Source organism: Pipra filicauda, unplaced genomic scaffold (assembly GCF_003945595.2).
Source record: "Pipra filicauda isolate LSUMZ 115617 unplaced genomic scaffold, ASM394559v2 scaffold463_size517996_pilon, whole genome shotgun sequence".
Lineage (NCBI taxonomy): Eukaryota > Metazoa > Chordata > Aves > Passeriformes > Pipridae > Pipra > Pipra filicauda.
This window is the reverse complement of record NW_024104602.1, coordinates 220,168-496,999: the sequence shown is the minus strand read 5'-3', so window position 1 is coordinate 496,999 and position 276,832 is coordinate 220,168. Positions and strand designations below refer to the sequence as shown.

At 51.5% G+C, this 276,832-nt stretch overlaps 14 protein-coding genes, 1 long non-coding RNA gene and 1 other non-coding gene across 33 annotated transcripts in view; 4 read left to right on the top strand and 12 right to left on the bottom strand.

Moving 5' to 3' along the window:
- KNL1 (kinetochore scaffold 1) overlaps positions 1-7,747 on the bottom strand; it is a 20,369-nt gene extending 12,622 nt beyond the window's left edge. The window contains exons 1-11 of one of the 4 annotated variants that reach the window (XM_027749302.2): positions 7,637-7,678; positions 5,966-6,145; positions 5,543-5,597; positions 5,084-5,123; positions 4,801-4,860; positions 4,551-4,612; positions 3,989-4,044; positions 3,620-3,656; positions 3,046-3,083; positions 2,662-2,714; positions 1-1,751 (exon numbers count right to left, since the gene is read on the bottom strand). The exon at positions 1-1,751 is cut by the window's left edge and continues 3,307 nt beyond it. In XM_027749302.2, the coding sequence (XP_027605103.2) occupies positions 1-1,751; positions 2,662-2,714; positions 3,046-3,083; positions 3,620-3,656; positions 3,989-4,044; positions 4,551-4,612; positions 4,801-4,860; positions 5,084-5,123; positions 5,543-5,577 (2,132 nt within the window). In that variant the 5' untranslated portion in view covers positions 5,578-5,597; positions 5,966-6,145; positions 7,637-7,678. Of the gene's footprint in view, positions 1,752-2,661; positions 2,715-3,045; positions 3,084-3,619; positions 3,657-3,988; positions 4,045-4,550; positions 4,613-4,800; positions 4,861-5,083; positions 5,124-5,542; positions 5,598-5,965; positions 6,146-7,210; positions 7,291-7,636 lie in introns of those variants that run through there. The other 3 variants (XM_039386107.1, XM_027749304.2, XM_039386108.1) reach the window with 3 other exon arrangements.
- A 439-nt stretch (positions 7,748-8,186) lies between these two features.
- On the top strand, positions 8,187-8,268 carry TRNAS-GCU. Its single transcript has one exon. It is a non-coding gene; the product is annotated as a tRNA-Ser (tRNA).
- A 1,333-nt stretch (positions 8,269-9,601) lies between these two features.
- Positions 9,602-13,953, bottom strand: RPUSD2 (RNA pseudouridine synthase domain containing 2). Of its 2 annotated transcripts, none has more exons than XM_027749305.2 (3): positions 13,489-13,953; positions 12,841-13,137; positions 9,602-11,223 (listed from the first exon to the last, which is right to left on the bottom strand). In XM_027749305.2, exons 1-3 carry the CDS (start codon positions 13,951-13,953, stop codon positions 10,348-10,350), a joined length of 1,638 nt encoding a protein of 545 aa, XP_027605106.2. In that variant the 3' UTR covers positions 9,602-10,347. The 2 variants fall into 2 exon arrangements, with proteins under 2 accessions (XP_027605106.2, XP_027605108.1); XM_027749307.2 differs by having other exon boundaries at positions 12,856-13,137; positions 13,489-13,898.
- Positions 13,954-14,790: 837 nt separating this feature from the next.
- On the bottom strand, positions 14,791-20,766 carry LOC114002905 (protein-L-isoaspartate(D-aspartate) O-methyltransferase-like). 3 transcript variants are annotated; one of them, XM_039386100.1, is made up of 9 exons: positions 20,751-20,766; positions 19,157-19,291; positions 18,256-18,360; positions 17,952-17,983; positions 17,437-17,541; positions 16,709-16,829; positions 16,489-16,574; positions 15,480-15,649; positions 14,791-15,178 (listed from the first exon to the last, which is right to left on the bottom strand). In XM_039386100.1, the coding sequence occupies exons 2-9, from the start codon at positions 19,269-19,271 to the stop codon at positions 15,166-15,168; spliced, it is 747 nt and encodes a 248-aa protein (XP_039242034.1). In that variant the 5' UTR covers positions 19,272-19,291; positions 20,751-20,766; the 3' UTR covers positions 14,791-15,165. The 3 variants fall into 3 exon arrangements, with proteins under 3 accessions (XP_039242034.1, XP_027605109.2, XP_039242033.1); XM_027749308.2 differs by lacking the exon at positions 20,751-20,766 and adding an exon at positions 19,386-20,069; XM_039386099.1 differs by lacking the exon at positions 20,751-20,766 and adding an exon at positions 19,866-20,037.
- A 6,003-nt stretch (positions 20,767-26,769) lies between these two features.
- LOC114002906 (prolactin-releasing peptide receptor-like) lies at positions 26,770-29,533 on the top strand. The gene is made up of 2 exons (XM_027749309.2): positions 26,770-27,101; positions 28,160-29,533. Exons 1-2 carry the CDS (start codon positions 26,799-26,801, stop codon positions 29,309-29,311), a joined length of 1,455 nt encoding a protein of 484 aa, XP_027605110.2. The 5' UTR covers positions 26,770-26,798; the 3' UTR covers positions 29,312-29,533.
- Positions 29,534-29,541: 8 nt separating this feature from the next.
- On the bottom strand, positions 29,542-43,201 carry LOC120324225. Its single transcript, XM_039386101.1, has 7 exons — positions 42,924-43,201; positions 38,936-39,156; positions 38,097-38,194; positions 33,538-33,615; positions 33,086-33,241; positions 30,869-31,078; positions 29,542-29,851 (listed from the first exon to the last, which is right to left on the bottom strand). Exons 2-7 carry the CDS (start codon positions 39,017-39,019, stop codon positions 29,626-29,628), a joined length of 852 nt encoding a protein of 283 aa, XP_039242035.1. The 5' UTR covers positions 39,020-39,156; positions 42,924-43,201; the 3' UTR covers positions 29,542-29,625.
- On the bottom strand, positions 39,459-41,586 carry CHST14 (carbohydrate sulfotransferase 14). Its single transcript, XM_027749296.2, has one exon. The coding sequence runs from the start codon at positions 41,584-41,586 to the stop codon at positions 40,522-40,524; it is 1,065 nt and encodes a 354-aa protein (XP_027605097.2). The 3' UTR covers positions 39,459-40,521.
- Positions 43,202-52,551: 9,350 nt separating the features above from the next.
- Positions 52,552-84,091, bottom strand: BAHD1 (bromo adjacent homology domain containing 1). 2 transcript variants are annotated; one of them, XM_027749368.2, is made up of 7 exons: positions 83,920-84,091; positions 65,542-67,176; positions 62,159-62,520; positions 60,197-60,356; positions 59,172-59,248; positions 57,092-57,183; positions 55,536-55,725 (listed from the first exon to the last, which is right to left on the bottom strand). In XM_027749368.2, the coding sequence occupies exons 2-7, from the start codon at positions 67,157-67,159 to the stop codon at positions 55,536-55,538; spliced, it is 2,499 nt and encodes an 832-aa protein (XP_027605169.1). In that variant the 5' UTR covers positions 67,160-67,176; positions 83,920-84,091. The 2 variants fall into 2 exon arrangements, with proteins under 2 accessions (XP_027605168.1, XP_027605169.1); XM_027749367.2 differs by lacking the exon at positions 83,920-84,091 and having other exon boundaries at positions 52,552-55,725; positions 65,542-67,159.
- An 8,542-nt stretch (positions 84,092-92,633) lies between these two features.
- On the bottom strand, positions 92,634-95,210 carry LOC120324226. The gene is made up of 2 exons (XR_005565357.1): positions 95,034-95,210; positions 92,634-93,520 (listed from the first exon to the last, which is right to left on the bottom strand). It is a non-coding gene; the product is annotated as an uncharacterized LOC120324226 (long non-coding RNA).
- Positions 95,211-98,404: 3,194 nt separating this feature from the next.
- On the bottom strand, positions 98,405-112,961 carry IVD (isovaleryl-CoA dehydrogenase). Of its 2 annotated transcripts, none has more exons than XM_027749319.2 (12): positions 112,592-112,961; positions 110,725-110,814; positions 109,365-109,416; positions 106,597-106,766; positions 105,090-105,183; positions 104,692-104,828; positions 104,095-104,191; positions 102,907-103,000; positions 101,885-101,966; positions 101,349-101,453; positions 100,710-100,782; positions 98,405-100,624 (listed from the first exon to the last, which is right to left on the bottom strand). In XM_027749319.2, exons 1-12 carry the CDS (start codon positions 112,952-112,954, stop codon positions 100,491-100,493), a joined length of 1,491 nt encoding a protein of 496 aa, XP_027605120.2. In that variant the 5' UTR covers positions 112,955-112,961; the 3' UTR covers positions 98,405-100,490. The 2 variants fall into 2 exon arrangements, with proteins under 2 accessions (XP_027605120.2, XP_039242039.1); XM_039386105.1 differs by lacking the exon at positions 112,592-112,961 and adding an exon at positions 112,068-112,548.
- KNSTRN (kinetochore localized astrin (SPAG5) binding protein) lies at positions 112,800-117,353 on the bottom strand. The gene is made up of 8 exons (XM_027749320.2): positions 117,248-117,353; positions 116,172-116,307; positions 115,973-116,029; positions 115,646-115,745; positions 114,211-114,325; positions 113,855-113,916; positions 113,657-113,731; positions 112,800-113,089 (listed from the first exon to the last, which is right to left on the bottom strand). The coding sequence occupies exons 1-8, from the start codon at positions 117,309-117,311 to the stop codon at positions 112,958-112,960; spliced, it is 741 nt and encodes a 246-aa protein (XP_027605121.1). The 5' UTR covers positions 117,312-117,353; the 3' UTR covers positions 112,800-112,957.
- A 1,273-nt stretch (positions 117,354-118,626) lies between these two features.
- DISP2 (dispatched RND transporter family member 2) lies at positions 118,627-137,161 on the bottom strand. The gene is made up of 8 exons (XM_027749313.2): positions 136,876-137,161; positions 129,904-130,350; positions 127,607-127,636; positions 125,635-125,758; positions 124,755-124,870; positions 124,366-124,484; positions 123,625-123,722; positions 118,627-122,998 (listed from the first exon to the last, which is right to left on the bottom strand). Exons 1-8 carry the CDS (start codon positions 136,953-136,955, stop codon positions 119,579-119,581), a joined length of 4,434 nt encoding a protein of 1,477 aa, XP_027605114.2. The 5' UTR covers positions 136,956-137,161; the 3' UTR covers positions 118,627-119,578.
- A 12,643-nt stretch (positions 137,162-149,804) lies between these two features.
- Positions 149,805-183,994, top strand: CCDC9B (coiled-coil domain containing 9B). 4 transcript variants are annotated; one of them, XM_039386088.1, is made up of 14 exons: positions 149,805-150,009; positions 152,172-152,285; positions 152,671-152,775; positions 153,485-153,547; positions 153,937-154,098; positions 157,219-157,368; positions 164,420-164,494; positions 166,985-167,169; positions 168,261-168,322; positions 168,847-168,900; positions 169,360-169,465; positions 170,766-170,823; positions 171,173-171,981; positions 179,268-183,994. In XM_039386088.1, exons 1-13 carry the CDS (start codon positions 149,989-149,991, stop codon positions 171,947-171,949), a joined length of 1,932 nt encoding a protein of 643 aa, XP_039242022.1. In that variant the 5' UTR covers positions 149,805-149,988; the 3' UTR covers positions 171,950-171,981; positions 179,268-183,994. The 4 variants fall into 4 exon arrangements, with proteins under 4 accessions (XP_039242022.1, XP_027605116.1, XP_039242021.1 ...); XM_027749315.2 differs by lacking the exon at positions 179,268-183,994 and adding an exon at positions 177,003-179,189; XM_039386087.1 differs by lacking the exon at positions 179,268-183,994 and adding an exon at positions 172,579-176,971.
- INAFM2 (InaF motif containing 2) lies at positions 183,983-185,000 on the bottom strand. The gene has a single exon (XM_027749318.2). It carries the CDS (start codon positions 184,853-184,855, stop codon positions 184,472-184,474), a length of 384 nt encoding a protein of 127 aa, XP_027605119.1. The 5' UTR covers positions 184,856-185,000; the 3' UTR covers positions 183,983-184,471.
- Positions 185,001-185,207: 207 nt separating this feature from the next.
- PLCB2 (phospholipase C beta 2) lies at positions 185,208-236,082 on the top strand. Of its 2 annotated transcripts, XM_027749322.2 has the most exons (33): positions 185,208-185,326; positions 185,630-185,734; positions 197,851-197,928; positions 199,478-199,546; positions 206,713-206,853; positions 207,523-207,602; positions 207,867-207,920; positions 210,015-210,090; positions 210,404-210,504; positions 211,160-211,326; positions 211,522-211,668; positions 211,882-212,039; positions 213,893-213,975; positions 214,357-214,441; positions 215,100-215,271; positions 215,994-216,091; positions 216,795-216,891; positions 217,013-217,097; positions 217,505-217,629; positions 218,648-218,802; positions 219,116-219,280; positions 219,599-219,698; positions 219,924-220,028; positions 220,901-220,986; positions 221,078-221,174; positions 221,342-221,395; positions 222,159-222,369; positions 222,557-222,725; positions 223,548-223,624; positions 224,064-224,159; positions 224,441-224,498; positions 234,737-234,823; positions 235,196-236,082. In XM_027749322.2, exons 4-33 carry the CDS (start codon positions 199,481-199,483, stop codon positions 235,463-235,465), a joined length of 3,465 nt encoding a protein of 1,154 aa, XP_027605123.2. In that variant the 5' UTR covers positions 185,208-185,326; positions 185,630-185,734; positions 197,851-197,928; positions 199,478-199,480; the 3' UTR covers positions 235,466-236,082. The 2 variants fall into 2 exon arrangements, with proteins under 2 accessions (XP_027605123.2, XP_027605122.2); XM_027749321.2 differs by lacking the exons at positions 185,208-185,326; positions 185,630-185,734 and adding an exon at positions 194,156-194,564.
- A 2,411-nt stretch (positions 236,083-238,493) lies between these two features.
- LOC114002918 (serine/threonine-protein kinase PAK 6) lies at positions 238,494-276,531 on the bottom strand. 6 transcript variants are annotated; one of them, XM_039386097.1, is made up of 14 exons: positions 274,646-276,019; positions 274,013-274,222; positions 263,111-263,921; positions 262,440-262,499; positions 258,115-258,321; positions 257,494-257,686; positions 254,136-254,344; positions 249,737-250,321; positions 246,079-246,570; positions 245,724-245,857; positions 243,579-243,705; positions 243,263-243,388; positions 242,459-242,593; positions 238,494-240,560 (listed from the first exon to the last, which is right to left on the bottom strand). In XM_039386097.1, the coding sequence occupies exons 7-14, from the start codon at positions 254,337-254,339 to the stop codon at positions 240,393-240,395; spliced, it is 1,971 nt and encodes a 656-aa protein (XP_039242031.1). In that variant the 5' UTR covers positions 254,340-254,344; positions 257,494-257,686; positions 258,115-258,321; positions 262,440-262,499; positions 263,111-263,921; positions 274,013-274,222; positions 274,646-276,019; the 3' UTR covers positions 238,494-240,392. The 6 variants fall into 6 exon arrangements, with proteins under 6 accessions (XP_039242031.1, XP_039242032.1, XP_039242029.1 ...); XM_039386098.1 differs by having other exon boundaries at positions 257,497-257,686; XM_039386095.1 differs by lacking the exon at positions 257,494-257,686 and having other exon boundaries at positions 274,646-276,531.
- Positions 276,532-276,832: the final 301 nt, after the last annotated feature.

The window sequence follows — 276,832 nt, the reverse complement described above, 5'->3', positions numbered from 1 at the left end:
CTGGCACAGGAACTCAGATCACTTGCCTGGAAGTTGTTTTTTCCAATCATCTGAAGATTTTTAGTATTCATTTCAATAGCCTGGCTCCTTTTAATATTCCCATTGATACTCATCACCTCAATATTTTCCTTGTCCATATCTGTGGAATATGCACCCTCAATGACATTTTTGTTCTGGTTCTTTCTTGGAATGGTTTTACAGAGCATTTGTCTGGTTTCTGCAGTTGTCCCACTGCTTTGATCACTGATGACAACAGCATGGCATTTCATTATTTCCATTTCTTCCTGCTTAGCTCCACTGGAAGCTGTGGATCTGTTATCCAGAAAATGAGGTTTGCAGGTGACAGAGGTGAACACTGCAGTGGGAGGTTCATTATCAACACTCTTTCTGTCTTCCTTAACACAAGCTCTAGTCAAGTCCATGTCTTCTCCGGGGAATATTACTGTCTTCTCACCTGAAGGAACCAGCTGAGGCTGTGCTGAGGGATGGAACCTGCTCTTTGGAGCACCCAAATCTGTACATGAGCCAAACCCAGCATTCGCTGCAGCAGGACCGTGAGCCTGGGACATGTTTTCCACATGTCCATCTGAGGCTGAAGGCAGTTCAAGTGCTCTGGTTTTATAGGACACAGCAGCTCCATAATCTCCGGCTGCTACACCCTGTGGGATGTCTGCATTCCCACGTGCTGGGTGTCTGCTCCCTGCTAGCACAGGGTTTGTATTCCCTGGCTTTTCGCAAGTTTTATGACATAAAGCGTCCGTTCCTGTGGTGCTGTTGCTGTAGATGATGTCTGTGTAATTCCCAGTCATTTCCATGTCCTCACATTTGGAAAACACAACAGTTTTGTCCCCTCGGAAGACGGTCTCAGAGGACACGGCTCCCCGGATGGCAGACACTGCCCTGGCCTCCTGTCTCACCCCTCTCAGCACTGCAGGGGCTCCTCTGTCTTCAGCATTTGCTGCTTTCCTGTCTGCACAGAGCTGAGGGTCCTGCTGAGTCAGGTTCTGATTAGATGCTCTCTTCAACACAGAATTATCTAACTCTGTGGATGAGGAATCCTTTTGGAAGTGGAGACTTTGATTCCCAACGCTGGAGCAGGGAAATGACACTTCTGCAGTGTGACTGCTCGTCACGTCCATCCCATCATCCACAAAGGCCTGGGTGACATCCCCACACTCCAGCTGCTCCGGTGGGGCCTCACCAACACCAGAGAACGGAACCCTAACACCAGCTGCCTCACATTTTGTCATTTCCATCCCACCTTCTTGTCCTCGAAAGACCTGTGTTACATTGCAGGTGTGCAGCGGCTCGTGGGAATAGACAAATTCCTCAGGCAATAGTGCCACGTTTTCCAAGCCTTGGCAAGGGGCAAAGAAAACATTCTCCTTGTCAGGTCCCTCAGCAGGATTCGGTGCCTTCTTCTTTGACTTCAGGCTCCGCATAAATTCATTGAAATCTACTTTTTTTACAGCAGGAGCCTCTTCCTTCTCTTCCAGGGACGGGCACGGGTGGTTGGCGGGGTCGGGGAGCAAACAGAATTCCTGGCTGGCTTCTGCCCTGCCGTGGCTGGAGCTCAGCCCAGCTAGGAAGGTGATGTCTGTTTTGTCGGTTCCGTCGGCCTGCTGGGCCCCGATGTTCCGGGAGATAAGGGCCGTGTGACTGGCCGTGATCTCCACCGCGTTCTCCTCCGAGAACAGCAGGGTGGTGTCCTGCCTGCTCGCCCTCAGAACAGCCTGGTCCACGTCATGCCACTAAAAAAAATAAAAAAAAAAAAAAGGAAGAACCCAGTGACTGGCACGTAAAACAAACGATCAGTGGTTTATTCTATTTAAAGCAGAAGTCAGCTAAAGCAGTCTTCAGCTTCTAGCTCTATATCTCTCTTTTTCAAAAAACAAAAAACAACCTACTGATTACAGGCCTCCCTGATAAGCAATAACATATTCAAAAAAAAGGACAGTGACTTAATTATTCACCATATTGTGTCTCATTTTACATTTCATATCCAGCCACATCTTAGTAAGCAAGCAACAATTACTGAGCCTTATGGATCAGTATTTTCTATTTCTCTACGATGTGATTTCCGCCTTTTATTTTAGGGAACTACAGGTTTCTCCTTTGCCCAGTTTATTATGCACCTGCCCCAAAGCAGCAGCACCAGGCTGGATGTTTTAAAAACACCTTTCCACCACTGATTAGAGAGATTTTATTCTCTTTAACAGAGAGGGTTTACAGTTTTAAAGCTGAGGGCAAAAACTGGCCAGTAATAAGACAGAACACTACACTTTATCAGGTATAATGAATATATGAAGAACAGCTTCACGTTTACTTCAAATTACATTTGCTGTTTTATAAGTACACAGACCCATCTGAAACATCAGCTCTTTTGTATATTCTTAGATAAGAATTGAAGAGAATAGAGGAACTAGGTCAGTACTGAGAAGTTAGAGAAGCAAGAGTTATTCATGTTGCAGTCTAATGGCTATCAGAGTAGGAAAATACTTCAAAACATAGAATATTCACTTGCAAAAGAATTTTCTGCAAATACACAAAGGTTTATTTTTTTAGACAGTCAACATTTTTCACCATTTACCACACAAATTCTTGTGATATATTTTGGACACTGGTATTTTCAGCACCAAAAAACTAAAAGCTTTCACATACCTCAGTTTGCTGCACCAAAGCCTGGATGGGGGCGTGAAGCAAAGTGTTCATCCCTGTGGAAAGAAAAGGGAATACTCCAGTTCTTGTGCTATTTTTTTATTCTTTTATCCACAGTGCTGAAGTTCAATGCACTGAGTAAATAGATAAAAATTAAACCCAAATATATTCTGAAAAACATTTTCATTGCTCCCTTCAGGATGTGGAAGGGCCACGCAGACTTCTACAACAGGATCCTTGTAAACAGCTTTGTGGGACAGAGCCCATGCAGGAAGAGCCCTCCCAAATCAGGGAGATTACTTTAGACATGTTAAAATTACTAAAAACACAATGAATAGTTTTAAATAAAGACAGTCATTTTGTTATTAATTTTATTTCCCAACTCACCAGTGATCTCACAGGAAACAGCTTCAGTTTCCTCATCCCTACAAAAGTCAGGTTAGATAAAGAGCTTGTTAGAAGGTTTAGAAGATTTCAGTTGGTTAAAAGGTTTCAAAGAGGAGCCTTGAGCAACAAACTGAACAGACAGAGAACTGTGTTGCACAGAACTCCGTGGCAGATGCCACGTGGGATTGGGCAGCAGATACCAGACACTATGTATTTGTCTTCAATATATTCTAATTTGAGTCACAATCTTAATTTCCCCATGAAATTATCTCATCTTAGCATTCCACAAGCCACTGCTCAACACACAGGGGCAGTTTAATTCCTCAGTGACAAGTAAGAAAGATCAATTCTTTATTTTTCATAGAACTTATGATTCTATGAAATTCCCCTTCACACATACAAAGTGACTAAATCTGTTATTTTACCACCAGGTCATTTTAATTTTAAAAATCCCATCACTGTGTTTTATATACAAGAACTTTGAGGCCACACTAACATCTTTTCTACCTCTGAGGGAAAAAGTTTAGCAATAAATATCAAATTACAATAAATATCCATCAGACATGATACTTACTGATGAGTAAAGACATCATCCTTATCTGCTGCATGCTCTAAAAATAACAAGCACATGACAAAATTACAATGTGAGAAGCATGATCATGGTTGGACTTGATTATCTCAAAGGTCTTTTCTAACCTACATGATTCTGATTCTAAAAAACACTGAGACAAGAGTGAACTGCACAGAAGCTGTTCTGAAATTCTCTTCATGTGTCTTCTTGTGACAAAAACGCTGTGACCAAGGGGTTTTCAGCCAGCACAGGACAAAGATCTGACCATGTTGTTCCTTTCCCCAGACTGACAAGCCTGACTTCTGAAATCCAAGTTAAATCTTGTTGTTAATAGTCTGGGAATCCTATCAGAAGAATAAAAAGGAGTTTTACCTCTATTTTCTCTCTCTGATGTGCCGTTCTTAAGATCTCGGTGGAAGACTCTGCAGCTAAGAAAAAAAAAAACCACCAGTTTCTTAAAATACAGAATCATCTCTTTCAAAGCAAATTTTAAAAAAAAAAATCAGCCCTAAATTCAATTTTTTTCATGTGTTCTGAAATGAGATATCAAAAGCCAGAAGTGTACTGAACCCAAGCGTGTTTTACAGGGAGATGATATCATATGATGCCATTTTGATACTTAAGATGGAAACCACTAAACATTGAACATGAAAGAAAAATTCCTAATTATATTAAATTCACTGAACTGTTGCTTTTGTGGGTTTTTTTCCCCAGCTGGGAAGAGAAAATTAATAATGGCTCTTCAGGGTTCGAACCAAATCAACATAAATATATAAATAAACATAAATATATATAATATAAAACCCAACTTCTTGCTGCTTGCAATCATTTGTGATTATTCAGTGAGGGCAATACTTGGGGGGGAAACAGATTATTCCCTGCATTTTATGCTTAAATAAAGGCTGCAGACCTGCATCCTTCAGCTCACACTTACTTGATGGTGTTGGCAAAGCTGACACGGCGCGAGCTCTTCCTTCGCCTCTCTATATTAATATCCTGCCAATAAAGAACACGACACTTTGATATCCATGAGCACAGCTTTCCATGAAACACAAACCCCCCCCAAAAAAATAGTGTGCTATTATTAAAATTGGTGCATTAAAACCACCTGCATTATTCCAGGGACACAGTTTAACCAGTAACACGTCGAGGACCATCGGGAAGAAAGGGCCCGATAGACCTACCTGGGTCAGTTCATTCCCACTTCCCAGATCATCCAGAGGATTTCGCGGAGCCTTTAAAATCTGAAAGAAAATAGAACAGTTGAGAAGAGCAGCTCCAACTCCAAGAGCTCATTTCTGGAATGGACAGAGTTTCTAGGAGCTAGCAGGGCCTCTCAGTCTAACAGGTTCTTTTGGAATGCTTTTCTCCAACTCCAGTGAGGAAAAAAAATTCCTCTCCCAGCTTCCCTTTCCTCCTTCCCTCCCTCCCAGAGTTTTATTTTGAGGAATGCTGTAAGTTACTCACAGAGGACAGTCTCTTCCCTCTGATGTGCTCCGTGTTATCACTGGAAGGGAGAAAGGGAAACGGGTATTAGGATATGAAATCGCTCCAAGGTGCATTTCCTGAACAGCCCTGCCACGGTTTTGAGGTTAATAAACTGATTTCTCTGTTATTTTTATGAGTGTGAAATCAAATAAACGGCTTGCTTGGAACAGATTGATCATTTCAGCACTGCTTCCCAACGAAATAAGCTTTGGAAAACTCAGATTGCCCTCCCACCCCCAGGGTCAGTTCATCTCCAGACCATCCATTGCCACGAAATCCCCTCAGAGCTTCCCAAACACCGTCAGAGAAACTCCCTGTTCTTCTTGGCAGTGCAAACCACATTTCATTTAGGGGATGCTGGAGTGCATTAAGAAAAGGTTTGCCTCTAAAGGACAATATTTACACCACAGTAAAATTCCTTAGAAGGTTTCAACTCACTTTTCCATGTTCGGGTCTGTGTAAATCTTGTCCATGGCTGAAGGATGTGCTTTCCCTACAGAATGCAGAACCAAAATCCACAAACATTAATGAACCTCAGCAGGAAAACAGCATAACCCCACAATTAGTTATTAGCTTTTGATGCTGTATTTTTTTCTCTTCATTTTTCCCTGGTTACAGAAATTACAGGCCTCTCAATTCCACATTTTCCTGTTATTATACATATATTATACATATTTCCACATTATACATATATTGTGCTAACAGTGAACTGTGCTATAGCAGTTTAAGCATTACTGGTTAGGCAGCCTCTTATTTAAAATTAAGATTCTGGTAACTGCTGGAGATAAATGTGATCAAACCTTATCCAAGACAAAGTTTGCTCTGACACACAAGACATTTTTCAATCAATACTTTCCTCACCCTCTAAGGTGAATTTATGGTATTTCAGCTTGTTGCTTCCTGTTCCTTCTCTAGATACAACCAGAAGAGCCTGGGTCCATCTTCTTTAAACTATCAGGAATTCAGGATCATGGATAACTTCCCTCTGATGAGCAACATCCACTGCTCTCCCTGTCCACCAATGCAGTTACCTCAGTGTACCTGAGGGAAACCACAAACCCACCCTGATTTTCCAAGCTAAAACTAAGCCTTGGGTAGGAAAAAAAAGTTCAGAATGCTAAATCACACGAAATGCTATTGGGAATTTATTATTGGGTATTACTTCGAATTATATGGTATTATATTAATTCTATTGCATGATATGGTGTCATATACGATATATTTGGCTTGAGTTACAGTGGAAGGGAAAAGTAACATTCTGTTTTGCTCAAACACAATTTTAAGGCAGGACAATTTTTAGGCAACACTAAGTCAGTAGGTATTTTTCCTCAATAAATTTCTGTTTGCCTAAACAGTAAAAAAAAAAAAAAAAAGCACTATTTTGAGGACACTGTTACATGTGAAGGTATAAAAAAAATGAGAACCAGAAAAGCTTTACAGAGTGACACTGTATTTGTACACAGAAGCTGACTTGCTGGAATGAACTTTATTGATTTCCTGTTTCATTTTCGCAGGGTAATTCATGGAATCCTGGAATGGTTTGGGTTGCAAGGGACCTAAAAGGCCATCTCATTCCACCTCCTGCCATGAGCAGGGACACCTTCCACTAGCCCAGGTTGTTCCAAGCCCTGTCCAACCTGGCCTTGGACACTTTCAGGGATGGGGCAGCCGCAGCTTTTCTGGGCAAGCTGTGCCAGGACCTCCCCACCCTCCCAGAGAAGGATTTCTTCCCAATACCCAACCTAAATCTCCCTTCTTTCGGTTTAAAGCCATTAATTCCTCTCACTGAGACCAGCAGGTTTATGCTGGTCCCAGCCCAAAGCAGCCTGAGGGACCCTTGGCTTCCAGGGCCAGCAGCTCTGGGGCTCCAAATCCAGAGGCACCTTTTGGGCCAGCATCCCAAAGGTTTTGGGTGTAAATCCAGCCGTCCTGGGTCAGGCTGAGCACACAGAGAAGGGACAGGGGACACGACAGGCCGTGCAGGTGCTGGGGGAGAGCAGCGTGTGGCTGTAAAACCCCTGATCGCTCTGCCTTTAATCGCACATTAATTTGCTATTAATGTGGAATTCACAGCCCAGCCACCCTCCTCAGCCGCTCTTCCCTAACCTTTCCTGGAAGTTATCTACAATCCTTGAGAAACGAGAGCATGGTGTCGAGCTGGGAAGATGCTTTGTTGATAAACGACCATCCGTCTTTATTCTCCTACTCGACACTGCAAACACAAGAATCTCTCCACAGTCCTTCCAGTCCATCCCCCGCCGCCCATCCCGGCCCTCCTCGGCCTTTTCCCCATTGGCACAAGCCGACTGAGCCCCTTTTCCCGTCTCTTTTTGCTCCCGGGCCGTTTCCCCTCACGGTCCCCGCGCCACAGCCCAGGCGCTTATTAATCACTCGTATCATTAATTACACCTCATTAAAACGTTCCCCAGCCACGAATTACTTCGCATCGATCCACACCGCGTTTATCGGGGGGTTTATCCCCACACGCCTCAGCCCTCCCTCCCATCCAGCGGCTCCCGGGACAGCACCGACCTTCTCCTCCCGCCTTCTCCCGCGCTCGCAGGATCCGCCCCGGACACGGGCAAACGGCCGCTGTCACTCCCGCGCTGCCCCAGCACGGCTTCCTCCCCTCGCCGGACCCCGCAGCCGCTCTCACCTCGCGCTGGGGGCGCGGCGGGCCCCCCCAGTTCCCGGTTCCCGACCCCGCTTCCCGCTCCCGGTCGCCACCGCCCCGTTCGAATCCAACCGCCCTCCCCGCGCCGTGACGACACGCCTGCGCCGCCGTACAACATGGCGGCCCCCTTTTGCCGTACAACATGGCGGCCCCCGCTTATCGCCCCACCGCTGCCATTTCGCCGCCACCCGCGGCCCGCGCGCCCGCAGCCGCGGTGACGAGGATGGCGCGGTAACCGCACGGGCTGCGCGGGGTGCCCGGTCCCCCGTGGGGTGGCCTCGCTCCGCGCTGTGGCCGCGCAGGTTCGCGCGGCCGGCGGCGCCGCGCGGGGGGAGGCGACGTGCGAGATAAAATGGCGGAGGCGGTGGGCGCGCTTCCTTATAGGCCGGGCAAGGAAGAGCCTGCCGTGACGAGGTGGCCGAGTGGTTAAGGCGATGGACTGCTAATCCATTGTGCTCTGCACGCGTGGGTTCGAATCCCATCCTCGTCGGGAATCATTGCTTTTCCGTAAAATTATTTTTTTTTCCTCCCCCATTTCTGCGGGAAGCACATCCCCTCAGATCCGCGGAATTCCCACCTCTCCCCTCGGGGAGAAGGGGAAGCAGAGATGCCACCCGGGACAGCCAGAATGGAGCATCCTGAGGGCTTTAGGACCACAGCCGGGAGCGTCCTGAGGGATTCAGGTGTCAGAGCCAGGATGGAGTGTCCTGAGGAATTTAGGGGCCACAGCTAGGATGAAGTGTAAAGACAGAATTACAGAATCATTTAGCATGGAAAAGACCTTTAAGATCAAGTCCAACCCTTCACCCAGCACTGCCAAGGTGTATCCAAATAAAGCTGTACGAGGGAAATGAATTCTTCTAAGGACCTACGTTTTGTACAGAAAAGTTTCTGCCCACAAGCAGGACCCAGTATTTACCTCAGAACCCACCCGATATGGGAATTTATGACAGGACATCTCCAAGAGTGACATCTTCCCTGCTAACAAAACAGCAAACTCTGTTTTAACTTTAAATAAAATTAAATGCAAAGCGGTTGGTGGTAGGATCGTTGTGAAATCAAGCCTAGATCTGCCTTGTTTAAAGTATCCTGGAAACAGAAGCCCAGGGGTTTCTTGACCAGGAATTAAAAGATGTGAAAGGCAGTAATTATTCCAGGAAAAAGGGAAAAGGCAGAACTGAGCTCCAGTTCCTCATCAGGCCCTTTGGCCCCAGCCTCCATCTACCAGCCCAAGCCAGGAAAATTCTTTTCAGGGGCTTATTTCTTGTAAAAATTTCTTACCAAACACCTCCCACTGTAACTTGGGACATCTCAAAGTATAATATAACTGTTGTCCCTACATCTTTCCCCTTATCCCTGCATCCAAATCCAGTAACAGCTGCAAGCCACCCTTTTTTATACACTGAAGGTGCCCAAGTTTCATTTAGTTCCATGAAATACATATTTCAATGCATGAAAAATTTAAAGAACACTGATTTTTAGCATCATCTCTCCAAATATCTGTGATTAAGGTAGAATGTGGAAGAACAAAGCTCAAACCTGAGTGAATTTTTATGGAAATATTCAACACATCAGCTGGATGATCCACCAGAGAAAGAAATCACTTGGCTCCTTTGAGCTACTGCAAGTATTCTGGTTTAGTATCCACATCCTGATCCTGGTGACATCATCAAGTGACTTTAAAAGGAAAGCTGTAATTCCTGTGGGATAGCTACCTGAGGTCCCCAAAATTATTATAACAACCCTCCCAGAGGCCAAGGACTGACTGTGTAAACACTGGTGAAAATAAGAGCTATAGTGGTATTTATCATTCTGGGAATATATTAATATAAAATTATTCTTTAATAAGTATTCTGGTTCATAGAGCAGCTTTCGTTTATCTTGAAAGGCGACTGTCACACTGAATTGATATTAAACAAATCTCTTAAAGACAAAATCTGGGGACCAATACCTCCAAAGCCAGGCCCAATATCAAGAGATCAGCACCCAGAACTACTAACCTTAAATTAAATAATTATTTGAACGAATACTGGCAGAGGAATTTTAAAGGCAAGTTGACCTTGCTGACAAACAGCAGGCACAAAACAAGTTGGGATCACAGTGCTCTGGTTTTACCTCACAGCATTCTCAGTGACAATATTTGAGTTTTAAAATCAATCTGACAATAAAACACCGTAAAAGTAGGGGGTTTTATGATATGACATCCAGCAGCTCGTATTTTAAGACACAGAAACCCAGCAGGCAAACCAGTTATTGACTTTTAGTGCATGCACTTCATTATCCATGTGGATAATCGATCCAGAATCCACTGAGGTGAAGGCAAAGCTGCCTGTGACCAGCAGAGTTTGGTCTTTGTTGCCCTCAAGTGCTAGATCACTGGGGGGCAACATAAACCTCAGGCCCTGTTTCCCTGCTCATTTTCCACAGTGTCAGGAGTCAGGACAGAGTGATCCTTCCCACCCCAGCTCCAGGCAGTTTGTTCACCTCAATAACATTGAAAAGTCAGTCTTTGGTCTTCCCAAGCCGTTTTCCCAGCCAGCAGTGTCCACAGGTGTCAAGATATCCTTGGTCATTCCTCCCAGTCATCCATTGCCCACTCGGGCATGTCGGAGCAATACTCAAACCCTGCTCCCTTGTAGCGCAGGGCGTGGAGGAACATCACCAGCTCCTTGGGAGAAGGGTCCCGTCTGCTCATCCTACACTCCACACATAAAGGGTCCTTCTCTTCCCAACCCTTCTGTCCTGTTTGCCCATCCTGATTCCCACATGAACCGAGTTCTTTGTCTTTCTCAAGCGTTTCCTGGTTGATATCAGAGTTTGGTGGACAAGCTGCTATGTCATTCCTCTCAGGATCCTTCACATTCCTCTCAGGATTCTCCTCGTCCCTCTGAGGATCTTTTGCATCCCTCTCAGGATCCTTCGTGTCCCTCTCAGGATCCTTCACATCCTCAGCAGGGCAGGAATTCCCATTTACAGGGTCAGCCTCTGCAGACTTTGTGCAGTCACCCGAATCCCCACAGTCTTTATTTTCACCACCGGAGTTCAAGTCCTCCTCCGAAATACCCAAGATCTCCAGGCTCTGCTTGGAACGATGCTCCTCCACCAGCGCCTTCAGGAGCTCCTCATCCGTTTTCCCGATCTTCCCGCCCTTCCCCCTGTCAGGACCCCAGGCTTCCATGTTATAGATGGGATCGTTGACGATGGGGTGCCCCAGATACTGGAGGTGGACCCGGATCTGGTGCGTGCGGCCCGTGCGGGGCAGACACTTGACCACGCTGGTCTTCCCGTTGTAGCTGAGCCTCTGGAAGATGGTTTTGCAGGGTTTCCCTTTGGGATCCACGCGGCACACTCCCACCTTGTAGGAAACGACCAGGATGGGCTCTTCACAGACCACCTCGTGCTCTGGGAACTCCCCCACCACCCGGCAGACGTACTCCTTCTCCAGCTACCGGGAGACACAAGAGGAAGGCTCAGGAAACACAGCGGAAAATACACCCAAGCCCCATCCTCACTCCTCCTCCCCTTTCCCTTCCATGAAATACATCCATAGGCAGCATTTTATTACAATAGGAGAGGGAAAAAAAATTAAATAGGCTATTTAAAGCCAAATTCCCCTCACGCTTTCCCCAGTTAGTTGGGAAATCAAGGACAAATGGGTCCAGCCTGTTTTCCTCACATTAAATCCAGGAGCCACCTCTCTGCAGCCTTTAGTTTACAGCCCTGAAGCCAATCCCTGAAAGAGTTTTGTTTGGGTCAAGAAACTCTGGAAAAATGGGAATTTGAAAGCCGAAAGACTGGACGATTGACATGTGTCCGCTCACAAATAAACCTGCTCTCTAAACTGTTTTGCACAATCCCAGTCAGTTTGCACAGTTCCTTGGGACAGGCCCTTAGGGGAGGAGATCCCTCCCAGTCCGATATTCCCAAAATCAGTTAAATGGTTAGGGGTTCAATCTAATTTTTGATTAATATTACCAAATATTTCAGTCTAATATTATCAAAATCAATTAAACTTCAAGGAGATCCCTTCCAACCCAATATTACCAGAATCAGTTGAATTTTCAGGAGACCACTCCCAATCCACTATTACCAAATTCAATTAAAGTTTTAGGAGATCCTTTTCAATTTAATATTACCCAAATTCAATTACATTTTTTAGGAGACCCCTTCTAGTCTAATACTACCAAAATCAATTAATTTTTAGGGTTTTCAACCTAGTATTTTCAATCTAAAATTACCAAATTCATTTAAACTTTTAGGAGATCCCTTTCAATCCACTATTACCAAACCCATCTGAATTTTTTCTCTGCCTTTATCTCTTGATGTTTCTCATCCTTAATATGATAAAAACAGCAACACAACCACGAGCTGTTTGGGGAACTTGGGCTCATTTAGACCTCAAGTTCGGCTGACTCAGGAGATCTCTTTCAATCTAATATTACCAAAATCAGTTCAATTTTTAGGAGATCATTCCAATCCAATATTATCAGATTCAATTAAATTCTTAGGAGATTCTTTTCAATCCAGTCTTACCAAAATCAGTTCAATTTTTAAGAGATCCTTTCCAATCCAATATTACCAAAATCAATTAAATTTTAGGAGAACCCTCTCAATCCAATCTTTCAAAAAAAAAAAATCAATTAAATTTTATGAGATTCCTCTCAGCAAAACATTGCCAAAATGAGTTATATTTTTAAGAGATCCCTTCCAACCCAGTATTACCAAAATCAGTTACGTGTTCAGGGTTTTCAACTTAACATTTTCAATCCAATATTACCAGAAACAACTAAATTTTGAGGACATCCCTTCCATGCCAACATCACCAAAAACAGGTAAATTTCAAGGAGATCCCTTCCAATCCAATATTATCAAACTCAATTAAATTTTCACTCTGCCTTTACCCTGTCAAGGACGAGAAGCACCAAGAGGTAAGAACAGCAACTCGACCACAACCTGTTCAGGGAACTCGTGCTCGTTTGGCCCCCAAATCTGTCTGACTTTGGGCCAAACCTGCTGCAGGAGAACACGGTGCCAACGACTCCCGGCCCCGCTGCTCTCTGACCTGCCTCTCCCGGACCTGCTCGTCGATCCTCTTGGACACGGCCGCGGTCTTGGCGAACATGAGGACGCCCGAGGTCATGCGGTCCAGGCGGTGCAGGGTGTGCAGCTCCGTCAGCCCGTGCTCCTTGCCCAGGATGAAGATGACGGTGTTGTGCCGGAACCTGCCGCAGGGGTGCACGGGCAGCGAGGAGGGCTTGTCCACCACCACCACCTCCTCGTCCTCCGCCAGGATCCGGAGGGGCTGGGCAGTGACCGGCGGCTCGTGCCGGTGCACCGTGTTCCTGAGGAAGTCGTTGTTCTGCAGGGAATACGGGCAGTCAGCCGGGATCCAGCCTGTGGACACCCCCGCTCAGTGTGGTCACGCACAGGGAGCTTGATATTTTGTGTGTGTGTGTGTGTGTATGTGTGAAACTAAAGCCCTTTCCTCCTGGACCCCGGATTTAGGATAATAACAGTGCGTGTTCCCGCATGAAGCCCGTGGCATATATTCCCATTCCCAGGGGCCGAGTGCGAAGCTGTGGGGCACATCTGGAGCTGAAGGGTCCACACGCCCCCAACCCCACAGGGGCAGGGATTCCCCGGAAGCGCCGACTGTCCCCTCCAACCCCTCCCCAGGGTTATCTGACCGCGCGGCCCGGGGGTCGCGCACCTTGAGCACGACGTGCAGGTCGCGGACGGGCTCCTCGTTGAGGCGCAGGCGGCCGGCCCGGGCGGCGGCGCGGTAGAAGTCGAGGGGCTGCGCGCGGAACTCGGTCCCGAAGACGTGCAGGAGGCTGCGCCCGACCCAGCGGCCCTTGCAGTAGGTGCGGAAGTCGAAGTAGTAGGGGCGCACTTTGCGCAGCCCGCCCTCGAAGTAGTACGAGGTCTCGGCGAAGTGCTCGGCGCCGAAGCTCACGCCGGTGCTCAGCTTCCGCGGCGGCGGCACGTACCGCTCGCCGCCCGCCAGCCGCCGCTTCTTGGGGGCCGGCGCCGCTCCCTCCTTGCCCGGCTCCTCGTCCCGGGCCCCGCCGGGCCCCGATCCCGGCTCGGCCATGGCCCCGCGGGGCGGGCGCGGCGGCGGCCGGGCCCCGCGCACCCACGTGGCACACACCGCGCGGCGCAGCCCGTGACGCATCACTGCGCGCCGGGCGCCGCGGCCAATCGGCGCAGCGCATCTCGGGAGGCCACGCCCCCAGCACCGCCTCTCCCTTTCCCGCCCTTTTCCCGCCCCCCCCAACGCCTCAGGAGGGCGCGGGACGGGTCGGGGGCGGCAACAGCGTTATTTACCTTTGTTTACCGCCTTCATTTACCTCATAACAGTCCCCTCCTCAGAACTGTCCCAGTAGTGAGCCCCGAGCCTCAACCGCAGTCCGCCGGCCCCTCGGGAGCCTCCCCAGTCACCGCCCGCGCGGGCACGGCAGGGAAAAGCCGAGAAATGAGCGTTTTTCATAACCCCAGACACGGAAAAGCCAAGAAATGAGCGATTTTCTTAACCCCGGAATTTTTCATAACTCCAACAGAAAAAAAAAAAAAAAAAAAAAAAAAAAAAAAAAAAAAAAAAAAAAAAGCCGGGAAATGGGAATTTTTTATAACCCCAAACAGGAAAAAAAAAAAAAAAGGCCAGAAAATTAGCACTTTTCATAATCCCAAACTGAAAACAAAAAAGGCTAAGAAATTAGCATTTTTCATAGCCCCAAAGAGAAAAGCCAAGAAATTAGCATTTTTCTTAGCCCTGAAGAGAAAAAAAACCCCCGAACCCACAAGAAATTAGCATTTTTCATAACCCCAAACAAAAAAAAAAAAAAAAAAAAGCCAAGAAATGAGCATTTTTCATAACCCCAAAGAGAAAAAAGCCAAGAAATGAGAATTTTTTCTTAACCCCAAAATTCGGTGTTGCTGCCCAAGATTAAATTAGTGGATGCACGACTAGAAGAGAACACGCTCCCATAATTAAAAACACAAATCAGTCTCATTGCTCTGAGACAATAATTGTGACTTCTTTTCACCAAGCATTAAGCAGAGTAGTCGATATTAAAACTGTTTTAGTGAAGGTTTAAGTATTCCTGCCTGCTTTTGGAATTCTCTGATGTTATCTGTAGTTTATCGGAGAGGATAGCTGGAGTTATCCGGATCCACTTCCTGGAAGCTGCCGTGGCCTCCAAGAGCCTTCTCTGGTCCTGCCCCTGTTCTCCATCCCTCCGGAATGAGCTCTGCTGAAGCAGAACTTCCCTTCCCTTTATCCATGGATAAAATTTCCGTTAAAAATCAAAACCATACCGACCATCTACAGGCCTAAAGTCCCACTCATGAGCTTTCTGAGGTGCCTTTAGGGATATCCATCCATGTGTCAGAGTTCGCCCCTGAGGCAAAGAAAAACCAACAGTTACTACTCGTGGCCCTCGGCTCCACGACGGCGTCACACGGGGTTTACAAACACACACAGGCTCCATGAAAAGAGGAAATAAAAGTTGGCAAGCCCTATCCAAGGGGAAACACCCCCTTGCTCTCCTGCTCTGCCAAGCTGTTTCCTCCTCTTTTTTTTTTTTTTTTTTTTTTTTTTAACATCTGCCAGGGATCCAGGACTCGGTCAGCAAAGCCGAGGAGAGCAAGCAGAGGGACAGGTGAAGAAGGAATGTTCCTCGGGGAAGAGCAGCTCTTTACCGAGGCCACTGCTTTTCCTTGTCAGTCAGAGGGACGTAGATGACGCCCATGAGCTGGGTCTCCACGATGTGCCCGTCGCTGGTTTTGTCGTACTGCATCAGGACCTGGTTCGCTTCCTCGGGCCCAACGGGCAGGATCAGCCTCCCACCCGGCTTCAGCTCGTTCAGCAGCTGGGAAACACAGGAATCCGAGTCAGCGCGTCGGAAACGACACCACAACCTTCCTAAGAACTTTTCTAATCGTTTTAATGAGTCATAATTGCCACTGCAGCCGGCATTTAGCGAGGCTTCTCTTCAAGGCTGCTGTTGTGGGAGAACATGGTTTGGGAAAATTGCTGGAACTTTAAGCTGTGCTAGAACAACTGTAACCAGCCTTGACGTGCTTCAATGAACAAAGCCTGGGGGAGAGTAATATTGGATATATTGCTGAAACTGGACACAGGGAATGCTGAATTTATAGACCACAAGGACATTTTGAAGAACCCTGAGATAAAGAAGAAACTAACAAAGACAATTCAGCAATTGTACTGAAACCCTCTCTACCCTAAAAGATAATAAAGACTGAAAATGTGCACTAATTAACATGAGAAGCGAGAAACCAATAGAAGATAGAATATGAAGTAATGAAGAGAATTATGTAATTTATAGCCCACGAACAGTAATCTCTTTGTTTGCTAAAATGTGTAACTAGTGAAAAGTTTTGAAAGTCGGTGTGCATTTAGGTGGAATATCCCCATGCACCTGGTGCTTTGAATAAAGCAATGCCTCCTTCCTAATACTGAAAATAGTTTGATTTATCCCGAGATAGTTTGATTTATCCCAATATCAGAGAGTTTGATTTATCCCGATGTTTTTGGCAACGTGCAGAGCTAAAAAAAAAGAAAGAGACACTGGGAATGAGCCATGCTGGAAAGGTCACGACAAATAAGAAGCTTCTAGTGGTTCCCTAATTAGTTTTCTCACAAAAAAAAAAAAAAAGAGGTAGAGACACCCAGCAGGGCCACTCTCACCTCCTTGGGGACGGTCGCTGCGGCCGCTCCAACGTGGATCGCGTCGTACGGAGCCTCCTCGGGGTATCCCTGCCTGCCGTCTCCAACTGCGGGAGGGAAAACACGCGGGGAAGATTTGTTCTCACAGCAGCTCAGAGCATCGACACAGACTGGAACGACTTCGGGGAGCAGAGCCGAGGCGTTCCCGGAGAGGACAACCCCAGGATGGCACGGAACTCACCCACGAGCTTCACGCGGCCGGAGCTGAGCAGCGTCGGATCATCTTCCTGGACGTTCCGGATGGATTCATGCACCAGCTCCTTGATGTGCTCCACTCCCACAGCTTTCCCTGTCGGGCCAGTCTGGAAAGATCAACATCAGTCCAACACCTGGCACCTCCCATATCAAAGAGAGGTGTTTGATGGAGCAGGTTTCAGTGGGAATTGGAGAGCTGGCATAAGCTCCAGAGCACAGTTTCTGAACAAGAGGTGCAAATACTCCTGATTTTAAGGCTGAGGAATCTATCATCTGCTTAAGGGATACACAGACACTGTCCACGGGGATTCCCAGTAGTCCTTAACTGCCAAGTCTCCAAGGATTCCCAGTAATCCTTCATTGCCAAAGAAATCATTATTTGGTAGAATTAGCTGCTTCCATGGCAAGTTCTTGACTAATTATCCTCCTGAGTAACTTGACCAGCTTTCTAGCACTTCACAGCAAATAATTCCAGGAGTTTAGAAAACAAGGAAACAGACTGTGAGTAATGAAGGAACCCACAGTGGACTATCCACAGTGGATAAACACACAAAATATCTCATGGCAGATACAGCCTCCATTAGATCCCAAAGAAGTATTTGTTCTCAGTACAAGCTGGTCTGGGAAGAGACTCCTCTTCCTCCCACCTCCTGCTCTCCCCACCAAAAGCACATTCCCGCTGTCCAAGCTGGGAATGGGGTTCTGTGAGCTCACCATCCTGGCAAAGCACGCAGTGAGGTATCCACTTCCAGATCCCACATCCAGCGCCTTGGCACCTTCCACCAACTGATCCTTGAGCAGCTCCAGGGCGTGGGCATGCTGTGTGGACATGGAGGTGGGAAACAGCCCGGGTTAGTCTCCTCTCCTACCCCTTTTCCTTGTTCTCTGATTTAATCCCAGCACACCTGGCCTTGTGCCTGACACTTCCAGAGCGAAACTCAAGGGTCAGACCTGGAAGGTCTTTTGGCAGAGCCACACTTAGGAAGAGGCTCAGGAATTACATGTGAAACAGTGAGGGAAAAAATGGACAACACAGAATTCCTACCTAAGCCCACTTTTAAAGCAACTGAAAGATTATAAGGGAAACTCCTCTTAAAAACAAAAAATCCCTAAAGAAACAAGCAGGATAATCATGTGTTCCACTTCCGTACTTGAAGAAAAATGAAATATAAAAAGGGAAATAAACAATTCCTTCCATTTCTGTTTGAAGTGAAGAGTTTTCATCTTACCATGTGTGGGGCGCTGATCGTGGCCTTGTAGCCTAAAAGGAAACAGGTGACAAAGTTGTTTGATAAAGAATAAAATTGCCCATGGGAACAGTCCTTAGTTCTCCCACACCTTCCCCTAAAAATAGAATTTCACAGAATCCCAGGATGGGATTGGAAGAGACTTTAAAGCTCACCTCATTCCACCCCCTGCCATGGGCAGACACACCTTCTACTAGCCCAGGATGCCCAAGCTCCACCCAACCTGGCCTTGCACACTTCCAGGGATGGGGATTCCACAGCTAGAGCTTTTCCCAAAATGACTCACCAATGGATTGAGGAGAATCCATGTACGGGTAATACTTGATGTAGTGACCTCTGTCCGTGGCCAACAGCACATCGAAGACTCGCTGGGACTTAACAATCCCTTTTTCTGGGAAGGAAGGAAGAGAGACAGGCAGGACTGAAACCCTCAGCGCACCAGCAAGAAGAGATCTGGAAGGGGAAGCACATTCAGGGAGTTTGTGGATCTGGGGGAATTCAGCCTCAATGTGAGAGGGACAGAAAACAAATGCCAATGGAAGGACATCCTTTCCCATTTCCACTATGGTCCCAGCCAGCAGCCCATCCCCAGAGGGTGGTGGTGACCTGCATCCACATTTCTGGCACTGCCACGTGTAATGGGAGAGAAATGGAGTCACGTTGCACGCCAAAAAGCAGAGACTCCAGCTCAGGTTTCCACAGTGAACTCAAGAGCGACTGCTGCAGAGACATTCCACGTCCCTTCCAGCCTTTCTGGGCGAATTCTGGCAGGGACTAACCAGCTCCAGCGGCAGGGGAAGCTCAGAGCTATCTCTGTGTGTGTCCCAGCCCACTGTCCGGAGCGGAGCTGGAGCGCCAGGCACCAGGAGCTCCGACCCCCGGAGCTGAAGACACAGCCTGGGTGTCCAGGACACTCGGCAGCACCCACAGGCTCCGAGGTGCAACTCTTTAAAGGGCGTCACACACTTCCAGAGGCAGGGAAGGAAAGCGTGCAGAGGCTTTCCTGCCCTTTCTGGCGTAACACCTTGTCTCTGGTTATAAATAGAACGAGTTCAGGCTGGGACAAAGGCCGAAATTCAGGAATATCAACCCCAGCCCTTCAGAGTGAACAGCGTCACACTAAACATCCGTACACTGGCATTAAATATCCGTACACTGGCATTCCAGCGGATCCTGCTGGGACTCACTGTAGAGGTTGTTGACCAGCTCCGCGTGTGTCTTCCCGCTGGATGTCCAGGCCATGGTCCGGGCGAACAGCAGCCCCATGAGTGCCAGCACCGCGCGGCGCGGCAGGCGGCTCATCCCACGGGCACAGCAGCGGCCTGCGGAGAGAAGGGGGTTCAGAGCCACCCCGAAACTCCCCCTTTCCCGCTGTCCCGCCCTCACTAAACCGCTGGGAATGTGACACGGGCTCACCTGCGCCGCCCGGGACAACTTCCGCCCTTCCCCAACATGGCGCCGCGGCGGCGTCAGCGCGCCCCGCCCACCCTGCCGATCCCCCGCGCTGCGGACCAATGGGCGCCTTGTTCCTGCCGGCGGCGCGCGGCGATTGGTCAGCCCCGGGCGCTGGTGACGCGCAGGGTGAAGCTGCGGCGGCTTCCCGTGTGCGCCGTGCGGTGAGTGCGGGACCGGCGCGGCCCCTCCGCGGCCCGGAAAGCAGGGGGGACACGGCGTTCCGCGGGAAGGGGCGGAGGGAGTGAGGTGCCGGCGGGGGACCGCCCGTCTGTCCCCCAAGGGGTCTCCCTGGGTGCGACACCCTGGAGCGTGTCACCGCTTCCCGGAGGGCGGCCAGGCTTCCCGGTGGAATGAGAATTCCCTGAAACGCCCGCCGATGTGACTTGGGCCGAGGGAGACTGACGGGGGAGGCCTGGGCGGGGGTTTCTGCTCGGTGCTCACCGTTTATTCCCCCATCCCAGGACTCCAGGATGAGGATGATGGAGAGCGCGGACTCCGTGGTGCCCCGGTCCAGCGAGGACCTCTGGGCCGAGATCTGCTCCTGTCTGCCCCATCCCGAGCTCAAGGACAGCGGCGATGCCTTCACAGACTCCTTCATGGACTCCTACGCCCAGGGCAGCGGAGCCGGTGGCTCTTCCCGCCCCAGCCTGAAGCCCTGGGCACCCCTGAACGACTCCGAGGTGTACCTGGCATCCCTGGGTGAGTGTCCCCCGCCGCTGAGGGGCCTGGTGACACCTCTGTCTGTGTGGCAGTGCTCTGGTCAGAAGGTCCCCCAGCTGTTTCGTGGAGAATCTGACTCCTTTCCCCTACTGCACTTGTGGCAAATGTGAAGCTCACTCAGAGCTTCTTCAGCTTTGCCACAGAAAGCAACTTTTCATCAAGTAAAAGCTAAAAAATTTGGGCTTTACTCAGTAAGTCAGAGGCTGCACACACAGCAACAAGGCAGGAGGAAGGGGTGGCAGAAGTGGATCTTTAAGCTTTTGTTTCTGCTAAAGCTTCCATCTTGCCTTCACTGCTGTTTTGCAGTGCACTAAGCAGTGCAATGAGTGTTGATTTATATTCCAGTTTGCATGAAAATTACAGGAACTCAGTGCCTGCGAGTTCTGTGCCCTCCTGTGTGATTTCATGGAAACTGAACAGTAACTGTTATTAAAATCCAAAATGGGCAGAGTTAACTGATTTGCATAAACCTTATTTCCTTCAGAAGCATCACCTAAAAATATCATCTTGTGTGTATGCAAGAAATAGAATCGTGCAGGCTTGAAATACAGGGGTGGAAATGACTTTTAAAATAGAAATTAGCCTTGAAAAGTTAACCCACCTTACTTTTTTTTTGATAGAGAAGTCCAGATCCTTCTCTTCTTTCCCTTCAGGAAAAAAAAAAAAGAAATCAACAAAAATTAAATAAAAAGACCCCTCCTCTCTTCACAGAGAGAAGACTGATGAGGATCAAGGGCTTGTCCCAAGAGGTGACCTCCAAGGACATGCTGCGCATGCTGTCCCAGGCCAAGAAGGAGTGCTGGGACAGGTTCCTGCAGGAGAAGTTCGAGGCGGAATGTTACGTGGAGGGCCACGACGCTGACGAGAGGTAACGGGCCAGTCGGGGAGAAGGGGTCAATACTCACCTCTTAAAACCCAGAGTAAGGGTTTGTCAGGCCATTACAGGGAAATACCACCTCCCTGCAGCTCCCAGAGGCTGCCACGGGCTTTCTGAAGGATCTTGGGCTGGCCTAGAGGGAACACACGGAGCAAGTGGGGTAGGGAAGGAATGGAGCAGAGGAAGGAATGTCCCGTGTGTCTCAGGTTGGGATTTCGGGGTCATTACAGGGTTGGTGCTAGTCCTGGGATGAGATTTCCCCTCCATGCCACTCTTACAGTGCTTCTGCTCTCCCACCCATTACCCTCTCATGGACGATGAAGGAATTAAGATGAGAGCACTCTTCCTCAGCAATCTCCCATTCCCAATCACATGGAACGCTCTCCAAATTCCTCCTTTCTCAGCTGACATTTTCCATGATTGCTTCTGGCTGACAATCTCTCCCTTGAAGAAAATCTATTTAAGCCAGTTTGGGAAATTAACTATGAAAAATAATCCGTGTTTATAAGGAGGTTTCAGAGTCTTTCTCTGGCCAGTTGACTTCAGTGGGATTTATATTTAAAACCAAGCCTTTATGTGCTCTTTCTACTGTTTTTAAAGGCTGGGGATGTTATCCATGAAAGAATTTTAGTCCCTAGAATTTGACTATGAAGTTAGAGGTCACTCCTGAATGGTGCTGAAGTTTTGAGTCCCACCCACCAATGTAATTAAACAAGCCTTAACTTTTAAGCACGCAGAGCTACGTTATTAGATTTTTAGGGTTATATATGTTCTTTAGCCTTCTGGTGTTATTAACGCTCACACAGTTTTGGATGTGCTTCCTGCCTTGGTTTTGTGCCCTTCTCTTCCCTCCTGTGTTTCCTGATCTTCATCACAAAGAGGCAGTTGGGGGCTTGGTTGGTTTTAACACAAGGTTGTTTTTTTCTTCCAGCCCAGAAAGCTGGAAATGCATAGAATGGTTTGGGTTGGAAGGGACCTAAAAGGCCATCTCATTTCACCCCCTGCCATGGACAGGGACACCTTCCACTATCCCAGGTTGCTCCAAGCCCTGTCCAACCTGGCCTTGGACACTTCCAGGGATGGGGCAGCCACAGCTTCTCTGGGCAACCTGTGCCAGGGTCTCACCACCCTCACAGGGAAGGATTTCTTCCCAATATCCCGTCTAACCCTCAGTTTGATTGAGTTGGAATCTTTGGCATCAGAGACAGAGAACTTCCAAATGTGTAAAGGTTGAAAAGAATCCTTTTTGAAAAGAATCCTTGAAAAGAAAAATCAGAGCATAAAGCTTTTCTAACCGGAGTGTATAAAGCCCAACTGCAGCAGAATGGCTTTGTAGAATGCCAGATTCTGCTTGCTCCTCTGGGATACGGATCAATTCAATGCTAGACTTCACCTGTGGGAACAGGAATACCCGCAGAGGGGCAGGGATTACCTGTGGAGGCTTTTCCCATCGCTCCTTCCGCGCGTTCCTGCGAGGCTTTGTTGCTGCCTGCTCTCAGTGTGTGTCTCTCTGTCCCCCAGCACTCTGGAGCACCTGAAGCGCTGGCTGCAGCCTGACAAGGTGGCCATCAGCTCCGAGGAGGTGCAGTGCCTCATCCCGCCGGAACCGCAGCCGGAGAAGCAGGAGAACGAGGAAGAGCCTCCGGCTGCGGAGCAGTGAGGGCCCCCAGAGCTGCCTCTTGCCCCAGCCCTCAGGAAGTTGTTCCCAGCCATAGTGATAACAGGGAGGAGGGCACAGAGCAAATTGTCAGTGGTTTAAGAAGCAAAAAGACCCCCCCCAACACACGGAATTCCAGCTCTGGAGCTCCAGAGACGGCGACTGACGTCGGTAAGGACAAGAGGGAGCGCCTGTGACACAGCTGAAGTGAAACCCCACTCTGATCTTCTCCCAGCCTGCAGCCACCTCATCATTCCAGCCTGGATGTGGGTTGTTTGGAATCCACCAGGAGACACATTAAACAAAATAAACAAAGCAGTTGTTGAGAGGGATCAGAAAACACCACGGTCTAGAGCAGAGCAGAGAAAACCACTGAATCGCTTCTTCCTGTCTTCTTCCTGTTTATTACTCACTTGGGCATTTTTTTCCTCTCCTGCCAAGTCTACTGGGGTGTTTTCTCCAGATCTTCCCTGTTTCAGTGTGAGTTGCCCCAGGAAGACAGATCCTTTTCACCCCTGTGAATTTTGGACCCTGCAGGAAGCTCTCACTGCAATCAATAAATTGATGGTGGCATTGATGTTGTACCTATTTCACATTCCCTAATACCCCCTAATATCCTACCTTATTACCCAAACTCTCTATTATAGACTGGAAGGGGAGTATTTTTCCTCTTGTTTGTCATTTTGTACCTGTTCTTTATCCCTTCAGCCTCCCCAAAGAGAGTCAGCTGAGATTCTGTATCAAGAAACCAAGAGTGATAACCAGGGAGGCCACAAACAGCTGCTTTTCATCACAGACTTGCATAGAATTCTCTGAATTGAAGTACATTTAGTATTTAATTGGGTTTTTTTACCCCGTTTAGCTCTGCAGAGGGTTATTTCCCTTTACTAATCGAAGAATCTGTAATTTCTGTGCTGATTTTTGGTTGATCCGTGTGTTCCACCTCGGCACCGACACTGGGGGTCGGTAGAGGGAAGCAGCACACGCCTGTCAGAGCTCCTGAAGAGAAATTGTGGCTCAGGAGTTTATCCACACCAGATTCATCCCGTGTTCATTATGTACCTGTTTGGAAATACATTTTTGAGAGTAAATTCTTTCTAGACCTTCCCAGTTTCCTGTCTCTGTGCATAAATGGTGCTGCTCTCCCGGTCACCTCTGGACAGTTAATGTTATTTTATATATTCCTAAAGGTACCTGAGAAAGAAGTGCATCCTAAAGAACTGTACCTGGAAGAACTCCAGATCCACATCACCGACCATTTCCTTTGGAGAAAGGATCTGAGGGAGCAGCTATTACCATTTCATTTGTAAAAATAATACCCATTCCAGGATTCTCTGACCTGCTCCGTGGAAACATGTAGGACAAAAGAAAATCAATCCAACTGATCACTGCAAAGAGTAAACAATAATTTCCTTAAATTAATTCATTCCTTAGATAGAGCTTTTTTTCCTCCCCCCATATATAATAAATATAATTTAGAATTCTATTACTCTAATTATAGATCATTAAATGATAATATGAAATATAGACTTGGGGTGGGTCTGTACTTATATCACCATTAAAAAACCCTCAAAAACTCCTTTACAAGATCACTGAAACTGTGAAAAGCAGCGTGGTATGTCTGAGCAGTGTTGTTGCAATTGGTGATGCCACACATGGTTTGAGTAGCAAGGACTTTACCTCCAAGTAAAGTGGTTTATTTTAGGAAAAACAAACTCAAACAAATTTTGGGTACAACCAGCAGCCTCACTAGGATTGGTTTTTGCTCCCGCAGCAACGCCAGCCTTCCTATCTGTGGAAATAATTCCCACAGAGGAAGGTCACAGAACCATTTAGGTTGGAAAAGCCCTCTGAGATCATCCAGTCCAACCCCAGCAGTGCCAAGCCCACCACTAAACCGTGTCCCCAAGAGCCACATCCACACAGCTTTTAGATCCCTCCCAGGGCTGGTGAATCCACCACTGCCCTGGGCAGCCTGTTTTTAACAATTTAACCCAAAAGAGCCATCAGTGACAGAAAAGGCCAATTCTCAGCCAGTGCAGGCAGATCTGCAGCACTGGAACCTGAAAGCATCGCATCCAACCCACGAGGCACAAGCACAGACCTGCCAGCAAGACACAGGACATGATTTCCCAGGCGTGAGAAATGAGTAATCACAGAGGAAACATCAGCCCCCCTCCTCTTTGTACCTGTTAAAGACAATGTTTTACCTTTTTTCCCCACAGGAAGCTGCTTTTCTGTGCCCCCTCAGAGCCCAGGGAGATTTGGATCACCCCGGTGTGGTGACACAGCCCCAGCCTGCTGGGGCTTTGCTTTCCAAATGGGGCAGGATGAAATGAAATCTAACCCAATTCACCTGCTGCCTCATCAGAGCAAGGTGAGGGCAGGGCTGCAGGTACTGCCTGGCTGGGGGAGCACTTTGGGCAGCCAGGAAAGGCTCCCACCCACCCAAACAGGGGAAAAAGGGTGTTCACCATGAGCTAGGGCTGAGGGAATCCATCCCGCAGAAGCATGAGCTGGCAGCACCCTGTGGTGATGCTGAGAATCACAGAATCCCAGAATAGTTTGGGTTGGAAGGGACCCAAAAGGCCATCTCATTTCACCTCCTGCCATGGGCAAGGACACCTTCCACTAGCCCAGGTTGCTCCAAGCCCTGTCCAGCTTGGCCTTGGACACTTCCAGGGATGGGGCAGCCACAGCTTCTCTGGGCAACCTGTGCCAGGGCCTCCCCACCCTCACAGGGAAGGATTTCTTCCCAATATCCCATCTAAACCTTCCCTCCTTCAGCTTGTGGCCATTAAATATCCCATCCTGCTTTGGAGTTGACAAGCTCTCAAGGATCTGGATTAGGAAAACCTGCGGTTCTTTCTGAAAACCACCCTGGCGACAAAGGAAAGGATAAAATCACAGCCAACTGATTCCTGTCAATCACCTGTACAGGGTGGGAGGGACACTGGGATGCTTCCAGCATCTCCAGCTCTCCCACTGGGAACCGTCAGGGTGGGTTGCAGCTTTCCAACCCATTCTTGTATCCCTGAGCCAAGCCCCTGGTGCAGGGCCTACGAGCTTTGGGAATAAGAGTGATTTTTCCTGCAGGGTCTGGAAGCAGCAAAGATTAGGTCACAGAAGGTTTTTCCAGGCTAAGCCCATGCAGAGGGAAGAGCTTCCAGTGCTGCAGCCAGGTCACTCTGGCCATGGCACAGCCAGATAGGGATGGAGCCTGTGGCTGCCTTGGGGTGCACGTGCCCTGTCCCAGGCACCCAGTGACTCCTCATCCTGCTGGCAGCTCCAGAGCCCAGCTCTCCTCCCAAACCAGCCTCTGGCTCTCCTTATCTGACTGTTCTGCTCTTTAAAATTAACAGCAGCTCTCGCCAGGCGCTGATACAGAGACAAAGATGATTTTTTTTTCCTGCTGATTATTTGATAGGGACGAGCCCCTGGCTCAGCTCGGGCAGCTTTAATAACCAGCCCACACCAAAACTCTCAGTTTTGCAGAACTTCAGTGACTGCTCTGACAATTTCCACCCCTCTTACCCCCAAAAAATACCAATGGATGATGAGTATTTTTAATTTTCCACTATTTAAGTAAGATATGAGGGAAAAGATGAAGAAATCTTGGGTGTGGAATCAGAGACTTCTAAAGGAAATGGAGCTGATGGGCAGTGACTGGCTCTGGATCCGGATCACGGTAAAAATCCATTAGCCCTGGACTGCACACTTATCCCAGGGAAAATCGGAATTATTGCCTCGGGCTTCAAAGAGATGCCTGTGGAGAAGCAAAGGTTTGGGCTTCCTTCAAAGGAAAAAGAAAAGAAGAAGAGCTAAAAATGACCAACAGTGTCCAGCCCTGGTTCCCGTTCTCATGTGGGGCAATTCCCAATGGCTGGACTACCCTCAGCCCACCCTGGCCTTGCCCCACAACCACTTTTCGGTCGCCTCCGGGATCCCCCGACGGGGCGGCCGCTGCCGACCCCCGAGAGCCCCGCGCGGTCCCTGCGCCCTCCCCGTCCCCCCTGCGCCTTCTCTTCCTTTGCAGCCTGGGGAATGCCCTGGATGAGGCCCCGCAGCCCCTCCCGGGGCTCCCCGCCGGGCCGGGGGGCGGGATGTGGCTCCACGCGCGATGCGGGGCGGAGGGATGTGCGCGTCCCCCCCAGTACCTGCGGCACCGCGGGTGGGAACGTCCTGTCCCTCCGGGGCTGAAAGGCTCAGGAAGCGGGAGGGAAAAAAAAAAACAACCAAAACCATAAAAAGACAAAACAGGACAAAAAAACCCCCCAACAACACAAAAATCCCGCTGAGAGCGGCGGTGCCGGAGCCTCCCGGTGAAAATCACCCCGCGAAGGGAACGCTCCTCCTCATCCTCACGGGAACAGCGGCGGGCAGCGGGCGGCTCCCAGCCCGGAGCACCACGGACCCCAGGCAGGTAAGGGCGCTCCGGGACCGGGGCTGGGACAGCGGGGTCCCTCAGACAGACCGGGACCACCCCAAAACCCAGACAGAGCCGCGGGGTTCAGCTTGTACCGGAGTGAGAGCGGGACCCTGGCGAAGCACAGAAGGGCTGGTTCGGCTCCTGCGGGGGCATGAAGCAGAATTAAAGAGTTCAACCGAGCTTCAGAATTTTCATTCTCTAATAGTTAATGAGCATTTTGGCTCCTCGGCTGCAAGTTTCCGGATGATTTTTGTGTTCCCGCCCCGGGCAGGGCACGGGGACCCGGAGCTGTGATACCACAGCGTGTGCTCTGCCTGTGCAGCCGGGGTGCAGAAAACCACAATATCCCTCGGTTAATTACAGGGGTTACTTAATTAATGCTGGTTTGACTCTCCACTGGGGGAAAAAGACTGTTCAGATCCTAGTGAGGGGAATGAAACATTAATTTTGACACCGTGGGGTCCAAGAGAAGGGTCCTGGAGGGGAATTCTTCATTTCCATACACTTTCTGCTGGCATATATTTGACCACATCCCCTCTGTGCTTCTGTGAGCGGGTTTGTGGAGGTTCCCAGGGAACCAGGCATTCCCTTCCTCCTTCCATCCCTCCCAGCCCAGCTGCTACAGGGAAAGACAGGAGAAGCCGAAGTTCGTGGATGGTGGAGAAATAACTTAAGGGGGTGAAATAACCCAGCGAGATGGAGGAATGGGGCTGGCAGGGAGAGACACGGGAGTGCAGGGGATAGAAAGGACCCTCCTGCCCAGCAGGGTGGGCGGAGGCTGACGGGTCGGGGTGGAATTAACTGGGGTAAATGAAAAGCGAGAAATGCAGAACTGCCTTTTGTTTCTGCCTCCATGAGGCTTCCGGAGCTGCTTTCCGGGTCCTGCTGCCCCAAACTGGCAGCTCCCCGCAGATCTGGGCTGGCTGATTAACCATTTCACAGCCAGCTTCCCAACTTTGCTCCCTGCCAGGGGCTGTGCAGGAGGACCTGGATGCTGGGGACGGCTCCTTCTGCCCAGAAGTTCAACCCACACGCGTTTCTCTCCCCTCCAGGGCTCACAGGATCATCTCTGCTTGACTTCGAGGTGTGGAGAAGCTGCATCAGCCACAGGGGCTCCCATGGCTCAGCTGCCCAACGACTCCTGGCACAACAGCACAGTCCCCCTCTTCACCGGCCTGGACCTGCTCCTGGAGCTGAAGCCGCTCTTCATCCCGCTCTACGCCACGCTGGTGGCCGTGGCCTGCACCGGGAACCTCTTCCTCATCCTGCTCATCGCTCTCACCAAGAAGCTGCACTGCACCACCAACTTCCTGATCGGGAACCTGGCGGTGGCCGACTTCGTCATGTGCCTGGCCTGCGTCCCCCTCACCGTGTCCTACGCCTTCGAGGCGCGGGGGTGGCTCTTCGGCGCATTCATGTGCCACTTTGTCACCCTGCTGCAGGCTGCCACCGTGTTCGTGTCCGTGCTGTCCCTCACGGCCATCGCCATCGACCGCTACGTGGTGGTGGCGTATCCGATCCGCAGGCGGATCGGCCGCAGGGCCTGCCTGTGCCTCGTGGCCTGCATTTGGCTGCTCTCCATCGTGGCCTCCGTCCCCACCTCGCTGCACACCCACTACCTGGACCTCAACGCCATCGGCCACGACATGATCATCTGCGAGGAGTTCTGGAAGCACGAGGAGAGGGAGCGGCTGCTCTACTCATGTCTGATGCTCCTCCTGTCCTACCTGCTCCCGCTGCTGGCGGTGTCCGTCTCCTTCTGTGCCATCACCTACCGCCTGCGCAGGAGGAACGTGCCGGGCGCTGCCTATCGCTGCCAGGACAAGTGGACCAGGACCAAGCAGAAGACCTTCCGGGTGCTCACCGTCTCCGTGGTCTGTTTTGCCATCTGCTGGCTCCCTCTCCAAGTGGTCAACTTCATCCGGGACATCGACGAGGAGTTCACCATCCTGGACAAGAGGTACGTCAACATCATCCAGGTCTCGTGCCACCTGATTGCCATGAGCTCCGCCTGCTACAACCCTTTCATCTACGCCTCCCTCCACGACAAGTTCTGGTTCCACCTCAGCAGCTACTTCTACCGCAAGAAGAAGAGCTCTGGCACCGTGTCCTGCAAGGCTTCCCGGTTCAACACCTGCTCCACCCTGGCAGATGCTCCCACCAGCGCCTCGGATAAGATGGCTTTGCAAATGAGGTTATCTTAGCTGGAGGACCTCAAGGGAGAGGGTTTGCTTTCGGACCTGGCGGGCGCTTCGCTGTACACTGGGTGTGGGAGGTGGCTGCTGGTTGGGCTGTTTTGTTGCTGCTCCCAGAAAAGTCTCTCGTGCCTGGAAAGGCAACAAAACTGACAGGTTTCATGTCCTAGAATTATAGAATGGTTTGGGTCAGAAGGGACCTTAAAGCTCTTCTCATTCCAACCCTCCTGCCACGGGCAGGGACGCCTTCCTCTAGCCCAGGTTGCTCCAAGCCCCATCCAACCTGGCCTTGGACACTTCCAGGGATGGAGAAAGTGTCCTCATCACTTGAGCAGCTCAAGGATATTTTGTTCTTTGGGGACAACAAACCAGTGCAACAACAAACACCTGAGCCAGGCAAAGGTTTTGATGAAGCAGCAGTTTCTTGGCTTGTTGGAACAGTGCAATGGATGAGTGTCGTGGCTGGGGATGGGGCATATCCCTCTATCCCAAATCTTGGCTGTGAGTAGTAGGTGTCCGTCGCCATATCTGGAGCACAAAGACTTCACCCTGTGGCATATTTAGAAGGTGGGTCAGTGCCTGAGCAAGGCAAACACTCCTTGGGCGCATTTGAAAAACTCTTTGGAGAACGCACGTCTTCGTTCTGTAGGATAAAGATTGTTCCTAAGCAACAGGCAGCACTTTGTGCCGTGGGAAGAGGTCGGCTCGCACGGGGAGCCGTGAAATTGCTGCGCATTTATTCTTTTAAATTGTGGTTTATTGGTGGGAGGACAAAGGAGGCTCAGAAACGTGCGTTCTGCAGGTGGAGATGGGGACACGTGGCCGCCGACAGCAGGCGGCTGGTTTGGAACGGGGGGGACTCCATAACCTGCCTGGCTCGCTGGAGGAGCCACCCCTGTAACCAGACCGGGCATCCCAGTTTCTCCAGCCAGATGTGCAGATGCAGCCAGGCTCATCCCCGAAATCATTGCTGCTCTGCACGGCTGAGTAGGACTCAAAAGATCCCAAGTGATGAGTTTTCTGGGGGTGATGCCTCAATCTCTGCTCCCTGGGTAGTTTAAGTGGTGTATGTCCATGTTCAGGCTCCTGTGGTGGAGGTGGGAACCCAGTGCTGGGCTGCTCTATCCCAGAAACTGCTGGATTAAGGGTGGGTTCTCCTGTCAGATGCTCCTTGGCATCTCAAGAGCCTCTGAGGCCCATCATGCAAGCAGCACACACAGAAAGCAGCATCTCCTTGCACCCACTGCCCAGCTCGGTTTTAACCTCTTGATTTCCCAGGAGAAGCCTTTGGGAACAGCCCCCAGACACCAACAGCCCCACAGCCACCACATCTCAGGGTCCCAGCAGCTGCTGGCTACCATGAGCTTCTGTGCTCTGTGGGGCTGAGGACTTTAAAGCCCCCAGGCAGCACATCCTCACCCCTGCATGGAAACTGCCCTGGTATTGCCCATCCCTCCTGCTTCAGCGAGCAGCTCAGGCTCTCCCGGGCAGACACAGCCAGCTGGATCCCAACAGGATCCCTAATCCACTCCTCTTATGCCCATCCACAAGCTGCTGCTCGCTCACCTTCCTGCTGAGACCTCCATGGTGATCCTAGAAGGACCATATGATCTTGCTGTGGGGTGACCAGCGGAGACAGGGACGCATCCAATGTGATTCCAGTGACCTCTATCCCATTCCCACAGAGCAGCTCCCTCCTTGGCTTCCTGTATCTTCCTTGGGGCTGGGCTGGGCTGCTTATCCCAGAGGAGCCAAGCAAAGCCCTGATTGTCCCTCCTGTAATAAAGGCTTTAAAAGTTCAGGCTGTGTGTGTGTTGGTCTGAATCCCACAAAACCAAGAAATCTTTGACTGCAGGTCAGTCACATCACAGGAGGATGCTGACTTGGATGTATTTAGCTCTGTCCCCATATTTGTCTGATATTTCTTCCCAATATCCCACCTAACCCTGTCCTCTGTCAGTTTGAAGCCATTCTCCCTTGTCCTCTCACTACCAGTCTTGATTCCTTCTCTCTTTATTTCCTCCCATCACAACCTCTATTACTTCACTCTTAATTAAAACCCCTAAATTGCCCTAAATGGCTCTTCTTGCCCTTTTTTATCCTCCCAGCTCTGGCTCAGAGACATTATTGTGACAAGGTGGGTGGCTTGGAAAGAGGAAACACCCACACACACACTCATCCCCATCACTGCAACCATTTATCTGCAGGATCATTTAAAAATCCATATATCCATCCTGGAGAACTGATCCACAAAGAGGATGAGGTTTCCTCTTCTGTGTTTCCAGACTAGACTGGAATTTGCAGGTACTGAGCACTGGGAGAGCAAATCCCCACCCTCGGGTCCCCCTGCTGAGATGTTTTGCTCATTCCCCAAATTACCCTGCAGGAAAAGGGAAAACACTGTTTTGGGGGGGTGGATTAAAAGCTGAGTGACTTCTGAGAATAAACCCAGAAATCCCGGAGCTGCCGTCTCCGATTCACAGAAACCGGATACATAAAGGAGAGCAGTGTTTGTTTTCTTAATGGAAGTAAATTAATTAGATAAACTGGGGAGAAAAACATGCTTGAAGGCTGATTCTGCAGAGCTTTCCTCGCTGGGAGGTTTTCTACCAGGAACCTGTGGGTATAAAGGGGATATTTCTGTTAAATCATCCTCAGTTATTAATAGTTTTGCCCAATATTCTGCCTGAGCACTTTTCCTCCTCACAAACTCTCTTGTCGGTTGAAAAATGGTTAATAATGAATGGACTCTGTGATCTTAAAGGTCTTTTCCCAACTAAGCAATTCCATAATTCTATGATCCTCTTTTCTACTGGCATTTGGTGCCTGTAGCTCTCCCACCTGCCAGGACACAGCCCAGGAACATCCAAGATCATCTGTTTGGAGTTGTCATTGACTTGGAAACTGGGAATGCTGCATTTAGGTGGATCTCCATCTGCTTTTTGCTCACACAATCCTCCCTAGATTGATTATAATTAGTGATTTCAATAGCCCAGATATGACTTCAGCCTCCCTGTTTGTTTTTGTCCCCCGTGCCCACCCTCCAACCACCCTCCTACCTCTGGTGACTTGGTGGCTTCTTCCTCACACTCAGGAGCCCAGGATGCTGACACTTCCCTGAGTTGTGTGAGGGCACCTCCAAGGACCACCTTCCTGAATGACAACCCCCAGCATCAGCTCTGGGCAGGGATTTTTAAACTGAATGAGGACAGGGATAGATGGGATACAGGGAAGAAATCCTTCCCTGTGAGGGTGCTGAGGCCCTGGCACAGGTTTGCCCAGAGAAGCTGTGGCTGCCCCATCCCTGGAAGTGTTCAGGGCCATGCTGGATTGGGCTTGGAGCAACCTGGGATAGTGGAAGGTGTCCCTGCCCATGGCAGGGGACTGGAATGAGATGAGCTTTAAGGTGCCTTTCAACCCAAACCTTTCCAAGATTCCATGATTCTGTGTCTTAGCACCTGGCATGGAAGAACAACCATACCTCCTCCCCAAACCTCCTCATTTCTCATCTCATTTCTAATCTCTCTCTGCCTTGGGCTGTTTAGAAAGTTGGAAAACTTCCCTCAGTGTAATGACCCTGCCAATGGGGTTTTCCTCATCAGAAACCTCCAAAAGGGAAAATACTGGAGACCAACAGTGGGATTTAACAGCAGGAAGCACCTGGGCCATTTAGGCTCAGCCTGTTTAGATGTCTACAGCTCTAAGGGGCAGACAATGTAATATATTACAGTGCTGTTCTTTCGAAAGCACTCGAGAGATTATTATTTGAAAGAGCTTACCTACATGCAAGGTATTATTCCCACTACTTGATCCCCATCCAGGTTTCTCCCACGGCTGCAGATGATGAGGCCCTTTGTCCTGGCGCTGTAGAATGAATCCTGATGAGCAAGGACCAACGCTGCTTCCATGTGTATTCTTGGAAATTTCCTTCTTTGTCTCCTAATCAAGCGCAGCAAACAAAATTAGCCTGGTAATTTTCCACTGGTTTTAGCCTCCCCCCCCCCCCCTTGCTGTGTTTGTTCTGTCTGGATGTCATCAGTGATGACAAAACAGCCAGAACAGAGGAGCTCCTCGGCTGAGCCGGGATTGTCGGGCAGATTTTGTTTGTGGAGCTGGAAAATGCTTAGAAAATGTTGGTTCATTTTGTCTCATTACTGTTATTTCCTGGTTTATTAAGAATAATATTCCAACCCAAGCCACCGCTTCTGATTTCCTTGATAGGTCTTGCAAAATACCTTTCACATTTCTCTGAGCAGATTCCATGGGCTGTGCCCAGCTGTGCCCAACTCTTTCTTCCTGGGCCTTGGCTCCAGCTAAAGAGGCAGATTTGCAACATGTACATGAGTAAATTAGGCTTATTTTCACTTATTTTGGCTAAAAACACAGTTGCTACAGCTCAGGCCCCAGTAATGATCCTGGAATGGTTTGAATTGAAAGAGGCTTTAAAGCTCATCCAGTGCCACCCCCTGCCATGGGCAGGGACACCTTCCACTAGCCCAGGTTGCTCCAAGCCCCGTCCAACCCGGCCTTGGACACTCTGGGGCTGGATCCCATGGGATCAGACGGACTGAACCCCTCCCCATGGATGTCACCTCTCTGTGAACCGCTGGATCCTTCAGCAGTGGTGAATTATTGAAAGCGCCGCAGCTGATTTATGGACGCGCCCGCTTCCGACTCATCCCGTATTCCCCCGCTGCCTCCGCTCGCCGTGAGACGCTCCGGAGCACTCACATTTTAATTTCTGTAAGCGTGGCAGGCTCCTGCTGCAGCAAATGAACCAAGATTTCCTAAAGCCCAGTTTACTTCTCATCCATCAGTTTTATCCGTCATCCCGCTCCCGCAGCCGATGCCAAGAAGCTCCTTAATCACACGCCACGGTCACTGTGTCCTCGCTCAGGGAAAAATCTGGCACTTGCCAGACTTAATTCAACATTGTCCCCGAGCTGGCGATGAGGTGCTTTGTGCCAGTCCCAAAAACCTACAGCCACATCCCAGCTCGGCGCAACCGCCCGGGGCTCTCCCGCAGGCCAAGGATGGAGCAGGGCTGGGAGACACCCAAAAATCCCACACCCAAAGCATCACTTTTACTGTGTATTAATATCCAGTTACGGGAGCAATGAGGGAGACCCAGACATTTCCTGCAGCAGGGACGGGGTCATCTCACATCCCCTGGCAGCAAAGACCTCGGGGTGATGCTCCAGAACCCCCTACAGGGTCCCACCACAGCAGGGTCCCAGGCAGGGGTGGTGGGTGGCTGTTTGCACCCCAGGATCACTCCAGCCTGTCTCCTGGCTCTGATTAGGGTAATTAGGCCGAGGCCACGCGCAGCGTGCGGGTGCCGGACGCTAATTCCATAAAGGAGGCGAGCGCTGTGATTGCCGCGGAGGGAAGTGCTGCCGAGCGCTCCTGGTTGCCATAGGAACCCATCAACCCCTGGGAAAAGCCAAATTGCTGGACCGAGTCGGCTCCCTCGGCGGTGGCAGTGGGGGGCTCTGCCTGGTGACACCTCTCCTGCTCCAGGAAGCAGGAATGGAACCAGGGCAACCTCAGGGGGTGAAACGTAGTGGTGGGGATGCCTGGAACTCCAGACAGACCTTAGAGCCCTTTCCTGTCCCTAAAGGGGCTCCAAGAGAGCTGCAGAGGGACTTTGGACAAGGGCTTGGAGTGACAGGACAAGGGGGAATGGCTTCCCACTGCCAGAGGGCAGGGTTAGATGGGATATTGGGAAGAAATCCTTCCCTGTGCGGGTGGGGAAGCCCTGGCACAGGTTGCCCAGAGAAGCTGTGGCTGCCCCATCCCTGGAAGTGTTCCAGGCCAGGTTGGACGGGGCTTGGAGCAAGCTGGGCTAGAGGAAGGTGTCCCTGCCCATGGCAAGGAGTGAATGGGATGGGCTGCCCTGGCAGGGGGATGAAAGGCCCCTGCAGGTTTTACCAGGGCTCCATTGCTGAGCCTCTGTGTGATGCTGATAAAGCTCCAAAGTTCTGGACTAGGATCCTTGCAGCTCCTTATCCCAAAAACACAGCAAAAAAAGGCATTGCAATAATCCCACTGGCTGGCAACAAGAGCATGGAGAAGCAAACATGAATTTTTAAGATTTACCTTCAAACTCAGCCCAGGGCACAGCCTGGTCCTTCTCACCACGGCAGGGACTGTCACCTCCCGGGCCACCCCGAGCCCAGAGCAATGCCTGGAGATATCCAGGCAGGTTTACTGATGCTCATCCCTCCTGTATTAACAGGAAATCTTAATTTCTCTCTTTGCCACGGGGCGTTTCCAGGCTGGCAGCTCCTTCCTTCCACCTTCCTGGGTCTCTATAATTATTTACGTGTGGGCTGTGTTTATTGGCAATTAAATGGTTCAGTGGCTCCGAGACATCAGTCTCCTCTTAACATGTTGTCTGCCAGATTGCTTCCTGCCGGCAGCCCCTGTGGGATGGGGAATTCTGCCGAGCCCTCCGGGGCTGCCTGTGGATGGGAGGGAGCAGCTGGCAGAGATCCCCCCCCGGAAAAATAACGCTCTGGCAGAGCAGGTTTGGAATTTGGAGCCAAGGGGAGGGGATGAGGTTGTGTTAAACACCGTGAAACCAGGCGGATCCGAGCCCTGGGAGAGCAGAGGGGTGGGCAGGGACGGGCTGTGCAGGAGCATCTTAGCCTGGAGCAGGGAATGGAGGGATGTGACAGCCTGGGATGGGGCCATGCAGAGACTTGTGCCTTTGCAGCTCCATCCTGTTAGTGCCGGGAATTTGCTGCCGGAGCCAGTCCTGGCTCCAAGGAGCTCTTTGTGAGCACTCAGCAGGGAAGAGTCCCCAGTCCTGCTTTCCCAACAGGACTCTGCCACAAACCAGATGTTTTTGTGGCCACCCAGAGCATCTCCAGCTCCTCACCCCCAGCGGCTGCTGCTCGGTTCCTTCCAATCCCCCAGCCCCGAAACACCCCCCAGCCCTAGAATGCCTCCCTCAATCCCACAGAACAACTTGATTCTGGATGGGGCTTGGAGCAACCTGGGCTAGTGGAAGGTGCCCCTGCCCATGGCAGGGGGTGGAACTGGATGATTTTTAAGGTCCTTTCCCACCCAGATCACTCTGGGATTCTCCCCAAAGTCGGGCTCGCTGGGCTCTCATCAGCTCCACTTGGACTTGCTAATGATCAGGCAGTGGGACGGGGGTATGGGATGAGTGAACAGCGTGGGGATCCAGATATTTATATGTATTTGTTGTGGTTTTACATTTTAAATCTCAAGCCTTTGCTGTTTCCCCCTGCCCAGCCCTTTCCCGGGTTAGAAACGGGCCTGGATCGCCACAATTCCACCCCTCTGCCAGCAGGAGATCCGAGCCCTTGCCCAGCCACACTCTTTATCCTTTACTCCTCACTCTGGCACCTTAGAAGTCCCTCAGCAGGGGTTTCCTCAGGCACCTGCGTGTTTCTGCTGGTTCCCACACCCCTGTTTTCCTCCTCACCTGATGCTCCCCAATAAACAGGATTTTGCTGGTTGCTGGCAGCTTTTCCCAAGCCCTCGGTGCTTCCAGGAGTGCAGAAGGATGTGTTTAAGCCCTGAAGTGCCCTGTTGTTCCCCATTCCAAGCTCCCACCAGCAAATAGCACTCACCAGAGCCACGGAAAGATGCAGTTCCCATGCTGATCCCGGGCCTCACTGCAGAGCTCAGCGAGGATAAACCCTGACGGGGATTTATTTTAGTCCCTCTTGTAACTCAGCAAGGATTCTGTGACTCCCATTAGCACTTTGGGGAGGTATAAAGCAAATTCCTCAAGTTTCTTGCCTGGAAATCACGTTAAGATTTGCTAAAAGCAACAGAAGATGCAGTCTATAATTCTGGGTCTGCAAAGGAAAAGCTTTTGGTGAGTTTAAATCCAAAAGTGGTTTTTTCCCCCAAAGAAAAGGAAGCCACCATTGCTTTATAGGCAAATGGAAAAGAGACTTGGAAAATGCCCTGACACGGAGAAGTGGTTGGATATAACCAAGGCAGGAGACTCCTGCCTGTTACCTGAGACAGGATTCCAGCTTTGGTTCCCAACCCCACTACAGATGTCCTTTGGGATCCCAAACGTGGGGCAGCCCTGCTGAACTTGGTGGCACCAGCGCTGCAGGGGGAGCAGCTGAGGTTCTGCAGAACCTTCCCGTCCGACTGTGACATTTCTGATTTCTCCTCTTTTAACCCAAAGGACCGACTGCCAAGGATAAGGGTATCCAAGGAAAACCCCGTGGAGGCACGTGGGCCCTGGCAGAAGGTGCGTGACCGACAGGTGTCCCCTCCTCCTTCCCGCTGGCGCTGGGCCTGGGGATATTTTGCTCGAGATGCGACTTCCATTATTTCCATGGCAACCATCCTTTGTCGGGGCTCAAGACGCGGAGGTTTTTTAACTACTCCCCGTTTGCCAATTCAAGCCCCAGAAGGACGCGGGGAAGTTCTCATTCACATGCAAAACAGCCGCGATAGAAGCCGAGGGGTGCGGCGGAGGGGGCACCGCTCGGGCTCTTCACCTCGGCCTTCCTCCTTTCCCTGGTTTACAGGGGGAAGGAGCCCCGTCCAGGGACACTCTGGGATCCACCACACGTGTGTGTGTTGGGGCACAGTCCTGTCAAACCCACCCATGGCAGCAGATGGACCTTGATGAGCTTTAAGGTCCCTTCCAAGCCAAACCATTCCATGATTCTGTGAATGCCAAAATATCTCTACACACAACAGATCCACTGGAGACATTGTCCTTTGGCTCCACGTTTGTACCTGAGCTGCTGTGAATCCCCTCCTCCCTGCTCCCGCAGCCATCCCCTCTTACCCTGTGCTCCAGAGGATGGCTGGATTCCTGCTCCCACCTCCAGCACCTGCTGGCAGCTGTGGAATCTCCTCCTGATTTATTCTACCCTGGAGAAACACCTGACAAAGGAAAGAAATGATACAGCTGCCGAGGGAAGTGACTTTTACTTTTCTTCCTGCTTGTCCAAAGCTTCCTCGGGGAATTGTGCCATTGGCCACGGATAAAGCAAAGCCCCAGTGATGGAAACCTGATGGATTTCTCATTTTTGCTGACTTACAGACAAACTTCTGCCCAAGCTACAAGGTTCCACCTGCATTAAAATCCTCTTTACCAGAGGGTAAAAGGAGGTGGGAGTCCATTTGCTTTATTTAAAGAGAAAAAAGCGACCAGTGATACCCAGAAGACGAGTGAGAGAGTCAGAGAAAAGCAAAATCCTTCTGTGCACAATAAATTAGATTAAAGGGACAAGAGACTGAAATTTAATATAGGGAACAGAAGTTGCAGCAGATAAACAAACAAGCAGCATAAACCTTGAAAACTACTGAGAAATAAACATTTAATTAAAAACCCAATCACCAAACAAGCAGGAAATGTTCCCTCAGCTTCCCAGAAGCGCAGATAGTGAAGTCTCACCGGCTTATTCCTAGTTAGGGAGACCTGGATGTCAGGTTTAATTACAGCTCAGCACACCCCCTCCCCCCCCATCAGCATCTGTTTTATGAAAAAAATCCGATTCCCAGCTGGATCTGGTGCCTGTGGCTGGAGGACAGGACAGATCTCCAGCTCTTCCAGCACCAGGCACCAAAACCCCTGAGGACAGACAGGAATGTTGCACAAGGAGAGCGAAGCCAATTTCTTACCCATTTTTGTCCAGGATTGGTGGCTGCAGATTCAGGACACAGCCAGGAGCTCAAATCCATGAATGCAGCAGTCCTTGCTCTCATGCCCAGCCATGATCCCTCTTATGAAAGGGAAAAATCCCTCAGCCCAAACTGTCCTGGGCTACTCAATCCAACATTGGGTTTGGATACAGCTCCAGGCCCTTCTTCCAGACAGTTTTACAAATCCCGAAGGAAACACCCTAAAAAGGGGGAAGGACAATTAAGAGGTGAATCCCAGGAAGCCACCAGCTCCATAACCCATCCCTGCCACTTTGTACCAACTCCACAGCAGTGAGGAGCCCATTTGGCTGCTTTTCATCCCATTTCCCCGTGTCCCGTCTCAGCGTTCAGCTCCGATGTGTCCCTTCTCCATTTGTTACTGCTGCTCTGGCAACTAAAACACTAATTAATCCCAACAGCAATAGCCAATTCATCACACCTCCACGAGGGGCAGAGGCCTCTCCAAGAACACAAATAATCCCAAGGAAAGGCACTCACAGGGTAATTCATATAAAAACTTTATTAGAAACGAGGACACGGCCTCCCAGGAACAACATCCCGTGTTATCTCCTGAACTTGTACAATTTCAGAGCCATAATTAAATACAAGAGCTACAAAAAGGGTGTGCACAGCTATAAAAGGAAGGAGAACTAATCCCCAAAATGCCATTGTTTCAAACACGGCCGGGGAAAGGATTTTTCCACGGTGGTTTCCACGCAGGGCCCACGAGGCTGTGAGCTGGCATGATGCCCGTGGGATTTGGTTTCCATCCTAAGGACCAGGATGGGGTTTGGTCTTATCCCAAGTCTGTATTGCTTTAATTCAAAGGGAAGAGCAGAGTGTCATGGTTTGAGATTGCATCTGATATGTGATGCTGGTTAAATAGTTGTACTTTCAAACCTTAAAATCACACAGAAAAGGAGTATTATCCTATCCCTAGTTATATTTCGATGGTAAATAATAATAATTATCAATAATAATAATAATAATAATAATAAAACCCAGAGGTACTACTGACACAGAGAAAAAAAAAAAGACCAGCCTCATTTAAGCACCATCTACAATGAGAAAACAAAAGATAAATGGGGCCTGGTTTATAAAATAACCTTTTTTTTTTTTCTACTTATACCCAAACCCCATCTGCTGTCTGAGCCAGGACCAGTTTAACAGCGCTGATTTTTAGTGCATCAACTGCCATGGTATGATTTCGACTCAACCACACACCACTTCATATAAAACATGGGAAAGGAGGAAAAAATACTTAAAATATATGAATTTCTCAGGTTCCTTACGTGTGTTTTCCACGTTGTGCCATAAAAAAAAGGATTTGGAGCAAGATAAAGAGATACAAAAGCTACTGTGCTCGAGTCAGCGGCGAATGTACACAGGAGAGTCAGAGCCGTACAAAAAGTATCCTAAATAGCAAAGGCAATATAGAATATTTCATATAAAACAGGGTTTGCAAAGTATAAAATTGGGAAACAATGCATAGAAGAGCGCGTTTCACACAGCGGCAACGGCTGTGCTAGCAAATCCTTGCAGCCGAGGCGGGATTCCCACCGGAATCACTGCCTGCAGAACTCGCTGGTGATGTTGGGGAGGGGGTAGGCGAAGAGGGAGAAGTCCAGGATGTATTTTGGGAGGAGCTCCTTGATGAGCCGGCGCTGGGTGTTGCACAGGTAGTAGTGGAGCGTCTGGGCCGTGACGGGCTTGTACCAGGCCTGGCGCTCCGGGAAGCGGATGAAGGAGGGCGCCTGGATGCGCTCCAGGACGTGGTCGGCGTCGTCGCGCAGCCGCTCGTAGGAGCCGATGAAGTCGTACCTGACGGCGCAGGGCTGGCACAGGTTGTAGATGGGCATCCAGTGCTCGTTCATCCGCTCCACGTCCTCGTCCAGCAGGTACCGGAGGAACTCGGAGAAGGTCACGTCGTCGCCCGCCGAGTTGCCGCCGTTCTTGCGGTACCTCCGGACGATCTCCACGCCGTACTTCTGCTGGTACTCCTTGATCTCCCCGAACTTGTTCCGGTAGGCCGAGAGCAGCCTCTCCATGGGGTTCCGCACGAAGAGGAACTTGTAGTAGTGCTTCAGGCGGTAGCTGATCTCCTCGGGCTTCATGTCCCCCAGGAACACCAGGTCGCTCTTGTGGTCCATCTTCCCCTGCACGTCCACGCTCTCCAGCGCCCCGTCCAGCACCTTCAGGATGCGCTTCCAGTTGGAGCAGGCCACCTTGGGCACGTAGCAGTAGAGGAAGCGGTACTTGTCGCTGACCAGGAGGTGCCGGAGCAGGGTGCGGCGCTGCCCGGCCGGCAGGTCCCACACGGTGCGGGGCATGGAGCGCTGCCCGCACAGCGCGCGGATCGTGCGGTTCCGGGTGTCCCGCAGCACCTCCAGCTCCAGCCCCGGCCCCGCGGGCGGCTCCCGGCGGGACGGTGGCCCCGCGGGCGGGTGCGGCGGCGGCGGCCCGACCTGTGCGAGGATGCCGCGCTGGATCATGAGGAGCAGCCCGCTGGAGGCCAGGATGACGCCGAACATCAGCATGGAGGGCAGCAGCGCCGCGCCCCGGGAGCGCGCCCGGCTGCGGCCCGGCGGGACCCGGCGGGGCTCGGCGGGGCCGGGGGCGCGGGGCTGCATGGCCGGGGGGGCTCCCGGGCCGGCCCGGCCTCGGGGGGTCCGGCCCGCGGGGTCAGCGGGCGGGGCAGCCGCGCTGACGGAGCGGGGCGGGAGGAGGAGGAGGCGGGACCGCCCCGCGCTGCGACCGCCCCGCCCGGGGCCGGGGCGGGGAGAGGGGAGTCACTGAATCCCGGAATATTTGGGGTGGGAGGGGTCCTAAACACCGTCCAGTCCCAGCCCCTGCTGCGGGCAGGGACACCTTCCACCAGCCCAGCTTGCTCCAAGCAATATCCGATCTGGACTTGGACACTGCCAGGGATGGGGCAGCCACAGCTTCTCTGGGCAACCTGTGCCAGGGCCTCCCCACCCTCACAGGGAAGGATTTCTTCCCTGTATCCATCCCAAATGCCCCCTTCTTTCAGTTTGAAGCCATTCCCCCTTGTCCTGTCACTCCAGCCCCTTGTCCCAAGTCCCTCTCCAGCTCTCCTGGAGCCCCTTTAAGCACTACAAGGGGCTCTAAAGTCTCCCTGGAGCCTTCTCTTCTCTGGGCTGAACACTCCCAGCTGTCCCAGCCTGTCTCCAGAGCAGAGCTGCTCCAGCCCTCTAATCACAAGAATCCCAGAATTATTTAGGTTGGAAAACAGCTCCAAGATCATCAAGTCCAACCTGTGCCCGATCCCCGCTTTGTCACCCAGCCCAGAGCACTGAGTGCCATGTCCAGTCGTTCCTTGAACACCTCCAGGGAGTGGTGACTCCACAACCTCCCTGCGCAGCCCATTCCAATGTGTGATCATCCTCTCTGTGAAGAACTACTTCCAAATGTCCAACCTAAACCTCCCCTGGCACAGCCCAAGGCTGTGTCCTCTTGTCCTCTCCCTTATTCCCTGGGGGCAGAGCCGAACCCCCCCCATCTCCCCCCTCCTGTCAGGGAGTTGCAGAGAGAGAGAAGGTCCCCCCGAGCCTCCTTTTCTCCAGGCTGAGCCCCCCCAGCTCTCTCAGCTGCTCCTCATAGGACTGACTCCCACTAACCATCCCTCTGGAGCAAGCCCAGGGCCACCCATGGGATCCCCACCGGCACCTCGTGAAACGGATGGTTTTTTTTGCAATACCAGGCCAAACCAGCCATAATTAGTCATCGTGCCACACTTTATAATGTTCTCTAATTCTGTAATCCCTGCACAGGTTTAGCACCTGGAGGAGGAGCAGACACCCGTTACCTGCAGAGCCGAGGACGCTGTGCCACCACCTGAGAGCCAAAGGACGGGATTTTCCAACACTTTGTTTGGGCATTTCCCCCAAACCACCTCTTTGAATGACTGCAGCTGTTCCACCACCTCTGCTTAAGGCAAAGCACTAACCTGGCCATCAGGATGCCATTTCCTCATCCAGCAGAAATCATTCCACGCTGCCATTATTCTCCCTGTTTTCCTTCAATGAGTTTTCCGAGCGTACCACGGGGCCTGGGCTCTCAACCAGCCTCGCAGGGACTCTCTGTCAGGAGCTTTTTTAACATCAAGAGAAAACCAGCTTCCACTTACTTTCCTTTGATCAAAAGCCAAGAGCGTTTTGTCAGCCAAGGCAGACAAAGCCCTTGGAGTGCAGTGCCAGAGCCTGCAGCTACATTATTTCACATTTCCCAGTTTTATTTGGATGTAAATACAGCTTTAGCTCTAAGAGGACACGGATATCCTACCCTGCCACCAGCAAAGCTGCACACATGAGGTGATACCAGATTCCTGCTCCGATTGCAGAGGGCAAGTCCTGATCTGATCTCAACACCAGCCCAAACTGAAGCTGTGCCAACATATATAATCACTGAGGCAAAAAAAAAAAAAATCAGGCCTTCTTGGAAATCCCTCCTCTTGGAGAAAAAGCCTCACTGCAGCAAACTCCAAAGCAGCAAAGGGGAATTTTTATTTATTAGTCTGGCACCGCTCATCCCTTTTTGTTCCTATTCTCCCCTACTATCTCCAGGTCAGGAGCAGTTGCATGTGGTAACAGAGTGGTTCTGGAAAGAGAGAGAAATAGGAGGCTGCCCACGAGGTCACTGGGGCTATTTTCCAAAGGGAATTGGATTTAAGGACTGGTCTGAAGAGCACAGGTACAGGGTAGGATGCAGAGTCCCTGTGGGACCAACACAGCCAAGCAAATACACGGCTCAGGGGGTGGTTTGCAGGGTTAAACTCTGTGTCACTGAAGAAAATTAATTGTGGTTACACTCAATGTGCCTAATTAACACCCAGAGTGAGCAGTAATTTGATTTTTGAAGCAGTTAAAAGCCGCCTCACGTTCAGAGTGCACGAAACTCCGGGAACATGTTTCCCAGACAGATCCATTCCTTCAGGAAAGGTATATTTAGCACATAAAATGTCACAGAGGAAACAAATCTTCAGGCTCCTGTGGTTTGTTTATACAACAAACCACAACGATGGAAGGGTTTGGTTCTCTCTTATGAGGGAGAAGGGAAACCCACACAGCCCTTCCCAGCAGATGCTCTGCCAGGCCTCATCCCTACAGTTCCCACTTACAGGTATAAAAGCAGGCTTTTTGTAACTCACAGCCCCTTTCAAGATGCTTCCAAACCCCAGCAATCACCTTAAGAGCACCACGGGTAACTGGAGGAGTAAGTTTCTGGGCCTTTTCCTCACTGTTTACTTGCACGAGCAGAAAACCAACATTAAAATACATTACTGTTATTATTATTATTATAATAATATCACATTTTAATATCATCTGCATTACACTGAGGCAGTCTCCCAGCAGCATTTATGCACACTCAGGTTTAAGACAGGCTGCAGAACTCACCTGGGCTGTCAGAGATCAGGAATATTTATCAGTCTGACAAGGAAAGGGCCAATTCCCAGAGGGGATGGAGGAAAAGGCTGAGGGACGCCCCTGTCCATCCTGCTTGGACCGAGGCTGGACACTGATGTCATCACCAGTGCCCTGCCAAGGCTCTTCTGCCCCTTGGGCTGAGAACAGACATTTATTTTGGGCTGAGGAACTGCAAAAAGGAAGAATGTGTGAGGCTGCTGGAAAAGCTGAGCTGGAAAAAAGGAGGTTTCTTTAAAAAAAAAAACAAACCAGTTTGGGCTGATGCCAACTTTCCAGGCAAGCACCAGGAGGGTGATTCCTAACAAAGGAGACCCCTTGGATGGGTCTGAGCAGCTCCGGATCAAAAGGTAAAACAAGCAAAGGAAGGAGAGATCCGATGCTGCGGCTTCGTGTCCAGAGATTATCCTGTAATTTGGTATAATAAAGCCTCTTATCCGAGGGGATAAGCACAGAAGCCGCTCCACAATCAGCTCATGACCAAGGCAGAGTTTCTTATCTCTAGGGAAAAAAGCCTTTTTAAACAAAGTCAAACACTCCGAATGAACGCGCTGGATAATTCCAAGGAGATGGTCACGACCGGCTCGGTCAGAACAGAAAAATCCCTGTTTTCAAGGAAAACTTTGTGCTGAAGGACCTGGTTATAAATTCATGGATATGCAGTTGGCTGAACTTGCAAAGACGTTACTCCGAGCTCAGTTCCTCGCTATGAGCTCAGTTCCTCCCTCCCTGCTCCACTGGGCATGACTCTGGAATTGCTTTTGAATGGAGCCATCCCGGGAGGATCAGCTCCTCCATGCCAGGAGAACCACCAAGCACCACACGCTCAGCAGGGGCCATGACAGCTCTTCCCCCTTGGATTTGGGATGAGGATGCACAGAGGGGGACGGGAGCACATCCCAGTCCCCAGAGATTGCACGGACAGCGAGACATGGCCGTGGAAGCTGCAGGGCAGGGAGCCAGCACAGCTGGCAGGCACTGCATGGATACACATTCCCCCGGGGCTGCACGCTCCATATGCTCCAGCTGGGCAGGGGGTCGGAGCGAGGTCAGGAATATTCGGGAATACCGCAGGCGCTGGCACAATGGGGACGGCGTTCGGTGGCTGTGCCTCAGTCTGAGCTTTCCTGGTGTTTTCCTGCTCCCCAGAAAACCCAGGATGACATGCAAAGCCCATCCCAAGCTGAGTGTATCCAATTTTAAGTCAGTAACAACCACAATTCCCTTGTTCTACCCTTTATCCTCCCGCTGACCCATCCCTGATCCCACTGATCCCTCTCAGCCCAGGGCTACTGGATTCACACACCATCGGAGTCAGAGCCAGCTGGGGCTTTACCACCAGTTTTCAGTACAAACACACACTAAATCCAGCACAGCTCAAACCTGTGTCGCAGGAGAGTCTCCAAGTCTCTTAACTCATTCCAGGTCTATCTCCTGCTCTTTACACGGAGTTTCCCGAGGCTCCCAGGTGGCTCCTGCGGGGCTGTAATGAACTTGTGAGTGTGTGTGTGTGTGTGAGATTCCTGCTGGAATTTGTCCAATTAATGTTTTTGTGGTTTCACAGGCAGCAGGGCGAGGACTGAACCTGCTCCAACACCTACAAAACCTGCAGCATCTTGTCCCTGACACCACAAATCACTGTTCCGAGGGAAAAAAAAACGGGAAGGGACTAATAAGGACCCATTTTCCTGAGCCCTGTTTAGGTTTTTAACATCCTTCCATGTGTCAGGAACAACAAATAGCCTGTGAAGGACGTGCTTTGCCCCAGGAAAACTATTTGAGGGGGATGTTGGAGACTGGTGGTGGATGGGTGCCGGGAGATCTGGGGGCTAAGCTGAAAGAGATGGGATCTGGCTGGAAATAGGGAGAAATTCATCCTTGAGAGGACAGTCAGGCATTGGAGGAGCTGTGCCATCTCTGTGGAGCCCAGGCTGGCTGACTCACAGAATCTCAGACTCATTTGGGTCGGAAAAGACCTCTAAGATCATCAAGTCTGACCTTCAGTCGTGGTGTCTGTGAAAACTTCCCAATATCCTGATTTTTTTTGTTGTTCTTCTCAATATGGTTTTCTGTGTGTGACCCGGATTTTATAGGAACTGGAAGTTTTGTGCCTTCAGGCCATACAAGGGCAGCATGTTATTTGAATTGCTGTGTAATCCCTAAAAAGCATTTTCCTGAGTATTCCAGAGGCACTTTCCAAGGAAAGTCTGAGGGTTTAGTATCAAGCCCACTGTAAATGCCAGTTGGAAATCCTGAGTCCACGAATTACAGCAGCCTCCTTCCTGCTTTGTTACTGTTGATGTACACACTCCATTCATTTTTCCTTGTAAAATTCCCTGTGTGCACAGCAGGATCCTACTGGTGCTTTTAAGGAACAAACATGTACAACTAATCCGAAATTTTCTCTAAATGCAGCATATTTACAAGGTTGTTTCCAACGTTTTCAAGCCTTAAACGTATCAACATAAAGGTGGTTTGGAAAACGAGCATTGAGAGGGAGAAAAATGAGGGAGGAAACTCAGGATCCTAGGGATGAAAAATGAGGGAGGAAACTCAGGATCCTAGGGATGAAAAATGAGGGAGGAAACTCGGGATTGAGGGAAAGGCAAAGAGCAAAGAGCAAGCGAATCCCATCCCTCATGAAAAATTAACTATTAGAAAAATGAGTTATCATAAAACATGAGCCATTGTTAATTATATCAAAGAGCAGAAGGGACTCCAGCAAGAATTCCGGCCTGACATCTGTCCCAACAGGATTAATTTAAAATAAACATCAGGAAGAACGAAATAAATCAGTTGGTTTGTGCCTCCTCTCGCTCCGGACCGTGGAGGAATGAGGCTTTCTGCAGGAAAGCCACAGAAAGGGCTTTTCCCCCTTCTCTATCCATAAAAAAACCCCATTGCATTGTTTCCAGATTTTGGAAGAAAACTGATTAGGAAAGTTAAATTGCAGGAAAATTTGCTCAAATATTAGGAAAAAAAATGAGTTGGGAGCAAGGGGCCTGTCCTTGTCCCTGGAAAAGGGGGGCTGCTGCCTGCCTGCATCCCTGGTCCCAAACCCGCACGCTTCCCTGCGGCTGCTGTCAGGTGACATCATGTTCCTGAAACAGGGAGATCCCTCTGGGAAATCAACTCCCACGGGGTGTCCCAGCTTTCATCTCACAGGGAGGTGAGAACAAAACCCAACCGTGCTCGTTAACGTGCCATATAATTCCCTTTTTATAGACTAATTATCCGATGTGGTACAAATCCCACCCCACTCACGGATCTTTGGCTGGGATAGGGAGAAACACCCTCCCCCCAGCCTGGGACAGGGAAAAACATCTAATTGCTAAATCAGCTTCATCCTGAGCAATCCAGAGTCCTCTCCTTGAGAAATCCATCTCCTTGGCCCACGGACAGCAGAGGATGCTGTTCCCTGCTGGGAGGGTCATTCGTGTGTAAGAAGAAAAAGAGGGAAAAAGGGATTAAGTGGAGGTGAGGAAACATCTGTAGAGCACAAACCACAGCTCGGGCCGAGCAGGATGGGATGGCCAAACACATCTGGTCTGCTCCTTAAATCCAGGTTCAGGGACCACCCAAAAGATGGAGGAGAAACCGGAGTTGGCTTCATGCAGCTCAATCCCTATGTATTACAAGGGAAATAAGAATGGGATGTTCCAGGGACAAGGGAATTCCAGGGAATTTGCTCTGTGCCCTGAGCCAGGTGCTGAGGGGCAGGGGAATTTACCTGCTGCAGAGGAAGGAGGGGAGTTTTCTCACCAGCTTTTCCCAGAGCACTTGATGCTTCCGAAACCATGACATTCCCAGTGCGGGAAGCAGGAACGCTCTGGGAACAGGCACAAACTGCTTCCTTGTGGGAAATCTGGCTGAGTTCCTGGGATTTTCTCATTTATGGAGTGCTAAATGCTGCCAGGTGCCATCGTCCCCATCCTGGCTTTCCCGTGGGCTTCCTACAGTTGCTGCATCCCTGCTCAGGCAGCGGCCTGGGAAAAGCAGTGAGCACAGCACAGGAAAAAGCTGGATTATTGATGAAGTTATGATCTTAATTACATTATTTATGAGTGCAGAGAAAGCAGAGTAACAAAGAAAACTCCGAACAGCCTGGCTCCATGGGAGAGCCGGACACTCCCAGCCCCGCTTTGCCGAGCTTTTGCTCCATTTCCTTCCAAAAGCCCCTCTCCACCAGAACAGCCTGTTTGTTGTTTTCTAATACGGATATTCCGGTGCTCCTGCTGCTCCGAGAGCGGAAAGATATTCATGGAGATGCAGGGTTTTTCCAGCCTTGTTAAATTGATTTTCTTTTAAGAATCACTGGGCGGTCGAAGCGCTCGGGCTCCGGCCTGTTTTCGCGGAACACTCCGGAGAGGTTTATAGAGATATTAAAATTAAATACGAAGCCACGGAATAAATGGTGCCTCCATTCAGCGTGTCTTGTAAATCCAGTTTAAATGGTTCCCTTTATTAAATATCCCTTCCTCTTAAAAATGGATTAACTGCTCTCACTGGAGGCTCTGACGGAGAAGCCACTGGATCCCTATGGCAACGCCGTGCTCCGACAGCCCCTCGCTCCACGCCAGGCCCTGGGCTTCATCCCAGTTCAGGTGTCCCCATTATGGCACCTCCTGTTACTAATCACCATCTCTAATTAATAATCACCATCTCCCATTATTAATTACAACCCCGAGGCCAGCACCGAGTGCTGTGACTTCACACCACGCTGGAGGGTCCCATCCCATGTGGAACACATGGATAGCATCTGGATACCTTTCCCGGTGCATCCCAGTGCTCACCTGATTCCTCCTCCGTTCCCCTGATTTTGGGCTCGTTGTTTTCCTCTATTCCTTCCTTTGTCCTCAGTCTCTCACACTGCCCAGCGCCGCTCCGGTGGCACCTGCCTTCGGTGGTGGCCGTCCCCCAAGCTCTGCAGGGGCCCTGCAGAGCTCTCGATCCATGCTCCAGGCTGGCATTTGGAACTTAAGGAAAATTCATGTATGAAGGGCTGATTTAGCTGGATTTTGGGGGTTTGCAGGAGGCTGGAGCGCTGCAATCTCAGCCAGTCCCCACCACGCAGTCCCCCAGCACAGCTCCCTTCCTGAATGGGAATTACCTTTCTGCTGAGGGCTTTTAGCACAGGAAACAGCCTCCAGGAATGTCCAGCTGGATGTTTCTGGAAAAACAGTGCCACGCAGGTGAGCTGTGAGTCCTGCTGCTCCTGGATCCCAGGAATGCAGCCACAGGGATACACAGTCAGGGCAGGAGCAGTGGCTGGAGCGGAACATGAAAAGCTCAACCTCATTTTTATTTAGCTTTGAGTGACACAGGCGGTGAGGGAGCAATTCCAAGAGTGGCTCCGCGAGGCCACGGCTGGTTTCCCATGGATGGATCCTGTGCCAGTGGCACCAGGGGCTCACTGTGCTGCCAGTGCAGCGTTTGGAGCAGCAGAGCCAACGCTGGCACACAGGGATTAGCGAGCATTTATCCCTTATCTCCCCCTAAACCCCCCGCTCGGTGAGCCAAGCGTTTATCCCATATGGATGGGGTGACAAGGGCACACTAAAACTGGGAATTGCCCACGCTCGGGTCCCTGGAGCCACCGGGTTAATACGAGGATGTGAAATCCCTTCTCCCTGTGTGGCACTGACTGTGCCAGGGCTGGTCCCGCCCCTGGTGATGGCACAAAGCCCCCGCAGAGCTCGGTAGGGCTCATCCATCAGCAGGGACGGAGCCAGGCGAGCGCTGGAGTGCTCTGTCACCTTAATGGGATGCTCCAAGCTGCTCCCGTCCCTTGGCTCCGATGGATTCTGGCACAATTACACTCAGTTATAATTAGTGGCATTAAAGCAGCACTTAAACACAACCAGGAGCTCGTGGCTTTCGCTCCGGAGGGGGAAGACACTCCAGCCAGTCCTGGATGCTGCTCTGGATCTGCTTTGGCTGGGAGATGTGGGGAGTGAGGTGGGGAAGCCCCTGGACCTTGGAATATCTCCTACCCCCCAGTGTGCTCATCCCAGTGCCCGAACCTTATCTGAAGCCTCCGGAGGTGCCCACAGCCCCGACCGCTCCTTCCCAGTGCCCCAAGTGCCTCCTTCTCCCTGCAATTCCCTCAAGGCTGGTGATGCTCCGTCACCTCCAGACACTGCACGTGGAAATGAGGCAGATGTGACGCAGCAGGTCAGCTCTGCCAGGAACCTGAACCACCTCTGGGGATGGAAACCAGCCATGGAGCCACCGCGGGATCCCCAGCTGGCCAAAGCCGGGTGGGATTCCGGTGGCCACACACTTCCCAGCCGGGTGAGCCCACGCCTTCCCGATGCTCCAAGGACAACCTGTGGTCAGCGGGACCGTGCCGAGGTGGCAACAGGACATTCCTGGCAGCATCAGTCAGGATACAGGAGCAGTTTGCTGAACGTAGGATCCAGGAGAGCCGGATACGGCTCCGCGCAGCTCCCTCGGGTGGCAGATTCCAACAGTAAATCCAATTTTGTTTGACATTAATCCCAACTTTTCAGCCCCCCACAGATTATCCATTCGGTGATGGCTTGCCACGCGGGAAGAGCTGGGAAGGAAGAGCTTTTTCTCGGTTTTCTTTCCAACAGAGCCCTCCAAGAGAACATCCACATCTGGATAAGTGCCGGATCCGGCTGTGGTGCAGGCACAGGGCACAGGTTTCCACTCTCTTCCTGGCACCCACCTCACTGACACCTCAGGGCTGCTGAGTCACATTAAATCCCACTGGAAAATCTCAAACTGGTTCTTCAGCAGAAATCTCAGGCCACGGGTTCGGGAATATCGTGCTCAGTGACCCCCACACCGGCTCACAAATATAAATATAAACAAGGACAAGCTCCTTCCTCTCCTTGGGAGGATAATTCCCAGTTTAATTCACTTCATCACTGTGGTGGTTTCCTTTTTCAGGAATTCTCTTGGTTTTATCTGGCTTTCCAGGTTTGTACCTCTGCTGGCAGCTCCCTGCAAGGAGCTGTGCTGTGACATGACTGGGTGCAGGAAGGAAAAGACAGGGACCTAGCAAAATCCCTAATCCCATGAAGAAATCCAACCGGGAATTTAAGAACTGGTGTGATGCCAGCAGGGCTGCAATGGGACAGGGATCGAGGCAGCTCCGGAGCGGCTCCAGCTCACCCCGTGGGACCATCTCAGGATCTCCTGCTCTAGGCGATCCGGGAGCAAAAATGCTGCAAATCCCGGATGCAGCCGGCCGGGATCTGAGGCATGTTATGGATGCAGTTCCCATCCCCACCCCACAAGCCAGATGTGCCCCTCACTCACTTCTCTGTAATTAGGAGCTAATTCCATGCCAGATATTACTCTTCCCTTCTGCTCATTTTGTTCCCAGAACTCATCCCCTCCCTCCCCAGGCATCCAAGGGTCCACTCACGGCATTATGCATAGGAATAGCTGATTCCAAGGGTCACGTCACCTCCCCACTGCTTGGACATGTAGGGACGCCCAGCACAGCCTGGTCACAGGAAGGGCTCCGAGCCCCGACCAAGGTCCCCATGGTTTTGGGATGAATTCCCTGGGGTATTCACCATCCAGGGCTGCTCTGGCCGTGAGCACCCCCAGACAGCTCTCACCTGGCTGTAGCTGCAGACATTCCCATCAGGCAATCCCGATCCCCTTATCCCACTCCTCGCTGCGCCTTTTCGAGCGGGGTGACTCCTCTCTGCTCTCTTCCCACTTGGAATCCTCCTGGCTGTTTGGGATGTCTGTGCAGAATGCTTGTCCTTGGGGTGCCTGTGGCACTTGGTGCCCGGGGCTGGGACACTCCGACGGCAAGCGCTGACGGAGACAGCGCTCCAAGCAAGATGCTTTTCCAAAGCAACATTCCCAAGTGCTTCCCACAGGGTTCCTAAAGCCTAGCTGAAACAAGGTTCGCCACCACCACCTTCCCTGCCTGAGAAAACTCAAATATTCCACTGACAGCAGCTGTCAACAGCAGATTGGAAAAAAGGAAGTCAGTCCCTGCCCATCCTGCTGTCACTTGTTCTGTTTCCTTGGAAAACCCAACAGATTGCTCACCCCAAGGCCTGGAGCACCCAAATCTGCTCCCAAGCACTCCTAATTCCTGCAACCACTGGATCCAGGGGGGAAGAAGTTCAGGCAGGGACGGGAATAACAGCCCAGCACTGGTTTGTTTTCTAAATCAATACGGTTTTTCAAATTTATTTTTTAAGAATTACTTCTAATATATCTTTTTCACAGAAGGAGGGAATAGGGAATGTTCTCATTCCATCTGTAAACACTGAAATACAGATCTGGGAAACCAGGGAAGAGACACAAAAAAGTGCATTTTACAAAATTATCAACTAAAATATATTTTACATGTATTAACGCTTCGATTTAAATTCTACCGACTGCATTTTTTTTTCAGTTTCAAAAAATATTTCCATATCTAATAGATTAAAAAAGCAGGAAATCTTTTCATTAGGGATAAGACATTTCAATTCATTTACATGCTGTTTGCACAACAGCATCAGCAACCACGTGAACCTCAATGTCCATGGCCTAAAGCAGATTCAGCATGAGAAGAGTCAGGTTTGTCCTCTCCAGAGCCAGGTCGGAGCCCGTTCCGGACCCAGGGCAAGGATAATTTCTCTGCTACCTGGAGAGGAGCCAGGGCAAGGTGGGAGCAGGGAGAGAGGGGGCAGGAGGAGGAATTTCAGAGGTTCCAAGGCCCTGACTGCAGCAGTGCTCAGGTTCTCCCAGCCGGTGGGTCTCGCAGCATTCCATGTCCAATGGCACTGCCAGAGGGAAACAGCCACAGCAGCTCACCTGCTTCAGGCTGGGGGGCAAAGGAGTCCCCATGGAGCCAGACTGTGGATTTAGGGTTTCCCATCACCTCCTGCCCACCCTGGGGTGCAGCTGCTCCGCTCTGCCCTCACTGCTCTGCCCATTCCCTCCATGCCACAGGCAGGAGCAGCTCCGCTTCTCCAGCTTCCTCCCTCCCAGCTACGGGGAAAAACCATTCCATATCCTCCACCAGAAACAGCAGAGACCACGTCCTCCAACGCCTCCTTGCACCCCTTCATCCGACTGTCCCCAGAGTGCTGCCACCTCCCAGCCCAACACAGCCCCCCCAGTCATTCCAAGAGACCCCCAGTGCCAAGAGAATTGTTAAGGAGAGATCCGGGTGATCCCTTTGACAACAACAGTATCTTGAGGTATAAGTGAGAGAAGATGCTTCACCTGCCAATTTTTTGCTTGCACACCTGGGATCCCACCTGCCAGAGCCGTGTGTTCTCCCTGGGCTATGCAGGAGGGAATAAACAGGAATTTTCCAGCGGGAATCGCCCACCGGCAGCAGGGAGATGCCCACCCATCACGGTGGGTTCCAGGCTTGTCATCCCCACAAACCATCATCTCTGGACACAGTCCCCTCTTTGGTATGTAGAGCAAATCTCTGGAGAACTCCTGCATTCCCAGACTATTCCATGTAAGGGATTGGATGCTGTGGGGTTCTCTCTTCAGGCCGGGCAGGCGGGTGGCTGTCGGAGCAAGGAGACCAGCCCTGCATCCCGAGGGAATGCAGGGAATGCTGCTTCCACTGACAGGACAACATTAAAGCAGAATGGACGCTTCCACCACGGAACACCATTTCAAAAGCCCCAGAAGACTGGGAAAACGCAGATCCCTCATTTCAGTGGGCTGCTCCATCAGCAGGAATTGGGTGACACGGGCTCGGTTCTCCTTCTGTCCGGTAGTGCAATCTCGGGCTGGGCTCCCAGCTTGGGGCAGGGACTCCCCGGGATTTGACGCTGTCCTTTGGTTTGCTTTGGGATTAACTCCAAGTTGGCATTGAGATAAGCTAAGGGCTGTCTGGGATCTAAGGGCTGCCTGGGATCTAAGTGCCATCCGGGATCTGTACAGGTAAGGCAAGAGGCAGGACCTGCGGGGCTCGGGCCACATGGTCCATGCAAACCTTTCCCGATGCTCAGGTCCTTTCAGGAGCCACAAAGCCACTTTGGTGAGCCTGCTCGGACACCAGGATGAGTTTGGAGCAGGGAGGCTGCCAATGGCTTCAACAGCAGGCCCAGGATCAGGACAGTCACGCGGGGAGGGAGGGGAATTTAAACAAGCCAAAAACACACAAGAAAAGGGTTTGCCACTTCCCCCCTCTGGCTGCTTCCCACTGCACACACACACAGGGATAAGCAGGGACTGTAAATGACATTACAGGAAACAAACTGGGAAGGAAGGGGAAAACCCACGGCCCCCTGAGCCATCAGAGGAAGAGCAACACTCGGAAAAGAGGAAACGTGGTTCTCACTGGCAGAGCCCACGTTGTGAGCTCCAACCTTCTGAGCAACATGCACCAGTGGGTGCTGGGCTTTGGGAATGGGGCACGAGACCCTCTGGGCACAGTCAGGACACCTGGGACAGGCCCAGCTCTAACCCTGCACTGGGGTGTGACACCTGCAACCCTGGAAGCTCCCTCTGCTCCAAGCCCCAGTCCAGATGGTGAATCCTGGAGCAGCGAGGTGAGGGGAGGAGAAAGACAAGGGAGAACAGGGGCCACCTCTTCCCCTGATGGAGCAACACCTATCCAAGCATGACACAAGGCCACTCTGCATCCAGGCAGCTCCCAAAGCTGTATTTTGAAGAAGCTCTCACCCACTGAGAATCCTCAGAGTCTGTCCCTGTGGGACAAAGGAGACTCTCCTGTGCTCTGCCAAGGAACTGGGCTCGGTTCCCACCAAAACCCCCCGACCTGTCCCAGCCGGACTCAACGCTGCCCCGCCACATCCCTCCTGCACCTTCCCACCTCTCCCGACCGTGGCTCTGCATCGCTTCCTGCCTTTTATCCCCTGCCAACCTTACCAATAGATGCATCTCTAGATACATATATAGATATAGATTTATGTATGCAAATCCCTATATCTATATACATATATTTATTTTATACGTATATATTTTTCATTTATGCTTTTTTTAAACGAAGTGCTGTGCTTTCAACCGCTGCCTCCCCTCCGCGGGCTTCGCTCCTCTCGCGCGCTCCCGAGTCCCAGGACGGAGCGCTGGGCGCTCCCACCTGCAGCAGCACGAGGTGAGTCGGGAGTGCCCAAGTGTCCCGGACCATCGGCTCGTTCCCGCCGCGCTCCGGCGGAAGGAGGCTCCTACTGGGGGTTCTTCAGGATGCGCCCGTGCCTGAAGTCATAGACGTGACGACAGAGGAAAACCAGCTCGGGGTCCGTGTCCTCGGGCACCTTGCGGTGCAGAGGGGTGGAATACTCCTCCGAGGGAGGAACCATGATGGTTTTCCTGCCCGGGATCCCTTCGACTCGACGCTTTGCCAAGGCACAAAATCTGCAGGGCAATCGGAGCACAGGAGTTATCACGGAATCCTGGAATGGTCTGGGTGGGAAGGGACCTTAAAGCTCAGCCAGTATCACCCGCAGCCTTGGGCAGGGACACCTTCCACTAGCCCACGTTGCTCCAAGCATGGCCTTGGACACTTCCAGGGATGGGCAGCCACAGCTTCTCTGGGCAACCTGTGCCAGGGCCTCACCACCCCCACCGGGAAGGATTTCTCCCCCCACCGGGAAGGATTTCCCCCTAATATCCAATCTAACCCTTCTCTCTGTAAGTGTGAAGCCAGTCCCCCTCGTCCTGTCATTCCAGGCCCTTGTAAATAGTCTCTTTCCATTTTTCCTGTTGGCTCCTTCAGGTACTGAAGGGGCAATTAAGTCACCGTGGAGCCTTCTCTTCTCTAGGCTGAACAATCCCAATTCTCTCAGCCTTTCCTCGCAGCAGAGCTGTTCCATCCTCTGATCACCTTGGTGGCCTCCCCTGGACTCACTCCCACAGGTCCACATCCTTCCTGTGCTGAGGACCATGAACTCAGTCCCTCTCCTGCTGTCTGTGACCTGCTGGAAGCCACAACCATGGCTCCCAAGGATAAGGGGGAAGGGATGGAGTGTGAAGGAGAACAAAGCTTTGTTCAAGGAGAACTCCTGCTTTCCATCCCCCCCGAGCAGCACAAGTTTATATTTCCATCCTGGCGCATGTTGTACAGCACCAAAGATGACAACAAGTGACCCCCCTGTTTTTACTGCTCACATACAAGAACCAACACTTGGGAGCCCCTCGATGGGAGCATGAGAGGCTGGGGAAGGGGCTGGAGCAGCAGGAGTGGCTGAGGGAGCTGGGGGGGCTCAGCCTGCAGAAAAGGAGGCCCAGGGGGGACCTTCTGGCTCTGCAAGTCCCTGACAGGAGGGGGGAGCTGGGGTGGGGTCGGGCTCTGCTCCCAGGGAACAAGGGACAGAATGAGAAGAAATGGCCTCAAACTGTGCCAGGGGAGGTTTAGGTTGGATACTGGGAAAATTCCTTCATGGAAAGGGCTGTCCAGCCCTGGAACAGGCTGCCCAGGGCAGTGTGGAGTCCCCATCCCTGGAGGGATTTAAAAGCCATGTGGAGGAACAGTTGGAATTGACCATCTCCAAGGGCTTTTCCAACCCAAACGATTCCATGATTCTCCACAACCCACACCCAAAGAATCCGCCGTGGGAGAAGCCCTCAGCCTGCAGCAGAGCGAGCGTCACTCCCCCAGCTCTGCCCCACCACAGCCTGCAGGGCCGGGATGGACAGTCGGGATGGCTGGAAACGGGAAGAGCGAGAGGAGCTGGAGGCAGGGGAGGTTTTGGAAGAGCAGCAGGTCCAGAGCTCCACCTACCTGCAGTACTCTGCGAAGGTCAGCACGTAGCACTTCTCCTCGATGCAGGCGACGCTGTTCTCGTCCTGGTGCCGGGACGCAAAGATCTCGTTCTGCAGGAGGGAGGGAAGGAAGGAAGGAAGAGGTCACCCCGCCGGCCAGGACCAGCCCCACACATTCCCCCAGCCCCTCACCGGGGAGTCAAAGCACGCCGACAGCAAACACTCTAAATTTAGGGCTAATATTCCACACAACCCGGACACCTTCCATGTGTTCCTGTGCACCAGAGTTTTATCCATCAACACGTGAGCGAAGCAGAGTCTCCCATCATTTATCTCTGCCCAGCGCACACTCTGTGAGGCCTAGTGCCCAAATCCCAGGCATTTCCAATGTTACAAAGCTCTCCAGCAGCAAGGTCACAGCCAGCTGCACCCCTCAGCCTCCCCTGTCCTCCCGGATTCTCTAATCCACCTCTATATCACAGCTAAAGGAATCCCTTCCTCATCCCAATTCAATTAAAAAGGCTACTTTAGTGAGAGAAACAGCAAGTCTTTTCTGGAATCATGGAATAGAATCCTGGAATGGTTTGGGTTGAAAGAGGCCTCAAAGCCCATCCAGTTCCACCCCCCTGCCATGGGCAGGGACACCTTCCACTAGCCCAGGTTGCTCCAAGCCCTGTCCAACCTGGCCTTGGACACTCCCAGGGATGGGGCAGCCACAGCTTCTCTGGGCAAACTCCCCTTCATTTTTTCCCAGAGTAATTTAGGGAACTTGGCTCTGCAGCAGGCAGGATTAGTTAAATATGGGGCAACCTGGATGGAGCCACTGGAAAGAATTCCAGGTGCGGTTAGATCAGCATTCCCAGAGATGATGATCTCTGGGAATAAGGATTCCCTGCAGGCTCCGTTTCTGCTCCCAGCCCCGAGGAAGGAGGCTGGAAGGGAAGACTCACAAAAGGGTGACCATTTGGGGACAGGGTTGATGAGGGACACTGGGAATGCCACACCTTCCTTCTGCACCTTGGGGTTCTGGTTTGCTCCTTAAATTAAAACTCCCTGAGCCACCTCTGGCAAGCCCAGCCCAGCCCTCAGCTCAAGCTCTCTCTCGTTTGAAGGCCTGTGTAATTAAGCAGGTTTGCAAAAACCTGGCTTAATTGCTCCTGGCATTCTCCCTGGACTAAAGTGCAACTGGATACACTCACCTTCTGTTTATAAAGTAGCACATTTTGGTTTAGAAACTCACCTGTGCCCTGCAAACCAGGCAGGTGCAATTCCCTGGCTGCTCCCCAGTCCTGCTCTCACCCCCTCCCCCCCTTTCTATCTAAAAAAGGAATAAAAACGAGAAAAGCACCAAGTATTTAAAACTGTGTTGAAAACAGCAGTAAATTCTCCATTCCCAGGTAAAACCAGCTTGTTCTGTCACCCAACACAAGCCCATGCAAAGCAGAGCAAGCCTTGAAGTCACAGTGATTCACATGTTTTTCCTTTGAAAAGCAACTCCATTATCCTGGCACGGCATCCTTGAGCCAGACTTTAGTTCTCCTCATAAACCTCTACAGGGCAAGGACGATGCACCCACGTTCCTGCACAAAACTAACTCGCTTTTCAGAAGCAGATTAAGGGATTTATTAAAAGGCAGCACATGGTACAGGCACTCCAGTGTCCTGCAAAATGGCAGCAGGAGCATGGAGCTCTGTGGGAATTAGAACAGCCTTTTGGAACAGCATCTGATCTTGATTCAGCAGAAACTCACTCTTCCTTACTCCTAAGGTAACAGCCAAAGTGACTTTTCAGTTAATACACGGAATTTTCTCAGATTAAAGGGAGAAACACTAAAACTCAGCAGAGTAGACCCCGTAAGGAACACAACAGCTTCTGTCAGAGCCCAGAGTTTCTCCACAGGACACTAAATTTGGGGGAAAAGCCCATCTATAGGACACCACCGCTGGACACATCTGGCAACAGCTGCACCACAGCCAAGAGAGCTCTGTTTGCACTCAGTCTGATGCCACCCAGGAATGCAGGGAGATGCTTGGGGTGATCCCCTATTCCCACAGGAACACAGCCATGCCGGGATGCCCCCGGCCCGGATCCGGACTCACCTGGTGCATGCTGGGGTTGCGGCCTCCCTGAGTGTGCTCTGGTCTGTAATACCACAGGAGGCTCATCATCAGCTCCCCTGCAACAACACCCATCCAAACACGTCAACCCGCAGTTTTCTGGGAGCGTTTTCCCACCAATTCTCAGCTGCCTCCATTCCCACAGCGCCCAGGGAGAGGCAGCTGTGAGAGATAAATATTTCATGCTGAACTAGGTGTCCTTTTGTTACAGCCTGGAGTCGGTCACGTGGCTTTCCCACTACACCTTCACCTCCTCCTTCTTGTAGGATCCAAAGGGGTCAGTTGGGCCCAAAAAACCCCCAAGGGATTAAAAAAAAAAAAATAAAAAAAAAATCAAACGTTTCCACCTGGAAAAAGAATCCACTCAGCACACAAGCTGGAAAAGATGCTCATCCAAAGGTGGGAACTCGCAGCGTTGACTCCCAGGTTCAGGTCAGAACTGCTGCTGTGATGACATGACCAGGATGGGCCTCACCACACCTGGATTTATGTCTTTTACATGGAATTTCTTAGGATTTTTTTTTATTTCCTTTTTAAGGAAGACTTGCAGTTTACAACATTTAGCTCATTCTCCTTGGCTCAGGTATTGCCAGTCCTCAGCATAAACCCCCACTGCTCCCATCACCACCTCTACGGGGGTCCACCAGGAGCTGCTGTGGAACAGTCCCTGCTCCCACCAGCTCCCAGCCCAGATGTTGGATTGGAGCAAAAAGCAGCTCCCCAAAGTTTGCTGCAGTGGAATAATAAGGGAGATGGCTGCTAAGATGGGCACTTGGCAGATATTATGTGCTTTCACATCCAGCAAGATTTCCATTATCAGTCCCAGACTAGTGATTAAGGAGCATTTCAGTTCCTGGAACAATCCAAACGGAATCCACGGAGCTCATCTCCTCTCCATCCCCTGGTACCCTTCCAAGCCTGCAGCTCTCCCCAGATCCATCCCTTCCCTGCTTCCAGCCCGCTCTGCGGAGCACAGAGGCAACACAGGCTCTCTCCTGGCACAGTACCTGTCTTGGGGTCTTCCCACAGCGCCGATATCTTGGCGACGTAGGGCATGGATTTCTTGCGGGGCCCGGATTTGAGGAGCACGGTGTCGCGCACCCGGATGATCTCCCCGTCCCTCTCCACGGCCTGGTAGCTCTTGCGCATGGCTGGCTCGGGCTCGTTCTGCAACACACAAACCACAGCCTGGGGTTTGCTCCCCCAGTCCAAGACTCCTTTTTTCCTCCTGTGAATTCCAACCTAAGCCTCCTCAGGGCTCAGCGCTCCCGCTCCAACAGATCTCCAGGAGAAGTCACGCAGCGTAAGATGCCGCTTGTGGCGTCTCTGTTCCCACCAGGTTGGTTCCTAACACCAAAGATCAGGCCAAACGAGCTACTTTTTCAATGGGTTGGGCATTCACAGGTAAAGGGAGGTCGCTGAGGACCAGCATCCAAGTGCTCCAGGCCACACACTTCCAAATAAACCAAACCCCAGCTATTCCTCCTACATCGTGCTGGGAGCAAGGAGCAGGACATCATCAGCAGGACAGCCCTTCTCACTGAAGGGAATACTCTTATTTCAAATTAAAACACATTTGCTCCTCCCATTCTGCATGAAAAACCACCATCTTCAGGAAAGTCACCTTTTCACCTGCCTGTCTGGAGGGCACGGACAACTAGGTGTGTTTTGAGTGCTGTGTGTTTGCCTGACACAAATATTGTCAGGAAACCAACAAAACATGAAATATTTGACACGAACAGGGCAGGGATTGGCAGGGAGGCCGTGGCACAGAGTTTTCCTTAGTGGGATTACTAAATATTCCTTTGTACCCCCTGACAGTACAAAACAATCACTTTTGGGACTGTAAACTGGGGGCTTTCAGTTTGGTTTTGCTCTGAATTTCATTTCAGAACACCTGAGCAGGATGGTTTGACCTCCTGCCACATCTCCCAGGCAGGACTGGCAGCATTTTAAGGAGATTAAGGCCACGCTGCTCCTTTGGGGTGTTACAGCCTGAGGGATGTAGGCACAAGGCCAGTCCCTGCCCTTCACAGCTTCATCCTGGCACCTGTGCTCAGCCCCAAGAGCTGCAGCTCCAAAACCTGCCCTGGCTGATGCTCTCAGCAGCCCAAGGCTGGGCCACCACAAAGCAGCAGCACAGACCCCGCCTGGCCTGCAGCTCTCCCTTCCTCTCCCTCCTGCTGGCATTTACTGCACATCCAACCTCATCCCACCTTCCCAGACACCACGTGGGGCCGCATTTCAAGCTTTTATGTTTTAATAAGATGAAGGATATTGCCTTCTCCCTCAACTGAAGTGGACTTTACTGGAGTTAATTGAATTCCCTGGCAGGAAATCTCCCATCTTACAGGAGCCAGACTCTGCCCCTCAACACAACAAATGGGAAAGTACAGACAAGTAATCCCCAGAGGAGTGACCTGCTGTGCCACCGTGTAGGTTACAAGAGAAGGGAGTTTGGGGTGCTGGAAAAATTCCATCTGGGAGCAGGATACTGCCTCAATCCTCTGTGCTCAAGGATACTCCTGTGGGGCTACAGACCAATCAGTGAGAACCACCTGCCTTGAAGCCTGCCCCTTATAATGAGGGTAAAACATCCCTCACCTTCTCAGACAGGTTTGCCCTACCCAGGAGGAAGAAGGACGATCCCTGTAGGAGGGACTCCCACGTGCCACAGGTGCCACCCTTGCACATGCCAGAGCCGGGAGGATCCGGCAGCTCGGCGTTCCAGCTGAGCCCAGCACAGGAGCAGCAGGTTCTCCTCCCTTTCCAAACCCCTGCCACGCAGGGGGCACTCAAGAGAACAAACCCAGCAGCAGCTCTGCTCCCGCTCGGAATTCCTCCGAGAGGTTCCGGCTGGCACCCGGCGACCATCTCCAGCCTGAAGCCAGACCCAGACCCCTCCAGCCTTTGTGCCCTCAATCCCTGAGGGTGCACAAGCCCCCCTGGCTCCAGCACTCCAGACCTACCACGACGTAGACGGCCTTCTCACAGGCCGTGCCCACGGGGATCCAGCCGTTGGTCGCCCTGCGCCGGCTGATCCGCTGCTGCTTGGGGTGGGAATGCGCTCCCGCCGCTTTGCTGTTGGAGGCGTGCAGGCAGCCCGGCGTGTTCCTCAGCCCGGACTTGGAGCCGCTGGGGGGCTTGGAGCTCTGTGGACATTCTCGGGCCATGGTCTGAGGGTCAGAGTTGGGGGTCTGCAGGTGAGGGACGGGTTCTGCAGCCGGTGGCACGCTGGGAACGGGACATCCTGAGAGCGGGTGGGCAGGAGAGGCGGGGTGTCCTGCCACCGGGATTGTGAGGTTCAGCTGGTCCAGAGACTTGCAGCCTTCTGACGGAAGGGAAGAAAAGAGACACAGATCTCACCTGAAACATAAAGCAACTACACAACCAAGACCGTCCCGAACCGCAGCTGCGTTCCCCCGAAATTCCCCGTATTGCATTACAGCAGTAAAGACTCTCCACGTTGTAATTCCATTTTGCACTGTCACTGGATCCTAACAGCAAAGCCATTCCCGAGCCTGCGTGCTCCAGTGCTCTGCCGATGACACTGCACCACAACAAACCCAGCTGAATCCCAAGGAACGCCAGCCAGGAATACACACAAGGCTGGCCAGTGTCCAAAGCAGCTCCAGCCTGTCAATATGTGTAAAAGAAATAAAAGGCTTATGGGAACGATGGGAAGGATTAAGTCGCAGTAGCAGCAGCAGCCAGCTCCTTCCAAAAGGCCAAATTCTACTAATCAGGGAAAATTGAGACGGTTCTCCAAATTAAGTCCAGAAAGAGAAAACAAGGTGGAACAGAACTGCAAGATGCTGCACCCTCAGCAAAACCGTGTCCCTGCAGCAGACACAGGAACCACAACAGGTTGGAATTCAGCTGACGCTGCCTCTCGGAGCATCCCAGAGCACCTCGCTCCGCTCAGGAGTCACAAACAAGCCTCAACCCAAGCCGACGGAAGAGCCAGTCAGATTGGAATTACCTCCTGTCAGCAGGAAAAAGCCTCCTGGACCCATGTGTGACGCCTCTCTGTTCCCTAACCCTGAGTGTGCTTTTTGGGGTGACCAAAGGGCAGCTCCGGGCGGGCTCCAGGATTTGCCTTAGACTGGAGCGTGTCCCTGCGGAGCTGCTTACAAACGGGAAGGGGAAAATCCATCCCAAGTCAAGCCAAAAAACTGCTGAGAGCCCTCGGAGAGACGGGAAGTTGTTGCCTCCTGCCTCCCCACTGACCCTCCCTGAGGGGCTGCAATGGAGCTGTGTCAGGGATGCCATGGACCACTGTCACTGTCACCAACCCTGAGCGGCAAACGCCACAGGAACTCGCTGGAGAGCATGGACACCAGGATGTGGGCGCTGGCAGGCACAGGACCACAGAGCAGGGAATCACCTCTCAGGTATTCTGCTTTAAAAAGCAGTTTTTAAGCTTGAGCTAAAGCAGGATGAAGCTTCACAAGAATGTGTACTGAAGGTCAGGGCAGTCAGTGGTGCAGAGCTGCTCTCGCTGGCACCCCTTCCAGCCTCTCCGATGGCACCGGGCCTAAAGCAGCTCTCACAGCCTGTCCTGCCTCGTCCCCACCACCCTGCTCCCACACTGCCCTAGGTCACAGCCCGATCCCTCAGTATGGACCACACAGACACTGATATTCCCACATGAACACCTGGAACGCACCAAATCAGACAGATGTAACACACGGCACGTCAAGCTGGACCCCTCATCCCACTGCTCTCCGATGGGAGCCTGCTCCTGCAGCCAAAGTGCTCCTTTAGTTCACTAAAATAACCCCACTCTAGGGAAGGAAAATACTTCAGAGGTGCACAATCATATAAAAATCAACCCCTAGGCATAAGTCCCTGTTCGTATTTTCAGAGACCTTATAGGCTCCAATCCACAAACCAAAACCTAACGGATTCCGGTGTTGTAGGATTTTAAATCCAAGTTGCTCACAGGAAGGAAATCGCAGCAGTGGGGTGAAACACCAGTAAGAATCCACTGCTGCTGCCCCTGCCAGCACTGTGAGGAACCAGCAGTCCACAGGGAGGGCTGAGTTCTGGGAAACACTCTGTCTGCATCCTTCTGGCTGCACAAAATCAGAGGCACCAGCGTGCGACGCGTGAGGAACAAAGCAGACTGGTATGACCTCGGGGCACTACACAGAAACTGTCAGGCCAGAACACACTGCTCAGCTGCTTGTCTTGTGAGCATTCCACTTCCAAGAGCTCTGAAGCCACCAGTGAACACCGGCTGGCTGCTGCCGTAGGAAGCAGCACCACGAGAGCGGGGATATTTCGGGAGAACGGAAATTACACTTCAACCAAAGGCTCCAGAGTTTCAGCGGCTTCCTACAACGGAGGATGACAAAGCCTTTCTCGAACCAAAATGCCATCCACCTACCTGAAAATCTGTTTTCAGTGGGTAAGTCGTGCCAGCTCTTGGCTGGGACATGAGGTTTTAGTGGGAAGATCCGGTGATGGCACTCCCAGCAGCTGGAGAAGCAGCCTCCTCTACAGACTGGCTGCTCGCAGCACTGTCCACCCTGATGGCTTTATACAAAGTGCTGGTGTCTGATAACCCCCACACAACACAACACTTTTAAATATTTAAAAAGCTATTTTTCAGCAGCAGCAGCAGAGGCAAAGCTCCGAGGTAAAGCAGGAAGTCTGAAAAGCAGGCGGGGGACAGAGGAGAGCCGGGCAGGTAACAACTCACTGGGCACCCTCACCCCTCCTCATTTCAGGGCTTCATTGTCACACACTGAGAGCAAAGATGGGACCAAGAATTCCCAAACTAACAGCGTGCCCGGCACTTAGACCCCCTGAGTGAAACTCCCTACACAGCCCTGCCAGCTCTGATCCACGGAATCTGAAGAGCCTGCATCCCCCCAGCCGGCACCGTAAGAGTTTAACAACTCCTGCTTCTTCACACGCTCTGTGAGGATGTTCAGCCCCTAGAGCGAGATTTCAGGGTTGCAGGAGTAACTCTGGCCGGTGTGCTCCGACCCTCGGCTTGGAGCAGCACGGCGGGACGGCTGCGCCTCCCGGAGCGTGCAGGAACTGAACCCCGCTGGTTTTACACAGATCAAAGCTCGGCGGCAGCTCCGGCACGACAAGCCATGAGTCACCTTCTCGCCGCCCGAACCCTTTCACCGATCCTCCGCTTCCCACACCGACGAGACCTTTCGGTGGGAAAAACCCTCCGGGCTAAACACGAGGGAAGGGGAGGTGGGAGGCGAGTTCTGAGACGAGACACCGCGCGCGGGGGTGGGGTGGGGGGGTGGTGGAACCAAGGGAACCGCCAGCCCTCTCCTTTCTCCCGGGAACGCCGCCCGGGACTCGCCTGCCCTCGGCACCTTACCTGCTGCAAAAGGCATTTTGTAGGGGAAGCTGCTCCGTCCCGCGGTCACGCTGCCGACGCGGCCCTCGGGCACGTGCACCACTCCGCAGACGCTGAAGCTGCTCAGCGTCGCTCCCTGCCCGCAGCAGTACGGGGAGCTGCACCAGTGCAGGGGCTGCAGGGGCGCGCCCGACGGCAGCGCCCCGGGAGACACCAGGAGCCCCTCGCAGGTGGCGGCCTGCGACAGCTCGTCCTTGGGGTAAACGGAGCAGGGGGAGTAGCCACTGTATCCGCTTTGGCCGTAATAAACGTAAAACCCGTTCAACGGGGTCAGATCCGAGGATTCGTAGAGACATCCACAATCCGCGTGATTCCCGGGCACGGGCAAGGGAGGGAACTGCTGCACGGGAAAGGAAGGCTGATGAAACTCCTGTTTGGGGGTCGGGGATTTCTCTCCGGGTCTTCCGTACTCTGGCTTCATGGAAGCTTGTCCTCCCATAAGCAAAGGCAGTCTGTGGTAGAAGCCCTCGGTGCTTGCGTAGGAGCCGGACAGTGACTCGTAGGGGACGGGCTCTGTCGTCCCGTAGAGCCTGGAGGAGTCCCGCTGCTCCCCTTTCCCAAAGGTGCCCAGGGCCTGGCCTTGCCAGCCGTGCTGCCCGTCCATTTTTAAGCTGGTCGCTTCCTTCTTGGATTTGACACAGTTCTTCCTCCCGGCTTTGGCCCATTTGAGCATGGATTTCGAACAGTGGTTCTCGGACTTGCCCTCTCCGTCCGATTTACTCCGCGGCTTCAGAGGCTGGTCTTTCTCGTGGGTCAGCTTGAGGAAGGCCACGGCGTTGAGGCTGGCCAGTCTCTTTGGGGTGGGATGGTAGGAGACGGCTCCGTCCTCCCTCTTTGTCCCATCGTCAAAGATCTCGTCCAGCGAATGCTCACAGCTGTTGCATTTCTGACCGGGCTCGGGCCGGTTCTTTCCTTTCCCAGTTTTCACAGCTGGTTTCTCCAGGGCGGGCCAGTTGTCCCCAGCTTTGCACTGCAAGCCCTTCAGGGCACAGTCCCCAGCGGGTTTCCCGGAGTCCCTGCGGAAGCGCCTGCCGGATAACAAGCCATCGTCCCGTTCGAAGAGCAGGTTGTTCACGGCCTCCGCGTTCAGCGAGGCCAGGCGGCGCTTCCTGGGCTCCGACGGAGCAGCATCGAGGTCCTGCTCCGGCCCTGGGTAAGTCCCTGTGCCCTTCTCCCCGGGCGGATCGCTCTTCCCCGCTCCCACGGGCTGCACTTGTTCGGAAAACATCCGAACATCCATCCAGCTGGGAAGGTGCTTTTTTTTACAGCTCTGGCTCTGCTTGGACAGAGACCCGGCCACATCCTCCAGCCGGGTGAGCAGCACCTTGCAGGTCTTTTTGCTGACCGAGGGGAGCAGGCGCCGGCGCAGCGGGTACGTCTTGCGCACCTCGCGCGGGCTCTTGCCTTTGTGAGTCCCCACGAAGCCCCCGGGACCGCTGGGAGCCTCGGAGGCGTCTCCGTCCCGCTGCTCCCCGCGCTCCGTGCCGGCCCTGTCCATCCTCCTGCCGCCCGAGGCCTGGCCAGCACAACCAGCTGGGTGTTTCAGAAGGAAAAGCTGTTTCTTCCGGGCATGCGTCATAGGATCAATGTCCAATCCTGGGAACGGACAGGAGAAAACAGCCATTAATGTCGCCGAGAGGGACCCGGCTCCGCACACAGCACCCACTGCCAATTAGGGGATATTTGGGGAAGCTTGTCTTTATACAGCACAGCCTGTTTGGGTGATGGCCAGTTAAGCCAATTAAGAGACAGGATGCAATTAGTTAGATGTGGTTTAATATCAGGCCGTGGAACATGATAGTAATTAAAAGCAAGGTGGGGATGGCAAATGCCACAGCAGCTGGGAAAAGCACAGAGCTGTTCAACCCAGCTCCCTCTTACGCTGGTGCTGTTCCCAACACTTCACAAATTCCCATCAAATTTCCGAAATCTGAAGGCTGGTACAGGGCACGGAGCAGAAATAACCCCCAGTCTGTGATTTCCTGCGTGTTGATACAGGCAGGCTCTTCCAGCGTTGTTTTGTGAGACAATTAGGCAAAAGAAAAACAGAAAGTCCACCCACTTGGGGGGAAAAGAAAACTTGTGCTATTAAACAGAGACCTGCCAACATTAATAAATTAAATCCATGCAAATCCCTGTGCAGGTTGGGACCTGGCTGCACGCTGCTCCTGTCGTCGTGTCTTATAAAAGTTGGGGACATTAAACACCAAATCACGTTGGGCAGGGAGGCCCCAAAGATACATTCACGGCAGGAAAAAGAAGCCCCAGCTTCCCGAGTTATCCAGCAAACCAAAACCTGATCTTTAATTAAGGAATTCAAGAATTCTGCGGTGCGAAGGAGCACACGTTCCCATAAGAAGCTGCTGCAGGTCCAACGCTAAGACAGGATATGAGTGGGTGATACCAACCCATAAACGTTAAAAATGTCAGTCTAAATGAGTGATAGTGGAATAGATTTAATTAAGTTTGTGTCTGAGCATCAGAAACAGCAGAAAAGGACAATTACTTGCCTTCAATGGTATTTACGAAACAGTCAAATTCCATTTATTGGCACCAAAGAGCTGATCTTTGTAGCAGCATCCACCTAGGAGGGGTTTGCTTGTCCCTGAATCAGGATTTGGGCTGGAACTCCCCTCAATTGACACTGGTCTGCCACTTTTGAGGCGTTTAATTAAAGCTCCTACTGCTTTGGCAGTGATTAGAACAAAGCTCCCGAATTACAAGAACTGTTCATTTGATATGGTTTAATCAAGCTGATAATTAGATTATCTATTTGAAATAAGCTTGATGTGTTTTAATTGACTCGCTTATATATGTGTTAACTAAGGGAAATTCAGGGATTGAAACCCACTGGGGTTTGCACAGTGCTTTTCTGGATGTCAGGCCCTTCCTGGAGCGTTTTGGGGTGACCGGGTCCTTCCACCCTGTTAAACACGGGATATTTCCCGAGGCTGGTGCCCCGACAGGAGAGCTCGGTGGGGAGCAAACACTGATGCACGTGCGTGTTTTGCTTATCAGAAATTAGGGAATCAGGAGGATCGAGTCAGACAGATTTTCCTCCACAACTGGAATTCTTCTTGCACAAGAGGCCAAACTGAGCACACACCACCTCTGGAGTTTGGAAGAGGACTGTAATTTAAAAACTGGCTCGGGCAGAGCAGGGTTTGGCAGTGGCACACCAGGCATCCTGCAGATCCATGCCCCGGGGAGGACAGCTCTTCCCGGGCTATATGGACCAGTGGTTTCCTTGCAACTCTCATCCTATTTTCTGTTATCCTTAATGAGAGCCTGAGCCTCTGGCAGAGGTGAAAACCCCAAAATAAATAGCCATGGTTTTTCTTAACCCAGCATCAGTCACCTCATTCTCCTTAGGCTTCCGCAGGTAGGAGCCTGACCCGCCCTGGCACCACAACATCCTGAGGGTTTAGTGCCCAAATCAGTTGGAATATTTATTAAAAACTGGGCACTACAGATGTGACTTTGTTCACACCATTGCTGCTCTAAAGTTAGGAAAAGCCTGGGGGAGACTGAGGGAAGCAATTTAAGAGAATCAGGATTGTTCAGCCTGGAGAAGAGAAGCTCCAGGGTGACCTAAACTCCACGGTGACCTAAACCTTACAGCGCCTGAAGGGGCTGACAGAAAAGATGGAGAGGGGCTTTGGACAAGGGCCTGGAGTGACAGGACAAGGGGGAATGGCTTCCCACTGCCAGAGAACAGGGTTAGATGGGATATTGGGAAGAAATCCTTCCCTGTGAGGGTGGGGAGGCCCTGGCACAGGTTACCCAGAGAAGTTGTGGCTGCCCCATTCCTGGAAGTGTCCAAGGCCAGGTTGGATGGGGCTTGGAGCAACCTGGGCTAGTGGAAGGTGTCCCTGCCAATGGCAGGGGGTGGGACTGGATGGGCTTTAAGGTCCCTTCCCACCCAAACCATTCCAGGATTCTAGGATTCATTGCCAGCATCTACGGAACAAAACCCATCCTTAGCACGCTGCACTTCCCAGAAGTCTTTCCACACCTCCCCAGTTACCTGCAGTGCGTGGATTGCTTTGGGATGCTCCTGCTACCAGCTCACCTGTGATGCAGCAATCCCTTCTCTTCCCCCAAGCACAACACAGCCACAGAGCTTTTGAACGCTGCTCAAAACTCAGCCATCTGACAGGCAAGTGCATCATCCCTCAAATCAGAGCCCTGCCGAGCCTCCTTCCAGTGAGCATTGTGCTCCTGCCAGCTGGGAAGGGAGAGTGGCAGAGCTCTTCATCCTCTCTCCACCTTTGTATTGCTGCACAAAGCAAAGGAAAGCTGCCTGTGCCCACAAGTCTTCCAGGAAAGCACAAGATAATGTGGAGAATTGAAAATGAAGGTGCTGAAGCCAGAACCACCCGTTTACTGCTCGTGGCTGAGGAGCTGGATTAATGCTGAGAAGACACTGAGGTGTAACTCTGTGGGAAATTAAAGTTCCAAGCAGTTGCATCCAGAGCCCACCAGGAATTTTCAAGCTAGTTGGAATTGCTGCCTCCTTATATACAATCCCAGCATGGTTTGGGGAGGAAGGGACCTTAAAGTCCATCCCATTCCAACCCCCTGCCATGGGCAGGGACACCTTCCACTAGCCCAGGTTGCTCCAAGCCCCGTCCAACCTGGCCTTGGACACTTCCAGGGATGGGGCAGCCACAGCTTCTCTGGGCAACCGTCCCCCGGCAACTCCTTCCTCAAACCGGACTAAACCTCCAACAGTTCTGAAAAACTGCCTCTGACAGCTGTTGAACCCAAAGCAGACCAGGATGAAGAAAAATTAAAAACACTTCTAATTTTCTGCTAGAATAAAACCACGACCCAAACAGCAAACTCAGGAGAGAGTTGATGCCTCATTAGCAGGAAAAGGAGCAAGTGTGATAACAGCTGCACGTTCTGTAATCACGCAGCTGCAGCATCTGTCTCTCCCTCTCCAGCACTTGATTGCAAGGGAAATTAAAGGAACTAGTCTGGGACTACCCCTTCAAGCCCCATTTCCTCTCCAGAGCTCCACCACGGAGACGCACGTTCCGAGGAGACGGTGCCAAAAAGCACAGAAATTAAAGCTTTTAAAGCTCCTAATCCATTTGGCACTTCAGTGATACACAAAGAGTTACGACAGCACCAACCTCCTCTCCGTGCACGGCACCGCTCCGACGGCTCCCAGCCCCGTCTGCTTGAATCCCATCTATCCACTTCCATTGGAACGGCTTACGCTGTGACAACAGCCCTACAACTGCGAGTATCTGGAGGATTGGCTCCTTTCTCCCCGCTGCTTTTACAGGAGACAAATTCCCAGTGCTCTAAGGAATGTGTTGCACGGAGGAAGCCTCCCAGGAGCTCTGGGAAATCCGGATAAATCTCAGCAGCATCAGGAATCCCCGGCTGAATTACCCAAACACCGCGCACGTCCCGAGAGTGGAAACACCACTTCCATCTCAAATGTTCAGAAAACCTGTCACTGTTGGAGCCTGCAATTTGTCTTCCCTGGGTCCAGCCTGATTTTTCTCCGGAGACCCATTGAAAGCTCCATCATCCACACACTCCGGAGAAAATTGTTTATACAGAGCTCATTAGGCTGCAGAAAGGGCTGGTTTCTCTCACTCATCACCATAGCCCTGACCACTGGACCAGAGCAGGATTAGATGGGATACAGGGAAGAAATCCTTCCCTGTGAGGGTGGGGAGGCCCTGGCACAAGTTGCCCAGAGAAGATGCAGCTGCCCCCTCCCTGGAAGTGTCCAAGGCCAGGTTGGACGGGGCTTGGAGCAACCTGGGCTAGTGGAAGGTGTCCCTGCCTGTGGTAGGGGGGTTGGAATGAGATGGTCTTTAAGGTCCCTTCCCACCCAAACCATTCCAGGATTCTGTGATTCTATAAAATACCAGATATATTAAGCATCACCCATTCACACAGAATCGCCTGTTACAAGTTTAAATAGGTTCTGTGTAAAGCTGCCATGTGACAGCTACAAAAACAACAGCCTAAAAGACCCCTACACCTAATTTGAAAAACCAAGTCGAAAATATTCCGGGACAGGTTTCGCGGTCGTGTTTATAGAAGGAGCACCAGCTTTGCCAATCAAGTTAATCAAGGTTTAAAAAAAAAAAAAAATAACCCACACAAGCCCTGCTCATCTGATTTTTCATAGATGCAAAATGCAAACTGGATTCCTCGGCGGCAGAAGGCTGAGTCTGGTAAAATATCAATCACATGTCACTTTGCTCAGATAGCTCTGGCACCCTTCCTGTTCTGCAGACAAAACGGAATAACAGATTATTCCCAGGGCTTTATTTTGAAGAACAAGGTGTGAGGTTTTTCTATAGTAAATATTAAAGCTCTTCTATATATTACACTCACACCCTTCCACGGCTGCTTTAGGAGCTTCCTCCAAGCTGCTCTGCCTAAATAATTCAGGCTGTGCCGTGATCCCGTGTACGACACGTGTGGCTGCAAACTGTGCTGCCGGTGGGAATTCCAAGGGCAGGTGCATCCCTGCCAGCTCCTCTCCATGCCATCCTATCCCTGGATCCGGATTTCCCTTCTCCTCTCTCCAGTACATCTCCCCCCACAAAACTCTCCCTGCACTCTCTTCCCAGTAGGAACTGTCTCGGGATCCAAAGGCAACATGTTCCTACTCAACAAGCTCAAAAGTGGCTTTAAAAGAGAGGAAAAAAACCAATGCAGGAAATTCAGGGAAGGGCAAGGCATCCCTTCAATATAACATTCCACTAATCATCCTGAACTCTGACCCAAAATGCAACTTCAATGGCTTTTTTTGTTTCCTTTAAATAATCTTCATCTTATTTTCCCCACCTCAGAGTGTCCCTCCAAACTGCCTGTGCCCCACCTTAGTGTCCTAATCCTTGGCACTGCAGTTCCAGGTATGGACTCCAGGAGTTATCATCTCTGAGAGGAGTGCAGAGGACAGCCTGGATTTTAAAATTTAAATAACATGCGTGCTTATAACCTCGACTTAAATTTAAAGGAGCCTTAAGCCCAAGCAGGCAAAACAAGGCTCTGTTAAAGAACAAGTTCACGTCATATTTTCAAGGATTCTTGTGTTCTGACTCATTCCCAGCTGAAACACCCTGACCAGAACTGCCTTTTCAGACTAGAACTGCAATCTGGATTATTTTCAGTTTTAGAACAAAGTTCTTCAGGCACTACCAGCTTTCCCTCTGGAAATACCTTCTGTTTCTCTGTGGTTTTGAAAGCAGTGGCACGTCACTTCGCCCTCAGCTGGGTTACAAGCTGCCCATGCAGCACAACAGCTCTCTGGGATTTCACGTTTCCTCCATCAAAGGTTTTGATTCCTCTTTCTACTCAAAGTTTAACAGACATTTCAAAAGAAAACAGACTTTCTACTTCTTTATTCTCACTTTCTGACCATCACTTGAAACACCAGAATTAAAACCCCACACGGCCCCAGCTGAGGACAAGGGCGACACGGGACGACTTATGCTGAGCACTTGTCCACTTGAGAGCTTCGATCCCAACCCAGAACTCAAGTCAAGGAAAGATTTTACACAACTCTCACATTCCCCCTGGAATCCCTGGAACCAAACCCTCTCCTTCCCCCATGTCTCATAAACCACAGTGCCACCCTGAACCCCGAGCAGAGCTTAAATCTGAAGCCAATTTTGCTGGATTTGAACTCAGAATTAAAAAAATCTAATTCCTTCCTGTGAGGGCGGGGAGGCCCTGGCACAGGTTGCCCAGAGAAGCTGTGGCTGCCCCATCCCTGGAAGTGTCCAAGGGTTGGACAGGGCTTGGAGCAACCTAGGCTAGTGGAAGGTGCCCCTGCCCATAGCAGGGGGTGGAAAAAGATGATTTTTAAGTCCTTTCCAAGCCAAATCATTCTGGCATGCTATGAATCACAGAATGGGTTGGGAACTTCTGAAATAAAAGTCCAGAGGTGGCTTTAAAATAAACAATTCTTTTTTTCCTCCACAAAATGCAGCATCAATCACCACCACACTTACAATGTATATTCACACGTCTGCTGGTGACACGGTTATGACCGAGGTAGAACTGCCAAGCCTAACTAAACTTGCTTTAAACCTTTCCTCCCTCTCATTAATGCCAGAGACAGTATTTACAAATGAGTAACTCGCAAGGTAAGCGAAGAAGTTCCACTGGAAATGTCACAACTCGACTGGTTTCATGCGTGAGGTCAGTCCAAGGGATGGTGCTGACGCCTCAAAGGACAACAAGTTCCTTCATTCCTAAGGTGGTGTTAGCAGAGAATCACTGAAATTTGGATCAAATTGGATAATTTAAGCCCAGGAAGTGGAGGGACTCAGCATTGCCAAAGGTCCTGAGCAGAGCCAGAGGAGCATTTCTAGGGGCCATCAGCCGGCACGGTGTTGCCATGAGAAACCTGGGGAGAAAACTCTCAGGCAGGAGCTGGATGTTGTAACACATTAAAACACCAGGAACCACAAGCCAAACACAGGCAATTCAGCCACTCTACTCTCTCTGACAAGGAGAATCCCGCTCACTGGAACAGCGCTTCCAGGAGAGCCCATTTAACTCCCATTAGGAGCTGCCCCAGCTCTTTCATCCCTTCCCCACATCATTAGAGGTGCACTTAAACACACAGGTTTGCTCGTGCCCCGGGTTTGATCAGTCGTGGCAACAAATATCACCTTTAAATAGACTGGACAGGGTTTGCAGCCCACGCTGGCAGTGATTTGGTTTATATCCACTCATTAAGGTGCATTAATGGACCCACATGTGCGTGACAGCCCTGGGCTGCTCGGAGAGGCAGCGATTAAACACACCCGGCTCGCACAGCCAGGGCCGGGAGGGGACACCTTCAATCAGCTGGGCCACATCAGCTCCAGCACACCAACACACTGCTTGGATTTTGTTCCATCTTGTACAGCCGGAAGGAAAGACGGACTAAAAAAAATCAGGACTGGTTAAGAACAATGACCGAGCCGCACACCCGGTCCCCGGAGCTCCAGGTTGAATTCGGGGTGGGGGGGGTTGAAAACACTTCCATTCTCACATCAGTGCAGGTCACCATGGAGCCAGTGGGAACTCCAGAGGACAAACCATCGGATCCCTGGCAAAGGAGCCTAATTACAGCTCCCTTCTGGGGACCACAAAGCTTTTAAAGAGTTTTATGGAAATGGCAAGGGTGCCTCCAACTGGATTTTCAGGAAGGTCCCTGGAAGTCAGGCTGTGGCTTCAAAACATCCAGGTGTGGTGAGTACTGGGGAGAAGATTGCTACAAGTGCTACAGAAGCTGTTCTGCACAAATGATGCTTTGATACTTCAACAACACCCCTCCCACCACCACCACGTGCTTCCTCCAACTTCGAGGAGAACATTCCTAACAGGAAAAAAAAGGGCAAAACTTTTGAGGAACTCTTAGCACTGCCTAGTGGAGAAACAAAACCCAATCAGAATCACCCCCTTGATTATCAGCTACAGGATTTGAGAACATTAACTGCACACTGAGATGTTCAACACGTGGAGCAGAGGGACGGGGAAGGGAACGATCACACATCCCAGGCACCCGTGCAGGAAAAGATGCAAATGGTTTGGAGCTCCAGGCTCCGAGGAGAGGGGTACAAGGAGAAAACATGTGAAGCCAGACCACAGCAAATGTGACCAGAGAGGCGATCCCAGAGGGATTCCTGAGCTGCACGGGCTGCCAGCTGAAGCAGAGCCAAAGTGGCAGCGGGAGCCGCTCGCAGCTACCGGGCGAACAGAGGAGGAACTGGTAGGAAGTTTCCAGGAGCTGCTGGAAGATCCAAGCAAGCTGCAGCCAGCTCTGCTTTCCCAGGCTGTGCCCAGCGTGGAAGGGTAAACAGTTGATAAGCAGGAATGTGCTGCAGAGCCCCCCCAGCAGCCAGAACCCCCCTGTTATCCCACAGCCTCGGCCCAAGGACGATTCCCAGTGCCCGTGCCCAGCACACACCTCCCCACAGCCAGTTTTCCTGCTGCCGGTCCAAATCTTGGGGGGATTTGAATCAAAGAGGATCTGACGCCGGACAACAGCTGCAAAAAACTCTGAGCTGGGGAGTCTGTGCCTCACATTGCAGTTACAATGCACAGGGAGATGATGTATCCACGCAGGATATCCCCAGATACCAGAATTCCAGCTCCAGCTATTTGTCACAGTAAAACATTTGAAGCCAGCAGCATTCTTTAAACTAAAATGACAGATAATATCCCATTTTAGAGCTCCAAAGCGAGATCCTCACTCCTCATTTCAATAACCAAGACAAACACTTTATTTAACAGCTGTATTAACAGGTAGAAATACACTTCTCTCTGGAAAGCCAGGCACACTTACAGTCCTAGCTTCTGAAGGATTTAAACTCTCAATTAAAGGTGAATTCCTGTAAATAGGGGGGGAAATCCTCATTTCTTCCGAACAGAAACCAAGCACTAAGTCTGATCTTAAATTTACCCAAACACCTCTTTATATGCATATAAAGACTCCTCTGGGTCCATTCACAGCTTGCTTTGCTCAGCTGAGGGACTGCACAAGTTTTCATACAGCTCCATGAGTTTTCCAGCCTGACACGTAGAAAATTAGGACCTCACTGTCCAAACCCATGATTTTAAGCATTGGAAGGGGCTGCCCAGGGAGGTGGTGGAGCCCCCATCCCTGGAGGTGTCCAAGGAACGACTGGATGTGGCACTCAGTGCTCTGGGCTGGGTGACAAGGTGAGCATCGGGCACAGGGTGAACTTGATGGTCTGGGAGGGCTTTTCCAACCTCAGTGATTCTGGGATTCTGTGATCTCTGTGGGAAACTGCAAAGCTCTACAAGCTGGACTGAGACCTTGGGGGAAGCACCTGAAACCACTTTCCCCTTTCTTATTTTAATGTTTCATTTACACACAACAGAAGCTGCTCCGAGAGGAACCGTCTGACCCCCCAAGGCCTCCGAGCACTGCTCTATGCAGGGTTATTACAGCAAACTGGGTTTTAATCATATATAAGCAGTGAAAAGTCAAAAGTGCTGCTGCTGTGCTTTCCCCCTTTGCCCCTCCACGATCCACTTCTCCCCACTGCCTCCCATGGTTTCCTTGGAAACGTCCGCAAGCTTAAATTGGATTGACATTCACTTAGTGGACAGATGGAGTTTGGAACAGCCTGAAATTCAAGGCCGAGTCCTGGGATACGTCACGTTATCAACGCAAAGACCACCCCCTAAACCTCGTGGGAAGGTTAAGGATCCCCTAATTATTCCGTAAGAGCTCCGAGGTGGCACCTCAGGAGGGTCAGTGCCCACCCATTGTTCTCCCTGAAAGCACCGGCCGAGCACGCGACCAGTTGTGTCGGGAGGGAGGGAAGGATTTAATTTTCGTTAAGCACTGAGAAAACAGGGAAGTTCTTAAGCTCATTAGTGGTTTCAGGCAGCAGAAACTGCTGCAGATCACACGTGGGCTGAGCACAGACAGCGATGCTCCATCCGCACTGGAATTAAGCCACTCGCATCCCTAACTTTGTCCCTGGGCTGAAGTCATTCCTGACAACTGGTGCTGACCCCGAGAGGGGCAGGGTTTGTACCACGCCTTTACAGCCCCAGAGGTGCCAGGGCTGCACCTCCAGCAAAGCTGATCATTTATTCTCGAGTGGGAATTATTCCCTGGCTCCTCTTCCACCATATGGGAAGAAATGGAAGCGGGAAGAAATGAAAATGGGTTTTTTTTGAAGGCTGGCTAAACAGTGCCTTTCCAATCACACCGTCTAACAGGATTGGAAAGGATTCACCTCTTTCCAACCAAAACACAGGGAGGATGAAAAATCCCAAATAACTACATTCCTAGAGATCTTTGATATAATCCAGTACCTAAGAAAGGGAAAGATGGGATGACAGGGCTCTCACAGGGGACAAGGGGGGCAGCCAGCAGTTACTGCACATTCTCCCTCACCAGGTGCTTGGTTATTGCAGGTACCACCCCCGGGAATTAGAGATTTGCCAGAGAGTTGGGGTTACCAGGGGACTTGTAAGGAATAAATCCCCAAAACACCTGGTTCACTTCTGCTGCTTGTGCAATCTGCTGAAATCTAAGGAATTCCCAGTTTGGGATTTACCTGTCCAAGTCAGGATTTCCGTACCACGTGGCCTTTAGCCAGCATTTTAAGGAAATCTCCTTTTTTCTCTGTCTACAAGTGATTGGAGCTGCCAAGTCCTTTTCCTTTAAAATTCCTGCTCACCTCGGAGAGAGCTCTGCACCTCCTTACTCTGAGCCACCTCCAGCCTCGAATCCTTCCACTGATTTTGGCTGAGCTGAACAAAGGAACAAACAAACCCAAACACGTCTCTTGCCTTAATTTTTGAGGAGTTTTCCTTAATTAAAAATAAACCTTCTGCTGCCCCACTAGTTCCCTCCACGAGCCTGCGCCTTCCCACCTTCCTCCTCCTTCCAAACCTTCCGTGTTTATCAGTAAGTGATTATTGCAGCTTGTTCCCCACTGCCCCCAGGTGCTCTCCATCCTCCCTCCACAGACGCCTCCTCTCCACCCCTGCTCAAATCCTGCTCTTTTTTTATGGAATTCCCAACCAGCGAGAACGCACTCAACCCACCCGCTGCCCTAACACAGCAAGCATCCCAAAAGTTATTCCAGGGATGTGGATCCTGCCCCATTCCAGGGGCTACGCTGGGTAAGGAATTTCCCCGGCGAGGATCCAAGGATCGGGAACGCGAGGGTGCTCCCGGCTCCGGTAGCATCCGCCTGCTCCGCGGCCACTCGGCCACGCTCCCTCCAGCCTCCAGAGCTCAACTCAACCATCTTTTCCTCCCATCCCCGGGACTCCTCGTTTCCCTTCCCCGCTGCCAATGGAAGCCCGTTCCAGGTATTCTGCAGGCGCCGGGAGACACAATGAAGCCGAGCGGCGGATAAAGCCGTGCTGCGGGAAGGCAGCCGGAGCTCCCGATTTCCCGAGCTTCCCACAGGCCACAGGCAGGAACAATAGAAGGCCAGGCACGGTGCAGGGAGGAAGCAATGCCCGGGATCTCGATGCTTCCCCAGCCACCGGGGTTTTATTTCAAGGATGATAATCCAGACACTGAAAAATCAGCTGCCAGCAAAGGGCCTTTATTCCAATTATTGCCAGGAAAACGCCTGCTTTTTGTTCCTAAGAGCATCGTAAATAATTTGAAATATTGAGATACGGGCGGCTGCTAAAAGCCAAGATCTTTCATTTAAAAAAATAAAAAAAACCCCAGGCTGCTGAGCTGCAGAGTTTCAAAGCCGAGCACGAGGAAAAACTGCTGGAAGAACAATGGGTGCCAGCGAGCGCTCCTGGGATGTGCCTCACAAAGGGGGGGAAAAAAGCTAAAAAATCATCCTCGCCTTCAGTCACACCTTTGTTCAGGAGAACTGGGACACGAGGAATGCAGCACCCGGCAGCAGCATCTCATCCCTGAGCATGCCACGTCTCACACAAATCCCACCTGCGCCACGTGCCGCTTCCCAGAGCGCTTCCATCCACGGCAGGACGGTGCCCAGGGAATACAGCAGCAGGAAAATCCCACCTGGGCTGCACCACCCTCCTCTGGGAAGGGCGAGGAGAGACACACAGGGCACACGGATCCCAATGCTCTGACACCCCGCTGATCCACCAGGCTCCTGTCACATGTGACAGCAAACACCCCCCAAATTCCTGGGCTGCCCCAAAGGCACTGGGAGTTTTAAAGGGCACACAAACCAAACGATTCCAAGCAGCCCTCGACAAGACCCAACCACGTACCCACCTATGATCTCAGGCAGAGCTTTTATAAAAAGGTGATAAAAGCAGCATTCCCGGCCATGCCACGTGGGAAAAAAAGCGCAGCGCTCCGGCCCTGAGCACGCCGTGCTCCCGGGGAGCTGACACACATCCCTCCCAGGGAATAGGTGTTTATTTAGCTGCACACTCAGCTGGACTCCCAGGGGGACTGCCCAGTGCCACCGGACTCACGGGCTGTCACACGGCTCATTCCCACATTTTTTAATTTAAGGAAATGTTCGTGCCTTTCCCCATCCCCAAGAGCTCTCAGCGCTGCCAAAAAGCACCACTCCGAAACCAGGCAAAAATCCTGGCGTTATTTTTGACCCACGTGGGGTTACTAACCCCCCCCACCCTGTATGCAGCATGTATACAATGTATTCCGTGCACACGGATACCCGGCTGATGAAAGGGAAAACAGGTTGATTTTTCCTCATTTTCAGCTGCTTTCCTGCAGAAGCAGAGCAGACCCGCTGTCCCCACTGAGGGGCTTCCACCGTGATTTAACTCAAACTACAACTGTATAATTTCCAAAGGATAATACCGAGAGATCAGAGATTTTACAAGGAGGTTCAGGTTCGGTTCCCTCAGTTGACTGCACTTCTTACACCCCACCAGCTCTCCATACCCTGATTTTACAAGGGTTTCACCCACATGGCAAGAGAAAAAATAACATGGAACAGATCAGTTAAGCTCCAATGGCACAAATACTGTGGCCAAATACATTACTTTTAAATCAGATTTATATTTATTTTTCTTAATGACATCCTTGGGTTTCTCTCTTTAAGAACACCAGTCCCTCATTTTACTTTATGGCAAGATGAAGTTTTCCAGTGCCCTGTTCTTCTAGGAGAAGGGGGTTTTTATTCTCACGCAATATCACTGTGACTCTACTTTTTTCTACTTTATTTATAATAAAGCTTCATGCTAAAATAGCAAATCTGGGCAGGAACTGGACAAAGGCCTATGGCATTGTCCCATACAACCACATTTCCTTCTGTCTTTTAAGAAATAAAACCAGTAATATTACATTTAAGTGTGTTTTCCCTATTTAAAGAATACCAGGTGCCAGTAGAAGTGCAAAAGAGGGTTAAATCGTGATGGTCTTGTTGGAGATAATTCATGCACTCAGAGCAACAATCTGGCCATGAATTTTAATATTTTTTGCCATTAAAATCCATGTCTCTAGTGTGAATGGAAGAGGAGCTGCCATGCTGGACAGAGAGCATTGCTGAAGGACCCAAAGCCTCCAGTCCTCGTGCTGCAACACAGAGCACAAATCTTGAGCACCCTCCACAAAACACCCCTTTTTTCCCCCCTCCCTTTAAACACAGTTTGCATCCAGAAGCTGCAACGTTTTCCAGCCTTTGCAATTGGGAGAAATAGCTGAAGACAGCCCAAATGTGCAGCTGCCAATATAACCAATATAACCCCTCTGAGCTGCTGGAAGCAGGAATGTAAATACACAGCGAGGTGAAGCAGGAGAGCAAAGCAGAGCCCTTTGGATGAGGGACATCCCCTGGGACCACCACGTGTCCCTCGCTGTCACACACCAGCCACCCCAGCCCCTGCCAGCCCACAGCTTGTGTCTGGAGCTATTTTAGGTTTATGACTTCTTTGGGGTGTTTATTTTTTTGTTTTTGTTTTGTTTTGGGGTGGTTTTTTTGTATTTCCCAGTTATCTGAACCGCTGCTTGTTTGTTACTAATAACATGAGAGTTGTGACTTAATTGGTTCAGCTGGTCGGGCACGACGCCGGGCTGGTTCTGTCCCTGCTTCCATGGGGTGTATGGACGTGGTTAACTGAGATCCCAGAATCATTTAGGTCAGAAAAGACATTCCAAGACCAAATCCAACCTGTGACCCATCCCCACCTTGTCACCCAGCCCAGAGCACTGAGTGCCACGTCCAGTCGTTCCAGGAATGGGGACTCCACCACCTCCCTGGGCAGCCCCTCCCACTGCCTGACAACCCTTTTCCTGACAAAATTCCTTCTGATGTCCAAATGGGGACAACCATCTGGGAGGTGGGGCAAAAAAAGCCCCACACAGCTCCCTCTGGATGTGACATTTGCACATCTGGGCACACCTTCCTGTTTTTGCAGTGCCAGGTATCGTCATTCCCTCATTTCCCTGCGATCCGAAGGCGATGCCAAGCAGCAAACGTGCCTTTGCCTCCCATTCCTAATTATTTTTCAATTGTTTACTTTGGACAGCTTTGCTGCTAAGGGCTTATTTTCAGTGCTGCAGCAGCATTAGGAAAGCATTTGCTGAAGAGTGGATTTCCCCCAAATCCCGGCCAGGCACTCCCTAACTCGGATCTCCCCAGGCTGGACCAGCACACATGTCCCATGGAGCCCCCGAGTGACACACCATCACAGCACACAAAATTAACCTGCAGAAACCTCCAACACAACAAGTTCCACCTCAACAGGAGGAAGAGCTTTCCATGGAGGAGGGCAAAGTACTGGAACAGCTCCCAGGGAGGTTGTGGAGTCTCCCTCTCTGGAGACATCCCAAACCCACCTGGGCGCGTTCCTGTGTCTCCTGCTCTAGGTGGGGATGATCTCCAGAGGTCCCTTCCAACCCTAACAAGTCCTGTGGTTCTGTGACATTGGTTAAAAAGGCAAATAAACACTAAGGCTGCTAGAGTGGAGACAGAAAGGTGATGGACATGACTGGCAGGAAGGACAGAGCACTGACATTAAACTGAACTACCGAGTTGGATGAGAAACCTCAGCGACCTCCAAAATAACATTTCTGCTATGAGACCCAAAGCTGTGACTGTTTTCCCCCCAAACCCCACATTTCTAAGTGGCATTTTATTGTCCTGTGCAACTGTCACCATCAACGCCCAGCAAACAGAGCATCTGGAAAGGATCCACCCTCCCAAAGTTCAGGGAATTATTTTCCCTCGCAGGTTTGCTGTTTCCCAGCTGGTTTTACACCTATCAGCGATGCTACACTTCCCTGCTCTGCTCCAGAAGAGCAGCTGGAAAGCTCTGTTGGAAATGCTGCACTGAATTCTCAAGGAAAACAAACAGAAATCAATGTTTAAATCCAAAATGTCCTGGTAAACCAGACTAACACACGGTTTCCCATCGCCAGCAAATATTTAGACAGTTCCAGCTGAAGCTGGGGAAGGATTCAGGTAGCCAGGACATGCCAAACGTGAAGGATGGCTCGGGATGAATATGTGAGCAGGATATCTCTGCTAAAGCGATCAGCAGCGTGCTGGTATTTAAATCACATTAAGATTTCAAAAGCATCAGTCTATCACGCAGCTCGTGGCACTCCTTCCCACAACCACGAGGATTGGAAGCCTTCAAACCAACCCCCCCCTTCCCCCAGAACACCAAAGATTCCCTCGGCGTGGAGCAAGCCCTCACTAATTGTGGCAAACTGATGGGCAGATCAATTAAGCAAGCGAGCAAAAGCCCGGCAGAGCCTCTCGCTTTGAGCCTCGCCTGCTCCTCACAATGATGACTTCAGATGGAGCACGAGGGGCAGCTGGATCCCTTAAAACAAAACACAGCCACAACCTCCCTCAGATAAGCATTTCGTGGAAAGAGAGAGGGGAGGGGGAGAGGCGAACAGAACAGATCCCGAGCGCTCGTATTTTTTAAGTTTCCGCGGCTGCTCCCGGGGAGCAGAGGGGTCCCCGCGGCTCCCCGTGCCGGGTGTGGGGGTCTCTGTGCCGGGGCTGGCTCCGAGCAGAGCCCGGGGAGCACTTGCTCGTCTTCCCGAGCTCTGCCCAGTCACATGTGCTGGCTCCTGCGCCTCGTAGAAGCAGCTGGAAAAGAGGGAGCCAACGGAGCTGCCTCCATTAGGAGCCACCGCTACACAAAAGGAGAAGAGGAAACAAGCCCTCGGCCACCGGGGCTGCCGGCAGGAAAGGAGAGGTGTCCAGGGCCACGGGGAGCGCACGGCAAGTGGGGAAAACCGCGATGGAAACGAAACCCGCTCCGCTGAGCCCCGGAGAGAATCGGTGGCACCTGCCCGACAGGGACACGGGGCTCACGCGGCATCACCTCGGGAAAACACCGGGAACTCGACGGACTCACCCGCTCCACCACCAGCCACCCGCCCGAGGGGCTCACGGCCCCGCCCGGCCGCCGGGACCCCCAAAACCCCGACCCCCGCCGGGCCGTCCTGTGCCAACTCCCGGCCGGGCAGCGCCGGCTCTGCCCCGAAACCGGCGGTGCCGCGGGCAGCGGCGGCTCTCCCGGGAATCGGCCCCGCACCGGCGATGCTGGGGCGAGCAGCCCCCGGGGCCACGAGCCCCGCAAGTGCCGGGGTCCCCCCCCCGCCGCCTTTGTGCTCCCCGAGCGGCCGGGGCGGGGGGTCCGGGGGGCTCGGCGGGGCCGCTCCGGCCTCGCACCGGCGGGACCGCGCGGGATAACGGCGGCCCGGCCCGGCCCGAGACCGCGGTGCCCTCCCGGCGCTCCCTCCCCGCCGCCGCCAGGGAAGTTCCCGGTGGCCCCGCGCCCCCCCACCCCAAACCCCGGGGCGGCGGCGGCGGCACCTGCTCCCGGCCCGGCGGAGTTCCCGGGGGCGGAGGGACGACGCGGCGCCGCGTGGGGACTCACCGGGAAGCTGCCGCAGGCCCCGGGGGGAGAAATCCAGCGGCAGGAGCGCCGCGAGTCCCGGGCTCCGCGCCGCTGCTGCGTCAGCGCCGCCGCCTCCTCGGCTGCGGGATGGGGACGAGGCGCCGCCGCCGCCCGCCCCTGGCCGCGGGGCGTCGCGGAGCGGGCGGGCGGAGGCCGGAGCGGGCGGCGGAGGGGCCGGGAGGGGCAGAGGAGGGGGCGGAGGAGGGGGCGGAGAAGGGACCGGGGGCGCCGCCGCCGCCGCCGCGAACTCCCCGCAAGCCGCGAGCGCCTCCGGCCTCCTTCCTGCTTCCTCGTCCGCAGCCAATCGCCGCGCGCCGCCCGCCGCTCGCCCCGCCAAGCCGCCCAATCAGCGCCGCCGCCCCGCGCCGCCGCCGCCCAATCAGCGCCGCGCCCGCCCCCGCCCCGCGCCCCCTGGGCCGCCCCCCCCCCAACCCCTCACGGAGCCCCTCAGCCCGCGCCCCCCGCCCGGGGCTCGGGATCACTGGGATAACCGGGAACACCGGGATAGCCGCGCACCCGGGGGGCCCCGGCGGCCGCGGGTCCCTCGCAGGACGGGGACTTGAGGCGGCCCCGCGCGCTGTCAGGGACCCCCCCCCCTCCCGCCCCCCGGGACGCCCTCGCCCCTCCCGGGTGTGCCCGGAGCATCCCGGGGGCAGCCGCGCTTAAACCGAGCCCCCGCATCCAAACTCCCGGGAAGTCGGGAGTCCCGGGGGTTCGGCGGGAGCCCCGCGGGAAGCTGCCGGGGAGGAGAGGCACGAGGCGCGGGGGGCCGGGCGCCCATCATTCCCACCCGGGGATGGGCACTGGAAAGGCCACGGGCCCCCCTTGGCTGTGGCTCCCCCCGAGCGGCCCCGTGACCCGGCACCGGGGAAATACGCCTTTCTGTTTTAGGGGGGGAAAGCCAACAGGGAGTTCTCTGGTGTCCCAGAGGTTCCCCGCAGAGCCTGTCCCCACCGGGACACGCCGTGTCCGTGGTCTCCGTGGTCTCGCCAGGAGGTGTGACACGACGGCGATCGTGTCTTCTTCCCAACCAGAATGCCTGGAAATCGCCGTATTCTCCTCAAAAAGGGATTTAAAACCCTAAAGGAGACCCAAAAAGCCCCGAAGTTGTTTAATATGTGTCTGGCAGCACTACAGCCCTCGCCACTGAAGCCCCTCCATCAGTTGCAGAATGGGGTTTTTCCATAGAGTCATGGAATCTCCTGAGTTGGATCATGAGTCCCACTCCTGGCCCTGCACAGGACGGCTCCAGCATCCCACCATGTCCCTGAGAGCCTTGTACAGACTCATCCTGAGCTTTGGCCCTGACCACTGCCAGGGGGAACCTGTTCCAGCACCCAGTTTGTCCTATTGCTTTTAAACCTGGGACACCTCCAAGGAGGAACTGGCACACGGAACAAGAAACCCGCGGGGCACCAGGAGCTAAATGCACACACAGTGAGGGTGAGATTTTGAGGGTCTGCTTGAAATCCAACTAAACTGCAGAAAACCCAGGAAGCTGAAATACATCCTGCCTTATTCTGGTGGTCCTTGGTCCATCAGGATCTTGCAAACAGAGCAGGATCAACCACTGGTATGATTTTTGCAGGATCCAGATGTTACACAGGGAAAGACAGAGCAAAACTTCAGCTATTTGGAGATAGTGATTCCCCAGAGAAATAACAGTTATTGGTGAAGCAGCAGGGAAAAATAAATATCCTTAACAGCGACACCCCTGGAAGCCCTCAAGATGCAGTAGGGCAACTCTCCTTAAAAACACCCTGATATTGTGTAGGAGTTGGACTTGGATGATCCTTGTGGGTCCCTTCCACCTCGGGATATTCTGTGATTGCCCCATTTCACTGCTCCCCTTTGGAAATGCCACCTTTGGATGAGACTTATCCAGGCTCCATTTAAGGCAGTCGGGCATCGCCAAGAGCTGCTCCACGAGCACAGACGTTGTCCCTCCTCAGACCAGAGCTGCTCCCCACCTGACAAGCAAAGGCAGCTTGTATTGCTGCCAAAGTGCTCCCTAAAAATTATATTTTATGGGAGTTCTTCCCTCTGCTCTGAGCCACAGGAATGGGAGGGAAACCACAGCACCGCTGAGACCAGAGCGAGCTCAGCTCTGGTGTAACACAGAGCACACTCACTCCAGTTATTAGAAGTGTACAAGCCACTTCCAAAGTCTACCCCTTTGGACTCCCATTGCTAAGCAGAAGGACATCTGTAGCAGGAAAATGAAGAATCTGGGAATCCTGGAGTTCTAAATCCACCCCACAACTTCAGCGATATACCCACAGTGTTCCGGAGGGAAACACTTGGGCAAAATTCGTGCTGAAGTTTAATGATAAATATTATTTAACAGCTGCTTTTTGGGGAAAGGAGGTGGAGGTGAGGCCACCTCCCCTGTTCCAGGTGTTCGGAGTGGGAGAACATCTGGAGCACGGGCAGGTTGAGGATGGGGCACTGTGTGCACCTCCAGAGCTGCACAAGGGTGGGAAGCACAAGGGAGCCATCTGCAGAGCTCCCTCTCTTTTGAGAAACTAATTTATTCTGAAGTGGGGCCTTTCCTCGTCCCTTTCTCGGAGGGATGAGGGAGAAAAATGGGAAGCTAATTGCTGATTCCAGAACAATATGGCTGTGTCTGCCGGGCTCCAGCCTGGCAGCGCCGCGCCGGTTGGGCTTTTCCTCCCCTCATTAAGTGGGAAGAATAAACACCAAAGCCCCGACACGATCCCCAAAGCCTGGCCTGTTTTTCGGGAGAGGGACAGTCCAGGGCTGTGGACTGCCTGAACAGCAGCACCACGGGGACCTGTGTCCCCACCTCACAGTTTGGGCTGTGGCAGCAGCTTGCTGAGGTACCTGTTGGTAAAAGGGGTTGTGGGGGGAGCTGGGCCAGGAACCAGCAGGGATTAAGGGATTGTCCCTCATAGCCCCCCTCACCTCCACAGGTATTGGGGTGGGAGAGGCACACGCAGCTGAGCCAGTGCTAAAGGAAGGGGAAAGAGGATTTCGCCATCAGTGCAGGGAAAACGGGGAAAAGGATCTTTGCATTTCCTGACCCTGAGTTTCAGGAGTAAAGGCTGGATGCGTCCCAAAGGAGAATGGGGAAGAGCCCCAGCAGCTCACTGCGGGGTGGGCTGGGAGAAGGGATGTTTGCTCTGCGCATCCCAGGGCACACTCGGAGCTCTCCGACCTTTGGGAACAACTGTGGTGAGTTTTAAAAAGTCACAGAAAATCCAAGAAGAGGAAAAATCCCCCGGCAGTGCTGCAAGGACAGAGAAAGGCAACCTTGAGCTCCCGTGTCCGTGTGTTTTTAGCCCAAGTGGGGAAGCAGCGCACCCCTGGGAGTGCAACACTGGAGCTTCCTGCACACCCCCAAACTGATGGAGAGCTCCCATTCCATGGGCACGGGAGCTTAAGGAACAGCCTCAATCCGAGCAAGCTCACACACTAAAAGCAGCAGTGTGGAGGATCCTGCTCCGACTGGTTCCTGGGCCGGCCCTGGGGAAGGACTTGGCTGCAGGGAAGAGATTGGCACGTGTGGGAGGGGGAGGATGGCAGGGCTCACCTTCCCAAACAGCCTCTGGCCGCTTTCAGGGGATAAACCCACCCCTGGATCCCTGTGGTTGGGGCTCTGCATGGCCCCTCTCTGGCTGTGGGGACAGGACTGGGGTAAAAGGTCTGTATTTCAGCACATCTCAGCTGGGTTTCCCACCTTTTCCAGGCATCTCCTCCACCAAGGAACATCCCCAAATCCAAACCAGCCTCCACAGAAAAGGTGCTGGTGCTGCACTGACTCTGGTGGCAAAGAGATGGGGTTTGGTGGGTCCCTCCTTTCCTTCCCCCTTCCAGGCCTGGCCCAGGAACTACAAAAGGCCGAATGAATCCCTGGTGGAGCTCCGTGGACTGCCTTGGAATTCTATTACACCAAACAAGCAAATTGGCTGTGAGTGTTCAGGTCTGCAGCAAACCAGCTGTGGTTACACAGGCGGCTTCCTCCGAGATTTCTGTTTAAACATCAGCGTTTGCTCGTTTTTAGCTGGGTGAAATATTCCCCCTTTCCCTTCGGAAGAAGTCAGGAGGGATTCGGGTTGGAGGAGAGGGCTCTGCCAGCACAGAGGATCCTGTCACACAGGATCTCATTATCTACCTGGAAAAATCCAGATTACTGTATTTGTGTCTCAGGGAATCATCTGCAGGCTTTTAGTGCTGGTGCCGCTACGGAGGTTTAATTTATCATTTATTTTAATGTATTTTAGTTTTAGAAAACTTGACACTGTTTATATCCAAAGATATCGTCTGTGAAGCAGCAGTGCCAGGGAAGTTCAGCAAGAGAAAGGGGATTGCTGTGTTGTATTTCTTATTTCACCTTCACCTTTACACTTTAAAGTGCTTTAGGGAGGAATATATAATATATATAATTTATTGATGGAGGCAAAAACAGAGGGACAATGGGAAGAGCTTGCTGGGGACCAGGACAGGCAGGAAGTGAGGCTGGATTAATTAAAGCAGAAAACCACAGGAAGGAGTTAAGAACATCCCTGAGTGTCACAGATGGAGGTGGATGTAGGTGTGGTGGATGTGGATGTGCTTCAGTGTATTGCAAAATCGGGATTAAGAGCAAGGACTCTGCTTTATGAGCTGGTCCTGGCAGACAGTGACAAACTCCCGTGCACAGGAAGGATGAACGTCCTGCCTCGCGTTCCCAGGGTAGCCATTATTTTATGGAGTGTGATTCACAAAACCAGGGAGGCTGGAGGGATCACAACACAAAACACATGTCCCAGAAACCCAGGATGGGAAAGCAAACAGCAATTACGGGACCATCTGTGCTGCGGGGACGGGGCTGCGGCGACCCACCGAGGGGTGTTGGGCTGGGGGCAGTGCCTGAGCTGTGCTCGGCTTGGGAAAATCCCTGGGAACAAACCCCTGGCTGCGTGTACGACTCCAGGCACTGACTTCTCTCCTCGTGCGGGATTAACACAGGAAAACCCTAATAAGAAATCCCGAAGGCACCCGCTCGGCCAATCCGCATTTCCATAGGAAACAGCTGCATCAGCAGGAAATCTCCATCCCTTGTTCGTGTCCCTCAGGTGGGCGGGAGCTCCTGCCAGCACACGGACACGGGGATTGGGACATTCCTTGGTGGAGAGAATGTGTCTGCTCCTCCACGCTCCTGCCAGCACCGGACACAGGGACAGGGACACTCAGGTGTCCCAGGTGAAATCCCAGCTTAGGAGTCAAGTAGCCACAGAGCATCCAAATCCATCCCCCCCCCTGCACTGGGAGTGAAGGGGCACAGCCACCACAGGCACTGAAAGCCCCTCAGCACCCCCGGAGTCTCCAGGTGAGAAAGTTGGTCCAGAGTTGCACCCATTCCTAATGTAGTTATTTTTCCATGTGAAAAGGAAATGTCCCTGCTGGATGCTTTACCCTCACCTTGGCCCCAAGCTCCCAAAGATGCCCAGCACCCTGAGGCCCACCCAGAGTCCCACTTGAGTATGTTTTCAGCCCAGAGGGTTGTTTTTCACTCCTTATTTTCAGCAACACAAGGAGGGAATAACATCTCCATGGGCTAATCAAGGAAAAGCTCCAAAATCCTCATTAAAACAATGGCAACATCTCAGTGTCGGGGGAAAATACACACACACACATCATCTGTTAACCTCTGCCTAATCTCAGGGCTTGGGGCTGAGTTTGAAGCTGCTGCACCTCCATCCTTCACTGGCCCTGCATCAGGCACCTGGAGGGAATCTTTGGAGTTTCCTTGTGCAAATCTCCCTCTTAGGGACGTGGTTAAAGGTGGCCTTGGCAGTGCCAGGGGAACAGTTGGACTCTATGGTCTTAAAGGTCTTTCCAACCTAAACGATTCCATGATTGTATGATAATCCTATTAGCATTAACATGGGCTGTGTGGCTAAATCCTCACATTCTGCACAGAAATGGAATCCCGGAGGGGCTGGCTTAAAATGACAAATACTGGGAAAGGGAGAGGCGGGAGCAGAGGCAGGTTTGTCCGGGGATGGTGGCTCCTTGTGGGAAGGAAATCAGGCATTGCTCAGGGATCTGGAGCTGCTGGGGAGACTTGTCTGGGCTGGGGTTGGAGGCACATCTGGAGGGTGTGCAATGAACTGGGGCAAACGCTGCAGCCCGGGTGGGCAGCACCTCCTTCACCTCCCTTCCCAAAGCTTTTCTTATTCTTGTTTGATTACAATGAGAGAGGAAAAGGAAAGGGGAAAAGGAAGGGTCCGTGCCCCATTTCCTCCAGCCTTTGAAGCAGAGGGTGGTTTTTTCGGGACATGGGCTCCACGGGGCCGGCAGGGGATGGATCATGGAGCAAATGCCGGCACTGTGGGGTGAGCACGGGGAACCCTGGCACGGACACACCACGGCAGGGGAGGACCAGCCATTCCCCAAAAGCTGGAAAACAGGCAGAGCCACCATGACTAGCGATGCTGAGGTCCCACCCATGTGTCTGATGGCAGGGTCTTCCCGTGGGATGGGCTGAGGGATGTCAAGGGTGCAGGACGATGGGGGAGCTGCCGCAGGGCAGGATTTGTGCCCTGTGGCCACAGCCCTGGGCTCAGCCAGAGGCTTATCCCAGCGCCCTGGCTGCTCTAGCCCTTGCAAAAATAGTCATTAACCCCAATATCCTCATTAAATACTCACGTGAGGACTTGCACTCCACCAAAGTATTCCCGCTCTTCTGAGACGTGAAGGTACCCGGAGTAAAGGGAACTTTAATTCAGGAGATCCTGGATAATACTGATCACTCTTGACCTCACATTTAATGCCTGTTTATTCCTCCCAAGTGTCCAAGAAGTGAACTGGTGGCAGAGTCTTGCTTCTGTCCCAGCTCAGAAACCCCCACAGGGCTCACACTCAGCCTGAAAACCAACCCGACTTAAGCAAGGTGGGTTGTTCCCACTGTTTGGACAGAGCCTTGGATCAAACCCCATGTATTCTGCTATTGCTATTCATTATTCCCTCCAGTGGTACCCTGGATGTTTGAGCTGGGATCTGCCTAATCCCGTAAAGCTCGGCTTCTCCTCGTGCCAGAATGGGGAACAAAGTCATAATTCTCCTTCCGCAGCCTCCCTGGCTGTTGCCATGGGAATGATGCAAAGTTCCCCATTCCCAGGGCTGCTCTCCTGCCAGTGCAGGTAGGAGAAGCCACTTTCCCAAGGGAAGAGTGCCCTGGATTGAGTGCTGTGCTTTGACAGCCAGGGAGGTTCTGGATCACTCCATCAAAGGGACAGTGCTGTGCTCACAGGGGACCTCGTAGACCCCAGCCTGTCTTGGGCAGGATCTAGTGGAGACTTTGGAAGTACAAAAATCCCCTCCAAAATAACCCCTGGATGCGCTGAGGATGCATTTGGGTGTGAGGGGCTGGTGGGGCCACACTCTCCCATTGCTGTGGTCAGGGATTGCCCCAACCCTGCTTTATCCCCCCAAAAAGGGGGGAATCAGGGCACTGGCCTGCTTGGGATGCTGGTGCAGGTTCTGGCCAGCCCCCATCTCATAAAAGCATCTTTTCAAGCTCATTTCAGGAAAAGTTGCTAAAAAGTGTCACTTATGGTGTGAAGTTCCATTTTCCCTGGAGGAATTCGGACCTGGATGAACTTTCTAAGCTAAAATGGGGAACAAGACAGGTCCTAATGGGAGCCTCGTCCAAACCTGGGGAGATAAAACTGATTAAAAGTCACCCCCTTTTTCTTTCCCCCCACTTGTTTGCCTTCTAGAAACCCCAATAAAACCAAGGCCCTAAATCCATAGATGGCTCTTTCCTTCCTCCTCTCCTCAAGGCTTCAAACCTTAACCTGAAAAACCCATCAGTGCATGTTTACCCCTATCCTTTTCCCTAAATTTGGGTCTGAACATGTGGATCATCTCTGTACCAAACCTCACCGTGTTGTTCCCCAGTGTGTCAAAGCCTGTGCAGCCTTGGACCATCCGGATCGGTGCCTCCCCACTCATTAGTGAGGGTTGGTGGCGCCCAAGGAGATCCTTCCTGCTGCACAGGCACTGGATTTGGAGAACTGAGCAGCTCCTCTCTTTAGAACAATGTCCCTTTCCAGGGAGATTGAAGGCAGGGGATCAAATAGGATGCTGGTGTGGGGGGAAGCCCCTCACAGCTCTGCCAAAGGCTGGAGCTCAGCGGTGGCCCCTGGGAGAGAACATTCCAGCGAGCTGTGCTGCACAGGGGGGGGTCTGTGTCCTGCCCAAACAGCCTGCTTTCCTTCCCAAAATGTCACACCAGGCCTAAAACCTTCCTAAAGTCAGGATATGTCCCATTTGTGGCTTCTTCCTCATCCACTCGCCCGGTTTCCTTGTCAAAGAGGGGAATTTGAGGGGTTTGATGTGACAAACCCAGGCTGGCTCTTTCATCCCCTGGTTATCTGCCAGGTGCTTCAGCAGATCTAAAACCCCCCGTACTCCAGGAGCTTCCCAGGCATCAAAGCACAGATGAGCGCTGGATAATCCCTTTGGTCTTCCTCTTTACGTTTGGGAAGAGGAGTAGGAGTTCTCTCTCCTCCTCTGTGGGGCGGGATGTCTGATGGCTCAGAAATCCCCGGATCACAAAGCTCTTCAGCATCAGCAGATCCTGAGGCACAGATCCAACCTCCCCTTTCCCCCGCCAGCCCCCTGCCCTCCCTCCTGCTCCTCTGTCCCTGCTCCACACCAGTGATGGAAACTGGGTTAACAGATGAAAGAGGAATTGCTAAAGCAAATATTTTCTTTCCAAAGCTCTCTTGGTTTGCTACAAACACAGGGAACCGCTGTGGAGAACCAACGTGGTTTGGAGGGTTATGGCTCCGCGGTGAAAGCAGGGACTGGGGACACACCACCCCTCGGAAACAACCCCCCAGCCAGAGGAATTCTGTGGCGGCAACAACAGAGCAACAAAACCTGAGGAGCAGCGAGTGTGAGATGTTCCCTTCACTTAACATCCACCCCGGAGCAGGGAGGACATAAAAATCCCCGCAGCCTTTGGGAAAATGGGGAAAAAAAAGCCGCGATTTGCACACCGGAGGGGCTTTAAATCCCAGGAGCGCTCCCGGCGTCTCTCTCCTCCCGAGCCGACGGAGCCGGGGCCGCCTCTCCAGCCCAGCTTCGCCGTGATTATAATCCCTAATTCCTGATTTTGCCACCTGCACTACGTTTCATGAAATTTTAAAGCTAATGCTCTGCCAAACTCCAGTGGCAGCGGAGCAGATGTTTAAGTGCAGCCGAGGATGAATAAATGATGGGGCTCGTGGCTGCACGGTGAAGGAGGGAGAGGCTGGATGGCTCCAAGTGGGGAGATAATTGATTTAAATGGCATTGTCCGTTGGAGTCACCTGGGATCGGCTCTTCGGGCACAGGCAGAACAGACGCAGCAATTAAAGGCCCTGCCCTGATGACAGCAGCGACTTGCCCGTGTGCACTCCCTGCTCAGCCTCTTCTTTTTGGCTGTTCTCTGCATTTGCACCTCGATATCAGGCAGGGAGAGGAAAATGAGGCTGGTTCTGGTCTTGGTCCACCTGTAGTGGAGATGAACCTGTTTGGGTTATCCCGGGATGCTGGGAAGGAGGTCGATGCCATATGGAAGAACCTGCAGAGGGAATATGTTAAGCATTAAAAAGCTTTTTAACTCCCCGGGGGAAAGGCATAAGAATCACTGATGATTGGACACCAAGTCCTGACCCAGCAGCACCAAATTGTGTTTTTTAATCACGAGATGAATCAGAAATGACAGTGACTCAGAAGCCCACGGGAGTTTTTGCTCTTCTCTGCTATAGACAACCCTGATGACCTCGGGCAAGTTCCTTCAGCCCTCAGCACAGCTCGGTCCCCTCCGAGGGGTGAGGTGCTCACCTGGCAGGGGGAAATAGATTCCCTTGGTAGACCCATGGAGGTGACTATTCCCTTGCTGGTCCACGAGCCCTCTCTCCCCAAAGGACCCTGCAGCTGGTCCTGCTCTGTGCCCTCCCAGAACGTGGGTTTTGGGGGTCAGTGCCACCCCTGCCCTCGCAAACAACAGCCCAGAGGTGGGACCTGCCTGAACTCGCAGCGTTTTTCACATTTCACCAAAACCAGCTCTTTTGCAACTCAAACCAGCCCTGCTGTGGCATGTTGGCTTTTCAATCATCTGCTTGCCTGTGGCTCCTGACAGCTCCTGGCAGGAGCTCCGTGCTGGAGTGCAGCCTCCCTCCATCACACCTGGCTCGGGAGCAAAGGCAAATCAAGCAAAGAGCAGGAGGCAAAGGATTCCTGCCCCTGAGGATCACTCTGAGGATGTTCACCTCCAGCCTGACCCAGGGCCGGGGGCAGAGGAGGGTGGACCTGACATGCTGCTGGCAGCAGTTTTGGGGAGCTCAGGGGTGCTGAGGTTCTGACCTGTGTGCAAAGGACACCGGGCAGAATGGGCTCCATCCTGCCTGTGGCTCCCAGGAGATGCTGCCACAGAGAAAACAGAGATGAAAGGGGTTTTCTAATAACAAAAGCAGCCTGTGGAAGCTGCAGGGAGGCTGCTGGTTTTCCAAGTCATGCTTAGTCATCATAGAAGAGGGTGGGTTCCTCTGCGTGCTGCGACGCAGCCGCCTCCTCAGGGGAGAAACCAGTCCCAGGTCCCAGGTGGATCCTGGCTGCTCCCACGGGCACAGGGATCCCTGGGGAGGGACTGACATCACATCTCAGCAGGGATGTGAGAGCAAGGGCTGCACCCAGAGCAGGGGATGGTCCTTGTAAAGATCCAGGAAATTCAGTGCCCTTCCCAGCCTCGAGTGTCACACGCCCTCGTGGTCCCCCCGGGAAGCTCTGCGGAGCCGTGTTGGAAACGCCGGCTCTGGGGAACACCAGCCCCGGGCGGGCACGTTCAGTGCTGATGTGATGGCAGCTCCTTGGGGAAGCTCCCAGAGCTGGGAGCTTCAGCTGTGCCCAAGGCAAAGAAACCATCCCTGGGCATTTCCCAGGCAGGTCCCACCAGCGGGGACAGGGCCAGGCCACCCCCTTGGCACGGCCACCTCTCCTCGTGCCAGCAGGAGCACCCGGGCACTAAATCACATCAGGGACCCCGCTGGGCTCCAAAAATAACCACTCGCTCTTCTCCTCTGTGTTGGACTCACCAGGCAGCTCCTGCTTTTTCCTTTCCTGCAGGTCTTGAGCTTCTTCAGACCAGCACTGGGCTTGTTTTCCCTGCGGAGGAGCTCCGAGCTCTGCAGCAAGGCACAGAGAGGACACAGACACAGGCTGTGTGTTTGCTGAAGCCCCAGCACAGGGGATGGTTAGCCCACGGCGGGAGCATCGATCCAGTACAGCCCTGCAGACACTCGGGGCACACAGGCTGTTTCCATCCCTCCAACAGCTGCAGGAAAACGCTCCCACCTCTGTTCTGGGAGGCAGCTGCAGCAGAGGGCTGGAAAATCCCCCCCGGGCAGTCCCGGCTCCGACACCAGACAGCCCCACGCAGGAGGGGGCAGCCCCTCGATCCACTGAGACACCTTCAGAAACTCCCTGTTCCCTCTCTGTCCTGCTCCGTGTGGGAAGATCCACATCGAGTCCATCTTGTCGCCCAGCCCGGAGCACTGAGTGCCACGTCCAGTCGTTCCTTGGACACCTCCAGCGATGGGGACTCCCCCACCTCCCTGGGCAGCCCCTGCCAATGCCTGACAGCCCCTTCCTTGAAGAAATTCTTCCTGAAAAGAATCCTTCCTCTTGCCTAGAGGACATCAGTGGAGAAGGGCAGGGTGTCCTGCAGCAGCACTGCCTCAAAGTTTTGGGGGGGACATCACCCCCCCCTCATTGTGGCAGCTCAGGGCTGGAGCGAGGAGGAGCTTGGGGGGAGCTCGCGTTCTTCAGGGGTTCAGGATCACCCCATTTCTCCTAGATCCCTCCGGAATGACAGATCCCCACACCTCCGGGTCTGCCTGGAGCTCCACGTGCCGAGGGGAGCCGGCTGCTGTCCCCCCTCCCCCGGCAGCTCCCTCCTCCCGCCGGCGCTGGGCCGCTGCCATTCCCTCTGGCGAGCGCTGCTCCAGCCTTTTTCCCCCCATTCAGGCTGACAACTGGGCCTCAGCATCAGCTGCTTGTTGCTCAGCATCAGCCTTTCAGCAAACAGCAGGTGCAAGCGGGGCGACCCCGGGCTGCGCTACAGTAATCCCGCGGCCCCCCCGCGCCCCCCTGGCTCAATATTGTCCCCTCGGCTCAAGAATGTTTTTGTCTCCCCTTCGCAGTTGTGAATTCTTGTATAGATTGAAAAGAAATCTCCTTCTGGTCTTGCTGCGGGGCCGTGGCTGGGAGGAGCGGGTGCCTCGCTGCGAGGGCGGCGTGGCCGGCACGGCTGTGCGGGAGGAGCGGGCAGCTGCCGCCGGGACACGGGCACGGAGCGGCCGGGACACCGGGACCGCGTCCTCTCTACCTGCACCCCTGGCCGCGGGTACACGTGGCTTTGTGGGCTCTCGCCCCCACCCTGGCAGAGAAACCAACTCATCACCCGCATGTGGGGACACAGAGGTGGCACAGCAGCAGGTCCCTTTCTGTCCCCCGTGTTTAACGCTGCCCGGGGGGGGGGGGTTGAGAGGTGAGTGGGGATCTAAACGGGCAGAGGTTTTGGAATAACACAGCGTGCTGGGCTGCAGGGGGGAGGCGGGAGCCTCCACAGGGATGGAGCAATGAGCCACATGCCGCTCAGGCACCGCCACAGGGCTTGGCCCCAGCGCGGCCCCCCACAGCGAAATCAGGACTCGCTGACACTTTCGTTATGTGTCACCCTGTACTGAAATCACTCAGAGCCCAGCACGGGAGGGAAACACCATCTCCCCACGGGTTGTCAAAGCCTCACTTCCCCTCATGGAGCAGCTCCCCAGGCAAGAAACCGCATCCTCTGCCCCACAAACACAGCCACGAGCACGCACACACTGCCCCCAGCACGGGCTGAGGGGTCCTGCCCGCCCCTGGAACAGGCAGTGACACAGATCAGCCGGGAATCCCACCTGGCAGCCCCAGCAGGGCTCAGGAGGGGGTTTTGGGTGGGAAAGCACGGCACCCAGGTCGCTGTGGAGGAGCAGGGACAGCCACTGCCCTGCCCAGGGTGCTGCGCAAACGCGGGGCCCTCTCCCACATCCTGCACCTCTTGGTGTGGTTTGACCTTTCTCAGGGAGGTTTGCTGTAATCACAGCCCAGCTGTGGCTCCCCAGGCCCAAGGGCTGGAAGCCCAGGCGGCCCCACTGCGGCCCAGACCCTCCACAGCAGCTTTTCCCTCGCAGACACGTTTTAACACAGAAGTCCCTGGTGTGTTTATACAGCAAACAGCTCCCTCACACTGTGGGCATCCCCAACACCACCAGCCCCTGCTAAACTCCAGTTTTGGACACAGCTTGGAGGAGCTGTGCTCCCTTCTGCCCCAGGCAGCACGAGGCAGGACCCCAGAGATGTCACAGCCCATCTTCTCCACTACATCTTTTACTTGCCTCAGGTTTCTGCATCAAACATGGGCAGTGCCCCAGCTCACCATGAGCCCAGTTTTTCTACCTCAGGTTGGCTTTCCCTGCAAACAGCTCCAGAGAGGACTCATGGAGCAAAAGGGATCAATTAAGGAACAAGTTACAAACGAGTTCCTGACAGCACTGGCGTGAGGAATTTACCACAGCTCCTTGCACGGGAGAAGCTGAAGAGAGCAGAGCTGCAGCGCCCGTGGCAGAAGGACACAGTCCAGCCCTTCCTGTGCCCAAAGCACATAAATCAACTGCTAACCTGTGACACTGAGCTGGCTGCTGCAGGACAGGGGCTTCACACAGCCAAAGAACCTGGGAACACCTCAGAACTCCTTCAGTGAAAGGTTCTGCTGGGCACAGGTTCTCCCTCCTGCCTTCCCCAGCACAGGCAGCATTTCTGCATTCCCAACAAGCTATGAGCCACTTCCTTATAGATCCCAGAATGACTGAGGTTGGAAAGGCCCTCCCAGCCCATGGAGTCCACCCTGTGCCTGATGCCCACCTTGTCACCCAGCCTGGAGCACTGAGTGCCACGTCCAGTCGTTCCTTGGACACTTCCAGGGATGGGGACTCCCGCACCTCCCTGGGCAGCCCCTTCCAATGCCTGACCACCCTTTCTGTGAAGAAATTCTTCCTGATGTCGAGCCTGAACCTCTCCTGGCACAGCTTGAGGTTACATCCTCTCTTCCTGTCACTTGCTGACCCTCCTTCCAAATCACACACTGCTGAAATAAATTATGTTACCTTCATGAATAATTCCCTCTGCTCTCCCTGCCTCCTCTGCTCAGTGGCCAGCCAGCTGCACACAGGGTAAGGATCTCGAAAAGCTGGGAAGATGCAGCACATCCAGCCCTGCCACCAGCCAAGAGCTGTCAGGCCAGGCCAATTTCCATCACAAATCCATGGCAGACACAGTTGGATCATGTCCAGAGGCACAGCACTCTGTGTGTTCCCTGTTAGCTCTGCTGCTCTCCAGAGGAGGCCCGAGGCACAGCCCACATGGATCACTGTAAATGTATTTATTTTAAATGAGAATTAGGGGGGAAAGCTGTGGTTGGGAAAACAGAGAGGGATAAGCAGGGAAAGCAACACTGTACCCGTTGCTGCCAGCTCAGAAACCAGAACCAGATCCTGCACTTCCCTCTGCTGGGACCCCCTCCAGGAGCACAGGCCACAGCAAAAGCTGATTTTATTAGTATAGCATAAATATTAACCCCCTTTTCCCCCAAGAAGCCCTCCCAACCCCTTCTTTCCAGCCCCTTCCCAAGGCAGCTGTGGAAGGGAGTGAGATTTGAATAACACAACCCTGCTGAGGATTTATGAATCTCTCCCTCCCCTGTCCTGTGATCCCTTAGACATTGATTCATTTTACCTTCAACTCCAAGGTGCTGATCAGCCTGGAAAGTGAAGGCATTATTAAGTATGTGTATTAAAATCAGGCCTCTCCAGTGGTAGAGGACAGGTTTAAAAATCTCCAGGTCCCTTCCACCTAGAAAAGCTATTTTTAACAATCTGAATCTCACACCACCCTGTTGTGGCTCTGACACTCCTTGGAGAAGCTCCTCCAGCAGGGATGGATCTTAACAATGATCCAGGAATTGTGCTGTGATAAAACATAAATGTCTGGTCATGGGAGTAAATTCTTACAGCCCTGTACAACAGTGCACTGAGTGTTTCCCATGTGCACCTCAAGGTCCACTTCCACAGCATTTGGTACAGCTCAGGATGATATTCCTGACAGGCCACCTCTGTCCACCCCCTGTCCAGAGATTTAGGCTGAAAATTAAACCCTGGGATGCTTCCCAGGTGAAGGCCCACCGAGGCTGAGTAAGTACCAAGTTTAGGGAGAAGGTGCTGCCACCAGGACTTGAGATGCTCTTTCTGGCTCTTTGTGACTTTCATAAACTCCTGGTGACTGAGAGAAGTGAATTTTCTTCAGTCTGTGGCATTTTAAAATTGTGTGTCAGCCTGTCCCCTGGTATGGACAGGTGTGAACTACAACCACAAAATACACACACTTCAAGGTGATTTCTGTTAAAACTACTGGGATTTGCCTACATGGCAACTGTTTAATTCATTAACTGTTCAATCATATTTCCAGCATCCCATTTTGATCTGTGATTCACTCTTTAAGGCTGGCAGGACACTGTGCGATTTCCTTTAACAAAGCCAAATCAACCTCAATCTGCTGTACAAAATATACACTGGGATCACCCCCAAACACCCTGCGCTCGCTCCAGCTGGAGGTGGAGTGTGAGGACAGGCTTTGCCAAAACAACAACCTTCAGAGAACAAAACCCCAAAAAGCCAACTCCTCCTGCCTGCTTCATCCACAGATGTCACAATACAGGTCTGATTGTCCCCAGAGCGATGGACGGTGGCACCTCTGAGGGAATGACTTGGTGGGAGCAGTTGGTCAGCACAGCAAGGACTCAGGGCTGCACCAAAATACCTCCAGAAGCAGCCGGAATAAGAAAAGAATTCTGCAAATAGAATGGAATTCTGCAAACAAACAGATGTGGGATTTAAGGAGGCTTTAGGAACCAGCACCTAAAACACTGCCTGTGCACAGATGATGCTGAGCATTGATGAGCAGCCACCCCACGATGTTGGTGTCGAGTTCCCAAAATGGAAGGCATTAATCCCTCTGCAAGGGCACAGTGGGAAGTTCCAGCTTCCAGTGGCAATATGCTAAATGCTAACTGGTTAATGGCACTTTTGGAAAAGAATAAAATTGCTCCCTCCTTGTCCATTTTGGCTTTTTTTGGGTGGACTTTCTGTGCTCAGCAGTGGCTGCACAGCCCTTGCCAGCCTGTCCTGGTGGGGGGACAACCCTTGGCCCTGCAATGCTGAGGATCAACAGCTCAGGAACAATGTGAATCAGGATGATCGCAACGAGACAAAACCCTTTTCCTGCCATGCCACCCTCTGATTCCTTTGTCCCAGCCCAGTCCAGCAGCTTTTGTTGCCAGAGCGGGCGGAGGGGAGTCCGTGGGTGGCAGTGCCAGGATGGCAAGCGGGAAGCAGTTGTGCGCTCCAGCCTCGTGCTCAAGGCCTCGTGGTGCCGGCGCTGCCCCCGCCCCGGGGCCGTTACTGGAAGGTGGCGTTGAAGGCCCTGCCGATGATGAGCCTGCGCACCTCGCTGGTGCCCGCCCCGATCTCGTAGAGCTTGGCATCGCGCAGGAACCGCCCCATGGGGTAGTCGTTGATGTAGCCGTTCCCACCTGCACCCACAACAAGCCAACGTCAGCCCTGGCCCCCATTCCAGGGGCGGAGGGTGGGGCGGGAGAGACGAGGTCAGGGACTCACCCAGGCACTGGATCCCGTCCAGAGCCACCTGCGTCGCACACTCTGCCGAGTACAGGATCACCCCGGCGCAGTCCTGGGGGACACAGGGGACAGTCAGCAGAGGGGTCCCCTGCTGCCCTGACCCTGCCATGACTCTACACCTGCTAAGAACCCTGAACACCCGATCCCAGGGCACAGGGGGCTGCAGCAGTGTCCCTGTCACCGCACAAAACTCATGAAGACAGAAAGAGGAAAAAAAAGAGACCAAGAGAGCAGCAGGGGAGCTGGCCTCTCACAGACGCCCATCAAACCCACAGGAGACCGACGTGAGTTGATGTGGGATGCAGAGCTCTGTGCTCCCGCTGTTAAACACTCAGTCTCCTCCTCTGACAGAGGTGTGGTGGCATTGTGGAGGTGACAACACCTCCAACGACTGCTCCAGCCCTTACAACAGCCAGGAGAGGTGTTTGGACTTCCAATAAACACCTACTGATGCTGCTAAAGCTGTTGCCTTGTAGAAGGAGGCTTGCTTTTCATTTGGGAGTGGAAACTGGCCCTTTGGGCTGTGAGGGCTCATTGCAGAGAGCCTCCCCGTGGGCCGGGCTCTGGGACCAGAGGAATTGCCCCAGGACAGCCGGGCTGGGCGGGAGCTGAGCTCACCTTGGCGTTGAAGTGACCCTGGTCACAGGCCTTGGCCACATTGTAGACGTACTGCCGGCACGCCATGAGCCGCGTGTACATGTCTGCCATCTTGCCCTGCATGAGCTGCACACACAGGACACACTCAGCACAGCAGTTAACAGAGGGAGTGGGTCACCCATCCCCAAATTAGACATGGGAAAGGACACAGATCCAGCAGCCAAGAGGGAGCTGGAGGCTCTTTTAAGTGACAGACTCCCAGATATCGGCCACAGTCCCTCACCCCCCACAGCAGCCTGAGGGGAGCAGGCTCAGAGATGCTTTTGCCTTCTCACCACATCCCAGAATCCCAGAATTGTTTGCATTGGAAGGGACCTTAAAGCTCACCCAGTTCCATCCCCCTGCCATGGCCTGGGAACCTTCCACTGGGCCATCACCACATCATGCAGCCCGAGCACAAACCCCATGCAAAGCCCCCCTCCCCACAACAAAGCTCTTGGTCTTCCCATTCTAAAGAGAAAAGAGGACAAACATTCCTAACTCCTCCTCTGCCTCACCTGGAAGTGGCCAATTTTCTGTCCAAATGCTTCTCTGACATGCAGGTATGGAATTGCGTGGTCAAGGACAGCTTGCATGAGCCTAAGAAAAGCACAGGTATGCAGGACAAGGGAAACAGCAGAACTATTCATTAATAATGAGTTAGCTTTGGAGGCATAACCCAAGGCAATAAGATTCTCACAGCTAAATGGTATCCCTGCTGCCTTCCTACAGCTCCACTCAAACAAGGCTGAGAATAAAATCCAAAGGTCCCATATTTCTCCCTGGTGCTTCTTTGGGACATCCTGTGATAAGGTCTGGCCTTGTAATTCAGGGACTGAGACTTGGAGAGCTTTCTCACAACCACAGCCAGGACAGTTTGTGCTGGCTCATCTCCAGAGCTCCCAACTCAAGAAATACCAGCCCATGCCACAAAAAAAGCACAGGCAAGAACAAGGAGGGGAAAAAAAATCTTCCTCCTGCTTTGTGGAAGTTGGTCTTTGCACATAAGGATTAGTCCAGAGAGACCACTTGGGAGGACAAAATGAGTGGGGTACAAATAGTTACTGGGGAGTTTAAGAACTGAATAAATGAAGCACAAACCAGTGTGTGACTCTCTGGATAATGTGTCAGATTTTAAGGAATGAGTAATGCAAATGAGCTGGTTATTCCCAGAGTAATCCACACTGGAGGGATACACAAGCCAGCAATCGGGGACTGAGGCAGATTTACCACCTCTGGGAACCAATCTTTTCCAAAGCACCCTCCAGGAGAGTCCAGTGGAGCAGCTACACCGGTGCTGGTGTCCTGTGCTGGTTTGGGCTGGGATACCCCACAGGATGTCCCTGCTCCTGCCTGCTCTGCACCTCGCTTCATTCCCATGGCTGATCCAGCCTCTTCTCTCCTGCTGCCCCAGTATCCCAGTTCTCCATCCAAGACACATCCTGCTGAGAGCTGCAGCCCCTGAGGGGGTCCCACTGGGCCTGGTGGCCCCCAAGGACCCTTCTGGCCTTACAGCCCATCAGAGATAACAGACCCTTACCCCAGGGGCCCACCAGACAGCACGAGCCTCTCCAGGTCCAATCCACTCATCAGGACGTAGACTCCTTTGCTCAGGGCCCCCAAGACATTTTCAGCTGCAAAGAGCAGAGGAAAAGTGATTATTTATGTGCAAAACTCAGCCCAGCTGCTGTCTGAGGACCTGTGTTTGTCTGAGGACCTGTGTTCTCCAGGGCTTGGAGCAACCAGGGCTGGTGGGAGGTGTCCCTGCCCATGGCACGGGGTGGAATGGGATGACCTTCAAGGTCCCTTCTGACCCAAACCAGTCTGGGATTCTATGAGAAAGGATTGAATATCCTACAGTCACGTGAAATGGCCTCAAACTGGTTCAGCTTCCAAGGCCAAAGATCAGAAGGAGCACTAATGGCCAGAGTGCCAAGTGTGTTCACTTCCAACACTGCAATGATGAGCCTCTCCACATTACCACAAGATGGAAATCCTGTTTCCACGAGAACACACTGCTCCCTGCAGATGATTCCTGGGAGATGATCAGAGGACTGGGGCACTGGCCTTCCTCATTTCAGAGTGGAGGGATCCAGCATAGTTAGAAACATCAGGTTTCAGCTGAAACTCTTCTACTTTGGCTTTTGGCGGTGTATGGGGAGCAGGAGAGCTCCTGGCTCTGCAGATGTGCAATCCTGAATTTCATGATTCTGGATAAGACATCTCCACTTGCTCTAGAGAGGCTGGAATTTTTCTATCAACAAAAATAGCCACTGGCATAACAAATACTGCTATTACAGAGGTCTCTGCTGTACTAACTAGTGGGGTAAGGATGGCCATTTTCAGGCCCTGACCTCAAAAGAACTCCATGTTACAGGCAACCCAAAAGCCTGTTGGAGAGTCTCCAGCGACACAACCTTCCAGGAAAAGCAGCTCACCCACATATGAGATGGGAGCTCTAATGGGAACAAGCTTCTTGGGAAGCCTCAGTGAGGCTTTGGAGAAGCAGTGGTTGAGAGGTGGGTCCATGAGGCCGAAACAGCAGTGACCTGACAAGGGATGTGCTCCCTCCCTGCAATCCAGCAGATTGCACTTCCAGTTCCACCAGCTCCCTTGGAGGCAGATAAGATCTGCAAAGCCCTCTGGGTCACAGGCTGAACATGGGTGTAATTAGTGATCCAACTTATCTGATCAGGCAGGAAACCTCCCCGACTGGAACCCGACTCACCAGGGATCTTGCAGTCTTCAAAGATCAGTTCACAGGTATTAGACCCTCTCATTCCCAGCTTATCCAGCTTCTGGGCTGTCCTGAAACCAGGTGTTCCCTGAAAGTCAAGGCAGTAAAAGCACAGTTTGAATCTCAATTCTGACAGACTAAGGAAAGTCACGAGAGGTCTGTGAAATTCCCCTGACCACAGGAATATGTGCAGGGTGCCAGGAGGGAGCCAAAGGGAACTGGGACCTAGAACAGGTCTAAGTGCAAGTGCAGAGAAAAACCCCTACGTGAACCTCGTGCACCCATTTTCTAATGCACATAAATACTATATAAATGAATTGGACAGTTGCCAACACAGCCCCTCCTACAGCAAGGGATGAAGCTCTGCCAGTAACTGAACTATTCTAATCACCAGGTTAAGTCCACCAGAAGGTTTACTGATCCCTGAGATTTTATATTCTTTTATTAAAGGTTCCTCTTCCATTTTTCAGGCAGAAAGTAGTTTGTCTTTGAGCACGGGGCTGACAGCTCTAGAAGGAAAACCAGCTGGCTTTAAATGAGGCAGTGAGGGATTGAGCTTTAACAACCTGAGGGAATGGCTGAACCCACCCTCTCCACGATGAAGGCGGTGATCCCGCGGGAGGCCGGGACTGCGGTAATGTCAGTTTTAGCATAAACAATGAGCACATCTGCATCCGGCCCGTTGGTGATCCAGAATTTGTTCCCATTCAGAACAAAGTAGTCTCCTGCAAGCCAAGAGATGAGATCTGTTAGCTCACAACAGAGCAACACCAATATCCCCACTCTGTGTATTCCCAAACAGGATTCACAGAATCCCAGAATCATTTAGGTCAGAAAAGCCCTCCAAGTTCATCAAGTCCAACCTGTGCCCCGTCCCCACCTTGTCCCCCAGCCCAGAGCACTGAGTGCCACGTCCAGTCGTTCCTTGGACACCTCCAGGGATGGGGACTGCACCACCTCCCTGGGCAGCACAGGACAGGCCTCACCTTTCTTATCTGCTTTCAGCTTCATGGACACGACATCAGAGCCAGCGTTGGGCTCGCTCATGGCCAAGGCCCCGATGTGCTCCCCGCTGATCAGCTGGAAGAAAACACCACCATAAGCTAAAGGGGGAGAGCAGCAGCGTTGTTTGTTCCCTCTTTACCCTCCCTGGCTGTTTTCCTGCACTGGACCCCCACAGCCACTGTTCTCTGCAGGAACAAAACCGAGAGCCGCCGTTCCCGGCACAGCCTGAGCAGGAGCTCCCTCGTGCTGTGCTCAGGGAACAGAACCACATCCCAGTGGGATGAGATGACTCAGCTCTGCCTGAGCTAGACAAGCACAGCCCTGCTTGCACAACACATGAGGAAGGTGCCAAAGAACCACGCAGGCACCATATGCCTCTGCCCAGCTCCTGCCTGTGCTTTGTGCTGCCCTTTTACACAAACAGCAGTTGGGGAACACAAGAGGCCAACGAGGGGGTGAAAAGGACTGGAAAAGTTGTCCACAACGTTTTCACAGCCCAGTCCCCCCACACTCGCCCCACGATGGCAGATGGACACCCTCCTCCTGCGCCTGCTCACACCAGGCTCTGGCAGAGCTGTTGCTTCCTCTTCACTGTTATTTCATTCTGCCCTTTTCTTCTCGCCTTTTTGCCCTCCCTGTGTACTTTTATCCATCCTCTCCCCGTTTTGATCTCTATTTTTTCCTTAAAAAGCAGACTCAATGCCTAAGGTATGTTCAACCAATTCAACCCATCAGCGCACCACTACGGAAGTTTTCATGATCTGCTCAAATCTAGTGAAGCACCTCTAAGTGCTCTGTCAGGAACCAAGACAAGTCAGAGCCGAAGTGGCTGCACATCTCATGGAGGGGCTGAGAATGAGGCATGAAAATACACCTGAGCAACGAGGGCAGCTCGGGGTCACACATCTGCAGGGTGCACAGTGCTTTGAGGAAGTGACACTGCACTTTGCATGCGGCTTAAATCAAGTGTCTCGTGCTGATCCTTTCACTGATAATCTCAGTGGCTCATTCGATGTGCTTGCTCATTGCTCTTCCATGCATTTAGAAACTGAAATTCATTTAACACACTGGAGTCACGAACATCAACACCCCAAATGATGATGGGGTTTCACATGTAGTTAATTAGCAGACGAGCCAAGCGTTTGGGCAGTGAGAAATGGAGATCATAAGATAAGAAAGCAGTGGCTTTCACCTCAGAGATCTCAAAACAATTTGGGAACTTGGAAGAATATCACCAGTGCCACCTCAAAGCCTCTTTTAGTAACATAGCTCCAGACCTGCAGACATGGAGCTTGGCATGGAACGAGGTCAGTGAGGATTAACAGGACAACAACTGACCAGCTACAGAAGTTTGGCAAGTTCGGTATTCCCCAAGGTTTGGTGCCTGAATTCCGCTGGTGCTTCAGATATCGCACACTGTGAAAGACACCCACCCCTGCAGCCCAAACTCAGCTGCTTCCCAGCTTTCCCCCCGCTCCAGCCACGGACCTTGGGCAGGTACTTGTGTTTCTGGGCGTCGTTGCCGTTGCGCACGAGCTGGTTGATGCACAGGTTGGAGTGGGCGCCGTAGCTGAGCCCCACGGCCGCCGACGCACGCGAGATCTCCTCCATCACCAGCACGTGCTCCAGGTAGCCCAGGGCAGAGCCCCCGTATTCCGCTGGGAAAGAGGAAAGACCTCCCGTTACCCACCACGTGCACGAGAGCCCAGGGCTGGGCTCGGCCTCAGCTGAGATCCAGGACACTTGGAACGGTTCTGGGACTGTCACTGTCCCCGAGCCGGGTGCTGCTGGCTCTCCCCATCCTCTCTGGATCTCAGTTCTCATCCTCAAGGCACAGGGACACTATTTCTTCAGCATAATCAACCATTTAGTTGTACAGCACAGTTGATATGCAGGACACGCACAAGGACACATCCCAAATATACTGACACTGCACAACGAGTCCTTCTTGTCAGCCATCATCAGGTGCAACCTTCATGTGACCATAAAAGTTAAATCACCAAGAGCAACCTCTGTTAGGTGAGCAGACAAAGGAACACAGGCAAGGTTTATGAAGTCCACATGTGCTTGCCCCCAAACAAGAGAGGACTCCTCAAACTGTTTAAAAAAATGGGGCACTAAGGATTTTTCTGAGCCCACAAGTGTGGAGGACACCAGAATTTTGATGAGTGGCCGATTCAGAAGGAGAATGATGCATAAATGTAACTGCTGTGAATTATACAAGGAATACATAATTCACCAGTGACAAAAATGTGGATTTCAAGAGAGGATGAAGTGAGACAGAGCAGCACTGAGAGCCCAGCTGGGCACACTGAGCTGCGCCTAAAGCTAGTGGTAAGGGTTAAGGTCACACAGTAGAACAAGGAGAGGGAAGGCAGTAAAAAGAGAAGGCTGAGAAATGCATAATGGCCTCGAGCAACTAACAGCCTACACAAGTATTTAGATATATACCTACCACACTTTATCTACACACAAATACAGTCCCTTCCCAGCCTAAATGCTTTGTTCTACAGTAGGAAGCAAGTGGTTGTACTGCTAAGGGAAGAGCTACATCAGGACACAAACACTGAGCAGCAGTGGGGGAGGAAACCCAGGAACACTTACTCATCACCAACGTGAGGGCTGCAAACAAGAGCAACAGGGGTAAGAGCAAATCTGTCTTGTGTGCTCAGGGTGACCAAAGGGCTGAGCTTGGAGAGGTCTCAAATCCCTCAAATGAACCCCACAGCCACTGGCACCACGTGCAGCCTTTCCTCCCACTCGACTCGTTTCGACTCCTGCCTTTATCTGCAGGGCTCTTCATCCTCTGGAATCTCCTCTCTCTACCACAAACCAGAGTGCAGGGGTTTGCTATCCATATCCTAAAAGATGGGGCTAACAGTTTGTCATATATGCCAAAACAAGAGAGTTTTCTATTAATTCCTATGAAATGGCTGGATTTGGTGCTTTTGCCTCATGAGAGGCAAACTGCTCAACTGTGAGCAGTCCTGATGCAGGATTGCTTTGCCCTGCAAGAGGAACAGGAAAATGATCCTGCCAGACTCCTCTTCATGTAGCAGAAGCCATGGTGTGATTTAGAATGTATACTCTGTATACATGACATACCTGTATTAGTGTTCTGTGGTAAGTACATACTTACATTTCTTAGCACTTCACAAAATAAATGGGAAATCACAAACAACACAGCTTTCTCAGTTTTCAGAAGAAAACAAACAGCACTTATTCAAAATGCTTCTTTAATAGGTTTGATCCACCAGTGCCCAAATATTTAATTGTGTATGCCCATCTCCACATCCTAAATCCCAGGCTCCACCTCCTCCAACATACCTGACGTCAATAAAGAATCACACAAGTCCACAATCCAAAACAAGGTGGAAAATCCTGGGTGTAGGAGGGTTTGAGAGGTAAACCTTTGAGATAAAGGACAGGACTCATGAGGGGATGGCTCACTGATAATGTGGGAAACTGCTGTAAGCCTCGGGCACAACATCAGAGGAAAAAGAAGGGAAGAGGGAGAAAAACCAGGAGCAGCAGTAAATGGGGAAGAGGAAAGGGAGAGAAATCAGAAATGCAGAGTCTTCTAGCACTGAGAGGGGCAGAGGCATTATTTTGACATTGCTATTCACCTGGATCCTGCAGAGGCCTTTGCACAGCCACATCTAGAAAACAGACTTGTCCACTGGGAAAGAAGGGCCCCATCAGCCTCTTTTCTCCACTCAGGGCTTCTCATTCCCCTGCCCTGCTTTCAGCATGACCACACTCATCTGTAACATTCATTAGAACACTTGCACTGACCTGGACAGGGCTCAGTAAGATTTACCCTCATTTTCTTCTGGCTGTGGTCAGCTCTCCATTAGTTATCTCACCTTTTCAGAGCATTAGTTTAGACCCTTTAACTTCTCCCATTACAAATGAACGCTTGTTCATGGATCCTTTTACCTCTAGCTCTCCTTCTTCCAACCTTGCTTCGTATCAGAAATGCACAAACGTGTTTGAGGTGCACACGTTACACCTGGAGAAACCATTTCTGAGCAGTGCTTTTAAATGGTGACAGGCCATGCTGTAACCATCCAGAAGCCTGACAAGGAAAAAGGATTTGGACCCAGAGAAGGATAACAACAGTTTGGAAAGTTTTTTTAAAGACACAGTGACGGGATAGAATGGATGTCACATCAGAGACAAGGCTGTTATGGACTGGAAAGCGAGAGTTTAAGTGGTCTCTCCCAGCAGGAGGTAAAAGGTAGGAACAGACTTACCAGGAGCTGTGATCCCCAGAACTCCCAGTTCTCCAAGTTTCTTCCAAAAGTCCTACAAACACAGAACAAGGAATGAGGCCACACTTGCAGTCAGGGCATCAGCATAAAAAGTTTCCCCAGGGAGCTCACTGGAAACATCAGTTTGTCCCCGGGACATCACAGGAATGCGGTAAATCCATGGATACCTGTCGCTCCCGCAGTGCAGCTCCAGCCCTGGGGCTGAGAACTCACACAGGCCTGAGGACACTGGTTGTGCTACACATGGGAGGAGCTGGTGGAATTCAGTGAATATTCACAGGGTTAAAATTACTTCTGGAAAGACAACTCCCAAGATGCGAATCTTTGCTCACTTTAAGTAAAATTTCAGTGAGATAGCATAAGTTGTCCATGACTAAAACCCTGGAAATAGGAAGAGCTGCTGTGAGATGGTACTTTAAAATCACTTCTTCCAGTGTTTTTTCTCTATTCTTCTTCCAGTACAACGGGAACTGGCAACTAAAGGCAAGGAAGCCTCCTTGGGAGAGATTAAAAAACAGGAATGTTACAGCCACGATGTAACATAGTAGGAAAGGATGGTCCTTGCCACCGAGGACCACACGTATCCTGGTGGGACCATCTCCCTGCTGCTCCTTTCCTGTGCTACACAATGGACACCCAGGGGAGCTCTCCCCACATGGCCTCTGTGTCCAGCAATTAAGATAATTATCAGGAGTAATCTCCAGAGAATCCAAAAAGTATAATTCAACAGGTCTGGATGACACCTGGAGTGCCAGGGTAAATTTACACACTTCACTTCGAAGCCACACATATATCCCTGGAAATGTCAACGTGAGAACTCTGGGAAATCCTGGCACACGTTTAGAGCTTTTTGAGTCTTGTGGAGCTTATGAAAACCAACAGTCAGATCTCTTGTTTCCATCAGTCAAAGCACCCCGTGGCGCAGAACTCGTCGGGTTTATGAGGAAGGCAAGTTTCAGCTGGACACTCAAACCCCACGTCTCGGCATTTGCACACAAATGTTTTCACAAGTCTGAGAGGAAACTCATGTCCAAGAGAGGGACTGAGCCAGGAAAACCAAAGCACGTGGTGGGGAAGAAGCCTGAACAGAGCCAAGCAGAAACCCCATGGTAAGAACCTCAACAAGACCATTATCTGTATTTTTTATTATTACCCCTGGGTTCTGCCCCAGGGTGCTGAAAATTGGTAAAAAAACGATAAAAGTGGAAATCATAAAAAGGTTCTCTGTGGCTTTTAAGTTTGAAAAGCTAATGCCATGTTCCTGTGGTGTGCACTGGGATTGTCTGGACTAAGGTGCAGATCCAAGAACCCCCTTTTCCAGACATACACATGGAATACTTGCCCGCATGCCTTTGAATTCATTCTCCTGGTCAATCTGTTGAGCCTTTGGAGCCAAATGCTCTTGGCAGAACTTTGTCATGGTCTGTCTAAGCTGGGAGAAGAGGGGAGGAAAAACACACATATTACATCTCATCAATACATCCTCATCTTCCCACAGGTCCTGCCAACATTCCCCTGCCAGGCAACTCCAGCATCCCAAACCCAGAAGTACCAGACCATAAGGAAATCCACAGCTCAGTTTACTGGCTGGAATACCCCATAAAAGGGTCATTGGTTTTAGTCTTTTAAAAAGGAGCTGAAATACTTAAGTTCATCTCAGCATTTACCTTAACCTCACCCCAACAGGAGAGAATGTTCCTGAACTCCTGCCTGCACTGGGGTTTTGGGGCATGTTTTTGGGCAGGGAACTTTGAAAGCAGATGAACTGCACTTGTAAGGTGCTAACCCCAAACACTGGCTCATTATAGTGCCATTTAATTACCTACAGATGCCTATAGTAATTAGAGATGCTCATTAAAATGTGTCCATGTATGAAACTGGAATTCCATTATCTATCCTACTATTTTCTACAGAGGGCATAATTGATAGAGCCAGGTATGTTCATTGATCCAAGGGTTAAAAAACTCAAAATCTTTTTTCTAAACCTTAAATACATACTTGAATTATATACATAAATACACTTGAATATATACATGTGTTCTGCAGAAGTCTATACACATACCAAGAAATTATACACACTTCAATAATGAAGTGTCTTTAATACAAAGATTTAAAACTTTTATCTGTATATTATGGCAGAATTTAATGATCCCTTTTTTACCTTTTTTGGTTCTTTATTCTCACAAATTAACACTGGTGAAGGAACGGTTTTAGAGATTGAAACCCTGTGCTGCTGTTTAACCAGAACCTGTACAAGAAGCAGGAGCAACAAACCAAAATATGCCCAGACTTCCCTGCCTTTCTCTGAGCCCTGCAACCGAAGCATTCTCTTTCTTACAATAAAGAGATATGCTAAATTTCCATGGCCACATGGATTCCAGTACCACCAAACAAGCTTTCTCCCCATTGATGGATTTAAAAAGTTAAAAGAACCCCCAAAAGCACATTAGACACAGAACAAAGAATATGCTGAGTTGGCAGGGACCCCCAAGCATTAAAGTCCAACTCCTGGCCCTGCACAGGACACCCCAATAATCCTACCCTGTGCCTGAAGGTGTTGTCCAAATGCTCCTTGAGCTCTGGCAGCCTTGGGGCCACAAACACTGCCCTGGGGAGGGGAGCCTGTTCAGTGCCCAACCACCCTCTGGGGGAAGAACCTTTTCCCAATACCCAGCCTAAACCTCCCTTGGCACAGCTCCAGCTGTTCCCTGGGTTCTGTCACTGGTCACCAGGGCAGAGTTTGGTGCTGCCCACTGGGAGGGAGCTGTAGACTGTGATGAGGTCTAAGAACTATTATCCTAAATCTTTAGGTGCTCCGTTGGGCAGAACAGGCTGGGAGAGCTGCAACTCTTCTTTTGAGAGGATCTGATGAGACCCAAGCGATTTGTTCCTTCGGTGATCACGTTTCTGGAGACGACTCCCGATGCAGGAGGCCCAGCGTGGGCGCAGCGGCCGTTTGCCTGGTCGGGGCGGAGTTCCATGGCGAGGAGAGCAGGTGCTCCGGGCGGGAAAGGTGTCCCGGGCGGGCCATGTGTCCGGGGCGCGCCAGTGCCGAGCGCCGCGCCCCCCCCTGCGCGCACGGCGATTGGCCGGTGCCCGCCGCTTGCGGCCAATGGGCGCGCGCCGGGCCTGCCACACCCCCCGGGCGCGGATCTCCGGCCCGGCCCGGCCCGGCCGGTACCCGGCGCTGCTCCGCGTTCAGCCCGTACCTGGCGCTGCTCGGCGCTCAGCCCGTTCACCGTGTCGTCCACCGCCAGCCCCGCGCCGCCCCGCCGCAGCACCGCCGCCAGCGCCGCCCGCGGCCGCCTCGCACGGCCCACCGCCCGCCCCAGCACCGCCGCCGCCATGGCCGCTCCACGCCGCCACCCCGCGCGCACGCGCGGCCCCGCCCCGCTCCCCGCCCGGGAGGGGCCGGAGGACAGTCCTGCACCTTTAATGGAGCAAAGTACCGACGGGACACGCGGGAATCCAGCCAGCGCGGCTGCTGCGGCCCCGCCGCGGGGCAGGGACCACTGAACCAGGGGTACAACAGCAAACACAACCCCCAGAACCCCAGTCCAGTCCGTCCTCATGCCTCACATCGCCAGGAGGTGCTCCAGCTCATTGAGTGTTGCTGTGTGTTCCTCGATTTCTGCTTGGAAGGAGGAATGGTTCTCCAGGGACTGCTGGCTCTCCTCCTCTGCTGATTTCCACATGTCCATCCCTGCCTGTGGAGGAGTCAGTGCACACCCCGTGTTACCAACAGCAGAGGAAGGAACAGCAAAACCACGTCCTAAAGCAGCTCCAGCCAAAGATCTGAGCCCTTCCCCCTAAACTAGGCTTAGTGTGGCATTCTTTACCTTGGTTGCTGGAGGAAAATATCAATTTACCTGCAACCAAAATTTAGCAAGTCTCATGTAAGAGCTAATCAATGAAGTAGCTGTTAAGTCTTTTCCCAAGGACTGTAGAGCTGTAATTCAATGACTATTTTGGTCTGTGTATAGATAAGTATTGAAGCCACTTGTGCTTGCACCCTTCCCAGCTCCTGAGAGACTACCCAAGGTCACTGCTCTGCAACAGCTTCCAAGTTACATCAGATCCTCTGAATTCCAGAGTAACAACCACACTGGCAGCCTCCTCTATTTAGAAGAGGAGTAGCACAGTTTCCTTAACATATTTATATCAAAAAATGAATACTACAGGTTTTCATCTAGTTCATGTGGAGAAAAGAGGAGCAAAATAACCTCGCTGAGCACCTACTGCTCGTTGCCTGGTTGAGTCAGTGACAGTCTCACCTGATGCACCTCCTTCTCTTCTGCCAAGGTTTGGTTAAACAGCCTCAGCTCTTCTATGAGCTTCTCAGTTAACAGCTGAAGAGGAAAATAATTTTTAATATAATGCAAACAAACATGAGTCCCAGCAGATGTTTCAGCATCAGGAAGGAAGGGCAGAGACACACAGACCTCTCAAAGCCCATTTCAGACCTTTCTTACCATTGTCTGTTCCTGGCATTCCTGGGTCTCCTTTTCCTGCTCCAAAATGTTGCTGCCTGTAACTAATTTAGGAGACGCATTAGAGAACCTCTAATACACAGATTTTGTGTTTGTAAGAACAAACAGCTTTTCAAAGTAACTTTCTACAGCAAGAACAACTAAGTTAGTTTATCCAGGACAAGGCCTACTGCAGGAAGCAGCTTTTTCTCTTAAGCCACAAAAGGCATGGGGTTCCATCAGCATTCCTTTAACAAGGAAGCACAGCCCAAATGTCTAATGAACAGTCACAACAGGAGAATGAAGAAAACATTCTGAAGAATGAGTACCAGGATGTGAGTGAAGCACAGAGTCCTTACCAGGATCAATGTTCCTGCTCTCTAAAATCACCATGCAAGTCTCCTGAAACTTCTTGAGCTTCTCAACTTCTTGGCCCAGGCTGTCATTCTTCTCCTTCAACTCCTTGACAGTGCTCTGCCATGAACACAGGTTGTGAGGGAAGCAAGCTTCCAAGGAGATGTCCTTGTCCTTGGTCAGCAGTACTGACATGAACAGCTTAACAAGTGCTGCTCTGGCACCACCTTGCCCTTTTGTCTCCACCACCACAGCAGATTAGGTGCTGCACACCCTTGCTCCTGCTTCCTGACAGGATTAAATACATCTACCACATCCCCACATCACACCAATTACTAGCAAAATTTGATCCTAAGAGAAATTCCTCTTAGGCAGTCCTGGATCTTCTCTTTTGCTCCCTCATTTATATAAATAATTCGTGCATTGAGGAGCATGTAAACATTCAGAAGAAAAGGGGATCACATTTTTTTTAAGCCATGGCATTATTCCCTACACAATCCAGGTATCACCAGGCAATTGGACAAGCTGATCAACCTCCCAGGCTGAATGCAATTCTCCAAGAAATCAATAAGCACGTGCATAAGGATGATCCAGCTGACAGTGTCAAAAGCTTCTGGGACATTTCATGGGAGGTCTCAGAGGCTCTTAAGGAAATCAAGCTGTGAGATATGAGGAAGGATCATCTCACAGATTGAGAACTAGAAAATAAAGTGAGATTTTACAGCCAGGGGTTGCCGGGGGGGGCCTCCTGCGAGTGACAGAAATGGTGCTAAATGTGTCCTAAAGTGAACTGTAATGACGAAACTTCCAATTTCAAACCTAAACTTGATTCCAGAAAGTCAAATCTGTTTGAAACAGAACCCCCTGGACAGTCCCAGCTCTCTCAGCCTTTCCTCCAGTCACTTAATCATCTCTGTGGCCCTTTGCTGGACCCTCTCCATTGTATCCATGTCTCTTTTGTACTAGGAGCCCAGAACCAGACAAAATATTCCCAGTTTGGCCTCCCCAGTGCCGAGCAGATGGGGAAAAAAACTTGCAGAGGAATACAAAGACACAAAAAGATCAGGCAACTAAGTGATTATTTACAGTTCCTCTGGCTGTAGTGAGGAAGCACCTGGCAATATCAAGGCTGTTCTAATAAAATTCCATACAAGTGTCTAGTTGTGAACTTGAAATATTCTCCCACAGTGAGTCTGAACTGGAATTAGAGCTCTAGTAACATTTCACAGGGAGTTAGATGCATTTTCCATCGCAAAGCACCTGCAGCTCTGCTGATTCCCAGCTTCTGGCAGACACCAGAGGAGAAAGCTCAGCCCACCCAAACTCAACTGACTTGTGATGGAGGCAGGAAAATGAGCAAGACAATCCTTAACATGACCCTGTAGGGATCAGAGTATAAGAATTACTCAATGATTTATTCATCTTTCCCGCTTTCCTTACCTGTGCTCCTGTTAGTCTGGAATGTAGCTGTTTATTGGCTGTTTCCAACAGCTGATTCTTGCTTTTCAGCTCTGCTTCTACTTTGTATCTGTTGAGAGCACTGTAGAGTCAAAAAGCAAAGATTTAGGGGCAAAAAAAGACCAGTTTTGCACACCTTCTTTTGCTTACACAAACATGCCCTTTCAGCAGCATTTGCTTTTGCTCCTGACCAACAGATTTGACCAGCAAACTTGGCAGGAAAGCTGCACGTGGGTGAGAGCTCATTGTAACCCTCCCTGGGTTACACCACGGCATGAGGGAAGCTCACAGAGAGGGGAGGAAACGTACCCTCTTGTCGCTGTCTTCCTGGAAAACTGCTCCCCTTTCTTGGCAGATTTCAGCAACCTTAAAAGACGGATAAAATACAGTTAGCAGAAGACCACTGTGCTGCTGCAGACCAAGTCTGTTAGTCTGACAAAGTCTGCAAAAATAAGCCATCTTTGGGACATCTACCAAAGAAATCCATCGATATTTTGCTTTTATTTACCCTTGGTTCCCAGCCTTGAAGACACCATCCGCTGGAAGGTTTGAGACAAAGTTAAAGTTGGGATCCTTGCTGAACTCCGGCTCTGATGCTTTGGTGGTGCAGTGACCTTTCTTTGAAGGAAAGGTCACTTGTGTTTCTGCAAGAAAATCACACCAGTGAAAACGCTCCAGTCTGGAAAAGACCTCCTTAGGGTCTCTCAAACCTTCAATTTGAGGAAAATCAAAGTTATATTTGGCTCAAATAGAGACTTTAAGGTAGAAACAACTAAGAGCAGCCTTCAAACTTTACCCAGGATTAAGTGTTCAGAACAAGCCACCGATAGGTCAGTATAGACAGTGTTAAAACATAATTACCAGGCTTGAATGAATGAGAGAAAGGGTGAAAGTGATAATATAGATGTGATAATAAAAATCTCATACATCATTCAACATGCCACAGGGTTACAAGCAATGCAGTTCAACACTGGATACAAAACAAACACAGCCCACTCAAAACTCTGTTCAGAGACCTTCATACTCCAGTTCATTATGAGCAGATAGCTACTAAAATAGCATTACAGAGAACTAGCTTTCTACGTGGTTTACTTCTCTTAAATTGCAGCTGCTTGAGTGTATAAGCTTGGTTCACACGGTTTGTTTTCTCCCCGAATTTCAGTATATTCCCAATAACACATCCACGAGCACATTTACATGCAGTTTCCATCGATACAGCCCAGCTCCCCTGACTTTAACGCTAAGCCCGGGTGTCCCACGTTCCTAAAGTCCCTAAATAGCATTAAAAGATCTATAAAAGCACGAGACTGGAGGGAGCATCTTTCACGTGCACGGGCCGCCGCCTTCAGCGGGCGGGGAATACACACGGCGGGAAAGCCAAAAAGCGTTAACCTATGCGCTAAAGACGGGCAGAACAGTGGTGAAAAAAGCTTATCACTAGATTTTGGAGCAGCCATCACGGGGCAGGCAGAGCCGCAGCTCCACGAAGGTGTGGCGTGCCGCCCACCGCCCCGTCCCCCGGCCTAACCCCCCCACCCCCCCCCGGCCGTGCCCGCCGGTGCCCCCGCGGTGCCCGGCACGTACCTGCGGGCGGCGCGGGGCGGTGTGTGCCGCCGTACACGGGGATGCGGGAGGGCTCCCCGTCCATGGCGGCCGCTCCCCCTCAGCCGCCGCCGCCCTCGGAACCGCGCGCGCCGCGACCGTTGGGCGGCCCCGCGCATGCGCGGGGGAGGGGGAGCGGGAGGGCGCGTGGCCGTTGGGGCGCGCGGCGCGGGGCGCCGCTGAGGGGGCGCGAGGCGGGAGCGGCGCGCGCCCCCGCCCTCCGTTTCGCGCCCTTTTTTGCCTCACGCACCCCGCCCTCAGCGAAGGGTCCTTTGGCTCCGTGCGAGGCTCCTTCCCTGCGGGGAACAGCCCGAGCGCTAATTCTTCCCTTCGTTCGCTGCCTCCTGCTGCCTCGCCCTCTACTTCGGGCACTCGAGGCCGGGAGAATCCCGAGCTGTGCGGGGGATTCGAGTGGACTGCGTGGACGTGAAGGCATCAGGGCACTGAGGGCGCCGGTGCTGACTCTTCCGTGTGAGGTACTGAAATCGCCCTGCAGTGCTGTGAGGTGAAAGGAGGCATCTGTAGAAAACGTTTCTCGACTTAAGAGACATTTGCGGTGCTTTTTTATAACGTGGTGGTTTTTATAAGGTGGTTTTTATAACGCGTGGGAAATCCCTCCAGACAGCAATGGGAAGCATGGTGCCCTCTCCCTCAGGGAAGGCGCCGCAGCCACGGCGGGTCCCCCAGCCCCGCGAGAGGCTCTTTCCCTCAGGGAAAGCTGGAGCACAATTCCGTCCTTCCTTCCTCTCCTGCCTCCTGCTACCTCACCCTCTGGTTTGGGCACTCGAGCATCGAGGGCTTTGTGGCCGTCGAGGGGATGTGGACACGCCAGAGCTGCGAGGGCGCTGGTGCTGCCACTTGGAAATAAGCTTGGGTGTGAGGTACTAAAATTGCCCTCCAGTGCTGTAAGGTGAAAGAATGCATTTGTATCAAATGTTTCCCGACTTAAAAGACATACTTGCAGTGTTCTCCAACGTGGTTTTCATAACGGGTGGGAAATCCCGCCAGAGAGCAGCGGGAACAGCTCTGTGAGGAGAGGGCTGCAGTCTGAGGGCAGTTCTGGCTGCCCAGACACCCTCCTGAACACACCCCCCGACAATTTCACTATAAAAACGTGAAACTGAAATATAAGCAAAATACGAAAACAAACCCGACATGTTTACTATCAGCTTTAAAAGATCATAGCCCTAATGGCTATCAGGCAATCACTGCCCATCTCCTACAGAGCAGGGGCAACTTGTGGGTGTCAGAAGGAGTAAGTATTTTTGAGATGTATACTTTCCTTTGGAAAATATATTAGGCACTTAAAAGGTGAAGAAAATAACCCCAGTGTTCTTGGCGAAAATGAAGCATCACACAGATTTAGGAAAGTTCGTCATAAACATTTATTTTATGTCAACCTGTTTAGAGAATGTTTTACTCTTCAACAGATAGAGGTTAGGAAGTGTTTGTTTTCCTGTTTGTTTTCTGGTAGAGGGGAAAAAAAAAAGTAAAATTCAAGATTCACCAGATATGTGAATTTTAAAAAGTTACGTGTTTGTGGGGAATGCCTTGAGTGGGAACAGGCTGTGAGGAGGACATAGAAAGCACCCGAATCACAGAGGGGACGAGCACTCTTTTCTCAAGGGGGAAATTCTCACTGAAAATCTTTGGCAGTACTAGAATTCCTTCAGATAAAACAAACTGAAGTTGTTACTGGAAATAGATTTGGGCTGGATTCTGCAGCCCCTCCATGATCAGGAAGAGGCTGTGTCAACTCAGAAGCCTCAAGGGGATTTTTTGTAATGTCTGAGTTATTTTGATGAGGTCTGTGAACCTGGGCTTTGCATAAAGTAGAAAATGAAAGACTTTCTTTTCTTTAATTAACCGTACACTTTACAATATCTAGATTGCCAGTAGTTTAGTTTGGGATTTTTTTTTTTTTTTTTTTAACATGAGCTCTCTTTCTCTGTCCTTAAATACCTGGAGCTTCACCTCATTATTTTTCTCCTCTGTGACCTTGACAAGAAACCAAAATCTATTCACCTTGTAGGAAATGGCAAACCAGGTTTACTCGATAAGTCCTGCAGAACAGCTGTAACGTGGCACCAGACAGTGGAGGGTCAGAGGCTCGTACTCCGTGAGAATTGCTCTGTCATCCTCTCACTAGCATCAGATCTGCTGGTTCTGTGGAAACACAGGTGTTTGCGCAGCTGAAATACTAAGAAATAGTCTCAGCTCTGGGAGAGGTGGGAGGAAAAAACTGATATTTACAGTTCCAAGGAGATTTGGACTTGCCCGTTCCCCAGCAGCAGCTTTGCCCTCTGCCAGGTTTCAGCTGTTGTAGCCAGAGCTTTGTGCGCTGGATCGTTTGATCCAAACATCAGGCATGTCTGGTTGGCTGTTGGGTAACACGACCGGCCCCTCGCTCCCCAATCCAAACCGATTTTTCCACGAGGAGCTGTTCTGCTGTGACGCTGCTGGAGAGACATCAAAGACAGTCTCCCTCAGGTCCAGCCGCAGGGTATCTCTCTTGCCGTTCAGGTAACCTCTCTCCGCGTTACCGTAGGAGTCAGACAGCTCCAAGGCATCGGGACAGGAGCTGGCTGACTCAGCAAGCTTCAGGCCCTGCTCGAAATCACTGATCGACGTCTCGCTGGAGATGTTGAGCATGTCAAAGGAGCTGCCGAGGGAACAAAGGCATCTGTGAATTTTGTAGATGTCAGCAGCAGGGAGGGGGCTGCGCTCTGAGGTATAGTCTGGCTGCTGCTGGGCAGTGTCGCTGGAACATTGGGATTTATTGAGCTGCCCGTCTTCTTCCGTGCCAGCCAGCTGGGCGTGGTCCAGCCCAGACCCGTCCCACGCTTTCAGACCGTACTTTTGACAGTGACAATCTCGGCAGAGTCTCTCCCTGTGAATTTCTGCTTCCGAGGTGCTGTGCTTGTAAGGAGAGGAAGTTTGCAGGGCGGGACACTGGCACAGGCCGACCTGCTGGTCTCCAAGGGTCTCCTGCAGGCTCTGTCTCTCTCTGTCCAGGGAGGGGTGCATTCCCCCTCGGGGGCATCTGTTGTCTTCAACTTGTGTGTCTTCAGAGAGCACAGAGGGCCGGTTAGACAGCTTGCTCGTGGAAGTGCTGTTGTCAAAACTGTCGCTGAGTTTCCTGGACAAGGGCTGGAGCTCGTATTGCTCATTTGCAGTGTTGGCCTCCTGGACCTTCCGCAACCGGTTTTGCTTCTCGCTGCCCCCACAGGCAAAGTTTCCGTTCAGCCCGGAGTCATCGGTGTAGTCTTTCATGGTGTGGGCACAAGGCCAGAGGATCTGCCCACAGTTCTTCTCCGGGCCGAAGAAGCAGCAGAGCGACTGGAAGAAGAAGCTGGCGAACCCACAGCTGATACAATTGATCATCATGACGAATATCCCCAGCTTCCTGTACGCCAGGACCGTGGCAGGCAACATGATGACCCCTGCAGAGAAGAGAGCGGAAGCTGCCATGGCCGTGGCACAGCTCATCTGCTTCAGGGAAAAGGCCACTCGGCTCAGGCGGTCGGAATGGGGGCACAGGTGGTAGGAGATGCAGTAGTTGACAGTGAAGTCAACAGAGAGACCTACTGCAGCCGAAATGAAGAGAGACTCCACTGCATTGAGCTGCCACTCCAAGAGGACCAAAAGGCCAATGGTGACCAGGACGGTGCCCGCGATGGCAGTGACAGAGAAAACACTAAGGAGGACGTTCCAGGTAGTGAGCAGCAACACCACGAAGGAAACTGCTATGGAGAGCCCCATGACCACCATGGTTTCTGTGCTGAGGCTGTCCTGCAGGTTGTACAGCTCTAGTTTACTGGTAAACCATCCGTTCTGAAGCCCCACAGGGGCAGTTTTCATTTCCTCTGTTACCCAGAGGCTGATTTCCTCGTAAAATTGTTTGGATTTGCTGTAGTTGAAGCTATAGTGGTAAACAGTTTGAAACTGCAGCACTAAGGCAGTGAGATTTCCCTCCTCATCAAACCTGAGGCCCAGGTCATACGTTTCTGCCCCTTCCCTGCCCTCTTCCAGGAGCATCATTTTGATGCAGTGCACGAAGACTTCGCTTCTGTAAGGGAAAGAGAAGTGGTTACAGCAAAGGTTGAAGCTGTGGTCTCGCTGGGAGCACTGGCGGCTGTCCATCCACCTGAGGAACTCCTCCATGAAGCACACAGTAGACTTTTGCTCCGTGTCAGGGTAATAGAATGTTTTGTTCTTCACTTTTTGGCAGAATTCGAGGAGCCACTTCTGGGCATCGGGGTTTTGGATTGTGAAGGTGGTGTCTTTCACTAGAGTGCCGTTGCTTTTTGGGTTGAAATGGTCCCCGTTGTCCACAGGCAGAATGCCCCAGACTATGGTGACGGGCATACGCTGCCCTTCTCCGCGCTCCAGCCTCTCAAACATGAACTGGTGGCAGTACTCGGAGTCGTACCTCTCGAAGGGGTGGCTCAGCCTGAACACCTGGACAGATGATGTCTCCAGGGTAGGGAGCTTGAGTTTGGGGTTGGAGCAGGAAATGTAGGCACCTCCAATGGCTAAGGCAGCAAACCAGCAGATCCAGATGTACCGAAACTTGATGACGCCGCAAGGCAGGAGCTTTTCAAAGAGCAGCTTGGAGGTTTCAGACAGCGTGTTCTGGAGCCCCCTGAGGATGTAATGGAGGGAGAGAGCGACTCTCTTGTGGCCGCTGTTGTTCCAGTAGGCTTCTGGCTTGTAAACGCAGGTGGTTGCGACGTAGCGCTCGTAGAGCACGGCCGAGGAGGGCAGCCAGGTCAGCATGAACAGCAGGTTCACCAGCACCGAGGTGCCCATGTAGACGGCGAAGCAGCGGATGGCGGTGATGTTGCTGATGTAGCTGGCGTAGAAGGCGGCGCCCGTCGTGAAGCACGAGGCCAGCATGAGATACCCAAAGTGGTGCATGGTTTGACTCACCCACTGAGCGAGCCCGGCCGAAGGGTTCTGGCTCTTGCTGAGGTTCCACAGGTCGAAGAAGACAAAGGTGTGGTTGGCACAAATGCTGCTGAGAACGATGACTGCTGTCAGGTTCACAAAAGGGAAGTAGGTGAATCTGAAGGCCACCTTGTACAAGAAGTAGGAGATCATCAAAGAACTGACAACAGCAAGCAGGACCATCAAGGTAATAAAGACTGAGCGTAAATAAAAAGAAATGCTTAGAAAAATAGCTAATATTGCAAGTACTGGATACTTAGTATCCAGTAAAAGGTAGTGATGGAACAGTTTCTGTTTAAGGCCCAGGTCCATTCCAGTGATAGAGGTGTAGTTATCAAACAGATCCCAGGTTTCAAGGTTGTCTAAGTAGATCCCCATCATCGATGCACCTTTTCTTGTAGGCAGGAAGAGCAGGCTGTATTTGAGAGAGGGCACTTGGTACTCCATCGTCTGGGGGCTGAGAAAGTCCCTGTCGACCAGGAAGTGAAGCAGTTGGTAGATGGCATTGAAGCGGGTACATTTTTCTGGGACTTGGGCACACTGGGAGTGTTTCTGTCTGACGGCCGCAGGGCCTATGCAGGACGGGGTGAGGACACCTCTGTGGTAGTCTGGAGCACAGGCACGGAGCAGGGCCAGGGTGTGGGAGATGTCTCCCTGGGTTATCTCCAGGCATGAAGACCTGTTGTACAGGACCGCGATGTAGTTCCCCAGGGACCAGCTCGGGCAGCATTCGTTGGCTTCTGTGCGCTGGCAGAGGTCTCGAAAATGCACGTGGGAGCGGATCTGGAAAACAGACCAGGGGCATCAGGGCAGACTCCAGTGTGTTCCTTGTTCCCTGCAGTAATCCTCCCTACTCCTTCTTCTGTCCTATCCTCCCCTTTCCCCTTTTCCCCTTTCTCCTTTCCCCTTTCCTTTTCCCCCCAGGTGTACCAGCCATCCCTTGCCATCCTCCCAAAGACAAATCCCAAGCACCATTTGCCTTTTCCAAAAATTAAACCTTGTCCATTATTTATGTTTTATAACCACAGATTTTAAAATTTGGCTCCTATGGCAAATGCAGCTAATCCCATTAGAACTCCCACTTTTAAAACTTGCTGCCGGTGTCCAAGCTGATAGTTCCATTTCCATAATTAGGTTCTGCTGCCCAAAATCCTCAGCAGCTTCTGAGGAACACCTTTGGCTCCCAGACCAGCTCTTGTTCAGTGTCCGTTTATTCTTGTTTAATTTGCAACTGGCAGGTGGGATCATCCCTGTATTGCCAAGGAGATGAAATGCTTTGGAATCGTCCAGGTGAAACCTGTTGTGTAGCTCACGTTCTTTCTGTCTGGCATCCTCTCAGCTAGACATCAAAAATTGTGGCAGACAGAAAAGAGACAGCCTGTACATGTGTTCTTGCTGCCATCACTGACCTTGTCTTGTTCCATTTGACACATAGACTGAATAGCTTGCAAGTTCCATAAGCTCCCAGCAGTTGTGGACATAAATACCAGCTGGGAATAGCTCTTTTCTGAAATAAAGAAGAAAAAAAAATATTAAAGAAAATGATTAGCTAATGAAAATTAATCAGCCAGGCTGTTTGGAGTAGACTCTCTGTTCATGGAAAAAGCAAAGTATCTGTGTGTATCTCAGTGTCCACAGGACTGCTCTGGAGGGCTCCCTGCAGGGATGCAGGTCACAAGACAGCAGTGAGTGGTAGCATCTGTCTCGTGTGACCTCAGCTCTGCTCCTTAAGGGCCCATCTGCCATTTGCATTTTTCAAGAAGAAAAGAAGGAACAGAGAGGGAGTGGGAGCAGAGAGGGAGGGTGGCATGCGCTGTGTTTTCAGAGGATTCACTTTCGATGTGGGTAAATGGTAAAAACATTAGTCCTTTAACATGTGCTTGTAAGGGATATTTCTAGAGGGAAAACCAGAAGTATGGCAAAGGGTTAAGAAGGAGGAACAATTCTTCTCCAGAATTTCTGAACAAGCCTTTTCTGACCACTCAGTTCTGAAGTGCTGGGAGGGCACTATCAGAGCTCTCCCATGTGGAATTGTGCACACTGCTTGCTTAGAGCCATTTCAGGGTATTCCCCGTGTCCCACACTCTGACAATTCCGTCACTTGGGTTCTGGGTATGCAGCACTTACGGCCCCGTCGACATTCCCCTCACCTGGGGGACCACAGAAGAATCCATCCGCTCCGTAGCTTGTTTCCACCATTCTCCGTGTCCTCGCTGCTTGTTCTCCCTGAGCAGCCTTCTGGCCTCTGCCCATGCCAAGGTCATCATAGCTAGCAAAGAGCAGCTTATTGTTAATAATTATTGCTACTATCTGGAGATCATCTGGCCGTCAGTCACGTTCACTGACAAGGGCCTGGTGCCACACACAGCAATAGGGAATCCAAATCCATTGCAGGCATACAGACTTCAAACTCTGCAGGGTCCTGGTCACTTTTAAGTGCAGGATATATATTATACTTCACATAGATATCTTGGAATATTGAATGTGTACCTTTACAGTCAACATCTCCCTCAACCCCCCCCAAACCAAACCCAAATACCTTTTCTTCTTGGCATAGGGAGAAAGGGAAAAGGTCTTCTTGTAGCCCGTGTGGCTCTCGACATTCCTCCACACAACGAGCTTCCTGCCAATGTCAGTGTCTCGTGGCTCAAATCCCTGCTCAAGGAAAAGGGCTTTGTCACCGCTCACACTTCACTCAGCTGTCCTTAGCCCTCCTCTGAGACACAGAAACTGTATTACTGCGTCTTGGAGAGAGACACAAATTCAACTTCCCCTGGAACTACTGCATCCCAGACACGAGAGAAAAAATATGTCTCCTTTCCCTTTCCCTTCCCCGCAACAATGGCTACAATTCTCTCTCCCTGATCTCCTAAGACTCTTCTCCTTTTCAAGTGTAATGGTCCCTTACAGAAATGGCACTGATTTTCCACTTCATGGACGAACTCTAGTGTAATCTTGTTTTTTCAGGATTCCTCCATTAGCTGGAGGCAGGGATGACTTTAGGGAGTGTGGGATTCTGCATGGAAAACAGGACTCTGTGTGTAGTGCTCAGAACAGGGCAGGCTCTCTGTTTCAAGAGCCTCGTGCACAGGCTGTAGGAAGCAAAGCCAGATCCTCCCTCCAATCTCTGCCCAGCCTGGGGGTGACCCCAGCCTTCCAGCTGTGGAAGGGGAGCAAAGGGAGCAATCCCAGTTTGTGCTGGCAGTGTCTCCACACCGAGGGAGGGCACTGGTGGGAGTGCAGAGCACAGCTGAGGGATGGGCTGGTGGCTGCCGCTGGCGCGGGCTGTGCTCTCCCTGCGTGCCAGAGGGGCAGCTGTGCGGTACTGACACATTCTGCTCGTCCTGGAGGGATGATATCCCGGCTTGGCCGTGCATTTTCCTTATGTCCCTGTCGAGGTATCAGCTGCAGGGACTTACCATTAAGGGTTCTGAGAAGTCAGGCAGGTTCCCGACGAGCAGCCCAGCGACGGTGCAGAGCACGGCTGTGACTGAGCACAGCCCCAGCACGGCCAGCGGCCACTCCGCCACCAGCTGGGAGTAACTGCAACCAACAGGAGCACAGAACACGAGCTGTTAAAGACCCCTCTGGGCACCCAACCTGCTGTCCCACCAACGAGGCGTTAGGAACAGGAAGGAAAAAATCAGGGTTTCTGCTTCAAGCAGTCATTTATTGCGAGGCTTGGAGGCTCTAGTACAGCTGTTAATGAACATATTACACCTCTAACTGGATGTTTGCAGGCCGCTCTAATTAACTGGGGTAATTTACATTTTGCCTCGCTGCATTTTCCTGCTTTTTCAATCCAAAATAATAAAAACCAAGCTCTTGTGCCCTAGGGCAAAATGAAGCTTTAAATGTTTAACTTCAAAGATTGCATTTAAAAAGAGCTTCTTCCTTTTTTCCCCCCGTTGTGCAATGTCAGTTTGGGCTGCAGATTTCCAGCCTGGGGACCCTGAGAAGTCTTTGGGCTATTCTGAAGAGTCCCCTGAAGGCAAATACCCCAAGCAAGTCCATTGTCATTGGTCTACGTTCATATATTTAGACATTGGTCTAAATTCATACATATTCAGTACAATATATATAATTTTAATGACATTTCACCAATTTTTAATGACATTTCTATGCCATCAAAACTCTTCCGGAGAAGCAGCTTCCTCTGGTCAAATTATTTTTTCCAGTTACTTTTATTCTGAAAGAGCTGGGGTAAAATTTTCAATCCAAGCTCTATTTTTATTTTGGTGCAAATTGTCTCCCATAAAGGATGATCTATGGAAGTTACTCTCCCACAGTTTTTTTCACCAGTGCAGGTTTTACTGCATCAAGATTTTTGTCTTCCTCAAAAATACGTGCTGAGGTGTAAGATAGCAGAATGGGTTCCTGCTCTGGTTTGGCAGGTTCTAGGCAGTCCTGTGTTCTGATGTATTTCTGAAATATGAGGAATTCTTTGTCGATAAATAATTGACAAATATCTGGGTTTCAGGTATTGAAATTCACAAATATTTGTGAAGGGAAGTGAAATATTTATGAACATTGTTTGAGGTGGAATGTTCCTGTTTGCCTGCTCTTTTGCTCCTCTTGCCTCTGACTCCACTGCAGCTATTTCACCATTAGAAACCATCACAAGCACTTCAAACACCTTTTCACATGACTTTTGATGTTTTTTGTATTATTTTCAATTTACAACTGCCTTATCAAATTTGTTTTCATAGATGAAGTCTTTGCTGTTGAAAATGAACAAAAATTACCCTTTAAGCATTAAAGTACCTAATTTCTGAAGGCTGTTTTGGGTGCTTCCATGTCATATTAACAGAAAAAAAAGGAGAGAGAAAGAAAAGGAATCAGTTCCAGTGTCTGATGATGGAAGATAGTTATCCAAATCTTCCAAACCAAAATCAGCTTTTAAACAGAAGTAGAAAGCAATAAAATTGTTTTAATTTGGAGAAATGTATTTAAAATCCTCCATCTTTTGAAAAGATGAATTTAGTTCATGGGTGGGCTCTCCTCCTTATTGCTCATCTGGTAGGACAAACTGGATTAATTGTGTATAAATATACATACATGTATATATATATACACATATACATACACACACACATATATAGGATTATTATATCTATATATCTACAAAGTTACTGTGTGGGTTAGAGCCAGGCACCTGCCCAAGATCAGCTACTGAGACAGCGTTGCTGTTCATTAATTCAGGTTAAATTGATCTCAGGAGCAAATGGAGATTTTCCCAAGGAGTGGGAAGCCCCAGGAGCACTGACCTCCCCTCTGGAGCTGGGCCTGGCAGGATGGCACCCCCAGTAACACTCTGCTTTCTGATAGCAGGGTGGGAGAGCACTGATCACACAGGGTAGAAGGGCAGGAAGCTTTTGCTGTTAAACATACCTTTTTGGCATCCTGAAAGCTTTGTCGTGTCTGCAGACAGAAAAAAAAAAGATGTGTTCATTTATTATAGTGCTGCACTGGTCTGAGCAGGTTAACCCTTGCAGGGCTGTAAGCACCAAGCTGAGCCAATGCTGACACAGGCCTGGCACTGTGTGAATTAGCTTAATGAATAACAGAGCCTCTGTCTCTCCCATTTTATCCAAAAGGCTGGGAAGCCATGTAGGCTCCTCATTTTGCCCCTCTAAGAAAACCCCACAGAGTGTATTGGACATTAGCAATGCAATCCCATAGAAATCTCTGTGCAGCTCTTATCCATGAAAATCTGGCTGGTTTAAGTGCTTTCCCGCTGAATTCTTAAATTGTTTCTTGACATAAGCAAACCTCTTTATTAAATCTCATGAGTTGGGCTGGCAATGCTTATAGATAGCTTTTAAATCCTGTTCAGCTCGGCGAGGATTTTCCCCAAAGGTGGCTCTCATTTGTTTCCCAGGCCCCTCCAAAGACAGTATTTTTCCAGGCTAGAGGAGCAGAAGGCCAGTGGAGCTGCTAAAATTATTTTACGAGGATTTTATTCACACAGGAGCATTTGTCACTCCTACTTGTAGGGCTCTGAGGAAAGAAATAAAGAAGCCTTCCCCAGGGGATCCAAGGTTTGTTAATGAATCCCTGAGGACAAGCTTTCCACTGGCATTCTGACAGAAAAGCTAAACCTCAGTGGGTCACATATCTGCAGGACCTTTTTTTCTGCTCTCTGTCTCCACTGAAATGTCCCCTTGAAACATTCCCTGGCCTGGAATGGCTTTGGGCTGAACACAGCTTCCAGAGAACTGCTCCCACCTCTCTCTGTAGCTGTGCTGAGCTTCCCACAGCCAGTGCTCCCTTCTCCTCTCACCCTCCTCCCACACTCCCGCTTAAGCTGGGAGAAGGTGCTGCTGCACTCCGGCACCTTCGTGGGACAGATGGCCCTGCTCCATCCCAGCAGCCAACTGGTGACCTTGAGGCAGCTCCTCCTTCCTGGCCTTGCTATGAGTGGGAGAAATGGAAAAGCAGCGGAGCAGAGTTCCCTGTGGCACAGTCACTCTCAGTGACTCGTGTAATAAGTGTACTGTGTTTCCCTCATCACACTAATGCTCTGTAGATTCAGGAGAGAGAGAGAGGAGCGAAGCAAAATCCCCCCCAGATTATCAAAGCGAGGTCTCTTCCCGGCAGCGCGCTGCCCATCCTGTGCTAATTCCCTCACAATAGCTCCTCAAGCAGATTTGCTTGGATTAAAAACCCCATTCTGGCATTATTATGTTATCACTTTTCTGACTGCTGGTGCTGCACATGCTGCCAGGGATTTGCAATCCAGCTGTGTTTCCTACTTAAATAACCTGTTATGGAGGACGTGGTTGGCAATTTTGTTGATAGCCTGTGAGCGAAAAAGGATCCAGGAAAAGGATCCAGGCTCCAACCGTAGTTGCTCTACACTGCAAACAAGCAAATTAAATCCTCTGTTAATGGCTGGAAAATGAGACTGTAAAGGGCTTTTGTGCCTAAGCCTGCAGTGCTGTGTACAGTCAAGGAAGGAATCCTGTGCCATCTTTTGTCAGGATTCAGTGGCTATGGCTGCTGCAGCAAAGGGCTCATGGTCTCTAGTGCCAAGAGTGGACTCCAGGAGGGACACGGGAAGGATGGTGCTGGCTGGGAGAAGCAGAGGGTCCAGCTCAGGCTGTTGTCCCAGCTCTGCTTACAAATGAAGTTTGCCCAATTCTGGCACTGCCAACACCCTTGGTGATTCCCAGCCTGCAAAACCAGCTGATCTTCTCCCTTTTGTATCTCTCACTGCCCAGCTGTAGCCAGCGCTTACCCTCGGCGGCCGCTCCCTTCCAGCACAGGCAGAAGCTTCCGCAGGGGCAGGAAAAGAAATGAATTCTGCTCCTATCACTCTGCCAAGATAAAGGATTGGCAACTGGGTGGCTTGGAGTGTGACAGGAGAAAATACAAAGGCCACAGAAGATGGGCATAATCACAGCTGTGTGATCTGGGAGCAGCCGAGTGACCTTGGCTTTAGCCAGTGAGTGCCTTGAGAAGGAAATCCCTGCTGTCCCTGCTGTGGAAATGGCAGCTCTGTGTACACCCACTGCAGAGGCGGAGAGCAGACCGGATCCCTCTGTGCCTTTTGGGGCAGCTGCTGCCCCCAGCTGAAGAGCAAACCCACGTTTGGTGCCTCCTCACTCAGACCCTGCTCATCCCTCCCGCTTCCCACCTCCTAGCCCGGGAGGTGCTTTTGGAGCCTCTCTCCATGTGCCTCTTACCTGACTGTGACAACGTGATGCTGCACCGGCCGCCGCTGCCCGGGGGACCACTGTTTCCAGGGCGTTTCTGAGGCCTCGGGGTGGGAATCTGGCGCGGGCTCCCCGCTGGAAAGGTGGGAGCACAGCACGGGCCTCTCGCCGTGCCCAGGGAGCGAGGGCAGGCCATAGCTGCCCTGGGGTTCCTCCTGGCTGCAGGGGTGGTACAGGTGGTGCTGCTGCAAGTCCTGGGAGCTTGATGGCACCTGGCCATTGGACTGGGTGGAGACTGGCCCAAGCGTGTGGCTGGAGGAGGGCAGGGTGTCCCCCCCCAGCCTGGGGGATGCGGGGACGGGGCAGTGATGGACTGGGCAGATCCTTTCCCAGGAAGTGCCGCTGTAGCTGAGCTCAGCGTTCCCGATCTCTGGCATGGCAAGGCAGGTCTGGCAAGGTCCTGTATTTTGTTTTTCTCTGTGAGAGAAACGAAGGGAAGGTAAAGGAGCGGGAGGCTGAAAGGCTGCATCCTGAGAGCTGGAGACTTTCACAGCCCTCCCACGGAACACAAATGTCAAACCTCACCCACTGTGTGCTGTACTGAGCCAGCCTCAGGGCTGAGCTGCATTATGCTTTTTGTAAAGACATCCGTGACTCACTCAGGGATCCCAGGTGATGGAGAATCCTGGAATCCATCACATCTTTGTGTGTGTTGCTCCAAAAGTTTGGGACATTGGGTAATACCCCCAAACAATTCTCCAAGACATTTCACTCTGGAGGGGGCAGAACACACTGACTGGTGATAATGGCAGGGTCCTAACTCAGGACCATGGAGGGATTACAGAGCCCTGGGGACACAAACCAAAGGAATCTGCATGTGAAGAAGCCACTCAATTATCTGTGCTTCCTGGGAGGATTAATTAGTGTGATTGCTCTGCAGAAGGACTGGCGCTGCTCCAGTCGTCGGGACAGCAGGAGAGTGAGTCATCCCTGGCACTGGCACAGCCCAGCAGTGAACCCGGTGCATGTGACTGTAACAGGGGCTTCAGCCTCCAGCCTGGCACATTCCCTGATGGCTCCCATGTCCTGCAGGCTCCACTGGGCTCTTCAGGAACATTTTGTACACAGATGTCCCGAGGATGATAGCAACTGAATTTACGGGTCTTGCCATGTAGGAAGGGATCTCTAAGGATCTTTTGAAACTTGACTTTCCTCAGGATACTCAGTTTACTGAGACAAAACACTTGGAGGCTCCAGTTCCCAAATAATGAGGTCTCTGCAAGATATACTTTGTTTTCTCCAAGGAATTTAAAACATTATTGCATTCTTATAGTTCTTGATTTATGGAGCCTGAGAGGTTTTGCTTAGAGAAAGTTTGACTAATACTTTGAAGGACTGCTTAATCTGTGTGACACCAAAAATCCCTTCACACACTATAGACTGAGGTCCCTCTGCCCCCCCCCCCCCCAATGCCTTAGGAATTGCTGTCTCAACGGATGCAAACACCAGCAGTCCTGGTCCTTGTTCAGAGCACGTGCCATGGTCTCTACAGCTGAATTATGTGTCTCACTGCAGTGTCTGGCCTCAAGGATTAAATAGGATGAACAGTTTGGGCCAGCCAGAACCACAAAGTGTCTCAAATCATCGAAGAATTATGAGGGTTGGAGCAGGACTGCAGTGAGATGAACTTTAGCCTGAGGCACCTGATGTGATGTGGGAAAAAAAGAAGGTAAAAAGTTGGGGAAGGAATGTTTTGTAAAACTTGCAGAGTCCCTCTCGTTTCTTTTTCACACAGCCATGGAAAAAGACAGAATTCTAGCAATTACAGGTCTCTGGAATTGTACCCAAGTTGAATGACAAAAGGATTTGAAGAATAGTATTAGCTCAGTATTGCTTGAAAATTCCTATTTCTTCCTGAAAGCAGGACATATTGGCCTTGGCAGCCTCTGCTATGTACTTTGCAACATCAATTGAGTTTATCAACACTGATAATCTACATTTCATGATTGTACAAAAGGGGCTTATTTCATTAAAATCATTACAGCAGAGTAATGTTTGTGGTAGCAGTTACAGTGCTGGTGTGGAGACTCGTGGCACAGGCATCACACTCAGCTTTACTTGCAGACTGTACCAGCCCAGGGACCAGTAGCAACAAAACCGCCGAGGGATCAGGCCTCATCCAATGGTAATTTTAGTTTCTAAGCCAGAAAGCAGCTGCAGCAGTCACAGCATGGGTGGCATGTTCATGGGGCCTCCTTGCAATGGCACTGACTTCAGAAGCCATGACTGATGTGCAAATGCAAAGTGGCTTGAAAGAAGTCAGCTTTGTGCTGAAGCAGGTGCCAGAAAACCAGCAGAGCTCAGTGAGATAAGGTCGAGATAAGTTTGTCTCAGCACTTGCAGAGCTGGAGTGCCTCTGCTCTGCAGCCCAGAGTGCTGGTGAGGCTTGGGCTGGTTCAGCGCAGCCAGAGGCAGGAGCTCCTGAACAGACCGTGCCAGTGATATCCCAGTCCACCCACAGAACTTGTCAAATAACATCAACAATGGCCTTGAAGTCCTTGCTGTCCTGTCCCAGGTGGATTAGTGGCAGGATTACCTGGCCTTTCAAGTGTGTGATTGGTGTTAGAGCTCTGTGTAAAGGTGCTTTAGAGCAGAACTTGTCAGACATGAGATTACAAATGCAATACCAGCAGAGCTGCTCAGGAGATGTAACCTGAAGTCTTGTCTGGGGTTGTTACAGCCTCATCAGAGCCAGCCCTGCACGGGGAGGATTCAGGTGCAGCAGCACTGCACACAGGCCAAGGGGAGATTAGGGTTTGTGGTAGCCAATAAATAACATTACATCTTTTATTAGTTGTTGCCCTGCTCTACGAATTCTGGAGCCAACCTGACGGGGAGATGCTAAATACCACAAACCCCACAGCTCTGGGGAGCTGCAGGGGCAGAGGTGGTTTGGGAGAGCTGGCCTGGAGGGTCCCTCGAGCCACTCTCAAGCCTAAATTGTAAATCACCTCTTCTTCCCGGGTGTCCAGTGACTTGGTTGGGGTTTGTAGTTTTGTACTACAGGGAATTTTCATCAGAGAGTCGATGTCATGGTAGTGTTATGCTTTGGCAAGGTCTAGACCTTTTCTCACTCCCTTTTTGATGCCTCTGAGTTACTCTTTACTTTGATCCTGTTGCGTTTCCTAATTTCTGTGCACTTTAAATAGGTGATGCTCTCCTACAGTGCATAATAATTCACGGAGACGCTGCTGCACTGACAGCTTCTGTTTTGGTGTTCCACACCTATACAATATTTCTGTTCTTTTTTTTCCAAAGCAAAAGCAAAATTTCCTTTCCTTGAAACTGCTGGATCTGCACTGTAATCTGGGACTAAATTGGTCTGTCTGCCTTAGCTGAGGGTGAATATGTAACACTGGACAGAACAAAAAGGCTTTCAAAGAATACACTTTGAAGGTGGTCAGGGAGAGGCACGGAGGCCATACAAGGAAAAATTCCCCCTCCAAAAGCACCTCAGCTACAAAACCTCCCAGTGGGGAAAGCAGATGCAAAGTCCTAAATATCACAGATTGCCTCCAGGTTTTCTGCTCAGACATTGGTAGCTTTGAGTCTAATATTCCCCATGAAATCCCACTCTCCTTGTTTGCCATCTTTGCTGTGAAACACTGTCAAGTTCCGCTCTTCCCCCACGCCTTGTCTCTTAACCCGATCCCTGGCCTGCTCAGTGACTCCAGATTCTGGGATAACTTTGGCCACTTTGGATCATTCACTCGTGACTCCTCTTCATTATCTCCTTTTCAGACTAAACAATTAGATCTGTCAATCACCCTCCAGATATGAATTCCCTTATGCTCAACCCTCTCCAGTTCCATGATGATGTGACCTTGGTTATCCACAATCTCCAGGGAAACCTGGAGCTGGCAAATAATGATGGGTTGGGATAATCACTGCTGGCAGCTCTGCAGAGGTCGAGTCTCCACGTGCTGCTCTCCCAATTAGCTGTAGTGCTGCTGAGCTTAACCTTTGGTCTGCTGAGCTCTGCACCAGACATGTGGGCTGGTTCTTCTTTGCCTCCAACCATGTCACTGTTACCTTTCCGAGCCCTCAGGACCCTGAACCGTGCTGGAGAAATGTTTCAGGGGGGAGATTCTGATATCTGTTTGCTGTCAGGCATGAGGAGGGGAGGGCAGAGCCCCACACTGGACTCTGCTTGCCATGCTGGCACTGACAAAGACTTTTAACATTCATGGGCTGTGTCAGATATTTGATATCTTTGGGTCTAAGGGGGCAGAAATGGTGTCTCAGCCACAGAAAAGCCTACAGAGGCAGCTGACAGCCTCTGTTTTCTTCTCCAGGCTCAGCTGGATGCAACCAGAGAGATGTTGGGAAAGGAGAGAATGAGGAGGTGGAGGGAAAGGTACACACCGGGGTTAACTGCTCCTGTTACCCACAGCAGTGAGTCGTGTTTCTCACGCTATTTGCTTCCCCGTCTCTTCCCCTGGGATGTCTGGACAGAACAATAATCCAATTTATGGGCCTGCCCGAGTCACTGGGAGTGCAGCAGTGCTTCTCTGAGTGAGTACCAGGGCACACGGAGCCTACCTTGTGGGGTGAACCAGCAAAAGGACTGGAGCTTCTTCCCACAAGGATCCAGGCAAGGTAAGGCCAGGATTTCTAAGGAGCCAGCTTTCTGCCATTCCAGCTCTGCGGGGATGTGGAGCAGTGCTGGGATGCAGGGACTGTGGCAGGAGCCAAGGGCTGAAGGCCATGACTCCGCCCCTGGCGTGGGGTCTCTCCCTCCTGCAGGGACTGGCATCCTTCTGCCCCACAGAAGGTGGCTGCAGGACCTGGCTTTAGGCTTTGCCTGCCCACCTCAGCCCCTCTGCAGGAGGGTTTGCTGGAAAGCTGCCATGTTGGCTGCCTGGTCCCAGCACATTCCCCTCGGGATGGCTTCGCTCTGCAGCACACGGAGCCGAGCTGGGACAGAGGGAGCTTTGCGGGGCAGGGAAGTGGCAGCATCTGGTCCTCTTCCCTTTCCTAAGCCACTCCATTTTTTTGCACTCTCTGGGCTTGTTGCCCCTGAGCCACACAGCAGGAAAGCACATGAGGTTCTGAGAGAGAAATGAGCCAAAGATATTCAGCCTTTTGCAGGAATGGCTCCTTTCTCGGGCTGCTAATTCCACCCTCGTCCCCAAGCCCATTTCTATAAGCGCTGCTTTTTTTTTAATAGATCATCTCCTCCTTTGCATACTAAGGAGAGGATCAGGAAAGCAGCACTTTGCATATGAAAGATGGGAAACACCTACCTAGTGAATGGAGCTGTCTGATGCCTGAGTCAAACTACAACTTCTCCTGCTGACAGAGGAATCTCAAGGGGGCATACAAACAAGGAGAGAAAGGGCAGGAGTCTGTACCTTGCCTAGAGCAAGAGCCTTTTTCCCCAGGAACCTTTGCTTAATTAGACATTAAGAATTACAAAATTTCATTCATCAAAAAAAAAAATCTGGTTTTGTTTTTTCCCTTTTTTTTTCTTACTCTAGCAAGGTTTTGTTTGCATGTCAGCTGTACAAGTTTTCCTGAATGAAAAAGAAATATAAATTCTTTCTGAATGAAACCCGTGTGCTATAGGTCAGCTTCCATCTAGACTAATGGCTTTTTCCTGGAGAGCTGTAAATGACTTTTTAAGAATGGGCTTTTATAATGGAATTTAAATTTCCCTTTGAACGTACCACCAGCAAAACAGCAGTGGAGCTCTCGAGAAAGAAAGAGCTTTTTCGCTTGTGTTTTCTGAGGAGATAAGAGCGCCCTTTCCCAGGGATTAGGGAAGGGTTCATTGCCTTTCACTGTCACCTCGTTATCCAGCTCCCTGTCTCGCTGACAGGGAGAGACAGGCACTCCTGAGCAATCCGTCTCCTCCTTCGGCTGCGGCAAATCCTTGTGCACTGAGCAATTCCTGGGGAGTTGCTGTTTGTTTGGCTTTCTCAGTCTAGCAGCAGGATCATGTGCATCCTTGAGAAGACCTACAGTCTTTTTGTTAATGAGACTCCTGAGTATGTTAAATCATCATGAAAAATTAATGAGACTGCAAAACTCCACTTCCCACGTAGTCTGCCAGGAAAAGTTTAGTTTTATAATCCTTTCCATTGACTCGTGTGAACTGCCTTACCTTTACCCCAGGCAGCTTCTGCTGCTGCGGGTACAGGTGTGTGTGCTGGGACAGAGCCAGACACAGAGGGCTCGAGGTCCACACCCAGCCTTCAGTGCCAGAACAGCTCTGGCTGCATGTTTTGAAGAAAAAAGGAGTGAAATGAAAAGAGAAAGGAAAAGAAAGCCCCACCTTACCATCCCAGTCTGAAGGAGGCCGGGAGGAAGGTGGTGTTTTCTGCCATCTGTGTTTTTCTGGTGATGAGTTGAGCACTGATGATGAAGAGCCTTGGCTAGGGCAGAGGGTGGGGACCAGAGAGCGAACCCTGCGTGAGCAGCGGGGTGAAATTGCGGCTGCCAACCTGGCTGCAGGCACCAGGTCAGGGAGCATATGGCACAGGGCTGCCGGGCTTTATGGGGGAGATCTTTGGAGTGAACCCCATGTTTGCCCACAGTGCAGTGAGGCTCTGTCTGAGACGCTGCACTTTCCAACAATAGCTTTCCCGTTGCTGCGGAAGGGAGGGGAGGGCTCACCATGTTGCAGGATAGAAACGTGCCCGGGAGGCCAAGCCGGGAAGCCCCGCCGGCAGGGTTGGCTTCTCATGGTGTTCCTGGCCCCGGGCGGGAGCGACCCGGTTGGGCAGCGCACACCGCCAGAGCCCGGACCGCGGGCGGGCAGCTGGGCGGGCAGCGAGGGGCTCTGCCTGCGGGACACGCCTCGGTGGGGCTGGGGATCCCCGGACCCAGGAAAACCCCGCTAGCACCGACCACCTCCCACCCACAGAGCCGGCGGTGGCGGCAGCTCCCACCCGCCGGGGCACCGGCTCCGCATCCCCGTCCCGGCCCCGCAGCTCCTACCTGGGCGAGGCGGGGCCGCGGCCGCGGCGCGTCCCCTCGGGCCGCGGCTCCCGGGGCGGTGTGGCGGGCGCGGCCTCCATGGCCGGCGGCGGCGGGCGCTGTCCGTGCCCGCGGTGCTGAACGCTCCGGAGCGGCGGCCGCAGCGCCCCGGCGCGTCCCAGCTCGGCTCTGCCCGGCGCGGCTGTGCCCGGCTCGGCTCTGCCCGGCGCGGCTTTGCCCGGCGTAGCTCTGCCCGGCGGGGCTCTGCCCGGCTCGGCTCTGCCCGGCTTTGCCCGGCTCGGCTCTGCCCGGCTTTGCCCGGCTCGGCTCTGCCCGGCTCGGCGCGGCGCTTGCGCGGCCGCGGAGGCGGAGGCGGGGCGGGCGCGGGGGCGCTGCCGCCGGCACAGGGAGCGCGGTGCGGCTGCGGGGGGAGCCGTGAGCCCCGGGGCCAGCCCGGCTGTCGGGGATGGGGCTGAGCGTGCGGGTCCGGGACGGGAGCTCGGGACACCGGGCATCCTTTGGGTGACTCGTCCGTGCAGTTGTGCTCCTGCTTGGCCCGGGCTGGGACCGCTCCCAGAAGTGCTCCCGGCCCTGTGTGGCAGGTGCAGGGAAGCGTTTTGAAGTGGTGGGTTTCAGCAGCATTAAATAAGTTAATGATTCGTTTAAATAGGTGGTAGTTTTGAAACAACCGAGTTGAAAGCACGGAGAACATAGGGAGGTCAGGCACGTTCCCCTCCTTGCAGGATCCTGCTGTCACTGTCTGTCAATATGACGATGTTGCACTGAGTTGGGTGGTAGCCCCCTTGTGCATGGGGAGGACTTCCCACAGAGCTTGTGGAAGGTGGCTGCACCTTCCACAGCCACTCCCATGCCCATGCCCATGACATTACTTGTGTAGGAAGGGCCTGGGGCTTTCTCGTGACCGTGTGTCTGGCCATTGGAGTGGCAGTGACCCTCTCCTCTCCCTTCTCATCATCCCCTGTGTGGCTGTGGGGATGGCTGTGACCTTCTCCCTCCTCACGGCCATGCCTGTGGCCCTCACAGTGGCAGTGACCTTCTTTGTCATGTGGGTGGCATTGTTTTGGTTCACACATACGGAACAGCTGAAGCAAAAAGAGAGAGTATTAGAGCAGAGAGTATCCTATAACTCCCACTAATCCTCTAGCTTAGAATAAGCCCTTCCTGCCTTAATGACTTAAATGCCCAAGACAGTTTAAAGAACAAAAAGCTTTTCCTAATGCCAGAGTGTGTGACTCTCTCCCACCCAGGGCTGATGCCTCTCCAAACCCAGCAGGAGGGAGTTTTGAGGACAGGCTGCGGCAGCGCCGCTGTCCCAGCACGGTGATCCCTGCTGGGCTGGGCCACGGGGGACCATCCTGCTGCTCTGAGCCTTAGCCACAGAAATGTCACTTGCCTGGTAGGATCAGATCCACCACAAGGAGCAGCCCCAGAGCAGCTTGTATTATGTGGCCCAGCAGGAAAGACTGAAACCTGGTATCTGCTGAAAAGATTGGCTGGCATTAATGTGGTGACAAGGACATGGGTGATATTTCCTTTTCTTTCTTCCCCATGCTAAATAATAATTCCTGCAACAGTAATGATAATAATAAAGCCATGGGAGCTGCAGGGTTGGTGGGAATCAGCTGGATTACAAACATCCCACTGCTTCTGACAGACAGGCACATCTTACAGCTTTAGTTTGGCTCAGCCCGACGTGTGAACTCCTTGTCTGGGAAGTGGGGGTGCTCACGCTTCCTCACTCCCACAGCTTGGCAGGTTTGCTCTGTACCGCTGCAAGGTATTCATTATTTTTAATTGCCCTTAGCCAGGGGCTACAGCTGGGCTCGTGCTCCCAGCTGGCCCAAAGCCCTGCCCAAGGCAGTGGGGTGCCCGTGTCCCTCCCGGGGCTGTTGCATGGCCAGGCCTGGAGCGCTTGGCCAGTACCTCACCTTGGCTGTTCTTTGCTCTCCTTTAGCATGGAGAGCTCTGGCTCTTTGCCATGGCAACCCATAGCCCAGACCTACCAGCATCAGACAGGTCCCCCTGGTCCCTGGTGTCCCTCTGGAATGAGGGAAGGTTGAGGAGGGTGAGTGAGAGGGATAGAGATGATCCAAAAAATAGCAAAAGAGAGAGGTATAGGGTCAGGAATATAAAAAAAGACAGACAGTAATGGGTGGAAAAGAGAAAAATGATGGTGAGCAGACAAAGGGGAGAAGAGGAAGGGAGACTGAACAGGTGAAGGGCACACGGGTGCACTGGAGGTGGTGCAAGAGGCGGCTGAGGGCTGAGGCAGGTTTAGGAAGCTGCTGTGCTGCAAAAGCCCCTTATTGCTTCTCCCAGCTCTCCTGCTCACCACCCACTTGCATTTCTTCCACAAGCAAAACGCAAAACCCTGCTCTGCAGCATTCCCCTGCCTTGAGAGAAGCCTGAGTCAGAAGTGAACACGGCACTTCCCTTGCTGTGTGTGTGCAAAGTCCCCCCAGTTTGAGGTGCCTTCCTCTTCCACCACAGTCAGTAACAAGGCTCCAGGAATACAAGCTAATTTTAGGAGTACAATCTGGGCATATCCTTCAAGCAGTCAAAGGAGGCAGAATAAGGATTTCATTTCATGGGCTGGCAGATGTGACCAAGAGCAGTTCCCAATGGATTTGCTTTGCACTGGTCACAGTTCAGCGTGGCTCATTTCACGGTGCCCTATCTTACCACGGTACTTTGAGCACAATTTGCTTCCCTTCCCCGTAACTCAGCATTTCCCTGAGCAGAATTTGTCTCTGTTCAGGATGTCCTGGCTCTGGTTACACAGCTCAGCATTTCCCACCCCGTGGTGTCTGGCTCACGTAGGGCAGGGCAGGCGCTGGAGTGGGGCAGCCCTGGGCTTGCACTCCTGGGCAGTCTCTTGCTAGGGCTGACACTTGCCATCAGCTCTTTGGGCTTGGATCAGTTCACCTCCACTGCCACTGTCACAAGGCAGTGCCCTCCCAGCTCCAACTGGACCTTCACCTGGACCTGCTGCCTGGGCTCACGCCCACCTGTGGCGGTGCTGGGAGGGAGTGGCCGTGGTGGCCCAACTCCGGGAATCCGGGAGTCCCTTTCTTCCAAACCTGCTTGGCTCGTGCCCTGCAGTGCAGCAGCAGAGGAGCTGTCCTCACTGTGTTGACAACTCAAATATTGCCACTCTCTGACCTCTCCGTGCTGGCCCACTTTGAGACTGGTGGAGCAGATCTCAGTACTGTTCTAGGGGAGGCAAGATTTCATCCCCTTCCAAAAATCCAAAAAACCAAACAAGAGTGAGCAGGAAGGACAAGCAAATGGGGCTCTCAAACTGTTTTAGGAACATAAATGCTGTCCACAAGACAATTCCTTCAAGCTGAGACCATCCTTCATCCAGAGGAATGTTTTCTTCCAGAGCACCTGGCAAACCACAATGGGTGAGTCAGCAGGATGGAGGCAGAGATCTCCAGATCAGTCTCTGGATGGGGATCCATCCCTGCCTCTGCTGCTGCAGGCAGTGCTACCCTGCATCTCACACTCAAAGCTGGCAGCTTGCAGTGGTGGCACCACCATGACGTTTTGGGCAGTGTAAAATCACCCATGCCATGATTTTCTCCCAAGCCTTCGGAATCACTGTGGCCAGGGCAAGGCTGGGGCTCACTGCGCAGCTGCCTCGGATTGCAGCAGCCTGCTGGTTTCCAGGCACTGTGCAATGGCTCGTGGCTCTGCAGCCAGCTCTGAACCCTGGGCTGTCACTGCTCACTGGAGCAGGCAAATAGCCGGGGTATTTTTGCTGCTCGAAGCCAGTGACGGTGTGCCAGGCACCTCCCGCGCTGGAAGGTGTCCATGGGGACAGCAGCAGTCCTGGCTGCTCCTGCTGCACAAACCTCCTGTCGTCTGGGCTGCTAAATTGCTTCTTAGCTGGAGAACAGCTCCGTGGCTGGTGCTGTGTTGGCAAACTGAGCCCCAGTCACCTTCACTGGGCAGAGCTTATTTGACAGGTGCCCACCTTCTGCAGCATCTGGAGGGGTTAATTTAGAGCTACAGAGTGCTTTAGTCATGGCTTGAATGCCAGGATGGGATTGGAGAAGCTGTCACCTTCCAAAATTGGTGCAGTTGTCTGTCTCCACCAGTGTGCACCAGAATAAGGCACGAGACTGAAAGGGACTCGTGAATCAGGTCCCCGGGGCAGTTTTGATAGCCAGTCGTTTCTGCTCAGGGTGTGTGCTAGAGCATGGCCCACATGCTGCACAGAACAGAGGGGTCCAGGCAGGGCCCTTCTCTCCTTCTTGGGGTTCTGTGAGGCTCCTGCAGCACTGCAAACCTCTGAGTAGCTGCTGACACAACACCATGGGCTGGGAAGGTTCCAGGCCCATGGCAGTTGTGTTTTTGGGCACCAGCACATTGCAAACTGAAGCCAATAGGAGATGTGCTGAGTTTGCTGTGTGTTTGAAGGGGCAGGAGGCCCATAGAGACCCAGTTCAGCTTTGCTTGGCAGGGAGAGTCTCACTGTAGCTCCACTGTCCCATTTTCCGTGGTGCCGTGTGCTGGGAGCGCAGCCACATTGGCTCTGGAGCAGCCCATATGTTCACACCATTTCCCAGCGTGACTGACAGCGAGCCAGCGAGCTCCGAGCAGCCTGAGATACCCCAGACTAATTCACGCCTTGCACACGAGTATTCTTCGTAGCAGGATCTGGGACATACATTCCCAGCCTGGGGAAGGCCAGAGAAGACACTGGCGTATGTGACACACCTTGACTGGCTGTGCCTGTTGCGGTACCTTCACAGCTTCAGCAAGGCTGGAAACTCACAGCTGACTTTTGGTGGAACTGGGGATGTTGCAACCAGCCTGCCCAGAGTGGTCCTGGCAGGCTTTGGCTGGATACTCTCATGGAACACTGCAGACCCAGCCATCACCTTTCACAGGCTCCCGCAGCTCACATGAGACCCCCATTTCAAGGTTAATTCTGCAAAATACACGATGCCCAAGTGTCTCCCAGCACACTAAAGCCTAGCACTGAAATGCTGTGTCTATGGAGCATAGGGGAGGAGATCTGGCCATGATAATGCATTGAATGGGGCAAACACCCTCTTTTTAAACCCTACGAATAAATAAAAGTGTGGGACCACTTATCTGGAAGGGGCTGAGTCTTCAGGAAAGCCCTGGCATGGTCACACTAGTCCCTCTCTGCACAGGTGAATTGTTGCTGACAAGGGAATGCTGGAGGTCAGGGAGTGTCAGGCACCCAGGTTTCATCCCAGAAGGATGGGCCATTAATAAATGTGACGGGAGTACAGCAGGATGCTCCATTTGCTGGCTGTACCTTGGGTCTCTGAGCTGTGCAGTGACACAGCTGTGCACAAAAGGGGGTTTGGGCTGATGCTGAGGAGCCCGTGGGTGAGAGATGAGCACAGTCCTGCTCTCTGGGGGCCCGGGCACTTTGTTTGGGCAACACAAACAGCTCCACAGCTCCCAGATTTCAGAATACTAATTTCTTTTAAACAGAAGATTTGCTGGCATAGGGCTTTTCATGTGAAAAAGTCTCTTTTGTTGAAGTGACATTTCCCCAATGGGGAAAGAAAATCTTGTAAAACCTTCCAACTGCCTGAATTATTGTTAGATGGAGGTGGAGATGTCCTTGGAGACTTACATCCCCTACTTCACATACCATCTATGTCAGCAGACAGAAGTCTCTGCCTTCCTCCTTCAAAGGCAGCATGTGAGGCTTCCCACTGCACACGGCTCCGGCCCTCCCTCTCCCCCTGGAGGTCCCGGAGCTGTCCTGCTTCCTTAGCCCGATTCCTCCTGGGAGGTTACAAGTGCTGCCGGCTCCCAGGTTTCATCTGGCACTGTTGGAGCTGATCTGAGCTGTGTTATCAGCACCTGGCAAACACAGTGGGGGTATCAGTTACCGGGAGACTCAGCCTCGCTGATCCCATTGTTCAGGAGGGACGTTTTCCTGGGAGCCCCAGGGAGAACTTACCTGGCTGCCCTCCTGCCCAGCTCTGCTCTGTCTGCTGCACCAAGGCTTGCTTAAGGGGTTCCTGCCCTCCCCTTCCTCATGTGGGGTGTTAGGGCAGTGCCAACATTTAAGGACAACAGAAAGCCCCAGCCTGTTTGAGTCAGTCCATGGCGAAGAAAAGAAAATTAGATGAAAGACCAGCGGTGCCAGCCAGGCGGATCTCACATGGGAAGAGCTTTTCATTTTACAGCCTTATTGTGCCCTTCTTTATCTTGGTGAATCGAAGCTTTACTACAAGACCTTCAAAATAGGAATGTTACAGTCTTGTCTTCCTCTCTGCCAGGAGAAGCTCCTCCTGCCTGTGCAGAGTTGGCAGATCCTAAAAAGGACGGAGCCATCCCACCCTGGCGGCGCTGAGCTGCCAGCCACATTCCTGATTGTTTTAATTGCTCATCAGAGCTCAGCTCCTGTTAACCTTCCTCCCCTAAGCTTCTTAGTGCTGCTGGCACCAGCAACTCCCTGAGCCTGCTGAGCCTCCTGGACAGGACACAGGCAGCAGCTGATACCAGCCCAGCCCCAATCCATCTCCCTCCTGTCCCAGTGGCATCAATGCCAGTGTGTTGGTGTCATCCAGGGGTGGCCCAGTTGGCATATTGGAGAGCATATTGGCTGAAATGCCCCATTTTGGGAGGATCAGAGCCATGGGGGGATGAAAAGCAGTTGTTTTGGCTGAAGAATAGGTAGATGAGTGCAGTGGGGAGGTTCCATCTCTCTGATTGTTGGAATGTTTCTGCTTTTTTTTTTGGTTAGAAACTGAGCTTCAGAAATGCTCAAAGTATTTCAGCTGGTGCTTCCAGAAAAAGGTGTTTTTAAATGCTTGTTCCAAACTTTTCTCATCAAAATGTTTAAATAACAACAGGGCAAAGGAAGGGTGTTATTTAATCAATTCCTTCTGAAGGTACTGAAGGAAATGCAGTATTCCAGGGAGAAAGAAAATGGAATTCTTCCATCTTACGAACCCAATCCTAAACCCTGTGTTTCAGCCCACCCTAATCCCATGTGTTGGGGCTGCACAGTGCCCCCAGCCCTGAGCTTGGATGCACTGCAGGGACCAACTCAGAAGGGCCAAGAAAATACCCACATTCCTAATGGAGAGGCACCTGGCTCAGGAGCTCCCATGGGGACCTGGGGATGCCCAGGCAAAACAGAGAACGGGATGAGCACTTATGATGGCTCCTCAGGTGTTTTGCAGGGGAGTTTCAGTGTCTGATGCAATGTGTCCTGTTGGGAAACATCCCCAGAGTAATTGTGTGGGCTCCTCTTGGACCTCAGTGATATCGATGTGATATAAATTTATCCTGAGCTGAGCCTCCTCAGCTTGTGCAAGGGTTGAAATAAGGCCAAAGGCTCAAATTCTGACCGGAGCTGGGAGAAGGACCAGTTCTCCAGCCGGGTTTTAACCCACCCTCTTGAATCCTGATTTCCCTCCTGCTGGAGCAGGGATTATTTGCACTTTCAGGAGTTTTCTGTTACTTGAGTGGAGCTCTCAGCAGCCAGGCCCAGCCCAGCAAGTGTCTCCCTCCACCCAAGGACTAATTACTGTGGAACAGGGCCTTTAATATTTAATTACCACCTTGACTCCCCTGTTCATCTCCTCCCTTCCCAGGCGCCTCTGAGCCTCTCGCAGGCTGGCCCTTCCCCTTTGCCTGGGTTTGTGCTCCCAGGCAGCTCCTCACCCTGACCCTGGTGCAGGCAGAGCCGGATTCCCCGCGGAGCCCAGCCCGAATCCATGCAGCATCCGTGCGAGGTGGCGGCGCTGGAGCCCACGGAGAGCCCTCGGTGCAGTTCAGACCCTGGAGCCGAGGTTGGTCTCTGGAACTTGCTTTGAGTTCTTGCTGGCAAAGGGAAGTGAGATGGCTCGTTAAGGCTTTAGTGGAGCTTGCTTGGGATGAGAGGCACCCAATTTGCCACTTCTTGCATCAGACTCCAAGTGGGTCACCACCGCCCGCGTAGCCCCAAAGCAGACATGACTTTTGGAGGTTCACAAAAGGCATGTGATCGTGTCAAGAGTAAGCTGGCTCCTGACATGCTCATTTGCAGCTTGGGAGCTACAAGTGACAGGCCACTGGGCTGTCCATGTCCTCCTAGATCTGGGCTGGAGCCATGGGCTGGAATGGGGAACCTCCCTGGGCCGCTGCTGATGACAGGGCAGAGCAGTTGCTGTCTGCAGCTCTCCATCCTTTCCCCAAGGACTACATAAAAGACGAAAAAAACCTGCCGGACTGGCTGTCCCGGCCACTTTCCACAGCCCAGCACCCTCCCAAGGCTGGGTCCTGTGCCCTACATCTGAAGGCTGGGTAGCAAACAGGGTCAACAAACCTGTATTGGCCCTGCTGTGCACGTCTGGAAGTGGGAAGAACTAAGAGGACTGATCCTTTTGCATTTGCTCAGCCTATGACCACTTCAGAGACCTTACACTGGAATGACAAGTTTTCAGGAGCAGAAAATACCAAGAGAACTGATGAGATCATGAGTTATTCAAGGTGGCATTAAACATGGGCAGGCACAGCTCTCACCCACAGGGCTTGAGGCAGGAACCCACAGGCTGGGATGATGCACAGGGAAGGGGGAAAGAGGGGACAGACTTGTGCCTCATGGGAAGAGGGCTGCTCTGCACATCCTGAGCTGTTCCTGTGCTGTGCCATGCTTGGTATCCCTCTGGGAAGTACCAACAGGCAGCTATGATATACCCCACTGCTTTTGAGCAGGACCAAACTGCCATTGAATCCTTTAACTGCCTTTGGTAGTTTTCATTTTAATTGTGTATTGATCCATTTAAAAATTTATGTCTCAGCAGTCCTCTGATCGCCATGAGCCTCTCCAGCTAAAGCCCATTTACCATCCCTGGCTGGTCCCTCCTCCCAGTCTAAGGAATATGCTGACCTTTCTCCTGGCTGGAGGAAACACCTCCAGCGTTTTTATCCCGCAGTGCATCTGGCGAAGGACCAGAGCTGGGGAGGCAAGGGAAGGAGGGATGAATGGGTTAATTGTGGGGAAGTTTGCTCTGTGTTCGATAGGAAAGATGCCTCCGGGCTGCTGGGAACTCTCCTTCGATATACAGCGTGTTCCCATCCCTCCCTCTGTCCCAGGCCTGGAGGGGCATTGCCGGTTCGGCTCGGGGCCCTCGGGCAGGTCTGTGAGTCCATCGCTGCACGCAGCCGTGCGCAGGAGCGGCTCTGACACTCGGCCCGGTGGCTTTACGGCAGTCCCGCCACCCGAGATAAGACCAGCCAGAATTCGGCTCCTCCAGGAAACTCCTGGCAGCTGCTCCCGGCTCCTCCCGGCAGTTCCCGAGTGCCATCTGTCGACTCGACAGCGGTCCTGCAAAAAATGGAGAGGAGCCAGGATGAAGCTGGGTGAAGTGCACTTGGGGAAAGTGGCAGCGTGGGACTGAGTGGCTCTGAAGGAGCTTCACGTAGTGCAAAAGGAAAAGGAGGGAGGGTTTGCCAGGAATGCTTCTCAGGGCAGGCAGGTTTGGGTTTTTTGAAGAATCAGTTTCTTGTCTTCAGCCTTTGTGTAAGGCAGAGACAGAGAAGAAACAAGTCTTGCTGTCTGTTAAAACGTGGGGCAAAACTTTCTGCCAGTGCTGAGCTCTGTCCTGAAGCGGGGAGAGGCCAGACTCCTGTGGGGATTGTTCCTTGTGCTGACACTGAAAGGGAGAGGCTGTGCTGCACAGTTACAGAAAGGGACTATTTCACTGTCATGAGCACAAAATGCTTCCTTCCTTTGCCCCAGAAAAATCTCCAGCAAACTTTGCCCCGAGCGGGCAAGCTTTGCCCTCCAAGTAGGCAGCTGCACTTAGGGACAGTGAGCCAGGCCCCTGTGCAGCAGAGCCACAGCAGGGCAATGCAGCAAAACCCCCTTTATATCCTCTTAATTCCTCCAGCTTCCAGGCTTTCCTGAAGGTGAGCTGCTGTCCACCCCAGGGACTGCTCCTTCAGGGGCTGCCCGTGGTCAGCAGGAGCTGGCACATCCCCTTTCCCTGAAGCAGAAACTGCAGAGCCACCCTGGGTGCGCCCCATGGCTTCTGTGCTGAGCAGCTTCAGAGCTGGCACCAGGAGCCCAGAGTCAGGCCATCCTGCCTGTGAAAGGTCTTTTGGGATTTTAAAGAATAAAGGGATGAACTGCAGGGGTGGTGAACAAGTCGCTGAGTGAGTACTGAGGCTGGTTTCTCCAGATATCCTCACTGTTGCACGAGGTTGCAGGATACCCTCGCTGTCTGAGGGACTCTGTCAAACTGCTGCATGTGGGAAATGGTGCCACCAACGGCCTGAGAGAGCAGGACTGGTGTGCTGCAGCCACCGAGGCGGGGGGGACCGTGTGAGCAGGATTCAGTGAGTCCTGAGGTAGGCACAGTCTTGGGGTGGACACTGCACTTCAGAGCAAACCAGGGGTTTTGACGCTTTTTGACAAGCCCCCAAGCTGGGGACAGCCGTGGTGTTACTGCAGCCCTTCCTGGCCATGGCACCAGGAATAACCAAATGTGTGTGCATATACATAACCCCACAAATCTCAGCAGGGTTCTGCTTTCTCTGCTTTCTCCTGTGACAGTCCCAAGGGCACAAACATGTCCCCAAACCAGCTTGTTTTGCCCCAGATGCTGCTCCCTTGGCTGGGCCCTTTTGCCCTGTGGGTTTCTGTGTCCGCCGTATTCACTGAGGGTTCATCTTCTCACTGATCTCAGATGATGATGCAGAAGTAGATTCGTGTCATTTGTGCCACTCAGACATGGTAAAGGACAGCTGAGACATGTCAGCTCTTTGTGTTGAGGGAAGGAGCAGCCGACGCTGCCCTAGAGGGAACTGCAGCTCTCCAGGGACATCAGTAAAGGCAGAGGTATTTTAGGGATCTTCCTGCCTGCTCATGACTGTTCACTGCTGGAAGAGCTTGGCCACCCTGCTGATCATGGCAGCGGCGTAGGATGCCATGGCTGTGAGGCCTGGAGAAGCTCCTTTGTGAGCACTTGGCTTAAGCCTTCACAACTTGGGCATGACAGGGCCCTCCTCAGCCGCTGGGGTCCATGGGCAGCACAGCGGACCCTGGGGCACGCGGTGTTCCCCCTGCACTGTGCACAGAACCTGGCCTTGGACTTTGGGATAATGGTCTCGGCTTTAACCTGGACCAGGTGTTGGCAGCACGTGCAGACTCCCCGAGGCCAGGAGCGTGGCCACCACGCTGACAGGATAATGGGCAAAGTGTTCCCATGAACGCTGACTTCCTGAATCAGCCCAGCAGCATCTCCCAGGGCTGACCTTGTCTCTGCCACCAGCCCAGAAAAAGTGGGACATCACTCCACCCTCACAAGGGACTATGCCAAAGTCAAACCCAAGGCAGCCCTGTGTTCCCAGGGCAAGGAAAAGCTCCTCGTGACTCTGCACCTCCTGCACTGCTGTGTCCACCACAAAGCTCCTGACAAGGACTTGGGCTCTAGCAAAGCTCTTGTGTCTTTTTCCTAGTTTTCCACACACAGCAGTCTTCATTTCCTTCATCAAGCCTGAATCCGGAGGCACTGCCTTGGAAATGGTTTCAATTTTCTTTCATCATTTAAGTAGCTACTAATTAATACAGGTCAGTCTGTCCCTCCAAGCGCTTGTACTAAGCTGTGCTTCCAGCTCCTTAGTGCCTTAGCCCTGATCTCCAACAGCCTGAGTCATGCACAGAGGAGGAACCAGACTCCAAGTTCTGCAAAGTCTTTTGCAGGTTTCCCTTGAACCACTCTGGGTTTCCAGCCAAACTTCTTGGATTTTGTGAGCAGATGACCTGTTCAAAGGTGTTAGAGAGGACAAGTACCTGCAGTGGGCTTCCTTGGGTTGTTTAACATGTGAACATAGCAGGGCCCACATTCAGGTTGGGGTGTGCATCAGTCCTTGGGTGACAAGAGCTTCCCTGGTGTGCTTTCATCTCCTGTTGGCCTCTCTCTCGATCTGGGTTCCTCAGGACTGAGGGAAAGGGCAGCCAGTGTGCGCTGAGGGAGGATGCAGCACACGGCCAGGACACACAGCTGAGGTCACTTGGTTTGTTCAGCCTGGAGGAGACTGAGGGCAGAGCTCATGGCTGTCTGCAGCTCCTCCTGAGGTTCAGTGGAGGGGCAGCACCAAACTCTGCTCTGGTGGACCAGCATCAGGACCCCAGGGAAGCTCTGCCAAGGCAGGGTTAGGCTGGATCTCAGGAAAAGGTTCTTCCCCCAGAGGGTGGTCAGGCACTGAACAGGCTCCCCAGGACAGTGGTCATGGCCCCAAGGCTACCAGAACTCAAGGAGCGTTTGGACAACGCTCTCAGGCATGGGGTGGGATTGCTGGGGCTGAGCAGGGCCAGGAATGGGACTTGAGTGATCCTTGTGGGTCCCTTCCAACTCAGGACATTCTATGGTGAGACAAGGGTTCACATGGCAACCCAAGTCCCAGCAGCTGAATGCTGTTCCCCCAAAGCCCCCCTGCTGCTGGGACTCTTCTGGGGGTGATTTTGGCAGCTTTCAGACAGGGACTTAGGAGGGTCCCTCTCCTTTGGCTGTGTGCTTCCTGCATCGTGCCAGCTGGTGATGCCCACCCCACAGCACTCCTCTGCTCCCTCCTGAAGGACAGGCCCAGTTTAACAGCAGAGAAATCATTCCTGGAGAATGCTGAAATTAAACAGAAGAAGGCAAGTCTGAGCCCTGTTTTCCAGGGAAGGCTCGTGCACACACTGGCGCTCACAAGACGTGCAGGACCCCAGATATTCGCCACCCGCCAGGCGTGCAGCCAGCCATGCATAACAAACAACGACCCCGTGAATGGCCACGCAGCCAAGCCAAGCTGTTTGCCTGAGCCATCCCACATTGTTCGCCCGGCTTTTCCCACTTTGAACAAGGGCTTGTGGCATCAGGAAGTTAAAAGGAGTCAGGAGGGGGGAAAAGGGGGAGTGTTTCTTTTAAAAAGAGAGTGAGATTGGAGAGGAGGACACAGGCACTCCAAACCCTGTCTGTGCTTGGTATATTAGGCAGCCAGTGCTCTTGGCTGTGAGCCCAGACGAGGCTTTTGTAATCAAAACATGATCTTGTATGCTGTGCAACCAGTGCTGAGAAAGGCCGTCTGATGGCTCTCCTCTTTTAGCTCTGCTCTGGAATCCGCCGGGCTGCGCCGATGTCCAACATGCACCGAGCTGTGAGTGCCGCCCGCGCGGGGCCTGGGAGGGGCGCGGGGCCGGGGTCCCTCACCCGAGGGGCCACGCAAGGACTCGCACACCCTGCAGGGTGGCCTTGCGGTGGCTGTCGCTTTCTTGTTGCCTTGCCTCGCCTGGCTGCCAGCAGGCAGGGGAGCAAACAGCCGTGCTGCACCACGGAGACGGTGCTGGGGGCGCATTTTGGGTGCTGGGCTTTGCGTCCCTCACTGGGGCAGGGTGCGGTGGCCGGCTCAGGACAATGTGCCTGCCGGGAGGTAGATAACAAACAGAAACGCGGGCAGTGCTGGATGGTGTCTGTCCCAGCGAGGGTTTCAGCTGCAGCTGTCAAGGAAAAGGATATTTCTTAAAAAGAGCGGATGCATTTGCTTACGCAGGAGAGTGTTAGTAAGGGCCCTGCTCCTCTCTCCTTTCCCTCCCCCCCGCCCCCTGCCTTGCTCGCTCTCCCAACCCTGCTGCCTCCAAGGCCTCGCTGCAGAGGCAGGCGATCGTGGAAGTGTGTGGGAAAGCACTACACGCACAGACAGTGTGGAGCGGAGCGTCCCTCCAGCCCCCAGGAGCTGCGTAGCCAGTGTGTGCCACTGGGGAGAGGGGCTGGGACACAACGGGCTGTCGTCATTCCATTGAAGCACGAAGCCGAGAGCTTTCCATTTGCTCCTTTTGTGACATTTTTATTTGCAATAGAATGAGGCCTCTCGTTCTGCGGCTCTGCCCTGCTGTTGGGGAGGCTTTGGGTTCAGCCGCTTGCTGATTCAAAGCCATCGCACGTTTGTGCTGCCAAAGCCATTTATAACTCAGCCGCGGTGACATACGGGCACCTTGGCTCCCCGGAAGAGCTTTACGCCGGGGAGGGCACGGTGGGGCCACTTTCCATCCCGAGCATCAGCCTGAGCACGGGCCGGGCCGGCGGGTTTGTTCCAGAAGCGGAGCAGAGGGCACGGCCCCTGCTCCCGGCCGGCAGCAGACGAGCAAATGCTGACTGGGCTGAAGTGGACAATGGGTGAGCCCCTGGAGCCCGGCGTGGGCTCCGCTCGGCGCTTCGGCCACGGGGCCACCGCCCGGCCACAGCCCCAGCATTTGCTGAAACAGGTTGTGCAGAGAGAAACACCTTCATGGCCTCGTTAATAAAGGCCAGGAGAAGTGCTGAACACCAGCAAAACTTTCCTTCCAGTAACTTGTTTCCAGCTGGAAGTGGAAAGACCCTCCTCCCCCTGACAGCAGCCCTGTTGCAGCATAGACAAAATGCTGACAAATGGGCAGAGGGAGAACGGCCTGACAGGCGTTTTCCATCTTTTGCTTTGGAAAGAGAAGAGCATAAATACAGTCTTTGCAGGAATTTTTAAATTCTTCCCGATCTGGCAGCTCTGCCAGTCCTCCTTCAAAGGAATTTGAAGATGAAAGGGGTGTGTTTGAGGGCAGGCACCACTTTGATCCCACCCTCAGCAGCCAACACCCCAGCACTCAGCAAACAGCAAACCCGCCAATTTAGTGCTCCCAGAACAGCTTCTGTTCAGGTAAACACTGAATTTGGCTTTAATCAGCCTTGCAAAATGCCCATGGAAGTGTATCCACCCACACAGGCAATCTGCTCACCTGCTGTGTACCCAATGATGAAGGGCAATGGAAAAGTCAGTCTTTCTCCCGCAGATCTTGACAAAACTCCATTGTCCAGCAGGAAAATGTGTGGAGGTGGTTTAAATGTCCCTGTTGTCCCACCTGGACAGAGATGTCCTGCAGAGATCCTCATCAGCATTAATTTTCATTAGACACTGTTGTCACCAGAATTGTAAAAACTCCCAATTGTGATCCCCTGCGGTAACCAAGGTGCTCTGAATGTCTGTGGAGGACATCTGAACCTGTGCCTGAGAACAGCCAAAGGGGAGGATCATTTACTGCATGCAGCTAAGCAGGATGTTAACCCTGCAGCCTACTGATAGCCATCAAAGTGGGCCAGCAGCTTTTTGCTCAAACTACCTCACTGCAAAACAAAAACTATAAGAAAAAAAAAGATCAGTTCTGTCAGGAAAAAGTCAGAGAGAAGTGGTGGGGAATGATTCTTCCACTTCCCACCCTGTCCAGACAGAAGGAGCAGGTTTCATCCTGTTGCTGTGATGACTGAGGAGAACTTTGCTCCTTCTCTTTCCAGGATGCTGCTGTGGATGATGTCGTGTTAAGGAAGAAAGAGCAGAAAGATGTCGAGCTCGATAAGAAAATCTTGGCCTTGCGGAAAAAGAACGAAGCGCTGATCCGAAGGTACCAGGTGAGTCCACAGGTCCTTCCCTTCCCCAGCTCTGACTTGGGGTCCTCAGCTCGCAGTGTAAAGATTGTCAGCACTATCAGCATGACTTTGTTATACAAATACCATGTTTATATTGGAAAGCTCTCGGAGCAGGTGGGCACAGCTCTGCCTTTGGTTACAGCTCCTGAGATGCTTTGGAGAACAGACACTGATGCCTCAGTGCTGCAGCATCTCCTCTCCCCCTGCCACCTTCCTCTGTCTGTGTCCCACAGCTGGGACACAAGATGGGCCACTCCCTCTTAGAGGGGGAGGTGGGTCTGTTTAGCAGAACTCCTAAACAGGAAAACAAACAACATCCGTAGACATCCAGGGACAGGCTGGTGGTAAGGTGAGATCTGTGTTTCAGGAAATAGAAGAGGACAAAAAGCGAGCAGAGCAGGAGGGAATGGCTGTTACCTCCAGGAGACCCAAGCAGGATGGACTCACTATTACCATCACCAAAGCTCACAACGTAAGTGCTGCCTTTCCTTCACGACAGACCAGCTCTCACTCCAGTCCTGCCACAGCAAAGGGACGTTTCAGAGAGAGAGACTCCACAGCAAAGCCCTTTGAGCCACAGGACACAGCTCCTAAGCCCTGAAAAGGGAGGGGAAGCTCTGCAGAGGTGTGTGCTCAGAGTGATTTTAGGTGCTGCACATACATTTTCAGCTGTGCCCAGGCACTTGTACCCATGCAGGCAGAGTTACCAGGCAGATGGATGGGTGTGTGAACAGGCACACAGTCCTGGACAGGTCTCAGGTGTCAGCATCATTGCAAATCTGTAGGCAGAGCATATCAATGGTGTGTGTGTGTCACTGGAGGCATCAGGAATGCCATAGGAAATTCATGGTCTCCTTAGGCTTTGGGAGTGAACAAAGCAGGTGGCCCTGGGCCAAAGGCTGCGAGTTCCAGGCTTCCATCCTAACTGAGCCAAATCTGTGTCTGACAAGCCCTGTCTACCCAGCCTGGCAGCGTGGGGCCTGGGAAGCCACCGGCCACTTCTGCCTTCACCCCTGGGCCAGCTCCTCTGCCAGGGCTCACATGGAGCCCACTGAGTCTGCCCAGCCCCCTTCCAGCATTCCTGGGTTCTTGGATCTGGACCAGTGCTCCCTTCCCACCCCGGCCTGGCCCTCGCCTCTCCCGGGGCGTGCTGCTGCTGCACACATTTTTCTCTCATACAGGACCTGAAAGATGCAATTACCCAGACTGAACACTATGGACAAGATAGCCCAGCCCTCCCGATGGTGAGCACCACCCTCAGCCATCCTCTTGGCTTCCAAGGCCACCTCCAGCAGGACTTAGGCTTTCCCGAGCTAACTCAGAGTGCGGCACAAAGAGCTGAGGATGACATTTGTTTCCCATAACTCTGGCATTTTAGTCTGAAATGTCAGATTTGTAAGTGCAAAGGACTTTTCAGCCCCGCTGTAATTGTGGGTTTTGCTGCTGAGCAGACAAGGAGCCCCTTGTTCTCCAGGAATGTCACGGCACCCTGCCGGGCACAGGGAACTTCCCTGGGGCAAGGTCTGCCTGTTCCGCAGCCACCTCCCCGCTTGTGTGCAGGTGTGTTTGGGGAAGGGAATCGAATCCCCGAGCCAAGGGTCTGGATTTGCTAACAGAAATGTTCGTTTTCCAGGACAAAAGGGTGGTGAGTGAGAAATGGGCAAGCCCCTGTCCTACGAGCCCTGCGTTCGGCATTGGCAGTGAGGAGGAGGAGGAGGAGGAAGCAGATCATATGTTCACATTCAGGATGGGGAAGAGGATGCAGCTGGCTGTTACCATGGACAACAAAGCAAAGGTGAGCAGGGAGGAGGATTCCACTTACACTGTGGCCTCTTGACTTACAAAGGGGCTTGTGTTCTGCCTCTCACTTGAGCTTTGTGCTCAGCATGTCACATCCAAAGGGAATAGTTCCCTTCCTGCTCCTTTTCTCTCATTTCTCAAACCTTCAGCACAGCCTCAGTTTTCATTTCGGGTTGCCACACACTTCCCTCCCCATTTCTGATTCCCAGGGATCAGACCCTGGGCCTTGCTAAACCCTCTGGTGGCTCCCCACACCCACCCACGGGTAGCCAGGTCCCTTTCTGAGGGATCAGTCACCTCGTTGCCCTTCTGGGCCACTCTGGTGTTAAACTGTGTTGCTGTGATTGGAAAGGGGTTGGAAACAAGTGGGAGCTCAGACAGATTTAGCTGCATTATTCCCCAACTATTCCCAGGGAGGCAGTGATGCTTGGTGGTAAAAGCAGCATCATTTCTCCCTGATACTGCATTCCAGAACGTCCTGAATGCAGAAGGAAAAACAGAGTGAGATGAGTGTCGCTTTCAGCTGCCAGTGAGATGGGCAGGAAGTGTGACCCAGTATTTGCAGACTTAATTAAAAATTGTGTGAAAAGGCAAAAGTAATTGAAAACGCTACTTCGTTTTTTAAATCCTGAGACATCCCCTCCTGGGCACTGCCCCCTTCCTTGTGGAGCCTGTGCATCCAGATATAATGATTCTTGTCTCTGTCACAGCAGCGCTGGGAAAAGGAAAGGGTGGCAGCAAGTGGTGCTCCCGTGAGTCCCCTTTTAGACACAGTGACGTGTGGGTTTGTGGCACTGAGGTCCAATCCAAAGCCATTCCCTGGGATAAGGAAGAGAAGCCCCACCCTTCCTGCTGCCCCGGACTTTGGGGCAGGAGTGCTGCAAACCTTGGCTGTCAGCAAAAGGCAGGAGCTGTTTTCTCCCTCTGAGGCAGCTTGGAAATGTTTTCCTGATTTTGTGCCTCGAATGCCTGTTCATTTGTTTCCCAGTGACCTAGTTACCCTTTCTTTCCAGGGAGAAATAGGCCACAGTCACTGTGCCATTAGAAAGTAATTTTATGTTACCTTGAAGGAACTGAATCGCTTCGGAAAAAATGCACCTTTCCGAATGATTTTTCAGGAGAAAGGGACAGACGCCTCTCATTCCCTTTGTTCCAGACAGAGCACCAGGAGTGTGAACATCCCGTTCAAATGAAATCTCATTCCAGCACAGCCAAACCCTCTCCTGATGTGAGGGGGGAAATTCTGTTTTTTTCTCAGAACAGAGGGTCCCTGAAACCTCCAGCTGTGACTGTAGTGTAGGGACCAGGCAGTCCCTGCCTCCGCTGCAGTGTCGCAGCCGCCTGTCATGTTGTGACACCCACTTGTCTGCCTGTGGCAGATGCCAAACGAGTTGTGCTCCATCCTGAAATGATCAGCTTTTTCTGCCTCAGGAACAGACCTTGCCATCTCTAGGGCTGGCTCACAGATGTCAGAGCAGGAGCCTGCCTTGACCCCAACACAGAGATCGGCACGGACGGTGCTAAAATGGCACAGGACACCTCGGCAGCACGTCCTTGCTTTGAACCCAACATATGGCTTCACTTAGTGCAAGAAAAGCAGGAACGGCAAAGGTCGTCCTGAGGGCAGCAAAACTTGTTAGGAGCTGCAGCTGGAACCCAAAAGTAGAGCTGTACATCCTCAAGGGGATGTGTAACAAGGTTCCCACCGTGTCCACACAGCTGGGACAGGCAGGACCATCAGCAGCGCAGGGACCACTCCTCCTTTCCCCTGCATCCTCTGCTGGGCTGCCAAGATCACCCAGATGTGAAAGATGAATAAACCAGAGGCTGAGGCTCTGCTGCTGGAAATCCTGCAGTGTCTCCTCAGACATTTCTCATGTGTTAGGAGGTTCGATGACTAAGAAGCCATAAAAAAGGTTGTGCTGACGGAGGCTGTGCACAGCAAGGCTCCCTCCACGCCAACATCTGCACTCCTGGCAGAGCTGAGGGGAGATGAGGCTAATGTGAGCCTTCTTGGTATCATATGTCATGGCAGAGTCCTTGATTGCAAGTCTTCACTACAAATCAGAGGTCAGGGTGTGCTGTTTGTTTTTGAAACCAAGTTCATAGCAACAAAGAGTTCCCAAGTTTCACTGAAGTTTCCTTGGAGATTTTGAGCTCCTTTAAAATCAAGATTCCAGTATGCGTGGAATCCCAAGGAGGAAAAGAGGAAAACACACCATCCTTTACAGAGGGAAGCTGCTGAGGTTCCTTCATCCCTGGTAAAATTGAGCAGACTTCATACAGATGAAGAGAAAAGAAAAAGATCAGAGGTAATGATGGAGATGACGTAGTAAGTCTCTCATTTCCTTGTAAGGCAAAAATAAAAAGGCACATGATTGACCCGAAAGATGATACTTTTAAATGAGAAGAAGTATGTCTTTTTGCACAAATGATGTGCTCATGTTGTGGAAGTGATGGTTGAGGGCATTGGCAGGGGCTCAGCCAGCAACAAAGATCATTAACAAAATAAGAACCATATGGAAATCCATGCAGGGAAGTCATGACGCTGATACGAACAGCTGGAAATAATATCTGAGAGGGGGAACTGCCCTTGCTCAAGGAGTTTATAGATCAGTTTCCTAAACTATTCCACTGCTGAATAAATCATTCCAGAAATATGAACACACAATGACTATGAAATGATAAATTATCGAGTGTTAATACACTTCAGGGGAGTAACTGCTTTGTGGGCAAGGCTGGAGAGAACTCCACTGTTCCCTTCCTCTTCCACCCTCTCAGCTTCTGCTCCGAGGTGGCCTCACATTTTATTGTGTGTGAGGTGGGGACAACTTCACATTTGCTTCAAAGACACAAACGCAAGCTGAAAATAAAACCATCCAGCAGCGTCCGTGCTGCAAGGTAAATCCCACCCTGCCTGTCTGTGCCCAGCTGAACACACCTCCGTAATGTAACATCCCAGATGCCTTCGAGTGGGGTGACAGCTCTGTAAGCCAAGGGGACTGACTGCCCAGCTCATTTTCTGTTCTGCCAGCCCTGGATCCTTTGAAGCCTGGGATGGCCACTGTCCAAGGCAGGCTGTTGGAGGTGTCCCTAACTCATCCTGTCCCCCCAGGGCAAGCGGATCGTCAGCGAGAAACGTGCCGAGAGCTTCCCCGGCCCGGGCCGGGTGCCAGAGCTGGGCGAGGAGGACACGGACCACTTGGTGGCTTTCCGGCGGGGCAGGAGGATGCAGATTGCCATCACCATGGATAACAAGGAAAAGGTACGTGGCTGTAACCGAGCCGTGGCATCCACTTGTTCTGCTGACATGAGGAGAGCCCAGCCACAGGGGGCTGGGAGAGACTGTGTGTTAATAGTGTGGAGACACCGGATCCATAGAGAGATGCTGTTTTGGGAGGACTGATGAAATCACTGCCAGATATGGGGCATGAATCTCACCTTCTCTCTCTTGCCAGCTTCTTTTTGGGGCCACACAGCAGACTGGGACAGGAGCAGTGTCCTCCTGACTCACTGCACGACTTAAACCTTAACAGAGCTGGGCAATATCTGCTTCTGAACCCAAGTCCTGCTGTGCCTGGCCATCACCTGCTGAGTGATGTTTGAAACATATCTTTGAAACGTGTTTCAAATACTTCTTTGCAAATACCTTCCTCGTTACACACACGGAGGCATGTGCTATTCTCCTCTTGGAGAGTTTTCACAGATAAGAAAGAATGCCTGCAGCAAACAGGGTCAGCAAAGCCTGTGTAGGAAAATAACACTCGGAGTGGCTGCCAAACACACCCAGGAATGCTGGGAGACGTCTGCAGCCCCCTCTCTGGGGCAGTGCCAACCATCTGCTGCTGCTGCCCACACTCATCTTCAGCTTCTCCCCCCACTTAGGGCTTACCTGGGCTCTGAGTGCTCCTACCATGTGGCTGCCAAGCAGCTTTTTGGATGCCATAAACCTCGTGTGAGCTGCCTGATTGAGCCACTGGTAGCCCCAGAGGTCCATGGGACAGGCACTACCATTTCAGTCTGGGAATCACCAACACACTTGGACATGATGGGAGTGACTTGGCCATGCCTGTGCTGTCCCTGTCCTTGAGGCTGTCCAATGTGCTTCTGTGATGTGCAGGACAAGTGTCCCCACTTCTGCTCTTGCTGGGCTTGTTAAAACACTTGTCTCTGTGGTCATCAAGGCTGGGGCTGTGCTAGGAGAGAGCAGCAGGAGCAGTGCGTGGATTTTGGCTTCAGATCCTGTGCTCTCCTGTAAGTGTATGGACAGCCCTGGAAAAGGTCACCTCCCATCTGGTTTCGTTATGGAACATGAAATGTGAGGCTGAGCGTCCACGTACAGGAGTTTGGCGATGCCTTGCTCATACTGGCCCCAAAGCACCTGATATTCAGAGTGTGCATGAGGGCACCAGCTGGTGGGTGGCAGAGGGTGGCACTGAAGCTCGGGCACTCTTCTGGCAGCCGTGGGCTGTGAGGGAAGCTGTGAGGTGCCAAGGGGGAGCCAGTGCTGATATCTTCAGGGAAAGGGATTATGCAGAGCTGTTTGGGTCCTCCATTGCCTTGGCTGAGCAAGAGAAGGATCTGTCAGGAGCATAGGAAAGCCACAGGGGCTTCATATAACTCTAGTTATCCAACACTTCCAAGGAGCACACCACACTTTGTGCTGGCACAGACAAAATGTCCCCTGCTTCTGCCACCGAGCTTTAGGCATAGCCACTCCAGCCTGTGGGAAGCTCCTGCTCTCTGGAAAGCAGCATGCTTCCAGGGAATGTGCTGTCCCAGGCTGCACAGGAGGCAGGGAGCAGGCACTGGGGCTGCCACAGAGCCCAGCTCCCACGGCTGGGAAATGGAGGGGCAGGAAGGGTCTCTTAATGAGCTTATTTAAATTGGGCTTTCATGGGAGTATTTGTTGTTGGTCCTTGGATTCCTCTTACAATTCAGAAAGAGCTATAAAAGTATTTGAAGCTCTGGTTTCCAATAGCTGTTACCAGCTGGATATGTTTCAGAGTCCAGCTGAGCTCAGGAGAATTCCTTGTTCCTGGTGATTTCCCTGGGCTGATCAGGCCCTGTTCCATCCCTGGTTAATGAGGATATCTTCCTATTGCCATGTGAATTGTGTCACCTCAGGCAACAGCTCCAGCAGCCAGGACAAAATCCAAATCCTTCCAATGAGACAAAAGGATGTGGCTGTAAGGGAGTGAAATGCTGGATTTCATGTCACCTCTGCAAGCTGCTTCCTTCTGTCCACACTTGGGCAACCTTCTCCCGGGATCAGTGACAGAAGCAGATGGGGCCTGAAGTGACAGGTCACGTTGGCATCTCACACATGGTGCCAGCCTGGGCTGGTGGAGTCCGGGGAGGTTTGGGCTGGCCCACCCTGTCCCTTCAGCTGATCCTAAGCTGTGTCAGGGATTAGTGTTTTAAACAAATACTTCTTCGCTATCAGTGAGGGTCCTTGAAAACTGAGCCCAGGCAGGTCTGTCTCACATCTGTGCTGCAGAGGGATGTGTTCTCCAGGAGGGACTGGGAGCCTGCAGAGGCAACACCACCAAATGTACAAAGCCTGTGGGAATGACTGTAGCCTGCAGGGAATGACTGTGCCACAGAGGTGGTGCACATGGAGCATTTGCAGCAGCAGCACAGAGTCAGGGAAAGAGGAGAAGACCAGGGAAGCCTGTAGTCATCCCTCCCCTCCTACACTCACCATCCTACAAATTAGGGCCCTTCTCTGCCAAGAACAGCATCATTCTCCTTGATAGGCTTCTCTTTGCCTAAATTGCACTCTTTTTCTTCTTTGGGTCCATCCAAACTGTATCCCTTCCAAGCAGCCAGGAGCTGCAGTGTTAAGTGATGTGCTGGGCTGGAACATCCATCCCTTCTCTCTCTTCAGCCTCGCTCCCTGATAGCTCCATTTGCCGTTCCTGTTTCATGGGAAGCAGTTCATAGATCATCCCCTGGTCACTTCCCAAAGCACGAATGATTTTATCGATCCCTGTCAGGTCTCCCTTCAGCCACCTCATAAACCTTAAGACACTTCCCCTACTTAGCCATGTCTGCCGAGGATGTGGTCCTATATTTCCAATCACTCTCATTATCCCCATTTGTGCTTTGCTTATTTTTACCATATTCTTTCAGTACATGCAGACCAGAAGTACACATGGTATTCCAGCTGTGGGCTCTCCTGGGCACACTCAGTGACACAGCAATGTTTTTGGCTTGTTCTCTATTCTTCTCCCAACAACTTTGCATTTTCTTTGCTAAATAATTGAGCTAACATTTTCAGAGAACTGGTCACAACAGCACCAAAACATCATCCCTGACTGTTAGGCAGAGCTCAGTGCTGGTTACTCTGTGTGTGTACACAAGGAGGGCATTTTCTCCGTGGGAGTTATTTTGTGTTCCTGATATTGAATTTCAGCTGTAATTTTATGATGCAGACATTCAATGTCAAGAGATCTTTTGCAGCTCTTTCCGGGCAAATTACATTCTTTGCCCTGGATGATTTAGTAGCATCAGCAAACTGTCATCCCTCTCTTCAGCTCCTTTTCCAGACCATTTATGAGCATGTTGAGCAGCACATATTCCAGTGGCACACTCCTGCTAATCTTCTGCCATGGAAACAGCCATTTCCTTGCCACTTTTTCTTTTCTACCTTTTAATCAGTTGTTAATCCAAAAGAGAAACTCCATCTTCATCTCCAGAATGAGCAGCTACTGGGAGAGCCTGGTGGGGGGTCAGTGTTGTCATCTGTCTAGCTGAGTGTTAGGACCTGATCTGGGACCCCCAATTCAAGGATTAGCTTTCAGCCTCTCATTCATCCCAGCATAGGCCATCCTTTGGGGGTTTTCACCTCAAGCCCCAGCTGGTTCCCTGCTCTTTTGGGGTTCCCACAGAGGCCTAGGAGAAAGGATCACATCCGTCACTCCCCCTTCAGTAGCCTGGACACTGGCACATTTGCTCTCCCTGCAGCAGGGCTGGGGACAGTGCCTCCTGTTCAGCCCTAAAAAGCCACTCCATGCTCTGGCAGTGTTTCAGGCTCATTAATACGCCAGAGCTGAGAGACAGCAGCCCAGGACCAGCAGAGCACAATGGTTAATTAACAGGTTACAAATCATCTCTTAAGTGGGTGGTTGATAGAGCTTCAGGGCTTTTAAATTGTCCTTTTATTAACAGAGTTTCCCAGGATGGTGTATCAGAAATTACTGTAATCAAGAGACACAAAAGCTGCTTTCAGGCACTAACACAGATGTGTTGGACTCCAGTGCTTGCACAGGAGAGTAACCAAACCTGTGGCAGGAGAAACACTCGCTTTTCCATTGCAGGTGGGAGAGGAAAATAGGCAGAAAGGGTGGCTGAGAAGTCTTTAGCTCCCTTCAGGCAGCACAATCAGGAGGCAGATTTTTCAAAAGAGTTAGAAAAAAAGAAATCCTCTTGTGTACTAGTTTCAAAAATCCTGCCCAGTGGGGGATCTGAGCACTGGAAAACCAGCTCTAAGCTCCTACAAAAATCTCCTCCCGCAGCAGAAATGCCAGTTGTGGTGCTGACACGTGCCTGGAGAAATGGGTACCAAAAGGTTAATTTAACTCATCTGTCAGTACCTATTTTTAAAATAAGAAGACAGTGAAGTAGCTCAAAGATGTGGAAGCCTGTCAAAGCTTTTGGAGAACTGTGAGCACAAAGCAGTGCTGAACGTGGCTGGTTAATGGCACCAGCACTGTCACCACTGCCCAGGGACAGTACCTGGGAATATGTGTTGGGAGGCCAGACAGACCTCTGTCCTGGGTCAGAGCGGGCTCTGCCCCACCCCGGGCTGAGAAACTGAGAAATCCTGGCATAAACCTTGGGATAAACAACCATAATCTTCCCTCTCTGCCTCAGGCTTTTGTGCCCTCCCCCTGCTCTGCAGGAACAGTTAGACGAGGGATGATGATGTCCTTGTCATTTTTCATAATTTTGGGGGCGGAGAGGAGGAAGAAGGAGAAAAATATGTTTTGCTTCCTTGTGGTGTGTGGTGAGAGGGGAGCAGCAGCTCTGGGGCAGCAGGACAATGGGAAATCTGCTCCAGAGCCAGAGCCAGAGCAAAGCTGGCTGTTCTCTGCTCAGCTCAGACCTGCTGTCCTGGTACAAAAGAGCTACATTTTTGTGGTCTTCTCAATTTTCCACAAGGCCCTTTGAGAAGCAAAAATAGCTGCAGACTAAAGCCAAAGGCATGGCTTGGAGTGAGGGTGCAAAGGGGTGGAGGGTTGTGTGGTGTCCCTGTGACCCAGCGGTTTGTGGAGGGCACTGACGAGCGAGTGCTCTGAGCGGGACAGCCCTGGGATGCAGGGCTCTGGGACATTCTCTGGGATGCAGTCTCCGGAATGCAGGACTCTGGGATGCAGGTCTCCAGGACAGCCTCTGGGATGCAGGTCTCCGGCACTGACCAGCCATGCAGGAGCTGCCTGTTCCCCCGTATCCCGCGAGCCGCAGCACGATCCCTCACCCGGGCCATCCCTGCGGGTTCCCTGGGCACTGGCTGGTTCCCGGCTGCTCCAGGGCTGGAGGGAAGCTGTGCTGGCTGCAGGCAGAGCTCACTGCTCCCCCCAGCTTACTCACGGCCTGGCTCAGCGCTCCAGCTGTGCAGATGCTCCGGCTTTCCGGTTCCTGTCTTTGGGGGCACAGTCGGGCATTGTAAAGGGGCCAGACGGAATCACTCTTTGCATGAGCCTGGGGGGAGATAGGCAGGCTCAGCTGGAACACTGAGCACACACGGCCCTGCAGCTCCCTGGCTGTTTCCCCATCAATCATAAGCTGTTGGGCATTTTGGAGGCAAACGGTGCTCCTTCTCTCCCATCTCTCCCCCCACACCCCTCCACATGGAGGGGCTCCCGCTCTCCTGCAGTAACTGACCCCTTTGTCCCCTTTCCAAAAGAAGTTCTAGTTTCACTTGCAGCTGCTTTAAGGCTAAAGGCTCCTCTGCACCTTGCTCCCAGCCAGCTCCCTAAATAAGCAAGCTTTCCAGGTTTCTGCTGTTTAATCGCTCTGTAAATGCTCAGTTTTGGGGTGCAGAGGCTCGTTGGATCCCTCGCTACAGGGTTCTTCTCGTGGGGCTGCACCAGCAGGGGGCTTGGAGTCCAGAGGGAGCGTTTTTGTTGTCACAAGTTTTCACAGCAACATTTTGAAATAAATCCTCAATATCATCTTTCACCATATCCCCTTTTGCTGCACACAGGACATGGTGAGGAGTGGCTTTTCTGAGCACCCCCAAAATCTTTGCTGAAAAATCCCAGGACAATATAGCTACCATTTTCCTCATTATTTCCAAGGATCTGTTTTCACAAGCTTCCATCCACACTGGAGCTACCAGTCAGCCCGGTGAAGCTGTTGTGCACCAAGGGCAGTGTCCCTGAGCAGTGGCTGTATGGCCACACTTCCCACCTGCCTCAGACTTAGTGTGTGTGGGCAGGCCCCCAAAAGCCTGTCCCCAGCTCTCTCCCTCCGTGATCCCAGCGGGTATGTGGGAACAGCCGGCAGCGGGATGAGTTGCCTTAGGAGATTGGGCAGAGCTGCAGGTATTGAGACTGATAGCCCGAGTTTCCCGCATCCAACCCTGTAAAACTAAACCTGGGACTGCCAAATGCCTGGAATAAAAGTCCTGTTTCCAGCCTGGGCTGGATCCCACCGCGCTGCTGCTTTCTGGAAGGGCTGAGCTGGCAGTTCGTGCTCCATGTTCCTCTTTGTGTTTCAGTTCTGCTTGGCACTGCACAATGGCAGCTCAGCCCACACTCCCCTGGCCCTGCAGCCATCCAGCCAGGCAGGAAGCCTTTCCTAACACATCTCTGTGCTCTGCAGGCTGTTCTGCTGAGAGGTGACAGCATGGGTAAACCCAGTGGGAGCAGGGATGGATCCCGGTACAAGGGCACCCATGTTTGCCAAGGACAAAAATCACTCCCAGCTTGACCATGCTGGCTTTTAGCTGCACCTTAGGTGGGCTCCCAGGTCTTGTGCAGTTGAATCACAAGCTGTGTCTTTGGCCCAAATCTGAAACTTGGTCTGACTTTGAAAGAAATGGGACTATACAGGACGGCTCTCGGCCTCTCCCTTGGGAGGAGGGAGGGACCAGTGGGAATGCTTTTCTCACACACCTCTTGCTCTCTGATTTCCCTTTTTTTCTATACCAGCTTGATTCAGGACCCCAGAAACCAATCCTTCCTCTTTTGCTGACCTTTTCTGAGCAGTTCTTACATGTCCGGGTGGGCACAGGGTCAGGCACTGGCTCCCCTGCCAGGAGTCCTTGCTTAATCCTTGAAATGACTCCTGTGTCTGTGCTCTTGCAGGCAGAGGAGCGGAGAACAGCAGAGAAGAGGAGATCAGACAGTGACAGAGGCCCAGAAAGTGAGCACAGCCGGAAGGTGAGTGGGACCTGTGTCCCTTTGGGGGACCATTGTCTTGGAAGAGGAAACCAGTAGGATGTGCCTCCCCACCACTGTCCTGAAGGAAGGTGATCTTTAAGGTCCCTTCCGACCCAAACCCTCCTGTAATTCTGTGAAGCAGCAGTGTGCTCTCATGTGGCCCCCACTGCTCATCCCGCTCCTCATCCGAAGTGTAACCGAGCAGTTGACACTCTTAGAGCAAAGCAGTGCTGGAAAGGTGACAGGGACCTGCCTTGTGGCTGCTCAAGCCCCTCACACAGCTGCAGGGAAGGGTAACATGCTCACCCCTGTGGCAGCACAGCCCTGGCTGGTTCCTCTCCCAAAACCATTTCCTTGTGGATTGAAGAGCTCGGGCCGCATTAGCTACAGCTCCTCACTTTGCAGGAGCTGAGGAGGATGGAGGTAAATTAAAGCAGAGGCCTTCCCACTGACTGTTTAATGCAAAGCCTGGAGACATGCTGGCTCCCCTGAGCCTGCAGATGCTTTAATTAATGGAGCACAAATGGAATAACCCCACCTCAGCAGGATTCATTAGGAGGACACAGATGGGCTCCTAGACAATAATTCCAGCTGAGCCCCCCAGAGCAGGAAAGGGGAACACGATGGCCTGTGGTCCAGCCAACCACAGCTCTGCTGTCGCTGAGGTGAGGGACCGGCCCTTCCTGCTCCGTGGGCCCACGAGAGACCGTGGCACCAGCCTCGGTCCTGCCCTCACTTTTGGCTTTATGGGTGCATCAGGATCCATCCTGGCAGGACCCACCGTGGGGCTGGAAGTGTGGGGGAGCCTCTCCAGGTGCCCCGGCCCAGGGCTCCGTGCTTGCCCTGGCTTTGTCCTGCTGTGCCCTGCCTTTCTGTTCGCCTCCTCTCTCCCTCCCCGGGGCCGTGGGCTCAGGTGCCCCAGCTCCTGCCAGCCCAGGATGGAGGAGCACTTGGAGCCACCCCAGCTCCAGCCCACGCGGGTGGGTCACCTCGGTAACGGGGCTTTCTGTGCCGCCCTCCCGCTGCTCCGCTTTCATCCCCACAGGCTGAGGGGGGAACTCCTCTCTGGGGAAGGGCTGAGGGCGGCTGCTGGAAGGACACGTGTGTGAGGTGATGAATTGCCTGCTGGTAATTAGCACCCCAGGACTGGCTCTGCACTGAGCTGTTCCCTGCGCTCTGTTGCTTGACAACACACCACGGCCTGCCAGCTCCTGTTTCCACTGCATCCATTAACCTGACAGCTGGGATACCTCCCCCCACATGCTCCCTTAGCTCTGAACTGCCTTTTCATTAAGATCTCAATTTTTGAGGAGTGACAAACCAAGAGCCTGACAGCAGTGAAGGGGAAGAGCTCCTTTGCTCCAGGAATGGGCACAGGGTCGACCCGAGCTCTGTGACTGTGGGCTCCCATGGGTGCCTGGTGGTCACAGAAGGCTGGCTTCCTTTTCCACCTTCTCAGTGTGAAGGATTTCATAGCCATAACTTTGATTTTAGTGTGCCAAAGTCTTCAGGGTGGGGGGACTCATCAGCCCGGTGCATGTTCCGCGTGAGTTCAGCCTCTCAAACCCTGCTGCAAACACTCCAGGAACTGACTATTTGCCATAAGTAAACCTTAGCAAAGTGGCTTTTCCAGGAAAATCTGAGAACATTTGGGTTTAAAACCTTCACATGAGCAGTGAAGGCCGCTGTCTAATTTAAACCCACAGTTAAAGTGGCTGCAGGTACAAATGCAGTGAACTCATCCTGTGGCCATTTGCACGTGGAATTACAGGGGCAGGCTCCAAAAGGTTGTAATCAGGGACTGAACATCTAGAATGAAAAAATACATCTTATGGGAGCTGCTTCCCAGATATGGAGGTTGAATAGCACTCCAAGAACCAAGGAAACACTGTGGTTTGGGTTAGGGAAACAGCAGTGACACCCCACCTCTTTAAGGTAAAAGGAATGTGTCCAGATGGCATAATCCAGGGCTTTAGATTAAAGTTATTGTAATAATTTGAAATGTCAAAACTCTTCCTGCAGTCTGGATGAAGTGGAACAACTTCTCAGAAATACATTGCAACCAATTATCATTGTATTGTTGAACATAATCCCCAGAAGTGTCCAAGGCCAGGTTGGATGGGCCAACAAGATGAACTTTAAGGTCCCTTCCAATCCAAACCAGTCTGTGATTCCATGAATATCCCTGGAAGGGAGTGGTTGCTTGCTGTGATTTGGCTGTGGATTTACAATGTGGCTCCAGGCAATCCATGTAGCTTCTTCCTGCCTCATTTTTCCTCTCTGTAGAGCCAGCAAGCCCAGGACTGGTGTATTTGGGGTGTGAGTGAAGCAGAGCCCTGGGTGTGCACAGCACTGCAGAGAGGGGAGCTGAGCTCGCTCCAGGTTGTTCTTAAATCCTGCTGAGCATTTCTGGTGGTGACAGCACAAAGTACCCTGAACGGGGCTGTTTCAGGCAGTTTTATTAACCAGAAGCTCTTTTCCCTCCCCCAGGATGGTGGGAAGTCAGTGCAGAAGAGCCCTGGAGACGGGAGTTTCCCCATGACTGGCCGGGAACGCTCCGAGTACATCCGCTGGAAGAGGGAGAGGGAGCAGATTGACCTGGAGCGCCTGGCACGGCACAAGAACGCCAAGGGCGAGTGGCGGCGGGCTTGGGATGTGGAGAAGTCGGAGCACATGTAGGTCCTTCCCTGTGCCAGGGGAGTTTGCCTGCAGAGGCCTAAAGCCAGTGGTGGGATCTGGTGCAGATACTGATTGCCGAGCACATCCCGTGCTGTCCTGTGCCTCTCCCTGGCCAAATCCACACTGCTGCCTCTTTCTCCCCCTGACCATGTGGGATCAGATAACAGTCCACAGGTTCTCTCACTGCCCTGCTTGTTTGTCCTTTTCAAGCACAGGAGAGTCCAACGTCCCTAAATCCTCCCCACCCCATACACTGAGCCTGTTCAGGCACTGCAGGTTGAGGGGCTCACCCAAAGGGCCACCTGTGGGATACAGGAGCAGTGCTGGGGACAGCAATGTGGGAGAGCTGGGAATGGGACTGACACATCCCTGCCTTAATCACTGTCCCCCTGACTGTGCTGCTTCAGCTGGGTAACACCACCTAGGGAGCTTTGGAGCCTTATCCTGGCACCTGCAGCAGGATAAGGCTCTGGTAGGGTTTGGAGTTTGGGAATGTTACAAAGGTTTGCTGATAGAACAGGTCGTGCAGGGCAGGTAGGTGGGACAGTCCTTTGGCTGAGGAATGGGACCAAACACATCAATTTTCAGTCACTGAGACCTCAATAATTAGAGGTGAACTGTCTTAAGTGGGTGCTGAGTGTTGCTGGCAAGACAGCCCTGAGCCCTACTGCTCTCTCATATATCAATTTTTAAGAGGAAAGTCATAACACAAAATAAGCAGGACTAGAAACGAACCAGATGAGTCTGATCTGAGATGACAAGTCCTAAAGCTACTTCAGGCTATGTTTGGAAGCTTTGGGAAGCTTCATTTGAGCACGGCACAGCTACACTACAGGCATCTATAGGGAGTTCACAGAACTTAACATATACATGTGGGTACTGATGTAAAGGTTTTGGAGGCTCTCCTTTGGGGTAGAATTGCCTTACAGCCTCATTTCTCCTGGCTGGTGCAGCAGCTTCAGCTCCTACTGAGAAACCTGCCCAGGTTTGCCCATGGGCAGGTGCCGAAGGGCTGAGGGCTCCTGCCCACACTTTGCACACTGGGGGAGGATGGTCAGGTCTGACAATGCCTGTTTTTAACCTGCAGGTTTGAAGAGGACTTTGTTAAGGATGGGGAGCCAGCCTTGGATAATCCCAGCAATAAGAAAGGTTGGCAGGGGACACCTAGACTCTGTCCTGACACCAGTGAGCGCTGGTCCTGTGCACCCCAGTGCTGCAGCAGCTGCCGGGGCTGTGTCAGCTGAGAAGCTCTGCTTCCCTGGGCAAATGCCTCTGAGCTGGGGCTCAGCCCTCCCTGGGCTGGGCAGGGGGCTCAGGGGATGGGATTTGAGCTGGGTGCTAGAGCTTTGAACCTTCCTAGAGCTTTGGACCTTCCCAGGGACAACACTTGCTTCTGTAACCTGGGACGACACCATCCGGAGGCTCAGCCCTGTCTCCTTTCCCAAACACTGGTTTGAGAGGCAATCCTATTCCAGAGCACAGCATCTCTGATCCCTGGGGCACATGCTGGCTTCTTTACTAGCATTAGTCCATCCTGACTCCTGTTGCTCAGGAGATGGACTGGCAGAACCAGGCTTTCCCTTGTGACACCCTGTTTGAACATCAGCCTTTCTGCTGCCTGTCCATTGCAGACTCTCACTCACTTCGGTGCTTCCTTTGCTGTGTCCTTGCAGGGGGAAGAAATGCAAGGAAATTTCAGCACAGGTCCTTTCCTGCCGATGGCAGAGGTGAGTAAGCCACAGGATTCTTTTGTGCCACCCCACTAAATGCCAGCACCTCTGATACTCCTCGTGGAGAGAGTTCTCTCCAGGCACTCACAGATTTGGAGTGGCTTTTGGGGACAGACCACATGGCTGCTCTCATATCTGTGTGCAGGGGAGAACAAGACTTCCAAGAACAGCACAAGGAAGACTATATCCAAGGAATAAGATTTAAAGCTATAATTGGAATTTGGAATAAAAAAAAAACCAACAAAACAAAACCACAGAATAAACACCCTAAATTCTCAATTTGTATTTATGACTTTAAAAAACAGATGTGCAGTATGCACACAGCTTCAGAGGCTTCCCACTCCAGAGGTACTTTCCAGGGATCCAAGGATTTTAACATCTCCAGGGGTCTGGAGGACTGGAAGCAGCAGGCTGGTCGTGCCTGCTTTTGCCTGGCATTTCCAACCCGTTTTGCAGGTGGAGGACACCACGGGGTGAACGTGAGCGACCCTGGCCCGAAGGCAGTGCCCGCCGTGAGCAGCCGTGCCAAGGGGAAGGACAGACTGACGGGCAGAGCCAGGAGGTGAGGAGCTGGCAGCAGGGCCGTGCTGGGCTCACTCCTTGCCTAACTGGGAAGAGGGACAGACAAAACCAGATACTTTCTGTGGTGTCTGGTAGGAATTCCCTTGGTGGGGTTTGTGGGACTTTTGGGGTGTATCGTCGCTGTCCTGACCTGCTGCACCAGCTCTCTGAGAACAGCCCGGGGGGTCAGGTTACTCTGGGTCCAGATTTGGGTACCACTGGCACACCCCAGCAAGCTTTTGGACACATCTGGTCTGGCTTCCAGGCACGGCTGAAACGGAGGAGCCGCCTCCAAAGATACTTCCCAAATGAACCAATAGGAATGGGGATTGACACTGTGGTACAAGTGGCTTTAATTCTTCTGAAACAACTGCTCTTAAAGATACCAACCCTGGTGAGGAGGGAGGAGGCTGCTCCTGCCAGCAACGCAGTCATTTGCACAGAAGGAATTTCAGAATATCAGCAAAACCATGTTTTGCAGGGAGAAATATGTGCATATGTTATATATGTGTATATTATATATACCATGTTTGTGACCTGTAAGTCAGCAGGCACACACACAAGCAGGGAAGGGTTCCTCAGCCCTTCCCTGCCCAGTAGCACTGCATGGGCAGGTTCAGATTTATATTTATATTCACCCAGCAAATTCAGACAAGCCAAGGAAAGCAGTTCCTCACACAGCCTTTCACGAAGCCGTGGCCCTCCTTGGCACAGGATGTTGTAGCTGCTGCAAATTTATTATGGGGTCAAAATGCACTCACACAAATCCTTGGGAGAGACTGTCTGCTAAACTCAGCATGACTCAACAGAGATACCATCTCAGGCTCAGGAAATCCTAGAGCCACTTGTTCCTGGAAGCTGGGGAGGGAACAGGGGGTAGGTCAGCGCATTTTTCCTCTTTCCAAACCCTACCCTAAGCATCTGCCAGTGATGCTGGGAATGTAAAAGCAATTTTATCCTTCAGCATCTCCCTCTGTGACCTGGGACACTTGGGCACTGTCAGGCAAACAGGACCAGGCTGTGGCAAGCACCAGCACAAGCAAACTGTATCTTCTTAGTCTAACTCAACTGTCTGTTCTGGCAATTGGAGTTTATGTTTTCATTACAATTAGAATTATAACAACCAGTTCATTAAGATTTAGTGGCCTCAGATGAGTGTCTCTGGATGGGCCTGGACAGGGGGCTCAGACAAGGAATGAATGGCCCTGGTAGGAATCCCTACCAGGTGTCAGGCAGGGACAGTGGCTTTGCCATATGAGAACTTGAGGGCCTAAATTCTGATTTAATTTTTTTCTTGACAGGTGGGATGCAAAAGAAGGCGAGGACATGTCTTTTCTGAAGGATGACCTTGATGGCCAGGTGAGCTCAGGAGTTCCAGGCTGGCTGCTGAGTTTTCCCAACACATGCACTACCAGGAAAGTTGGATTATCTGAGCCACTGTGAGCTGGGACCTCTGTTTTGGGGTCAGTGTATCCCTCATTAGCACTCTCCACATGGCATGGTGTGACAGCAGCTTCAGTGCTTGCACTGCCCCTCTGTCAGCACAACCACCCAACTATTCTGGCCCCTGAACACTTCACCTACATCCCTTCACACTTTTTAATGGCCTTTGCAAATTTTCCCTCAAGTTTTGAGAACCCTCAGAGGCAAGAAGTACCATCTACTGGTATTTTAAAAAGCTGAACTAAATGTCTCCTTTGTTTCTCAGAGGAGCCTTGGTGTGGACAAGCGGAAGAGCAGAGGAGAGGAGGGGGTGGAAGAGAACTGCACAGCTGAGCAGGAGGAGAAGGGGAAGCAGCCAAGCCTCCAGGATCACGGGGCCTCCTCGTCCCAGCGGCTGCGAAGGGAAGGGGGGAAGGTCCATCCTGCCCACAACGGGCAGAAGGAGGAGCGGAGAGGGGTGAAGGGCTGCAGCACGGAGGTGTCTGTGACCAGCACAGGGGACTCAGAGCCAGGGCCCAAGCCAAGCAAGGAAAGTGTTGGGGAAGATGCCAATGGGAAGCCTGGCACCGCTGACACCTCCCAGGAGAAGGAGAGCACTGGCAGCACTGCTCCTGCGAGCAGCCTCCCAAGCACTGTGCCAGCCACCAGCGAGGAGACTTTGTCCCTGCCCATGGGAACAAATGTAGATGGAGCTGGATCAGAGAAAAACCCAGTTTCACAACAGGAGTCCTCCCAGGACTCCTCAAACTGCCACGGAGAACAGCTGGACACAGCAGCAGGAGACAGACTGGATGCAGATCAAGGACAGCCGGTGAGCAGAGGAGGGGAGGAAATGACCCAAAGCACTGCCCTGGAGGGGCAGGCACTTGCACTGAAAGGAGAAGATGCTGAAGGCACTGAACACCAGGAGCCTTTGCCCCCAGGGAAAGCCAGCTCTGACAAGACTGTTGTGCCTGAGCAGGACACAGCAAAGTCCCAGTCCGGAGAAGGGGACCAGCCTGAGGACTGCAAGGACAAGGACACTGGGGATGCCCTCAACTAGCACAGGTTACACCGGCTTGCCTGAGACAGAAGGTGAGTTCCTGACCCCCTCCCCATGGAGTCTCTGCTGTCCCATTACTGCTCTCAGCCATGGTACAGGGCCACAACTCCACTCACTGTGGTATGATGGCATCAGAGCAGAAAACTGTCCAGAAATGTTCATTAGCAGGGCTAGGGATCCCTCAGGGAGTTAAACCTGTGAATCCCAAAGGCCTGTCCTGGAGTGGACGGGGAAGGAGTGGAAAGTCAGGAAAATTCTGACTGAAAACTGGGCTGCTGACACACATTAGTTAGGGCACAAACTGAGACTATTCCTGGGAAGGGAAAACCTCAGAAAGGATGAGAGGGATAACCTCAGCAGGATTACTTGTCTCTGGGGGGATCACAAATTGAGGTCATCATGGTACCTGCCCCAAACCCTTTGAAAGCCCCACCCCATGGGCAGAGGTTTGGGGAAGGTTGGCTCCATGGGGAGTTGTTTTCCCAGTACAAGGTCTGTGAGTGATGGATGGTAACACTGGTGCAGGGCAGTGCATAAACACGGGTGAGATGGGTCACGAACCAGAGGAGGGAGAACAGAGCTGGTTATGGAGAAGTGCTCCAGGTTTTACACAAAGAAGTTTCTTCCAGAAGGGCAAACGGAAAGCAAGAAAAGCCAGGAGAAGGAACAAAGGATGGCAGGAACAAAGGTAAGGTAGGAATTAGGAGCAAAGGGCAAGGGGAGAGTGTAGGGGCTCTTTCTGCAAGGTGTGTTTTTTCTGGGCAGTGCCCCCCAGATCAGGATGTCACACAAAGCAGAGATGAGCATTTCCAGAACACGGGCCAGGTTCCCTCACCCCTGAGTTGCTGTCAGGATACCCCTGGCTCTTTCCTTTACAGAGGCAGCAGCTCTGTTCCATGAGTAGGCACTTGAGGCAATTGGCTGCTCAGAGCCAGGCAGGCAGACCCCCCCTCAAGTACCTTTCCCAGATTCCTTGAGCTTTCCTGCAGACCTCAGCCCAGCAGTGTGTCCCCCGGTGCTGCTCAGCATTCATCCCAGAGTACAAATGAGCTTAGGGATGAAGTGGCTAAGCTGCTAACAAAGACTTTCCCTATAATCCCATCCACACAAAAGGCAGGGAGAAGCACAAGAGTCACAGCAATTTCAAAAAGACAAAGCACCAAGAACCAGCAGGAGCTGGTTCTGTGCTCAAACGAAAATTCCTTCCAGTGAGGGAAATTAATTCCAACAGCATTTAGGAAAATGTTTTGAAACACCTGGATGCACATACTGGGAGATTACTGTCCAGCCATGCCTCTCCAACCTACCAAAACTCCCCCAAAATTAGAGGATAAAGGGATGAATGGCAACCTTGCTCACTCAGGATAACTTTAATTAGACACCAGCTAAGAGGAAACACTAAATTACAGCAGTCCATTTTCATCTCAGCGATGGGAGATTCCTGTGGTTTGGTAATAGGGCCCTGAGTCCACTTCAGCGTGGCTCTCCACTCCATCAGTCCTCCCTGGACTAATTACAGCAAGCTTAATTACAAACACAGCCATGTGGCCTGGAGAAGAGGAGGTGTTTGCACTTCAGCACTCAGGTACCTGCTGGGCTGAGCTGGGGCTGGGCACTGGTATCGATATCCAGGGCTTGGGAAACTTCAGGGCTTGGGAAACACCGAGTGTTGGGATGCCAGGGGGAACTGAGGGGTTAACTGGTGTCCATTCCATCCTGCCTTCCTGTCTCTCTCCTTCCTGCTGCCAGGCTCATTTCCCCTTGCCTGACCATGCCCCCACTCCTTTTAGTGCTTAAAGCAATCAGTAATTCCCAGCAAAGCCCATCTAGTTCCAACCCCCTGCCATGGACAGGGACACCTTCCCCCGAGGAGCAGCAGGGTCTGTGTCCCCCATCTCAGCAGTGGCTTAGCAGGACTGGTTCATAATTCCCTGCCAGGAGGTAGCAGGTGACTTCCCAGTGGGATTTGCTTTTATTTCTCTGAAAAATACAGATGTGACAAATGCCATGTATGTCCCAGGAACGTGTCTGTTCAGCATCTCAGATCTCACAAAACCCAAACCGGAGCCCTCGTTAAAACTTTTCAGACAGAAAACGTTATATTTTTAAATACTGGTGATCCAGTTTTGGTACAGTGCAGTTTTTGGAAAATCGGTGTTGAAAGAGATAGTGTGATATTGCAAAATACACCCTGTCATCCCCGAGGGATGTAAAAATATCATGCCATTGCAAAGTTTATCTTGAGGAATTTCCATCCAGTAGAAAATCCTGGACTGGGTCACTTCACCTGCTGCCCAGGGCCATGCCCTCTCTTCATGACCTCACACGTCCCAAAGCAGGGCAGGATCTGTAACAGCTGGAAACGTGTCTCAGTGATAAGGATGGGCTGTCCCTGCCCTGCTCCGGGGCTCCGCGGGCCGTGTCCCACTCCCACGGAATGCAGATCTCACATCCCTTCCTGCACAGCAGCAGCTCCGTGCAGCCACCACATGGGGTTCACAGCTCCCCCTCCCAGTGCCTATTTTTGGCACTAACAATCTCCAGCACCTCCAAACCAGTGGGAGATGCTGTGCAGGGAGCGTGGTGGGGCTTTCATCCGTCGCTTCAAATAACAAGGAATAAATATTTACCCGAAGTGCAGGACTGGAATCCCTGGAGAATGTCCAACAAGTCCCAGAGAAGTAAACGATACACAAAAACCACAGAAGCTTTTCCCTGAATTCTCTTGAGAAAATTAATCTTAACATCTTTAGAGCAAATGCAGCTGGGGGTGGATTTGCAGAGCAGCTCCAGGGATGTGACCTTGGCGCTCTGGCTGACGTAAACAGGAGTGGGACCGGCAGGGCCTGTGTGCTGGGGACGGAGGGGTCGGCACAGGTCGGCTCTGATGCAAAGCAGCGCCCAGGGTTGGTGCAGGAAGCAGCACAAGCACAGACCAGCACTTCCCAGCACAGCCGGGGAGCTGCGGAAGCACAACCGGCTTCCTCGAGGTTCAGGAGACAGGAAATCCCATCTGCTGGCACGTCCTGGGAGCTGGCCTGGGATTGGCAGGGTCAAGGGCTTGCCGGGAATAGCACCGGCCTCCCTGGTCCTTCCTGCAGCCCACAGCACCCTCTGGAGCCCACTGTCATGCCATGGGCATTTCACATTCCCAGAGCACCTCTGAGTGCCACCACAGCAGAGAGGTTAGTCCTCCTGGAGAGCCGGGGAGTGGGATTGTCTCTGTACCTCTGGAGTGATGGAAACCTCTCCCGTGGTGCAATATGGGAAAATACTGTTAACACAGGAAAACACAGGGATTCTGTGAGAATGGTGCAGGAGACTCAGGACACACAGGGAAGGACTCCAGAGCTGGTGAGGGAATGTTGTTTAGTCTAGGAGAAGGAAGGCAGAAAGCAGTGGAGTCGTGATCTCTGTAAATACAGGGGTAGCAAAGGGGGAGAAACATCCAAGCCAGAACACAATGCTGGGGCAGAGACCAATGTATTGGAGAAACACAGGAATAAATATGGGAAAATCAGGAAAAGGTGGCCACCTGTCAGGGACAGGTGACTTGGAAGCACACCATGGCTGGAGCAGGGACCTCCTTAGGGCCACTTACTGAAGCTTAACAACCTAAACACAACTCAGGGCCAGATGAGCTGCTGCCATTCCAGCACTGGGAACAGAGCTGCTCTTGGATCCTTCAGTTGTTTCTGCTATCCCAGAGCTCCAGGAGGGAGCAGGTGCCCACACCTCAGCCACCTGTGTTCACCCTCCTAATGTAAACCCAAATGAAGAGGAGTTCAGGATAATGTCCAGCTCCCACAGGGATCTGCACAGACTGCCTTTACAGGTTTAAGCTCACCAAGGATTGCAGTGATAATTTTGCTACCAGCAAATCTAGACAAAGAAACCAGTTCTCATTAAAATAGGAATTAATTCAGGGATGTCCAATGGCCTGTGCTAAAGGATGTCTCATGACCTTGAGGGCAGGTTTAGATGGGATATTGGGAAGAAATCCTTCCCTGTGAGGGGAGTGAGGCCCTGGCACAGGTTGCCCAGAGCAGCTGTGGCTGCCCCATCCCTGGAAATGTTCAAGGCCGGGTCGGCCGGGGCTTGGAGCACTTCTGGTCTATTGGAAGCTGTCCCTGCCCATGTGGAGCTGGACACCCTCAGCAGCAGGACAGGCCAGCCCTGGTTGCTGCAGACAGACAGGACCAGGAATAATGTCTCCAGCAGCAATCTCCTCTGAGCTGCACATGGCATTGGCTGTGTCAGTACCTTGGGTCTGGCTGCAGAGCAGTTCCTTATTAAATATCCGTGGCTGTGTCCTTAGATGATTCCTTGAGAGGTTTCTTTTTTATGCAAGCCAAGCTTCCTACGGCCTCTCCTGCCTTCGCGGGGTTTCATCTGTTTTTCTTTTTATATCCCCTCCCTGACCTTTCTCGGGAGCTTTGGGTGCTGAAATCTGCATCAGCAAAAGGCAGAGCTGTGGATTTAAACATGGAGGCAGGAAAATGCCAGCTCAGCAATTCTGAGCAGCACCCAAGCATCTGGCAACCAGAGAAGAATAAAAAGTCTGCATTTCCCAATTAAAATCAGTGTGTCTGGGGCTGGAGGCAGCTCCAGGACAGCAGGCTCCAGACACGGGATAGTTTTTCACTAGGGAAAGCTGATTCACCCTCTGTCCTTGGGACACACAAGGGCTGCACCCCCAGGCCAGGTTCACACGGAAACCAGCCCCTCCTTTTGCTCCAGCATACACAGAAGCATGTCAGGATTGTTGTTCCCGAGATGTAAGGAAAGAATAAAGGAGTCCTACCTGTCCCAGAGGAGGACTGGGAGTGTTCCATCCAGACTGGTGCAGTCAGCTCATCCCCTGGGCTGCGGAGCCCCCGCTGCTCCCGTCGGATTTGGCAGCAGGTATCTGGGTTATGCCCCAGCGGTGCCTCCCAGGCAGCCCCAGCCGTGCAGGAAGGGCAGGCTGGAACTCAGCAGACATTTTAATTTACACCTCAGCAGTTCCCTGGAGACTGATAATCCCACTGCTGTCTCTGCTCTCCTTTCGCAGGATAACGTGCTGGAGGCGGTGGAGGAGAAGAGGAGCACAAGCTTGTCCTCACTCTTTTACCTTCTATGAAATCAGCTTTCAGCACCTGCCCTGTGCCCAGCACCACCCCACTCACAGTTCTGGCATCCCCCTTCCCTCTCCATCTGCCAGAGGACAGGGAAGGGTGCCCACACTCCCACCCTACAGCAAAACCACCATCACTTATCTCTTTATTTGTTTGGCCTATATTGCAGCTGCGTGGCAAGCCAAGGAAATGTCTACTGGATGCACTTTATTTAATTTAATGACTAATTCTGTGTAGAGTTAAGGTTTGGGTTTCTGGGCACAGTTTTCTGCCCTGGAGGCTGGAGGGACCTGCCTGTGTCAGGGCTGTGCCAGAGCCTGGAGCAGCGGGAAGGGGTGGCGTGTGAGGGTGTAGTTCATAGGTGGGTGCAGAAATAGCGTTCAGAGCTCTGGTACTAGAGGTTTGCACATGGTTGAAGTGTTGGCAGAGGTGTACAGTAGTGGCAGGGCTGTGGATGGAGCACAGCCGTGGGGCACACAGCTCCATGTGCCAAGCACAGATGCCCCCAGCATCTCCTCCCTGAAGAGCCTCCAGCTCTCCCCTGCCAAAGGCTGAGGAGCACATCAGGACACTGCTGTGTGCCAAGGAAGGGGCTCTTGGGTTGAGCAGGGGTGGGCACAGCTCAGCAAACTGTGCCCGCTTCCCAAGGGCACTGGTAACTGGGCACCCCTGCAGCAGGGCAATCTCCTCCTCCACCACACTGCCCAGAGCAGTGCCAGCAGGACCCAGGCCAGACTGGACCTGGAGGCCCAAGACTTCCTATCAGCTTTCACCTGCCTGGTTGTGCCTTCTGTAGCCTTGTGCTTGAATTAAGAGGGCAGGAGTCCTCTGGAAGCTGCCCCACAGACCTTCTGAGCTGGCCTTAAAGACACCTTTCAAATGCAGGATCTGGAGAAGCATTTACAAGCACAAACGTGCAGCAATTCCAGCTGCTTGGATTTCCAGTCACAGCAAGCTGGGACCTAGCTGGAATACAGCTACCAGTTAAGGAGAAGGCACAGGGGATAACACAGCAGGATTTCTGACATGGGAACGACACAGCAGAGAGGGCATCGCCTTGGAGGTGCTGCTGTAAAACCTGACGCCAGAGTAAAGTCCCTGGGCCAGGTGTGTGGAGACTGCCTGGAATGCCCTGCAGGACCTGCTCTGGCCAGGCTGCCAGACTGCCCTGGAGACCAGGCTGGCACATGTGGACTGAAATACTCAATGCTGCTTTAATATACTAATATTTGCACACATAAACATTTGGATTTTGACTTAGACCCACAGCACCTACCGTGAAGCGCAAGCCTGGGAATTTCTTCCACATGCCAAATTCAGGAGAGTTTACTGGCTTCACACCAGGTATTGTCAAGAAACAGAGCGTGCAGCTTTTGTGTTTTATCAGTAGAAACATCTTCACCCCACCAAAGCCCATATGGGTTTATTTGGATTTACCCAACAGATAAATAAAAGATTGTAAAATTGCTCCAGGTCCTGGAGCTCCTCCATCACTGTTAAATGCTCATTTTCCTTATCTGACTGCCTCAAAAGCCTGCTTACAATTGTTTAGTTTGTTAATTTATTATTATTTTGTACATCAGGTCTCTGACCTCACTCTTGGTCCAGTCAGCCCGAGTCATTACCAGCATTTCCCAGGAGCCACTTTGCCTCCTGGTCCATGGAACACAGTCTCAGCTCCGGAGCTGCTGCACTCCAGAGCAGTCAGACACAGCCAGGCAGGGATCTCCCATTGCCCTGGTCCAGCGCTGTGCTGGAGAGACAGGAAACCTTATTGCCCTAGACTGTTCTGAAAGGAAAACCATCACTGTTCCTCCATTCCCTCCTTTTCCTCCTGCAAAGCCAAGTGACTTTGCAGCTACTGATGCCCCAGGAAGGACTGAGTCTGGATCCAGGCTCCAGGGATGGGGCTGGGCAGGTCGTGCCTGTTCCAAGTGTAATTTTTTCCTGCTCATTAACACTTTGCTCGATGCACTTTGGTTGGTGCCTGGGTTGTGATTTTTCAGACAACTGTGGCTTAGCTGCTGCTTATTTTTTGGTGAGAGAAAAGACTGAGAAGTTGACAAATCTGATGTAGAGGGATTATTTATATGAAATAAAAGTTGGAATGAGGAAAAACCTCCTGTTTCTTACTGTTTCTCACATGTAGAGTTTCCAAATGTAGAGTTTTAGGAATTAAACCTGTAATCTCTTCTTTTTAGAGGAACAGCTCCAGTTCAGAATACTGATCCTTTTGGGAAGTGCTGAACTCCTGGGCTAGCTAAGCTCCCTCACCCAAAAGCTTCCTGCAGCGATGCCAGGGAGACAAGGGGCACTTTTTCATCGAGGCATCAAAGCCACCACCTCATCACCACTGCACTTTCCTCACAAGCAAACGTGTTGGCAGCTCAGGGATTTGGTGGAAGTTATTCCAGCTCTTCCAGACCCCAGGGAAGCAGCAGCACTCCCAGGCAGAATGCTTTTTCCTTCAAAGGAGCAGCTTGCCACTAGACACTCTTCTTCTTGGTAAAATGTACCATCAATTGCAACACAGCAACTTGGTAGCTAAAACTATCAAAATTGATCCCAGACCAGGGAGTCAGCTCTTATATAAAGAGACCAATTTAAAACACCTCGAGCCAAGGACAGAAATACATCTGGACAAAGTTGGAGATACTTGTTCCCAAAGCAATTACTTAGGGAGGCAACAATATAAAACCCTGACAGGAGTTCCAGCTCTCCATTCCCACCTCAGCAAGTCCAATACCTGCAGCAAGAGCACACCCAGGTCACTAAGCAGTAAAGCCCTACAGTCTCTAGGAGTACAAATAACAGAACAATTCACTGATGTCCCCACCAGTCCCCCTCCAATATACTGGTTGCAGATGGCAGAGGGGGCTGGCACTTAGTCAGCGGGTTCGTATTTTAAGTGCATAATACAGCAGTTGGCGCTTCCTAAGTCAGTGAGAGGCCCAGAGCAGCAGCAGGATACAGCACTGCTGGGAAGTTCAGGACACTGCCTGCTGCCTTCCCTGGAAAGGTTGTGCAGCAACAGCTCGACCAGCTCACGGGCTCAGCAGCCACTGGCAGGCGATTCTGGGAATTCTGCGGCCGCTTCCTGCTCCCACCATCCCAGGGCAGTGACAGCAGCTGACCAGACACAGGGCTTTCCCAAAACTGCCTTCCAACACCCGTGGAACAACCAGAAAACCAACTTCACCTCCTTAGCTTCACACTCCAGCTTGGCTATGTTTCTTACCCCATTCCCTTCTCCACACGCTCCGGCAGCTCCAGGACTCAAAGCCAGCCATCGGCAACTGCCCCCAGAGCAGCCACTGAGACCAGCTTGGAGTTCCCTGAGGGAAATGCCTGAGGCCCAGAAGCAGCCCCTGATTTTGCCATCATGGCTACACCACATGATTGCTTATCAGCTCCGCTCATGGACTGAGCCAAACCTCCCTGTCAGAAACACGGCCCAGGAATGTGGGATTGAGCAGACTTGCATTGCATCAGCTGAGCCCACGAGAGAATGTGCGTGGGGAAAAGGGAGCTCTTAGAGATGGAAACTGTAGCCAGCTGCTGGAGTGCATCACACGCTCCACTAACTCTTCTTCCAGCTTTTCCCCTTCCTTCTGGTCCCTCTGCACGTGAGTTACACCAAATGCTCTCCTTGAACAAACAGGGCTCACTGGGACAAGCCCAGTGTGCACAGGCAAAGGGCAAGTATTGAATGTCAATCAACAGGGGTGAGCCAGAGGCACCTGCCTGCAAGGAGACAGCCCAGGAGGCTTGGACAAACACCCTCTCCTCCCTCTGCCACAATTCTTTAAAGGCTCTTAGAGGACAAAAAGCTGCAACTCAGGCCCTAAATGATACAGAGACTCAAAGCTTGGGGGAAAAGTTGGCATTACAGAATTATCTTCATGTTTAATCAATAAAAAAACGAAGTAAAAAAATGGAAGCGCAGATGCCAGAATTCCAGCCGTGTGCTTACAGCCCTCATGCCTTTACAGGAGCGTCCCAGAGTCAGGAGTCCTGAGACTTGTCAGCTTCCTTCTCTCACTAAAGCAAAGGGTATTTCCCTCACATCTGAGGAGCTCCTTCACCCAAACTGACTTTCAGCCATCTCCCTTCCGCACCAACACACACGCTGGGAATTTGGCACCATCCTCTTGGCAGGTAACATGCAGGACAGCAGTTGTGTGAAGGGAATAATCCTCCCCAGCAATGCTAAAGAAACAACATCCTGGATCATGGGGTTGCAGCCATTTCCATCTAGGAAGCCACACACCACCCTGTGCCTTGTCTTGCCTGATACAATCACACCAAGTGAACTGAATGTTTTTATTTTTTTGAGGAGCAATGAAGGGAAAGGCTGAACTGGAGCTGAAGTAACACAACAGACCACACAACCAATGGCCTTTTAAACCTCAGCTTTACCCCAGACTGGTGACTGCACCATTTAAGGGCACTAAAACAATTCTGTTGGGATGCAGATGACACTCTCAGTACAACATAATGCAAAAATTCCCAGTCCAAGCTGTTCTCTGTTGCAGCCAACCTACCTCCCAAGAAATCCCTAATACCCTGAACTTTAAATTAGCTTACACCTAGAAACCAGTCTAGACGAGCCCTTTTTGTCACTAGAAGTATTTGCAAAGTGTACTTAGTCACCAATTTCTTTGACAGTCTGTCATGATGACAGTCACAAGCGCAGCAACGGGCTCATCACGGGCTGGCAGCAGCATCCCGACGGGAACACGTCTGCCTCCAGAGGGCTACAATGCCTGGCTAGGGAAAGGATGGGGAACAGATTGTAGCTGAAGAATCTGGGCCCTGGAGATTTGGAAAACCAAATCACCTGAGCTGCCTGGCCCTTAGGCTGGCAGCCCGTGATCCTCCTGCATCTCCCCCAGGCCACCTCCCCTCCCTGGCTCAGTACAACCGGAGTAAGGCCACGGGATGCTCCAAAGCAGTTGTAACAGGTACAGAAATAGCAGCATTTCAGTGAGATCTGTTTGTCAGCAGAGGAGAAGATGCAAAAACACAGTCTGGGAACTCATCAAGCCTGCACTTTCCTCCAGGAATGCAGACAGCCACAACCATCCTCGTACTGGCTCATCAACTATTTTTAGCAGCAGTAAGGGAGGCAGCCATCAGGAAAGGGCCTGTTCCCTTTGATCCACAGATCCAAGCACTGTCCCAGAGATCCTCTGCCCCCAAACCCACAAACCAGGTAAAGAGCTGTAGGCTGTTCCTGCTCCCAAGTACGAGGCATCTCTCGGCAGTTCCACGGCAGGTTGGAAGAGGGCCACGCAGCCCATTTCATTCCACTCACTTCCTCTCCCTCCCGCGCCACGCAGACGGCTCGATGAGTCTTCTGAGAGCAATTGGAGTTAAACTGAAGGATGTCAGGGGGCCCTGGAAACCAGCACATGTTGGACGCACCACTCAGAGCCACTACAGAGCGCCCAAGCTGCAGGCCAGGAGCAGAGAAATCCCAGGATCTGTGTCATCCCACCCAGCTTTATTTATCTCCAGAGGTTTTACGAGATAAACATGAGCTCCTTCTCAGAGACACTTCCCAACTGGTTCTGCGTTTAGCACCCGAGCCAAGGAACAGCCTAAACTGAACTGGCACCACAACGAGCCTGGTTTGTTTCTCTGTCACTCATTCCTCCCTCGAGGAGCTGCAGAAACCTTCCCCTGCAACCAGAGGTGTATCCCAAGGACAGCAAATGGCACCGCTGTCACCAGGACCCAGAGCTACCGTGGGCATGTGCAGCCCCACGGACAGGGATGAACCCACTGCCGGCAGAGCCAGCAGGGAACCAAAGCCACTCACAGAACAGACACCGTGGGGTGTCCAGGAGCTGGTGCTGCCCCGGGACAGCTCAGCCTTCTGCTGCTGTGCATATTCGGGCTCCAGCCCCTCTCCAGCTCCTCCACCTGCCCCGCAGGAGGGTGGCACTGATCCCATTTTGGCTGAAGCGACTAAGCGGGATCGTTTTGTCCTCCCCACCAGCCTTCCGTTCTAACAACACACAGCCTTCCCCACTCCAGACAACTGCCAAGGACAGTGAAAAGAAGATCCCAAAGCACTCTCTCCCTGCAAGCTCCTGCTTCTACCTTCCAAGAACGCTGTAAAGACAATGCCCAGCTGACACAGCCCTAACACAGCACCACGGCCCCAAACACCCTGATTTCGGTACAAAACAGCTCTTTTCAAACACCAAGTGCCATATTTTATGGTACCTTTGTGATCTGCACAACTGAAATACGTACGCTGCGTGACAGCACATCTTATCCCTCAGCAGAGGGGATCTGAACCGCTGGGATTGTTTCACAGGGATGCAGCACAGCCTGGCAGCCTCACTGATTCAGCCAAATCCATCCACCTGGAAAGCAGCAGCCTGGAACAACACAGCTCTTATGGTTTCCTAGTTGATATCCCACATCCCGGAGTCATTAAAGGCCAGTTTTTTGCTCAAGGAATGGAACATTTCTGAAGACTACAGGGCAGGCAAACACTGGGAGGAGAGGCCGCCCAGGGCACATCAGGAACCGCCGGGCCAAGACCTGCCCTGGCTCCGGGTGCCCCCAGGGCACAGGGATGATCCATAAGCACTGCCACCCCTCACAGGCAGGAGGGCAGGAGCACGGGGGTACAACCAGGACACAGCTCAGAGCCCACCACCACAGCTCCACCTGCTCTGCCAGCACAGATCCAAGCTTTCCAGCACCACCGCTTCCTTTCCACGAGCAGCAGGATTTAAGCACATATGGAGGTTTCTCCAGCCTTGCCTATGGAGACAAATGAATCAACATCATATACCACAGTTCCCATTGCAGCAGTCAAATTTCTGCTACTCAAGAGCCCTTCCAGTTCAGCATTCCTCCTCCCACCACCGAAGAGAACATACTGTGTTACAGAGACTTTCATATTGGGAAAATATTTTAATATAGTAAACAAGTCAATTTACCTTCCACATATTTTAAATAAGTTTATGCTCATCGTTAAACAAAACTGGTTTTACTTAAACAACGGATTACAGCCTCTAAATTCGTATTGTTCCCAGCTGATCCTGTAAATAGTGAGGAATTTTGGACACCGGTATCCTTGTATAGGTAACAGACTGGCATAAACAGCGCAGGAATTCGATGCGGGTTCAACGGGAGAAGCTAGCCCTGGTGAGGAAGGAAACGAAGCCACAAAATTCCCTTTCGAGGACAAACGGAGGGGGGAAAAGAAGATACCGCAGTTCCGCCGACTCCGGCGGGGCCGAGCCAGTGCCAGGTCAGTGTCCGCTCAGTGTCCGGTCCGTGTCCCGGCGCTCCGCGGTGCCGCGGGGGCGGCCGAGCCCTCGCTCTCCGTGCTGGGCCGGGCCCTCGCTCTCCATCGCCGGCGGAGCGGCCTCAGCCCCCATCAGGGGCTGCTCCCATCGGGGGCTGCGGGGCCGGGCGGGGTGGCGGCGGCGGGCGGGCCGGTGGCGGTGGCGGTGGGGCGGGGGCCGGGCCCGGGGCGCGGCGGCGCGGGCGGAGGCCCCGCCGTGGGTCCGGCGCGGAGCTGCGCGGGGGTGGCGGCGGCGGGGCCGGGGCCGGAGGAGCCGCCGGTGCCGCGCACCGGCTGCCAGATGAGGCTGTAGTAGACGGCGAGCACGATGGCGGCCAGCGAGACGGACAGCACGTAGGCCAGCACGGTGGCCAGGCGCACCCACTTCTTGTTGGTCTTGGCCGCCATGCGCGCCTTCTTGTCCCCGGTGTAAGTGGCGGGCTTGCCCCGCTCCGCGCCCGCCTCCTTCTCCTTCATCGGGGCCCGGCCCTTGGCCCGCTGCTCCACCGAGCCCTCCGTGCTGGCTCCGGCCCGGATCGGCCGCCGCCGCCGCTCAGGACATGCCGGTACCGCCCGCGCCGCCGCCGGTGCCGCTGCCCGCGCTGCCCCGCCGGGGGCGAGGGGCGGCGCGAAGGGGGCAACACCGCCCCCAGGGGAGGGGACCGAGGGAGGGGACACGGCAGGGAGGGCGGGAGAGGAGGGCGGGCAAGGGGCGGAGCACCTTTAAAAGGACTCCCGGCACAGGGCTGCCCCCTCCCGTCCGCCAGAGCCCCGCAGAGCTGCCCAGCCCTCCGGGAGCCCCTCGCTGTGGGGAGAGGCAGGTGATGGTTTAGTTCCTCCCCGGGCAGCAGTGAAGGCTCCTGGCACGCGCCTGGAGCTGGAGGAGGTCAGGAGGCCCCTCTCTACCCTGGCCTCTTGGAATTACTTCTTGGTGCCTCCCTGCTGCAGGTACGTGCTGCCTGCACCCTCTATGAGGCTGGGAGGGTGCCCCAGCTAAGGAGCAAGTTTTAGAGCGAAAGGCTTTCTCCAAGCTGGCCTTGTCCCAAACCTGTTATTGATACAATCTAAACCTCCTCTTAAAGCATGGGTTCACATCACTCCCCAGGTGTTAGTTCCCTACAAAAGCATTATATTCTCATGTTGAAAAGACAACTAAACCACCAATTTAGGGTATAAATTAGCTTTGTTTTCTTTATGGGAATGATGTAGCTGCTTGTTTTACAATAATTTTCTTCCTCCTTTCAATCTCAGGTATGGTAGTTGCAGCAGAAACTTCTTATAAACCAGGACTTGCAGTTCTGGAGGAGGCAACAGTAGCTGGAGACCTGCCTGTTACCCAGAGAGGCTTCAGAGAAAGTGAGTGAGTTTTGAGTTAACAGCAGCATTTTATTTGTGCTCCCATGTGGTAGAAGGGGTTTGCCTTCAATGCCATACTCCCAGTTGCAGGAAAATTGTGAGAGAAAAGTTGGGAGAGAGGGAAAAGTTTTTGCAGGAAGTACAGAGCTTGCAGCTCTGAGGAAGACTCGTGAGGCAGAAGATATGTTAGGGAATAAATGGAGTAGCTTCAAAGTAGCTGTAATTTTTGGAAAAGGTGGACTGTGTTGGCCAGAGGCTGCAGGGCTGCTGTCTGCATGTGGAGGGGGAGCACTGCTGTGGGTCTGTGTGCACTGACTGGGCAGGGCTGGGAGCCCCAGTGTCCAGCAGCAAAGGAATTTGGAGACTAAACCTGCCTGTTCAGGGCAGAGGGGGCTCATTGCCCTTGGCTGGGGAGTTGGACTAGATGGTTTTTCAGGTTCCCTTCCAACCTAAATGATTTTGAGCTGTAGATAGACTTGCTGTAGCCTCCTGAAGTATTTAACATTGATGAAATGTTGCTGTGCACCTGGGGAATGTTTGTTAGAAGGTACTGGGGCCTTTCTTTGTGCCCTGTGTGTCTCCTGCCCTCATTGCTTACAGGTGATTGTATTCTCCTCGTCAAGCCCAATGTCCCACACCTGAGCACACGAGCTGGAGTCACAGTCACACCTGGACTGTATTAACTGATGATGCCCTGCTGGTAGAGCTTCCCTGAGTTACAGAATTGCCTTTTCTGTGGTGTACTATACATTCTATACACACATTCCCTTGGACTGTATAAGTTTAGGTTGAATTATAGGTGTGAATTTATAGCAATTCTTACAAAACGGATTTTCTAGTAATTTTTCAGTGTGTTTTCCCTCAGTGATGGGTTTGGTCCAGCCCGTTCTCCCCTTGCTTCTCCTCTTCCATTCAGCAAGTGAAATGATGATGAGTTGCTACTTCTCACAAGTCCTTTCCCTATGCTCTGGCTTAATTCCCGTTCTGGAATTTCTGGGGTAGAGGATTAACACGTACAGGCAGTTCTTGTGGGGCTGACTGAGGTCTTGGCAGTTTTGATGATTCTGATGCTTGTCTAGTCCAGGATGTCTTCCTGCATTTTCAGACTGTCCTGGGAGCCAGACTGGACTGGCGAAGGACATGCAGGGGAGTTGTAAGAACATTCCCAGCAACTGCGTGAGCGTGGTGTGGTTGAGATCCCAGCGTGTCATTCCAGAGGTGTTCTGCCTTCAGCCCAACAGCTTCACCTCCCCCCTGCATTTATTTGTGGCTCATTCATGCCTGCAGTGGAGACCTGCCCTTGCTGGAACACACAGTGCCATGGTATTATTACAGAAATTCAGTGTTCTCAAGGCTCTCTCCTCCCTGCCAACCCTCTGCTCTCATGGCTCTGAGTAAGCCCAGGCTTGTGTTCATTAAATGTTGTGAAGTCTTGGCTTTTGCCAAAGTCAGGTGAAAGCTTTTCTTTTTACTGTGAACAAGTAACTGGGTGTGAGCTTCTCTGCAGGCAGCTGCCAGCAGGTGTGTGCCTTCTGTTCCCAAACAGAGTTCCTTGCTAAAAACCTCACTAAGGCAAGTGAGAGCCAGAAGCCAGAGCTGCAGTCAAGATGTTTTTTTTGTCCTTGGAGCATTAGCAGAGATCCCAGGCTGTGCTCTGAGCGGGCTCCTGTGGTGCAGGATTGGAGCTCTGGGGTCTTGTGAAGTCAGGGACTGTGTCTGACACCAGACAAAGCTGACAAATTACTCCTGTCTGGAATTTCCTCCTAAAGAGCACAAGGGATCACTCGCTTGAGGCACGTGGTGCACACTGGAACTATGTGCCAAAGCAGGAGAGCTCTGCAACCCTCGGGCAGCCTTCCTCCCACCACAGCCCAAAAACTACTCTGCAGGGTCCTGTTCTTTACAAGATACTTTAAGACTGCTTTAATTTTGACTTGTTGGGTCTGAGGGTCCACTAGAAAATGTGTTTATTTGCTGCCTTACACCTGAGTGTTGTTAAAACCACGGGTGCTGAGACAGATCTCCTGTTGGAGGCTTGGGAGTTCCACCTCCCTGAGTGAGCAGCGTGGCTTGAACCCTGCTGCTGCCTTGCCGCAGTGGGATGTTTGCCTGCTCTCCAAGGGCCCCTGACAGATGGAGCTAAATAAACCTGTGTTATTGATTTCCCATGCTCGGAGTCTGTGGATAGCATCCGAGTGCTGCAGGATAGGGAAGACTTCATTAAGGGAAGATTGCTGGCCTGAGGTACTGCCTCTGTGCAGCCCCTGCTTCTGGAGTAGCAGGGCACTGGATGGGATGCCTGGGAGATGGGTGAGTGTGTGTTGTTCACAGAGGCCTCTGGGCAGATTATAGAGACTCGTCACTTTTTTATTGGCTCTTTGTTGATGTTTAAACTTTACAGTGTCTCCTTGGTCACATTTGTGAGCTGGGGAGGAGGGAGATGGATAAGATCTTTCTACCTGCCTCCTAGTGTTTAAAGGATGGAATAGTTTGTTTAAATTAATCTTTCTGCACTGAAGTCCTTGAGTAAGTACTCTGCTAGGCTGGAGCCTGCTGTCACAGAGAAGGTCCCTGCTCTTGACAGGGGCATCTCTCAAGCTCTGCTGGCTGCCCTTCTACAGGAAATACTCTATTTCTCACTGCTGCTCCAGCCTCCTGTTGGAGCCTGCAGGGAATCTGTTTCTGTTCCTCTCTGGCATTTTCCTCTTACACACTGAAATGTGTCTCACGTGGGAAGGTGCAGTTTCACTTGTTAATCCAAGAGCAGATGGGGAAGGTTGGGGATGTCCTTTTATTTCCTTCAGCTCTGATTTAACTGTGACAGTGAAGCTGGCACAACCCACAGTCTTGCACTGACTAGGACAGTGCTCTGCAGAGGTTATGGGAGTGGGGAAGGTGCTAAAAGTGATGCTGAATTTGAGATACCACAGCAGGTTTTTGCTGGGTTTGCCTGGGACTGAGGCCTTGGGCAGAAAGCTCCGGGGAGCTCAGGGCAGCTCCAGCCTTGTATCATCAATGTGGGGAAGCCCGTTTTGAGCCATTTTGTTATCCTCTGTGTTGCCTAAAATTGGCTCTTAAAATAAAGCTCTAAGACTCAACTGGTGAGTTTTAGGAGCCAGGCATTCCTTGATTACGATGCACTGTGTGGTCACAGCACACTGGCTGCCCTGGCACTCAGCTCCCCAGGTGCTCACAGGGGTATCTCCACTGCAGCTGATATGGCAGCACTACAGGACTGTTCATTTTCACTCCCTGCATTCCTGTTACATATCCAGGACATTCCCCAACACCTGTTACCATATACACAAATCCTTATAAGGTCTCTGAGGGGCTCCATTGAGGGTCTCTGGTGGTCACCTGTGCAGCCAAACTCTGTTACACCAAACAACTTGTTCATTCTTCAAAGTCAGCTTGACTTGGCTTAAGTTGGGTCCTTGCTGAGTTACACTAAGGCAAGGTGCTGTTTTAACTGCTTTAAAGATCAAATAGATTCTTTTATATTTGAGGAGGACATGAGGTTTCACCTTATTTGAAACAACGAAGCTTTGAATGTGTTCATATGTCCTGAGCATGGGGTAGTTTCTTCTTGCAGAGAAAACCTCGAAAGTGGCTGTTACTGCCTGGCTCCCTCCATTTCTGTGTGCCTGGCTTTGGGAGCTGAATAAAGAAAATGGCCTGGACTCATCTTGATAACCCCATGCAAGGCAGAGTTATTTGCCTGAATTAAAATATCAGCCTGAAACCTCTCCCAGTTCTGCTGGAGCTGATTCTGACTTGATGCATCTTCCTGTTTTCACACTTTTGCCATCCTGGTTCAGACTCTGACGGAAATAGAGCTGAAAGGTTCCAGGAGAGAGGCTGTTCTGATGCTTCCAAGAGCAGAAAATGTGGAAAATATCGTCAGCAAGTTCATTGTACACCTGTGAACAGGGGAAAGGTCTGTTGGCAATGAGTTCAACATGGTGTTAACAAGGACCCCCACTTGTCTTCAGCTAAATAAAACTTGTCTTACAGCCACTGCTCAGGGAAGTGTTTCTTCCAGATCCAGTGCTTTGATAACCCCCCACTCCTCTGAATATATGCATTTCCAGCAGAGGTGTTCGCATGGATGTGGTTATGGAACAGGATTATTCCTCAGTGTTCTGTGGACCAGGGCATGTGTATCATTGTCAGCTGGAAAACACTGTGGGGGTGGTGGGAGCCTGGGACCAGCTGCTCCTTTCCTGCAGTCCAGGAGACCAGAAATGGTGCAGACCAAGTCCAGGAGACCAGAAATGGTGCAGAATGAAATCAAACCTGCCCTGCACCCCAGCCCTGTGTGCCCCGGGTGCTCACATGGGCCAGGGCTGGGCTTTCCAGCAGGGAAGCTGCCCTGCTTTTTGGGAACATGCTTCACTGTGTGGAACCTCTGATACAGCTGAATGCTGTAGAATGACCTTCCTTGTCCTTCTTCAGCAATTCTCCTTCCACATGCTGTTTGTTTCTGGTCCCATGTTTATCTGACTGCTCAAAAATAAAAACATGTTGGGAACTGCATCCAATGTTAAATGTTTCCTGGGACCTCCTTTCTAAGAATCTGGACCCAGTTTGTGTGCTGTTTGTTCCTGGCCTTGTAATTTGATAAAATAGAGAAAATAATTTCCAAGATCTAATTTTGACCTCTATAAAGACAGCAGATGATTTAAAATCATGGAAGCCTGGGATGGTTTGGCTTGGAAGGGACCTTAAAGCCCATGCAGTCCCACCCCCTGCCATGGGCAGGGACACCTTCTACTATCCCAGGTTGCTCCAAGCCCTGTCCAACCTGGCCTTGGACACTTCCAGGGATGGGGCAGCCTCAGTTCCCCTTGGCACTGATTACTCACCATGGCTACAAAAGCTGTGGAAAATGCATAAACCACAGTAAACAAGGTCAAAGAAGGACATTCCCTGGTGAGGCTCCTGGAGAGCAGCAGCAGAAGGAGCAATGCCACAGATGTATCCACCTGCTCATCACTGGCCTCAGTCACCTTCCCTGGACACAGAGTGTGATCCAGGGAGAGCTTAGTGAGGGCTCAGAGTGGTCCTTTGCCTGAAAACCTTTGGAATCTCTGATGTTGCACTGTTCAGTGAAACCAGTGGAGACTGTGCATTCTTTGCCATGGCACTAAACCTGAACGTGTCATTGCTTCACAAGCACGTTTCACCTCAAGGAGTGTTTGGAATATGGTGTGCCAAGGCCTGTGCAGGGAGGATGAGAATGCTGTAGGTTGAGGCTGGACATTACAAAAGCAGGTTTTTGGTCTGGCTTATGGGATGTTTCAGGAGCATGTGGTCCTGCTTGCAGCACTCACTGCACCGCTGGGAAACAGGCACGGAGCCACCAGTGCTGTAAACACAATGTACTCCTGCCCAGAGAACACTCAATTATGGGTCCAACCATGTCCCAGTGGCTGAGCAGATAGTTTTTGGGGTTTTGTACAAGTTCTCACTGCTTTTATGGTATTGTGGCATCTGTGACCGCTTGTCTCCCTGTGCTGTGGTCTGCTGCCCTCTGACTTGTGCAGATCAAGCTGGAGTCACGCTGGGAGCTGTCAGGGATCCCTGACTTTGTGGTTTGGGCTCAAAGTAGGACACAAAATACACCCCTGCACGCCCACTCAACAGTTCTGCTCTCCAGAGGTGGTTGGCAAATGCTGGCCTTTGCGGTTTTAAAGGTGTCGTTAATCCTTCCCGGAATGCCAGGGCCCCGAGGGCAGAGCAGCCCCGGGAGCAGCGGGAGGGACCGGGCTTTGGGGAGCTGGGAGTTCGCCCTGCTGTGCAGTGTCACGGCTCTTCACTAGAGGACAGCATTACACATGGCAAAGTGTCATTAGCACGGAACAGCGCCCGGAGAGATTCCTTAGGGATTATGTGCGTGCCAGGAGTAAACTGGGGTTGAGGTTACACGATAATTCCCTAGAAGTCGGGAGCCATCCAGTCAGGGGCGTTTAACACCGTGGCTTAAATCGGTGTCTGCAGACCTTGTCTCCTAAAATATCTGAAGGGTGATGCTGGGGGAGGCAGAGCCTGCGGGATAGGTAGGACAGGGAGACAAGGAAGAGTCTGCACTAAAAAAAAAAAAAAAAAAAAAAAAGAGGGACATTTTTGCATATCAAAACTGTTGCAGCAGCTGGTGGGATGCCCAGTGGTGAAGGTGAGGGATGTAGGATGGGTGTGCCCTGGATGATGGCCTTGCTGGAGAGAGGAGAGGAAGAGGAGAGGAAGGGTGGTTGGAATAAGCAAGCACTGCTCCCGCCCGCTCCGATAGCAGAGCTGTGCACGGAGGGCAGGACTGTTGCTCCATCCTATTGCTGCTCCATCAGCCCCTGTGAGGACAGAGGCTCCCACACAGCAGGCACTGGGAAATGGAAGATAAGGAGGCTGGGCTGGGCAAAAAGGAGGGAGCTGCAGCTTTGGGGACCACCTTTGTGCAAGTGGGACCTTGACCCTTGATGCTGTGGCACCGTGTGGCCTCACAGGACTTGGGCACTGCTTTTGGTGCTGCTTGTGTTTGGTTGGGTCTTAATTATTACTGTTTTATTTATTATTTGATTATTTTAGGGGTTTATTCCTTAGGGAAAGCTGCCCTTGAGTGACATGTGAGCAAAGCTGTGGCAGGATTCTTACTTCCTTCAGGTTGGTTGGTGAGGCAGAGAAAGCTGTTGACTGTCCTGGTCTGAGGGAAGGCAGGACAGGAGCAGCTTTTCTGGGAGGTCCTGCTTCTGGCTGGAAGCACCCTGGGATCACAGAGCTGTGATAACTGTGCTAAATATCAGACAGGCCACTGGATCCAGTAGCTGTGACTGATCTCACCTGCCCTCAGCAGTACCAGGTGGCAAAGCTCATCCCACCTCTCACTGTGACCTCCCTCCAGGGCCTTCCTGCAGTGCTGTCAGTGTTCCTGAGGCTGGGAGAACAGCACCTCTGAGCAAGATTGATGCTCTCTGTCCCTCCCCCTGCTGCTCCCTAATTCAAAGGGAAGAAGCCCTGGAGCTGCTCTGACCTTGGAGAAGGGATCAGGGGAGGGTGGAGAACTTTCATTCCTCATTGCCCCCTCTGTCACCTGCTGCTTCTCTTCTTGGGAGTAACAGCATTCCCTGAGTGGGGGATCCTGTGACCCTGCCGTGGCTGGGCCTGGAATTCCCCAGTGACCCACATGGCACGTGCAAAGGAAGCTTAATGCCACGGGTGTGGCTCAGCTGTGAGACCAGAGGTCTGTGGAAAAGTGCAATGTGTGTTAGTAAGTGCAGAAAACACAATGAGAGCTGGAAACATGGAAGCTCTTATTCCCAGTTTGTTGTGCAGATAAACCCTTTAAGGGCATGTACAAAGGATGTTGGGTTTGTTCAGGGTTCTCTGTTTCCTTTTCAGGAATCTCTGATTCCTGCCTTCTTTGTTGTTTTACAACTGGAGAACTTGGTACAGTACTTAATCTCTCCTGCCTTGTGCCACTAGCACCTGAGAATGCCCTTAGGATTCCTTCAGGCTGCATTCCTGGCTGTCCAGGCTGCTCCAAAGCACCAGACTTACCCAACTGGGTCCATCAGGGCTGGGAAGGAGGGACTAAAACATGCAGCTGGCTGCCGTGGCACAGTGGGGGGGTTGTCCCCCCTGCTCCGAGAATCTGTGCTACCTCTGACAGCCTCTTGTCCCTCTTGAGCACTGACAAGTGCCACACCCCAGCTTTTATAGGAGACAAGGATGACGTCCCACTGTGTGTCTGGGAATCCTTTCCAGCCAGAGTGGCACAGTGATCTCCACTGATGATGAGCTGTGGGGCTCTGCCTCTGACCAAAATAACCTTACCCATGTTGGACCTTTCAGAAGCCGCTCCTGGGGAGCCAGTGCCCATTGGCCACCAGAGCCCCTCTCCTCCTTTGCTGCCCACACGGAATTCCTTCATTCCAGGGTCAGGAGCAGGGACTCCTTGGCCCTGTTTGCCTTTAACCTGTTCTGCTTTGGGTCACTTCCCTGCAGCCTCGTCACTACAATCCCCCCTCTCCCACCTCTCCCATTCTGTGTCCCACAGTGTCCGCCACAGACTCAAGTGAGTCCGGAGAGTAGTGCAGTTCCTCGGGACTCTGGGAATGTTTTATTTCCTCTGGGGAATTTCCAGCTGCTCTGCTGGTCTGTCTCACTTTCTGGATGACGTTCAGAGGAGCCCGTAAGAGGAAGGCTGGACAGTGCAGCGAGCGGCCCCAGCGATGGAGTGATTCCTTTCCCGGGATATCTGGCCCATCGCGCAGAGGGGGCAGTCCGCCTGCGGCCAGGGCCGGGCCGCTCGGGACCGCAGCTGCCGGAGCAGCCGGAGCGCTGCTGGCAATGCCTGCACTCCCTCAAGAGAACACTTAAGGAAGTTGAGCTGCGGAAGTGGAGCGAGCCGGGTGCCTCACGAGCTCCGCTCCGAGGAGCGGGTCCCTCCGGAGGCACAGCGGGTGCCTGCCCGCCTGCCCACGGGCACCTCGGCCACCGCCTGCCTCGCTGGGTGCCCTGGGGTGAGGCTCTGCTCGCCTGGAGAGCTGCTGATTTACAATGCAGATTCCTCGCTCCCTGCCCCTCCTGAGCTGGGCTGGGATATAAGAGGCTGTTTGCTCTCCGATGCCAACAGTGGCCATGGCAGAGCGCCCTGCAACGTGAGAGGCGCAGATAGAGCAGAGGGGCCGAGCGGGAGCGGAGTTTGCGGCTGCCCTTGCTCCTGGAGGCTGAGGAGCACAGCAGCGGGACCATGTCCGTGCTGACCCCCGTGCTGCAGCCCCCCGAGGTGAAGGAGTACCTGTGCAAGGGCGAGCGCTTCATCAAGTGGGACGATGTGAGTACTGGGGCTTGGCTTCCCCACGCTGTGTGTGCGGCGGCCCCGAGACACCGTGGTGTGGTCAGGGTTTGTGGGGAGCCTCAGTGTGCTGGATGGGACGTTGTGTGTCCCACCTGAGAGCAGAGATCCCTGCGTGGGGAGAGGGAACTGGGAAGAACAGGAGAGCTGAGGGCTAAAATCAAGGGCACTGTGTGTGAGGGGTTGGGGATGTGGCGGCTGCACCTCTGGTTGGGGACGATGGAAGCAAACGGAGTGAGTGTGCAGTGGGTCTGCGTGTGCAGCACTGGGGTGGGATCCAGGGTCCACCCCTGGGGAGGATCCCGCTGGGATCTCCCTGGGATGAGAGGCACACACATCACGTTTGGATTGTCCGGAGGAGCCTGAGGGGTAGGATCTGCTCCAGAGCTGAAAGGGCTCACTGTGCTTTGCAGACAGAGAGGAAATCGGGCTCCAAGTTGCTTCCTCTTATGGCCCTATTGCTTGAGTGGATCAGGGGGCCGTGGCCTCCCACGCCTGCCCTGCTCCTGGCTCTGGGAATTCCCAAGTGCACGGTGACAGCGTGGCAAAGGGCCTGGGCTTTGACTGGGCTGGAGCCTTGTGGGTGCTGCTCTTTCCAACTCTGTGTTCTCTTTACCTTCAAAGCAGCCGGTTTGCAGTCCTGCCCTCCTGTGTGAGGGGAAGAAAGTGAGGAGCAGAAGTTAATTTGAACATAACGGTTCCCACCGTTGTAAGGAGGCAAAGGAGTGTGTTCACCCCGGTACCCACACACCTGAGCAAGAGGTGGATTGTCTGCTGCTGAGCAGGGATGTGAGAAACGGGGGGAGCCCAGGTTGTGGTTATTCACCAGGATCTGGGGACACGCTTGTTGACGTGTTGCAAATGAGATATCAGAAGGATCCTCCAGCAGCAGTGCAGGAGGGATTAGTGCTTTTGTGGGTGTGAAGCTGGAACAGAGTTTGAAGTCCCAAGGCAGTGTGTGTGGGGGGGTAGATCACTTGTGTGCAGCATCAGCACAATGTCTGGGGCACCAAGAAATGAGAGGGCAATGTGCTGTGCAGCTGGCAGAGGGGATGTGTGCTGAGTAATACAGGTTGGAATATCACTGCCAGTTACTCCACTAGCAGTACATAAACAGGAGGATGACACCAGGGTCCAGTGGAAAGTGCAGCCTTCCCCCTCCTTCCCGTGGGCCCACTGCCTGCAGGGTGCACTTGGGGCTTCTTGGAATTCAAACAGGGATCTGGTTTCTGAGAATAACAGTAACCAAAGTTGTCTCAAATTGCTGCTGACTTTGTGCTCGGTCCTTGGAGGCCATTCTCCCCAAAACTTGAAGCTGTTAAGTACTTCACTGGGAATTCCTGGGATAGGCTCCCTTGAAACCTAAGGTGGGCCAAGTTGGGCTTCCAAGACCCACCAAGTGTTTATTTGCTGCTGTAACCACTGGAGTTCGTGAGCTTCATTTCTGCCTGGATCTTTCCTTAAAGTTTACAAATTTGTAAACATTCCTAAAAGGTTGCCTGAGCTAAACAGTTTGGAGGCTGGGTCTCCACCAATAACAAAGGCTTCTCCATAAGTGGGCTGTTCTGGTCACGTTGCTCCATCACATCGAGCTTTCCCAATCCGGGGTGAGAGCAGGCTGCAGAGGATGATGGGGAGAGCTCCAGACTGCAGGATTGCTGTGCTTTAGAACCCCTGAGTGTTGGTTTTCTGTCTCTCTTTGAGTTGACCTGGCCGTGCTGTTGGCAACAGTTTGGAACTCCTTCCACGATAAGTGGGGCAGAGGAGTGAAGGTAGATCAGATTGGGCTCTTACATCACTCTGTACAGTTTGGGACTAGACTGGGGGCTTCCAGCAAAAAAAAGCAAGCCCACACTGTTTCTACAGAGCCCTCACCTTGTCCAGCTTTTGTAAGGCATTGTCTGGAGGAGAGGGCAGTGGATCCCTGATGAGCAGGGCTGTTCTGACCTGGCCCACAGTTCCTGCAACACCTTGGGGTAAGGAGCATCTCTGCTTTGGTCAGCACCCAGCAAACTGCCAAGCAGGCTGAAGAGGACATGGACAGTAGTTTAGTTCAAGAACCAGCTTGGGAACCCTTTCAGAACCCCAGGGAGGGCACAGAGTAGTAGGTGACCTCTTAAGTGGGGCAGATGTGTGTGGGTTTGCTCAGTGCTGACTCTTGGCCCTTGTAGTAGAAGCAAAACTGTTCCTATCTCTGCAAGACTCTGGACGACAGCATTTTAGCAGACACTGCTTGCTTTCTGCCCAGAGTTGAGCCCCACAGTGTGAGCAGCTGCCAGTGTGGCTGCCAGACCATCTTCTGTAGAATCCTTATTCCTTTTGCTGCCAGGAGCCCCCCGTAGGAGACCCTGCCGGCACCCCAGGCTGGCACAGCCCTGCTCAGGAGCCTCCCTGCAGCCTCAGCTGACCTTCAGAGCTGCTCCATGGCAGATAAGGCTAATCTAGAACATGGCACAATGCTCTGGGTAAGAGCACAGTGCCTGTGCTGCTCCTCATGGCTTGTGGCCACGTGTGCAGGGAGCCAGCCAGGAGCTCTGGGGACATGGACATGGTACTGGGCAGGTCAGTGCTGTCCCAGAGCTCTGGGAACATGGACATGGTGCTGGGCAGGTCAGTGCTGTCCCAGAGCTCTGGGAACATGGACATGGTGCTGGGCAGGTCAGTGCTGTCCCTGGAACTGCAGGAGAACAACAACAGGGAGTAAGAGGAGCACATGTGATGCACTGTGCAATGAGCAGCTCATCATAACAAAGATATTGGATCTGGAACTGGAGGTCCCTGGAAATACTTTGGAATAAAGAATGAGTTCAGTGTCAAACTGACAAACCCAAGTAACAGATACAATGTCCAGATTTCATTACTGGTTTCATCTCAGCAGCTGAGTGTTTCAGCTTCATGAATTGAATTTGGAGCCTTCCCAGAAATGGCTCATAGGCCTTATGATCCTGTCTTGTGTGGCACCAGAGGGCAAGTGCAGTGAGGATTCTTCTACAGTGAGTGAGTGAAGGGGCTGGGACATACAGAGGCACCAGGAATCCTCATCCCTGTCTCCAAAGAGCTCACACTGATTCTTCTCTTAGCACAGGCTTGCACAGGAGATGGAAATGGATCTTGTCTTGTGAGTGTCTCCACAGCTACTTCTTCCACAGCGTGTGCACAGCCAGTCCATGGGGCTGTATTTGCACTGGGAACCTCGTGTCCCATGGTGGGTTCTCCAGTTCACCCCAGATGCCAATCTTCTTCCTGTGGTTTTTTTTTTGATCAGGAAACAGCAAGTGCTTCTCCCGTGATTCTCCGAGTGGATCCGAAGGGCTTTTATGTGTACTGGACCCATCAGAACAAGGTGAGCTGTGACACTGCACCCCTTGGGCTCCAAACAGCCCGTCAGGTCTGTGTGAGATGAAAACACCCCAAGTGCTGAGTCCTGCACTCGGGAACAAACTGCCCCAGCCATTCCTCTCAGCAGGAACACCCCACAGGGGTGGGAGTTATTCCGTGGCAGGTTTGTTTTCCCAGTGCCAGGACAGAGCAGGAGGTGAGGCTGTGAGCATGGCCTTTCCCTGCCTGGCACGCTGGCATCTCACTGCTGCAAAGCTCCTTGGGTGTCCTTCAAAGGGCTTTGTGGAGAACAGTCATGTTGATATCCCTGTCACCCAAAGGGTTCTCCAGCCTGGACAGTGGTACATTGACTGACTCACTGGGGCTTTAGACATTGTCATTAAAAAGCCCAGAGCAGTGACCATGGTGCTGTGGTGCCCACGTGCAGTCTGGAGGGTGGGGAGTGCCCAGGGCGCCGTGTCCTCACCGCTGGAGCAGAGCAGGGGCCACAGCTGCTGCAGGGGAGGGAGAGGCAGCACGAGGGAAGAGTTCAGTTCCTCACTGAGGAGCAGCAGCGAGTGGTGGGGAGCTCTGGCTGAGGGAGGTGGAAGGCTGGGCTCACTTCTGCTTTCCAGAGCAGGGCTGTGGTTCAGCTCCACTTCCTCCCCCTGACCTACATGCCAAGGCAGATGCAGAGGCAGAGACGGTCCTGCACAGGCCCTGGCCAGGGACCTGAGGGGCTTGGGGGAGCTCTGTCTTTCCAGGAGGTTGTGCCCAGTGCCAGCTGGGCCAGGCACTGCCAGAGCAGTGTCACGGGGCTGGGGACTGGCACACCCCTCAAGATGTCTCTGTCACTCCCATCCCCCTTTCGAGGTCCGCTCCGGGCGGTAGAATTTCTGCTGTAAGGGTTCCAGCAGGGAGAAGTGGAGCACAAAGTGAGGCAAAGGGAGCTGGTGTTGCCATGGAAAAGGAGATATCTCACTGGGATACCTGGAAAAGGGGCTGGGGGAGCGGGGGAAAGCTGCCACGAGGGAACCCAGACTTGATGGGGGGGTGGGTCTCACATTCCTGGAAAATGCTTTTAATTAACTCCTAAAGTCAAGTGAACTGCTTTTGCACTAGGGATTCAGAAAGGAGTGGGATTAGGAGTAAAATTCCCGTCCTGCTGAACAATAAAATGGGGATACAGCCAGAAGACATGGTATCCACATTGTTCTGTGTTGGGATCTTGGAAAATAATATTATCTGCTGCAACAAGTATAATTTGTTCTCCAGACCCACAGTGAGAAGAAAAATTAGTAACAGAGGAAGGAAATTCAGGTTGGATATTAAAAGAACAAACAAGAACATGACAACAAGCCAGTAGTGGAGATGTGGAGGGGCTGCCTGGGGAAGGCTGTGGAGAGTCTTCCATGGGAATTGCTTCCCTCCCTACCTTGTTCCTGCTGGGACAGCTCTTCTGCCGGGAAAAGCACTGGCTCAGACTTGCCTTGCAGCTTCTGGGGGCTCTGGGATGGAGTGCTTTCCTTCCTCCTTTGCCCTTCCTCATCTTCCTTGTCCTTGTTCTCTTGTAGGAAATGGAAATTCTGGATATCACCAGCATCCGAGACACCCGAGTGGGGAGGTTTGCCAAAATCCCCAAGGTGAGTCCACAGCTTCTTTCTGTCTGATGTTCCTGTGGCAAAGACAGGGCTACCTGGGGCGTTGACAGAAGCTCAGGGAGCTTGTCCTGGATTTCTGTGGGAAGAAGGTGGAGGGGATCTTACCTCCTCGCTTCACAACTATGTAAATACAGAAAAGCCATCTTTACTCCTGTTCCTGAGCTCCCCAGGGTCCTCTGTGCACCCAAAAGAGGCACTTCCAGACTATGGTAGAGGAAGGAACATCAACAATTCCCTTTCCAAGTGCCCTGCTGCCCTAGGAAGTCCTGTTGGAGACTGTGATGCTCCTGCACTGAGTCACTGGAACTGCTCTTGTGCTAGGATGCACAGGCTGGGTCAGGGCACCCCCAAACCTGCAGTTACAGCGAGATTCCAGCCCTGTGTACTGGGATTTTTCCCTTTAAAGGGAAGAAAATGCACTTTCAGAAAAAACAGTTTCTTTCCTTTTTCTCCCCCCCCCCATAGTTTGACATGGTCTGCTTGCAGGGTGGCACATGAAGGGAAGCACGTGATCAGGGCTTTGCTCTTGGTCTCAGCTGTAATTTAAGCTTCCTGCAGCAACGTTGTCCTTGTTAGGACTTTTTTCCTGGGACTGTTTTTTGGGTTATTTTGAACTTTTCCATGTATGGAAAAGGCAAGCAGAAAACTGCAGTGAAGGTGGAAAGGAACCAAAGGAGTAGAGCTGGTGGCTCCTGTGCTGACACAGGTGACTGTCTAAGGCACAAGGAGAAGGTTTTGCAATATCTGCTGAGCCTTTTGCATAAGTCCTGCAGCTGTTTTCTCAATCTGCTCTGAAAATGTCTCTTCAGAGCTCCCCGAGACCAGTATTTCTCTAAACACCATGTCAGGTGGGTGCTGAAGGCACAGCAGAGTTAAGAACAACACCCCTGTCCCTAGAAGTCATAATTCCTTCTAAGAAATTGGATTTCTCCTTGAAAATTCACTTGAATGGAACATATTTGAGTTTTCAATGCACCTAAAACTTTGTCTGCAACTTGTTTTGTGGGAAGAGTGTTTGAAAAAAAAGCTCTCTGGATGTTGTTTTTTCATTTGGGAGGATAAAATATTTGGGGTTGGTAGAGTTGGTGCCACACTCTGGACAGGATCCCTAAGGAAAAGGCCAACTTAAAGGAGAGGTATGAGATAGTATTTTCTGGGATAGTAAACTTTGAGGAATAACCTGTTTACAAAATGAATTGGGCTTTGATGTAGGTGATAAATTGCTGGTGGAAGTCTCGAGGCCACGGGTGGATGTCCTGGTGGCAACAGGCAGGAGAAAAATGTCCTAGATTTTAGCAATTAGTTAGGGAAGACTAATTGGAGGCTGCCAGGAGAAGACAGAGTTTGCCAATGGTACTGAGTTATTTGGGGTAATAAAGTGACGCTTATTTGTAGGAAGACCTTGAATTGCTGATTGACTGGATGATCTGGTGAGTGATAAAATTCATACAGATAAAAATCAGGCAGTGCAGACAGAAAAAATCCCTCATCCTTCTGCAATAACCGGCCCTGAGGTGACTGTTGGTACTCAGACACTCCGTGGGTGTGTGGTACAATATCAACACCGTTCAGCAGAATTGCCCCAAAAAAGTAAATTGTATGTTAGGAATGATAAGGAAATTATTAGGAAATCCTGCTGCTGTGTGCACCCCCAATGCACCCATACTTCTGGGCTGTTCTAGTGTCCTAGAACGAGGGAAGAGCTGGAAAAGGTAGGGAAGAGCAGCAGGACTAATAAAGGAACCAAGTGGCTGCTGTGGGAAGAGCATGTGAGTAGGAGGGGCTGTGATCTGGCAGAAGGGAAAAGATGAGGGGGATGTGGAGGAGGATTGTGAGTGCTGGAAAACCAGGAGTTGAATGGAGGAGGTGAGCACGAAGCACTCACTCGGGGTTTGAAGCAGCTCCTCAGGGTTTCTTCCAGTGTGAGAGTCCACATCAAGGGGAGTTTTCCAGAGGCAGGTGTGGCACAAGCAGGAGGTGCTGCTGTCCTGCCTGGTGCCACCGTGCCATGGGATGCTTCCTGCCCCAGCCCTGGAAACCTCTGTGAGTGCAGAAAGTCAGGATGAGAAGGAAATGCCCTTGGGGGTTGCTGAATGTGAGCTGGTGCCTCTGGCTTGGGAAGCTGCTGCACCCCGGCTCGCTGGGAGCTGCAGGGAGGTGTCAGGGAGGTGTCGGTGCGTTCGCCCTGTCCCTGTGCTTTTCCCCAGGCCCTGGATCTGTGTCTGACGGGGGAGCTGTCGTGTTGCAGCCATTGTAACAGGCCAAGGATGGTATTTTACAGTCTGGGAATTGGCTACAGCTCATTTTTTGATGAACAAGGAAGCAAAAGTCAAGCACCAAGGGATTTATTAAGTATTCGATTTATTAAGTATTCTCAGCAGGCAGAAGTGATGCACTTGATGACAACCTGTGCTGTGAAAATCCTGAGTGCTTTTTGAATTCTGCATTTCACAGGGACCCTTTGTTTGAAATAAGTCCCCTTTGTATTTCAGGGAGTTTTCTGGCATTTCTGTGACAACATGTGGTCAAATGCACTAAGCTGGCTTCTTATCCACCTTTCCCATAGGGGATGCTGGGAGGTCTTGTGTGGGCACTGAAAGAGATGTTGAACCAAAGTGGTGGGAGATGTGTGCCATCCAGGCCTGGAAAATTCTTATTTACACGTGGCTGTGCTGTCCATGATGCTTCTGGCTCAGAGCCCTCAGGGGTGTGTTCAGCTGCCTTTCCCCAGAACAGAATTTCACAAAGGAATGCAGAAAGCAGGGAAAATGTCTTCACAGGAACCACCACACCCTCCACATGGGGCAGCTGTGTCTGAGGCATCCTTACAAAGGGTATAAACATGGTGTGACAAAGCAAAGTCTGGTTTGGGGTGAAAGAATGTACACAGTGCTGTGTTCCCTGCTACGGAATGGAGGCTTGGAATGGTTGTGGGGTAGAACTGCTGACTTAACACAAACAGTTGTTTCACTGGCTAAAAGTGGAAGAGAAAGGGCTGATGGATTGTATTTAGGACAAGGAGAACAGGATCACAGCTGTAGGAAGAGCTTTGGGTAGCACCAGTAGCAAATGGAGCATCCTTTCCCCTTCCCTGTAAGTGATTCCATAGTAAATCCACAGCTGCTCTGAGGAAAAGCTTGTGGCCTGGTTTTCCTACTGGATTGTGACTGAGGGAATTCCAGAGGAAGGAAAGTGCCCCTGCTTTCCTCGGCAAGAGGCCGTGCAGGTTTGGGCTGTGGCTTGAGGGTGGAACATGCCCTGAGCTCTCCAGCCCCATGGCAGTGACGTGAGTCTCCCTGGGAGTGAGATTCCCTGTGGATGTGGGGAGTTCCCTGCTTTCAGTAGCACTTTCCCACCACTGCTGAGCAGGAGGTTTGGGGTTTTCCTTTGTGACCTCCACACACAGCGAGAGGAACGACACCAAAGCGCCCCCGCGGAAAACCACTTGAGAAGGGCCCCGCTCCCTCCCGGCACGGGTCACGGACAGGCCCCATCCCAGGGCAGCGGGGTCTGAGGAGCAGGACATGCCCAGTGCGGCATGGAAAGGGAGTCACTGCGGGCTGGCAGAAGGAGGAGCCCCCTCCCAGTGGGAATGCTGCTCTCCTGCCCTCCCAGCCTGCCAGGGTTCCCCTCCTCCCCTCTGTGGCAGCTCCTCCCAGAGCTGCTCCGTGGTTTTCCTTCACAGAAAGTTTCTCTTGAGAGACAGGGCAGAACGAACCTTGGCGTGTGTTCAAGAGCACTGGAGATAAGACTGAGCAGGGCCTTTGAAGAGCCAGGAGACAAGATAAAAGCTCTGGAGTGCAGTTCAGCACCGACACAGTCTGTTATTTACACTCAGGTCTGTGTTTGCCTTTCGGTAACGAGGGACAACAAGGGCTCCCCCATTTTGGGGGGTTTTGGAGGCACCAAGACCCCAGAACGCTGACAGAGAATGTAATAATAATTCAGGCCAAAATCCAGGATGTTTTAGGCCAGACTGCTGTGCTGTTGGCTGCTCCTTGGGGTTTGTTTAGATGTTTCAGGAGGCGTTGGCTTTGAGACAGGCATACTTCTCATAGGAACAGAAGTTGTACTTTCTGACTGTCATGAGGATAAACCACCTCTGTTCTCCATCCACATTCTGGTGTCGTTGAACCCAGAGATGCAGCCTGAACTGAACATGTGCAGGGAGAAAATGATACTGAGGGATGTCACACATTGTGTTTTGAGATGATAAAGTAGGAGCAAGTGGGAACGTTTAGGAACCACCAGGAGCAGCCACAGTGCCCTCGGAGCTGAGCCGTGGGCTGTGAGCCATGGGCTGTAAACACTGTGGGTGGTCAGTGGTTCTGCTGCAGCACAAGGGATGGGGCAGCTCTGGGACTGGGATTCAGCAACGTGTGTGAGCCCAGGATGGAGCTAAACCAAGTCTCATTCCAGCCCTCCAAGTAAAGAACGATCCCACGGGGCCATATGGAGACACTGATCCGTGTGTGTGCAAGGTACAAGCCTGTGGCTGGCAAAGGATTTATAGATGGGGGAGCAGGAGCTGAGCAGGAAAGGAGAGCAATAGCCTTGCTGGGCCCTCCTCCTGCCTCCTCCATCGTTGCACAGTGGGAGCTCCAGCACACAGGGCCGGGAGTGCTCGAGGACACACAGGCTCCTCCGTCCCTGGCAGTGTGTCCCTGTTTGATTCCAGAACCCCACGGGTTATTTTGTGCCTGTGAATCCGTGTGCTGCTGCATTTTCCAGTTCCTTTAGATAAGACACTGAGAGCTGGGAGTGCTTCCCTGCGGGTTTTGGGCTGCCTGTGTCCCTGAGCTGGTTGGCACAGGGACAGGCTGGTCCTCCCCGCTCCCAGCCATCGCCTCCAACTCGGGGGACAGGAGTGGTACCTCCAGAGTCAAAGGTGTTGGAAATTCCTCAGGTGCTTCCTTTTCCCCTTCTGGCAACCAAACAAGACCTTTCTTCTCCTTAAGAGAAGACTTGCTGTCCTGTCCTCAGTGCCACAGGACGCAGATCTTTCAGGGCGCAGTGACCCGTGTGGCTGTGGCAGCTCCCACTGGCACTCAGCTCTGTCCCCTTCCAAGCAGAGAAAGGACCATCCCTCTCTGTCTTGCATCTGGCTCTGGCTCTTTGTTTGTATTTGCATGAGAATTTGCTTTTCTCTGGACTGTGGCTCTGCTCTGTACTGCTGAGGATTTTAGGGAAATCAGGAGGGTGGGATGTGAAATAGGAGCTAGCTGTGTTTCAGCTCTGCCGGTGGGTTGTTTTCTGCTTGTTTGGGGTTTTTTAAGTGGATTTGCTGAGCATGTTTCCCTTCTGATTTGCATGGCTAATATTCTTGTCCTGCTTTTCATGCAGCAATTCCTATTTTTCCTTTATGGCCTCCTGCAAGGTGACTCTGAGTAATTCTGGAGTGAAGCTGCAGTTCAAGGTGCTGAAGGAGTGCAGGTTGTGGAGGTTCAGAGCTCCTCGACACAGCCTCTGGTCCTCTCTCCCCATCTCCGTTGGGTGCTGGATCCATCCCTGCCTGGATGAAGGCAAAAGCTCTGGTGCAGCACTTGCCCTGCTGGGGCCATGGCTGGGGAGGAAGGTCTGGAGAGCCAGGTGACAAGTGTCTGCAGAAGAGCAGTGTGTGGAGAAGGAAGGGCTGGGAGGAGCCCTGGGTAACAAATACAGGAAATGAGTTCAGCACAACCACAAGTTCTCCATTGTCTGGGCCCCATCTCCTGTGCGGCCCTGGAGTGAACAAACACCGCTGGCTTTGCAGGATGAAAGTTAATTTGGAGTTAAAACCCCAACCCTCCGCTGCTGGTACTGAAAAGTGGAGCTCCGTGGAGGAGTTGCCACGAGCAGGAGAGGGGGGTGTGTGGGTGGTGCTCAGCTCTGCCAAGGAAAAGGGCTCACGAGGCGAGAACGAGCCACTGGAGAAATTCCCTAGCGGAAAATAGGCACATTTTCTGCTGAGTGCTCCCCCTTCCCTCCCTCCAAATGCTCTGGGATTAAGCAGGTTTCAGAGTTACTCTCTTGGAGAGATGCTTTTCAAAAGGGAGAGACAGTGGTCAGGTGATCCTGATTTACAATCCAGCCCATCCCATTTTTCCTAAAGATACCTGTTTGCTATAGATGTGTCAGAATTGCAAATGCTCCAGAAATTTGGAAAATTGCAGTGGTAAAAATCAGCAGTTCCTTATAAAATGTCTGTGCAGCTCTGTGTGTGTCATGGTGCAAACACATGGTGCCTGAGCTCAGATTCCAGCTCCAATTTAACATCCCAGTCTGACCTGCTCTGACAGTCCCAGATTGTGGATTTTGCCCTGTTTCTGAAGGAGCAGGTGCTCTGACAGTGCCCTGTTTGCTTGGACAGGGATTTAAACTGCATTTCAGATAATGAATTGCTGTGCTTTATTGGAGGAGTGGGAATTTTGTCTTTCCATTCTAAACAGCACCACCAGTAGAACTCTGGGATACCTTGGCTTAGCAACACCTCACGTAGGAATGCAGAAAATGCTGAATAATTTAAAGGATTCTATAAATACTTTGATATGGTGCTGAAATCCAAGTACCACTAATCGGATGAGCCTTATACTTAACAAAAATCCCTGGTGAGCCATTGCTGTAGGATACTGGAATTGCTATGGAAAAAAACCACTGTTAACAACTGACAACAGCAGAAAATGGGGCTTGGAGGGAGAGAGCCCAGCCCTGCAGTGACTGGGGTCCCAAAAATTATCTTTCTTGTGGAGGGAGGTTCCAGGTAAAGGTGTCATGCTAATCAAAAAGACTCTCCTAGTGTGTGTTTTGACAAAATCACCCTGTTACACACCTCTGGTGTGAGGAGGCCAAACTCTCCTCTGCTTGTCTGCACGTCTATCCCAGAGTTCCAGAAGGAATTTCTTTAAGGGCAGTCTCCAACTGTGCCTTTTTCAGACCAAAACAGCGTTTGTGGTGTTTGTCACGGGGGCTTGTCCCAGGTAATGCAGGTAATCCAGAATAAAGACAAAAAATAAGGAAAACCAAGGAAAGGAAGATTGCCTTAAACAATTTTGCAACCCTTGAGGAGCTTGCCATGGATTTGGGTCAATGTTTGGATTGGGGCCTGTTTTTTTGGATGCAGCTTTTCCCTCCTTCTCCCATCATCCCCCTCTGCTGTGTTTCTTTGGCAGTGCCAGAAGCTCCGAGAGGTTTTTAACCTGGATTACCCTCACAGCACCTTCCTGCTGAAGACCCTGACCATTGTGTCCGGCCCTGACATGGTCGACCTCACTTTCCATAACTTTGTGTCCTACAAGGAGAACGTTGGCAAGGTATTGGATCCTGAGGGCATGGAAGCACTGGGAACTACTAAGGGTTGGGGCATTCAGTGGGGAGCAGGAAAGGAGAGGACCCTGAGCCCTGTTCAGGTTATAAACAAGCAGGTTTGTGCTCCAGTCAGGTGTGGGTCCTCTGTAGTTCTAGAAACTTCTGCCCTGCATGGAGAAGGACCGCTAGAAGGTATTTAGTGAGTCATTGTTGTTCTTTGTGTGTTTTGTAAGGATGAACAGAAGCTGAGAAGTGGCAAAGTTTCAGCTGCTGCTGTCTGTAGGCAGGAGGAAGGTGATAGAGCCAAGCCCGGGGCACAGATGTTGGGATTTGGAGCCCAGCAGTATTGGACAGGACAAGGGGCAATGGTTTTAAACTGGAACAAGTAGATTTAAAGTGGATGTGGAAGGAAATTCTTCCCTGTGAGGGGGGTGAGGCCCTGGCACAGGTTGCTCAGAGAAGCTGTGGCTGCCCCATCCCTGGAAGTGTCCAAGGCCAGGTTGGAGCAACCTGGGCTAGTGGAAGGTGTCCCTGTCCGTGGCCGGGGGTGGCACTGGATGAGCTGTAAGGTCCCTTCCAACCCAGACCATTTGGGAATTCTGTCCCCTTTCCATGTGTGCTGTGTGTGTCCCAGAGCAGTCCCATAGTGCCTGTGGCCTGTGTGTGTGTTCCAGAGCTGGGCTGACGACATCCTGGCCATCGTCCGCAACCCCCTCACCTACAACGCCTCCCGCTACACCTTCCTGGAGAAAATGTGAGTGATCTGTTCTCTGAAACACCTGGGTCCTTTCCGTCTGTACTGGGAAAAAAGGCTTCTTAGCATCCAGGTCCCTTGGCAGCCTCCAGACCGAGGCCTGGCTCAGGCCAGGGTTAAGCTGAGGTTCTGCAGGGCCCTGGTTTTCAGTTCACTGGTAGATCTTTTTTCCCAATAACATATTTTTTCTCTCTCCTTACTTAATAGGATCTCCAAGATTGTACACGTGCATTTTCATAATCTTGTTTGGTTCTTTTTCCACAGCCTGGTGAAGCTGAAGATGCAGCTGAATGCAGAGGGGAAGATTCCTGTCAGGAAGTGAGTGTGGATGTTTGTTTTATTGTGTGTTCAGTCAGACTAGAGGCAGAGCAGGTGGTAAGAGGATGGTTCCCAGTGGCTTCAACCGCCCGTTTTTCCTGCATCTAAGAGGCAGAGATCATTCCCTCTCGATTGAGGCCATGGAAGGGCTCCTGCTGCACCTTGGTTCCTCCCCAGGACCTGGCACATAATTTGGGTCAGGGACATAATTTGGGAAAGGGGACTTTGGCCTTCATTTACAGCAAGAAACGGCCTTAAACAGCCATAGATCTCACTTCCCGGCTGTTGCCAACAAATAATCAACAAAACCAAACAGCTCTGGTAAAATTCTGATCACAGATTGTTTTGCAAATCTGAGTTGATACCTGGATGAGGTGTAGGATCAGTTTGCCTTTCCTGTAAGGAGTTCTGGATTTGGAGAGCTCTTTGCTGGGCTCCCCAGCTCGCCTGAAGTGGGGCTCACTCGCTTTCATTTGTCTCCTTTTCTCCCGTGTGACCACTCCAGCTCTTCTCCACCGGTCCTTCTCCACTTCTGCCATCCCTCAGCCTGCAGGATATACATAAATTACCTTTTGTTTAAGAATAAGGAGCTGCAGACAGAGCATTTGGGAGGTTTTGAACGGCTCTGCTTTAGGGCTGAGCTGTGTCACAGCATCACAAAGGCGGGCACTGATCACCCCTAATAAACACCCTCCCCGGGGGGTGCTGTGTGGCAGAAGGTGCTGGATTAGGGCTGTGCTGGCTGATTGGGCCCCTGGACGGCTGAGCTTTATTCAACACGAAACATTTGCTGTTATTTGTTTTCTAAACCACCTACCAGCAGAATTTCATTCTGTCGGAAACCAGCGTATTCATCAAAGGGCTGTTAAAAATGTATAGGTCTATAATGAATAACACACTAGGGAAGAGTGCTTTGAATTGATCTTTAAAATGCAAGCCAGGGTAGTGTTGCTGCAGGGGGAACCGGCTTATTCCTCTGAAACAACGAGAAAGAATATCTGGTACAGGCTGTACCTCTCCTCAGTGCCCATTTCCTGCAGAATGGTAACAATTCAAGCCATTAAATAGTCCAGACTAAGAGCCAGACTTATAAAAATACTCAGTATCTCCAGGTGCAGATAAATGTAAGGCTTTCAAAACTCCATGTCTGAATTATTCTGAAAATTCCACGAGCATCTGCCTTTCTCTTTAGACATGTAAATCCCTTTGGAATCATGCCAGGGCTACTTCAGTTTTGCCTTGCAAAGGGCACTGGGTTTGCATGAGCTGCTGCAGCCCCCCCAGCACTCCCACCTGGCAGCACAGGGCACTCCCACCTGGCAGCACAGGGCACTCCCTGGTCCCTGTTTGCCTGTGAGCACCGGGGATGCCGGGAGCTTGAGAGAGCTGAGCCTCAATTTGTCCACGGAGGAGAGCACAGTGCTGCTGCCTGGGATGGTCTGGAATGAGGGAGGGTTCAGTTCTTGTTCCTGCTCCACACTGCAGCTGCTTTAAGCTGAAGGTTTGACCCAGGGAATTGTGCCCTGCAGACCAGTCCCAGCTTTCCCCACTGGAAAGGAGCTTTGGTTCCTGCAGTAGTCGTGTAGTATCCTGGTCTCTGCCTGTGCAATGAGTTTGTTCCTTGAATTCACGGAAAGCCTCTGGTTCCAGAAAATGTTGCCTTCTTTCAAAGCAGCAAACGTGCAGAACGTTTGTTTGGAGTTTTTGAACGTTGCCTTGACTACAGAGCAATTCCCTGCCAGTGCCAGCTCCCACGGGGGATAGTGTCTGGTGGGCGGAAGTGTCCTGGGAATTGGTGACATGAGGTCTGCTGCCACAGGGAGCACCTCCAAGAGGGTGGGACAGGGATTTTAAGAGTCACAGGGCTCTTACAGAGTCCATAGCAGAAATACAGAACTTCTGCATTAGATCAGCAGTCGGAAAACCCTCTGTAGGTTTATCAGACTGGGTACCTCCCTTACTCCCTTGGAGAAGCACTGTCTGTCTGCCCTGGTCCATCAGCCTCCCTCACTGTGCATTTGGAGTGTCCTACACTGCCTGCAACCCCAGCCTTCCTCTTTACTGCTCCATTGTGATCCTTGTCCTCCCCATCAGTATTTTTCAGATGTTCCCTGCAGACAGGAAGAGGGTGGAAGCAGCACTAAGTGCTTGTCACCTCCCAAAGGGCAAGGTAAGGGTTTCTCTGGGTACCCAGAGGTCTTGCTGGTTTGAGAGGGATCCTTTTGCCTACCCTGACTGTGGTGCCCTTGGGTGTGAAAAACCACCAGCCCAGATGCTCTCAGATGCTGTGAAACTTTTTCCTCACCACTTCCAGGCCTTAACTGCAGCCTGCTGGGGTCAGTTCTGGCTGTATTCCAGGAACACTTGCACTGGGTGGCACAGGGAGCAGCAGCACCTGGGCAGATGTTCCAGTCACTTGTGTTGGCCCAAGGAAGTGTTAAGGAGAGGTTTGTGGTCCTGACACATCCTCTCTGTGTTCTCAGAATGATGCCATCAACCCAGAGGACTTCCCGGAGCCCGTGTACAAGACTTTCCTGATGAATCTGTGTCCCCGGCCCGAGATCGATGAGATATTCACCTCACAGTGAGTTTCCCTCAAACCACAGCCCAGAACTGGAGCTCCTGTGGCAACAGATAGACAGAAAGGGGGGGATTTAATCCCACGTGGTTTGTCTGGTCTGAAGCCTCAGAAGGGCAGGAACGGGGTCACTCAACACCTTCACTCCCAGCCTGGACAGAAAGGATGAGACCTCCCTGTGCTGTGGAGACCCTGAACTGTCCCCAGCAGGAGGGCTGAGCCCAGGTCAGCACTAGGTCATGCCCATGTGACACTGCTTGTGGCCAGCCCCAAACAGAGGCAGTGAGAACCACAGTTCTCACAAGTACCCAGGGGCCTTTTGCTTTTCAAGTACCTAAATCTGTGACTTCTTACATGGACTTGATTTTACAGGGCAGGCAGTGAATGCTCTGAAATTCAGGTCTTTTTAGAGTTCGGGTTAGAGCCTCAAAATGTGCTTTGTCTTCCCCTCAGTACAAGGTGTTCCCAGTATGGAATTATGAGGAAGAAGAAAGGGCACAGTGGGAAGCATCATTTACAGAAAGAAATGTGGACAAAGCAGAAATGTGTGGGCCCAGGGAGGGGGACCCCACTGCTAACCTGGGGAATGGCCAATCTCTCTCCTGTGAAGAGGTTTCCTGGGTAATTCCCATGCCTTACCTCTGGGATTCTCTCCCCACAGCCATCTAAAAGCAAAGCCCTACATGACCAAAGAGCACCTGGCCAAGTTTATCAACAAGAAGCAGCGAGATTCCCGCCTCAACGACAGCCTGTTCCCTCCAGCCAGACCCGAGCAGGTGCAGAGCCTCATCGAGAAGTACGAGCCCAGCGGGATCAACATCCAGAGAGGTGAGTCTGCCTCAGCCCAGAGGTCCTGCTCTGGAGCTGGGATGGAAGAGCAGAGCATCTTGTACCTTCTGCCATCCTGCTTCCCAGGGGAGCAGGCAGCCTGGCTCCCACATCTCCCTGTGCTGAGGTCCATCAGCAGGGAGGTGCCAGATCTGTTCTGTGTGGGCACTGCTGCCAGCTCTGTTTTCCATGCAGGGCAGCTCTCTCCAGAGGGGATGGTCTGGTTCCTCTGTGGCCCCGAGAACAACGTGGTCGCTCTGGACAAGCTGCTGCTGTACCAGGACATGACCCAGCCCCTCTCACACTACTTCATCAATTCCTCACACAACACCTATCTCACAGGTACGGGCCATTCCTGAGGGAGGCACCATCCCAGGGAGGGATGGATGGATGGCACGGGCAGTGGGGTTTGGGGGGCTGAGGTCTGGGGTGGGCTCTGAACACTGTGTGAGGAGAAGTGTCACCCTCTGCCTGCAGACCTCTTGCTAGGGGCTGGCAGAGGTTCCTGCTGCTCCTGTCCATGTGAGGAGTTAAGGCTGAGCCTGTCTCCCACAGCTGGGCAGTTCTCCGGGATCTCCTCTCCCGAGATGTACCGGCAGGCGCTCCTGGCCGGCTGCCGCTGCGTGGAGCTGGACTGCTGGAAGGGCCGGCCCCCGGACGAGGAGCCCATCATCACCCACGGCTTCACCATGACCACAGAGATCCTCTTTAAGGTGGGGAGGGCCTTTCTCCAGGGATGCTTTCCCCTGCCCAGCTTCAGACAGGGGAGCTGCCAAAGGGATGGGCAGAGGGAGGAAAAGGCTGATGGAGGTGGCGAGGGAGTAATGTGTGGGGAGGAGGAAAGGCGAACAGATGGGCACTAGGTTGCAGTTTGTGTGTGTTTTTGGAGCAGGAGCAGAGAGGTGGATGGCTGGAGGAAGATGGATGACTAACCAAGGGAAATGCGGGAAGTCAGGCAGCAGCCAAGGAGGGATGGCTGAGCAGATGTGTCTGTGATGGACAGCACAGGCTGGTGGATTTGTGGATAGGTGAACAAACAGGATGGCTGTTAGAAAACACACAGTTCAAATGAGTGTATATTCTGGCATGCAGCAGGTTTCTGTGGCTGAAAGCCTCACGTGGTGCCTTTTGGAGGAACAGGGTTCAGTTCCTTCCTAATGACCTGAGTGTTGCACTGTGTTCTGTGGGCAGCCAGCTTCCCTGAGGATTCAGCTCCCAGGCTTTGGAAGCACAGCACAAAGTCTGCTTCTCCCTTGGCAATACTGGGCATTTTTCCACAGCTGACAGGTTACAGATCAATGCAGCACACTGATTTTTTCTGCACTTCTTTGCACAGCTGCTGCCAACAGGCAGAGGCACTGGAGATTCTTCTTACAGCTCTTTGTTTTTCTCCTGTGTCTTCCCCCCAGTTCCCACACTTCATTGTTACTAAAATATTTACGTCGGGGGAAAAAAAGCAACTAAACAAACCAGTCCTTAAGGTCAGAGGTATTGTCGTGTTTGGTGTCAGTAATTTCCCAAGCCCTGCAGTGTCACTGCTGCTTTTTGCACAGCAGTTCAGTGCACAGAGAACAGAAATAGTGGCAGCTGTAGCTGCTGTAATTGCAGAGTTCTGCTGCAGCCTGGGACTGTTCCTCAAGGAAATTATAACCTTTTAACACAGCATGTGCTGGGATTTGGTTTTACATAGTACATAATGATACACAACAGACCTTTCCCTCCACACCTCTCCCCCTGTTCTGCTATTCCTGGGGCCTTTTAGTAGCTCTGTAACTTCTCCTCAGAGCGTTGAGATTCTTGTGGCAGACCAGAGTGGTCCATGGAGGAGCAGCTGTGGCAGCCTCCCTCCATTCTGAGGTCATGGCTGAACAAGGATTTGGGATGAGCAGGGACTGTAATTGCAAAGGAGCAAATGGTACTTCCTTGCCAATTAGCGGCACCAGAAGGGAAAACAGTGCATAGTTTGTGGCAGCTTAACGGGGACTTGGGAAAAATATGGTTATTTTTTCTTACATCATTAATGCTGAGAAGGTTTCCATGGTATTTGCATTTGAAATGTCAGCACAGCTGGTGACTGAGCACTCCAGCTTTCTGCTGCAAGGCAGAAGGGTTTTGGAAGCAGCTGAAACTATAGAAAATTGGGCAGGTTCAGAGGCAGGTATGGATAGGGTGTGACATGGTTTAACCTGGTGCTGCACACACCTTTCTGTACCAGTTGAAGGTGCACAGGGCAGTGGTTTGGGGCAGGGGTTTGTCTCTGGCCAGACACTCTCACATTCAGTGCTGGATACACTGAGCTGTGTAGCAAAACCAAAGCCTCATCTTCCTACATCTTCAGCTGCATTTTTATGCAAGCTGTTGAGTTTAGCTGCAGGTTTTATGCCCTGGAGCTGGAAATCTGTGCAGGTGTGAAAAAGGTGACACCTCTCACCTTCCTACTGGGAGAAGTTCAGTGACTTTGAAGGGACGATCCTAACAATGACAATTCTGGAGTGTGTTCAGTGGGAGGGCAGCTGTGTCTCTGTTATTAATGAGTGCTGAGCTCTGACCTTGGCCTTTCCCTCAGGATGCCATCGAGGCCATTGCAGAGAGTGCTTTTAAAACATCTCTGTACCCCGTGATCCTGTCCTTCGAGAACCACGTGGACTCGTGAGTATCCAGTGCTTGGGAGAACCGTGTTCTGTGTCCAGAGCAGAAAGGACACAGGCAAGGGCTGCTGGGTTTGAAGTGAGTGCTGAGCTGAAATGAAACACTGATTGAGGTTTCTGAAACAACTGGAGGTGGGTCAGAGCTGAAGGACGAGCCATAACCTGCAGAGTGGCGTGGCCACAACTGTGCAGCCTCTCAGCTCAGGGTGGCACTGTGGGAACACGGGAGTTGGGCTGGGAATGGCACCTCAACATCTGCACGGCTGAGCCAAGGCACTGGGTGGTTTCTGGGTACAGTACATGGATCTCGAGGTGGTGGCTCATGCCAAGCTCTGGATTTGGGTGTCTCTCCCCCTGTTCACTCCTGCCTGGTCTCCTGCAGGCCCAAGCAGCAGGCGAAGATGGCCGAGTACTGCAGGACCATTTTTGGAGACATGCTGCTGACAGAGCCTCTGGAGAAACACCCGGTGAGGGGCAGCTGGGCAAGGAGGCCAGGGAGAGGCCTTCTGGAAAACTTGTCACTCCTGGTGCTGGGAGGTGCCACAACAGACAAAAGGACAGTGAAAGAGAACGTGATGCCGTGGACAAACAGTCCTGGTTCATAGGGATGGGTGGAGGACTGCCACAGAGGTTTTCCTGAGCACTCCTGGGACTCTGTTCTTGTTTAACACCCTGACCTGAGGGATTCTGGGCACTGAGCTCTGGTGGCCAAATTGTACCAGGGTACCACATGTGCTTTGTACACAGCACTGGTTCAGCTCTCTCTGCCAGCCCCTGCTTTGGAAATGGGAACAAGGGCCTGGAAATATTCCCTTGCAGGCATAGGTGGGCAGGGCAGTGCCAGGAATAGCTCAGTAAAGCTCCCCATCCGCTTGACCCCAGTGTTCAGCTGACCTGTACAGCAGGTATTTCTGTTGGCCCAGTGACACAGTGGTGTTGCAGCTGCTCTGCAACTACAGGTGAAATCCTGGGGAAAATCTGCATGAATCTGGTGGGATATGTTGGCAGATGGAGGAAAGAAAGTGTCCAGTGGGGGAGAGATATGTCCATGCAGCAGGAATTGGCCAGAGGGACAGGAGAGGGCAGTGTTTGAATTCTCCCTGTGATGAGGTTTATCTGTTGCAGCTGAAGCCAGGAGTTCCTCTGCCGAGTCCTAAGGACCTCTTAGGGAAAATCTTGATTAAGAATAAAAAGAACCAATCTGTATATGGGAAAAGGCAGAACTCTTTGAAGAAAGGGAAGAATGTGGAACCAGAAATCATCGAGCAGCCAACCCCTGTGGATGCTGAAGACACTGGTATGTCTGAAGGGAAGTGGGACTAGCAGAGCTAGAAGGGTAAAACCTTCCCAATCTCCCAATACCACCTTAGGGCAAGCCAGCACTACTCCCTAATTCAGTTAAGCAGCAGCATAAGCTTGGAAGAGAAATTAAATCTTCAGAATATTTTCAACACTTACTGCAGCCAAAAGAGACCATGACTTACACCTTGCCTGCCATCCCTTGGTGATTCACTGATACCCTCTGGCCCTTGGGTTGGGGGAAGGGGGTTGATGGGTTACTGCTTGTAGGTCTCTGATGGCCACAAATTCAGCACAGCTCACATTTCTCCACCCTGAGGGTCTTGGAAGTTTATAGAACCTTCGGCCCCTCTCTCCTCCCTTCCTGTCACCCCTTGGGCTCCGGGCCCCTGTGGGGGAACAGTCCTTGTCATGATATGAACACATGAAGTCATGAGAGGACAAGGGGGACACCTGGAAATGGGCATTTATTCTAAAAATACATGTGACCTTGGTGGGAAAACAACCCTTTGATTGTCACTCCTGGGTGTGAGGGGAGTCCGCGGGAGGAGCACTTTGGTCTCCAGGGTGTGCTGATCCACAGTGTGCCAGTTCATATTTGGATTTGGCCAGTAAAGTTGTGGGATTCTGCCCCTCACTGCTGCTGATGACTTGGCTGTGAGGTTCTGCACCTGTCTCAGTGTCCTGCTGAGGTACCACTGATGTGGCCTCTGTGCTCAGTCTGGGCAGGTGATGTGGCTGAAGAGGAGCCAGAGGAGGAGGATGAACAGCTCGGAAACCTGGATGAAGAGGAAATTAAAAAGATGCAGTCAGATGAGGTACTGTCACTGCTGGTTCTCTTCCTTTTCTGTTTGACTTCCAGTTTTCTCTGGGCCTCACCCGACTGAATGGAGATTAACTCAAAATGCAAAGGGGAGTGAACCTGAATCTGTCAGGGGCTTTCCTTCCCCTTTTGCAGGACTTTTGCAGGAGAAACTAAATAAGAGAAATTCTGTTGCAAGCACAGAGAATGTGGCAGAGGAGCTGTTATTGCTGACTCTGCCTTTGACACTCCACGTGATTTGGAGATAACTGTTTGCCTCTGGGCTGTTGGAGAGGCTTAGCCTTGGTCTGATAGAAGTTGTTACTAAAAAAAGTGCTGTTGCTGAAGGGGGAGGGAGGAGATCAGCATTCCTGTGAATGAAAACATCCATTTCCCATTTCTATCTCCCTGGTATCCCTTGGAGAGGAGGGAAAATGGTGTCCCCAGTTTCTCCCAGGCTCCATGCTCTGAGGGGTTAAAGAAGTCCTGGGCTTTGTACCTCCTAACTGGAGCCTCTCATGCGCCCCAGTTCAGTTCTTGCCCAGCTGCCTGGAAACTCCGTGCCCTGCCCACCACGGAGCTGTAGGACTGGGAAGCCAAACCGGAGCGCTCTGGTCAGGGCAGCCCCTGGAGCTCTTCCCCTGGGAAGTCTTGGTGGGGTTTGTTTCCCCCCAAGGGAAGGTCTCTTCACATGTCTCCCCTGGGATGTTCCCACGCAGGGCACGGCCGGCCTGGAGGTGACGGCGTACGAGGAGATGTCCAGCCTGGTGAACTACATCCAGCCCATCAAATTCGACTCCTTCGAGGTCTCTGCCCGTAAGTCCGGCTCGGTCCCTTGGGAATCCAGGCCAAGCGTTTCCTGGGCCCGTCGGTGCCCACAGCAGGACAGGGGCTGGGTGTGCCTTTCCTCTGATGCTTCGTCATCTCCTGCTTCCAGAGAAGAACCGCAGTTATGTCATCTCTTCCTTCACGGAGCTGAAGGCCTACGACCTCCTGAGCAAGTTCCCTGTGCAGTTTGTAGAGTATCCTTTTGGCAGCCCTTGTCCTGGGGGGCTTGGAGTGTCAGAGCTAAGCTGGATCTTGGGATTAGGCATATCCAAAGGGCTCCTGGTTCTCAGACCTGGTAGACTCTTCATCAGAGCTAGAAAGTGTGCAGGTGCTGGAGACATGGGATCTTCCAGGGTGGTTTGGGAGCTCTCCAGAGAGATTCCTGACAGGATGCATCCCGCAGTAGTCAATGTCAAGGCTACCAGATGCTTGTCCTTAAGTGGGAAGGGTATGGAAAAGGAGCCTGGGCCTGCCTGAGCTCTTGTCTGGAAGGCTCTGAGTGTTTGGTAGCAGAGGTTAAACAGTTATAATGGGAACGTGTGGGCTGGTCCCAGAGCACACCGGGAACACTCCAGACTTGTTTCCTATGGAGCCCCCGCAGATACAACAAGCGGCAGATGAGCCGGATTTACCCCAAAGGCACCCGGATGGACTCGTCCAACTACCTGCCCCAGATGTTCTGGAACGTCGGCTGCCAGATGGTGGCACTCAACTTCCAGACCATGGGTGAGTGTCGAGGGTCCTCCAGCCACCAGCTGGGTGAGGATGGGTGATCCTGGTCCCTGGGGTGCTCCTGATCCTCAGGTGCTCCTGATTCCCAGGTGCTCCTCATCCCTGGGGTGTTCCTGATCCCCAGGTGCTCCTGGTCACTCTCTCTTCCTTCACTGCTGTTTCCCTGATGTGTTATTTATTCCAAGTGCCTTCTCCCAAGTGCTGTTCTCCACTGGGTCCATCTCTGCCAGCAGCACTTTTCCATGTCCAGCACACCCCCACTTCCCCCAGGGAGTGCTGTCACCTGTGTCCAGGCACTGTCCCCAGTGTCCCATTCCACGATGTCCCACTGAATCACATCCCTGAACACACCTGCAGCCCTCTGCCTGAATTGCTGTCCCTTTACCAGGCAGAGGTGCAGCTCCGTCTGGCCACAGCACTGCCCTGGCTGTGCCATTGTGTCCAGGATTTTGACCTGAACAGGGAGCAAGGGCCTTTCCTTGCTGCACAGCCAGCATGAGAAAGAATGAAAAGCCTCCAGAGAAAGCTATTCCTTACCCCTCTTCCTTCCTTGGAGGTGTGTGTTACGTATAGAGAGCGTAGGAGACAAAAAGGAAGTGACTTGGAAAGGGGGCGAGTGAGAGGCTGGTTCTGGGGGGATGGCACAGTGCAGGCTGGTGCAGAAACCATCAGACAGTGTCCTCAAGTGTCAGAGAGAAGATGGACTCAGAGGAGGCCCAAAATGAAAGGGGGAAGGAGTCGAAGGGCTCAGGCCCTTATCAGTGCCCAAAAGCAGCGAGTGCTCCTTAAAGTAGGTTTGACTTCAGTTCTGCCCGTGCCTTACAGTGCAGGCGTAAGCAAACCACTTCCCTTCGTGCGGCAGCTGCTCTCATGTTTTTCCCTGTGGGGTGCTGAGGCCTCATCAGTTTGTAGGGTGGCTTTGTGAGCCGTGGCTGGCAGGGGCCGGGGGCTCCCTGGTGGCACAGGGGTCCCTGTCCCAGCCCCGCGTCTCAGGGTGTGGCTCTGCCCGCAGACGTGCCCATGCAGCAGAACATGGCCCTGTTTGAGTTCAACGGGCAGTGTGGGTACCTGCTCAAGCACGAGTTCCTGCGCCGCCCCGACAAGCACTTCGACCCCTTCTCCCTGGACCGCATGGACGTGGTGGTGGCCAGCACCCTGTCGGTCACGGCAAGTACAGCCCTCTGTGCCACCCGGGGGGCTCCTGGGGCACAGGAACCCAGGTGGTGCCCGGGATAGTGCTGCCGTGGCAACCCCCGGGCTTGTTTCCATTTTAAATTAATCATAATCACGTGAAAATGGAAAAGGAGCATCTGCCACGCAGGAGCAGCCAAGGCTGGGATGGTGGGGAGGGAGGAGGTGCTGAAGCAAGAAACAGGGGTGGAGGTAAAAGCTGGAGCAGAAAAACAGACTCTGGGGTGAAGGAACAGGCGGGTGTTTCATTCTCTTCAGCAGTTGCTGACTCTGTTTCTCCTGATCACAGATACTCTCTGGTCAGTTCCTCTCAGAGCGCAGCGTCAGGACCTACGTGGAAGTTGAGCTCTTTGGGTTGCCAAGGGACACCAAACGCAAATACAGAACCAAACTGACCTCCACGGCCAACTCCATTAACCCCGTGTGGAAGGAGGAGGCTTTTGTTTTTGAAAAGGTGAGAACATTTGAGCGTAATTTAGACAGAAAATCCTTAAAGCCCCCTTTGGCCACAAGCACTGCCCTGGGAGAGGTCAGTGACAGCAGAAGGGACTTCTCTCTGCAGACCCCAGGCCTGGCTTTGGGCAGGCTCAGATAACACCCAAACAACAATATCCAAAACAACTCTCCGTCACTGTTTCCCAGAACAGACGAGGGGTAGCTGGAATTGCGTGGTTGGAAGGAGAAGGGAGTAAAGCTCTCCTTGGAGGAGGAGGAGGATGCTGTCAGGAGTTAGAGGTGAGGGCACTGGTGCCTTACTCTGCTTTTCTCTTAGATCATGATGCCTGAGTTGGCCTCTCTGAAAATTGTGGCTTGGGAAGAAGGAGGGAAGTTCATTGGCCATCGTATCATCCCTGTCATTGCAATGCACTCAGGTAAACCTGTGGAAATCCCTTTGGCTTTTGTGCCCTTGGGAACTGTAAAGAAGATACAAACAGCTGCATGTAATGTCCACTCCTGCAGGCAGTGCAGTCATCCTGTTAGGGCCTTGGCTCAGTGCCAGTATATCCTGCCTGTGTCCTCCGGGAAAGAGGGACTTGGTGTGGCAGCTGGAGGGCCAGGACTGTGCCAGCCCAGCTCAGTGCTCTGCTCTGTCCCAGGGTACCACCACGTGTGCCTGCGCAGCGAGAGCAACATGCCCCTCACCATGCCCTCCCTCTTCGTGTTCCTGGAGGTCAAGGACTACGTGCCGGACGCTTGGGCAGGTAAGGACATGTTGGAATGTGCGGGGCGGGGGCTCTGCCTTTGTCCAAACTCTGATCCAGAAGTGTTTTCCCAGCCCAGGGAGTGCTTTCCTGCTGCACCCTTCATTCCTGTCTGGGTGAGACTGAGCACGTGCCAGGATCCCGCCCCAGCCCCGCTGCTGTGGGAAGAGTGTGGATGCTCCCACTGCAGCTGTGCCTGAGTCCCACCTGAGGGGGTCAGTCCTACTGTTCCTCAGAGCCAGGGAGAGCTTTCCTTGAGGGAAGAGGTGACAGCTCTCAGGGGTTGCCAAGAACAGGGCTTTTAGGGAGCACAGGAATGTTGTTCTTCCCTGTTGGAAGAGAAGGGAGGTTCTTCCTGGTACTGAGGTACGGACCCTTTGAAAAGGGTCAGACAGAGCTGCACAAGGACAGAAGCCCTACTGGAGGGATCAACATTCGTGACCAAAACCACACTGAAAGTAACAGCATCAGCCACACAGCTTCCTGTGAATACTTCTCACGTTTGCTCCCTCCTCCCCTGTGTTCATACAAATGATCCTTTTTTTCACTGGGGAAATCCTGAGAAATTGATGGGTTTAACACATTTTTATAAAAAACACGAGTTTATACAGCATTAGACTGGAATTGGAGCAGGGAACTGTGCAGGTGAGGAAAGTCTGAACCTGGCTTTGGATTTTGGGAACAGAGTTGTGAGCCATGGGCTCAGCATGGGACATAGGTGAGGGTGATCCCCTCCCTTTGTGCTGTCAGGGGGAAGCTCGTTACAAGCAGAGAACACAAACTGGCCCTTCTCCACAGTGTCCTGTCCTGGGCAGGGAAAATGAGTCCGTGAGTTGTTTGCTGCCCAAGCCAAGCCCTCTGTCTGATTCCAGATCTCACCATTGCCCTCTCCAACCCCATCAAGTTCTTCAACATGCAGGACAAGCGCTCCGTGAAGCTCAAGGATGCTGCGGGGGAGGTGAGTTCTTCCAGGTTCTGTTCTCTAGAGCACCTTGCATGAATTCAGCCTGGAATAAAAAGCCTTCATTTACCTCTGATCTCTGTTTTAGAGGCCTGGCACACAGAGGAACGTCCCATCTGCTGAGACTAATGGGGTGCCAGACTCTGCTGGGAAACGCAGCATTCCTCCCTCCAATGGCTCCACAGGTAAGTTTCCAAGAGCTTCCAAGTACTTTAACATCTTGGCAGCTTAATTAACTCCTCACACCGAAATCCTTCACATGGCCTGTGCTCTGGTGAGCTCTCCACTGTCCCTTTCCAACCTCTGAACATCCAAGATGGGACATTAACAGGAGCCTCTTTTGGGATTTCAGGAGCAGCGGCGTTCGCCAGGAATGAAACCGTGTTAGAAGTGATGCAGATGGCAGGTAACTTCCTGTGCTGTTCACCTGAGCTGAGGCCCTGTCAGTTATCTTGTATTCCCAAAGTAGAAAGGCCTGCCCCAGCCCTGCCTGGTGTAGCCAGCACTAAAGACAAATCCCAGGAATCTTGAGGCTCTGGGTTCCCTTCAGCACACCTGCACCATCTGTATGATGTGTGGGTCACCTGTGTCTGACTGTGGCGTGATTCAAATCCCTGCAAACACGGGGCCTAATTATGCCACAAAACTGGTCTGAAGGCACAAGAGGAAATCTACTCTGGCCAGGATATGTTGCCAAGTAACTGTTATGTACCTTAAGTTTTGCTTTTAGAAGTTATTCCTGAAGGGAGCTGTTCCCCAGGACAGAACACGGTACCTAGTGAGGGGCGTCCCATGGTGTGGAGCAGAAGGGCTCTGGTTGGAATGGGCACTGAGGGACGTGTGTTGGAGCTGTTTGCTCCCGTTTGCCCAGGCCAAGCCCTGGGAAGGAGCTGGCCCTGCTCAGCACAGTTGTGCTGCAGACACACCTGCACGTTCTGCTCCATTTTACACATTCCAAGGCCCAAAAGAGTTACTTCCCCTGAGCAGATAATTCTCTGTGGCCTGAGAGCAATGTTGGCCATCCCCATGCCCCCATCCATCAGGGGTAGGGAAAGAGGGAGGAAAAGTAACGAAGGCAGTGCTGAAACCACCTGTGTGGTTTCCAGAGGGTTTGGCAGCAGGTGGAGAAATGCTGTGGGACAGCAAACATCCTCTGTTTTGTGTTTCAGAGCCTGAGACAGCCACCCTGGCTGAGCTGCAGCAGATGAAGCGCTTCCTGAAGCTGCTGAAGAGGCAGGAGAAGGAGCTGAGGGAGCTGGAGCAGAAGGGAAGCAAACGGAAGGAGGAGCTGCTGCAGAAATACTCTGTGCTCTTCTCAGAGTCCATCTGCCACGAGGGCAAGAAAAGCATGATCCACATGAGGAAAACCCAGAAGAAAAGGTAAATACAGCCTAGGGGTCACCTCCCCAAACCAAAACAGGGATCCCCAAGAGAAACATGGGCTCCCCTTCTCTGAAGGAAGATGGAGCATCCATATGTCCCTGGGCTGTTCCCATGGGAGTGGGTGGGGAGGCTGGGATTGTATTGGCAGGGCCAGAAGCAGCCCAGCCCTGAATGTGTTGTGCAGGAGCGTGACCCAGGGTGCCGTTGGTACCTGTGCAAATCCCGTGGAAGTGGCGGAGAGCGTGGATCGCCGGCTCCTGGAGCTGAGGGAGAGGCTGGAGCTGGACCTCGTGCACCTCGGGCAGGAGCACCACGAGGGCATCCGGAGGAAGAAGGAGCAGCACGCCACGGAGGTGAGGCTGCAGGGGCCACCAAAAAAGGGATCCTAGGACAGCCCCTCGCTGGAAAACTGAAGGCAATGTAGGAGTAGTACAGGGAGTCAGTTGGCCTATGCCAGAAAAAAAATCAAATTGGGTAATTCTCCAAGAGGAGGTCCATGTTGCTGGTTTGTTTTTTTCCTGGACTTTCCTAAGAGAATGGTTTTAAAATAAATAAACCAAGATTCAGTTTCTTTCTGAGAACATTTTAAGGAATACAGTTAAAAATGAAAATCTAAGTAATCAGAAGAAAAAAAACCTCAGCCACGTACTGCTTCACCTCATTCTTTTTAAAAAATTACTTACCTCCCTTGATGTTTTTTGTGATCTTTCCTAAAGGAACTTCTCTAGAAAACCTACATTGATGAACCCCAGAACTAAATTTGTGGAAAAAGTGACTCCTCCTGTGGAAGGAGAGTTCATGCTTTCAAGGTTGAATGCACAGCAAAAAAAAAATAATTATAATTTTTCTTTGTTAATGTAATTTGGGGGGGGGTTGAGAGTTTTTTTTTTGAAGAAAACCTGTACTTGAAAGTTTTCCATGTAGTACTAAGTCCCATCTCACCTGGTCAATTCAACAAGCCTTTAGGAGTGAATACATTGAGTATCTTTCACAGAACTGGTATATAAACAAAGTTTTAGTTCGCCAGAATTTTTTATCAGATTTTAATTTTTTATTTCACGTCAAAAACAACTTTAGGATTTTCCCGGATATCATCTTAAATACCGGGTAATTCAGTTTAAAAATCATATATTTTTATTTGCTCCCTTTTGATGTTGTTTTCGTCCCTTGACCAGCAAGTTGCCAGGATCCTGGAGCTGGCCAGGGAGAAGCAGGGAGCCGAGCTGCGGGTGCTGCGGGACACGGCGGAGAGGTAAACACGGCCCTGGGAGCCCAACCAGTGCCCAGCTCTGCCCTGGGAGGGCAGGGAACGGGAGCATTTCCCTTCCTCCACTCCAAGGTGTGAGTGACATCACAGGAGAGAAATGCATAGATGCTGGAGGATAGACTGGAAACTGGGAAGGTGGAGGAGGGGAAAAACTCCTGTACCACTTCCCTTCAGCATCTGCTGCTTCCACTGTTGGGGGCAGGACACTGACTTTGGGAGGAATCTTTGTTAGGAACCCCTTAAAAAAACAAACAAACAAACAGAAAAAGCTTAAATAGGACTTAAAATATTCTTCAGCCTTCAGGCCTTCTGCTGCCTGACCCCTCCCCGGTGGCATTTGTGGCCAGCAGAGTGTTCCAGAGGGATGGGATGGAGGGCTGCTCCCGTGCTGGTGCCCAGGCCTGTCTCTCCTCTCTCTCCACAGCAACGTCAAGGACATCAAGAAGCGGCTGGAGGCGAGGAGGGTGGAGCGGATCCAGGCCCTGCTGAGGAACACCAGCGACAAGGCTGCCCAGGAGAGGTGCCGGACGCTCCCGGGCCGTGTCCGTGCGGGATGCAGGGCCTGCTGCTGCCCGGGGAGCTGAAGGAGTAGAATTCTGCATCCAGTTCTTTGCCTTATGTCTCAGACACCTTGAAACGATGTTTTATTTGTCTTTCCTAAATTGCAGCGGGTTCTCCATGTGCCAGGACACGGTGGGGATGTAGCACCCATGTGGATGGGTGTGGCACAGATCCGTAGGGACGGGGGGTGTGATGGGAACAGAACAGCCGGGTCACAGGTGTCTGTGCTTCCCTTCGAAGGTCCAAGAAGGAAATCAACAACTCCCACATCCAGGAGGTGGTGCAGACCATCAAACGGGTGAGTTCACAGGGGGGCCTGGGGGAGTGGGGGGGTCGGGAATGATGGGAAAGCCTGGCAGGAGCACGGACACCCCGAGCACGTCGGAGCTGCCCTTCGGAGACCCAAAGCTAAGTCCGTGTCTGTGTGTCTGTCTGTGACACGCTGTGTCTGTCCGTGGGTGTGTCCCTGCTGTCCCTGGGGGTCTGTGCATGTCCGTGTGTGTTTCTGTGTCCATCTGTGTCCTTGTGTCTGTATGTCTGTGTGTCCATCTGTGTCCATGTTTTCTGTGTGTTCTTGTCTGTGTATCTGTGTCCGTGTGTCCATCTCTGCGTCCGTGTGTCCATCTCTGTGTGTGTCCATGTGTCCTTGTCCATTTGTCCATCTGTGTGTCCATGTGTCCATCTGTATGTCCATCTGTCTGTGTCTGTCTGTGTCTGTGTGTCCATCTGTGTCCATGTCTCTGTCCGTGTTGGTGAGTCCCTGTGTCTGTCCGTGTGTCATCTGTGGGTCTGTTTGTTCCTGTGTCCGTCTGTCCGTGTGTCAGTCTGTGTGTCCATGTGTTGGTGCGTCCATCTGCCTGTGTATCTGTTCCTGTGTCTGTCTGTCCATATGTCTGAATGTGTGTCCATATGTCTGTCCATGTGTCTCTGTGGTCTACCCATGTCTGTCCGTCGTGTCTGTCTGTGTGTCCGTGTGTGTCCCTGAGTCTGTCTGTGTCTGTGTATCTGTGTCTTTCTGTCTGACTCTGTCCATGTGTCTGTCTGTCCGTCTGCCTCTCCATCTGTCTGTGTGTCCGTCTGTCTGTTTATCTGTCTCTCTGTGTGTCCTTCTGTCTGTCCCTGTGTTTGTCTCTCTGTCCATCAGTCCGTGTGTCCTTCTGTCTCTCCGTTTCTCCATCTTTGTGTCTGTCCGTCTGTCTGACCCTGTGTCCATCTGTCTGTCCATTTGTTCATCTGTCTCTGTGTCTGTCTGTTCTTCTGTCCATGTGTCCATCTGCCTGTATGTTTGTCTGTCCATCTGTCTGTCTGTGTGTCTGTCTTTCCATTTGTCTGTCTGTGTGTCCATCTGTCTGTGTGTCCATCCCTGTGTCTGTCTGTCCCTATGTCTGTCTGTCTCTCCCTGTGTCCGTCTGTCTATCCATGTGTCCATCTGCCTGTCCCTGTGTCTGTGTATCTGTCCCTGTGTCTGTGTATCTGTCCGTGTATCCGTGTGTCTGTCTCTCTGTGCGTCTGTCCATGTGTCCATTTCTCTGTCCGTGTGTCTGCGTGGCTGTTTGTCCGTGTGTCCATGTGTCTGTCTGCGTGTCAGTTTGTCTGTGTCTGTGTGTCAGTCCCTCTGTCTGTCCATGTGTGAGTCCATGTGTCTGTTTGTCTGTGTGTCTGTCCATGCAGCTCCCTGTGTGTCCCTGAGTCCATGTGTGTCTGTCCATGTGTCCATCTGTTGCTGTGTCTGTGTGTCTGTGTCCGTTTGTTTGTGTGTCCGAGTGTCTGTCTGTCCGTGTGTCTGTGTGTCCATGTGTGTGTCTGTCCGTCTGTCTGTCCATGTGTCCATTTCTCTGTCCCTGTGTCCATCTGTGTGTCCATCTGTCCATTTGTCCTTCTGTCTGACCCTGTGGTCATCTGTCTGTCTGTCCATTTGTCCATTTGTCTGTCCCTGTATCTGTCTGTCTGTCCATCTGTAGGTCTGTCTGTCTGTGTGTCTGGCTGTCCCTGTGTCTGGCTGTCTGTCCATCCGTCTCTCTGTCCCTCTGTGTGTCTGTCTGTCTGTCTCTCCATTTCTCTGTCTGTATGTCCGTCTATGCATCCATCCCTGTGTCTGTCAGTCTGTCCACATGTTCATCTGTCTGTCTCTGTTCATATGTCTGTCTGTCCATCTCTGTGTCCATCTGTCTGTCTGTCTGTCTGTTCATCCGTCTGTTTTTCCGTCTGTCTGTCCATCTGTCTGTCCCTGTGTTCGTCTGTCCATCTGTCTATCCATGTGTCCAGCTGTCTGTCTGTGTTTCCGTCTGTCTGTCCCTGTGTCTGTCTGTCCGTGTTTCCGTCTGTCTGTCAGTCCATTTGTCTGTCTGTCCGTTTGCTTATTCATCCGTCTTTCTGTCCGTCTGTCTGTCTGTCCAAGTCTCCATCTGTCTGTCCCTGTGTCCATCCATCTCTCTCTTTGTCCGTGTGGCCATCTGTCTGTCCGTCTGTCCATGTATCTGTCTGTCCGTGTTTCCGTCAGCCTGTCTGTCTGTCCATGTTTCTGTGTGTCCATCCATCCATACGTCCGTCTGTCCCTGTGTCCCTCTGTCCATCCATGTTTCTGTCTATCTGTACATGTGTCCATCCCTCTGTCCGTTTGTCTGTGTGTCCATCTGCTTCTCTGTCCAGTCCATGTGTCCATCTGTCTCTCTGTTTCTCTGTCTGTGTGTCTGTCCCTATGTCTGTCTGTCCCTGTGTCTGTCTCCGCGTATCCCTCTGGCTGTCTGTCCCTATGTCTGTCTGTCTGTCTGTGTGTCCCTCTGTCTGTCCATGTGTCCATCTGTCTGTCCATCTGTACGTGTGTCTGTCAGTTTGTTCATCCATCTGTTTGTCTGTGTGTCCCTCTGTTTCTCCATCTGTCCCTATGTCTGTCTGTCTGTCCATGTGTCCAACTGTCTGTCCCTGTGTCGGTCGGTCCATCCATATTTCTGTCTGTCTGTCATTCCATTTGTCCATCTGTCTGTGTGTCCACCCATCTGTATGTCCGTCCATCCGTCTGTCTGTCCATGTGTCCATCTGTCTGTGTGTCCATCTGTCTGTCCGTCCATTTGTCTATGTGTCCGTCTGTCTGTCCAAGTCTCCATCTGTCTGTCCATTTGTCCATCTGTCTGTCGGTCTGTCTTTGTCTGTCTGTCCCTGTGTCTGTCAGTTGTGTGTCCATCCATCTGTCAGTGTGTCAGTTTGTCTGTCTGTCCCTGTGTCTGTCTGCGTCCATCTGTCTGTCTGTCTGTCCGCGTGTCCATCTATTTTTCCATCTGTCTGTCCCTGTTTCCATCTGTCTGTCCATGTGTCCGTTTGTCTGTCCAAGTCTCCATCTGTCTGTCCCTGTCTCCATCTGTCTGTCCCTGTCTCCATCTGTCTGTCCATTTGTCTGTCTGTCCATGTTTCTGTCAGTCTGTCCCTCTGTCCGTCCATTTGTCCGTCTGTCTCTTGGTCTGTCTGTTTGTCTGTCTGTCCCTGTGTCTGTCTGTCCGTGTTTCCATCTGTCTGTCTATCTGTACCTGTGTCCATCCGTCTGTCCGTGTGTCCATCCCTGTGTATTTATGTGTTTCTGTCTGTCAGTCCATCCATCTGTCTGTCCCTGTGTCCCTCTGTCTGTTCATTTGTCTGTTCATGTGTCTGTCTGTTTTTCTGTCTGTCCATCTGTCTGTCCCTGTGTCTGTCCGTGTGTCCATCTGTCAGTCTGCCTATCTGTCCCTAAATCCATCTGTGTGTCCATCTCTCTGTGTCCAGCTGTCTGTCCGTCTGTGTGTCCATCCATCCATCTGTCCATCCCTGTCTGTCCATGTGTCCATCTGTCTTTCCCTGTGTCCGTTTTTCTGTCCATCCGTGTGTCCGTCTGTCCGTGTGTCCCTCTGTCTGTCAGTCCGTCCATCTGTCTGTCCCTGTGTCCATCTCTGTCCATCTGTCTGTGTGTCCATTTGTCTGTCCCTGTTTCCATACATCTGTCCATGTGTCCAGCTAGCTGTCTGTGTTTCCATCTGTCTGTCCACATCTCCATGTGTCTGTCCCTGTGTCCATCTGTCTGTCCGTTTGTCTGTTCATCCGTCTGTTTGTCCGTGTGTCCATCTGTTTCTCCGTCCATCTGTCCGTATTTCCATCTGTCTGTCCAAGTCTCCGTCTCTGTGTCCATCTGTCTGTCCATTTGTCCGTCTGTCGGTTGGTCTGTCGGTTGGTCTGTTTGTCTGTCTGTCCATCTGTCCATCCCTGTGTCCATCTGATGGTTCTGTGTCCGTATGTCTGTCTGTCTGTCCATCTGTCAGTGTGTCAGTTTGTCTGTCTGTCCTTGTGTCCATCCATCTGTCCGTCTCTCTGTCTGTGTGTCTATGTTTCTGTCTGTCAGTCCATTTGTCTGTCCCTCTGTTCTATTCATCTGTCTGTCTGCCCATGTGTCCATCTGTTTGTCTGTCTGTGTTTCTGTCTGTCCAAGTCTGTCCATCTGTCTGTCCCTGTGTGTCTGTTCATGTGTCTGTATCTCTTTCCATCTGTCTGTCCCTCTATCTGTCCATCTGTCCCTCTGTCTGTCTGTCCGTGTGTCTGCGTGTCTGTCTGTCCATCGGCACCTGTGTCCATCTGTCTGTCTCTCTGTCCATCAGTTTGTATGTTGGTCTGTCTTTCCGTTTCTCCGTCTGTCCGTCCCTGTGTCCATCTGTCTGTCTGTCCATGTGTCCATGTGTCCCTCTGTCTGTCAATCCATTTGTCTGTCTGTCCATTTCTCTGTTCATCCGTCTGTCTGTGTTTCCCTCTGTCAGTTTGTCCATCTGTCCAAGTCTCCGTCTCTCTGTCCCTGCATCCATCTGTCCATCCCTGTCTGTCTGTCTGTGTTTCCATCTGTCTGTCCGTCTGTCTGTCCAAGTCTCCATCCGTCTGTCCATTTGTCCATCTGTCTGCCAGTCTGTCTGTCCATCTGTCTGCCTCTGTCCCTATGTCTGTCTGTCTGTCCATATGTCCAGCTGTCTGTCCCTGTGTCTGTCGGTCCGTCCATATTTCTGTCAGTCTGTCCATTTGTCTGTCTGCCTGTGTGTCCATCTGTCCATGTTTCTGTCTGTCTGTCACTCCATTTGTCCGTCTATCTGCGTGTCTACCCATCTGTATGTCCATCCATCCGTCTGTCTGTCCATGTGTCCATCTGTCTGTCTGTCCGTCCATCTGTCAGTGTGTCTCTTTGTCTGTCCCTGTTTCCATCTGTCTGTCCGTCTGTCTGGCCGTGTTTCTGTCTGTCTGCAAGTCTGTCCATTTGTCTATGTGTCCGTCTGTCTGTCCAAGTCTCCATCTGTCTGTCCATTTGTCCATTTGTCTGTCTGTCTGTTTGTCTGTCTGTCCCTGTGTCTGTCAGTTGTGTGTCCATCCGTCAGTGTGTCAGTTTGTCTGTCTGTCCTGTGTCTGTCCATCTGTCCATGTGTCTGTCTCTGTGTCTGTCCGCGTGTCCATCTGTTTTTCTGTCTGTCTGTCCCTGTTTCCATCTGTCTGTCCATGTGTCCGTTTGTCTGTCCATTTGTCTGTCTGTCCATGTTTCTGTCCCTCTGTCCCTGTGTCCCTCTGTCCGTCCATTTGTCCGTCTGTCTCTCGGTCTGTCTGTCTGTCTGTCCCTGTGTCTGTCTGTCCGTGTTTCCATCTGTCTGTCTATCTGTACCTGTGTCCATCTGTCTGTCTGTGTGTCCATCTCTCTGTCCATGTGTCCGTCCCTGTGTCTGTCTGTCAGTCCGTCCATCTGTCTGTCTCTGTGTCCATCTGTCTGTCCATCTGTCTGTCCTTGTGTCTGTCCATGTGTCCGTCTGTCAGTCTGCCTGTCTGTCCCTATGTCCATCTGTGTGTCCGTCTCTCTGTGTCCAGCTGTCTGTCCATCCCTGTGTCTGTCTGTCCACGTGTCCATCTGTTTGTCCATCTGTCTGTCCCTGTGTCCATCTTTCTGTTAATGCATGTGTCCGTCTGTCTGTTTCCATCTGTCCATCTGTCTGTGTCCCTCTGTCTGTCAATCCGTCCGTCTGTCTGTCCCTGTGTCCATCTCTCTGTCCATCTGTCAGCGTGTCCATTTGTCTGTCCCTGTTTCCATCTGTCTTTCTGTGTGTCCATCTGTCTGTCCCTGTGTCTGTCTTTCCGTCTGTCCATGTCTCCTCCCTGTGTCTGTCTGTCTGTCTGTTTGTCTATGCATCATCTATTTGTCCGTGTATCCATCTGTTTCTCCATCTGTCTGTCCCTGTGTCCGTCTGTCTGTCCGTGTTTCCATCTGTCAGTCCATTTGTCTGTCTGTCCGTGTCTCTTTGTCTGTTTTTCCATCCGCCTGTCTGTGTTTCCATCTGTCGGTCCATCTGTCTGTCCATTTGTCTGTTCATCCATCTGTTTGTCCGTGTGTCCGTCTGTTTCTCCGTCTGTCTGTCTGTATTTGTCTGTCCGTCCCTGTTTCCATCCATCTGTCCAAGTCTCCATCTCTCTGTCTCTGTGTCCATCTGTCTGTCCATTTGTCTGTCTGTCAGTCGGTCTGTTTGCCTGTCCGTCCATCTGTCAGTGTGTCAGTTTGTCTGTCTGTCCCTCTGTCTGTCTGCCCGTGTGTCTGTGTGTCTGTCTGTCCATTGGCACCTGTGTCCATCTGTCTGTCTCTCTGTCCATCAGTTTGTCTGTCAGTCTGTCTTTCCATTTCTCCGTCTGTCCGTCCCCATGTCCATCTGTCTGTCTGTCCATGTGTCCCTCTGTCTGTCAATCCATTTGTCTGTCTGTCCCTGTGTCTGTCCATTTCTCTGTTCATCCGTCTGTGTCTGTGTTTCCCTCTGTCAGTTTGTCCATCTGTCCAAGTCTCCGTCTCTCTGTCCCTGCATCCATCTGTCCATCCCTGTCTGTCTGTCTGTGTTTCTGTCTGTCCATCTGTCAGTGTGTCTGTTTGTCTGTCCGTTTCCGTCCGTCTGTCCGTGTGTCCAGCTAGCCGTCTGTGTTCCCGTCTGTCTGTCCCTGTGTCCATCTGTCTGTCCATGTGTCTGTCTGTCTGTCCATGTTTCTGTCTGTCAGTCCATTTGTCTATCTGTCCGTGTGTCTGTCTGTTTTTCCGTCTGTCTGTCCCTGTGTCCATCTGTCCATCCATTTGTTTGTTCATGTCTCTGTCTGTCCGTGTGGCCATCTGTTTGTCTGTCTGTCCCTCTGTCTGTTCCTTTGTCTGTCTGTCCGTGTGTCCAGCTGTCTGTCTGTGTTTCCGTCTGTCTGTCTGCCTGTCCAAGTCTCCATCTGTCTGTCCCTGTGTCCGTCTGTCTGTCCATGTGTCTGTCTGTCCGTTTGTCTGTCCGTCCATCTGTCTGTCCGTATTTCCGTCTGTTAGTCTGTCCATCCCTGTGTCCATCTGTCTGTCCGTTTGTCAGTCTGTCCATCTGTCTGTCCCTGTGTCCATCTGTCCCTGTGTCCCTCTGTTTGTCTGTCTGTCCGTGTGTCCAGCTATCTGTCCATGTTTCCATCTGTCAGTCTGCCTGTCTGTCCCTACGTCCATCTGTGTGTCCATTTGTCTGTCTATCTGTCCATCCGTCCGTATGTCCGTCCCTTAGTCCGTCTGTCCATCAATGTCTGTCCCTGTGTCTGTCTGTTCTGTGTCCATCTGTCTGTCCCTGTTTCCATCTCTCTGTCCCTGTGTCAGTCTGTGTTTCCGTCTGTCTGTCCATCTGTCCCTGTGTCCATCTGTCAGTTCTGTGTCCATCTGTCTGTCCCTGTGTCTGTCTGTTCGTCTGTCCGTGTGTCTGTCTGTCACTGTGTCTGTCCATCTGTCCATGTGTCCGTCCCCGTGTCTGTCTGTCCATGTCTCCATGTGTCCGTCCGTTTGTCTGTTCATGTGTCTGTCTGTCTGTGTGTCCGTCTGTCAGTCTGCCTGTCTGTCCCTATGTCCATCTGTGTTCATTTTTCTGTGTCCAGCTGTCTGTCCATCCATCCATCTGTCCATCCGTGTGTCCATCTGTCCGTGTGTCCCTCTGTCTGTCAGTCCGTTTGTCTGTCTGGCCCTGTGCCTATCTCTCTGTCCATTTGTCTGTTCATCTGTCTGTTTCTCCATATATCTCTCTGTCCATTTGTCTGTCCCTGTTTCCATCTGTCGTTCTGTGTGTCCATCTCTCTGTCCCTGTGTCTGCGTGTCTGTCCGTTTGTCTGTTCATCCATCTGTTTGTCTGTGTGTCCGTTTCTCTGTCTGTCTGTCCGTCCTTCTCTCTGTCTGTCCCTGTGTCCGTCTGTCTGTCCCTGTTTCCATCCGTCTGTCCATGTTTCCATCAGTCTGTCAGTCCATTTGTCTGTCTGTTCATCCATCCGTCTGTGTGTCCAGCTGTCTGGCCATATTTCCGTCTGTCAGTCTGTCCATCCCTGTGTCAACCTGTCTGTCTGTCTGTTCATCTGTCCCTATGTCCATCTGTCTATCAATCCATTTGTCTGTCTGTCCCTGTCGGTCTGTTTGTACGTCTGTCTGTTTGCCCTTCTGTCTGTCCCTGTGTCCGTCCGTCCGTCCATGTGACTATCTGTCTGTCCAAGTCTACATCTGTCTGTCCCTGTGTCCATCTGTCTGTCCATTTGTCTGTCTGTCCGTTTGTCCAGCCGTCTGTCCATGTTTCCATCTGTCAGTCTGCCTGTCTGTCCCTACATCCATCTGTGTGTCCATTTGTCTGTCTGTCTGTCCCTGTGTCTGTCTGTCCATATGTCCATCCGTCTGTCCCTGCGTCTGTCTGTTCTGTGTCCATCTGTCTGTCCGTATTTCCATCTGTCCGTCCATCTGTCTGTGTTTCCGTCTGTCTGTCCCTGTGTCCATCTCTTTGTCCCTGTGTCAGTCTGTCCGTGTTTCCGTCTTTCTGTCCATCTGTCAGTATGTCAGTTTGTCTGTCCATTTGTCTGTCTGTCCCTGTGTCTGTCCATCTGTCCGTGTGTCTCTCTCTGTGTCTGTCTGTCCGTGTTTCCCTCTGTCAATCCATCTGTCTGTCCGTCTGTGTGTCCGTCCCTGTGTCTGTCTGTCCATGTGTCCATCTCTCCATATTTCCGTCTGTCTGTCCCTGTGTCCGTCTCTCCGTGTTTCCAACTATCCATCTGTCCTTGTGTCCATCTGTCAGTGTGTCTGTTTGTCTGTCTGTCCATGTCTCCATCCCTGCGTCCGTCTGTCCATTTGTCTGTTCATCTGTCTGTCCCTGTGTCTATCTGTCTGTCCATTTGCCCAGCTATCAGTCTGTGTGTCTGTCTGTCTGTCCAAGTCTCCATCTATCTGTCCCTGTGTCCATCTGTCTGTCCATTTGTCCGTCTGTCTATCTGTCTGTGCCTTTGTCTACAGTCTGTCCCTGTGTCCAGCTGTCTGTGTTTCTGTCTGTCTGTCCGTCTGTCTGTCCATGTGTCCGTCAGTCAGTCCTTTTGTCTGTCTGTCCGTTTTTCCATCTGCCTGTCTGTCAGTCTGCCTGTCTGTCCCCATGTCCATCTGTGTCCGTCTCTCTGTGTCAAGCTGTCTGTCCATCTGGGTGTCCATCCATCCATCTGTCCATTCCTGTGTCTGTGTTTCCATCTGTCCATTTGTCCATGTGTCCCTCTATCAATCCATTTGTCTGTCTGTCCCTCTGTCCATTTGTCTGTTCATGTCTGTTTCTCTGTATGTCTGTCTGTCCCTGTGTCCATCTGTCTGTCTCTGTCTGTCTGTTCATCCATCTGTTTGTCTGTCTGTCCGTCTGTGTGTCTGTTTCCATCCGTCTGTCCACATATCTGTCTGTCTCTGTGTCCATCTGTCTGTCCAAGTCTCCATCTGTCCATCCCTGTGTCCCTCTGTCCGTCAATCCATTTGTCTGTCTGTCCCTCTCTGTCTGTTCATCCATCTGTCTGTCTGTGTTTCCCTGTCAGTTTGTCCATCTGTCTGTCCCTGTGTCCATGTCTCTGTCTGTCCAAGTGTCTGTCTGTCTTCCCGTGTGTCCATCTGTCTGTCCTTTTGTCTGTATGTCTGTCCATCTGTCTGTTCATCCATCCATCTGTGTGTCCAGCTGTCTGGCTGTGTTTCCATCTGTCAGTCCATCTGTCCCTGTGTCCATCTGTCTGGCAATCCATTTGTCTGTCTGTCCCTCTGTCTGTCCATGTGTCTGTCCCTGTGTCTGTATTTCTGTCTGTCCATCTGTCTGTCCCTGTGTCTGTCCAGCTGTGTGTCCATCTCTGTGTCCGCCCATCTGTCAGTGTGTCCCTTTGTCTGTCCCTGTTTCCATCTGTCTGTCCCTGTGTCTGTCTGTCTGTCCATCTGTTTGTGTGTTTATGTGTCCATCCATCTATCAGCATGTCCATTTGTCTCTGTGTGTGTCCGGTGTGTGTCCATCTGTCCACAGGTCCATTTGTGTCTCTGTCTGTGTGTCCCTGTCTCTCTGTGCCCACATCCCGGTGTCCGCACTCCCTCACCTGTGCCGGCTGTCCCGGTGTCCCTGGCTGGCTCCAGCTGTGTCAGAGCTGGACACGCTCTGGGCTGGGCCTCGCTGGGCTCAGCTCGGGCTGCCCCAGGCCCAGGGTGTTGAACTGGAACCTGAGGGGGTCACTGGATTGTGTTTAAAGGTGACGGAGAGGACGCGCCGGCTCCAGCAGAAACTGGAGGAGAAGCAGGCGGAGCGCCTGCGATCCATCAAGGAGATGGAAAGCCAGGTAAGGCCTTACAAGGCTCCAGGTCAGGGCTGTTCCATAGCACAGCGAGTCCAACCCCCCAGGGATCCACCTTTATTGCCCCCTCAGCCCCCACCCCCAGCACCCAATCCCCAGGGATCCATCTTTATTCCACCCTCAGCCCCCCCACCCAGCACCCAATCCCCAGGGATCCACCTTTATTGCCCCCTCAGCCCCCCCACCCAGCACCCAATCCCCAGAGATCCATCTTTATTCCACCCTCAGCCCCCCCACCCCAGCACACAGCCCTCGGGCACTGAGCAAGTGCATGAGGGGCCCACATGGCCCCCCAAAGCAGCCGTGGCTCATCCCAGAGCTCCAGTGTGTGGGAATGACACAAGTCTCCATCCGCAGCTCCAGCAGCAGGCACTGGCAGAGTATGAGGAGAAGGTGAGAGCTCTGAACGTGGAGGTGCAGGAGATGGTGAAGAACTACACCAAAGCCGGCTTTCCTGCAGAGCCACAGACTGGGCAAGCAGGTCAGAGCGTTCCTGAGGGAGAACAAGGCTCTCCAGACCAAGTGGAAGCAAACGTCCCAGTGGCGGAGGTGTCCAGGCTTACACTGGCCATGCCTGAGCTCCCGGGAGCAGGAACGGATGTGGAGATTGAAGAGAGTGTGTTCTGAGACAAGTCCCTTCCTTACTGTTCATTGCAGGAAGAGCTGTGGAAGTAAATGGTGAAGTTAAATACCAGCTTCCCAAAGTACTGCTATCCCTCCCTTTCCACTCAGGGAGCTCCTGAAATCCTTCAGCAAAGCACTTAACGTTTTTATCCCAGGTATTGGGAAGTTGTCTGGAGAGCTCACCCTCCAGAGCGCTCCCCTCCGTGTCCCCCAGCCTGAGCTCTGAGCTATGTCAGCAGTGGGAAGGGGCCTGTGCCTGCAGACCAGCTCCGGGTTGGCATCACAGCAGCAGCTCCAGGAATATTTCCTTGGCATTCACACCAGGTGTTACAGTAGCAGGGATGGGGGTGGGAACTGGGCTCAGTCACACACCCCCACAGCAGAGGGGGTGCTGCAGGAGCACAGTTACACCTGATGCTGCAATAACAGACATGAAAAGTGCTGCTATGAAAACAAAGCCGAGCTCAAGCAGGTCTGAGACAGGATGTTCCAAGCCTGGCCTGACATCCTACAAGAGCCCACAGCTGCCCTGCAGTGTTACCAGAGGACTGGAGGGATGGACTGGACATTTCTGACTTATTTATTTTCTGAAACAATAAACCACTGCATTTCCTAACAAATGAGATCCCTTGTTATTTAACCACAGGTAGTGGGGTGGGAGCACCGTGTGTCCCTGTGCGCTCGTGTCTGTCCATGGCCTTGTGCGGGTGTGTGTCTGTGGCTCTGTCAGTGTGTGTGTCCGTGTGTCTGTCAGTGTGCATGTCTGTATGTCCATGTGTCCGTCAGTCTGTCAGTGTGTCTGTCTGCATGTTTGTCCATGTCCATGTGCATGCGTGTATGTATCCGGGTCTGTGTGTCCGTGTCCGTCAGTGTGTGTCCATGTGTCCGTCAGTGTGTCCATCAGTGTGTGTCCGTGTGTGCGTCAGTGTGTCCCTGTGCCTGTCAGTGCATGTCCATGTATCCGTGTCCATGTCCCGTCCCTGTCAGTGTGTGTGTCCGTGTCCCTGTCAGGACGTCTCTGTATGTCCATGTGTCCATCAGCGTGTGTCAGTGTGCCTGCCTGTGTGCGTGTCCTATGCGTGTCCGTGTGTCTGTCTGTGCATCTGTCAGTGTGTCTGTCCATGTGCCAGTCAGTGTCCATGTGTCTGCATGTGTGTCTCAGTGTGTCCATGTGTCCATTTGTGTGTCAGTGTGTCCATCAGTGTGCGTCCATCAGTGTGCGTCCATCAATGTGCGTCCATCAGTGTGCGTCCATGTGTCCATGCACCCCCCAGCAGCACAGCTCACTCACACCCCGGTTTGGTTACTCACGGGCTGCAGAGGAGAGGGGCCACCTCATCTTCCAGCACTACTACATGCCATGGAATTTAGACATCCTCGAGGATTCCTTCACGTGCAGCCCTGCCGTGGTTTTGCTTACCTGCTGAGCACGGAGTGATGTGGTGGTTGGGTCAGACAGGTCACTCCTGAGGCTGTTACAGAACCCAGATTCAGTGGTAACTAAGACTGGTCTGACAGAACATTTAGGCACATCTCACCTTCTCTCCATGTTTTCACCTTTGAAGTGCCACATTCTAGGTCTTGTTCTCTACCACTAAATTCTCTGGCCCAAAATATTTATATTAGTCCAACCTTTGTACTATAATAGTAAAAAATTAGATAATGGGGATTCCTAAGCAGAGGACTCCAACTCCAGCAAGGGATACCAACAGGAGACACTGTACATGCAGGATCCAAATTATCTTTTGCCTCCAGAACGGAGACAGTTCTGATATGCCCATTGCACTTACACAAGGAATTACTGCACAGTAGCTCTTGTATTTTAGAGACACCCTTCCTGCCTCACACATAACCCACGTGGTCAAGATTATCAAGATTATTACTTGCTGTTATGCCTATTTATCCCCAGGACCCAAGGCACAGCCAAAAGCTTTCTGCAGGCTGCAGGGGCAAGGATGGGGTTCTCCTCACCAGACTCAAATTTGGGAGCCTCATTTGACCCAGGGTCCATCTGTAACCACAGGTTAAAACAGAGGGGCCTCCAGAGAAAGATTTGTCCCAGGATAACAAGGTGCTGCATCCAACAGCAGAGGCCTGTCTGAGGGGGACAGGCACCATTATACATAAACCAGTGCAGCTGGGACCTGACAGCACTCCCAGAGCACCCGTTTGATTCAGCAAATTGTTCCTATAAATCCCACCCACCATCTTCAAAGGCCTCCTGGAAGCTGATTGCCAGGACTGTGGCAGCATGGAAAAGGCTCGACATGAGCAAAGCTGACAAGAGGGAAAATAAAAGGAGAGGATTCAGGGAAAACATGACACAAAACAACAGCAAACCCCGAGACACAAGTGTAACCTCGTAGGGAAAGATAGAGAAAACAACATCTCCAAGCATAATTACCCACTGAGTAGGCTCTGGGCTCCTCAGAGAAGAGGCCACACGTTGTTGTATACTCAGATCTCACTTAGCACACGAGAAATCCTGACCTGAATACTACTGCAATGCAAATTCCAAACCTGCTCTGGATCCTCATGCTCCTGCCTGGTTCCTGGGGAAGGAGCTGTCGGCCCTGGAGATGGAGCTTCAGTCTTTCAGCTAATCTAAGTTTATCTTAGGATTTATGTTTGATTCCACACTCATCTAAGTAATGGAGCAGTTAACTGGTGATGTGCCGTGCATGAACTGCAAAGAGAGAAACACAAGCAGCAGGAATTGCTTTCTGCATCCCTCAAATATGGTCATGAGGGTTTAAAATTTTATAAGATACTTGAATGCAATTTTTCCAGGGCCTTCCCTCACTGTGTTTAGGCAGACTTAGGCTGCAGTACAAAAATGGTGTTGAATGTTAAACCTGTCATACCTGTCTCCAAGAAACGTTTGTTTCAGGATCCAGGCTCCTGCCCCACTCTCCTCTTGCTTTAAAAGCTATGTAGCCACAGAACAGGGAAGTAAGACCAGACTCTAAGGTTCACACTCCCAACTCTGAACTACAGACACATTGTGAAGCATCTCAGCACCGCAACAGCCTTATGAATAAATCAAGATCTACTTTAATTTAAAACACAAGTGCAAAGGATTCACAACTACAGACCAGCAGGAGTGTTTGTTTCAAATTATAAATCTTTTCCAAGCCCTGCTCTTTTGCATTAAAAAAAAAGTAATATATCTGAAATACATAAACATTTTAAGTCAAAAACTTTCCAGTGCAGCTAAGGAGGAGCTAAATGAATTAATTTCAATCAACTCCATCAGCCCCAAACTTCGACATCCAGTCTAGGCAAACCCCCTGTGACCCCTCTACCTGCCACAGGTGAGGGAGAGAGTGATTTCATCCTTCAGCAGGTGTCTGAGACAAGGGGGTGAGCCACCCTCACCAGGTGTTCCCTCCCCACAGATACAGAGCCAACCTACACGTTCCACAGACTGGGTGCCCACCCTGTGATGGCATCAGTGCAGATCAATTCCGTCCCAAATTACTTCAAGTAATCAACTGTGGCTTCAATTTTGAAGCAGGATCTGTAACTGGAGCAAATAGCAGAGGACAGAGATTATGAACATCTTCTGAAGAAAATGCAATTCTGAGGTTAGTTTCTGGCACAGAAGGACTGTCCCGAGAATAACTTAAATTCCAGTACATTTGCATGTGGAGTTTCAAAACAAAATCCCAGTTCCACATGCAAAAGCATATTCTTGAGACCTCACAACACCACACACCGTCACTGTACAATGTTAATCCTGACCTAGAGTCCAATTACCTTGAGGATCTCACTGACCAGAGAGTGTAGCACACAAAATACCTAAAACTATGTTAAAAGAACTCAAAGAGCTGTTTAGACAACCAGAAACCTTTCAGATGCCAAGGGCTGGTGGGGAAGGGCAGACCGACAGCCAGACAGCAGAGGTGTCTCCCCACGTCCTGCAGGGAGATGGAGGTTGGACAAACACCTCCCATGAACACAGAGATCAATCCTGGGATGTGCAGCACAGCTCAAACTTTTCCATTCTGTCTCCTACAGCATCCCCAAAATGCCACCCAACAGCTGCCTCAGGGCAGCATTTCTCAGCCTCTCCTGGGAGAAGGAGCTGGGAAAGAAAGGCGCCTGGAAAGCAGCCCCAGGAGCAGGCTGCTCACGCCCCAGCCAGCACCAGAGGTCTTGCACGTGGTGAATTGTCAACCACAAGGACCTGGTGGTGGGAGCACCTGGTCTTCACAGAGTCCACCTGGAGGCCTGTGTTCAAGGGTTTCCAGAAGCTTAAAATCATGAAATGGATTCAAGATTGACCACTAAACCATACACATTCCGCAGCAAAAGAGAAGCCTGTTGATGCAAGAGAGCCACTTAGAAACAAATATATACATATCACATCACTCCCGAGGGAAGTGTGGGCAGGTTTCCAGGTCCACATTTAACCCAAGGAAATTAAAATTGCCTGTGAAAAAGTCTCAGAGGAAAAAAATTCAAGTCTTTGTGCATTGTTTGACAGTTTAAAGGGGTCTGTGCCCCAAAATGAGTCAGCACAGGACTCCAGTGTAGAATGAAGGAAGCAAAGATCACATTTCTAACTGGGAGACATCATTCCAGTTCAGTGGTCAGCAGCCAAGGTGTGCAGAACTCACAGACATTCAGATACACAACTTCAGACTCCGCTTCAAACGCCATCCTCCAGCAGCAGTGATTCCCAAGGCATGGAATACCCGCTTTATCCTTGGTCTCACCTGGATCCAGTCTGTGTTGATTGTCTTCAGCAAAGGAGAAGCCCCAGAAGGCTGCAAATGCACGGACAGGATTCACACTCATCCTCTAAAACCATCGCTGACAATTTTCAAGCACCATTCACAGGATGAAACCACCTGGGCTCTTCATTTTTTAGATTTCTTTTTTTTATAAACATTCCTTTTTCCCCACAATTTCCCCTCAGGCAGAGTCAGCAGGTGGAGGTGCGCTTCCTGTACTGTTGGATAAGGGGCACCAAACACTCTGGAAGTCCTGTCTGGAGCAAAAAGGGATGATCCAGAAGTTCTTGTGCTGTTGCTCTTTCCAATGGATCCCGTGTCAACATCCTTTCCAAGAAGTCTCTCAGAACTGGGGAGGTCTGTGAAAAAGCAACCAACCAAGTCAACCCTGCAAAGCCACCAGGCACAGCTCATGCAACACCAGGCTGCCCAGGTGGGCTTGGTTAAAGGGATCCTGCACCTTCCCCCTCTGTATCCCTGTTTTCCCAGAAATGTGACATGGATCTCACATTTTCATGTTAGGGACATAACCTGTCACTGGTAGGCACAACACTTACACAGGTTGTTTTCTTTCCAATGGGTCACAGCCAATTAAGACCAGCCTGCCTGGAGTGTCCTTCCATCCAGATCACTCCTGTTTCCCATTTCATTATTTTCTGCAGTTCAGCTCAATAATTCAGCAAGATTCCTGCTACCTGAGCACATCCCTTGGGTGGGAAGGGTGCCTCAATTCATTCTTTTACTGGTCACAGATTGTGGAAAAAGTAGTTCAATAAGATTCCCAAATTGTTTTTGAGAGCCTGGAACCCTCATGCTGCTGGTGTAAGAAGGTGAAAAAGCTGCAGAACAGGTACCAAAGAGCTGAATGACCTCCCAGGTTTGTCCTTTGGAAGAGCTGTAAAAGCCTGGAGTAGCCAGCCCCAAGCACCACTTCCAGGCCCTGCACATCTCCTGCTGGTTTAATCCTCTGCATAGTTAAAAAGGAATAAAAAATGAACTTGGCTTATATTTATTTATTTAAATGCTGTTAATGACATCCAGTTTAGGTTGGGGGCATTTTCCCAGCTCTGGCTCACTTAGAAGTAGAACATGAAATCCTGTTCACACTGAGCTACTGTTTATTTCAGGAGCCCTTTGGATGGGATTGCTGGGATCGCTGGAGGTAGAAGGCATCGCCCAGCTCAGGACGAGTGCTGGGATCCAGCCTGTATCCCTGGCAGGGACTCTGCCCATGCCTTAGCAAAGCAGCAGGGACCGTCCCAGTGACACCCCTTGAACCTGGTGCACCAGTACTTCAGTCACTGACCACAGGAAGTCAGGGACTGGCACCAGGATGGAGGGCTGAGTTCCCCCAGTACGTGGGGCAGGACAGCCCCTGGCCTGCGACCCAGAGATCTGCAGGAAGCCAGTCTGCTTCCCGGGATAAGCGGAGCGGAGCAAGACTATGATCAGCTCCGGCTGTCACAGCCAGACAGCAGGGCCATGTCACCAAGTCAGGTGTGACCCAGGCCAGGCTGGCTTTACACTGCCCAAGGAGGGCGAGCACTGGGTCCAGAACGTGACCATTACATTTTAATTAGTGTTGCAAAGGCAAAGAGGAGAGAGCAGCTGTTGATGTTAGTTCAGCAGTCTACTCTGTTAAATAATTCAGTTTTAGCAGCTGGAGATCCTCTGATTAACTGGAAAGGCCGGGTAGCTCAGGATGCTGCAGAAGCTGTTTGATCTCACAGGCTTAGCCTGGAATGAAAGGATTGCTCCAAGTGGGGACTGAAAGGTGATCACTGTTTCTTATGCCACTGCTACTTTTTCCTAAAAAACCATGAAGCCAAGTTCATCTTCAGAGCAGCTTGCAGAGTCTCCACGAGCTCCTGTGTGTCCTGAGTTCTGCTGCTCTGACAATAACACAGTCTTTGCAGTCCTGAAGGCCGCAAAGCTGGAAACTCCTGAGGATCCTCCTGTTTCCTTCCCTGGAAGATGAGCTACTCTATCGACATCAGCAAGCTGGAAACTGCTGGGTCCAGCCAAGGCAGCTCTGATTTGCAGTCTCCATTTATGCCCAGGTGCCCTTACACTGTCAGCGCTATTCCCCACACAGCCACCAGCTGTCAGCAGCAGCCACCGAGGGCCCGGGGCCAAAGCACTTCCCAGGGAACGTCCTAGCAAGACCATTTCCACAGCCAGCTGTTCTGGGAACAGCTGATATGGATGTTCCCCTGTGATAACCATCAGGTGTACAAGTGTTTGCCAGCATTCTCACCCTGTGGAAGTTCTTCAGTTTGGGAGGAGGACTGTCTCGGAGTCTCTTCATTGCCTGGACTGGAGAATCACTAAAGTAGGGGGGTTCTCCATCCACCATCTCTATCACCATGATCCCCAGGGACCAGATATCCACCTATGGGAGCCAATGGCACATCAACACACACAGTTCAGAGCAGCAGGTCCTTGCTGTGTTGCTTTCACCAAGGCTGCAACACTCCACCCATGACAAATGGTACCAAGTCAAACACTGACCCCTTGATGCTCTTGGGCTCCTTACAGCAGTTTAACAAAGTCAGTTCTGCACCCAGGACTGAGGATCAGTGGTGTTGCAACATGTAAAGGTCTGCAAGTAACTGCCTGTGCTACACCTGGTTCCTTGGTAAACAAAACTCATTAGTCTGCTGCCACCTGCCCGGAATTCCAGAGCTCCCATCCCTGCCTTCCCGGAGGTGAGCCCCTCGGAGCTCACATGTCCTCCCCTCCCTTTCTGGCACCCATTTACTGATCTCTATCGTGTCACAGGCTGCTCCTTGCTCCCATCTGTCCACAGCTGGTATAAATCTAGGCCAAGCTTCAGGTGTAAGAATAGAATAAGTTTATGCCTCTTTCCTGGAAGCAGAACAATCTATTTTTCTACTGACTTTGAAAATATTGCCATCATCACAATCAAATCTGTAGTCATGCTTGGCTTTGTTTTAAATAGAGTCTAGAGGCTCTTCCTAGAAAAGCCAATAGTTATTTTCCTGTGACACTTGAGAATATTATTTGCTCCCTCTCCTGATATTAGGGGGGTGTCCCTTACCTCGGTGGTGTATGGTATCCTGGCAATGACTTCTGGAGCCATCCAGTAGGGAGTACCCACCAGGGACTTTCTCTTGGGTACATCTTTACTGATCTGAGCACAGAAGCCAAAATCTGAGAGTTTGACCTGTACAAAGAGAAAAGCAACCAACCTTAGAAATCAACCTTAGACAACACAGAGGGAAACAGCACAGAAAAAAAGACATCAAAGGGAGTAAGAGGATGAGCTGCAAACAAGGGATTGGGAACAGAAAGGAAGCAAGAGAGGAAGGCTGCAGCAGCAGAGGACAGGAAACAGTCTGTCTGAGGACACATACCCTGCCATCCAGCGTGAGAAGGATGGAGTCACTCTTGATGTCCCGGTGAATGACCCCCTGGGCATGGAGGTAGGACAGAGCCTGCAGCACCGACTCACACACCGTGGCAATCTGCTCCTCGTTCAGCCTGCAATCAGGGACAGGGGAGCTCAGCTGGGCAGGGACAGGGCTCGGCCACAAGGGCACGGTGCAATTCTCAAGTTAAATCACAGGTATTTGGTTCCCTATGGCCTTTACTATCTCACCTTCACCACTCTTCTATGTCTGCTGCTGGTGAAAAACAGCTTTGACTTGATGGCTGGCAACTTTAAGTTTTTGTAGGTTTAATACAGAGAACTTGTATTTTAAATCCTGTATCTCAGTTCATTCTGCAAGATGCTGTTTCAAGCAGTTCTGACAGTGCAGTGCTGCTCGATGCCAAGGTGCTGCAGTAACTGGTGAGACAGCTCTTTTTAAAGCAAATATGGTAAAGCCATTGTTCACAAGGTTTATTGTGCAACCCTATCCAGAAAACATCTAAACACATTCTCTGATAGCAAACACAGGGATCCTTTGGGTTTTCCTGCACATACCTTGGGTACACTCACACCTAACTAGAGGCAGCACAGGTTACAAGCAGAGAAGACCCTCCTGATTTCCACCACGCTCTGTTAGCACATGGAATATGAGCACCAAGAACCTCACCTTTAGGTTTAGATAACAAGAGGTGCACTTTCAGCCTGACATGGATGGACTTTGGTTTCAGTCAAGTGTCTGCATAGTGTAAAACACATTACTGGAGAATTACCTTACTCCTGGAGATGCAAATCACTTATCCCCTTCAGTAAATGTTTAGTGACTGGAATGAGGGTATTTTCCTCCCTGGGAAAAACTGCTAAAGGTTTACTTCTGATAAATGTTATGGTTAGAACAGATCCTGTTTCTACCATGTGAAAAAACAAGCATTCATTAATAGGTTCAAAGGAAGCTTCATAAAACCAATCTAGGCTGAGGTCCCACAATGGAATTCAGACTGACTGGTGGATATAAACACATGGGCCCTTCATAAACCTCTTCAGCAATTTTTATCTGTAATCCCAATGCCATCTAAGAGCTACAGGAGTTTCACAGGCTCTGCAATGTTGTAACTCCTCAGGATTAAGAGTTGGTTCTCAGACACTGACATGTGCCTCTGAACTTGGTGCTAGAGTTCAGAGCTAAGTGTCTCCAGCCCAGCTAAGTGTCTCCAGGACACTCCTTCCAGGTGGAGGCTACAGAGGACAATGTGGCTTTTCACACCTCCCAAACACACCACAGATGTGCTTCCAAAACACAGAATCCAACAGAGCAAGATATATGCCTTAAATCCACCACAGGATCTAGTCTGAGCACATGAGTGAACCAAGGGTATACTATGATTTTTAAAAAAACAAATACAATTGGTGTTAGCAATACTGCCTAATCATAACCAACTAAGATTCTGATTCTTTAAAAAGGAAAAGCTCATCCTACAGACTTTCCTGGTCAGTCTTTCCATAGGTATTCCCTGCACCAGTTTCCAGCCTTGTAGGACTGCTGGGAAGCAGGAGGAGGGTGCTCCAGGCCATGGGTGGACCTCAAGGGCCATCTAAGAACAACTTCTCTGCCCTACAGAAATGCTTTGGGCATTAATGAATATCAAGTGGTGTGGATAAGGAAACAAATTTAGGAGAGTGTCCGGTAGCTGCTATCTTTAGGCAATGAAATTTGGGAAGGAGTCCAAATCTCAAGGCTCTGCTGCACTTTTCCAGAGGAGTTAGTGAGGTTGAATTTGTGGCTAAGGTTGCACCACTGAAAACTATCTCTGCATGCTCTTTAATACTTATTCAATGAACTTCCTGGACAGGATTCAACAAATATAGTAAACAGTGGTTTTTTTATGAGTGCAGTGTTTTACAGGGAAGGTCATCAAGGAGATGAACAGTGGGTACCTAAAAGGATCAGTACTGTGAAGGAGATTCCTTCTATACCAGAAGTATTATCACATAATTCAAATGGATAACAGTTACAAAGTGTAGCAGTTTCAGGGCACAACAACCACAAGGTCTCAGAGGGAAACTACTCTTCCCAGAAATCCCCACTCTCCTCTTGCTCTCAGGTGTTGATGTTTTTGATTTTGCTTCGTACCTGATTTGAGACACAATGTCTGTGAGGGCTCCCCCCTGCAGGAACTCCATCAGCACCCAGAGCTCCTCTCCCACGAGGTAGCTCTTGTACATCTCCACGACATTGACGTGCTGATAGTCCCTCATTATCACCACCTGGAAATCCACAGGGAGCAAGTGACCACCACAAAAGCACTCACAGCACCCAACCCTCCCCAGTCAAGCAGGACTCACAGCCCTATGTATGGTAGCCCAGCGCAGAGCCCCCATCCCCCAGCAGTAATCCTTGGTACAAGCACAATCCTACTCAAAGGGAGATGGTCCTGCTCCTCCCTGTTTGCCGTGCTGGCTGTTCCCCCAGCCACGCCCTCCCTCACCTCGTTGAAGAGGAGCTCCCGGCGCTGCTGCTTCCTCAGGTCCATCATTTTCACGGCCACCTGGCGCCCCGAGTGCTTCTCCCGCGCGATGCACACGATGCCCGTGGAGCCCTCCCCGATCTTGACGTAGTTCTCCAGCATCGCCCGCGGATCCCCCTGGTCCACGACCATCCTCAGGGCAGCTTTGAACTGCTCGTGGGTCACCACCATGGGGTCCTCGCCGGCCGGCTGCCCCTTCCCAGCAGAGTCCGGGGGCAGGTGGAGGTTGCTGGAGCTGGTCTGGGTGTGCCGGCTGCGGGGGGACCCGGCTGGCGAGGGCCGGCTCAGGGGCACTGCCGCCACCTTCTCCACTGGCGGCGACTTCTGGGGGGTCTCGGCTTCTGAGACCCCCCTGGGGAAATCGGAGGCGGGCGGATCTGGCGGGAGAGACTGGGCTTTGGCTGCAGGGCTGCGCGGGGAGCCCCACTGCTGGGGCCTGAAGAAAGCGTTAGGCTGCCAGAGGAACAAAGGGGAAAGGGGGAAAACCAAAAAGGGATGGTTGGGTCAACAAGCAGAAAGGTCAGGAATCAGTTTTGTGTCATTCCACTCTGCCCTAGCACAACTTGGAGCTGATTGGAGTCAAGAGCTCCAGGTCTGCCCAACACATGCTTGGATGAAGATCTGCTTGGATGCAGATCTTCAAGAACTCCTTAGGGAATGGGTGCTACACTTTAGGGACCTCCGAACTGAAGCAGTTTAAAGGGAACCTTTTAAAGCACATGCTTTAAAAAAACCACCAAGACCCAAAACCCACAGAAAAAAACCCAGCTGCTAAAAAAGCATTCCAACCTCACCACCAAAACTCAGGGGCAACCTGTGCTGCAGAGAATTTGAAAATCCTTTATCCCTCTGTGCCTCTGATCTTCCTCTGTATAAAAGGAAAGAGGATTCATGCCAAGGCTGTAAATCACTTTGATGTCTTGGCCTAATTCCCTTGGGGTAATTACACTCTGCCTATTGAAAACTCTCTCTGCACTTTCCACTGGTACCTGCAGAGCATTCCTGTCGATCAGGCACAGAACTAGCCCTCTGCTTTGGGAAAAGCACTGGGATCCAGGCCAGCTGGAGACAGCCAGCCTGAGACTCCAGCTACTCAGAGCCACCTGCCACCTTGGCGGCTCCAAAGTGACCGACCGTGAATTTGGAGGTTTTTGGAGACATCCCACTCCAGTGCCACACAGTTCAGTGCAGTGAGATCACTACACTCCTGTTCAGTGTAATGAGATCACAGCCCATGGGAACGTGGCTTTGGGATACACATTCCCATGCGACCACTACACATGGGTCTCCCAAGAAGGATAAACCTTGTCATGCTCATACTCATCCTGGAAATGTTGATTAATTAAAATACGACATCTAGCAGGTGGGGTATAAAATACATTATATACTTACATGGGTATATGTAAAATACACATAATATATGTATACAAACACATGCAAAATAATAGTGGAGCTGCTTCAGAATGAGCAAGCCAATCATTTGTATTATAGGGCAAAATAACTTCAAAGCAAAAAGCATTTTCTCTCTCACAATTCAGAGAGATTATTAATAAAGTTAATATGAGAATGGAAACCAAAAACTGCCAATAGAGACTTTTTTAGAAGAAGAATCCTTTTCCCATCTCAGACAGGAAATAATTGTATAGGATTTAATTCCATGCACTTTGGGTTTTAATCAAGGATTTTTGTCAATAGCAGGATCTGCATAAGCCTCACAAACACACAGGACTCACTTTCACACACACACAGGCCCTGGAAAACACCAGTTAGTGGCATCAGGCACAGCACAAACACAAGTGGATGTCAGGAGCTCCTTCCTCCCCGAGTGCCAGCTCCACCCCTGCACTCCTGTGCTGACATGCTCACAGCAACACAGCATTTATTTTCCAAATCTCATTTTGTCTCAGGAGAGAGAATCCAAAAAGGTTTTCTGTAACCCCGAGCGTGCAGGAGGGGCACACAGCACATGTGCAGGCTCACACAGGTGTGTTATCTCCTGCTCCCACAGCTGACAGCCCAGTGGACACATCCTCAGTCCTGGGACACTGTGAGGTGTCACTGGTTCTCCCACTCCTGTCTCCCATATCGGGTTTAAAGGAAGGTTCACTCAGCCTTCCCATGTGCCTGTTATGGCACCCACCTCCTAGGAGAGTGGTGGATGCTCTGTCCCATCCCTGGACATGTCCAAGGCCAGGTTGGACGGGGCTTGGAGCAACCTGGTCTCGTGGAAGGTGTCCCTGCCCATGGCAGGGGGTGGAACAAGATGAGCTTTAAGGTCTCTTCAACACAAACCATTCTGGGATTCCATGGTTCAATTGTATCCTGTCCCTTTCACCCGCAGTTACACATTTCTCACACATCATCACCTCCACCTGAGAGGGAGACTCACATTGTCACCACCGGAGGCTGCTAAGAACACATCAGATAAACAACTCCCAGCTATGGCACAGATCCTTCCCTGGAGCAGGGAGATGGACTAGATAGCCCCAAGGTCTTCCCTGCTCCTTTCCTCTGACAAATACCTGGAGTTCAAATGCACCCAAGCACATCCATTTAGCTGGGAACCTCTGCTCCTGCTGAGGATGGCAAAGACACTCTGGCCAGGGAAGACACAAGCAGTCAGTTCTAGGTACTCCAGCCAGTGTAGATGAGCCCAGAGTCACTGAGACAGCAATAAGTGCAGCTTATGCTACACAAGAACTGCATTCCTTGAGAATCCCACTGCCTTGGAAAGGAAATCCACTGTGCCCAAAGCCTTGAGCCTGATCCTTATGCAAACTGCAAGAAGCAGGTTGGAGACATCCCCTGTCCGTGCAACACACTACAGAAGAGTCAGTTTGGTTGGGATGGTGGTTCCTGTCATTATTCTCCCAGTTCAGGGACTCTGGAGCTGCTGCAAATTAGCCTGGCCCAATCCCAGCCCAGCCCAGACTTTGAAGGCAGCGGCCAAGCCATGGGAAGTTGATGGGTGCTGGGTCAGCCTGGGAAGGAAGAGCAGCAGTGGTTGCATTTCCTATCCAGATCCAGAGATCTTCTCCCAGTTCAACACAAAGTGAGTCATCCATTCAGGACAGCTTTCCTGGGGGAGCTGTAGCCATGAGTTGTCCCACCCTTTCCAGCAGCCAGCATTTCCTGTGTGACAGCACCGTGGGTGCCGGTGCAAACCCTGACAGATACAGCTACACTCAGCCCACTCTCCGAGGCAGTTCTGGTTTGCATAGGCAGAAGAACACATTACTAATGGAAGCCACAGCCATTTCCCAAATGGCAAAGGCTCCCTGATGCCAGTGGAATGGCACTGCAGTTATGCCTTTACCTCACAGAAGGGCACAAGTGAGTAAGTCCCCTCATCCTTGCCAGCCCACGCTCCTGCAAGTACAGCTCTGCCAACCAACCCTTCTCCCAGAGATCTGGCTGAGCTGTGCCTCACAGTGCATCCTGTGAAGCACCAACAGACCACACATTTCCCCGGCCCAGGACCATTTGGATTCCAACATTAATCGTAACAATAACAGATGGCTGCACGATGTTTGCAATTAAATTGGTTCAGCTGTGTACATAACCTCTGGAACTGTAAAGTCAACACTGCACCCACTCACAACTAGGGAATAGCTCTTACCTTGATCTGCAGGGAAGAGCCCGGCTTGTTTGAGGCGCTGGATGAGGGGAAAACGCTGCGCAACAGCCTCCTCTTGAGGCTGTTCTCCCGGGATTTGGAGCTGGGGCTGCCCTCCCCCGAGGGCCTGGAGCCGGCTGCTCGCTGGGCCCAGCCCTCCTCCGGGCTCCTCGGCCCGGTGTCGCTGTCCCCCGGCACAGCAGGGGTGCGCTGGAGGCAGCTGCCGTCGGCATCCTGGAACTCCGCCGGGCCCAGGGACTGCGCTTTTGTCACCATCCCGTTGGGATGGGACTGGCCTTCCAGCCGGGCTTTGTAGTCCGGCCACATGGTCTGCCTCCGGGCCACCTTGGAGCCACCATTGCAGCTGAGGTAGTTCCCATACTTGTCTGCCCAGTCTGCTTCAGGACTCTGGAGATACATGTCCGGGGGTCTCTCGTCCCCGAGGAGCCCCAGGGACTGGGCTCTCCTCCTGCTGGTGGGGCTCCTGCCCCTCAGGGTGTTCGAGCTGATGGCAGAGAGCTTCTGGATGTCGTTGAGCAGCCCCGAGATGTAGCCTTCCACTTCCACAGTGCTGCCCCGTACCACAGTCTGGGAAACATGGGGAAGGTGGGAAACGAGTAAAAAAGTCACAGTTGTAACAATTCAGGCTCAGTTTATCTTGCCAAAAGTTAGATTTTGTTTATATAGCCAAAGAAGACTCAAGGAATTTAGGGGGACAGAATTTTTCCTGCCTATTTCTCATTGTCCTTTACCGAGGGGGGAAAAAAGGAATCCTTGGGTCACACTCTGCTGTCAGAGCAGAAGTGCTGTCAGCCCCAACAGTCAATTCTGCTGCTGTGCTCAGGCTCTAAAAGGCAACATTAGAGCCAACCTGGAATATTTCAACTCTCCTGGCTCTCTTGTGCTGAAACTGTGTGACACTACATCACTAACAGCTCAACAAGCTCCTGAAATATTGGTTCTCAGAAGAAGTTGCAGCATGCTGCAAGCTCCATCTGCAGAACTCATCTCGCTGTTCCAACACAAGGTTCATCTCTCCCCTGAAGCACTCCCAGTGTTGGAATCAGCCTCCCCCAGTCTGCTTCTCCCCAATTTCTGCTAATGCATCTGCATCCTGAGCAGTGCAGAGCACGCTGTTCCAGGTCTGCATCCCCCTCTGCTCTGCCAAGCCACTCTAATTAAACCCCGCACACGGGGTCACCACAGCTCACAACTGCCGTGTAAGCACCGGCTGCAGAACGAGGCTTCCATCCAAACAGGCACCAGCTCTGGACAAGTAGGACACTCGAAGCTGTCAATATATTATGTAGTGCTCTACCTTGTTTTTTCTGGAACTGAAAAGCTTACAGAAGCTTTTTTAGCGCTGGGAACCAAAAGGTTCCATTTCTCCACAGAAATTCGCAGCATAGGATCACTCCTACACTTTCATGAATCTCTGCCTGAAGGAAAGTCCTTCCCTGGAGTGACAGCAATCTCCTGTTTGCTAACTGAGCTCCAGGGATCTACTAAACATGCTGTATTAATTACACCAAGCCTAATATTTAGCTGGTGCAACACAGCAGCTCCAGTAATTTCAGCAGAACGCCACCACTGCACTCCGACGAGCGCCTGGTTTGCTCAGCGTCTGAGAATGAAAGGCACAACACAACATTTCTGTCAAACAAGGTGAGGGAAGGACAACCCCACTCATTCCATGGCACACACACCAGCTGCAGCTGGAAATTCTGGTCTTTACTCCCTCACCACACACACATTCCTCCACGGCCCAGCCGCAGCCACGGAACAATGTGCTGGGGACACGGACTTGTTTGACCAAATTGGACAAAAGTCATTCCAGAGAGACTTGTGTGTTCTCAAAATAAGAAGTCTCCAAGAACATGCTGTGGCCTCTCTGGAAAATCCACTCTAGTGCACATCTCCTACTTAGAAACTCCCTAAAATTAGACTCAGGTCACTCCCATTAAGACAGTCCTACCCCCAGCGGACAAGGAAGATGGCACTTAGCCTTGCTTTGCTGCTGTGTATAAAGACTGCATCAGATTAATGAAGAAACATCCACATTTGAGCCAAATCTATCTGGAGTGCTCTTACATGGATCATGCCTTACTGAGCGGAATTGAGAAATTATTTTTAACAAGAAAAGCCCCTTTTTATAAGCTACACACAAAAAAGGAACAACTCTGACAGCTGAATCCAGGACTAAGTATAAGGGCTTGGCCAATTAGCACTTAAAAAAAAAATCTTATTGACTGGTATAATTGAACAGGAATTAATTCAAATGGAGTTTACCCAAAATACTCAACTATGCGATGCAGTCTCAGAGAGTATTTGCACTTGGACTTACTGGGAAAAAAAACAGTGTTAGTTTAAGATTCTCCTCTAGTTCTTAAAGCCTGTTGGGTATTCTGTCCTTGTTCTCTAAAGGCTTTGCACCTCCTTTCAGCTTTTGCCACGCTCAGCTTTAATAAGTCACACATGAAAGTACCAACCAGCATCAGGCTCAGGGCAAACGCCCGGAAATCTCTTCATGCACATTCCTGTTTTGACAGTGATGCCTCACACTGTTTTTGGAGTAGCCTTTGCCAAAATGGCTCAGTTTGCTCTGGAAATGCCATTGGTGCAGTGTCAGGAGCCTCACTCAAGTCAAGCTACAGGAGAGTGCTGTCATTTCCCCCAGACCCACGGCCCCACACCCTGGGATTGATGGAAATCGGGTTGCTTGATGTGATTTGTTCTTGATAAATCCACACTGGCTGCCAGCTATTACCCTGCTATCTCCTTGGAAGTGGCTGCAAATAGATTACTTGCTTATTTGTTCCACCCTCTTTCTGGGAATAGAAATTATTCTGACTGATCTGCAATTCCTTGAATCTCACTAGGCCCAGCTGACTTGAAAATATGCAACTTCTTAACTAAGTCTCATTTCTGTTCATGTTCTTTTCTTATTCCAGCTTGCATTCCCATCCCTTCATGCTCGTGCTAATTGTGTCAGCCCTCTGAACACACTTAATAAAGGCTGCAGAAAAATCATTAAATACTTAAGAATTCCCGGTGTCATCTGTTATTAACTTTCTTCCAAGATCAGCAGTGAGCAAATTCTTTCCTTCATCCTCCTTCTCCTCAGTGCACTTATGATGTCTCCTTAGTGCCCTTTATGTTCTTTGAGAATAACATCTCTTTTTGTGCCTTGGCCTTCCAGTTTTGTTCCTACATAAATTTCTTTTCTCTTTGCCCTTTATAACTTGACCTAGTTTCCACCCTTCTGAGCAATCCTCCTGCAGTTTAAGCTCATTAAAGAGCTCCTGATCCAACCAAGTTGGTCTCTTATTACACATTTCATCTCTGCTCTGGACTGTGCTCCTATCTCCTACTATATTTTGAACCTCAAAGCACATTCAGTACACCAGGCAATACCTCCTGCCTTTTTCTTTCACCTGTTCTTCCTGAGCAAGTCTTTCCTTTACAAATCAGCATTCTGCTCCAATATGATGTGCCATTTCAGCTGCAAGTCTGATTATGTATAAAACTTACATTATACCAAATATAGTCCCATTTAGTCCCCATGTTTTTAACACCTACACACAAAAAGCTAAATATATTCATCAGATGGCCAACTCTTTTTTATATCCCTCCTAAAACCCAAGTAGTAACATCTCTATTTGACAACTCACCTTTCAGCTTTTAAGCCCCTGGAGCATTTTTTTTTTTTTAAAGAGAAGAAAAACTTCCCACAAGCTCCCAAGACTTTAAACACAATGATTCTGTCACTATCTTTCCTTTTCTTTTCCCACAGCAGGTCCCTGCTCTCACACAGTCTCCAAAGCCAATTCCAGCAGTCAACTGAACCCACCCATCCACCAGAATCACCTGTTTCTGCTTACTGAAGGACTTGCTCTGAGGACATGCTCCTGTTTAATATGTCCTACTTTCCATCAAAATGCTGGTTTAGAAACCCTTTTAGCCCAAACCCTCCTTTAGTCCTTGCTGTCCTCACTTGTCCATGAACAACAAACCAGTGCTACCCCACTCTCTCCCACTCAGGCTTCCCTGGCAACTTCATCACCAGCCCAATTTGCTCACCCATGAGAATGACAAACCTGCTAAAACAGGTCTGTCCCTGAGTTCTCCTCCTCCCTTCCCTGTACAGCTGAACACATCCCAGGTCCTGTCAGCTCCACGAGAGCTTTCCCATGTCCCTGTGTCCACAGTGACAGGCAGCCAAGCTGGTTACTCCAACAGTGGCACCCCTGCAGTTCAGGACACTGCTGTCCCTATTGCTCATGAAGGTACTATCAAAGCCCAGCCCCTGCTCTCCCCTCAGTCCCATACAGATCCCACCCTTAGCCCCACTTCTGGGGCAATGGAAACGTTGCAACAGCAAAGAGCCGCCTCCCTCTCTTACCTTCATGGGCTGGAGCTGCATCCTCGTGATCCTCGAAGGATCTACCACTGGCTTGGGGCGCCTCAGCGTGTCCAGAATGTTCTGCCATTGGGGGGGCAGGCCCACAAATTTGCCCTCCTTTGGGTCAAACGAGGTGTGGACACGGTGCTCAAAGTTCTGCGGAGCCGAGATCTCCGGGCGTTTCTTCTTCTTCTTGCGGAACATGACGCCTGCAGGGGGAAGGCAGCGCCGTCAGTGCCTGTCTGCGCCCGCAGCGCCCGGCCCGGGCAACACCGGTCACTTCTGGCAGCTCATTGCACTGCACCAAGGGCATTCTCTGGGGAAAAGCACTTGAACAAGCACTCATCATCACAGGAGGAAGCAGAGGCACCAACACAGCAAAGACTTGCCCAAGACCACCTGGCAGGTCCATGGCTGAGCTGGGATTTCTACTGACTTCCTTTATTTCTACAAATTCACATTACCTGATATAAGCATTCAAAAACATGTTAGAGATGAGTATTTATATCTTACAGGCTCCTACCTAGGTTAAATGGCTCTGGAGTCCAGCCAGTGAGTGTTGATGCCACTACAAGCCTGGAATGAAAGGTGGTTATGAACAGGGCTCAGGTTGTCTTCTCACTGGTTACTGCAAGTAATTAATATCCACTTGGTTCCAATTTAAAGACAACAGAGCTGTTGCCAAAAGAAGATCTGCCCAACACCAACTTCGGATCTCAGTTTTTCTTGCTTAGAGGGCCCGTGAGGGAGAGAGAAGGTGGGAGGTGGAAATCAAACTCTGTCAGCAGGTAGCTGAAGAAGCTAAAATTAAAAACTAAGACTCCTTCCCTTGAGGGCTGAGACAGACAGCTTGTGTGAACAGCCAGTGTAAGTGCAACAAGCCAGAAGCAGCTAACACTGAAATATTCCCAAACATAGGAGACATTCAAAATCTGAATCTAGATTTTATAGCCAAAAAAAGATAGTTAGATAAATAGAAAGCTAAGAGATCAGACCTCTCTGAAATTGGGAAGATATGAAGGAAAAGGAAGAACTGGAGCTCTGTGTGCACAACCTAGGAAAGGTAGAGGACTGCAAGGGATGGACACAACCTCTTTCAAGGTCCCTTCTCCTCTGAAATGTTCCATGATTCCACTGACTGATTTGGGAAAAAGCTCCACAGGTTTATTAAAGCAATTAAAATCCACCAGTAAAAAAATGAAATTGTTTATATGCTCTTCCCTTTCCACGGACAACTTGACTGTTGGCATTTGCCTCTCACTAACACTGCTCACAGCAGTGAACGGCTCCTCTTCCCTGACATCAGGCAGAGAGAGCATTTTTGCCACTTCAACTTTGTAGCAGGTCACTCTTCCCCTGTACAGGCCCTCGGCCTCCAACTATTTGTGCTGAACAAATATTTGCAAGGGTCAGAGACACAGACCACAGCGAGATAACCTTCTGTAGTGGAGACAAGAATACACTTCTAGAGGACACCCATCTCCAAAATCAGCACATCACAGGGAAATCTAGGGCAAACATTTTCCAGGTTGTCCCACTCTAAACTTGTTTAGGGAGCAAAGGGCAGCCACCAGCTGAACAATGACTGATTCCTGGTGCTAGACAGAGGTCCTGAAATCCAATCTACACTGGCTCCCATCACCATGATCCTGCAGCCACAGGGGTGGGAAATGTTTGTATGGCACAGAAGGACCTTTACTCCATCTAACACCCCAGTCATGCCATCCACCCCCGGTGAAACCCACCCCTCACACTGACACCGGCCACTGCAACACTGCAGTCAGGAGCCCACCAAAGATACCTCACAGTTAGAAAAGAAAACAAAAGGTTAGCAAACTAAAAAAAACCACAAGAGAGGCTGGAAGCAACTGTTCTGCTTGGAAGAGGTTTCACAGCCAGAATAATCTTTGCTTAGAACAAGCTCCAATGAAAACACAACTCCATCTCAGTGGAGAGCTAATGGGAAGGGTGTCTGTGCTCCAGGTCTGGATTGCAGCTCCTCAAACAGTGATTCATCTCTCAGGCCCCTTTGGTGCTACTTATTAACTAAGAATCAAGACTAAGGTCAGAGGGCAATTCTTTAAGGAAAAGAAAAGTGCAGTCAATACTGGAAAAGAAAGATGCTCATGGTGTTAGTACTGCTCAAATCAACAGCTGGAGCTGCTAAGGAGCTTCCCAGCCTCCAAGGAGAGCAGGGAGTATCTCTCTAGTATTACAGCAAGTGGTTCAGTTCTGAATCCATAATACACATCAGTCATGACTGCTCCTTGATCCACCAGCTCAGGGGTATTTCCAGACACAGAGATATTACTATTTCAACCAGCCTTTTTCCTTCTCCTGCTCCTTCTCTCACAGCTTCATAATGAAAAGGTACCCAGGGCATAGCACAGTCTCTTCCAAGTTTGCTCTTTAACTGCTTCAGGTGGCAAAGAGTCTTGTAAAATGGGGTGTTCCAAATGCCACAACCATTAGCACTTGTAGCATCAATGGTTTTCTGAACATGCCAGGCATTTCCCCACAAGGAGAGTGATTCAGACTGAACTGCTTCAAAATGCAAATTTTTAAAGCCTTTTTTGGCCCCAACCAGAACAGTGGCTCTGTCAGCATCTCAGCTTGCACAGGCACAAACACTGCATTTGTACACTGCCATAAATCCCCATAGCTGTCACTGAGCCCCTGCCCTGCACTGCCATCCCAGAGCCCAAAGCCCCCCAAGACCCTGCAAGGAGCAGCTCCAGAGTTCCTGCTCGGTTTTAGGGGGCTGGCTGACATGGCCTGCAAGTGCCTTATTGGCTTATAACAGACATCTCAGAAACAACACAATGTAATCAGCTCCACACACAACACACCCCTGGGCACCCAGTGGCATTTGCTTTACATCTGATTAGAAAGAGATCAGACAGGTGGTTTAAAGGTAAACTGCATTAAGAGCAAATGAAATCCATACACTAAAAATAGTTATTTGAAATATGGATTGTAATAATCTGGGTAGGTTTTGCATTTCATCGAGGAGCTCTGTATTTAACCAGCCTCCTTTCACTTTGTGGTTTTCATGCAAGAGCTATTTATTTTTATTTCCAATACCCAGCTAAAGAATGTTTAAATAAAACACATAAAAACAGGCCTTTTCTCAGTCAGTAAGAAATTCATAAGAACATTTTATGCATATAAAATTTTGTAAATCAAGCCAAACCTGTATTTAAACGTAGACAGCATCCCTTTAATGTAACAACACAATGTAACAACACAAATACTGTGACACTGATTTTATAATAATCTACTAGACTTTAGTCTTTCATTCAGTGCTGACAACTGTACTGTAAGAAATGTCACAAACATAAATAATAAAAGTCACTACCACAAGACAAAAGCAGTCGGAGATTGAAATTCTCTCAGCGATCCATTCCTGCTGCCTGGGAAACCACGTTAGGTTTTTCAACTCCAGATATAGCTGTTCCTGGATGATACAGTTCCCAAAGCTGTCACATCTGCCAGTGAGCACGGGAAAAAAATCCCACAGCCAGCGGATCCAGAGCAGGGGGAGGGATCGGCTGGGAAGGAGGGGCAAGAAGAGAGAAGGGTCAGGCTCAGATGAGAGGAAGGGGTGGGAAGATTAAGGATGGAGGGGGAATGAGAGTTAGGAAGGAGAGAGGAATGGGGGGAGCCAGGCAAGCCCAGGAGCAGGGCACAGAAATGAACCAACCCCTCTGATAAAAACAAGTAGCTAAACGTTATGAGAAATGGCTCCTTCCAACGCCCAGCCAAAGGCAGCAGCAGGCACTGGCACTTCACCCGACCTGCCTCCCCCCTGCTCCCGGCCAGCCCCACGCTCCCGGACCCAGGGAGCATGCCCTCCCTCCCTCCCTCCCACAGGCACTTGATGATAGCAGGGCAGCGCGGAGCTCCTTCAGCCTCGCTCGGGCAGCTCCTCGTTCCAAATAAGCCTTCCCTCCCCTCCCCGCTGCAGCACCGAACTCACTCATCGGCTCCTCGCGCCGCTATCGCGGATCTGGACACAGCTCCCTACATTCCTCCCGCCCGGACCGGAGGGAACGCTCCGGCCCCGGGCTCAGCAAAGCCGGTCCCATCATTTCCAAGTCCTCCCGCAGCTCATCCGCCAAACTGCTCTGGCCAGCTCCGAGAGGGGAGGGAGAGGAGGAGAACTCTTCCTACAGGACCGGAGGAACTGCAATATGCAGAATGAGTTTGCAGTAGGAAGATGAAGATCGCAGAGAACCCGCCAATTAAAAGGAAAAGCCTATTTCCATGCTCTGCTCCGCAGGTCAGTGTCATGTGCTGCCTTGGGAATGGCTCCCAGGCTAACCAGGCCATTAGCCATGCGTGGCACATGCACACATGTGTTCACACCGAGGGAGCTGGCAGGGTGCACGCAGGGAGTTCCACCATAGCCCAGACCTACAATCCTCCTGGTTGCCTTCCTGAGCTTTCCCACATCCTTTTTATTTATAAGAGGCCATCAACATTCACAGCAGTTTGCAGACACAGAGAAATGGCAGGTTAGGTCCCTGAGGAGCTCACAAACCCAAATGTGACTTCACTCAGCGAGGAATGGCAACAAGGGTCAGTGGAAAGCAAAATGGTCCAAAATCTGAAATGGGATCTAAGAGCACAGCTCTGACTCCACGACACCTTCCTCAATTGGCTGCAATTCTAGTTTTAGAAATACTGGTTGAGGCACTTTTTTCCTCCTAAAGGAGAGTGGCTATTTGCTTGCTGTGCATCCCTTCCCCCCTTCCAAGTCCTTTCCTTGCACTCCTCTCCCTCCCCAGCCCCCCATGGCAAAGCTGCGTGTTGGAGCGAAGCAGCAGCACAGCAAACTGATGTAATGCTCTAAATCCTGCCCAAACACACACACATGAGAGCACAGATTAATATTACATTAGAAATAAGCTTAGGGAGGGACATATTTGTTACATTGGTGGGTTTATTTCTGACAAATGAGAAGAACAACTCAACTCTTTGAGATTTTTTGCCATGCCTCCACTGAGCAGGGTCCAAAGGCTCCAGTGCTGCCTCTTCCTCCCCTGCTCCATTTCCTTGCTCGTAAATTAGGGCTCAAAACTACAAGCCAGTGAACGCCTATTTGCTCAGCTTGTTTTGGATGCTGCTGGGTGACATATTTTTAGGTGTGTTTTAGCTATACCACACCAAATTCATTCTGGGACCTATCAAAGCATTTGCATAGAAAAGACCTCTTGAACTTTCCAAAACCAGTGCTGGCATGTCCCAATCGCTAATGGGCTTTCCCTCGACAATAATAAAGTTTTCCCTTATTTACAGGCCCCTAGGAATCCCAGCTGAAGTCACTGTCCCATCGGGCCAGTCTCTGAAGTCAGGCCCCACCCTCCAGAGGTTTCATCTAAACAGACGAAAGGTGAGGAAAAGGAATTATTATCCTCATTTGCAGACTAGACAGAAAAAAAATTACTAGCCTGGTTTCTTCCCAGCTATGTCTAGAACAGCAAATCTAAAAGAGCTCCCAGGTATGTCTCCTGGCCACTTTTTAACTTTCTGTCAAGGCCAGATCCAGACCCAACACACCCTGGCTACAGAGAGAAAACACAGGTGCACGGCCCCAGCAGCAGCCAAGACACATTCTGCCCACAGGTTTGATCTTGACACCAGCACGTAGGTCCAGACACTGTGACAGAGCCCAGCAGCACAGACAGAAACCACACCCAAACCTCAGCTGCAGTCCAGGGCCTTGATTATCAGACCAGCCTTTCATCCTGGGTTTGGTGTGTGAGAGGGTACAGCCACCAAACCCCGCTTCAGCACCAGAGGAAGTGGCAACTCGTGTCCACCCAGAGCCAGTGGGACATGTGCTGCAGGTCACCGGGCTGAGCCCAAAGCCACGACACCAACTATGACCCTTTTTCCCCACTTAATGTGGGCTGTGTCCTGCTCTGGCTGTACCAAACCATGCAGTGCCTCACACCTGCACACCTCACTGATCCCTGTCCCAAGAGCTTTGTTCCACAGGCATTTAATGACATCATTTTGCCACAAAGGATGCATCAGGGTTAAAAACAAGTGGCTGTATTTTGCTGTTCATGCAAAACACCAAAGAGCTTCAAGAAAAGGGCTTGAAGGATTCAGGGCTTCAGTTTCCACTGTCTTGTGTGACAGATCCATTCAAAATCAGCATAAAAATACTACCGAGATTAGAGTAAGAACATTTAAGGTTCTGTCTCCAGAAATCCACATGAAGAGACACATCATCTCTGCCAGACGAGAGGTTACGCTGGGACAAGCACAAGGGGCCACATCTGGCAGGCGGGGTCACATGGCAGGGGAAGGAGCCAAGGCGAGGGCTGTGTCTGGGGAACACGCGATGCCACAGCACCGGGCACCGCCCACAGCACCGGGCACCGCGTCCTGCGGCTCCATCCCAGCGCCCTGCCCAGCCGGGTCCAGCTGCCTCTGGCACGAGGGGTTACGAGAGGGAAGTTGCAGGTCTGTGCTGCCCATGGGCACGGTACAGACCTTACTGTGTGCAGGGAGAGTCACACGCTCTGAGCAGGGCTGAGCTCCCAGGCAGACCTGCCCCAGCAGAGGCACCGGTGCTCACAGTCCTGGCTCACAATGCTCACTCCAGCAGCACAGCCAGGGGCTGGCAGAGACACCCCAGCGATGTCCCAATCACCCGAATATAGAGATGCAAGAGGTAAACTTCATTCCAACCAACACTAAACCGTCTTAGTCCCTGTTTATGCTCATCATGTTCTCCCAAAGTGAGATACAAATACATTTAATTGCTGTCAGCAGCCTGCAAGGCAGTTTGCCTGTGTTACCCCCACAGGATAACTATGGGAAAACTGCAGCCCACGCAGTGTGCCCCAAAACACAGAGGAGACAGACTAGCTCGAACTCCTCAACCTGGCTGACTCTCAGTGCCTTCCTGCTCACTGCTGCCAATACCGAGATGGAAACAAATCGTAACAGACAAGTCTTCTCCCAGGGAATATCGGTTCTCCTGCTCTGTTTGCAAAGGGCAGACCTGCCATGAGTGTGAGTGCTAACACAGCCTCAGTAAAAACCAGGTTAAAACCTGAGGTGCACTCAGAACACAACACAAATACCTGGCGTTGGCTACAGCTGTACTCTGTTCATCAATTAATTACAAAATAATCCATTTACTAACACTACAAGTAAAATGGCTCAGCCCTGGGGAAAATGTAATTTCCTGAGGTATTTCTGAGGGAAATAGAGTTCGACTTTTAGTCTTTGTGCATCCTCCATCCCCCTTGCTCTCTTTTGGCAGCCGAATGGAAAATCAATCTCAGAACGACAGTATTGGCACTAATGACCCCGTCTCAGTGCATTAGTCCTCAAGCTACAGGGTAATCCTGCAACTTTAAACCATATTGAGAAATTCCCTAAGAACATCCAGGTCTCCCTTGCACTGAGTCTATGCAATTATAACTCAAAGGCAGGGGACTAGTGCAGGGGTGGTACCACAGACACGTCCTGCCCAGGTACAGAACTCTTGTGCTGCTCCCATTGGGATGGAACTTGAGCACCATATCCCTGCTGGTACCCAAGAACACAGTCTGTGTAATACAGAGCTCAGGGCCTGGCGGAGCTTTTACTTGCAGTTGGGCTAAGCTAGTCCAAGCTATTTTAACCAGTTTTCTTTAAAGCAATTTGCACAAACATTTAGCTCTTTTCTCTCCTTCTGAATTTCCCTAAGCACATTAGGGAAGTAGGTTAAAAAGAGCTCTTTTTTCCTCACTGGAGGCAGGACAGCCAAACTTTTAAGGAATTCTCCTTAATTAATTTCATTCTCCTTGGGAATGAAAACCATTTTGTGACCAAAGAAGGGTTATGTTTCTCACTTTTGCAAGCAGCAGGACCCAGAGTGTCCTTCCCAGGTACATCCACGCTCACACCCATCTAGACAGAAAAAACCCCTGTGCAGGGAGCAGGCTTTCCATCTGGGAGCACAGTTACTAATCCAGCCAGCTATCTGCTTGGCCACTGTTTGGTCAGCTTTGCTACTGGGTACAAAAGCCATTGCTCCCACAGCACACACCATGTCCATACCAAAGGCAGCACGGAATATCAACATCAATATACAGCTTCATCACACTTCAGGAATGAGACTTTCCAGTGGGACAGGGCTGGAGGGAGAGTCAGGCAGCAGGTTCCCTTCCCCAGCAGCTGTGTAAGGGCTGACTCAGGTTTTACCCAAGCACAGAACTCAGAAATGCAGGGGAAGACTCAGCAAATGTCTCTTACTCTACATACATCCCCCAGCCTCACCCGAGAGCTTGCACTCACCACAAATTTCTCTTCTGTTTTTCAGTGCTCTGTCCCCAAATGCATTAAAGCACTAGTGTCCTGGCAAAGAAGAAAGTAAAGATTAGTGGACAGGACTGGTTTCTGTCACTGCACATACCTGGCCGTATAGTTGGTTACCACCTGACAAAAATAATTAAGTACAAATGCCCAATAGAATCGTAGATTGTAACTTAAATAGGAGGAGATTACCCAGCTTCCAGCCAGCCAAAACACACTCACACCCAGCCCCACACCAGTACTACAGCGTGGCTTCAGCAGGAGTGCTGGGAGGATCCTGGCCAGCACAGCAGCCCGAGATTGGGAGCACACACAGGAGGGTTTGACTGGACCTCTCCATAAGGTACACTGAGGGTCCTTGTAGATACCACAGACTTCAGAGCAGACGTTGCTCTGTCTCCCGTGAAGGCAACAAGCTGCATGTTCCTGACATGCTGTCTGCTCTCTCGAGCATCATCCAGAGCAATTCTTAACCCCTTCTTCATCCCAAGGTTTTAAGAGCATCACCCTTCTCAGATTCAACAAGGTATTTTCCCTGCTGCACTCCCCATCCTCTTGAGTGTCAGTCGGATGAATCACCAGACCCCAACACCACAGCCCCACACCTCGTCCCACCTAAAAGACCCTGGGAAGCAAAAAACACAAGATCTTACTGGCAGTCCTGTTGCAACAATGCTGGTGGTGGACAATTCCAAGGGAGAGGAGCAAGAAGGGTCTGGAGGCAAACTCTCCCACTGTCATGCAGCAAAGCCGATTGGAGGACAGTGTTGCTGGGCTGTAGGAGCAAAGATGAAGTAAACTCCTTCGCAAAGGAATCCAGCTCCCGGTTTTTCTTCCCGTTCAGAACCATCCCTTGAGAGAAAAAACTGTATGACCCCTCGAACTATTCTGCTCTCCCTTCGCCCCAGGCTGGCACTGCCAACACACGTGCGATCGTTACACCGATCCGTGGCACGGCTCAGCTCCGAAGGGAAGGGGTTAAGCCAAGGCAGCACAGCCACTGGGGAGTGGAGACGTTAGTTCAAACTGACAAACCCAGTCCTCTGTAAACACAGGGCACAAATCCCACAGAACAGCGGCCATTAGGATGGCTGTTATGGCTTTAAAGCAAGCAAGTCAATGTCCATGCCCAAATCTGCAGGAGGGCACTTACCCCTGACTCCTCATTGCTCTGTGCCCAGAGGTGAGGTGGGAATGCTCCGCCACCAGAATCCGCTGACACGCCGATAAACTTGAGAGAGAAAGACGGCAGGAAAAAGCGGGAGTAGAAAAAGGGGTGGAGGCAAGTCTGACATGTTTGTACAGTGCCTGGTGCACCTAAGCTGCCGAGTTTGATTTCAGGGTGTGGTAGCAGATGGGACACAGAAGCACTCGGCACAGAGAAGCCTCGGAAAACGACATATGCTGAAAGCAGAGCCTCCTGGGACCATCTCACCTTCTCCTCTTTGTCTTCTTTCTTGGTCCCTAGAGGGAATGAGAGAGAAAGAGCTCGGAGTCACACCTGGGCACCGAGTTGTGCTGGGTCTTGGGCAAGAACCTTGGGGAGATCCTTTCCCATTCCCCTCCGCCCTTCTTCACCGCCCCACTCCACTGTGGCTTATTAAAGCTCCGCTCCTTGGCTCTTCTCCCTCAGCTCCACAGCCTTGGGGCCAGGAGCTGCTACAGCTCCTAAAGAACCCGCCATCTCGCCCTGTGTTTCAGGACCTGCCACCAATCCCTTGTCATTCCTGGCAGGAAAGCTTGCATTGCCAGCTCTATGGCTGGCTGTAGAAGAATTCACCCCATTGATTTGCATTGCAGATGAGCAGCACATGACCTGGTGCTTTTCCTTTTGCCCTGTCCTACCGCGAGTGAGTCAGTGCTGCCGGCTCTGGAGTCTGGGATCACCCTCCCATCCCGTTGTGCCTCTGGGTTTCCTGACTCCTGGAAATACTTTCCCCAAATGACTCATGCCCAGCAGGACACCAGCTCCACCACCAGCAGCACTGAACACCTAGGTGAAAGGGGCAGAGGACACTTTGGGGATTAGAGCCCAGGAGAGGTCAGAGTTCCTGTCAGCAAACCTATCAGCTACTCTTGCTCCACTGCAAATTGAGAGGCTTCTTGGCCTCTCCAAACCACTAACAATCTTGGCTTAACCCTCTGGTGTTTTTAGGTCCAAAGACCAGAGATAAAAGCCATAAAAATCCACTCCCATGACTTTTTAGGGGTTTGTTTTGGGGTGGGTTTTTTTTGGGGGGGGGTTGGTTGTTTGATTTTTGAACTGCCCTTAAAATAAATAACTGACATGGTACAAACAATCATTAGGCTGTCATCATTATTGCTGGGAGTGGCTTGTCCAGCAGAGATGGGCCAGCCCAGTGACCTTTTAGCCTTGTTCCTTCATTCCTATTTCTTTTCCTACCTCTCCATCCCACCTCAAAAGGCTGCAGTATGTTTGTACAACAACCAAGGTCACAGAGGTAGTTGGGATTCACCAGTTCTATGGGGACTATAATGGAGAAAAGAATTGGGGTTCATAGAGAGAACCTAAAGGTAATCCTGGCAGTGGAGCTGATGGTCTGAGGTTCCTAATCCTCATTTCCAGACCTGCCAGCTAAGTTGTGGAAGGGCTGCTTCCTGAGCGTGCAGTCACCACTTCGATGTTCCACTGCAGGTCCCTGCCTGCCACAGCCTGCCACAGAGACCCGGGCTTCCTGCCTGCTCCCTCCCTAGGATGCAGGAAATACTTAGCCAGGTTCCTTTCTGTCTGGGGATTAGCTCCTCCAGGGCAAGCCCCATACCCAGATGTAATCAAAAAATGAAAGTTCCTGTTAATAGTAAAGGATAGTGAATAGGAGAGGGGACAGCATTCTTTCCCAAAAGGCTGGAACTCCACAGCAGAGCAGCGCGGTGAAGGATCAGAGGGGAGGAAGCTGAGGTGATCCTGGGAGGTGTGGAAGGAACGCGTCGGGGAGTACAAACTGTCCCTGTCATCTGTGCACCAGGGCTTTGCTGCTGTGCCAGGCATGGAGGAGTCACCCACAGCACCAGGGCGTTGGGAGCACCACAGACAAATGGCATTTACAGTCTCCAAGGAGTCACCCAGGCTTGGAGCTGGCTCCAGATTTGCATGAGGATTGTATTTCCTGGGTTATGTACTGAGACAGTCTTCTAGAACAAGAGAAGTTCTTTATAAATGGAAGAGCCTGATTTTACTTGTCAAGACACAAGCTTAGATGAAACCAAGGCAGCTCTGAGTCGGTGTGAACCTCTGCTGCCTACAATCTTAATGAAAAATTAGGACACTTTCCAGTCTTTCTATTCACACTTTGGTCCCAGCAGTCCTACACACTTTGAAGAAAAATTTCCCAGTAAAAGTGACGCACCTCTAATTTTCCCCTTCAGCGACTGTTCCTTTATTACACATTTCACTGCTCCTTGCCTGCCCACTGCTCCCTTCTTACCTAGAGAATTGCACAAGACAATATAAATAATTATACGGGTCCATGTCTGTAAACACAGACCTCCACGCCCCACTCCTCCTACGGCTGCTCTGTGCTGCTCCTCCAGGCCTGGCAGCACAAGTGCTGCAGGCTACGCTGACTAAAGGCTTGCATCGAGGTCTGCCTGATTTATCTGCCAGCAAAGGCCCTTCCGTGCTCCCTGTCCCCTCCCCAGACACAAAGCAAAGCCGGTGTCAGATCCCAAGTGCTGATCTCAGCTCGCTCCTCACCCTGCCCAGTCACGTCACTGCGCCAGGAGAGCTCCGGGACCTCACGTCCTGCACTGCTGCAGTAGGTTCCATTGAATCCCTGTCCATCTCTACTAGAACACACTTTTGTGAGGAAAAAAACCACTATTCAATGTTTTCCTATTCCAACAGGCAAGACTGAGCACTTCTAAACTTCAAAAGTAAAAAGTCAGAAACACACAGGCCAACTCTACCAGGCCAACTCTCTTTCTTCTACCTCAGCCAGGAGTAATGTACCTGCCCACCTGTCTGGAGCCTGTGGGAACTGGGGAAACTGCTAAGGAAAACTTATTTTTATTCAACAAAGCTTCCAGGAGAAGCCTAACACTAAGGAACAGGAAATCTGATACACTCAGGAAGTCCCAATAAGAACTACAGCAATTCCACCCACAGAGCCAGACCTTCCAGCAGGGCTCCACTGAGCTCAGGGATTTGATAGGGGGCACAAATGTTCTTCCACAAAGAATCCTTCCCCTCCTCTCTTTCACGGCTCTGCAAATCCAGAGTAAGCTGGTCAGGGAAGCGAACAAAATACACCAAGGATGGGGCCAGAGGGGTCACTAGGAGAAGAGCTGTGTTGCAAATTCACACATCAGCACCAGCTGGTGGGAGGAAGCTAGAGATAGGAATCAAGTCTGGGAGTCTCATAATCACCACATGACATTAGCCAGGGCTGGAGATAAGGAGGGAGCAATCCAGAGGCAGTTTCGCTTTAACTGAGTGCTCACAGCTCAGCCACCTTCCCCCAAGGCTGTCGGTTCAGAGGGGGGCAGGAGGTGCCAGGAGAGCTGCCTGCATGGCCAAGGCTGGGGTTATCCTCCTGCTCACTATGCACTGCTGCCCTTGTCCAGGGAGTGTCCAGAGATCCCAGCAGGACAAAGCCCTTCTGGCACTCCCACCGCAGAGCTCACCCCGTGTGCTTGTAAACTCTCCAAGGTTTACAGTCTAAACCAGGTGGATTCTTTTCCAGTTCCAAACAAAACACAAATGCACCAGAGCTGAAGAGATGGAAGTTGGTTTAGCCAGAGCACACTCAAATCTGCCAGGGCGGTGGGGAGCTCGGAGTCCCTCTTCACCATATGCACATTCCAAACACAATCAGCCCGGGTCACATGGATGAAGGAAATTTGTGCTGCTTCAGGCTCTCCTTGGGTTACAGCCAGGTTCTCCTGGGCCAGGCAACTCCAATGGTGGAACAAAGCACAGCCAGCAAGGAAACAGCACAAGGAAATTCTGCCAAACTGAGAACACCAGAGGCAAGAATCACAGAATCCCAAAGGTTGGAGAAGACCTCCAAGATCATGGAGTCCACCCTTTGACCCAGCACCACCTTGTCACCCAGCCCAGAGCACTGAGTGCCATGTCCAGCCATTTCTTGCACACCTCCAGGGCTGGGGACTCCACCACCTCCAGCCCCTTCTGATGCTTGACCACCCTCTCCATTAAGTGAAGAAAGCAGGTTAAGCTTAAAGAGAGTAAGGAAACAGCAGACTTTAAAAATGTCAACTCCTGCTCTGGTGAGAAGTTGAAGGTAAAGCCCAAGAAGATCACCTGAACACAGCACAGGCTATTTTGCTACTGGTTAAATTCCTGTGGCTTGGTAGACGTTCCCTGCAGATAAAATCAATACAGCTTGGATCACAGCCACCTCGCACCTCTTCCAGATCTTTTACTTGCAAAAACTGCACACACTCATTTGGTTATTACAGAAGTAATGTCACGCTCCACCAGACAAGCCTGTGCCACCCTCTACAAAAGGTGCATCTGCTGCTTCCCACAGAAGTCAGGACGATCAGTCCTGCAATGGCAGCACCCCAGCAGAAAGCCGGCGTTGCCTACAGATTCCCAGGTCACCTTGGGAAAGTCATTCTGCAGGCTGGTAAAACGACTGTGACAATGCTCAACTCCCCCACAACAGAGGCGGCTTAATCTGTTGTTTTTCCAAGCAAGCTGCGATCCTTGAGGATGCTATAGAAATGCAGATTGAAATCCCTGGCTGGCAGCACAGGAGCACAGACCCAGCCTCTGTCCCCAATAACTAGGTCAGGCAGCTATCACTCCAGAATTAACCAGAATCCAGCAAATTCCTAGTGGCCAAAATAACGGCAGCACAAGTCTAACACCCTGTGCTGACATTACTCACCCTCTACCTCTGGGTACATTCAAACCCAACTCTCGAGAGCTTAGAATAATTGGAGGGTTGGAGCTTATGCTTGTCAAAATCCAGGCACGTGGCTCCATGCAGCACAGGTTTCCCATCCCACTTGCTTGTGGAGGCAGGGAACAACTCAGCCTTAGGCAGCTGAAGGCATTCAGCCCACCTCAGGAAAATCAGGAAGCTGCACTGCTAATCCCGTGCCAGGGAACGGGTGTCACATCCCCTCCCAGCAGCAGCCCCCCTGGACAGCAGGGGCAGAAGGGGCCTTCGCCCTCCAGTGCTGTATGGGAGCTTATCTGGGGGGAAGGCTGGTAGAGGCAGGGCAGCTGTTGGAATAGAATCCGAGGAAGAGAAGAAAGGAAGGGTTGACTATTGCGATGGGGATGAGTATCCAAAATGCATCTCAACCCCCTGCCAGGGGATGAGTATTCAAAACTTACTTCAACCCGCTCCAGCTGCCGAGGCTGGACCAAGCACTGGCTTTCCTCTCACTGGAAAGGAGATGGGTGAAGAGTTAAACGTGTGGGGGGGATGTTATTATTATTACTATTATTTATTTTCAGGCTCTGTTTTTCTCAGCAGCCTGGCCTACAGTTCAGCAGCCACAAACCTGCAGTGCAGGAACTGGACCTGCTTGTTCTGCCACTGAAAGCAGCTTGTCCCAATGTTGTACCCTCCGTTTCCCTTGGCTCCAGAAGCTGTGAATGATCTGCAGTCCTCAGGAGGGGTTGGAAAGGATTAAATGGTTATAATCCCCACTCAGAGATTTATTGATATAATATAGAAAAATGGTAGCTGTGACATCCTTGTCTGGTGCTCTTAACTGCTACAACAGAGGAGAGAGAAAAAGTTCATTTCTACCTCCCATAAGAGCGATTTTTGGTCTCTTCTGACAGTAGTTATAGAAGTCTCTCATTTTCTTTATCTTCAGCAATCTCCTCCAGCCTTCATTTGGGCTGGAATTTATAAGAGCCTCTCAATCCCAGCCTAAGACAGTGTGAGGTGCTGATTGCTCTGGGACACAGTTTCAGCAGCACACACAATAAAGCTCCAACTGCCACTTTCTCCATTAAAAATAAGTTTCAGAACTACCCAAAGCGTGTGGGCAACTGTTAATGCTGTCAGATCCCACAGTAAGGAACTGAAACGTGCACTCAAGTCAGGCAGTGCCTGTTCCAAAGGACAGGCACCCTGTGATTAATGGAGGCCAGACTGGGCACAGCCACAGCCCTCCTGAGCACACGGACCTGCTGGCTCCTGGCAGAGCAAACGTCCTTCCTTTGGAATGAGCCTGGGCCCTGCTGGCTGTTGGGAGAAGGGAACCATGGTGGAATAACTCAACCGGAATCCTCTCCCACATGACACCAGAAAATAATCCACTGAGACGTGTCTATTTATATCTATATAAACATTAAAGGAAATCTCCACACTCTGAACTATAATAATTCAGGAAGGAGAGACATAAAACATAGTCGTTTAAACTGTAAATAAAATGTAATGTTTCCCATTCTGCACATTTAGAGATTCTGAAGATGGCATTGTAAAAATAACTGAAAAACTTCAGTTCATCATCAACTTCATCATTCCTCAAGCTACTAATTCAAAAATACTTTTCTTGCTCATGTGCTCTCTGAAGTGCCAAATAAATTTTACAAGCAAATGAATTCAGAAACAAATACGTTCAAATAAAATAAGTATTAAGTTAGTTCATATGCACATGTGACCTTTGAAAACAAATTCTTGTTAACACTCAAAATGAGCATTTTCTTATTTAGGTCTTCAGAACTTTGATGAAAACTGAAAGCCTGGGGTAGAGTTGTGAACAAAGATTTGTTACAGAAATACTTGAGTAGTTATCTGGAAAATTCCTTCATTTCCTTCTTTAAACTGGGACTACCATTTGTTGAAGGTACAGCCACAGCCCACCACCCGGACCACCAGTTCGGAGTAGCCAGACAGAATTCAGGTGACCCTGAGTTCTAAGAGACCTTTTTAAAAACATGCCTTTAAATGGCACAGGAATAAAAGGCAACGTTCCCTAAATAAGTTCCTGGCTCAGTTTTACGTCACTCAGCTGCTGTTCGGAGACACTTCGGGAGAACATATTTAGAACTTGGAAGAGAGCACAAAAGCCCAAAGAGCTTTGCAAACTCCCCATTTGGGAGTGAGCAGCAGAATTGGTATTTTCTTCCCTATTAACACCGGCCAGTATTTTACAAGAAAGGGTCAGAAATCAGGAGGTTGCCTCAGTGGCAGTCGCAGACAGGAGCATCTTATGGCTGATGAGGTGCTACAAGACCTGAACTATGCGTGACATTAGTTATTACATTTACGTTTCTAAGGAAATAAACAGCACACATTTTTCATTTTATGGCCTGTATATTGCAGAGCAGCAGCTGGGTTTGCAGTCTGATTTCCCCCCTCTCCCTGCACACTCAGAGCTCTGATCCCTGCAGATTCCCTGTGAGTGTGCCCGAAGTGGACAGCTTGCTGCAGCAGGAACAGCTCAGAGGCCACTCCCCAGAGACTTCTTCCCAGAGTCAGCCCTAACAGCTGTTCTGGGGGTGCAATCCAAAATCCCTTGAAAGCAGAGCTTTTTCACTGACTTCCACAAGTGCTTCAAAGATCCTGATTCTGAGCTGTATGTTACAGGAAAGAAGTTAATTTCTAGCATTGTTATAGGCAGTGATGTACTTTCTTGGCCAGGGCCCAAAGTACTCATTATAAAGTGTAACACCCTACTTAATTCTTCCACAAGCCAGTCATAAGGCTACTATGAATTTTAATGAGCATTGAATCAAGACCCAGATGGTTTTTTAAGCCAAATTATCCTGTTCTTGGTTATTTTAAGATCTGTGTAGAGCCTTCTGGCCACCGCACATATTAACTCCTCTATTCCTGGTCCAGATTAAGGAAGGACTTTCACACCTCTTCTCCCCATCTAAGCCCAGCTCTCCAGTTCTGCTATAAAGACCCTCAGCTCCTGCTGTGCCTTCTGAAGTCACAGATTTGAAAGAAAACTCCAAGGCTGACACAGGTGGGGGAAAAAAGGTTTCCAGAACAGATACCTGTGGCAGAAAGGAGAGTCAGAAGGCCAGAAGGGCATCACTAAGGTAGCCCTGACACCACAGACAGCCCAACTGAACCCATTCTCAGGGGAAAACCAATCAAGCTCAGAGACATCAAGTTGACACGATCCGTTCACAGTCACTGCCTCTGCTGAAGCTGCTGGATACATTTGCTATCTAGTTTGAAATGATATGTTTCATTTTAACAACTAAACCATCTTTCCCACACATGGTGTTTCACCTCTCCACAGCACAGCAGCAGGACACAGGCCTGGCCAGGGGATGCTGCTGCAGGGCCTCAGCTGGGGCTGCACCAGTGACCCCGCTCAGAGCTGGAGCGGGGCTGCACTCCCTGCTCAGGACCAGGCTGCTCCAAGCCCCAGCTGGCCTCGCTTGTGGGGCTTGTTCTTTTTGTATTCTGAGACTATTTCCCCGCCCCCGCCACCAGAACCTTGTCTGGTAAACAGATGGACATCACAGAAACGAGAAGCATGACATGGAAAGGGTAACCCAAACTGAAATGCAGCATTTATGCAAGCCAGCTATGGAGAAGAAATGCTGTTATGTCACTGAGTATTAGTCAGGAGTGCTTAATGAGTTTATGCTATTTAACCACCTCATCAAAACGGGCATCACAGCTTGAGGAATGCAGGCAGAGCTCCGAGATGATTTCACAACTAGAAATGAGGAGTGGGAGGGAAATAAGGAAGATCAAGATGGTTTAATGTCCTTTCTTGCCTCCACTTGCACGACACATGGCTCAGTTGTCCCAAGTCTGGCCTGAAGTACTTATTTTTAGTCCACTGCAAACACTCTGACTGAGCAGCAGGAGTGCAAGTGCCACACTGAACTTGCCATCATTCGCTACAGCAGCTCAGGAGCTCGACCTCCAGCTCTGGGCTGAGATTGCCAAGTCCAGCTCAGGAGCTCGACCTCCAGCTCTGGGCTGGGATTGCCAAGTCCAGCTCAGGAGCTCGACCTCCAGCTCTGGGCTGGGATTGCCAAGTCCAGCTCAGGAGCTCAGGCAGCCCAAGAGCCCCAAGCAGCTTGTGCTTTAACAGGCTTCGGTCCCTTTTGACTTGAACCACATTTGAACTTCTTAGCAGTGAAAAATCCTTCTACCCTGTTCCTATTCCTCTGAGCAATTGCACACAGGCCCCTCATTATTACATTAGTGTAATTTTGTCTCTGACATTCCCCCAAGAGGAATTACTCATGTCCTGCTATTATTTATTTTACTGCTAAGAGCCTGGGTTTTAGAAGTAGTTTTAATTAAATACCAACCCTCCTCCTCAATTAGGATCACCTTTATCTAGCTTGCTCTACTTTGCATTCTTCAGCAGCATCACTTGTTTCCTTCTGTTGATCCCTCTCTGGAGCTGCAGAAAGCCTCCCTCTCCCATGAAATCCTATCAGCCAAAACACAAGGTTTTACCCATGTAAAGAACCATTCCATGCCGAACACCGGTTATGCAGAATTCCAACCTAAAATGATGTCAAGTGACGCTGCCAAGAGCAACAGCACCTTCCATAGCCCCCCGGATCCCCAAGCTGCTGTGCTGTCCCATCCACCAGCCCACAGCGTGTGGCTCCTACTGTCCCTCTTGGGTTCCCCTGCTCCTCTGGGGCTTTGCTCACACTTTGCTCCCCTGCCCTCTGATGTTGTGGTTCTCTTGGGCAGTTTGAAGTGCAGCGTGTCCACCCACTGGGTAAACACCTCTTCAAAGCCTTAGCTGACCCTGGATCATGAATCAGATCACAATGTATTCCAGGCTTCAGTACACAGCATTCTTGGAAGCTGCTCTACATTAATGTTTCAAGAGTCATTCATTCATGCTCCCCGAGCGACAGAGGCAGAACAGATGACTCCTGCCTGGGAAGTTGGCAGGAATACCCTCAACTACTTCCACCCAGTGGAATCCAACTGCAGCACAGCATCCAAGCGCGTTGGCTGCTCCAGTGCCTGGCAGTGGCTGTGGAGCCAGCCCAGGGTTATGCAATGGCTGCGGGCACCCGCCCCTCCTGGCGCAGCCCCCTGGCTCCACATGGGCACAGGTGCCCTTCCCCAGGCAGCCTCACCCCTCCCAGAGCACAAATCTCCCTGAAGGCACCGCTCCAGTCCCCCCCAGCCTGGGGAAAGGAAGAGGCAGTAGCCAGAAAGCATTTTCATTTCACTCCTCACAGAGTCAACAAGGCTTTTTCCAAGAGTTTACAGACTACAGTTACTTCCCTAAACAGAAGGTGGATTTGCTTTTATGGGCACACATACTATTCCTTTCCCATGGGCAAAAGAGAAATGCATACAACTATCACATCCATCAGTGTGCAAAGGGAACATGTGGACACTCTGCCTTGCACTTCCAGGCTCAGCAAGTGCATTCTTCCAAGGCTCCAGCACCTCCACTGGACTTTCATCAAGGACTGTAATTTATCCCCCACAACCTAAGCACACAACTCTCAGTCTGGAGGGCTCCCAGCTAGGAGGAGTTTCAGTTTATGGTTTATACTGGGCAGGAGGAGATGATTACACAATTTTTATATGTTACCAGGTATTTTTCAGAGCCATCTCTGTACATTCAAGGTATTTTTTTCCTACCTTAAATAAGGTTTTTCCTGCAGCTGGGACAAGGACCTCTCCTCTGGTCTCTCCACAAATAGTTTTCAACAGCAATAAACTGGTTGTTCAGGTGCCATTCAGATAGATCCTTAAAAAACCTATCTCCTTTCTCTTGCTTTCACCAACATTTCTTCAAACCGTGCCAATTAAAAACCTTCCAGTTCAAGGCAGGAACCATCATTTTGCCTCCTACAGGACAACAAATACTCTGTAAATGTTTAAAACCACTAAATAAAATTAATAAACCATGAGCTGATGTCTATTTACTACATTTTACTTTCATTCACCTGCTGTTGTACAACGCCCATTATTCTGCTATTTAAATATATGGTTTAGAGGCACAGTCAGGCATTCATTCACCACTAGAACACAGGCAGGCACACGGCAGTGTTAAAAACATTCTCCCTCACCCCTTTCTTAAGGCTTCAGACCTCAGAAAATTAGTTCTTATTGGCCAATTTAAATTTTCAGCCTAAAAAGGGAGTGCCAGAGACAGATTTATTTCAGTTCTACAGCTTGGGGAGGTAACAAAAATGTAGAAATCGCCTCAGTTTTAGAGTTCAGAACAGTGGACCCTGTTGCCCCATCTACCTCCCACAAGAGCAGGCTTACCTTGAAAAAAAGATCCTGGAGAAATACTTCTGGAGTGAATTCAGTCCCTTCTTCCTTCTAACTGCAGGTTACTGCTTGTCTTAAACATGGGAAACATCCCTTGCTTCAGGCAAAAATTCTCAGCAATTTCATCTGAAAGCTTCTCCAGAAAGCTCCTCCTGCACATGCAAACCCCCAGCTCCAGCTGCGTCCTGCCCAGCACTGGCAGCGATCCCAGTGCCCCCCAGCCCTTGTCCTGGCAGGCAGCACAGGTGGCAGCACACTCAGGGAAGGTAAAACAGCCTCACAGTGATCCATTCCATTGAACTTCGCTCCAGCTGAGGAGATCTCACTGCAGACACATCCCCTGGCAGGATGCTGGGATGCAGTGAGTCAATGTTTTCTGGGACCTTTCTTGTCGTGGGCTGATGCTGTGAGCTCAGCAGAGAGGATGGCACAGTGCCTTGAGTGGCATTTTGCACAAAAGGCAAGAGCAAGATACTCATCAATATTTCGGTGTGTAAAGACTCCGTGCATTTCCCCTCAACCAAGCCTGGAAATCACAGGCTTGGCTTCACACTGGGATGGGGAGGGAGCTGCAGTAGCAGAGCCTCACACTGGGAGAGTCTGTGGTTCCAGGCTCCTGGGCCCTGCAAATGGCAGGCCATGACTGGCAGGTGCAGTGCTACCCCATCACAGAGTTCCTTCCCAGGGTGGGGAGTGTTGCCTTGCCCCTCTCTGGATGTCAGGACTCGGGGAACCTTGGACAAGTTACACAAGACCAACATGTGTCCCACTGTGTCACAAAAACACCAACTCTAATACAAGGCTGACACCTCTGCAGGCTAAATTTCAGCACCAGGTCTCCTGGCACCCTGCAGAAGGAAGGGAAACCATTCTAAGGCTTCAGACTTCATAGGTGTGTAAATGAGGACAGATTTATGAAGCTGATTGAAGCAGCTGGAACCATTACGTTCCTGCTCCTCAGTCCCAAGTGGAAACCAGCAGGACCCAATGCTGTAGTCAAGGCAGCGAGTGCAATGGCTTCCCCCACTGCAGCTGGGTCAGAAATCAAGTCAAGACCAGCAGGGCAGCCAGTGAGGCAATTAGGTGTTTTCCACAGGTATCTTGATAAAGAAGCCAGTTATTTACAGCTTTCTGGCATGTCAGTCACTTTAGTATTTCCTGAACAATTCAGAAAGGAGATGCACTTTTTTTTTTTTAAGATGGAGGTGTTTTATCCAGAGAACTCTTTTTTCTTGCTTTTGGAGTTGGCTTCCATTTCCCCCGTGGATAACCACAAGCACATTTTTGTGAACATTAGGTAACAAGAAAGCCTGCTGCTAATTCTTTCACATCAGGGCCTGGGGAAAAATGCAAACTGTCCGGTGAAGGCTAAAAAACAAACAGAAAAGATGGGAGGGGGAAGAGAACAGGAGTGAGAAAATAACTCAGGAGTGAGTCAACCATGCTCCTCCTGCTTAGTCACCTGTAGTGCTGCTCTCCAGACACACAGGAGATGGGGAATAAGATGCCTGCCTGCCTTCCACCTGCCTCCTCCTGACAGGGACTTACACAAAGAGGAGATGGGGCAGAGCTTTGGGAAACAGCCATTCCAGGGGACAGTTTTCCAGGGCAGCAGAGCTGGCAGGAACCTCCTCGCTGCTGTTTCCCACCCCCTCCTGTTGCCCCTGCACTATTTCTCAATTAACTCATCTCAATTCAACCTGTTCATGTGCTGGTTTGAGTTCCTCTGGCAGTGCCCTGCAGTTTTGCTATCAGAGGGGGTTGCCATGGAGAAGAGGGTGATGTCACTGACACAAAAAGCACCAAATTTACAAATACAACAGGAACGGAGCTATTTATAAAAAAGCTGCTTCTCTCCCCCCACTCTTGGCTGGGGTGGGTGGAGACAAAGGCAGCAGATCCATTCCTGATGTTTCTGTCAACAAGTCTCAGAAATTAATTTTCTTGCTAGAAAATATCCCCAGCCCATGAAAGTGCTGAATGCTGTCAGCTTTGGGACTTCATTCATTAGGGCTGGATTCAGCTTTCCAGCTCCTCACTGCTTCTGAGGGCAAATAACTGTGTCCGTGTAGTAACTTCTACCCCCAAAAAACTCTGCAGCACCACTGAGATACACCTGTGGGAGGACAGAGCCTGGCTTCTGGAAGGGCTCTGCAATAACTCCTGGGATCACAGAACATG

Bases quoted from the DNA above. Each gene is read 5' to 3' on its own strand.
- INAFM2 (XM_027749318.2), bottom strand. From the start codon at position 184,855: ATGAAGGAGAAGGAGGCGGGCGCGGAGCGGGGCAAGCCCGCCACTTAC.
- LOC114002918 (XM_039386095.1), bottom strand. The intron at 245,858-246,078 runs GTGAGGGAGGGC...GTGGATTTCCAG, and splicing joins GGGAGCTCCTCTTCAACGAG to GTGGTGATAATGAGGGACTA. The intron at 243,706-245,723 runs GTACGAAGCAAA...CCCTGATTGCAG, and splicing joins GACATTGTGTCTCAAATCAG to GCTGAACGAGGAGCAGATTG.
- DISP2 (XM_027749313.2), bottom strand. From the start codon at position 136,955: ATGGAGGCCGCGCCCGCCACACCGCCCCGGGAGCCGCGGCCCGAGGGG. The intron at 127,637-129,903 runs GTAAGAGGCACA...TTCTGTCTGCAG, and splicing joins CATCACGTTGTCACAGTCAG to ACACGACAAAGCTTTCAGGA. The intron at 122,999-123,624 runs GTCAGTGATGGC...TCTGTTTTCCAG, and splicing joins GTCAAATGGAACAAGACAAG to ATCCGCTCCCACGTGCATTT.
- CCDC9B (XM_039386088.1), top strand. From the start codon at position 149,989: ATGTCCAACATGCACCGAGCT. The intron at 152,776-153,484 runs GTAAGTGCTGCC...TCTCTCATACAG, and splicing joins CCATCACCAAAGCTCACAAC to GACCTGAAAGATGCAATTAC. The intron at 168,323-168,846 runs GTTGGCAGGGGA...GTGTCCTTGCAG, and splicing joins TAATCCCAGCAATAAGAAAG to GGGGAAGAAATGCAAGGAAA.
- IVD (XM_027749319.2), bottom strand. From the start codon at position 112,954: ATGAGGACGGACTGGACTGGGGTTCTGGGGGTTGTGTTTGCTGTTGTA. The intron at 106,767-109,364 runs GTAAGTCTGTTC...CCTCTTTCCCAG, and splicing joins TCTGGGGATCACAGCTCCTG to CGGAATACGGGGGCTCTGCC. The intron at 101,454-101,884 runs GTGAGGCAGAGG...CTGTGTGTGCAG, and splicing joins AGAAAATTGGCCACTTCCAG to CTCATGCAGGGCAAGATGGC.
- BAHD1 (XM_027749368.2), bottom strand. From the start codon at position 67,159: ATGACGCATGCCCGGAAGAAACAGCTTTTCCTTCTGAAACACCCAGCT. The intron at 57,184-59,171 runs GTGAGTCCGGAT...TCCCTCCTGCAG, and splicing joins GCAACCCCAGCATGCACCAG to AACGAGATCTTTGCGTCCCG. The intron at 55,726-57,091 runs GTAGGTGGAGCT...ATTGCCCTGCAG, and splicing joins ACCTTCGCAGAGTACTGCAG to ATTTTGTGCCTTGGCAAAGC.
- PLCB2 (XM_027749321.2), top strand. From the start codon at position 194,481: ATGTCCGTGCTGACCCCCGTGCTGCAGCCCCCCGAGGTGAAGGAGTAC. The intron at 216,092-216,794 runs GTACTGTCACTG...GTTCCCACGCAG, and splicing joins AAAAGATGCAGTCAGATGAG to GGCACGGCCGGCCTGGAGGT. The intron at 221,175-221,341 runs GTAAGTTTCCAA...TTGGGATTTCAG, and splicing joins TCCCTCCAATGGCTCCACAG to GAGCAGCGGCGTTCGCCAGG.
- LOC114002906 (XM_027749309.2), top strand. From the start codon at position 26,799: ATGCGGGGCGGAGGGATGTGCGCGTCCCCCCCAGTACCTGCGGCACCG. The intron at 27,102-28,159 runs GTAAGGGCGCTC...TCTCCCCTCCAG, and splicing joins GCACCACGGACCCCAGGCAG to GGCTCACAGGATCATCTCTG.
- KNSTRN (XM_027749320.2), bottom strand. From the start codon at position 117,311: ATGGACGGGGAGCCCTCCCGCATCCCCGTGTACGGCGGCACACACCGC. The intron at 115,746-115,972 runs GTACGTTTCCTC...TTGACTCTACAG, and splicing joins AGGAAGACAGCGACAAGAGG to TGCTCTCAACAGATACAAAG. The intron at 114,326-115,645 runs GTAAGGAAAGCG...TGTTCATGGCAG, and splicing joins CCAGACTAACAGGAGCACAG to AGCACTGTCAAGGAGTTGAA.
- LOC120324225 (XM_039386101.1), bottom strand. From the start codon at position 39,019: ATGAGAGCAAGGACTGCTGCATTCATGGATTTGAGCTCCTGGCTGTGT. The intron at 33,242-33,537 runs GTATTTTGCAAG...GCGCTTGATTAG, and splicing joins TGCTCAGAGAAATGTGAAAG to GAGACAAAGAAGGAAATTTC. The intron at 31,079-33,085 runs GTAGGTAAGCTC...CCTTTATTACAG, and splicing joins GTGGGAATAATACCTTGCAT to GAGGGACAATCAGGGCTTTG.
- CHST14 (XM_027749296.2), bottom strand. From the start codon at position 41,586: ATGCAGCCCCGCGCCCCCGGCCCCGCCGAGCCCCGCCGGGTCCCGCCG.
- LOC114002905 (XM_027749308.2), bottom strand. From the start codon at position 20,022: ATGAAGGAGTCTGTGAAGGCATCGCCGCTGTCCTTGAGCTCGGGATGG. The intron at 16,830-17,436 runs GTGAGCTCACAG...TGATCTTTCCAG, and splicing joins CTGCGTGCTTTGCCAGGATG to ACTGGCCCGACAGGGAAAGC. The intron at 16,575-16,708 runs GTGAGTTCCGTG...TCCCTCCCGCAG, and splicing joins CGGCCGCGTGAAGCTCGTGG to TTGGAGACGGCAGGCAGGGA.
- RPUSD2 (XM_027749305.2), bottom strand. From the start codon at position 13,953: ATGCGTCACGGGCTGCGCCGCGCGGTGTGTGCCACGTGGGTGCGCGGG. The intron at 13,138-13,488 runs GTGCGCGACCCC...TATTCCCTGCAG, and splicing joins ACCTGCACGTCGTGCTCAAG to AACAACGACTTCCTCAGGAA. The intron at 11,224-12,840 runs GTCAGAGAGCAG...GTCTCCCGGTAG, and splicing joins AGCAGGTCCGGGAGAGGCAG to CTGGAGAAGGAGTACGTCTG.